Genomic DNA, 288,358 nt, shown 5'->3' on the forward strand with positions numbered 1-288,358 from the left:
TTTGGCCGCACAAACCATTAGGCCGAAAGTCATTTGGCCAAATAGGTTATTTGGCCGAACAGGTCATTTGGCCGAACATGTAATTTGGCTGAACAGATCATTTGGCCGAACAGGTTATGTGGTCGAACAAGTCATTTGCCCGAACAGGTGATTTGGCCGAGCAGGTAATTTGACCGAATAGATCATTTGACCGAACAGGACATTTGGCCGAACAGGTCATTTGGCCGGACAGGTTCGATTTGTGTCGAAGTGTTCAATAACATGTGTATTCCTTTCGCTGTCATATGTCACGTCAAATCATTTGTCAGTTCTGTCAACATCCCAATGATAATAAGACTAAAATGTTGCCAGCCCGGCGGTGGTCGTGCCAACATCCTCCGCCACGTATTGCTGGACAGCTGATCCAGCAAGACCGTTACATCAGAATTCGAGCACCGCTATCTTGGTCACAGGTCTCTGCAGTGTCCCACCACTTGTTTGAATGTCCGCCTTCCGAACCCGTCCATCTTTACCATAATACACCTTAACTACCCGCCCTCGTGTCCAGCTGTTTCTAGCAAACTCATCCACAATAACTACCAGGTCACCTATGTTCAGTGGCTTGACATCGTCGATCCATTTGGTACGGTCGGCTATTGTCGGGAGATAGTGAGTTAGGCAGTGGTCTCTAGGAAGAATTATTGTATGCCTCGACTCAAATGGCATCCAAAGAGCATATGTTATGCAGCTGTCTTTGCGGATCACCCCGAATTCATCAAATGCAGGTGACAGCTTGTAGAGTGTACTATTTTTTTCACTCCTGTGCGTAACATTGAAGGCAGCTGCGATTGTTTCTTGAGCGCATCTATTTCTTCCGGGTAAGACTCTTCTTGAGCAATTCTGAACAATACGAGCTCCGCTTCCTGAAGCTCTTTCTGGTATAGTTCACCACGATGCTTGGTCCTGCAAGCCTTGATGAATCGGAGTATGTAAGCAGTAGATTGCAGAAGACGTTCGAATTTCGAAAAACGTTCACAGTTTATGAAGCCTGTCTAATGTGGTACGAATGAACTGGCTTCAATTCCTCTGTAGTTTCCGATATCAGTAGTTTTTCTTTTGGCCAATTCTGCTCTGGATGAAGGAGAAATTGTTGGGCCGCAAACCAGCGGCTCAATAGGTTTACAGCCTCATTATTTGCTTTAGTTGCTTCGTCCGCTACGTTTTTACGAGATGGTACAAATCGCCATTCTGATTGCGTAGATTGGCTAAGAATTTCACTAACTCGGAATCCGACGTATTGCTTATACTCACGATGATCAGATCGTATCCAGGCCAGAATCGTGTTCGAATCACTCCAAAAAACTTTGCGTTTGATTGGAAGGCTATGATTTTCAGATATTGTTTTTGCCAAACGCGTGCCAATTACAGTAGCTTGAAGCTCCAGACGTGGTACGGAAACTAGTAGCTAGAAAAGGGTGGATTACAAGGATGGCTAAGTCTTACTAAATCCATGGCGCATCGACTGGAATGTTGCGTCGTTTGTTCATTTTGCAACATATCGTTGGGATTTGTTATTGAGGGCGGGTGTGGATGGTAAGGTGTATTTTTTTTATAGTATCATATTGGAATCTTTATTTTTCTGTTGTTGGTGCTGGTTTGATTCCTGATTTATCATCGATGGAAATGCGCGTTGTGAACTGCCCATGCAAAATTTCCATACGAATCTTAAGTTTAGTTTTTCACGATTTACTCAACCCTACTCGTGATTTTTGCATGAGGGAATATCATATAAACCCGTCGGAAACGATAACGAACATATCTGCTGAAGATATGAAGAAAATCCATCCAGCCGTTTTCGAGTTATGCGGATACGAACACAGACCATTTCATTTTTATTATATAGAGAAGAAGATATTCAAATAACACGTTTTCAAGCTATTGCGTCACCCAGGGCATAGTGTATCCATTGTACTTGCCACACAAGACACACAGTCATGCAAGCAGTCATGCAATGGCGGGCATAAAAAAGCTTTCAATTAATAACTGAGGAAATGCTAATAGCATACTTAGTTAAGAAGCAGGCCAAGTTCCAGTTGGAATGTAGAGCCATTGTTGAAGGAAGGAAGGAAGTAGTTAGAAATGAGACGTCGAAGTACTAAATAACATATTCGGCCAAATGACCTATTCGGCCAAATGTCCTTTTCGGCCGTATGACTTTTTTGGCCAAATGATTTTCGACCAGATGCGTTTCGGCCTAATTCACAGGAATCTGATTTAACACGATTTTTTTCGCTCGTATTTTGAGTCGTGTGACTTCAACTTACCACCAAAATATTTGCAACATGTTTCAAAAAATCCTGAATGAATCAAAGAAAAATCACATGATAATTAATATGCGTTAAACATTCAGAATGAGTGCAAAATTGAGAAAATGTTAATCGTGTAAACATAGTTTGTTCGGCCTATTGGCGTTCGGCCCGTCGGTCGAATGGGACGCGGTCAAACGACCCTTCCCCGTTAAAATGCTTGTTCATGGAATGCGATTTTGTGAGTGAATTGTTTTCCAGATCTTCTTGAGCATTCATGAAAGTCATATGATTTTATTTCTTTCTTGTTGCTTTGTCGGTTTCAAACTCAGCATTACAGCATTTTTCCGAAATAAGGCATAAAAGAATAAGCTTCCTTTTTTATGGCACGGTTGTATATTAATAACACAAGGAAAGTGTTACGCTTGGGCCACGAAAATTTGTGGGGTGCCCTTAGATGCAAGGGAGCTCCGGACAAAATCGTTGGCCTCATCAAAGCGCAGTACGCAGCTTATGGAGCTTTGTCTGAATCCATCCGGGTAGTCGCTGGAGTGAGGCAGTGGCGCCGGGAGTGGGTAGGACAAGTAGGACTTGTTCTACGCACGCATTTTCCTGGGTGGCACAGACAAGGCATTGTCCTACCCATGACTCTCGGAAGAAGACATCATCTAGTTTTTTTTTCAGTTCCAATACTATGTGGTAGACCGGGTGGCTGTCTACAAAAAAAAATCATTAGTTTAATATATTAGAAGTCAACGAGAAAACAGTTTTGTAGAAACGAGAAAGAATTTATTCAAAACCTAAAAACTACAAACATCTATAAGCTCGCATGAAATTTGGTCCGCTTGGGGTTCTGAACTCCACAAAACATCAATTGACGAATACTACGATGCAAAGAATTTTCATATAGTTTCCGAGGAAGAATCTAATCTAATCGAACACAAACGCAGCCAGTACAAAGAAAGCATCCTGGAAAATTATTGAGTTAGATAAGTTGATTCAAAAGTATAAGATTGCTAATGTCGTTCCTGTTCGCGTGACTAACATCTAGGTTACTTCGACCTGGCAGCCAAAGTACCGGTACTACAACTGTCAAACCGATCTTGGCGATGAAATCAAACAAGCACTACAACATGATGCACAAATTATGGCCAATTGAAGCTTGTTGAAGCATAATTTGGCAAAATTATTTAAATGACTACAGCGCCACTAGCGTTCCAGTACTTATGCTTCTACTGTTAGATGACGCCCAATATTTTTGTTGTCAATATTGGGCTTACAGCATACCAGTTGTATGCCATAAACGTCACAGCGGCCAGGCTTACTGCGTTGTGTTTTCCGCAGAGATGATTCTTCGAGATGTATCGTGTTCAAGTACTCACTTTAACATGATACAAAAAGTTTCCGAAGTAGAAGGGACAAAAGTTCGAATGAATAAAATTTAAAGTAAAAACTAACTTACAGAATTTCACACAAAAAAAGCGTTCTCGAATTCGTGAACCAGCAAAAATACACCGTTCCAGAAAACGTGTTGTTCCCGAAACCGTGAACTTGGAATTCATGAACGCTTCCCCTTCTTTATTTCATGGGCAGTTTTCTTACCAATTTTCATTGATTGTGCAGTAGCCACTTTGTGAGCAATATGCGGGTTATTTATTCTGTAGTCAGTGAAGTTTAATAAATAGTGCTTTGTTAGTCGTAGACTTATGGAACGCGCCGTTTCTATCGAAATAAGCGTGATTCTTTGAAAGCCGCTGGATTGTTTGGCGTACACTAAAATCGCTTTAAAATACGTAAATCCCAAAAAATCGTGTAAAAAACAACTTCACACAAAATCAATTTTAGCGGTTTCTACGACCTTTTAGACCCAGAACCCACGTTAAAAAAAACGAAGCTCATTGAGTACGCGCATTATTTTTATAATGTACATTGAAAGCGCTTTTGAGTGGAACATGGTTTTCGTCTTTATGTCTTGGAGTAGCAATTTAAACTGAAACATTTAGTCGCTTTCCAAGGCGATTTCCTGTACAATACAAAGATAGTCGAATTAATTTATCTCTCCTTATCGTACTTTGACCATCGTTTTGAATAAAAGAGCAACTAGCAACTACGAAATGTACAATCATAGAAAAATATCGATAAAAAATTTACAAATTATGTAAGGATTCTGTCCGGAAGTCCATATTTTTAATATGTAGAATGGTTTATATGTAAAATGTGCATCAATTACTCAACACCTGAACTGTTTCCAAAATAGTAATTTTTCCTATTTGTCCTACCCACGATTTGGAACGTGGATGCGCCTATGGAATGAGGCAAGTATGTATTCGATCTCCGGTACTGATTCACATTGTAGTCGACTATTACTAAGGAGCATCTAAACGACTTCGATTTGGCTCAAGAAATTGCTCTACTTTGCATAGTAAAACAAGCCTCTACGGTGGGTCTCACCATCAACATCAACAATACCAAATCGTTGGATGGCAACCCGAACAATCCATCTAACTTTACGCTAGCCGGGCAAGCAGCGGAGAAGGTAGAAAACTTTCAATATTTTGACAGCTAATTGGCGTGTAACGGCAGAACCAAGATCGACATCGGAGCACGGATCAAGAATGCTAGGGCTGCTTTTGCGGAAGATATGGAAATTCAATCACATTAGTCAACGCAACAAATTTTGAATATTCAACTGCAACGTGAAATCTGTGTTGTTATACGCCAGTAAGACTTGGTGTGTAGTGTATCAGCAGAGATCACGCAGAAACTGCAAGTATTCATCAACCGATGTCTACGTTTTTTAATTCGCGCCTGGTAGCCTCACATCTGTACCTCGAATGCTGAGCTCCATCGACAACGCCATCAAAACCGATATCAACAGAGCTTCAAGAGCGTAATGGAGGTGGGTCGGCCACACATTACGAAAGAGTAAAGACGAAATCTGCATGCAAGCGCTGGACTGGAATCCGGGAGGGCGTCGCAGCAAAGGCAGATCCAGGGGCTCGTAGAGACGTAGCATGACCTGGGCCTAGGTCAAGACTAAAGCGAGCAGCCACCCAGAATGAAAATCATTTACGTTGGCTCTATGTATCCCTATGGGGTGCTCAAGACACATAAATGAGTGAGTGAATGGAAGGGGAAATTCGAGTGCTTAAGTAATTATGATGCTGACGTTCACAAAGTTGGAATTTTTTGCGATGTTTCACATCTGTAAACCAAACCAACTTCTCTTGGAAGAGAGACCGCATTGTGCTTTCGTGCTGTGCGGTTATTTTTTCTCTTTGTTTTTAAAACTACCCGAAGCTATTTTAATTTCAACAGTGTTTCTCAACGCTATTTCTACCTACTGATGCCGTTACGAACTTTGATTGGACCCGTGCCTTTGTTTTCGTTGGACCCGTTTGCGGAATTATAATTCCGTCAAGCGGTGGTAATACTACAAGTACACCGTTCTGAAAAAAAAAACCTCTTAGAAGGTCACGTCACGGAGATCCGGCGACGAGAAAGAAGCGTTCTATGCAGAGCTGGAGCAGATATACGATGGATGCCCACTGCGGGACGTCAAAATCGTCATCGGTGACATGAACGCTCAGATAGGAAGGGAGGAAATGTATAGACCGGTCATCGGACCGGATAGTCTGCATACCGTATCGAACGACAACGGCCAACGATGCATAAACTTTGCAGCCTCCCGCGGAATGGTAGTCCGAAGCACTTTCTTCCCCCGCAAGAATATCCACAAGGCCACATGGAAATCACCTAATCAAGTAACGGAGAACCAAATCGACCACGTTATAATCGACGGTAAATTCTTCTCCGACATCACGAACGTACGCACTTACCGCAGTGCGAATATTGAATCCGACCACTACCTCGTTGCAGTATGTCTGCGCTCAAAACTCTCGACGGTGATCAACACGCGTCGGAGTCGTCCGCCGCGGCTTAACATTGAGCGGCTACAAGACGGTAGGCTAGTCCAAGTCTACGCGCAGCAGCTGGAAGTGGCACTCCCAACGGAAGAGCAGCTAGGCGCAGCATCTCTTGAAGATGGCTGGAGAGATATTCGATTCGCCATTGGAAGCACCGCAACCGCTGCACTAGGCACGGTGGCTCCGGATCAGAGAAACGACTGGTATGACGGCGAATGTGAGCAGTTAGTTGAGGAGAAGAATGCAGCATGGGCGAGATTGCTGCAACACCGCACGAGGGCGAACGAGGCACGATACAAACGGGCGCGGAACAGTCAAAACTCGATTTTCCGGAGAAAAAAGCGCCAGCAGGAAGATCGAGACCGTGAAGAGACGGAGGAACTGTACCGCGCTAATAACACACGAAAGTTCTATGAGAAGTTGAACCGTTCACGTAAGGGCCACGTGCCACAGCCCGATATGTGTAAGGACATAAACGGGAACCTTCTTACGAACGAGCGTGAGGTGATCCAAAGGTGGCGGCAGCACTACGAAGAGCACCTGAATGGCGATATGGCAGACAACGGTGGCGGTATGGTAATGAACCTAGGAGCACGCGCGCAGGACATGCGACTTCCGGCTCCGAATCTCCAGGAAATCCAGGAGGAGATCGGCCGGCTGAAAAACAACAAAACCCCTGGAGTTGACCAACTACCAGGAGAGCTGTTTAAACACGGTGGTGAAGCACTGGCTAGAGCGCTGCACTGGGTGATTACCAAGGTTTGGGAGGATGAGGTTCTGCCGCAGGAGTGGATAGAAGGTGTCGTGTGTCCCATCTACAAAAAGGGCGATAAGCTGGATTGTAGCAACTACCGCGCAATAACATTGCTGAACGCCGCCTACAAGGTACTCTCCCAAATTTTATGCCGTCGACTAACACCAGGCGGGTTTTATGGGTGAACGCTCTACCACAGACCAGGTGTTCGCCATACGTCAGGTATTGCAGAAATGCCGCGAATACAACGTGCCCACACATCATCTATTTATCGACTTCAAAGCCGCATATGATACAATCGATCGGGACCAGCTATGGCAGCTAATGCACGAAAACGGATTTCCGGATAAACTGATACGGTTGCTCAAGGCGACGATGGATCGGGTGATGTGCGTAGTTCGAGTTTCAGGGGCATTCTCGAGTCCCTTCGAAACCCGTAGAGGGTTACGGCAAGGTGATGGTCTTTCGTGTCTGCTATTCAACATCGCTTTGGAGGGAGTAATACGAAGGGTAGGGATTGACACGAGTGGTACGATTTTCACGAAGTCCGTCCAGTTATTTGGTTTCGCCGACGACATTGATATCATGGCACGTAACTTTGAGAGGATGGAGGAAGCCTACATCAGACTGAAAAGCGAAGCTAAACGGATTGGACTAGCCATCAACACGTCGAAGACGAAGTACATGATAGGAAGAGGCTCAAGAGAAGTCAATGTGAGCCACCCACCACGAGTTTCTATCGGTGGTGACGAAATCGAGGTGGTTGAAGAATTCGTGTACTTGGTGTTCACTGGTGACCGCCGTTAACGATACCAGCAGAGAAATTCGGAGACGCATAGTGGATGGAAATCGTACGTACTTTGGACTCCGCAAGACGCTCCGATCGAATAGAGTTCGCCGCCGTACCAAACTGACTATCTACAAAACGCTTATAAGACTGGTAGTTCTCTACGGACACGAGACCTGGACGATGCTCGTGGAGGACCAACGCGCACTGGGAGTTTTCGAAAGGAAAGTGTTGCGTACCATCTATGGTGGGTTGCAGATGGCGGACGGTACGTGGAGGAGGCGAATGAACCACGAGTTGCATCAGCTGTTGGGAGAACCATCCATCGTTCACACCGCGAAAATCGGAAGACTGCGGTGGGCCGGGCACGTAGCCAGAATGTCGGACAGTAATCTGGTGAAAATGGTTCTCGACAACGATCCGACGGGAACAAGAAGGCGAGGTGCACAGCGGGCAAGGTGGATCGATCAGGTGGAGGACGACTTGCGGACCCTCCGCAGACTGCGTGGTTGGCGAAGTGCAGCCATGAACCGAGCTGAATGGAGAAGTCTTTTATGTGCAGCACAGGCCACTCCGGCCTTAGTCTGATGATAAATAAATAAAGAAGGTCACGTCTCCACGCTCAGCAATGAGCATTAATAAAAACAAGAGGAAGGGGGAGTCTCTGAATTCTCCACTTCCTTCTAAAAAACAAGGTTTCAAGACCGTCCTGCCAAAGTGCGGAAAAAAAATAGAAGGAAGCTGGAGACTTCAGATGTTCCTTCTAAATCTAACATTGGAAATAATTCTTCTTCTATCGAACTGAGCAATCTGTTCGATTTGATTCATGACGAAATTGAGCAAATCGAATCTACCTCTGACCCAGGTGATTCGATCCATGAGAAGAAGGAAAGGATTCCGCCAATTGTGGACTCCAGGTCTCGTGTCAATAGAGGGTTTTGTAGATAGTCAGTTTGGTGCGGCGGCGAACTCTATTCGATCGGAGCGTTTTGCGGAGTTTAAAGTACGTACGATTTCCTACCATGATGCATCTCCGAATTTCTCTGCTGGTATCGTTATCGGAGGTCACCAGTGAGCCCAAGTATACGAATTTTTCAACCACCACGGTTTCGTCCTCACCGATACAAACTCGTGGTGGATGGCTTACGTTGTCCTCTCTTGAGCCTTTTCCTATCATGTACTTTGTCTTCGGCGTGGTGATGACTAGTCCAATCCGTTTAGCTTCCCTTCCTATACAGGAGCAAGTACGAAGTATCGCAGTTCGTACTCACAGGAGGTAATTATTGGAGGAAGGAGATGAGTCCGAACAATACCAGCAGCCTTCAGATGTGCTGGGAATCAACCATTAAAGATTTGATGGCCAAAAGCGGTGGAGAGGTTCTGTAAGGAAAGTGGAGTAAGCAGTGATCATGTTTGACCTATCAGGTGGAAGATGATTTGCAGACCCTCCGTAGTCTTCGTAGTAGGCGACGTGCAGCCATGAACAGAGTAGAATGATGATCATATTTTTCTACTTGAGGGGCCACTCTGGCCTTAATATCAATACATAAATCGTAATTTGTTCATATGATAAGTTCACTCAACCAGCGGAAGTTGAATTTTCTAACATTTCTGTATAACAATCTGCCTAAATCTTTATAAGAACTGAGGATATGCAAAATTGTAAGATTCTCATGCAAATATTGCATAAGTCTATACAATTTTGCAAGCTATTCTTACAATACATGTACAGGACGCTTAATTTTTTTTTATAAGAATCTAACAATTTTGCATATGCCCTGTTCTTGTATAAATTTGGTTAGGTTCTTATGCAGAATTGTAAAACAATCTGAAGTCCGCTGCTTGAGTGTTAGAACTATTTCATTCGTTTTTGTATTTGTCAAGTTTCCATCAATACTTACCAATAGAATGAAAATGATTAGTTTTTGTGGTATCCTAATAGGAGCTTTTGGAATGTTAAGCTAGACAAGTCCACGGAGATGTCAGATATGCGTGAATACGAGAGGCGGACCCAAACATTCGGCGTCAAATCCGGGCTGTCTTCATTCCGAAGGCAGGCAAGAGAGATAAAACCAACCCCAAAGCATTCAGGCCGATAAGTTTATCCTCTGTAATGCTCAAAATTATGGAAAAGGTACTATGCGAGTACATAAATCACAAATTTATGAAAGCAATGCCTTTGTCAAAAAACCAATTCGCTTATCAAAGTGGAAAATCTACGATCTCGGCACTACATACGGTAGTTCAAAAATCGAAAAACACTTAATGCAAAAAGAAATTGCTCTTGTAGCATTTCTTGATATTGAGGGCGCATTCGATAACGCTTCTTATTCGTCTATAGGGTCAGCAATGTTGAGGAGAAAATTCGACCCATGCATTGTTACCTGGGTACATGCTATGCTAGCTAATCGGAAAATCTCCTCTGAGCTTAGCGGTTCATACATCACTGTTAAAGCAACAAGGGGTGTCCGCAAGGCGGAGTGCTTTCTCCTTTGTTGTGGTCACTGGTGGTGGATGAGCTTCTAGACAGCTTAGAGAGAAGAGGCTTCGAAGTGGTTGGATATGCTGATGACGTTGTCATTATTGTACGAGGCAAATTCGAAAGTGTTATCGTGGAAAGAATGCAATCTGCCCTAAATCACACTTTTTCCTGGTGTCAAAAGTATCAACTAGGCATAAATCCTACAAAACTTCCATTATCCCTTTCACCAAACGGAGAAAGGTACAACTGAAACCCTTTTCTTGAATCAAACACAATTAGTTTATTCAAGTGAAGTAAAATATCTAGGTGTCATACTCGACGCAAAGCTTAATTGGAACTCTCATCTCCAATCAGTTGTGCAGAAAGGTCTCAATACACTTTGGGTTTGTTCAAGAACCCTTGGTAAAAGATGGGGCCTAAAACCAAGTATGATCATGTGGATATATAAAACCATTGTCCGTCCCAGGACAACTTACTCTTCCCTTGTCTGGTGGCCTAAAACTAATGAGGCTGCTGCAAGGGCTAAGCTCAACAAAATCCAACGCACCGCTTGCATAGCCATCACTGGTGCAGTTCGTAGTACACCCACTTTGGCCCTAGACGCAATGCTTCACCTGCCCCAGTTAGATCAATTCATAAAGCTGGAAGCGGAAAAAAGTGCTCTAAGGTTAAAGAGAACAAAAACACTGCTGTCGGGAGACCTTACGGGTCACCTCAGCATATTAAATGAATTTGCCATAAATCCCGCAATAGGAATTTGTAGTGACTGGATGGAAACGGTAGTCAATTATGACTTACCTTACGATGTGTTCATTCCTTCCCGCCAGGAGTGGGAAGGAGGTGGACCCAGCGTTCCAACAGGCTCTATAAATTTCTTCACAGATGGTTCGAAAATGAATAATCTGACAGGATCCGGAATCTATGTTCTGTCCACTTAGGACAGTGGCCCACAGTATTTCAGGCGGAAATATATGCAATATTAGAATGCGTGTTATTATGCCTGAGGAGAAAGTATAGATTTGCAAAAATATGTATTTTCTCTGACAGCCAAGCGGCACTTAAGTCGCTTAATAACTACACTTGTAACTCAAAGCTAGTGTGGGAATGCATTCTGGCTTTGAAAAACTTATCCATACGCAATCGAGTCTACCTATATTGGATCCCAGGACATACGGGTCTAGAGGGAAACGAGATTGCTGATGAGCTAGCCAGGAATGGATCTAATGAAAGGTTCATTGGCCCTGAGCCCTTCTGCGGAATCTCAGACTGCTCTGTAAAAATGGAACTGAACAAATATATGGTCAGTCAAATCACATCAAACTGGAATGCACTTCCCCATACGAGCCAATCCAAAAGGCTCGTAACGATTAACCCCAAGAAAACCCAACAACTATTAGGTCTCAAATAAAAGGGATCTCAACATCTACACCGGTCTAATAACTGGACACTGCCCTGCAGATACCATCTACAAAAGATCGGAGCAATCCAAACCTCAAATTGCCGCTTCTGTGACGAGGAGAGAGAAACATCAGAACACATCCTCTGCTATTGCAGTGCACTCACCCAACGTAGGTTCAAAGTTCTCAGCAAGCCCTTTGGATCTTATCCCCAAGGACGTGGTTGGCTTCATAAAGCTAGTCTCGCCAGAATGGGGGAGTCACATACTGTAACTCAGGATCTCTATTCATCAATAATAGATGGTCTTGAGTTCAGTCGATACCAAGGTATCTCAGTGACAAACATGTTACTGAGATAACTTGCGTATTTCACAGCAAAAGGGTATATCACAATAGTCCTAAAATCTGGACGCAGTGATCTTCACCCGACAAACGAGGAAAAAAAGGAGGAAGGAAACATTCGGTAGTGTTTCGTTGTTTGATATAAGTATAAATGCCTAGATATCACAGTTTTGAATCATTTTATTCTATTTGACAATCTCATTATTATCTCATTTGATTACAAGTGAATGACGTGAAAGTGTGTTATTGAAATTTGTTTGAACTGTCTCCTCTAATGTGATTTGTGTGTGTGTATCACACCGTGCACTAGAGAAGTCTCATTAAACTTGATTCCACCCACCCTAACTACACTGTTGACACTTGAAAAAGCAAAACAACATACAACTGTGTTGCCGCCACGCTTTTGCTCCGACTTCATCTTTTGTAGCTCTAAACTAGTTTAACCCGGCCAGGCTAGGTCAAGCTAGACCTGCATTCGAAACCGGTTTCTAAGATGTGTTCCTTACCTGGTAGGCTCGCTCCAAGCCCCGCCAGCCGTTGTGCATCGTACTCCAACCTTGTCATACGATGCAGTAGCAGTCAGTGCAACTGGTGAAAGATAAACGTGTGTTTGCGCTTCATTATCTGGCTCAGGTCGCCTAACAGTGCACGGTGTGTCGTGCTGTTTAACGATGCTCGAGGATTTCTCCCTTCGAGATATGGCACAGAAGCCGGCAATCGTGCGTCGCCACCGTCGTCGTCGTCACCATTCCGACAAGCAATTGAATTCAATCAACCCGGCCAATGCTGATGATGGGAAAATGATCTCGCTCGAAACGACGCACGTCGCCTCCATCGAAGAGCGAACGTACCGGCAATGCTTCGCCATACATCACTATCAGGCTGCCGGATTTCCACTACGTCAAACTCGACTCCAACGAACCGAAAATAGATGAGATTGTGCACCGATCGATGGTTCTTCATTTGTCAGCCAAGTGACTGGATTAACATATTATGGGCTGTTGATAAATCGACTGCCTAACGACTTTCCTATTGATTTTCGTATCCTTTCTCGCAGCCTTCACACGTTCATGGTCGGAAACGTCGCTTCGGTAGGGTTACTCGAATTGTCCGAACATCCGCGCGGGAGCGACCAATATGCCCTCTGGGCCCGAAGAACCCTAGTTTGTCAAACCTTTTTATGCAAATTTTGATTAAACACCCTAGAGCAAGAGAGAGAAACCTTGCTATCGACGTGCATGTCACAGTAGCATCACGTTTGCTGGAGGACCATCTTCCTGCTGCTGGTCACGAAAGAGAAACAGTTCGAACCTGTCCTATCACTCGCTTCACTTCGCCTTCTACGGTCCATCCGACCCCATCCATATTTACCCATAATTTAGGGTCGGTTGTTTTTTCTCTGTCCATCCAATTCCCCATCCTCCCACTTCACATGTGGTTTCCATCGCCGCAATGTGGAACGACCATCCGATGGCGGCAACGGGCAGCACCATTTCCACCACTTGCGATCTCACACTTCAGCGTGCGTGCTCGTTGCGTATTTGCGTCCTCCTTTTCAGCTTTTCAGGGGCAAGGGGCGAGATGCTTAACGGTGAAAATAATAAATTTTCGATAATTTCATTAAATTTGATTGATGTATCACAGCTTCCACTCATTGGTGGCAGCGAGCTCGCTTCTATGAGTGCCTATCTGTGTACGTACGTAAATGCTACGGATTGGGTCGAGTGTGCTTCATGGATTACGTTTCGCCGAAGCTACGACTGAACAGAGCTGCCTTTGATATTGCCGAGGGAGCTCATAGGTATCAGGAAAAAAAACTAGCATTGCGGAATCGGTGGGAGTCTGTTTTGCATACTAATCTCGGACGGTTTGTGGGGTAATCACCATTACGAGCAGACTGGTTTTGGCTTATAATTTTGCAAATTGGTTCTGCACTAATCGCTTGTATTTGCCTTCACCGGTTAGTACAGTCAAATAACTTTAACGTACGACATTTTAACCGTAATTCGCGGCATCTCTATGCAACTTTTGGATTTGATAAGTGTATCACTGAGAACGAGTACTTTGAACGAGGTGAGTGTCGTCCCGACCTTTCAAGGGATGATCGGCATCACGCCCATGGAGCATTTGCATCGGAAACAAATCTTTTCCTAAAACAATACTTGTTCCTGACATTTCTTTGAAAAGCAATAAGTCACTGACAAAGCTGAGAGCAGCAATGCTCTGATATCGTTGTCAGGGCTGTATCTGCAGTAGATTTCCTTCCGGCGTCGCAGTGGGAGCCAATCTTCAATCTGTAACTTTTCCACTGAAACTATGGCCGGATAGGGCTCTCACATACGCACACGGACATCACCACCAAAGACTACAGCGTGCTCCAACTCCAATCATCAACAATCTCCACGGGGAATCACCTTCCGCTTATTCATAGGGGCTTCAAGCTGGCAAAAATTGACCATTGATTTCGGTTGGTTGTTGTCAAGCGGACGCGGGGAGGGAAAAACCTCGACTTCTCTGCGATACCGGACAGGAACGGGTCCGGCGACATGACGTGGAGAAAAGAAGCCATAACAATAAAGCCTTATCTCGGAAAAGGAATCATCGGCCTATGTTTATAGCCTTGTCTTTCAATATAATAAATACCTTTTTTCCGTTCCGGGGAAAATTGATTACATTGATACATTTTAGTTTCCAATTTTCGTCAGATGGGGGTTAGAATATTGCCCAATCGTTTATATGTGTGTCTGTGTGGGAGAAGGTAGAAGGCTTGGAAATTGATCAGACAAAGTGACAAGCCGTATGTAGCAGACACGGAGCTGCAATCGCCTCATCATGTTGCTTTCGAAAATGGGTGAAGTAGAGATTTGAGTCAGCAAAATTTTCAACACAAGAGGGGGAGAATGCTATCAAATGCATTGTTTGAACAACAGCGACGATTAACTTCTTTTTGCCTTTCTCGTACAACAAAGTTTTTAACTAAATAACAGTCCGAGGAAGCTTTATGAGAGAATTTGGAATTATCTTTTCGCTAAAATTGAATAAACGAAAGAAGTGTTAAATGGTCTGGTTATTCGAGAGTAGATACGAATGGTTTGTATGAGTATTTTAATCCATTCGCCCCTTATTTAATAGCATCGAACAAAGGAGAATGTGATTGGCAAAAATTCATTAGATAAAAGCGAAATTCTATCGAAACAAGTGTCAACACATTGAAATCCCTCAAACAATCCTTTGTCTCCAATACAGATTTAGTTGACTTAGAAGCTTTTTGTTCAAATTATTCCATCCACAACAAAGCTGAATGAGATTAGTTTCAGTATAAACACTCAAGAGAAAAAGAATTAATGGTGTGAAGCTATGGATGTCTGAGTGTTTTCTTGGGACAATTTTCCTTGATTTTAATCATAACAATAATGAGATACTTTGATCACATTATGGCAGAAAATCTCTCCAGGTAAATTTTTGTCAACATTGTCAAGCATTAATTTCCATAAAAGCTAGTGAAGTGCATATTGACGCTTGTTGAGAGTCGGCTATTTTTCTGGAGGCTCGGAAGCCTCCTTTCTGGAGGCTCGGAAGCCTCCTTTCTGGAGGCTCGGAAGCCTCCTTTCTGGAGGCTCGGAAGCCTCCTTTCTGGAGGCTCGGAAGCCTCCTTTCAAGAGGCTCGGAAGCCTCCTTTCAAGAGGCTCGGAAGCCTCCTTTCAAGAGGCTCGGAAGCCTCCTTTCAAGAGGCTCGGAAGCCTCCTTTCAAGAGGCTCAGAAGCCTCCTTTCAAGAGGCTCCGAAGCCTCCTTTCAAGAGGCTCAGAAGCCTCCTTTCAATAGGCTAAGAAGCCTCCTTTCAAGAGGCTCGGAACCTGGTTTCAAGAGGCTCAGAAGCCTCCTTTCAAGAGGCTCAGAAGCCTCCTTTCAAGAGGCTCAGAGCCTCCTTTCAAGAGGCCTCAAGCCTCCTTTCAAGAGGCTCAGCCTCCTTTCAAGAGGCTCAGGAAGCCTCCTTTCAAGAGGCTCAGCCTCCTTTCAAGAGGCTCAGGAAGCCTCCTTTCAAGAGGCTCAGAAGCCTCCTTTCAAGAGGCTCAGAAGCCTCCTTCAAGAGGCCTCAGAAGCCTCCTTTCAAGAGGCTCGGAAGCCTCCTTTCAAGAGGCTCAGAAGCCTCCTTTCAAGAGGCTCAGAAGCCTCCTTTCAAGAGGCTCAGCCTCCTTTCAAGAGGCTCAGGCCTCCTTTCAAGAGGCTCAGAAGCCTCCTTTCAAGAGGCTCAGGAAGCCTCCTTTCAAGAGGCCTGGAAGCCTCCTTTCAAGAGGCTCAGAAGCCTCCTTTCAAGAGGCTCAGAAGCCTCCTTTCAAGAGGCTCAGAAGCCTCCTTTCAAGAGGCTCAGGCCTCCTTTCAAGAGGCCTGGAAGCCTCCTTTCAAGAGGCTCAGAAGCCTCCTTTCAAGAGGCTCAAGCCTCCTTTCAAGAGGCTCAGGCCTCCCTTCAAGAGGCTCAGGAAGCCTCCTTTCAAGAGGCTCCAGCCTCCTTTCAAGAGGCTCTGAAGCCTCCTTTCAAGAGGCCTCAAGCCTCCTTTCAAGAGGCTCAGAAGCCTCCTTTCAAGAGGCTCAGGCCTCCTTTCAAGAGGCCTCAGAAGCCTCCTTTCAAGAGGCTCAGAAGCCTCCTTTCAAGAGGCTCAGGCCTCCTTTCAAGAGGCTCAGAAGCCTCCTTTCAAGAGGCCTGGAAGCCTCCTTTCAAGAGGCTCCAGCCTCCTTCAAGAGGCTCAGGAAGCCTCCTTTCAAGAGGCTCAGAAGCCTCCTTTCAAGAGGCCCGGAAGCCTCCTTCAAGAGGCCTCAAGCCTCCTTTCAAGAGGCTCAGAAGCCTCCTTTCAAGAGGCCTCAGAGCCTCCTTTCAAGAGGCCTGGAAGCCTCCTTTCAAGAGGCCTCAGCCTCCTTTCAAGAGGCTCAGAAGCCTCCTTTCAAGAGGCCTGGAAGCCTCCTTTCAAGAGGCTCAGAAGCCTCCTTTCAAGAGGGCTCCAAGCCTCCTTTCAAGAGGCTCAGAAGCCTCCTTTCAAGAGGCCTCAAGCCTCCTTTCAAGAGGCTCGGAAGCCTCCTTTCAAGAGGCTCAGAAGCCTCCTTTCAAGAGGCTCGGAAGCCTCCTTCCAAGAGGCTCGGAAGCCTCCTTTCAAGAGGCTCGGAAGCCTCCTTTCAAGAGGCTCGGAAGCCTCCTTTCAAGAGGCTCGGAAGCCTCCTTTCAAGAGGCTCATAAGTCGTAATACTAGTTCCAAGAGGCTTTTAAGCTCCTTTCCTAGAGGCTCGGAAGCCTCCAATTGTCTTGTGGGAAGCTTGACGTATAAAACCAATTTGAATCAGAAAGTTTCACGGAATAATGAAAACTTCAAACAATTTTTAGTTTTCTGGTTAGTTTTTAATATATTTTATGAAATATGCTTATTTTTATTTTAAGCGAAAATTAAATAGGGGGTACCTCAATGAAAGCATAAGTTTGAAAGGGTACCTCTCAAGAAAAAGATTGAGAACCGCTGTTCTAGTAGAAATGAAATATGAACATACACAAAAATCATATAAATGTTAGTAAATTGCTAATTGTAGAGCTACCGAATGGCAAAATTTGTATTGCTTTATCCCAAGCTTTAAAAATAAATTATCTGTTCAATTATAAAATGTTATAGAACCTAAAACAAGTAAATCAAGTTTCAATCGTATTGTACCGTCACAAATGGTGGTGTTTTAGATTTCTCCTAATACAGTTTCCTAAAAATGTAATCACACCGAGATTTGGCTTCATTATGGGTATGAAAAGATATCCAAAGCTTCAATTGAAAGAAGGTTGAACAATCTCCCCCAATAAGCAAATCATCCATCATCTGCTGCTTCGCTTTCTGCTGTTGAAATCCGAAAGCTCTAATTTCATCCACTTGATTGGGCCCCATCCATCCCCCACTCAATGGAAATCAGTTCAGCACAGCAACAGCTAGCTCTTGGCCTGGCACCCCCATCCGCATGAGTCCAACTCTCTTGGTAACCATCATCGGCTGAGCCATAATTCTAAACTTGTTTCAGCTGATTTTTATTTATTTTCGCTTCGTTTTTCCATCTCCTCTTTTTGCCTGCCCTCTGCCATTGGGGGGCACCCGAACCGGCAAACACTCAAATTACCGGCCGGATCGATGCAAGCGAAGGAGGTACCGTTTTCCTGCCTATTGTGTGCCATCCGCCGTCGGCCGTCGTGCACACGCGAGTCGAATCGAAATGGGGGCCCTTCTTAAAAAAAAAGCGGAGAAAAAGCTGCTCCACTCCACTCTTGAACCAATAATGGACGTCCACTTGGCCCCGCTCGCTCGGTTGCTGCCCGGTTCATGTCGATGTCAATAACAACTGTGCAGTCCAGCAGTGCCAGATTTAAAAATTTTAATAAATCTTTTTCAACAAAAGGTCATGGTTTCCCACTCCAGTTCCTTATGGCAACAGACCTTTGAAGTTTATAATTTAGATCGTATTTTAAAAAAGAAAAGAATATTGCTCAGTAAAAAAATGTGTCTTACAATTCTGTACACATGCACACACATACAGACAACACCTAAATTCTTCAAGATGAGTTCATTGATTCATAACACCATGGGTCTCTGAACATTCTATACAAATTTGAGTTTTGGAGTGATCCTATAGCCTCCATACACATTTGGAGTAAAATTAGGGTAATTCTTTTTCATTTTGATTTTGTGAGATTGAAAAAGTTGAGATAATAATAAACGATGCAAAGAGCTCAATAATGGCAGTGTGACTTATCCAATAAATAAAAACTATACATTCTTTCAAGTGGAAGGACTTCTTCGCCATAACGAACAATTTTTCATCAATGTCTATACGAAATAAAAGTAATTTTCCATCGATAATTCTTTCCCTACATAAAGATTACAAAATAAGTCATCCCGGCATCCCTGGTGAGGACCAGCGCAAAGGAGACCCTGGTCTCCGTAGGCCTTTGATTGGAACAGCATTTAAAGTAAAATCATGTACCACCACCATTTCGCTCCGACCCCAGCCCACCGGGCGGCCCTCGCAGCCGACCGTTTTGGGGCCACCACCATAGCTCAATCCGAAATGGGGAAACTATCGCTTAGAGAAGCTCAAAAACCGATCAATAGGTAAATATAATGAAGCGGAGAAATATCGCTATTATGAAAAGTTGACTTGGCTTATTTGTACTTGACGGTGGTGTTTCGGTGCCACGCCTTGCACGACGGCGGCCAAGCAGAGTCCCACTACAGTTCAATCACCTATCGGCAGGCTTAGTGCGCGACTCGACGTAGTGCCAGTGGTGGTGATGCACAATGAGCGGCAGGCGGGCTCGCGGCGAAATGAGGTGACTAAGATTGGACGCGAGTTCGACAGGCGAGAGCCCATGCTCATATGCACTTAATTTTTTTTATCGCCTCCATCGCGTGGCGGTTGTCGTAGAGCGTAGCAGCCGCACAGTCTTTCGATCCACTCGGTCGAGCCTCCGAGGCTTATGAGCCACAGCTGATTTTAGGATGACCTCATCACAAAACTGGTTGGAACGTGTTTCTATCTTTCCCGAGGCGCGTTGCAACGGCCGGCGACCGAAACACGATGATGACGACAGAGGTTTTTGACTGATAGCGGCGTCGTCGCTGAGTTCGACAGACGGCGAGTGGACGATCTATTTGTAGACTGCGCAGCCCTGAAGATACGGGCGAAGAGAAAATTAAGTTTTCGTGTTGATTTGCTTAATATGTATTTGATTTGTTGGAAATATGGAGCCCTTGATAAGGGCAAAGATAAATGAAGCAAATTGAATCACGTCGAAATGTTTTGATTAAGCTGTCTACATGTTTGTTAATGAAAACTCTGATTGATCTTCATGTGATATGGAGTTTATAGTAGGTGATTGATGAAGCGGTTGTTTCAATTAATTTCGGCTGAAACGTAATCAACTTTGAACGATGTGATCTTGATAATGTGATATTTAACTGTAAATAGAGAGAAAAATTCAGTGCGACAGTTTTAATACTGAAATGTTATGAAAACTTGGTCTTGTACATATGGTAGATCGAAAAGCCAGCTCCGGGTTCAGATTGTATTCAACAAAGATAAATCAGTGCTTAACAATACTCATCATCTGCAGAATTGAAGAAATTCTTTATGCAACATGAATAAGTTTAAAAAATTTGGTTGACTTAGGAAAACTGTTTTTTGTAGCAGTGCTTTTGGTTTACTCTTTACTGATAGCTCAAAAGTGAAATATATTTTTTTACCTTGTTATAATTATGTTAACTGTTTTTGCGTTTATTAGTCACTTCTTCATCTTCTTATTTGCATTCATCCCCACACTGGGACAGAGCCGCCTCGCAGCTTAGTGTTGATTAAGCACTTCCACAGTTATTAACTGCGAGGTTTCTAAGCCAAGTTACCATTTTTGCATTCGTATATCATGAGGCTAATACGATGATACTTTTATGCCCAGGGAAGTCGAGACAATTTCTAGACCAACATTTGAAAAGGGCGTAACAGCCAAAATGTATTCCTTCTGATTCTTTGTCTACATATATAGCTATATATGTAGACGAGGAATCAGAAGAAATAAATTTTGGCTGTTACGCCCTTTTCAAATGTTGGTCTAAATTTCCAATCCGAAAATTGCCTAGACCGGCACCGAGAATCGAACCCAGCCACCCTCAGCATGGTCTTGCTTTGTAGCCGCGCGTCTTACCGCACGGCTAAGGAGGGCCTAAGGAGGTGAACTGAGATATGGTGTCCATAAAAATCCTAAGAGAGAAATTGATCGACACATTTGCTTCTAGTATTTATTTATTCATCCTATAAGGCCAGAGTGACCTCTGCAATATATAACAGTCGACTCCATTCCGCACGGTCCCATGGGGATACACCGCCAGAAAAAGGACTAGTGATGACGTAGGTATAATATGCGCCTCTCCAAACGTTAATAACAACCAAATGACTAAATCTTGTAAAAAACTTCACTTCCTTCTCATAAATGGCTGGAAAAGCTATCGCAACGAATAACTTTTCTGTCGCAACCATCGCTGACGGCCATCACCGCTACTTACGCTTTTATTGTTATTGATTTTTATGTCGATTTGAAGAAAATTTGTCTTGAATCAACTCTCTTCCGTTAAATATGGTGATCCTGACAAGAAACGATTTACACTTTTTGTTGGTTGAGTAAAATTAAAAAGAATAATTACCCATTTTGTTGGTTGGGTAAAATGTCGGTTCGTTGAGGTTGAGCGTTGAGTGCAAATCATCACTTCTTTGGGTGGGCTACCTTTTCGATTCTGTATTTTCGCACTGGTATACTGCCCATGATCGAATATTTGTAAAATTTGCATTTTAGTTGATTTTGTAAATCGTTTGTCAATTCTCCCATGAGCATGAGCATGAGCATGATTGACCGCCCACGGTTGCTCCTCCGTTATTGCCAGGTCAGCTGTAATTACACAGAGAACCAACAGATGATGTTTGGGACTAACATCATCTTCAATGTGTAAGAACTGGTGACCTTAAATTAAGCAATACCAGCGCCGGCCGTGTCCGAATGCAGGTCAATTAGGGAATGGGTAGGAAAATGTTGACGTGATACTCGCTTTGATAGAAGCCGACGAGTCATCTGCACTTCCACGAGGAATCACTGGGATGTTGGATATATTGGAAAGGGAGTGTAGCAGGGTTCGTTTTGGTAAACGGTTTGCCGGGTGTTGCGTGTAGTATGATCGATGTTAAGCAAAAGCACAATCGAACGCGCACTTAAAACTTACCGAGCACACAAAGCAAAACAAAATATTTCGATGATCGCGCGATCATTCTGCATATTAAACTAAAGGAAACTCGATCGGACGCGAACTGGATTTTTTTCACTTGCTAATTAATTTGCTCACCCGCACAACGCAGAACAAAATATTTCGATGATCACGCGATCGTTCTGCGTGCATGAATAAACACCATCCGACGTGAGAACTCACTTTAAGCAACACCTCACCGTAAACTTGAGTCGTAACCATTCGCGGCAAACAGTTCAATCGTTACTTGTGTCCCTTCACCTGAATTCATTTCTTTCGACAATACAGACACGTCAGCTTCGGTGTCGATTAAAACGGCCAGTGGCATGACCTACAGCCAATAAAACGAAATCACCTACAACTGACGACACTCTTGTTGTTTTGATCTTTAGATAAAGTCCACTCCGGCATGAATTCGGACAAATAAAAAGTAATGAACTTAACCACATGGAACCACAAATCAACTTTTTGATAATGGTTGTTATTTGACTAGAGCACACTTTTTCTAATGCTTTCAATGACTAAAACTCAACAAGAGATGAACTCGCTCTATGTAAAAAATCATTCTAATAAAGCACAAACAAAAAAACTCAAACATTTGCTGGACAAACAACGTACCACAATGGCAAGCAAAATTGCAAAATTCAGTTTAAAATTCAATTTAAGGATTTATCAGATAGCTTATCCGATGAACGCAGTCTGCGTCCAGAATTTTTACCTTACCAAAGAACATCCAACAAGGGGGTTGCCAGGAAGGTGTGCGTCGGAATGAAGACTCCGGCGTTCATGGTGATGATAAGACGCCGGCCGTTGACCTCCACCCGTTCCATAACGATGACCTGCAACTCTTCATTACCTTTGAACTTCTCTACTATGGATGGCGCAAACAGATCGCAACATTTTGATCAGCATTTGTCTGTTTAATCACGCCGTTCAAAGAAATCAACTATAACATAATTTCTATTACTAATAAGATTTTCCTCAGCAAAAAATTCTGCTGACAGGAAAAACGCGTCAGTTCGCGAGCCTTGACTACGATCTGTAAATCGTTTGTAAATTCTCCACCACAAACTCAATCATGTCCAGCTTACCACCGATAAGCAAGATAAATTTGCAATCATGGCCTGTTATGATTTGGACCAGTTTTTGCCTTTCTTTTATCGTTGTTCATTATCTATTGAGAGCAATTTCTGCAAACCCTGCCAGAAGGTCATTCATCCCTACAGCTATTACGCGCCGGAAATCAGCTTTCCTGTATTCGCCATTTGCCAGTATTTCACAAGTGAAATGGAAAGTGATTCCGAAACTATGTACCGACACCAGGCAGTTATAGTTAGACAAAAAACGAACAAATTTCTCTTTCCATGAAGAAGACACTAATCCCGTGTCGAAACGTCGGACGATAAATAAAACTCGTTACAATTAGATGAGACTGCGTAGCCGTGTTACTAATAATTTATGGTATTCAATAAAGTAAACCCAGTAGCTTCATCCTTTAGTAATCTGTTATGGATGTAAATATAATGTGCAGTGAACTCATGACGATTAATGAAGGGCCGGGGCTAATAGGGTTACATCATTAGACACAAGAAAGCTGCTTTCCGGCGCGCGCGAGCCATTTTGATCGGGATTCCGCAAAGCGCGGACCGATTTTGAATTTGGTTATGAGCTGTTAGTTATTCAAAATGCTTATCGTTGAGGAGAGTAACAACAGAAATATGACCCAAGACGAAGTTTCCCCATAGTACAATACATTATCGCTTGGCATCTGGCGGTTCGAGCAACGATCGCCGATGGGTGGTTACTGTAGATATTTTCCACTAAGGTGGGGTCTTCATTGATTTCTTTACTCGTCTTCATTCCGCTCCGCTGCGACCACTCTGATGCGTCCTTTTTGTGAATCTTCTTGTTTAAACTGAGGATTAGATCCAAACCCGCAAGTTGCTTGATTTTGATGTCTGTGCTCGCGATGCATGTACAGGTATGTTCCGTTTTTATCAACACGGTCCGTGAGTTTCAGTTGATAAAATCGAAACAGTGACAAAGTCGGAATAATTTTCTAAGAAGATTGTTTTAAGTTAAAATTTTAGCAAAAATGATTTATTGCTGGTAAAATGTGAGATTTTCAGGTTCTAACATTTTTAAATGCTAAAGGACTGTCCATAAACCACGTGAACATGCTAGTGGGTGGCAAGGGTTAGTGAAAAGACATAGGAAATATTTATATATTTATCATCAATGGTGACAAGGTTCCTGACAAGTAAGGAGTGCATCAAGGGAACGTCCATAAATGATGTTATGAAAAATTAACCATTGTTAATCCCTCTTCCATTCGTTGTCCCACTTTTTGTATGAATTTTTTTATAAATTGATATGAGTAGTCACACTTTTAGAAACCATCTCCCTCCCTCTCCTCCGCGTGACGTAATTTATGAACGTTCCCTAAGATAAGGTGGCATCCGTTGATAACCTCACAATAAATTTGAAAATATTTGACATCCTTAACCCTTTCGGGACGGAAGGGTCATAGGGTAAAACGACCTATTATGAAGGGGTTAAGCACCGTGTCAAAACCGAATTCATTACAAAAATTCTTCAAAAATTACCTGTTGGTCGATTTCCACATTGTAGTAGTTGAATAGGATGCTCGTTAACTATAGTTTCGTAAATATTACGTCAATTGTGCTGTACTTATGTTTAGTTGTTTTTATCACAATAAAAACAAACTACCGCAATAATAGGACGAAGTTGCCTATCGTTGCGATATTTTTTGAAGGTCAGTCCTATTGTTGCGGTATTGCATGTAATTCTTATGGGGAGCGATACCGCAACAATAGGACCTTAGCACTACCGCAATAATAGGCTCAAAGGATTCAAACTTTTAACGAAAAATGTTGATTTTTCATCATTTAGAACGGAATTTTGTCAAACAAAAGCTGTTCTAGTCGTTAATCCGAAGAGTTTTAGTGTACCCACAATTGTTTTCAATGGTATTATATCCAAAATGGAGTACTTCAACACTACCGCAACATTAGGGCATACCACAACGATAGGACGTTTTACCCTATATGCCCAGCGTTTGAGATTGGCTGTGAAAAACTACCTAAGAGAGCTAGGTCCCCAGTTTCTTCAGCAAGAATGTTCATTAGGATCTCGGCTACCCAGGGAAAATATTGGAGGTCAAGTTTGACTATACCCTGAAGAACTAGATATCCAAAACCTTGGTAAGATTTTGCTTCTGACAGCTTGCAGATGAATCTGAAATATTTGGAACCTATACCACATTGTTTAATAAATCAAGTTTAGTCATCTTGATCGTTGAGACAGAGATCAGTTTTCTGGAATACAAGATGCTCAAGGGTCTCCTAAACGTTTTCGAATTCAGCCCACGGTATCTACCAAATCAACTAAGGCTTATACAATGTCATCATCGTCGTCTTATACCCAATCCAGTCCAATAGGCACATGTGCATCATTTAAATCCAGGGTTCTCAATGATGTTCAAGGTATTCCAAAACGTTCCCAAGTTCAACCCAAAGTATCTACCGGACAACCAAGGTTTCAGGCAATGCTCTATGTACCCAAAACATTCTCGAGTTCAGCTCAAAGTATCTACCAGGTCAATCAAACAAAGTTTTTGCAATGTCTTTGGCATAAACTTAATATATCCAATAGGAATAATGTAAACACAATTTTCTGGAATACGAAGTGTTAGATCCGGTCCGGTCTAGAATATTTTCGTTTGGGAAACATTCTAGATTCCCTGGGCATAGCGTTCCCTTTGTACTTGGCTCACAAGATACATACTCATGCAATGGCGGGCATAGAAAAGCTTTCAATTAATAACTGAGGAAATGCTAATAGAATACTAAGTTGAAAAGCCGGCCAAGTTCTAGTTGGAATGTAGAGCCATAGCAAAAGAAGGAGAAGAAGAAGGTCCTCCAAAATGATCTTGAGTTAAGATATCTATTAGATGCACAATAACTAAGGAGGTGTTTGTGTCGAGCAATTTAGCTGCGGACTTTTTTGTTGAGGCGTATAACGGACTTGGATGATTACATAAAACAATACGACTTCCAGAATATTTTAGCCAACCGTAAAGGCCTGCAATGGCTAGAACAAGTGATGATTGACGTCATATAAGCTAAATGGTTTCACTAGGGTATCATATCCAACATCATTCATAAGTTGGATCATTGGATAGGTCAAAGCCGTTTTGCAAATTCGGTAGTGCAATGTTCTGAGATTCATGACGTTTTGAAGAGCTGTAATAAAGTCGGTATTGAGATGTGGAACAGAAATTCGTGGAAAATTGTTCGCAAAGACTATCAAAGTAACCGTGAAAATATTTTTGTATGGCATCATTTGTTCCAACGATTCGATATCGAAAATAATAATAGTCTTAGAACATCAACTCATGGAGGGTCCACTGTAGCTTGTAAAAGAATTAAGTGATATCCTACCAGCTCGATGGAACTGCTGGAATGTTTGTGATGTTATGCACGGATATATCATTAAGAACTTGGTTGAACGGGTAAATCACATGTTCGGAACCCCAGGATATTTTAGAGAACAGAAAAGACTTGTAGTAGCTTGTAAAAGTAATAAGTAATTATGGTAATATCGGCTCGACGGACCTGCTGGGATGTTTAGCGATACACAGGTACATCTTTCAGGACTTGGTTGAGCAACTAGATCACATGTTCTGTACTTAAGGACGTTTTGAACAACCGAAAAGGCCTGTAGTAGCTTGTAAAAGTAATGAGTGAAATACTATCGGCTAAATGGATCTGCTAGGATGTTCAACGATGCATGAATACATCGTCCAGGGCTTGGTTGATCGGGTAAATCGCATGTTCTGAACTGATTTGAACTCAAGGATGTTTTGGAGAAAATAAAAGGGCTATAGTTGCGTGTTGAAGTGATGAGTGAAATCTTATCGGCTCAATGTACCTGGTAAGATGTTCAACGATGCACGAATACGTTTAAGGCTTGGTTGATCGGGTATATCACATGTTCTGAACTCCAGGGCGTTTTGGAGACCCTGAAATAGTTTACGTTTATTCAAAACTCGATCAATTTATGTCTTATGATCACATAAATATTTTTGGACATAAATCCCAGCTTAGGAGATTTTGTTTGTAGACATATTTCCTAATGCACTCGAGGATATGTACTCCAGAACAGTTTGGACGGCCTAGAACATCCGAAAAAGTTTCTCAACGATTTTTCGGTTATATCAGAACGCCAGATAACAATGTAATCATTCGTCCTGAAGTAATAAAGTGCAAACAAACCCGCATCTTGTCTCTTTTATTTCGATGGGGAGAAGTCGGTGAAGAGAAACCTTGTCTTGTTAGTTACGGCTTTTTTACCGCTAGTGCTTGAAATACTATAAATACAACATTTGGCCAGACACTAAACCAAGTTATTTAATTTTAAAAGCTAAATCTCTAAAAAAATTATTGAATTTTCTTGTTGATAAAAACGGAATAATTTTGTTGACGAAATCGGAGCGTGACAAAATCGGAACGTGATAAAATCGGAACATATCTGTATATGATTAGTTGGTTTACCTATTTCTAAACTTTTTATCAATTATCGATAATAAATAGTTAAAAATCAGTTAAAAATATCCTTGATCGAATTGTAACATAGTAACAACATTTTAGTAGATTTAATTGAGTTTGATTGGTTAGCTTCGCGCCATGAGAAGCCGATTTAAATAATCTTGTAGGATTAAGTACTACCGGTAGCGTCTCGGGTTGTCAAAAAGTGCAACTACCTTACAGGGTTATAGACAAAAGGTGGAAAAACTTTAGGTCGAAAGGACAAAAAGTCGAAAGACAAAACGTCGAAAGAACAAATGGTCGAAAAGGACAAAAGGTCCAAAGGGACAAAAGGTCGAAAGGACAAAAGGTCGAAAGGGACCAAAGGTCGAAAGGGAAAAAGGTCGAAAGAATTAAATTAATCATCAAAATTACACAATTTTTAATAATTAATTAAAATTCATTCAGTAAGTACAACTAATAGACGGATGTTTGGGTTTTCTAAATATCACATCGATCTGTCAAAATGGGGCACCTATTTTGTCAGATCGAAGTGACATTTATAAAACCTTGATATCCATGTATTATTTGCACTTATTGAATGCATTTTATTTAATTGTTAAAAATAGTGAAAAATGAAGGGCATTTTTTTTGCCAACTGTATAGGACAACTCCGTCTCGCACAATACAAGTTTTATTCATTCCCAAAATCAACAATCTGCTTTATCTCTAACAAAACTATCTAGACATTCATAATATTGTTTCATAGTAATTTCTCCTTCTTTGAAAATGGCTCATTCTTCAACTTTGATTAATGAGATAAGTGTGTTGTTATTTCTGCTTGAAGTTAAATGCATGGCACAAACACCCAACTTGTTATCAACTTGTTCTTGATCAAAATTTTGTCCCCTTCGACGTTTTGTCCTTTTCGACCTTTTGTATTTTTCGACCTTTTGTCCTTTTCGACCTTTTGTACCTTTCGACCTTTTGTCCTTTCGACCTTCTGTCCCTTTCGACGTTTTGTCTTTTCGACCTTTTGTCCTTTCGACCTTTTGTCTTTTCGACCTTTTGTTTCTCGACCTTTTGTCCTTTCGATCTTATATCTTTCGACCTTTTGTCATAGGTTCTACCTTACATACTAAATCACATGCAACTTGGGTGTCACTCGCCGTTTTTCTTTTCAGAAAAATCTGATGAAATGACGAGAAAATTTTGAGCTAGTATTTCTTTTTATAATCTATTTGCCTTTAATATTCCAAAGGTTATAAAGAAACAAACCGCCAATCAATAGCGACAGTTGAAGAGTACGTAGTCCCTGAGAAATTGGAAGTTTTTTACCATTATTAACCGGAACAATCGTTCAATCAAGCTTAAGTGAGGCAAATTGTAGAATATTGTAAGTACGTTCTTTGTAAAATATTTCTATGATGTTTCTAGCTATCAGAATCTCGAAAATTGGTGGAAAAAAGTTAGTAGGCTCAAGTGCTTGGGAAAAAGAATTTCCGATGTAAGAGATCGTAAATGTAAAATGTTACATAAAAAAAAGTTTGATGAAAAATTTCGTTACAGTTATTATTTGAAAATTAGTACCAATAACTAATTTTAGTAAGTAAGTCGTGGCTGCTCGAGGCTCAGGTAAGGCATCGATTAATTCTGCTCAAACAAGTCGTAGTTAAAATTGGTGTTATGTTGGGCTAATGTGACCTGTGATTTATGTTTTTTTTCCTTTTTGGTGTGTGAAGGAACTTAATTGTAGCTCTTGATGGATTCCGAAGCTTGGCGACTTGTAAGCGTTTGTCTCGTCGTCCGGACAGTGAACCACATAGGCAACTACGGTCCAGGGAGGACTTCCACAACTCTCAGGAATCGTCGCTGGAAGCCAATTGCCGGCCACATTCCGTTCTCGGTGGCCTCGAGTAAGCTGTCTATTTAGGCACCGAAACTGCTCGGATAGCGTGGGTTGGCACCGGTTAGCGAAGACTCACCCACTGACAACATCACCAACACCACCGTACGCAACGTCTGCACTGTGAGGGGCTGCTTGATAACCCTATCATACAAACGTAATGCATAGTATTTATGCACTCCACGATACATCCCTGATCTACGCGCATCAAAGCAGGCGTTGCTTTGAACGATAAAGATTCGTCATCTTTGGTGTTTAAACTGCCGGGTGAGCAAGTTGTGTGCTGGGCAACAGTGCGTGCTCAATACGGATTTCTCATGCACCATCTACTGCAATCCACGAAGCTAAGCCTTACCAACACCACTGGGCATCGCGCCTGAGCTCGAGCTGGAGCCACACGACAGGTTAGATACATTTGTTTTTGTAACCAATACATGTTTGAAATACGAAATTCAGTGTCTTGTCGACTTGTCGAGTCGAGTCGAGTCAAGTACGAGACGCTGAAGACGGCCTTAATGTTGAGGTCGTAATACGTATCTGTCAAGATACAATAAAGTGGTGGAATTCAAGGGGATTGTACAAACTCGTCTTATGACAAGTGAAGACATTCCACTAAAAAGCTCAAAATATTTTTCTTAACAGCCATTAACGATTAACGAATTCTTCTACCACCTCGATTCCGGCACCCTCAATATCCATATCCATTTATCCATTTTTGGCACGAAGCTTTTGTGGGAAATGTTAAGCATCTGATTCATCTTGCGAGTTTCTTGAGAACGGCACAGCTATCCCATCCCGTCGCACTCAACTTCCCCCAGGTGGCGTTTATTCTTCTGACCAAGGCTGACAATAGTCATTCTCGTCATATGGAGAAAGCGAAAAAAATCTAGTCTTCGTCATCACATTGCACGACGCAACACCTATTCGGTTTCTTCGCGCCGCATGCCTACCACGAAGATAGTCGCGCAGCCAAAAGTTGTGTGACGATCACGATTTCCGTCGTCACTTCTTCACATAGTTGATTGCACGTCATTATAGACGGACTGGTTAAAAATATAATGGCGTCTAAAATAAACAAATAGCAGGAACTTTGGTAATACAAATGCTGTGACGATGACTTTTGTCAGCCCTGCTTCTGACAGAGGCGGGTCCGCTTTCTCCGTTTCCGTCTATAGCGATGTTCATTCTGTCAGGTCCCTTGTTACAGCGCGACTGTACGCGCTGCGTCCTTCAGCATCAGGCTACACTTTTCGTCCAACCAATCGTTCCGTCGACTTTGTCCCACATACCCACGTCGTTAATGGCTGCTTCAACTTTTGGAGAAGGATGGATTTAAGATACCGTAGGTCCTAGCTGATCTTGATGAAATTGGCAGTTTTGGACAGAAATGCGTCTTATGACCCGGATTGAGGGATCCGGATAGCACGGTCACTTAGAACTGTGAGACTTACCATCCTGAATGAACCAGGGAAGCCATGCTCGTCTCCGGTTATTGGACAAGAATCTGAGTTATTCAGCTTAGGAGGTCAAAGACTAAAGCAACGATTAGGTTAAGTTGTATCGCTGCACAACTCAGATTCTTGTCCAACATGCTTGTCCCATCTTTCATTCGCAAAGTGCAGCCCCACCCCCCATGGTAGGCATCCCGTTTGCTTCTCTGGGGACTTGATATTTGGGGCAGATGCATAGGAAATGTTATTCCGCTGCTGAAAAATTACCTGCTGGTATTTTGTGTTGGCCAGATCGATCCTTGCCTATGTAGTTCCTTTAATTTTCTGTAGTTGTATGGAAGTACAGGTCCTCCAACTGCGATCCCAATCTACTCAGATGGGCTTCGTGATGCAGGTCTTGCGAAGCGATGTTCTTAAGGATCAGGACTAGCGAGGCTGTCTCACAGTAGTGTTGCCATGAACTCCGTGCTGGTTAGCGATGAAGCTCTTGATCCAGGGGTGTTTATGCTGCTCGTTGTGCTATGCGGATATGACCCTAGCTCAGTATGTAAGTACTAAAAAAAGTTTCCTCGACGGGTACGTGGCTACGGTGGAAGCCACGATGGGTTCAGTAGAAAAGGTGCAACAAATGTGACAAATGTACCTACTGGCTGTACCGGGCTGGCGCAATGGAGGACACCGCATACTGTGGATTGTGTCCTAATCCGGGTTGTGTCACCGACGACGGCCAAAAAGATATCGTCGATATAAATGCAAATACAGATGATGTAGGTTAAGGGAGGTATTTTTGACCATCAGTTCGACGGCTCATATTTTGGACCACTGAGTGCAAATTCCTCTTGGTGATCCAAAATAAGAGCCCCGGTAAGGGTGGTCCAAAATACATCCTTTACCCTACGGCAGGAAACAATAAAACTATTAATCGTGACCAGAAATGGGCTTGACCGCTATAACTGACCTTTGCGGAACATCTATTTCTTGATTAATTATTTTAGAGCGTCTTATTTCTTCCTGGTAAGGCCTCGACTGTTGGTTGCTCAACAGGAATCTATGACAAAAGGTCGGAAGGCACAGAAGGTCGAACAGGAGAAAACGTCGAAAAGGACAAAAGATCAAAAGGGACAAAAAGGCCGAAAAGGACAAAGGGTTGAAAAAAACAAAAGGTCGAAAGGGACAAAAGGTCTATCCAGAACAATTAAATAACAAAATGGGTGTATTCCAAAAGAATTTATGAAATGTATTTACCTTGAATCAGAAATAATTCAATCATCTAATCAATCACTGGGCAATTTTGAGCAATTCAAAGAAGAAGTAATAACTGAAAAACAATGTTATGAATATCTATACTGCAAAACCTCTTTTTGCGCCCAAAACGGGGGAGCGTAAATGGAATCAGAGCGTAAAAAGAGGGAGCGTTATTTCGAATTTAGGGCGTAAAGAGGGAGCGTTATTTGGAATTTTGAGCGTAAAAAGGGGAGCGCTATTTGGAATTTGGAGCGTAAAAAAAGTTTGCAATCTTATAGGTAAGCAAAATTTGATATTTAACTCACTTTTAGTCTTAAGATGTGTCTTTTACCAATTTTGGGATTAGGGTCGCCCAAATTGTTTCCGTTATCATGGTCGTCCAATTGTTTGAATGCTGAGGCCTTAAGATGTTCTTGGTACGCTAAGAAATCTACAAGTCATGAGAGGTGCAGATCCTTGATAACGCACAGTAAGACGTTCATCATCGTTTTCAAGTATTTCAAGTTTTACAAGAACCTCCTGGAGCTTGGACCTGTGGTTTGTTTGTTACATTGGATAGAACGCAACCATTGCATAGGTCCACGGCCATCCAAGAAAACCCTGGAATAGGCCTTAAGATCTACACGCGTAACCAGAAATCATTCGCCTTGTTTCAAAAGTGGTACAACCTCTTTGTGGTACATAGAATAGAATGCGCCCATTGCATAGGTTCACGGTCATCCAAGAAAACCCTGGAATAGGCCTTAAGATCTACACGCGTAACCAGACATCTTTCGCCTTGTTTCAAAAATGGTACAGCCCCTTTGTGGTACATAGAATAGAATGCGTCCATAGCCTAGGTTCACGGTCATCCAAGAAAACCCTGGAATAGGCCTAACGATCTACACGCGTAAACAGAAATCTTCCGCCTTGTTTAAAAAATGGTACAACCCCTTTGAGGTACACAGAATAGAATGCGTCCATAGCCTAGGTTCACGGTCATCCAAGAAAACCCTGGAATAGGCCTTAAGATCTACACGCGTAACCATAAATTTTCGGCTTGTTTCAAAATGGTACAACCCCTTTGTGGTACATAGAATAGAATACGTACATTGCATAGGTTCACGGTCATCCAAGAAAACCCTGGAATAGGCCTTAAGATCTACACGCGTAACCATAAATCTTTCGCCTTGTTTCAAAAGTGGTACAACTCCTTTGTGGTACACATAATAGAATGCGTACATTGCATGTGTTGATTGTCATCCAAGAAACCCTGGAATAGACCTTACGATCTACACGCGTAACTGGAAATCTTTCGCCATGTTTCAAAAAAGGTACAACCCCTTTGTGGTACATAGAATAGAATGCGTCCATTGCCTAGGTTCACGGTCATCCAAGAAAACCCTGGAATAGGCCTTAAAATCTACACGCGTAACCAGAAATCTTTCGCCTTGTTTTAAAAATGGTACAGCCCCTTTGTGGTACATAGAATAGAATGCGTCCATTGCATAGATTCACGGTCATCCAAGAAAACCCTGGAATAGGCCTTAAGATCTACACGCGTAACCAGAAATCTTTCGCCTTGTTTCAAAAATGGTACAACCCTTTTGTGGCACATAGAATAGAATGCGTCCATTGCATAGATTCACGGTCATCCAAGAAAACCCTGGAATAGGCCTTTATATCTACACGCGTAACCAGAAATTTTCGCCTTGTTTAAAAAATGGTACAACCCCTTCATGGTGCAAAGAATAGAATGCGTTCATTGCATAGGTTCATGGTCATCCAAGAAAACTCTGGAATATCTTAAGATCTACACGCGTAACCAGAAATCTTTCGCCTTGTTTCAAAAGTGGTACAACCCCTTTGTGGTACGAAAAATAGAATGCATCCCTTGCATAGGTTCAATATCATCCAAGAAATCCCTGGAATAGGCCTTAAGATCTACACGCGTAACCATAAATCATTCGCCTTGTTTCAAAAGTGGTACAACCCCTTTGTGGTACATAGAATAGAATGCGTCCATTGCATAGGTTCACGGTCATCCAAGAAAACCCTGGAATAGGCCTTAAGATCTACACGCGTAACCAGAAATCTTTCGCCTTGTTTCAAAAATGGTACAACCCCTTTACATAGAATAGAATGCGTCCATTGCATAGGTTCACGGTCATCCAAGAAAACCCTGGAATAGGCCTTAAGATCTACACGCGTAACCAGAAATCTTTCGCCTTGTTTCAAAAATGGTACAACCCCTTTGTGGTACATAGAATAGAATGCGTCCATGGCATATGTTCACGGTCATCCAAGAAAACCCTGGAATAGGCCTTAAGATCTACACGCGTAACCAGAAATCTTTCGCCTTGTTTCAAAAATGGTACAACCCCTTTGTGGTACATTGAATAGAATGCGTCCATTGCATAGGTTCACGGTCATCCAAGAAAACCCTGGAATAGGCCTTAAGATCTACACGCATAACTATAAATAATTCGCCTTGTTTCAAAAATGGTACAACCCCTTTGTGGCACATAGAATAGAATGCATCCATTGCATAGGTCCATGGACATCCAAGAAACCCTGAAATAGGCTTTAAGATCTACACGCGTAACCAGAAATCTTTCGCCTTGTTTCAAAAATGGTACAACCCCTTTGTGGTACATAGAATATAATGCGTCCATTGCATAGGTTCACGGTCATCCAAGAAAACCCTGGAATAGGCCTTAAGATCTACACGCGTAACCAGAAATCTTTCGCCTTGTTTCAAAAATGGTACAACCCCTTTGAGGTACATATAATAGAATGCGTCCATTGCATAGGTTCATGGTCATCCAAGAAAAACTCTGGAATAGGCCTTAAAATCTACACGTGTAACCAGTGCTCTTGCGGCTTGTTTCAAAAGTGGTACGACCCCCTTGGGGTACATAGAATTGAATGCGCCCATTTCATAGGTTCATGGTCATCCAAGGAAACCTTGGAAAGTGCCTCAAGACCTACACGCGTAATCAAAAATCCTTCAGCTTGTTTCGAAAGTGGTACAACCCCTTTGTGGTACATAGAATCGAATGCGTCCATTGCATAGGTTCATTTATTTATTTATTTCGTCAAACATAATGTAGACTACATTAAAAAACTTATAACTATGTTCTATTGTAACTAATGTTCCTAAAATATTTTCTTAGGCTCATACGAGGCATGGCTAAATCAATTGCTTCACAATACTGATTGTAAACAGACATCATTTGATTCATTGGACTAAATTTTGCATAATTTGTTCGATGATGACAGGTGGCAAACAAATTTCGATTTCTCAATTGCCGAGTAGGAGTGTAAAAATTTAAACAAGACAATAGTTTGGTGGAATCAATGCGGTGCGAAACAATATCATTCACAAATGAGATCATGGCAAATTCACGACGCTTTTTTAATGATTGGATATCTATAAGCATACATGCATGGTCATCCAAGAAAACCCTCGATAAGGGCCTTAAGATCTACACGCTTAATCTTAAATATTTCGGCTTGTTTTGAAATTGGTACAACCCTTAGAAAAAAGCCTTCAAATCTACACGCGTAACCAGAAATCTTTCGCCTTGTTTCAAAAGTGGGACAAGCTCGTTATGGTACATAAAATATAATGCGTCCATTGCATAGGTTCATTGTCCAAAACTCTTGAAAAGGCCTTAAGATCTACACGCGTAACCAGAAATCTTTCGGCTTGTTTAAAAGTGGTACAACCCCTGTGTGGTCCATAGAAAAAATTTTTCCATGGCGTATGCTAATGGCCATCCTAGAAATTTATGGAGTAATACTTCTAGGCTCACACCAATAACTAGTTGGTCTTCAACCTGATATAAATACGGTACATGGTCTATGCAATATTAGCCCGTTCCTTACGTTTCCGGGGTGAAGTTGTCTCGTTCCAAATTAATTCACATTTTGCATTTCCAAGGAATAAACAGTTACGTACGTGATATGAATGAATTTTGTATACTACCTGGAACCCATGACAACAAGAACTACTTGGAATGCAAATACAGGCATACCTCGATAGTACGTACACCTCCGTAATTTTAGTGTACGTACTATCGAAGCGTACGTACTATCGAAGCAAAAAAAAATACAAAAAAAATTGTTTTTGCCTTTCTATTTATTTGGGAGTGGTGTAATGTTTATTAAACCACTCGGAAGCCAAAAGTTCGATAGAAGGCTCTGTATTCTAAGCAAATTTATATTTGATATAGTACACAGCGGACCAGAATGACTCAGATTTTTCTTGAAATGGTGCCTACATGTAGCATTGCGCAAAATTATCTTCATTGTAAATGTGAGGCTATTGTTTTTATGAAATATTACCTAGAAGGGGTCGCACAACTTGTTTATTCTTCAATAACTGCCTCCATTACGGAGGTTGATCCACAGACCTTGACTCTGTGGAGTTCGTAGACTACCTGGAGCCTACGACAACAACAAGAACTACTTGGAATGCAAACATATACCAAGAAGGGGTTACACAACTTGTTTATTCTCCAATAACTGTCTCCGTTACGGAGGTTGATCCACAGACCTTGACTATATGGAGTTGGTAAACTTCCTGGAGCCCACGACAACAACAAAATCTACGAGGAATACAAACATATTTCAAGAAGGGGTCACAAAACTTGTTTATTCTTCAATAACTGCCTCCATTACGGAGGTTGATCCACATATCTTGACTGCATTGAGTTCGTAGACTACCTGGAGCCCACGACAACAATAAGAACTACTCGGAATACAAACAAGAAAGGGTCACACAACTTGTTGATCCTTCAATAACGTCTCCATTACGAACCACAGACCACAGACCTTGACTCTATGGAGTTCGTAGACTACCTAGCATCGATGACACCATCAAGATCTACTTAAAATACAAATATATACCTAGAAGGGGTCGCACAACTTGTAAATTCTTTAATAACTGCCTCCATAACGGAGGTTGATCTACAGACCTTAACTCTGTGGAGTTCGTAGACTACCTGGAGCCTACGACAACAACAAGAACTACTTGGAATACAAACAATATACCAAGAAGGGGTTACACAATTTGTTTATTCTCCAATAACTGTCTTCGTTACGGAGGTTGATCCACAGACCTTGACTCTATGAAGTTGCTAAACTTCCTGGAGCCCACGACAACAACAAGAACTACAAGGAATACAAACACACACCCAGAAGAGGTCACACAACTTGTTTATTCTCCAATAACTGTCTTCGTCACGGAGGTTGATCCACAGACCTTGACTCTATGAAGTTGGTAAACTACCTGGAGCCCACGACAACAACAAGAACTACAAGGAATACAAACACACACCTAGAAGGGGTCACACAACTTGTTTATTCTTCAATAACTGTCTCCATTACGGAGGTTGATCCACAGACCTTGACTCTGTGGAGTTCGTAGACTACCTGGAGCCTACGACAACAAAAAGAACTACTTGGAATAAAACCTATACCAAGAAGGGGTTACACAACTTGTTTGTTCTCCAATAACTGTCTTCGTTACGGAGGTTGATCCACAAACCTTGATTTTATGGAGTTGGTAAACTTCCTGGAGCCTACGACAAATACAAGAAATACAAACATATACCCAGAAAGGGTCACACAGTTTGTTTATTCTTCAATAACTGCCTTCATTACGGAGGTTGATCCACAGACCTTGACTCTGTGGAGTTCGCGGACTACCTGGCCTCAATGACAACATCAAGATCTACTTGAAATACAAATATATACCTAGAAGGGGTCCCACAACTTGTTTATTCTTCAATAACTCCCTCCATTACGGAGGTTGATCCACAGACCTTGACTCTGTGGAGTTCGTAGACTTCCTGGAGCCCACGACAACAATAAGAACTACTTGGAATACAAACATATACCAAGAAGGGGTCACACAACTTGTTTATTCTTCAATAACTGTCTCCATTACGAAGGTTGATCCACAGACCTTGACTCTATGGAGTTCGTAGACTACCTGGCATCAATAACAACATCAAAATTTACTTGAAATATAAATATATACCTAGAAGGGGTCGCACAACTTGTTTATTCTTCAATAACTGCCTCCATTACGGAGGTTGATCCACAGACTCTGTGGAGTACGTAGACTTCCTGGAGTCCACGACAAAAACAAGAACTACTTGGAATACAAACATATACCAAGAAGGGGTCACACAACTTGTTTATTCTTCAATAACTGTTTCCATTACGGAGGTTGATCCACAGACCTTGACTCTGTGGAGTTCGTAGACTTCCTGGAGCCCACGACAAAAACAAGAACTACTTGGAATACAAACATATACCAAGAAGAAGTCACACAACTTGTTTATTCTTCAATAACTGTCTCCATTACGAAGGTTGATCAACAGACCTTGACTGTATGGAGTTCGTAGACTACCTGGCATCAATGACAACATCAAGATCTACTTAAAATACAAATATATACCTAGAAGGGGTCGCACAACTTGTTTATTCTTTAATAACTGCCTCCATTACGGAGGTTGATCCACAGACCTTGACTCTGTGGAGTTCGTAGACTACCTGGAGCCTACGACAACAACAAGAACTACTTGAAATACAAACATATACCAAGAAGGGGTTACACAACTTGTTTATTCTCCAATAACTGTCTCCGTTACGGAGGTTGATCCACAGACCTTGATTCTATGGAGTTGGTAAACTTCCTGGAGCCCACGACAACAACAAGAACTACAAGGAATACAAACATATACCCAGAAGGGGTCACACAACTTGTTTATTCTTCAATAACTGCCTCCATTACGGAGGTTGATCCACAGACCTTGACTCTGTGGAGTTCGTAGACTTCCTGGAGCCCACGACAACAACAAGAACTACTTGGAATACAAACATATACCAAGAAGGGGTCACAAAACTTGTTTATTCTTCAATAACTGCCTCCATTACGGAGGTTGATTCACAGACCTTGACTTTGTGAAGTTCGTAGACTTCCTGGAGCCCACGACAAAAACAAGAACTACTTGGAATACAAACATATACCAAGAAGAAGTCACATAACTTGTTTATTCTCCAATAACTGTCTCCATTACGAAGGTTGATCCACAGACCTTGACTCTATGGAGTTCATAGACTACCTGGCATCAATGACAACATCAAGATCTACTTAAAATACAAATATATACCTAGAAGGGGTCGCACAACTTATTTATTCTTCAATAGCTGCATCTATTACGGAGATTGATCCACAGACCTTGACTGTATGGAGTACGTAGACTACCTGGAGCCTACGACAACAACAATTACTACTTGGAATACAAACATATACCAAGGAGGGGTTACACAACTTGTTTATTCTTCAATAACTTTCTCCGTAACGGAGGTTGATCCACAGACCTTGACTCTATGGACTTGGTAAACTTCCTGGAGCCCACGACAACGACAAGAACTACAAGGAATACAAACATATACCCAGAAGGGGTTACACAACTTGATTATTCTTCAATAACTGCCTGCATAACGGAGGTTGGTCCACAGGCCTTGACTCTGTGAAGTTCGTAGACTTCCTGGAGTCCACGACAACAACAAGAACTACTTGGAATACAAACATATACCAAGAAGGGGTCACATAACTTTTTTATTCTTCAATAACTGTCTCCATTACGAAGGTTGATCAACAGATCTTGACTGTGTGGAGTTCGTAGATCATGACAACATGTAATGTCACTTCGCATGCAAGCATAAATTTTGTTCCTAGTACATCCGAAGTACTTAGATCATCTAAAAAACAATCTCCGAAACTAATCCAAATTTGCCTAATATAAATGCTTGAAATTTTTTTACGCTCCTATGAGGCGTAAAAAGATGGAGCGTTTTGCGAATTTTGAGCGTAAAAAAAAGCAAGGGTTATTTGAAATTTGGAGCGTAAAAGAGGGAGCGTAAAAGGAGGGAGCGTAAATGGAGGGAGCGTAAAAAGAGGTTTCACAGTATAGTTTTTTTTTGTCTTTATTAGCGAGACTTTCAGCCCTAGGCTGGCTCGTCTCGTAAAAAATATTGTTGATAAGAAATGAATAAACTTTTGTTTCCCGAAACAGTTGTATACAGTTGGCAAAAAATGCTCTTTTATTTTTCACTGTTTTTAACAAATGAATAAAATTCATCCAATGAGTGCAAATAATACATGATTACCTAGGTTTTCTGAATGTCACTTCGATCTGTCAAAATAGTGCACGCCGCAGTCACGCAGACGCATGCATGGAAAATACACCGCATATAATACACGCTGGAGCAAGATTCTCTCCGTTTCAGCTTCTTGTCTACTTTAAGCTTTTGTCCCGTTCGACGTTTTGTCCTTTCGACCTTTGGTCCTGTTCTACATTTTGTCCTTTCGACCTTTTGTCCCGTTCGACGTTTTGTCCTTTTGACTTTGGGTCCGTTCGACGTTTTGTCTCGTTCGACGTTTTGTCCTTTCGACCTTTTGTCCCTTTCGACCTTTTGTCCTTTTCGACCATTTGTCCCTTCGACCTTTTGTCTTTCGACGTTTTGTCTTTCGACCTTTTGTCCTTTCGACCTTTTGTCTTTTGACCTTTTGTCCCTAACCCACTCTACAGAACGCCTCAGAAAGCCGAAAACTCCCATATGGAAAGCTGCTGACGTACAAAAGGCGTCCAGGTGCGATTGAACGCCTTCGAGATATTAAGGGAGTCAAGTTTGTCGTGTTTTTCCTGCTCGAACGCGTCCTGAAGAAAGCTAAATCTGCAAAACTTGAGCTATTTCACTACGAACTCGTTCTGTACCCGAAGTAAAAGCCGTGTATAGTAAAAGACGATCAGTGGGAGGCGTGTTGTTGGAAACTTTAACTTCCACCAGAGCCTCTGGCGGTTGTTGATCAGCCTTTTGACGACCTTGGACACGCAAGAGGTCAGCGAAATCTGCCGGTATTGGGAGGCCTCTCGAGGAACACTTAAATGATGCTGATATTACTGGCAGTGAGAGTTAAAACAGCGAAGGAGACCACTACGTCAGTTTAGGAGACGATGAAAACCAATCAGACCCGCCCTTGAAAGAAGTTAAGCATCCAACTGCTAAAGAACAATAAAGCAGTTGGTATGGACAATATCGGAGCTGAACTCATCAAAATGGATCCGGAAAAGCTGGCCACGTTTCTACACAAAATGATAGTCAGATTCAGGAAACAGAACAGCTACTGGAGGAATGTAAGGAAAGGATCATATGGCTACTAAACCCGGCTTCCAATGGGCGGGGCATGTTGCAATAATTCCAGGCTGCAATCTACTCAGAAAGATTGTGCTCACATCAGATCCGGCTGGTACAAGAAAGCATGGAGCGCAGTGAGCAGTGTAGAAGGTCCCGGACCAGGTACAAAATAGTTTGAAGGGCCTTGGCCGCATCCGAGAATGTAGAGATGTGGCCTCAAACTTTTGATTCAGTGATATCTGTTTCGTTTGCACACAAGCTAAACAAATAATTTAAAAATTCTTGAATATTTAGCTTCAAAACGATACATATTTTTTGCGACCAAATCTGCTAAAACTCAGATTTTGATGAGTGCATATCGAAAAAATGTGGCACGGCAAAATACACTTCAACCACAGAATCTCTTTGCCACCATTTGGGCTAAGATGTGTAATAATTTTGCAATCTAAATAGTCATAATCCATCCCTCAGACAAATTTCACGCTTAATTTGAGCCACATTCCTGATAGACTACCATTGTATCATATTTCTCGTCTGTGCCTGCCAGTCTGCATCGTAATCTCCGCGCCCCGGCCGGTCCGTCTCTACCCATACTGAGGAGACAATCAAAGTCACTGATGCAGTAGTTGCCAAGATGGATGCGATTCGATCCTATCCGATCCGGAGGGAACATACGTACCGCAAGGGGGAGGTAAGGATGACGTTAATTAGAAACGTTTTCCCATTGTGTTTCTCCTCGAAGCCAAATGAACGACCGTTGCGCGCTCGGTTTTCGTTCCCAGAAATTGTCTTATTATCTCGCACAGAAAACAAGACAGGTACAATATGTAGCTATGCACTGATGATGCTCGTCCTACAAGGTGAAGGCGAATTGCGCGAGCGTATCGAGAATCACATAAGATGCATTTTTGTAAGGGTATGCGATAACACATTTTTTCCCGACGAAACGAAACGAAACGAAATTTGAAATGATATTGTTGGTTCGGAACGAAACGAAACGAAATTCAGATTTACTTCCGATACTTCGAAACGAAACGAAATTAAGGTCCATTTGATTCGAAATTTTTCGAAACGAAACGAAATTTAAAAAAAATTCCGCGGAATTTTTATTGAATAGTTTTTTTTTGCATTATATACATAATGCAAAAAACTAATAAAAAGAATACGAATAAAAGAAAAAAATTTGTTTAATATTGTTAAAGAAAAATATTGTTACCCAAATTCCATAGGTAGAATCTAGCTTAATTTTACAAAAGGACATAAGTAACAGATCAGTTTTGTACATGTTTACCATTTTCAAAAGTATGCCTCTTTACCATAAACAACGTAAAAATATCCATCGCCTAATATTTCCAACAGGCCTCAGTAAAAATAAATTAAAGCTGATTTTTTAACTGCAATCAACAGATTTCATATTTATTGGATCTGTTCATCATTTTAAAAAGCCCCACCCTCCCATTTCAAGCAACATCTTGAATAAAGTCTCCAGGCAAATTTCCAACCAAATTCATGAAGATTTATTGAATCTGTGAAACTTTCCAAACAGCTATTGGTAGCAGTAGTACACACTTAATTTCTTTTACCGGGATGTCAGCAAAATGGTCAACTTTTATCGAGATTCGCACAGCCGTGCCCCAGCAAACATGTTTTTTGCCGAGATTTCTGTCAAAATTGCTGGAAATCAGCAAATAATTTGCCGAAAATCAGCTAACAAACATCATTTTTGCCGGAATATCAGTTATTTATTTTGTTGGCGCACGACTATGCGGATTTTTACCGAGCTGCACAAATAAAAACTAAGGGCCAATTTCTTCACCTCCGCTTAACTCTTAAGCGATGCTTACCCATACGATTAAACCTGGTTTAAGCACTAAGCGGAAGTGAAGAAATCGGCCCTAAGTGTGTAAACCAGTGCTGTCATGGTGGTTACTCCAAGTTACTCACTGAGTAACCAGCTCTCGGGACCAAAAAAAAATTTTTTTTTTGCTTACTTTTCACCGAAACGAAAATAATTTTCTTCTGAAAAATTTTCCGCTCTCTAAGATCGCTTTTACTGCTCCTACCATTCTGAAATCGTTCCCCTTCCCCATTCTCCATGTATCCTATTCAGGATTCCCGGTCCCCTAGAACGCATTATTCGAACTTTTGCACCCCGTAGATTTTGAAATATGTCCTCTGCAGGATCTCCGCCCTCCTATACGAATCCCTCTAACTAATTTGCGCCTTCTTAGATTAAAAAAAGTTCTCTACGGAATCTAGAACGTATTATTTGAACTTTTTGCGCCCCGTAGAATTTATTTATTTAAATATCTCCGCCCTCCTATACGTATTCCTCTAACTTTTCTGCACCCCGTAGATTTCAAAATATGTCCTCTACGGGATTTCCGCTCCCAAAAACGTATTACTCGAACTGTTAGCGCCCCTGTAGATTTATAAATATGTCCTCGGCAGGATCTCCGCCCTCCCATACGTGATCCTCTAACTTTTTTGCGCCCCTGCAGATTTAAAAATATGTCCTCCACGGGATTTCCGCTCTCCTAGAACGTATTATTCGAACTTTTTTCGCCCCGTGGATTTAGAAATATGCCCTCTGTAGCATCTCCACACCTATATGTATTCCCCCAACTTTTTTGCGCCCCTATAGATTTGAAAAATTCGAACTTTTTTTTCGCCCCCGTGGATTTAGAAATATGTCCTCTGTAGGATCTCCACCCCTATATGTATTCCTCTAACTTTTTTGCGCCCCCTTAGATTTCAAAATATGTCCTCTATGGGATTTCTGCTCTCTTAAAACGTATTTTTCGAACTGTTTGGATAATACGTTTAGAAATATGTCCTCTGCAGAGTCTCCGCTCTCCTATATGTATTCCTTGAACTTTTTTGCGCCCCTATAGATTTAAAAAAAATGTCCGCTTCGAGATTTCCGCCCCACTAGAAACTTCAAACTTTTTTAGCGCCCCCGTATTCCTTTAACTGTTTTGAGCCTCCTTAAATTTAAAAAAAAAAAGTACTCTATGGGATTCCCGCCCCTTGAACGTATTATTTGAACTTTTTGCGCCCCCGTAGAATTTATTTATTTATTTATATCCGCCCTACTATACGCCGTATTCCTTTAATTGTTTTGAGCACCCTTAGATTTCAAAATATGCCCCCTGTTGTATCTCCGCCCTCCTATACCTATTCCTCTTGCGCCCTCTTAGATTTCAAAATATGTCCTCTACGGGATTTCCGCTCCCCTAAAACGTATTACTCGAACTGTTTGCGCCCCTGTAGATTTAGAAATATGTCCTCTGCAGGATCTCCGCCCTCCTATACGTATTGCTCTAATTGTTTTGCGCCCCCTTAGATTTCAAAATATGTCCTCTACGGGATTTCTGCTCCCTTAAAACGTATTATTCGAACTGTTTGCGCCCCCGTAGATTTAGGAAAATTGTCCGCTTCGAGATTTTTACCCCCTAGAACGTATTATTCGAACTTTTTTGCGGCCCTGTGGATTTATAAATATGTCCTTTGCAGGATCTCCGCCCTCCTATACGAATCATTCTATTTTGCGCACCTGTACATTTTGACATATTTCCTCTACATGATCTCCGCCCTCCTATACGTGTTTCTCTAACTTTTTGCGGCCCTTAGAAATCAAAATATGTTCTCTACGGAATTTCCGCTCCCCTAGAACGTATCATTCAAACTTTTTGCGCCCCGTGGATTTAGAAATATGTACTCTGAAGGATCTCCGCCCTCTTATATGTATTCCTCTAACTTTTTTGCGCCCTGTAGATTGAAAACAAATCCTCTTCAGGGTTTCCGCCTTCATAGAAGGTATCATTCAAACTTTTTGCGCCCCCGTGGATTTAGAAATATGTCCTCTGCAGGATCTCCGCCCTCCTATACGTATTCCTCTAATTTATTTGCGCCCCCTAAGATTTCAAAATATGTCATCTACGGGATTTCCGCTCCCCTAGAACGTAATTTTCGAACCTTTCAAGCCCTCATAGAATTATAAATATGTCCTCCGAACTCCTATACGTATTCCTCTAACTTTTTTTTGCGCAACCGTTGATTTAAAAAAAAACCGCTTCCGATTTCCGTATTGTTCGAACTTTTTTGCGCCCCCGTAGATTTAGAAATATGTCCTCTGCAGGATCTCCGCCCTCCTATACGTGTTCCTTTAACTTTTTTTGCGCCCCTGTAGATTTAAAAAAAATGTCCGCTTCGGGATTTCCGCCCCATAAAACGTATTATTCGAACATTATTGCGCCCTCATTAATTTAGAAATATGCCCTCTGCTGGATCTCCGCCCTCCTATATGTATTCCTTTTTACTTTTTTGCGCCCTGTAGATTTTAAGAAAATTTTCCGCTTCGGGATTTCCGCCTCCTAGAACGTATTATTCGAACTTTTTGCGCCCCGTGGATAGGAAAATATGTCCTCTGCAGGATCTCCGCCCTCCTATACGAATTTCTTCAGCTTTTTTGCGCCCCGTAGATTTCAAAATATGTCCTCTATGGGTTTTCCGCTACCCTAGAACGTATTATTCAAACTTTTTTGCGCCCCCGTGGATTAAGAAATATGTCCTCTGTATGATCTCCGCCCTCCTAGAATTTATTTATTTAAATATCTCCGCCCTCCTATACGTATTCCTCTAACTTTTTCTGCACCCCCGTAGATTTCAAAATATGTCCTCTATGGGATTTCTGCTTTCTTAAAACGTATTTTTCGAACTCTTTGCGCCCCCATAGATTTAGAAATATGTCCTCTGCAGAGTACATTTTGAAATATTTTCTCTACATGATCTCCGCCCTCCTATACGTGTTTCTCTAACTTTTTTGCGGCCCTTAGAAATCAAAATATGTTCTCTACAGAATTTCCGCTCCCCTAGAACGTATCATTCAAACTTTTTTGCGCCCCTGTGGATTTAGAAATATGTACTCTGAAGGATCTCCGCCCTCTTATATGTATTCCTCTAACTTTTTTTTGCGCCCCTGTAGATTGAAAACAAATCCTCTTCAGGGTTTCCGCCTTCATAGAAGGTATCATTCAAACTTTTTGAAACCCCCGTGGATTTAGAAATATGTCCTTTGCAGGATCTCCGCCCTCCTATACGTATTCCTCTAATTTATTTGCGCCCCCTAAGATTTCAAAATATGTCATGGGATTTCCGCTCCCCTAGAACGTAATTTTCGAACCTTTCAAGCCCTCATAGAATTATAAATATGTCCTCCGAACTCCTATACGTATTCCTCTAACTTTTTTTTGCGCAACTGTTGATTTAAAAAAAAACCGCTTCCAATTTCCGTATTGTTCGAACTTTTTTGCGCCCCCGTAGATTTAGAAATATGTCCTCTGCAGGATCTCCACACTCCTATAAGTGTTCCTCTAACTTTTTTTGAGCCCCGGTAGAAATTTAAAAAAAATGTCTGCTTCGGGATTTCCGCCCCCGAGAACGTATTATTCAAACTTTTTTGCGCCCCCGTAGAATTAGAAATATGTCCTCTACATGATCTCTGCCCTCCTATATGCATTCCTCTTACTTTTTTGCGCCCTGTAGATTTTAAAAAAATTGTCTGCTGCGGGAACGTATTATGCTGCCCCCTAGAACGTATTATTCGAACTTTTTTGCGCCCCCGTAGATTTCAAAATATGTCCTCTACGGGATTTCCGCTTCCCTTAAACGTATTATTCGAACTGTTTGCGTCCCCGTAGATTTAGAAATATGTCCTCTGAAGGATCTCCGCCCTCCTATACGTGTTCCTTTAACTTTTTTTGCGCCCCTGTAGATTTAAAAAAAATGTCCGCTTCGGGATTTCCGCTTCATAAAACGTATTATTCGAACATTATTGCGCCCTCATTAATTTAGAAATATGCCCTCTGCTGGATCTCCGCCCTCCTATATGTATTCCTTTTACTTTTTGCGCCCTGTAGATTTTAAGAAAATTTTCCGCTTCGGGATTTCCGCCCCCTAGAACGTATTATTCGAACTTTTTTGCGCCCCCGTGGATATGAAAATATGTCCTCTGCAGGATCTCCGCCCTGATATACGAATTTGTTCAGCTTTTTTGCGCCCCGTAGATTTCAAAATATGTCCTCTACGGGATTTCAGCTACCCTAGAACGTATTATTCAAACTTTTTTGCGCCCCCGTGGATTTAGAAATATGTCCTCTGTATGATCTCCGCCCTCCTATATGTATTCATTTAACTTTTTTTGCGCCCTGTAGATTTAAAAAAAATGTCCTCTGCAAGACTTCCGCTCCCCTAAAACGTATTATCCAAACTTTTTTGCGCCCCCGTGGATTTAGAAATATGTCCTCTGCAGGATCTCCGCCCTCCTATACGTATTCCTCTAATTTATTTGCGCCCCCTAAGATTTCGTAATTTTCGAACTTTTCAAACCCCCATAGATTTAGAAATATGTCCTCCGCCCTCCTATACGTATTCCTCTAACTTTTTTTTGGGCAACTGTTGATTTAAATAAAAATCCGCTTCCGATTTCCGTATTGTTCAAAATTTTTTGCGCCCCCGAGGATTTAGAAATGTATCCTCTGCAGAATCTCCGCCATCCTATACGTATTCATCTAACTTTTTTGCGCCCCCTAAGATTTCAAAATATGTCCTCCACGGGATTTCCGCTCCCCTAAAACGTATTATTCGAACTGTTTGCGCCCCGTAGGTTTAGAAATATGTCCTCTGCAGGATCTCCACCCTCCTATAAGTAATCCTCTAACTTTTTTTGCGCCCTGGTAGAATTAAAAAAAAATGTCCGCTTCGGGACTTCCGCCCCCGAGAACATATTATTCAAACTTTTTTGCGCCCCCGTAGAATTAAAAATATGTCCTCTGCATGATCTCTGCCCTCCTATATGTATTCCTCTTACTTTTTGCGCCCTGTATATTTTAAAAAATTGTCAGCTTCGGGATATCCGCCCCTAACACGTATTATTCGAACTTTTTGCGCCCCGAAGATTTCAAAATATGTCCTCCACGGGATTTCCGCTCCCCTAAAATGTATTATTCTCATTAATTTAGAAATATGCCCTCTGCTGGATCTCCGCCCTCCTATATGTGTTCCTCTTACTTTTTTTCGCCCTGTAGATTTTAAGAAAATTTTCCGCTTCGGGATTTCCGCCCTCCTATACGAATTTCTTCAACTTTTTTGCGCCTCCGTAGATTTCAAAATATGTCCTCTACGGGATTTCTGCTCCCCTAGAAAGAATTATTAAAAAAATTGCGCCCCATGGATTTAGAAATATGTCCTCTGTAGGATCTCCGCCGTCCTATATGAATTCCTGTTACTTTTTTGCGCCCCTGTAGATTAAAAAAAATGGTTCTCTGGAGGATTTCCGCTCCCCTAAAACATATTATTCTAACTTTTATGCGCCCCCGTAGATTTAGAAATATGTCCTCTGTAGGATCTCCGCCCTCCTATACGAATTCTTCCATTTTGCGCCCCCTCTGCAGGATCTCCGCCCTCCTATATGTATTCCTCTAACTTTTTTGCGCCCCCCTAGATTTCAAAATATGTCCTCTACGGGATTTCCGCTCCCCTAGAAAGAATTATTTAAAAAAAATTGCGCCCCCATGGATTTAGAATTATGTCCTCTGTAGGATCTCCGCCGTCCTATATGAATTCCTGTTACTTTTTTGCGCCCCTGTAGATTAATAAAAATGGTTCTCTGGAGGATTTCCGCTCCCCTAAAACATATTATTCTATTTTTTTTGCGCCCCCTTGGATTTAGAAATATGTGCTCTGTAAGATCTCCGCCCTCCTATACGAATTCTTCTATTTTGCGCCCCCATAGATTTTGAAATATGTCCTCTGCAGGATCTCCGCCTTCCTATACACGTACTCCTCTAACTTTTTTGCGACCCTGTAGATTAAAAAAATTGTCCGCTTCGGGATTTCCGCCCCTAGAACATATTATGCGAAGTTTTCTGCGCCCTCGTGGATTTAGAAATATGTCTTCTGCAGGATCTCCGCCCTCCGATACGAATTCCTCTATGTTGCGCTCCCGTAGATTTTGAAATATGTCCTCGGCAGGATTCCTCTAAATTTTTTGCGCCCCTGTAGATTTAAAAAAAATTGTCCTCTATGGGATTCCCACCCCCCTAGAACGTATTATTCTAACTTTTTTGCGCCCAATTAGATTTTGGAATAGGAAAATGTACTTTTACTGCCCTCCTATATGAATTCCTCTAACTTTTGCTGCGCCCCTGTAGATTTAAAAAAAAAATCCGCTACAGGATTACCCTTTGCAGGATCTCCTATACGTATGTTCTGGGCTGCGAGAATCAGCGAAAAATGCATCCGGAAGATTTTGAAACATCCGGAAATCAGCGGGAATGCTTCCGGACACGTTCGTTTCATGATGGTACGCTTCGAATCAACAATCCCCAGCATTCAGAGGCCATTCCAATGCGGGAACCATGCGATCTGTATGTTCCGGGCTGCGAGATTCAGCGAAAAATGCATCCGGAAGATTTTGTTTACAAATTACGGGGGAAACATCCGGAAAGCAGCGGAAATGCTTCCGGACACGTTTGTTTCATGATGGTACGCTTCGAATCAACAATCCCCAGCATTCAAAGGCCATTCCAATGCGGGAACCATGCGATCTGTATGTTCCGGGCTGCGAGAATCAGCGAAAAATGCATCCGGAAGATTTTGTTTACAAATTACGGGGGAAACATCCGGAAAGCAGCGGGAATGCTACCGGACGCGTTCGTTTCATAATGGTTCGCTTCGAATCAATAATCCCCAGCATTCAGAGGCTGTTCCAATACGGGATCTAAGCGAAATGTTTGTTCCGGGCTGCGAGAATCAGCGAAAAATGCATCCGGAAGATTTTGTTTACAAATAACGGGGGAAACATCCGGAAAGCAGCGGGAATGCTTCCGGACACGTTCGTTTCATGATGGTACGCTTCGAATCAACAATCCCCAGCATTCAGAGGCCATTCCAATGCGGGAACCATGCGATCTGTATGTTCCGGGCTGCGAGAATCAGCGAAAATGCATCCGGAAGATTTTGTTTACAAATTACGGGGAAACATCCGGAAAGCAGCGGGAATGCTACCGGACGCGTTCGTTTCATAATGGTTCGCTTCGAATCAATAATCCCAGCATTCAGAGGCTGTTCCAATATGGGATCTAAGCGAAATGTTTGTTCCGGGCTGCGAGAATCAGCGAAAATGCATACGGAAGATTTTGTTTACAAATAACGGGGAAACATCCGGAAAGCAGCGGGAATGCTTCCGGACACGTTCGTTTCATGATGGTACGCTTCGAATCAACAATCCCCAGCATTCAGAGGCCATTCCAATGCAGGAACCATGCGATCTGTATGTTCCGGGCTGCGAGAATCAGCGAAAATGCATCCGGAAGATTTTGTTTACAAATTACGGGGGAAACATCCGGAAAGCAGCGGGAATGCTTCCGGACGCGTTCGTTTCATGATGGTACGCTTCGAATCAACAATCCCCAGCATTTAGAGGCCATTCCAATGCGGGAACCATGCGATCTGTATGTTCCGGGCTGCGAGAATCAGCGAAAAATGCATCCGGAAGATTTTGTTTACAAATTACGGGATTAACATCCGGAAAGCAGCGGGAATGCTTCCGGACGCGTTCGTTTCATAATGGTTCGCTTCGAATCAACAATCCCCAGCATTCAGAGACTGTTCCAATACGGGATCTAAGCAAAATGTTTGTTCCGGGATGCGAGAATCAGCGAAAAATGCATCCGGAAGATTTTGTTTACAAATTACGGGGAAACATCCGGAAAGCAGCGGGAATGCTTCCGGATGCGTTCGTTTCATAATGGTACGCTTCGAATCAACAATCCCCAGCATTCAGAGGCCATTCCAATGCGGGAACCATGCGATCTGTATGTTCCGGGCTTCGAGATTCAGCGAAAAATGCATCCGGAAGATTTTATTTACAAATTACGGGGGAAACATCCGGAAAGCAGCGGGAATGCTTCCGGACACGTTCGTTTCATGATGGTACGCTTCGAATCAACAATCCTCAGCATTCAGAGGCCATTCCAATGCGGGAACCATGCGATCTGCATGTTCCGGGCTGCGAGAATCAGCGAAAAATGCATCCGGAAGATTTTGTTTACAAATTACGGGGGAAACATCCGGAAAGCAGCGGGAATGCTTCCGGACGCGTTCGTTTCATGATGGTACGCTTCGAATCAACAATCGCCTGCATTCAGAGACTGTTCCAATGCGGGAACCATGCGATCTGTATGTTCCGGGCTGCGAGAATCAGCGAAAAATGCATCCGGAAGATTTTGTTTACAAATTACGGGGGAAACATCCGGAAAGCAGCGGGAATGCTTCCGGACGCGTTCGTTTCATGATGGTACGCTTCGAATCAACAATCGCCTGCATTCAGAGGCTGTTCCAATGCGGGAACCATGCGATCTGTATGTTCCGGGCTGCGAGAATCAGCGAAAAATGCAACCGGAAGATTTTGTTTACAAATTACGGGGGAAACATCCGGAAAGCAGCGGGAATGCTTCGGGACGCGTTCGTTTCATAATGGTTTGCTTCGAATCAACAATCCCCAGCATTCAGAGGCTGTTCCAATACAGGATCTAAGCGAAATGTTTGTTCCGGGCTGCGAGAATCAGCGAAAAATGCATCCGGAAGATTTTGTTTACAAATTACGGGGGAAACATCCGGAAAGCAGCGGGAATGCTTCCGGACACGTTCGTTTCATGATGGTACGCTTCGAATCAACAATCCCCAGCATTCAGAGGCCATTCCAATGCGGGAACCATGCGATCTGTATGTTCCGGGCTGCGAGATTCAGCGAAAAATGCATCCGGAAGATTTTGTTTACAAATTACGGAAACATCCGGAAAGCAGCGGAATGCTTCCGGACACGTTCGTTTCATGATGGTACGCTTCGAATCAACAATCCCCAGAATTCAGAGGCCATTCCAATGCGGGAACCATGCGATCTGTATGTTCCGGGCTGCGAGAATCAGCGAAAAATGCATCCGGAAGATTTTGTTTACAAATTACGGGGGAAACATCCGGAAAGCAGCGGGAATGCTTCCGGACGCGTTCGTTTCATGATGGTACGCTTCGAATCAACAATCGCCTGCATTCAGAGGCTGTTCCAATGCGGGAACCATGCGATCTGTATGTTCCGGGCTGCGAGAATCAGCGAAAAATGCATCCGGAAGATTTTGTTTACAAATTACGGGGGAAACATCCGGAAAGCAGCGGGAATGCTTCCGGACGCGTTCGTTTCATAATGGTTTGCTTCGAATCAACAATCCCCAGCATTCAGAGGCTGTTCCAATACGGGATCTAAGCGAAATGTTTGTTCCGGGCTGCGAGAATCAGCGTAAAATGCATCCGGAAGATTTTGTTTACAAATTACGGGGAAACATCCGGAAAGCAGCGGGAATGCTTCCGGACACGTTCGTTTCATGATGGTACGCTTCGAATCAACAATCCCCAGCATTCAGAGGCCATTCCAATGCGGGAACCATGCGATCTGTATGTTCCGGGCTGCGAGAATCAGCGAAAAATGCATCCGGAAGATTTTGTTTACAAATTACGGGGGAAACATCCGGAAAGCAGCGGGAATGCTACCGGACGCGTTCGTTTCATAATGGTTCGCTTCGAATCAACAATCCCCAGCATTCAGAGGCTGTTCCAATACGGGATCTAAGCGAAATGTTTGTTCCGGGCTGCGAGAATCAGCGAAAAATGCATCCGGAAGATTTTGTTTACAAATTACGGGGGAAACATCCGGAAAGCAGCGGGAATGCTTCCGGACGCGTTCGTTTCATGATGGTACGCTTCGAATCAACAATCACCTGCATTCAGAGGCTGTTCCAATGCGGGAACCATGCGATCTGTATGTTCCGGGCTGCGCGATTCAGCGAAAAATGTATCCGGAAGATTTTGTTTACAAATTACGGGGGAAACATCCGGAAAGCAGCGGGAATGCTTCCGGACGCGTTCGTTTCATAATGGTTCGCTGCGAATCAACAATCCCCAGCATTCAGAGGCTGTTCCAATACGGGATCTAAGCGAAATGTTTGTTCCGGGCTGCGAGAATCAGCGAAAAATGCATCCGGAAGATTTTGTTTACAAATTATGGGGGAAACATCCGGAAACCAGCGGGAATGCTTCCGGACGCGTTCGTTTCATAATGGTACGCTTCGAATCAACAATCCCCAGCATTCAGAGGCTGTTCCAATACGGGAACCAAGCGAAATGTTTGTTCCGGGATGCGAGAATTAGCGGAAAATGCATCCGGAAGATTTTGATTACAAATCACAGGGCGAAACATCCGGAAAGCAGCGGGAATGCTTTCGGACGCGTTCGTTTCATAATGGTTCGCTTCGAATCAAAAATCCCCAGCATTCAGAGGCTGTTCCAATACGGGAACCAAGCGAAATGTTTGTTCCGGGATGCGAGAATCAGCGAAAAATGCGTCCGGAAGATTTTGTTTAGAAATTACAGGGGAAACAAACGGAAAACAGCGGGAATGCTTATTTTTGGATTGAGCGCTCGTCGGATTCCATGAGGGCGGTCACAGAATCATTTTGAGTTTAATTCGGTTGCTTCAACGCGATAGTAGAATGAGCGCTCGTCTGAGTCCAGAAGGACGAGCGAAGTGTCGATATGAGTTCAATATGGTAGCACTTATGTGATGATAGTGGATTGAGCGCTCGTCTGAGTTCATGAAGGTGGGCGCAGTAGCATTCTGAGCTCAATTTGATTGATCTAACGAGATAGTAGAATGAGCGCTCATCTGAGGACGGGTGCAGTGTCGATATGAGTTCAATTTGGTTGAACTCATGTGATGATGGTGAATTGAGCGCTCGTTTGAGCCAATGAGGACGGGTGCAGTGTCGATATGAGTTCAATTTGGTTGAACTCATGTGATGATAGTGGATTGAGCGCTCGTCTGAGTCAATGAGGGTGGGTGCAGTATCGATATGAGTTCAATTTGGTTGCACTTATGTGATGGTAGTGGATTGAGTGCTCGTCTGAGTCAATGAGGGCGGGCGCAGTATCGATATGAGTTCAATTTGGTTGCGCTCGTCTGAGTCAATGAGGGTGGGCGCTGTACCGACACGAGCTCTATTTGGTTGCACTTATGTGATGATAGTGGATTGAGTGCTCGTCTGAGTCAATGAGGGCGGGCGCAGTGGTGATATGAGATCAATTTGATTGTACTGATGTGATGATAGTGGATTGAGCGCTCGTCTGCGTCAATGAGGGTGGGGCCGTAGCATTCTGAGTTCAGTTTGTTTTCTCTAATGAAATTATAGAATAAGCGCTCGTTTTAATCCTTGGGGGCGGTCGCAGTGTCGATATTAGATCAATTTGGTTGGATCAAGTGATTATAGTGGGTTGAGCGCTCGTCTGTGTCCATGATGACGGGCGTATTGTCGATATGAGTTCAATTTGGTTGCACTTATGTGATGATAGTGGATTGAGCGCTCGTCTGAGTCAATGAGGGCGGGCGCAGCATCGATATGAGTTCAATTTGGTTGCAATTATGTGATGATAGTGGATTGAGCGCTCGTCTGAGTCCATGAGGGTGGGCGCAGAAGCATTTTGAGTTCAATTTGGTTTCTCTAATGAGATTATAGAATAAGCGCTCGTTTTAATCCTTGGGGCGGTCGCAGTGTCGATATTAGATCAATTTGGTTGGATCAAGTGATTATAGTGGGTTGAGCGCTCGTCTGTGTCCATGATGACGGGCGCATTGTCGATATGCGTTCAATTTGGTTGCACTTATGTGATGATAGTGGATTGAGCGCTCGTCTGAGTCAATGAGGGTGGGCGCAGTGTCGATATGAGTTCAATTTGGTTGCACTTATGTGATGATAGTGGATTGAGCGCTCGTCTGAGTCAATGAGGGCGGGCGCAGTGTCGATATGAGTTCAATTTGGTTGCCCTTATGTAATGATGGTGGATTGAGTGCTTGTCTGAGTCAATGAGGGTGGGCGCAGTGTCGATATGAGTTCAATTTGGTTGCACTTATGTGATGATAGTGGATTGAGCGCTCGTCTGAGTCAATGAGGGTGGGCGCAGTGTCGAAATGACTTAAATTTGGTTGCACTTATGTGATGGTAGTGGTTTAAGCGCTCGTCTGAGTCAATGAGGGCGGGCGCAGTGGCGATATTAGTTCAATTTGGTTGCACTTATGTAATGATGGTGGATTGAGCGCTCGTCTTAGTCCATGAGGGTGGGCGCAGTGTCGATATGATTTCAATTTGGTTGCAATTATGTGATGATAGTGGATTGAGCGCTCGTATGAGTCAATGAGGGCGGGTGCAGTATCCATATGAGTTCAATTTGGTTGCACTTATGTGATGATAAATCATTGAGTGCTCGTCTGAGTCAATGAGGGCGGGCGCAGTATCGATATGAGTTCAATTTGGTTGCAATTATGTGTTGATAGTGGATTGAGCGCTCGTCTGAGTCAAAGAGGGTGGGCGCAGTGTCGATATGAGTTCAATTTGGTTGCACTTATGGGATGATAGTGGATTGAGCGCTCGTTTGAGTCAATGAAGGCGGGCGCAGTGTTGATATGAGTTCAATTTGGTTGCACTTATGTGATGATAGTGGATTGAGTGCTCGTCTGAGTCAATGAGGGTGGGTGCAGTATCGATATGAGTTCAATTTGGTTGCGCTCGTCTGAGTCAATGAGGGTGGGCGCTGTAACGTTATGAGTCCAATTTGGTTGCACTTATGTGATGATAGTGGATTGAGTGCTCGTCTGAGTCAATGAGGGCGGGCGCAGTGTTGATATGAGATCAATTTGGTTGCACTTATGTGATGATAGTGTTCAATTTGATTGCAGTTAAATGATGATAGTGGATTGAGCGCTCGTCTGAGTCCATGAGGGTGGGCGCAGAAGCATTCTGAGTTCAATTTGGTTTCTCTAATGAGATTATAGAATAAGCGCTCGTCTTAATCCTTGGGGGCGGTCGCAGTGTCGATATTAGATCAATTTGGTTGGATCAAGTGATTATAGTGGGTTGAGCGCTCGTCTGTGTCCATGATGACGGGCGCATTGTCGATATGAGTTCAATTTGGTTGCTTTTATGTGATGATAGTGGATTGAGCGCTCGTCTGAGTCCATGAGGGTGGGCGCTGTGTCGATATGAGTTCAATTTGGTTGCACTTATGTGATGATAGTGGATTGAGCGCTCGTCTTAGTCCATGAGGGTGGGCGCAGTGTCGATATGAGTTCAATTTGGTTGCACTTATGTGATGATAGTGGATTGAGCGCTCGTCTGAGTCCATGAGGGTGGGCGCTGTGTCGATATGAGTTCAATTTGGTTGCACTTATGTGATGATAGTGGATTGAGCGCTCGTCTGAGTCAATGAGGGTGGGCCCTTTGTCGATATGAGTTCAATTTGGTTGCACTTATGTGATGATAGTGGATTGAGCGCTCGTCTGAGTCCATGAGGGTGGGCGCAGTGTCGATATGAGTTCAATTTGGTTGCACTTATGTGTTGATAGTGGATTTAGCGCACGTCTGAGTCAATGAGAGCGGGCGCAGTGTCGATATGAGTTCAATTTGGTTGCCCTTATGTAATGATGGTGGATTGAGTGCTCGTCTGAGTCAATGAGGGCGGGCGCAGTGGCGATATTAGTTCAATTTGGTTGCACTTATGTAATGATGGTGGATTGAGTGCTCGTCTGAGTCCATGAGGGTGGGCGCTGTTTTGATATGACTTCAATTTGGTTGCACTTATGTAATGATAGTGGATTGAGCGCTCGTCTGAATCAATGAGGGCGGGCGCAGTATCCATATGAGTTCAATTTGGTTGCACTTGTGTGATGATAGTGGATTGAGCGCTCGTCTGAGTCAATGAGGGTGGGCGCAGTGTCGAAATGACTTAAATTTGGTTGCACTTATGTGATGGTAGTGGATTAAGCGCTCGTCTGAGTCCATGAGGGTGGGCGCTGTGTCGATATGATTTCAATTTGGTTGCACATATGTGATGATAGTGGATTGAGCGCTCGTCTGAGTCAATGAGGGCGGGTGCAGTATCGATATGATTTCAATTTGGTTGCAATTATGTGTTGATAGTGGATTGAGCGCTCGTCTGAGTCAAAGAGGGTGGGCGCAGTGTCGATATGAGTTCAATTTGGTTGCACTTATGTGATGATAGTGGATTGAGCGCTCGTTTGAGTCAATGAAGGCGGGCGCAGTGTTGATATGAGTTCAATTTGGTTGCACTTATGTGATGATAGTGGATTGAGTGCTCGTCTGAGTCAATGAGGGCAGGCGCAGTATCGATATGAGTTCAATTTGGTTGCGCTCGTCTGAGTCAATGAGGGTGGGCGCTGTAACGTTATGAGTTCAATTTGGTTGCACTTATGTGATGATAGTGGATTGAGTGCTCGTCTGAGTCAATGAGGGCGGGCGCAGTGTTGATATGAGATCAATTTGGTTGCACTTATGTGATGATAGTGTTCAATTTGATTGCAGTTAAATGATGATAGTGGATTGAGCGCTCGTCTGAGTCCATGAGGGTGGGCGCAGAAGCATTCTGAGTTCAATTTGGTTTCTCAAATGAGATTATAGAATAAGCGCTCGTTTTAATCCTTGGGGCGGTCGCAATTTGGTTGGATCAAGTGATTATATTGGGTTGAGCGCTCGTCTGTGTCCATGATGACGGGCGCATTGTCGATATGAGTTCAATTTGGTTGCACTTATGTGATGATAGTGGATTGAGTGCTCGTCTGAGTCAATGAGGGCGGGCGCGGTATCGATATGAGTTCAATTTGGTTGCACTTATGTGTTGATAGTGGATTGAGCGCTCGTCTGAGTCAAAGAGGGTGGGCGCAGTGGGATGATAGTGGATTGAACGCTCGTTTGAGTCAATGAAGGCGGGCGCAGTGTTGATATGAGTTTAATTTGGTTGCACTTATGTGATGATAGTGGATTGAGTGCTCGTCTGAGTCAATGAGGGCAGGTGCAGTATCGATATGAGTTCAATTTGGTTGCACTTATGTGATGATAGTGGATTGAGTGCTCGTCTTAGTCAATGAGGGCGGGCGCAGTATCGATATGAGATCAATTTGGTTGCACTTATGTGATGATAGTGGATTGAGTGCTCGTCTGAGTCAAAGAGGGTGGGCGCAGTGGGATGATAGTGGATTGAGCGCTCGTTTGAGTCAATGAAGGCGGGCGCAGTGTTGATATGAGTTTAATTTGGTTGCACTTATGTGATGATAGTGGATTGAGTGCTCGTCTGAGTCAATGAGGGCGGGTGCAGTATCGATATGAGTTCAATTTGGTTGCACTTATGTGATGATAGTGGATTGAGTGCTCGTCTGAGTCAATGAGGGCGGGCGCAGTATCGATATGAGTTCAATTTGGTTGCGCTCGTCTGAGTCAATGAGGGTGGGCGCTGTAACGACATGAGCTCAATTTGGTTGCACTTATGTGATGATAGTGGATTGAGTGCTCGTCTGAGTCAATGAGGGCGGGCGCAGTGTTGATATGAGATCAATTTGGTTGCACTTATGTGATGATAGTGTTCAATTTGATTGCAGTTAAATGATGATAGTGGATTGAGCGCTCGTCTGAGTCCATGAGGGTGGGCGCAGTAGCATTCTGAGTTCAATTTGGTTTCTCTAATGAGATTATAGAATAAGCGCTCGTTTTAATCCTTGGGGGCGGTCGAAGTGTCGATATTAGATCAATTTGGTTGGATCAAGTGATTATAGTGGGTTGAGCGCTCGTCTGTGTCCATGATGAAGGGCGCATTGTCGATATGAGTTCAATTTGGTTGCACTTATGTGATGATAGTGGATTGAGCGCTCGTCTGAGTCCATGAGGGTGGGCGCTGTGTCGATATGAGTTCAATTTGGTTGCACTTATGTGATGATAGTGGATTGAGCGCTCGTTTTAATCCTTGGGGGCGGTCGCAGTGTCGATATTAGATCAATTTGGTTGGATCAAGTGATTATAGTGGGTTGAGCGCTCGTCTGTGTCCATGATGACGGGCGCATTGTCGATATGAGTTCAATTTGGTTGCACTTATGTGATGATAGTGGATTGAGCGCTCGTCTGAGTCCATGAGGGTGGGCGCTGTGTCGATATGAGTTCAATTTGGTTGCACTTATGTGATGATAGTGGATTGAGCGCTCGTCTGAGTCAATGAGGGTGGGCGCAGTGTCGATATGAGTTCAATTTGGTTGCACTTATGTGATGATAGTGGATTGAGCGCTCGTCTGAGTCAATGAGGGTGGGCGCAGTGTCGAAATGACTTAAATTTGGTTGCACTTAGGTGATGGTAGTGGATTAAGCGCTCGTCTGAGTCCATGAGGGCGAGCGCAGTGTCGATATGATTTCAATTTTGTTGCACATATGTGATGATAGTGGATTGAGTGCTCGTCTGAGTCAATGAGGGCAGGCGCAGTATCGATATGAGTTCAATTTGGTTGCGCTCGTCTGAGTCAATGAGGGTGGGCGCTGTAACGTTATGAGTTCAATTTGGTTGCACTTATGTGATGATAGTGGATTGAGTGCTCGTCTGAGTCAATGAGGGCGGGCGCAGTGTTGATATGAGATCAATTTGGTTGCACTTATGTGATGATAGTGTTCAATTTGATTGCAGTTAAATGATGATAGTGGATTGAGCGCTCGTCTGAGTCCATGAGGGTGGGCGCAGAAGCATTCTGAGTTCAATTTGGTTTCTCTAATGAGATTATAGAATAAGCGCTCGTTTTAATCCTTGGGGCGGTCGCAGTGTCGATATTAGATCAATTTGGTTGGATCAAGTGATTATATTGGGTTGAGCGCTCGTCTGTGTCCATGATGACGGGCGCATTGTCGATATGAGTTCAATTTGGTTGCACTTATGTGATGATAGTGGATTGTGTGCTCGTCTGAGTCAATGAGGGTGGGCGCAGTATCGATATGAGTTCAATTTGGTTGCACTTATGTGTTGATAGTGGATTGAGTGCTCGTTTGAGTCAATGAAGGCGGGCACAGTGTTGATATGAGTTTAATTTGGTTGCACTTATGTGATGATAGTGGATTGAGTGCTCGTCTGAGTCAATGAGGGCGGGTGCAGTATCGATATGAGTTCAATTTGGTTGCACTTATGTGATGATAGTGGATTGAGTGCTCGTCTGAGTCAATGAGGGCGGGCGCAGTATAGATATGAGATCAATTTGGTTGCACTTATGTGTTGATAGTGGATTGAGCTCTCGTCTGAGTCAAAGAGGGTGGGCGCAGTGGGATGATAGTGGATTGAGCGCTCGTTTGAGTCAATGAAGGCGGGCACAGTGTTGATATGAGTTTAATTTGGTTGCACTTATGTGATGATAGTGGATTGAGTGCTCGTCTGAGTCAATGAGGGCGGGTGCAGTATCGATATGAGTTCAATTTGGTTGCACTTATGTGATGATAGTGGATTGATATCTGGCTTTCACCCAGAAGGCCCGGGTTCGATTCCCGGTATGGGAACCAAACGTGACAAAGCGTTGAGCTTTGTCGAGCTTTATTATAGGAGAAACTTTTGTTTTTCTTTGTCGCGTGACATTGGCTTAGTTAGTACAACAACGCGCATGTTGTGTGTATAGTATAATAGCCTATTCAGATTACGCCATTAATGACATAATAATTGGCGTTTCAGGGTAAATACGCTTTATGATGTCATTATTTACGTAATATTCCATACATTTTGCGCTGTCAAATGATACCCGCTAAAAAGAGTCATGAAGAATTTATTACGAACAATTATTACGAGAGAGCTTTCGTTCTAACTGGAATGCAGGGAGAAATTCAACAAAACAAAACTGACAAGCGTCACGCTCTCTTTGCCAGAGAGAAAATTCTCTCTGTTTTCATTTCGTTTCGTAGTTGACAGTCATGCTCTTTCTGTCGCAGCAGGGTCGAATGCATGTTCGATGGAAATCTTCTGAGCGCTGAAGAATAACTCGGATTGTGATGGTTTTGTGGAAATCATTTTATATGATGAAAAATAATGATGATAATTATTTATTCTCCACTTATTCAACATGAATTGCTTAAAAAACAGATGCTCTCTAGAATTAACATGAAGTATTTAACTTAAACCTAGATTTAATAGAACAAATCGAATAAATTTTCAAAGTTCAAGGGCCAATGCGGAAGACAATTTAAAACGTAGGAATGGTTGTAAAACGAATATATTTGATGAATAAACATGATTTCATAAATTGTTTTAATTCTGCTCCTTGAATGACTTAATATACTTTGGATTTCAACATTTTTCACGTGGGACAACTGTACGATTTGAATGGGATGTATATATAAAGTAGAATAACCTTAAATAAAACATGGATTGGTAATGCATTAATACATCCAAAATCCAGTTAAATTATATCACATTCACACGATTCGATTTTGTTAGAAGCTGTATCATTGATTGTCGAGTAGAACGCAATGGTTCAGTTTCCATTTAAAAAAAATTAAATTGCTGAGTTGCCCTTCATACATGGAGATACTGGTGGAAATACATTTTAGTTCGATAATATTTCTTGAAAATTGGTCCAATCGTCCATTTTTTATTTATTTGTGAGAATTCCCAAAAGTATCTAAATTTTTCTATCAAATCTCCGTTCGATCATAGTACAGAATCAAAATACTTTTTAAACTTAAAAATAAATTGAGGAATAGTCTGATTCCCCGAAGAACGGCGCACCCAACTAATGAATGTAGCTTCGCTCATTATCCTTAATGAGAGCTTCAAATATTCTTCGAAAATTCCTTTTCATATTTTTTTAAATATTTTTTTTTCGTAGAAACTTTGTTCAGAAAAAAAATGTTCAATTGTCGCCACACAAATGCTTGATTTCGCAAATTAAATTTTAAAACTCTCCTTGAATTCAACCCTGTATTAGCGTGCAAATGAGGAAAAATGGAAACGTCAAGATATATTATCTTGCTGCAGTCTGAACACCTCGTAATAATTGGATACCCTCTCACTTAACAACGTCATAAATAGCACAATCTGAATAGGCTATAACGGTAGGTAGGGCTAGCATGTAAGTTATAAATAAGGCTAAAGATGCAATAAAGAACTGAGTTGAAATGTAGCAAATCTGCGAGTTAAGTGATTTAAAGAAAAATCCCTAACGTAAAGTGTACAAACTGGTGACAGCGGTGGGATTCGAACCCACACCAGTCAGAAATGGCGTGGGTTCGGATCCCACCGCTGTCACCAGTTTGTACACTTTACGTTAGGGATTTTTCTTTAAATCACTTAACTCGCAGATTTGCTACATTTCAACTCAGTTCTTTATTGCATCTTTAGCCTTATTTATAACTTACATGCTAGCCCTACCTACCGTTATACTATACACACAACATGCGCGTTGTTGTACTAACTAAGCCAATGTCACTCGACAAAGAAAAACAAAAGCTTCTCCTATACTCGTCTGAGTCAATGAGGGCGGGCGCAGTATCGATATGAGTTCAATTTGGTTGCACTTATGTGATGGTAGTGGATTGAGTGCTCGTCTGAGTCAATGAGGGCGGGCGCAGTATCGATATGAGTTCAATTTGGTTGCGCTCGTCTGAGTCAATGAGGGTGGGCGCTGTAACGACATGAGCTCTATTTGGTTGCACTTATGTGATGATAGTGGATTGAGTGCTCGTCTGAGTCCATGAGGGCGGGCGCAGTGTTGATATGAGATCAATTTGATTGCACTTATGTGATGATAGTGGATTGAGCGCTCGTCTGAGTCAATGTGGGTGGGCGCAGTAGCATTCTGAGTTCAGTTTGGTTTCTCTAATGAAATTATAGAATAAGCGCTCGTTTTAATCCTTGGGGGCGGTCGCAGTGTCGATATTAGATCAATTTGGTTGGATCAAGTGATTATAGTGGGTTGAGCGCTCGTCTGTGTCCATGATGACGGGCGCATTGTCGATATGAGTTCAATTTGGTTGCACTTATGTGATGATAGTGGATTGAGCGCTCGTCTGAGTCCATGAGGGTGGGCGCTGTGTCGATATGAGTTCAATTTGGTTGCACTTATGTGATGATAGTGGATTGAGCGCTCGTCTGAGTCAATGAGGGTGGGCGCAGTGTCGATATGAGTTCAATTTGGTTGCACTTATGTGTTGATAGTGGATTTAGCGCACGTCTGAGTAAATGAGGGCGGGCGCAGTGTAGATATGAGTTCAATTTGGTTGCCCTTATGTAATGATGGTGGATTGAGTGCTCGTCTGAGTCAATGAGGGCGGGCGCAGTGGCGATATTAGTTCAATTTGGTTGCACTTATGTAATGATGGTGGATTGAGTGCTCGTCTGAGTCCATGAGGGTGGGCGCTGTGTCGATCTGACTTCAATTTGGTTGCACTTATGTGATGATAGTGGATTGAGCGCTCGTCTGAGTCAATGAGGGCGAGCGCAGTGTCGATATGATTTCAATTTGGTTGCACATATGTGATGATAGTGGATTGAGCGCTCGTCTGAGTCAATGAGGGCGGGTGCAGTATCGATATGAGTTCAATTTGGTTGCACTTATAAGATGATAAATCATTGAGTGCTCGTCTGAGTCAATGAGGGCGGGCGCAGTATCGATATGAGTTCAATTTGGTTGCAATTGTGTGTTGATAGTGGATTGAGCGCTCGTCTGAGTCAAAGAGGGTGGGCGCTGTGTCGATCTGACTTCAATTTGGTTGCACTTATGTGATGATAGTGGATTGAGCGCTCGTCTGAGTCAATGAGGGCGAGCGCAGTGTCGATATGATTTCAATTTGGTTGCACATATGTGATGATAGTGGATTGAGCGCTCGTCTGAGTCAATGAGGGCGGGTGCAGTATCGATATGAGTTCAATTTGGTTGCACTTATAAGATGATAAATCATTGAGTGCTCGTCTGAGTCAATGAGGGCGGGCGCAGTATCGATATGAGTTCAATTTGGTTGCAATTATGTGTTGATAGTGGATTGAGCGCTCGTCTGAGTCAAAGAGGGTGGGCGCAGTGTCGATATGAGTTCAATTTGGTTGCACTTATGTGATGATAGTGGATTGAGCGCTCGTCTGAGTCCATGAGGGTGGGCGCTGTGTCGATATGAGTTCAATTTGGTTGCACTTATGTGATGATAGTGGATTGAGCGCTCGTCTGAGTCAATGAGGGTGGGCGCAGTGTCGATATGAGTTCAATTTGGTTGCACTTATGTGTTGATAGTGGATTTAGCGCACGTCTGAGTCAATGAGAGCGGGCGCAGTGTCGATATGAGTTCAATATGGTTGCACTTATGTGATGATAGTGGATTGAGTGCTCGTCTGAGTCAATGGGGGCGGGCGCAGTGTTGATATGAGATCAATTTGGTTGCACTTATGTGATGATAGTGTTCAATTTGATTGCAGTTAAATGATGATAGTGGATTGAGCGCTCGTCTGAGTCCATGAGGGTGGGCGCAGAAGCATTCTGAGTTCAATTTGGTTTCTCTAATGAGATTATAGAATAAGCGCTCGTTTTAATCCTTGGGGCGGTCGCAGTGTCGATATTAGATCAATTTGGTTGGATCAAGTGATTATATTGGGTTGAGCGCTCGTCTGTGTCCATGATGACGGGCGCATTGTCGATATGAGTTCAATTTGGTTGCACTTATGTGATGATAGTGGATTGAGCGCTCGTCTGAGTCCATGAGGGTGGGCGCTGTGTCGATATGAGTTCAATTTGGTTACACTTATGTGATGATAGTGGATTGAGCGCTCGTCTGAGTCAATGAGGGTGGGCGCAGTGTCGATATGAGTTCAATTTGGTTGCACTTATGTGTTGATAGTGGATTGAGCGCTCGTCTGAGTCCATGAGAGCGGGCACAGTAGTATTTTGAGTTCAATTTGGTTTCTCTAAGGCAGAGCTTCCCAAACTTTTGGGTATGCGACCCACCTATGAAAATTTTTCACCAAGTAGTATTAAGCATTAATTGAATCAGACTGTCATCTGTTTCGGCAATTTTTACAAAAATATTCACGTTACCTTCATGTACAAATGCAAAAAACGACAAACATGTTATTTTTTGTCAAAATGTTTTTATTTTACTTCATTAAGGGGATAGCTTTTAGGCATAAAAGTTTTCTGAAATAACGTGGTGATGAATATTTAAAACAAATGCGGTTTGAATTTGAAATTATATTCATGAAAAAAATGATCAGAACGTTCGGCATTCGAGCTGCAATTGATATTTGTTCTACGCGACCCACCAACAATCCGCAGTTTGGGAAACCATGCTCTAAGGAGATAGCAGATTGAGCGCTCGTTTTAATCCTTGAGGCGGTCGCAGTGTCGATATGAGATCAATTTGGTTGTACTGCTCGTCTGAGTCCATGAGGGCGAGCACAGTAGAATTTTGAGTTAATTTAGGTTTCTCTAAGGAGATAGCAGATTGAGATATGCGATCAATTTGGTTGTAATGCTCGTCTGAGTCCATGAGGGCGGGCAGAGTAGCATTTTCAGTCCATTTAGGTTTCTCTAAGAAGATAGTAGAATGAGCGCTCGTTTGAATCATTGGGGCGGTCACAGTGTCGATATGAGATCAATTTGGTTGTACTTGTGTGATTATAGTGGATTGAGCGCTCGTCTGAGTCCATGAGGGTGGGCGATGTGTCGATATGACTTCAATTTTGTTGCACTTATGTGATGATAGTGAATTGAGCGCTCGTCTGAATCAATGAGGGTGGGCGCAGTATCGATATGAGTTCAATTTGGTTGCACTTATGTGGTGATAGTGGATTGAGCGCACGTCTGAGTCAATGAGGGCGGGCGCAGTGTCGATATGACTTCAATTTGGTTGCACTTATGTGATGATAGTAGATTGAGCGCTCGTCTGAGTCAATGAGGGCTAGCGCAGTATCGATATGAGTTCAATTTGGTTGCACTTATGTGATGATAGTGGATTGAGCGCTCGTCTGATTTCATGAGGGCGGGCACAGTAGCATTTTGAGTTCAATTAGGTTTCTCTAAGGCGATAGTAGAATGAACGCTCGTTTGAATCCGTTGGGGCGGTCGCAGTGTCGATATGAGATCAATTTGGTTGTACTTATGTGGTGATAGTGGATTGAGCGCTCGTATGAGTCCATGAAAGCGGGCACAGTAGTATTTGGAGTTCAATTTGGTTTCTCTAAGGAGATAGCAGATTGAGCGCTCGTTTGAATCCTTGGGGCGGTCGCAGTGTCGGTATAAGATCAATTTGGTCAATGAGGGCGGGCAGAGTAGCATTTTGAGTCCAGTTAGGGTTAGGTTTCTCCAAGGAGATAGTAGAATGAGCGCTCGTTTGAATCCTTGGGGGCGGTCACAGTGTCGATATGAGATCAATTTGGTTGTACTTATGTGATGATAGTGGATTGAGCGCATGTCTGAGTCAATGAGGGTAGGCACAGTAGCATTTTGAGCTCAATTAGGTTTCTCTAAGAAGAAAGCAGATTGAGCGCTCGTTTGAATCCTTGGGGCGGTCGCAGTGTCGATATGAGATCAATTTGGTTGTAATGCTCGTCTGAGTCCATGAGGGCGGGCAGAGTAGCATTTTGAGTCCATTTAGGTTTCTCTAAGGAGATAGTAGAATGAGCGCTCGTTTGAATCCTTGGGGCGGTCGCAGTGTCGATATGAGATCAATTTGGTTGTACTTATGTGATGATAGTGGATTGAGCGCTCGTCTGAGTCCATGAGAGCGGGCACAGTAGTATTTTGAGTTCAATTTGGTTTCTCTAAGGAGATAGCAGATTGAGCGCTCGTTTTAATCCTTGAGGCGGTCGCAGTGTCGATATGAGATCAATTCGGTTGTACTGCTCGTCTGAGTTCATGAGGGCGGGCACAGTAGAATTTTGAGTTCATTTAGGTTTCTCTAAGGAGATAGTAGAATGAGTGCTCGTTTGAATCCTTGGGGGCGGTCACAGTGTCGATATGCGATCAATTTGTTTACACTTATGTGATAATAGTGGATTGAGCGCTCGTCTGAGTCAATGAGGGTGGGCGCAGTGTCGATATGAGTTCAATTTGGTTGCACTTATGTGTTGATAGTAGATTGAGCGCTTGTCTGAGTCAATGAGGGCGGCAGTATCGATATGAGTTCAATTTGGTTGCACTTGTGTGATGATAGTGGATTGAGCGCTCGTCTGAGGCCATGAGGGCGGGCACAGTAGCATTTTGAGTTCAATTAAGTTTCTCTAAGGCGATAGTAGAATGAGCGCTCGTTTGAATCCTCGGGGTGGTCACAGTGCCGATGTGAGATCAATTCAATTATTTTAATAAAGCTAAAATGTATTTCTTATTTCAGCAATCGTACACTACTTTTTAATAACATTTACTAACCGTCTCATAATTTTAATCCACAATAAATAGAAGTAGATTGTTAGAAACCCGGATAAATTTTAGAAAAAAAGTGATATTGTAAAGACCTCAGCTATTAGCAGCAGGACTTTGCGATTTCGTAGAAACTTCTTATAGTTGGGAAAATCATATTTGAAAAGAATTTTTACCTCTAATTGAATATTAAAAGGTTTTCTGGACTTGAAGATACAAAAGTTGAAAGTTTAATCATACATCGTGGAACCAATGCTAACAGAATCCTGAATTGGCATCAAAACATTTTCACTTGGTTGAAAACTACCAAAAATATGTGAAGTGTGATAGTACGGTTTTTTTTGTTAAAAAAAAACACGTTGGGGACATAGGAGAAGGGGGTCAAAATCTACAAAAAATGTGGATTGCCCTAGTAATTAGTAGAGACATAAGCCATTCAACTAATTCCTTCATAAAAATAATTTATTTTGATTAAAGAAGTTATGAAAATTTTCAATGAAATTGTTATGCGGATACATTCAGTACAAGCAAGCATGTATATATTTTCTACATTTCTTCCGAAAAAGGTACAATTTCCATAATGGTATTTAGTATTTGATTTTAGTATTTGATTTGAGTTTGCGTTTGATCATGTGTAGAAAAGTATCTGAATTCTAAGTTGTTTCCACCTAACGAAAGGTTTGAATAGGTTCAAAAAACCTAAGTTTGAGATAAACCCCTTCAACCCAATTTTTAATTCCCCATCGAACTGCTATCGTTAGGTGGTTTACTTTTTCTGTTTCTGATATCATCGGGTGGAATGAGACAACTAAAACAACTCAAAATTTAGGTTGTTTGATCGATCCGTGTATAATAACCATATTTCATCATATTGCTTTTGGAAATGTTAATTTAAAATGAACAAATCTATTAACAAGAAAACAAAACCTTTTTTGTTTCTTTATTTTTGTATCTTTATTAAGAAGATTTTCAGCCCTAGGCTGGCTCGACTCCAATAAATCTTTCTTAAATTCAATTACATGTAAAATGTGAACAGTACTGCCCATGGTATCATGATTGACGTAATAACCTTTCAAAATTTCAGCTAATTTAACTTACTTTCGCATTTACTACGGTAATTCAATCGTTGTAACATCGATAAGTTGCATGTCTCAAACCTCATTTAAGTTTTTACGGGTAAATTGTTTAAGATTTGCGATATTTGTCTTCAAGTAATTCCAAATATCAACTATAAAATCATGGGCAGATTAAGTACCCAACATTTTATATTAAATATTCAAAAATAGCAAAGTTCATTTAATCATCGTACAATGTTCTGTGAAATTGTTCTGAAACATACCAACAATCGAGCGATCAGAACCAATTTCCAAATCGAATGTCGAATGTCGGAGGTGTATTTTCCTATAAATTTTGACTCAAAGCCCCATAAAAACATCTAATCAAATGCGCAGCTTATGCTACAAGCGATTGAGCTTAAATTTTGAGGGATTGATATTCTTACCATAAGACACAATCCAAGGGGGGGGGGGGCATGGAATTCAACAACTTTTGTTTCCTGGGCGAGTCTACTGGATACCTTGCGTGGGCGCGGGGTTCATAGTGACTTGAGCGCTTGCAAGAGCCCTATGATGGCAAACACAGCACGAGTTTGAGTCTAAATATGTTGCACTGAGACGTTCATAGTGACTTGAGCGCTCGCCAGAGTCCCATGAGAGCGGACACAGCATGAATTTAAGTACAAAATTGTTACTCTGAGACGTTCGTAGTGAATTCAATACCTAATTTCCATAACGACTTATCTGCTTTTGTAAATAAAGATCCAAACGTCGATTTGACGAATCTGATGGCACTTCCATGCTAACCATCACCATCTACACGTAAGTGAAGGCTTCGGCTACCTGTTATGGTGTTGGTTTACGTGGGAGTGCCATTAGATTTGTCAAATCGACGTTTGAATCTTTGTTTACAAAACCAGATAAGTCGTTTTGAAAATTTGTTATTGAATCGAGTGCCCCCCAGAGTCCCATAAGGGCGGACACAGCATTGTTACTCTGATTCGTTCATAGTGAATTGAGCGCACGCCAGAGTCCCAAAAGGGGACAAACAACATGAATTTGAGTACAGGATTGTTACTCTGAGACGTTTATAGTGAATTGAGCGCTCGCTAGAGCCCCATGAGGGCGGATACATCATGAGTTTGAGTTCAAAACTGTTGCCTTGAGACGTTCATAGTGTCTTGAGCCCTCGCTAGAGCTCCATGAGGGCATGACTCAGATTCGATTTGATTACAATTTGGTTACTCGTAGGTGCTCATAGTTAAATGAGTGATCGTCTAAGTCCCATGTGGGTGGACATGAATTTGATTTGAGTACAATTCGGTTACTCTGAGGCTTTCATAGTGAATCGAACGATCATCTGAGTCTCATGAAGGCGGACACGTGATAAATTTTCCGATGCCGAAAAAAATGTTTTTACTAGAGTAGGAATCAAACCGACATTTCTCAGCACATGCCACTAGACGATTGAAGTTACCCAGAAGCATTTTAAACGTCCAAAACACATGGGCGTAAAACTGTTATAATGAAGTAAAGCTTAGGAGTGTGAAAACAAGCATTTTTATGGAATGTTTGTTCAATGAAGATAGGGGGAAAGACGGCTTTGGCAGGTTTTGTTCTATTATTGGCAAAAAAACTAACTAAATTGGCAGGGGGGTTTTTGTCGACCGAATTTTATGAAATTTGGCCACAATATTCTTTGATATGCAAAGAATGTTTAGGCGAAATTTGAGCCTATTCAGTCATAAAAAACCCTGCCAATAAAAGAACAAAACCTGCCAAAGCCGTCATTCCCCTACCTAAATTTGTGGAGACGAAACTTAAAAAAGAAAAAATGTCGGGTGCAGGCGAAATTCAACGGACGTGGACGTAAAGACATTTGTTCAGTTTGTTGAGCTGAGTCGATTGGTATATAATACTATGGGTCTAAGAGCCTTTATAAAAGTTCGTTGTCGGAGTGAAATGATAGCCTTTCTTTACAGCAAATGATCAGAGTGCAAAATTTTCCTAAAAGCATTGCAAATTAGTGAAAATATCTTCAGAAGTTTCGATACTGGTTTGAAGCTATTTCAAAAAGGCATTCTAAGTTGGCGGTATTTCCTTTAGAAAATGTTTTGATAATATGAGGTAATTAGAAAGGCTAGCTTGTCAAAGTTAGGCATTTCGTATGAAAAACAACCTTTGATGAGGCAGTCATCAATTCGAGGCGCGTAGGACCTCGAAATTAAGTAAAAGTTTTCTATATTTTTTTAGATAAAAATGCATTGGTATTAAATGGAGGCGATTTAAATAGACAACAAAAACTTGACTTGAACAGAGGGCGGAGTAATCAAGAAAAAAATAATCCAATATTCAATACAAAGTACAGTTGAAATTTCGACCAATGTTTTACTCATCAACATAATTGTTTTCGAAAGAAGTCGGCACATAGACCTGTAAAAATCATAATACGATGCAATCAATGAGTTTAGAAAGCGAAATTTCATTGGTATTTTGAAAACTATAGGAGTTCCGTTCCATCACAGTCTATATTTTGAAGATCCTATTTCATTAGAATTTCACTTTCATTCTAACATGCCAATTGAACTCGAGCAAAAACGATGCACGCGCCACGAGTGATCGATTGGCCAACTAATGATTATTTGAATTGACCAGTAAATCAGTAAACGATGGGAATTTGAGGAGTGTTATGTCTGTTTGTCTGTGCTTTACATATGAATTCTTGTTTATGCAAATGTATATGACGCATCAAACTAATATCTGGTGTTACTCTGGCGGTATTACGTGTTTTGTTTGATCTAAAATAAGTATTAAATTGAATTTATTCACATTTAGGCGTGGGGCGCAATTTTCAAATCAAAAAAGTTTGATGGGCGGATTTTCCAAGGGGCGCAAAATTTTAAATGTATGAGTAACCAGCTCATGATTTGCCATGACAGCACTGGTGTAAACTCGACTTTTTCTAAATTTCTACTGAGGTCTGATGGAAATATTAAGCGAGCATTTTTTTTGGTAATGGTGAGGGGCATTTTTCATCCATCATTTTTTCTCGGCCTTTGAAGATAAACGAAAATCGTGACTGCTAGACGAAAACCTTTTTCATTTAATCACTTCACCTCTCACTCACTTTTTGTGAGAACGATTAGAAAAATTCTATGGTGCGCTGATGGGAGTCTGACCTTAACAATAATAGCTGTGAGATGCTCTTACTCTTGCAACACCATTACGCTATCTGCATGTAGGCATTAGGTTACAAACGTCCCGGATTATGCGGGACAGTTCCGGGTTCAGCCTACTTGCCTCACATTGCCTGGCGCCCGGAAAATGTTCTCCATTCCATGGTGAATCTGTAAAGCCTGAAAATTCAAACCATTGGAAATAGAGTGTAAAAAAAAAACTATAACAGATCTGAATAATTAAGAGAATATAAGGAACTTGAACCTACTGAAGTTGAAGGTCTTGAGGGTCTACTGAAGTTATAGGATGAAGGTAATTTTGAGTATCCAAACAATTTTCGCAATATTAAAAATACACAATCAGCTTTTATTTCTGCAGCTCAGCATAATAAAGAACAGACTTCCGTACAAAACACGGTTATTTGCTGATTTCCAATAAACTAGAAATACTAGAATAAGAGATCGGCGAAGACGCCATCTTGTTTCCAATCGAACCGTCAAAAGCGGTTCCAATTCGACTTGTTTACTTTTTGCTTCCATAAGAAGCAAGCAAAAAGTTCATGTGCTGCCAGTTCTATTTTCACGATTTCATGCATTTTCATACGTTGCTATTTCCACAGTTCTTCACTCCGCCGGTCTCTGGTTATAGGGTTGCTATAATAAACTATTTGCTGTGTTTTAGCAATCAAAAATAGGCATACGTGTTTGCTGAAAGCTATGACATTATGTGATAATTCAATCGTGTCTGCCTTGTTACTATTCAGTCGGTAGCTCTGATAAGGTGGTCGCCTGTGTAACCAAATTAATGTGGTACAGAACCTCCCATACAATATGCTTCAAAAATCGATGTTTATCTTCCTCAACTAGAAATTAAACTCGATAGAAATATCCTTTATTTATGTAAGAGAAGCGAAAGTTACAAGCACAAAAGATTTCACTTGAAAAAATATAACTGCTAGATGGAAAAAAATTAATATAATGCTTAAAATCAACAGTTATAAATCTTTTCAGACCTTGAGAACAATGTATAAGCCTTTAGCTATTAAATGTAAACTAATTTTATGCCATCAAACTAGAACGCAGACATTTGCGTTTATTGCTAAATATTAGGGAGAGTGCTAGTAATGGACCCCGTGCGTATAATGGATCCCCTGAACAAAAACCAAAAGTTAACGCTGGAATCAACGATTTCCTGCAAATTTCCATTAGATAAAGTTGCTTCACATATCATGGTAGCTGTTTTTGGCGTGCCAATGAAATAAGCCTCAAAATGGTGTTTGTAAGAGTTTTTTTTTCCATAAAATGTTCACGGTAGGTAATCATCCAACCTATATACATAAAAATGAATTTCTGTCTGTCTGAACCTTAAAGATGTCGAAACTACTGAACGGATCAGCGTTAAAATTCGTATGAGAGGTTTTTGGGCCGGGGAAGGTTCCTAAGATGGTTCGAGATCCCTCCCTCCTTTGGAAAGGGGGGCTCTCATACAAATGAAACATCAATTTCTTCATAACCCAAGAATTATTCAGAAAATAAATCAATTTTAGGCGAAACGAAGTTCGTCGGGTCTGCTAGTGTCGAATAAGCATAATGATTATAAAAAATCGATGAAAGACCCGGTAAACTTTCGTATTTTTGTCGTTTGAAATTGCTCCGTATTTTCAACCCATCGGGGCAAATAGAAATGCGTGGTGCGGGGCAAGTTGAAACAACGTTTCAAAACGTCACCCTCGCAATTTAAAATGAATTTTTTTTCCCAGAATTCACATCCGTAAATACATTCGGATAATATAAATTTATAAAAAGGTCCAAGCTTCTGAAAATGAATTTAATAAATTTTCGCCCATCCCGTCATGAACGTTACCCACCTGCAATTTCAACTCAAGAATAGAATTGAAAGGGGTCATGTTCAAACTGCATGGTCTTGTTTTGAGATTCTTAATCTACTTTTCCTCATAGTGAGTACTGGCTTTCAAAAAAATAAAACAGAGCATGTCACCATTTTGTTAACTCCACCTTTCACTCCCCTAGTCAACTATTTCTTCAATCGAGGGGTTTGTGAGAGATATGCTGGTTAATTAATGTGAATTTACGAAGAAGCCACAAACGAAATGATCAAGCGCACAATTCAAGCGAACCAAATAATTAATCATCTTGAAAAGTAATCCGAGTAAATATCAAGATGGACAATACAAGAAGGATTTGATTTTAAAAATTCTAGAACAAAGCCTACTATTTTATCACTTTTCCTTAACAGGAGACAGAAGTTTACATCAACATTTACATGGGACTCTTATGAGTGTCCTGGCAGTACAGTCACCATACCAACCTTGTGCATCTTGAGTTTCACTGAGTACTATATTTTGTTTTTGATATGGCAAAATTGGCTAATGTCTGTATATAGCGCAGTGTTTCTACTTGCCCCGATACGTGGGGAAGTTGAAACGATGCATATAAAAATACAATTTTAGTATACTAACTATTTATAAGAATGTTTGGTAAGGTTGCTAATTTTTTATATATAATCTTTGCCCCGAACTAGCAAATGCCGCAAAGGAGAGACTCAAGATTTATCAAAAAATGATTTTTTTATAGCACTACAAAGTTAAACTTTGAAAAAACCGTTTCAACTTTCCCCGATGTACCTTATGAAATTTTAAATAGAGTTTGGATGGCTTTATTCAGCGGCGCAGCAAATTTTTTTTACGATATAAAAATTTGAAATATTAAAAATTTATTTCGAAATTCCGCGAAATTCCGTTTAATTTCGTTAAAAGCATGATTTTTCAGTCGAAATTTTTGAAATTAACCGATACGAAACGGAATCAGAAAATCAGATTTCGCCGTACTAAAATTCCGCGAAATTCCGCGGAATTTCGTTTCGAATGCCCTTAAACGAAATTTTTCGAAATACCGCATATGCTTACATTTTTGCTTGACGGATTGAGCACAGAAGCAGCAGTAGATTGCTTTTCCTTTGGTGAAACGGAGGTGACAGCTTATTGTCTGGCTTACGATGGTGATGGGATTTATCGCAGTTTTATCCCAATCCCGAGCACAGGTTGATGATTTTGTAAAAAAAATCTCCTTTTCTGTATATTATTATGGCAGAAAAAATGTAAAAAAAAAGTTTGGCTCTTACATCTGTAATGAAAAAAATCCCACAATATTTATCAATTCAATTAGAAGAAAGAAGAAGTCGCCCTCACACTTGCGCTTGAAATGTTTGTCTATCAATGAATAGAGTCAGAGTATAATCAAATATAACTTTCATTCTAGAGCCTGTCCACGTCGAATTTCGAACACTTAGATAATGTCCAAGTGATGTGTCACCATTTCATCAATTTGGACGAGAGCTGAAACATGCTGAAAGCGCATAAAGTGTATAGATTCATCTGTTATGAAAATGGATCATGTCAGTGGTTTGTGATTTTTTTTTAAATCAGCATTGGAAGATGGGTGTCCGCGATTTAACGTGGACAGGCAATAAACCTGAAAATAATCCGAACGGATTTTATAAACTTGTTCACAGAAAGCATTTTTTTTATTCAAAAACAAAAACATGGGGGAAATGACGGCTTTGGCCGGTTTTGTTCTATTATTGTCAGGGCGGTTTTCTATACTCAATTATGCTCAAATTTGGCATAAACATTCTTTGCATATCAAAGAATATTGTGGCCGAATTTCATAAAATTTGGTCTACAAAAACCCCCTGACAATAATAAAACAAAACCTGCCAAAGCCGTCATTTCACCTGTTTTCAATTTTAATATGAACAGTGAATCGGCTGATATCTCCGGCAGGCAATAGCGCTTGAATTCATTCCCTTAAAACTTCTTATACTAGATGCTTCTTATGCCAATTGTGTTTGCAACCTTCTTTTTCTTAAAAATATTATCTTTCTGCATATTCACATATTATGTTTTACTATAGGCTGGTGAACGCATAATATCCAACTGAACTATCACTTTTAAGTTTCATTTGGGCAGATGAAAACAGAAACAATTAACATGTGCTATTACTGCAATAAATAATGTAGTTCTTATTATTATACCGTTGTGATAAGATAAAATTGTCGTGATGAAGATCTAACATTTTGGTGTCGATTGTACGATGCCAATTCTTCAAAAAACGAACACGTGTAGCTTCGATTGTATATCCCCCTGACTATGGTCAAACGACTATTCTCGCATCTCCTTCTTTTCGTTTTCTTCCCGCAGCTTATAAAACACATCACCTCATCTCAGTGTTGTGTGTCACTTTCGTCCTTCCTCGCCAGTTCGATACCGACCGAACACAACCTGATACGATGGTGCTGTAGTCGCCCCATACCTACACCACAGGAGAACCTCTTGAAAGATCTTCCGAAGCGGCTGTATGACATTACCTTTGAGTCTTGTCTCTCCAATGAGTGTTGTTGTTATTGCTGGCAGCAGCCAGCAGCGTAGGAGAACATCTCATATCCCGACATGCGAGTCAGCGAAGCTAACAAACCGACCAACAAGCAAGAACCTCGAGAAGCGCTGCCTGGGCGAGCGAGGTTCTGCTGTCGGAGCGCGCGGCGAGATGGGGGCTATTGTTACCACTTGATATCTCGACTCGACATGACTAGACAAAGTGTCTACATAAATCTATTATATTCCATATCATGCCTGACATATTCTATTCATATCGTTGGGGTTTTATTTTTCACCGGGTAGCTCACCCGTTAGCAATGCTGCGGCGCGGCGGTGCCTCGTGTGGTGGGATCTTGTCTCGAGAACCGATCGGTTTGCAGTCTCTGCAGTGTCACAAAGATATGTTTGTGCGTATGTATGTTTCTGCTGGCAGTCAGAAATGTCTTGTTCGGGGGAAGGCGATGCAGTTTGTGTTATGACAAGTGTGAAAATCGTTGAGAATTTCCTTGTCGAGGCGATAATGATGATTTAACAATCGCCGTGCTGGATCATGCGGTGGCTTATTTTGCAATTGAATGGGCAATCCCATGCATGATCGTGACGGTTGAGAGTGTTTGTTGTTGGAAGAAAGTTGCGACAATGAAAAAAAAATTATCTTACAAGTGATACACGTGTTTGTGGAAGTTCATTAACAATTATGATTTTGTGCAGCCTATTCAGCAAATTCAAGCTCTAGTGCAAAAATGCACCATCCTGAATGAATGCAAAAGGTTCTCCAAAATCCATTTTCGTCGCATTCGCGAATCAGAAGGGTCCTTTCGGTAACTTTTTGCTTTCCAGCCGATATTCACTTGGGGGACTACTATAGTAGGTAAAAACAAAAACCGCATCCGGTGCGCTATGCAATATGGTAAGAGCCACTTGTGTAACATTGTTGCCTACTGAATTGAAATTTTCTGGCCACTTCAACGTTGATTGAGAGCTTTTAGAGAGGAATTCAAAAGTTTGCTATTTTTTCCTGGTATTGGAGACTAGTGCTTTGATTCAATGTTACGTCAATCAAATTTCAAATATTCATCACATCTTTTTATTGAATTACTTCATAAAGTGTTTTTTAATTGAACATGAAGTTCAACACAGATTCAACTAGTTCTTGTTGTTGTCGTGGGCTCCAGGTAGTCTACGATCTCCATAGATTCAGGATCTGTGGATCAACCTCCGTACAAGAAGCAGTTATTAATCAATAAACAAGTTGTTTGACCCCTTCTCGGTATATGTTCGTATTCCATGTCATTCTTATTGTTGTTGTGAGTTCCAGGTGGTCTACGAACTCCATACAGTCAAGCTCTGTGGATCAATCTTCGTAATGGAGGCAATTATCGAAGAATAAACAAGTTGTGTGACCCCTTTTTGGTGTATGTTTGTATTCCAAGTAGTTCTTGTTGTTGTCGTGGGCCCCAGGTAGTCTACTAATTCTACTAAGTAGTCTAAGTTCTTGAGGATTGTTCAAAGGTTTTCTTGGATTACAATGAACATTTGCAATGAAAGCTATCTATTCTATGTACTACAAAGGGCATGTGCCACTTATGAAACAATCTAAAAGATCTCTGGTCATGCGTGTAGATCTTAAGGCCTTTTCCAGGATTTTCTTGGATTACCATGAACATATGCAATGAAGGTGTTCTATTCTATGTACCACAAAGGGCATGTACCTGAAGGCCTTTACCAGGGTTTTCTTGGATGACCATGAACATATGCAATGAAGGCGCTCTATTTTATGTATCACAAATCCATTATGGAGGTTGATCCACAGACCTTGAACCTATGGAGTTTGAAGACTACATGGAGCCCATGACAACAACAAGAGCCCATGACAACAACAAGTGGGCTTCGTGGCCGTGCGGTTAGCGACGTCAATCGTCTAAACGCATGTGCTGTGGAGTGTGGGTTCGATTCCCGCCCCGGCAAGGAGAAAACTTTTCGTAAAGCGGCAAGTTCTTCACTGGTCCACTGGGTGTTGTGTAAAAATGTCCTTGTCCGTTGTCTCATGCTAGATGTTAAGTGTTCAGTCTGTGCGATCTCTGGTCAAAGACGGTGATTCCAATCCGAAAATTGTCTAGACCGGCACCGGGAATCGAACCCAGCCACCCTCAGCATGGCTTGCTTTGTAGCCGCGCGTCTTACCGTATGGCTAAGGAGGGCCCCCGCATAAGGGTTAATGGGTACTTTTTCTCTGCTATCTCTTTCTCTCGCTATCATTTAAATGAGTAGATCCACTTATTCTCCCAAAATGGGTAAATTTTACAGCAGAGAGAAAGAGATAGCAAAGGAAAAGTACCCATTAACCCTTCCGTTACCACCCCCCTTTTGAAAACGAAAATAAAAATCTTTTTGGCTGTAACTTTTTTGTCTTTTGACATTTTTTTTCTCAACTTTCTCCAAAGAAGGGGAATTTATTCAAGTTTCAGGTGCTCTATGAATTTTCAGGACTGGCCACTTGATACTGGAGTTATTAAGGATTTAAAATGGGTGTTAGCTTTTGGCCATATGCCAGAACGCATACTTCGGAAATGATTATTTTAGATATTTTGAAGAGAAACTACACATAAACTATACCAAATTTGATCAGGAATTTGATCGGTCCGAAATATGGCCTGTATTCCGGAATCCGGTCGTTCCGCCGGAACCTGTTACGCGGTCACTTTATGGAAATAGGCGAATACCATCATGCGGTATATCAAACTTCATGATTTTAAAAAGTTATGGCATTCTTTGGTAGTTTTGTACTTCCTGAACCGTATTTGAACCGATTGGAAACGGTAAACGGATTTATCGAGTACTGGTTTGAGGGTCAATTTTGGGAAAATGAGCTAATCCCATCATGCGGCATATACATTTTCATGATTTCAGTTGGGGTATCCCATGCTGAAACGGCTTCCTCCAGACGCTAAAACCCATCTCCTCAAACCAGGCTTCGGAATTCTCACTCATATGAATAAAAACCCAGGATTGATCCAAACAGCGGAGTGCAATTTTTCCATATTCTCCTTTGAGCAAGTGTTCTCACACAATATTTTATCCGGATAGAAAGACGGGCGATAAACTCACGAGCGCCGGCTTGCCGGATAATTTAATTTTGGGCCTCCGAATTCTCCACCTCGCCACTACTCCAGATAAGTTTTACAAGCATATTCACAAAAATGTAGGTCCGCGACGGGATTCGAACCCAAAACAATTTTAAAATGTGTAGAGCGTCCACCATAACCACGCCATCACACGAACATAGAAAAACTGCTGTCTTGAACCTACTACTTATCGTGGCGCATCGTCGTATGCAATCAGTTCGGAGAAGCAAAGTAAGCAGCATTTGATTTTCGCGAAACATGGGAAGAGGGATAACAATTTTTCGCACCATCGCACAGTGGCTAAAACCGTGTTTTAAGCGCGTTTAATTAATATCACCTTTATTATGCAATTTAGCGTAACGGTCTCTTCGAGACATTTGATCAGTAAGTAAATGCGCTTCTTTGAAGGTATTTAGCTTACTGATCAATCCCCCTAAAAGTGAGATAAAAATTTTGTTTTTTTTGCTTTACAATGGACAATGTTAATGTCTTCACAAAAGTTGTAGTAAAAGTTCTCCTGAAAAACTTTGTCGAAGACACCGAGTTCTTTTTTTTTTTTTTTATCTATTGTGTTTATTTGACAGGCTCAGGCGTGTATAACACTTAACGGAGCCGAGACTTTATGATATTTACAATCGATATCATCTTATTATCAACAGTTAGTAAGGGGAAAGGGTATAGACCAAGATACTCGTGGCGACTCAAGGTTAGATTGCGTAATTTCAGGACGGATTAGGTTGGGATTTAGGTTTGAGGTATTTCAGCTGCTCATCCGGGTATTTGACGTCAATAACGGTATGGCGTAGCGTCGGGCTCGAGTTGTGGTTCGTCAGGGAGCATCTTCCGGATGGCCATAGCTTCGTATTACACAGAACAATAAGACAAAAACAAAAACGAGAAAGAAAAAAGATAGGGGAATTAGACTTTTATGTCAGACGAGCAAAGAAAGGCATAGATGGCCTGCATATAAACCACATCGCGATCCCCCAAAACACCTCCTACTTCCCTGTAGGGTTGTTTACCTCGGGCCACAAGGGTATCCAATAGTTGCTCTCTGGAGGCGTCGTTTTCCGAGCAATACCAAACTACGTGATCGATGTCATCGTAACCGGCTCCACACCTACATAGGTTGCTATCAACCAGGTTTATTCTATAGAGGTGTGCGTTTAGTGAATAGTGATTGGACATAAGTCTCGACATCGTGCGAATGAAGCCTCGGCTTAAGTCCTCACCTCTGAACCACGCTCGCGCAGAAACTTTAGGAACTTTTTCCATAGCCACCGTCCAAGTTCATTGTGTGACCAAATCATTTGCCAATTTTGAAGAGTACTCTGACGGACTAATGGGAAAAACTCGTTGTTCGAGATTTGTCTATCATAAACTTCACCTTCCTGTGCGCCCACCTTTGCTAGCGAGTCCGCCTTCTCATTGCCATAGATTAGGCAATGGGATGGGACCCATACAAAGGTAATCTTAAATGATCTTTCGATCAAATCACGCATCTGCTCTCTTACAGTTGTAAGAAAGTAAGATGCGTGCTTAACAGGTTTCATCGACCGGAGTGCCTCGATAGAACTAAGACTATCCGAGAAGATGAAATAATGGTCTACGGGCTGATCGGAAATTATCCCCAAAGCGAAATTAATTGCTGCCAGCTCAGCAACATAAACCGAACACGGTTCTTGAAGTTTTCGGAAGGTGGTTGAATTTTCATTGAAAACACCGAAGCCAGTGGATCCGTTAATGCGAGAACCATCAGTGAAATATCTGTTATTGCAATTGACATGTTCATATTTTTCAGAAAAAATGGAAGGGATAGATATTTGTCGAAGATGATCTGGTATTCCTTGAATAGCGTGTTTCATGGACAGATCGTATTCAATTGAGGAACTGTCGTTGACGAAGTGAACTCGAGGTGGATTATAACATGGAAGACAGAGATCTGTCGATATGTAGTTGAGATAGACTCGCAGGTATCTTGAATGATGAGCCAGTTCAAGCATATTATCGAAGTTTTCTAATACAAGTGTGTTACTTGTTCCACATTTGATCAGTATTCTAAGTGAGAGCTCCCAGTAACGGTGCTTTAAAGGAGTGACTCCAGCAAGCACCTCCAGGCTCATGTTATGCGTTGAATGCATACAGCCAAGGGCAATACGCAAACAACGATATTGAATTCGTTCCAATTTGATTAGGTGGCACTCAGCTGCTGAGAGGAAGCAGAAAGAGCCATACTCTAAAACAGAGAGAATAGTCGTTTTATATAGTTTGATGAGGTCTTCCGGGTGAGCGCCCCACCATGTTCCGGAGATAGAACGGAGAAAATGGATCCTTTTTCGGCATTTCTCTAACAAATAATCAATATGGGTCTTCCAGGTACACTTAGAATCAAACCAGACCCCAAGGTATTTAGAAGATAAAGATTGGTTTATGTCATCTTTCAACAGCTTTAGTTTCAGTTGAGCAGGGTACCGCTTCTTAGTAAACACAACCAATTGAGTTTTTGCGGAGAGAACTCGATCCCTAAATGTCTGGCCCAAACAGTCAGGTTATTTAGGAATTTTGCAATGGTCTTTGCAGGACTTCTGCACATGAACCTCTTAGGGAGATCACGGCATCATCTGCAAGTTGTCTAAGCGTGCATTGTCCTTCCAAACAATTGTCAATATCTTTAACATAGAAATTGTAAAGCAAGGGACTTAAACATGAACCTTGGGGAAGGCCCATGTAGCTATTTCTGGAAGTTGTCAGAGTGCCGAGAGTAAAGTTCATGTGTTTTACTGACAACAAATTGTACAAGAAATTATTCAAAATAACGGGTAATCCACTACTGTGCAGATTTTCCGACAGTACTTCTATGGAAACAGAATCAAAAGCGCCCTTAATATCCAAGAAAACTGAAGCCAGTTGCTCCTTGTGCGCATAGGCCAGCTGTATATCTGACGAGAGCAACGCTAGACAGTCATTTGTTCCTTTACCTTTTCGAAACCCGAATTGAGTATTTGACAGTAATGCATTTTGCTCGACCCAATGGTCAATTCTTGAAAGGATCATTTTCTCCAATAATTTTCTCATGCATGATAGCATGGCAATCGGTCGGTATGAATTGTGATTAGACGCTGGTTTCCCAGGCTTTTGAATAGCTATTACTTTGACCTGGCGCCATTCTGGTGGTACGATGTTGTACTCCATGAAACAGTTGAACAGGTCAAGTAATCGTCTTTAGCGATATCTGGGAGGTTTTTAAGAAGATTGAATTTGATATTATCGCATCCCGGAGAAGAATTGTTTGATGAAAGAAGAGACATAGATAGTTCCAGCATTGAGAATGGTCCACCCAAAGAACCGGGATCAAGCGTTGATTCTCGAAATAGCGGTTCAGCAGACTTTTTTTTGCGAAGTTGAATATCCATCGATTGGAGTATTCTTCACTCTCGTTGGTGGGAATGCGGTTCCGCATGTTGCGGGCCGTTTTCCAAAGTGTTGTCATTGAGGTTTCTCGTGATAGTCCCTCGACAAAACGTCGCCAGTAGCTACGTTTTTTAGCCTTGAGAAGATTTTTGAGCTTTCTTTCAAGCCTCAAATACTCTTCGAAAAGCTCAGACCTTCCGTGTTTACGGAAAGCCTTGAAGGCATCAGATTTCTCGGAATACAACTTAGTACATTCATCATCCCATCCAGGAGTGGCTGGTCTTCTTATGACAGATGTACTTGGAACGCGTCGTTTCTGAGCTTCTAGTGCGCTTTTATGAATCAATTCGGTAAGGAATCGATACTCATCCAGTGGAGGAAGAATATCAGTTGATTCAATACCAATGTTTACCGCCGATGAATTTTTGCCAGTCAATGTTTTCGTGAGGTCGAAAGGAACATTAACTGGCACTGATCGTTGATAGCCGCTTTTGATTGTGGTGACTATCGGCATGTGGTCACTACCATGAGGATCTTGAATAACCTTCCACGTGGAATCTAATGATAGTGAATTAGAGCATAAAGACAGATCTATTCGACTTTCCTGACCTTGAGGTCCTATTCGAGTTACTTCGCCTGTGTTCAAAATATTCAAGTTGAAATCGTCGCACAAATCATAGAAAATTGGCGCTCTGTTATCGTCTCTAGTTTCGCCCCATGCAATACCATGTGCATTCATATCACCCAGTATTAAAACTGGGGATGATAAAGAGAGACTGCGCTCCAAAGATGCCGACGATTAAGTGAGGCATTTGGGGAATATACACTGAAGCTATGCAAAGGTCTTTATTCTTTACATTTACTTGGCAAGCGACGATTTCTAAACCATTAACAGTCGGAATGGGAATTTTGTAGAAAGTGTGACATTTTTTGATTCCCAAAAGAACGCCACCATAATGATCATTCCGGTCTTGGCGAATAATGTTAAAATCGTGGAAGTTGATTTCATCTTCAGAAGAGAGCCATGTTTCACAGAGTGCAAATATATCGCAATCGGAGTTGCGAATTAAAAACTTGAACACGTCCAATTTATGTTTCAGACTATGACAGTTCCACTGCAGCACAGTGATTGTATCTTGTATGGCTGTATTATCCATCGAAAGATACAAGTCCTGCAAGAAGGGCCATGAAACAGTCAATTGCTTCAGATAACTTTCAACTGTTGGAATAAAGAGGTCAATGATTGGCCTCAATGAATTCGGAATATTGAACAAGTTCAAAATACGATCCACAAGATCCTTAAAGGATATCAATCCTCGCTTGGACGAGATTCTTTTCTTAGAAGTGCGAGTAGCAGTTTTCTGCTCAGAGATATTCCTTGCCTGATGTTTCTTTGTAACATCAGTTTTAGGCAATGGCGGGAATGTCTTACTGCAACATGGGTCAAAAGGAGCAGTATAGACAGGCTGCTTCGGAATTTTAAATAATCCCCATTACCATCAGATTTCGGCAAGCTTCTAGGGATGATTTTGTTTTCTTACGGCGCAATCCTGGGAAGACAGTTTCTTCCTCTTTTCGGGTACATGTACCTCCGCAGAATCATCCATATCGGCTACGTCAGAGTCCGATTCGTCTATGGAAATGACATCATAAAAATCACTTACTTGAACGGCAGCTGAAATAGCAGCCGTTGCGTTGGCAGTTGCGGATGTGTCTTGCGACTTCACCATTTCTGCATACGACTGCTTAGAGCGCTTTACTGATGAACGCTTAGCTTTGTGGGTTCGCTTGTTGTACACCGGACATTCTTGCAAACCATGGGGAGGGTCCATGCCACAATAAGCGCACTTTGTAACTTGTTGTTGGCAGGACTCCTCCCTATGCCTTTCAAAACATTTGCCACAACGGGGCTTGTTGTCGCAAAACTCGGCAGTGTGCCCCAACTGTTTGCAGTTGGTACAATTGAAAACTCTGGGTACAAAAAGACGCACCGGAAACAACATATTTTCGATATCTACATATTTTGGGAGTATCGAACCGGCAAACGTTACCCGTAGCGAACCTGACTTCGAATATACTTTTTACCATCTACCATGGCTGCTGAATGCAATTCCTTGCAGTCCAGAATATCCACGGTAGATTGCAGGGCATTCTTTAAACGGCCTTTTCCTGCAAGCACATCCTTACAAGTCAGGCTCGCTGCGTTAATTACGCCTTCAATCTCGACCTCCCGCGAGGGCACATAAACCAAATATTCCACATTATAGTTCTGGTCTTTTGCGATAGCATTTGCATCCTGGTATGTAGGTGCGGTTACACGTAGTTTGTTCCGATTGATTTGATGAAAATCAGTTTTCGGAAAACGACGCGTCAAATCACGTTTGATTCCTAGGAAATCAATACTTTTCACTTTCTGCCGAAAGTAAACAACCCAAGGCCCAGGCGAAGAAGCCTTGTAGAATCGCGTGCGAACGACATTATCTTTGGGAGGCGTCTCGCCTCCGTTTTCTTCGTCCATGAAATGTAATACAAAATCCCCCCCCAAAAAAAATAGAAGAGAAAAAAAAATAATACTAATAGGTTTTAATTATAATAATAACAAAACAAACACACACACAAAAAAAAAAGAAGAAAAAAAAATTCAAAGTTTTTGATAATAATTCAGGCAACCTTTTTGCGTTTCGTCCCACTCTAATGCAACGGTGCCACCCTTGCCTAACGACAGGCAGAGCACACAAAAGCTTCACCACTGGTGCGTGGATGAAAGTTAAACGAATGCAAAGAGACAATGGGCCTGCCTACCCGAGTAGGTAGCGTTGTCGATGACGACCTGATGCTGATTGATACTGATCGTCGTCGCAGCACTTGATGAAAAAAAAAAAAACCAAACTAACGAGACTGCAATAGCATCGCTAGAACAGCTCGCTTCCTTAACTAGTCGGCTGGATAAATCACCTTGTAACTAGCTTTACACTCGCGTAGGCAACTTAACGATATAAAAACAACCCGCCGAATACTAAACGGGGGAAAAAAACTCTAGCGGTATAAAGCGCGTCACGTGATGAGACACGGGAGTAAAATACGTCCGGCTCGTCCAGAAACACGACAAGGAATGACACCGAGTTCTTAATTTTATTACTTTTGAAGATTTATTACGTTTTATACCGACAACCCCCGAAAAATAGTTTTTCCATCATAGATTTTTTATTTTCCATTCTACATTTCTTGCATGTTCTAGAAAGTTATAAATAATAACAAAATACGTCGTTTGGTGGTAATTGCACCATAAAAACCTGAAAAATAAAAACGTTATAACAGTTTTCATGGATTTTTTAGTCATATTTGATGTAAATGTAACTAAGTATAGGGCAAATTGTGGCAAACAATCTCATACGCATATCAAAGTACAAGTAATGGACTTTGATTTAATACTTAAATTGTCGAGATGTAAGCGAATGTAAGACATGTTTGAACAAATAACTTTTATTGCAATATTAGAAGTGTATTAATGAAAATGAATTCAAGAAGTTGCTTTGCTTATTTAAGATACTGCACAAAATCATTTTAAAGCATTCAATTCGCTAATCGCTGTCGCTATTTTCACTGCCACTGTTGTCACTGTTTATGCTGCTATTTTAAAAGTTCTTCAGAAGAGTTTTTGCGTCCTCCGAAAACGAATATTTCGTTTTTTTCTGCCATCCGCGAATACTACTTATTAACGGATCAGATGAAACGAGTAGCATATTCAAAACATCACGGTTCGTTGCTTGTCTTGAAGTTTTTCGGGTGTTGAGTTCTCGATATCTGCTTACCGGATAAACTATGTAAATAATATGCTCATATCGAAGAAATTGTAAGAAAATTACCTTTTCCAATCTTTGTTTCTGGCTTCCTGCGCTTCTTCAGACAGTTGACCAATCGGCACCAAACAATGGCTGATTATGGAAGACCCGTGAATTAAAACTTTATGTACACTTGCTGGTAAATAATACCACGGATACAACTTTACCAGCAAGCGAGCTGTTTCAATACAATATTTATCAAATAAAACAGTATCAATTTCATAACCCGACGCCATGCATTGAAGAATCGTTCCACAACGCTGAATAGCTTTGCAATCGAGTCCAGTAATTTCCGCTACTCTTTCTGCATTTGCAAAAAAAATTCGAGCCAAGTTTCCGGTGTTGGACGTTCCTGATCCTCCAGACCGGGGTTTATCCACGTTCATACCCATTTCCAACTTAAACCGCATTTGAATATTCTTTTTGCGTTCTAACATGTTCTCCTTATCTTCACCGCGTGACTGCCATTTCTTCGTTTCCAGTCGATATGCTACATGGATGAAGTACTCAAAAAATCGTATCCATGCGTGCAGAGGCGACAGACCATACTGAAATGCTTCCCTGTCTTCTTCAAGTTGTCGAACTTTGTCTATATCGTTCATTTCCGTTGGCTTCGCCAAGCAGATGAAGCATCTTTGAGATGATTTTGTACCTGTTAATGCCGAACATATCTTTCCATCTACCATAGTTAGCAACATACAATAATTAATACGTAGGTACCGCCCATATTTTGTAAACTCTGTTTGTGACAACTTTTTAATTTGTCTTTCGATGTATTCTTTCTCAAGAACTGCCAGCTCTGTGGTTTCGGACACCATTTGAATTCTTATCGGACGGCACAGCCGAGTCGAGGATGGATGGGTATTTCGAAAGAATACCTTGGCATTCGCTTCAGCAAGTATCGGGACCAAAGATGTTATGAACACACTTCCATCATTTTTCGAACCGTCATCGTTCTCGAATTTTTGATTATACTCACTGTTTCCTGTGCATCCATCCATTCCCCATTTGACTGTTAACGTGATGTTTAGCAGTTCCTCATCAGTGAAGTCGTCCAACACTTCCTCGTTCGCATCAATGATACGCTTTGATGTATGATCAAGAAGATTTTGTAGTCTGACTTCCGCACATGTGTCACTGACTGTTATACCAGACTCATCTGGATAGCAGCTTTTTTTAGCTTCTGTTATGTGGTGGTATGGTGGATACAATTTTGCGTTTCGCTCCTTAGCTCCCGATTGAATTTTTATGTACTGTGACTTGGTCAGTTTGGCGTCAATGAACAAAGCCAAAGCTTCAGCATCATTGTATTGAAAAACAGGGTATTTTGATGATTTTTTCCATGCTTCGGAAATCCTTGTTGCACGCGATGGGGTTGTCTGTGTAGCTTCCTTCACTATATTAGCAGCATGGGTTTGTCCTGATTCGCGAAGCTTAACTTGAGTTGCAAATGCAAGTACTTCGGTTGGGAACTCTTTACGAATGGCTTCTGTTTTTCTTCTCTTTGTGGATTCGCCACACTTTTCGAAAGGCGTTGGCCTACGACCAATCTTGGCATTCGTTGATGTCGATGGAATCATATTCAGGATGCTCGGGGGAAGAACGAACGGTTTATCAAAAAACTTACAATGATGCAGCAAAACCTTGGACTCTGTTCGATGGTGCTTAATTCACAGTTTGTTGAATATATCGCAGGTAACTTTAATATGTATTTCAACCTTCTTGGCAATTTCCGGCATAATATCTGGATCAATCGAATACGTTTTATAAACTTCATTAAAAACACTTCGGTTTTTTCTCGACAGGTTGCGCCCTCCTGTTTTCCATACAGAAAACAGATGGCGATTTTGAATTTCCATTGACTGATTAGCTATAAAATATCAAATTTAAATAGATTTGATTACAGGGTTTTGATATTCTACATACCACCGGCAGCCATTTATAAAATCAATAACTTTTTTAGTCTAAAAAACAACAATCAGGCTAGAAGTTAAGACCTACACGCCAGTTCGTTCGGTGTGAAGACGAAATACCAAGAGGGGTAGGCGTAAATAGATTGGCCTACCATAACATAGGGATGTGAACAACAGTGCAAAATCATTAGATAATTATTCTCACAATTTCTTTGTAATGAGCATATTATTTACATATTTTATCCGGTAAGCAGATATCGAGAACTCAGCACCCGAAAAATTTCAAGACAAGCAACGGACCGTGATGTTTTGGATATGCTACTCGTTTCAGAGGACGGAAAAATTCTTCTGAAAAGGAGAACTTTTCATATAGCAGCAATAACAAAGACAATAGTGACAGTGAAAATAGCTACAGCGATTAGCGAATTCAATGCTTTAAAATTATTTTGTGTATATCTTAAAAAGCAAAGCAACTTCTTGAATGCATTTTCATTAATACACTTCTAATATAGCAATAAAAGTTATTTGTTCAAACATGTCTTACATTCGCTTACAACTCGACAATTTAAGTATTAAATTAAAGTCCATTACTTGTACTTTGATATGCGTATGAGATTGTTTGCCACAATTTGCCCTATACTTAGTTACATTTACATCAAATATGACTAAAAAATCCAATAAAACTGTTATAACTTTTTTTATTTTTCAAGTTTTTATGGTGCAATTACCACCAAACGACGTATTTTGTTATTATCTATAACTTTCTAGAACATGCAAAAAATGTAGAATTGGAAATAAAAAAGCTATGATGGAAAAAACATTTTTAGGGGGTTGTCGGAATAAAACGTAACGAATTTTCAAAAGTCATGAAATTACGAACTCGGTGTCTTCGACAAAGTTTTTCAGGAGAACTTTTACCACAACTTTTGTGAAGACATTAACCTTGTCCGTTGTAAAGCAGAAAAAACAAATTTTTTATCTCACTTTTAGGGGGATTGATCAGTAAGCTGAATACCTTCAAAGAAGCGCATTTACTTATTGATCAAATGTCTCGAAGAGGCTATTACTGTAATTTATCCGGATGAAATGGATGGTGGAGCGATCTGTTGTCGCGTGAGTGAGTGAGAAATCCGAACCCTGCCTCAAACTCGTCAATGACATTTGGGAGAACCGCACTTACCCCGACGAGTGAAGGAAAAGCCACGTGATCCCCATCCCCAAAAATCACACGACGGGTCGGGATCCCTCCAAGTTTCGACCGATCTCCCTTACCTCCTATGCCTGTAAGACCATGGAAAAGATGGCCATTCGCCAGCTCCGTGAAAAATTGGAAGCAGATGGAAGATTCGGCTTCCAACAGCACGCCTTTCGCCCACGGTATGGCACCAGCACATAATTTGCCAACCTGGGCAGTGTGCTGCAGAGCGCGTATGGCGAAGGCAAGCATGCTGACCTGGTTTCGCTGAACACTGCCAAAGCCTTCAGCAGGACCTGGTTCTCAACAAATTACAAGAATGGGGCATCACTGGCAACATGCTTGCCTTTATCAAAAACTTCTTGACCGGTAGGACCTTCACGGTCCTCATTGGCGGCTCTGCATCCGGAGAGTATGCCGAGGAACTGGGGTCCCCCAAGAGTCGGTTCTTGCGGTCACCCTTTTCCTAATTGCAATGAACGGGGTCTTCGGCATACTACTGGCCAACGTCCACCTCTTTGTCTACGCTGACGACATCCTCCTGGTTGTCGTAGGTGGAACTCCCGGGCAAACTAGGATTAAAGCACAGGCGGCGGTTAGTGCAATCCACCGCTGGGCCACCTCCACTGGCTTTACTATGAATGCGGGTAAGTGTATCCGGGGCCATATTTGCCATGGCCACCTTCAAGTCGGAGTCCCACCTATTAAGCTTGGCCACGACCCCATACCTAACCGGAAAATGGTTCGCGTTCTTGGCGTCGATATCGACCGGCGGCTTACCTTTTTACCACACTTCTGGGCGGTGAAGGTGGTCTGCAAGTCGCGAATCAGCCTGATGAAAACCCTGGCCGTAAAACACCGTACCAACAACCGGCACACCAGGCTAAGTATAGGCCAAGCAACCATTGATAGTCGCCTGCTTTATGGGTTAGAGCTGACCGCGTTCTGCGCGAAAGAACCTCATCAGCGTGCTTTCCCCAGTATTCAACAGCTACGTCCGGCTGGCTTCCGGTCTTCTACCTTCCACGCCTGCTGAAGCAGCTTGTGTCGAAGCCGGAATCTTCCCTTTCCGGCATAGAGTTCTCACGGCCATCTGCTGCGGTGACATCAGGAGAGTACGGGATCCCGATCCTCGACGAGGCTTACCGGATCCTTAGAAGCGTGGCCGGTACCGGTCTCCCCCAGGGGCGCGGGTCCACTGGCACGGAGCAAGAAGCTGGTCAGTGCCTCCCGTCAAAATCGAAAACTCCATCGCCGCGCGCTTCCGGAGAGGCAACTACTCCGAGAAGCTAAGAAGGTCGGTCATCAAGCTCGTGGCCACTCGTTTCCGGAACCATAACGTACGGTACACAGATGGCACCGTGTCTAGCAGAGGGGTAGGTTTCGGTGTTTCCGGTACCAATCTAGCCAGGTCCGAGAGCCTACCGTCTCAGTGCAGCATATTTTCTGTCGAAGCTGCAGCCATCTTCGTCGCTGCCACCCCTCCAGCAAACAAACTGATTGCGATCCTTACGGACTCGGCCAGTGTGGTGACTACCACGCGATATAGATTTGGAATTATGCCTAAGGCGAACGGACCTTTTTCGGATACAAGTCCTACCCCCTCAGTGAACCCCCTTTCAGTTCAGCTGAGGGGGCCTCAGCATCCTTTTGTTCCCAGCTTTTTTAATAACGACATCTGCCATGTCATCGAACCATTTTTTTTTTATTATTTTACCAAGGTTTCCCAAAATTGACCCTTGAACCGGTACTCGGCAAATGAGTTTACCGGTTCCAATTGGTTAAAATACGGTCACAGAAGTACAAAACTACAATAGAATACCATAGCTTTTGAAATCATGAAGTTTGATGGGTCGCATGATGGTATTCGCTTATTTCCGTAAAGTGACCCCGTAACAGGTTCCGGCGGAACGTCCGGATTTTGGAATACAGGCTATATTTCGGTTTATGCGTCGTTTCTCTTCAAAATATCTAAAATAATCATTTCCGAAGTATGCGTTCTGACATATGGCCAAAAGCTAACATCCATTTTAAATCCGGAATAACTCCAGTATCAAGTGGCCAGTCCAAAAAAATCGTGAAACTTGAATAAATTCCGCTTCCCTTGGTGAAAGTTGCGAAAAAAAATGTCAAAAGACAAAAAAGATACAGCCTAAAAGATTTTTATTTTCGTTTTCAAAAGAGGGGTTGGTAACGGAAAGGTTAATGAGTAAACGTGATTCTCCGTGTAAGGCCATTAGGCCGAATATCATTAATCCGAAAGCAATGAGGCCGAATGGTCAAAAGCACGAATGAGAACTAAGAAATAATTAGTGAGAAACAAGAATTGGCAAGTCCTTCGTTCTTCTATCTCCCTTATTCCTTTTTTCTTCTTCTATCTCCCTTATTCCTTCTTTATTCTTTCTTCTGCTTTCTCCTTTCTGCATTCTTCTCGCTAACTTTAAACTTCTTCTTTCATCTTTTATCTCTTTATTATTTTTCCTTCTGCCTTCTTTCATCTTCTACCTTTTTTTTCTTCTGCCTTATTCCTTCTCACTTTTTTCTTCTTCTTTCTATTTTCTTCCTTCTACCTTATCACTTTTCACTTCTCACTTCTTCCTTCTTCTTATGCCTTTTTCTTTCTTCCTTCTCACTTCTTCTTCTTCTCCATTCTCTTTTCTTCCTTCTTCTTCCTAATTTTTTTTCTCATTCCTGCTTCCTACTTCCTTATTGCTTCTTTCTTCCTTCTCATACTGTCTCTTCTTCTACAAGGGCAAGGGAAGTGATGAAATTCACGTGTGAAACATTTTTCTAGATGCATTGATGCTATTCCGAACATATGGACCACATTTGTAGCGAATAGAGTGTCAAAAATTCCGGTACTCACCATCGGATATTCGTGGCAACATGTTGCATGTACTAGCAATCCTGCAGATCTCATATCGAGGAGTATCGCAACTGAGGACATCGCAGAGAACAGGTTGTAGTGGACAGGATCCACGTGGTTGAGCGAATACTCGACACAGTGGCCTGAACTATGTTACGAACGCACTGAACCAGAGGAATTGGAGAGAAATCAAGAGAAAATTGCTTACGTCGTGTCGGAAAGAGAATCGTTTATCAACGAATACATAGCAAAGTTTTCTTCACACATCAAAATGATCAGTATATTGGATTCGATTAATTTCAGCGTAACGACCCTCGAAGACCCCATTGAGGCTAGGATTTTTGACAATCGAAGAACTCAACCATGCGGAGAAGGTCATCGTTCGGAAGGTTCAAGCTGAATCCTCTGCTGAAGATTTGGCGCATTTAATGAATGGCAGAATGGTGAAGCGTAGTTCTTTCTTGCGTTGGTTTAACCCACACATCTCGAAGGATGGAATACTTCGTATCGGTGAAAGGTTGGAACACTTGAGTGGGTCGCATACCCAAAGGTTTGGGAAGCTCTGGTCTAGAGTAACGATACCACGTCCATTCGCAAGGTCTGTGTGGTAGTTTTCTCCTTTCGGCTGGCCTCTCTTGAATTTTGGCTGGTCAGCCATTTTGATTACGGACACAAAAATTTATACGTCCGTGCGTCGCAAAGTTGGTCGAATGAATACCGCTCCTGAAAAATCTGCTGCCTGTACAAACCCTCAAGAGACCAATTTTCTTACGTATCAACTAATACTTCTTCGAGCTGAGATACGTTTTTAGCATTAGTCACCCACACTTATTGCGAGAAGGGTCATTTTTACTTCACTAATGCTAATTCATTAAGTTCATTATCTGTAAAAGCTCCTTTCGATTCGGGTCTCACCTTTCGCAGTCCTAAACAAACAAACAAACAAACGCCTACTAACACATATAAATATGATGATCATACTTCACCTTATAATTTACTATCTTGTACAGAAATGTAAAATCAGCAGGATGACACACATCTATGATTCTGGCTCCAGCATAAAATTCGCGTTATTATTTTGCTATGAGCGTTATTTTATGATACAATATTGTTACCAAATATTCAAATTTGTTATACACCGTACTAACCGTGTTGAGTTGAATGACGGTCTTATTACAATAAAATTGAAAATCGAACGAATTTTTCACGGCACGGAATACGTGGTACATAATGATAATCGTAAAAAATTCATTCAAATTGCTTAACAACAATTACTCCATCACAGAAAATTAGTCCTGAAATGATGTTTTTGTTTACTAATTTTGAATTGTCAGTGGGGCCTACCGCGTGCAAACCACACACTGAAATTAAATTAACGTTATATTTTATGTGCGTGAATCATATAGAATAGATTCGAATGGCTTCAACACGACTCTATATGCAGCATTTAAAATTTATTTATCAACAACGATCTTTAATAACTAACTGCTTAAAATATAATGGAAATTTATTTATATACTATTAGGTCATGTAATAAATTTTATGTGCAATGATCGATAGTTGATAACTATCACTACTTGCACATACAATTCAATAGCGAACAATTTTTTTTTCTCAACAACATGGTTGGCTGGCGGCTGTTCGACGAAATTTTCATCTTGCGGAAAAATGTAAGTAAATTCTGTTTATTATACCCAAACTATCTTCTAATTACTTTACATTTTTCAGTTTCGTTTGAATTCCGGCCATGTACGTTACCTAAAATGCAGAGCTAACTAGTCGTAAGCATCACCAGCAAGTTTTCATTGTGCCAGTATATCCTCGCCTTGGGTAACTTTTTCATAATGGCTGAATCTAGCAGATCGACAACGGTACCTTTGCAACGAAGCTGAGTTAAATTTTGAGTTGCTTTGATTTGAGGTGATTCTGAAGGTAAAATGTTTTTTCTTACTTGCCTTATTTTCAGTGATGACCCAACAGGCAATGATACCGAACAAATGAACTATCGAACCGCTGCCATTTTCATCCGAAACATGTGAAATCTTTCTACTAAGTTGGGTGAAAAATCGACTGTGAACTTCCAGAAGCATCTGTGGAACAAACGGCCGATTAGATAACCGACTTGAACAAACATGTTTTAAGGGCAGCAAAAGATATTGTGCGGCAATATTTTCCCCTCTCTTCTTCTTCTTTCTGTGGCGAACCATCTGGTGTGACGGCTCAAGGTGAGGGCCAGTCACTGTTGAGCCCTCTCATCTCGATATGTAGCTAGTGCCAACTTTTGAAAGCTTCTAAATTGTTAATTGTTTAGCTTCACCCAATCATTATCAAATAATTCTTATCAGCTGGAAATAAACAAGCTATTCCCTGACATATTGTGTTTTCTTTGGTTCTATAATCCAAACAAAAACAAAATTCTCTGGGTTTATATAGCAGGCCGCATAAATATTATATGCAACTGCATTTAAAATATATTGGAAATGCTTATAAAATAATACGCTATTTGCATTTATTCTATATATGCGTTGCACATAAAATTAAAAAGTCGTCAAATCTCAAGTTTTATGTGCAAGATTAATGAAAAATATTTGCAAAGCTTGATTGCAAAAATATATGTGCGTTGCACATACAATTTAGATGGGAATTAAGCTCAGTGCAGAGATGTTAGCCACCATTTTTTCTCATTGGAGAGATATGCGATGACAGTAGGGTGTGTAAAATCCTGTCTTGTCATATAAGCATTTCTGCGGGGTGACATTAGGCTGTAACAACAAACACCTTGCAACCATTTCATTCTGTAGAAAATCTGGTTGTTGTTATTGTTACTGCCGGAACAATCAAAAGCTCTATTCTATATTTTATTTACATTACGCTCAGTCATCAGTTAGAAGAAGCAAGGGAAAGAAAACTACTTTTGTCAGGTAAGTAAATCTTGAAATTAACGTTTATTAACCATTTTCTCGCATTACTCTACTCCATTCGCTCTCTTCTGTACTCTAATCGCACACGACGTAAAGGAATTTACCATCAATCTTGCTGGTTGCTTTACCTTCGAACGATCTCGCAAGTTTCTTTCCATCGGAATCACCTGGCTTGACGACGACACGCAGGTCGTCGAACGCGATGTTATTCTGTCGTCCACTTCCTCGAGCAGCGGGCTCGCAGATGTCGCGGATTGTAAACCGCTTACGTCCATTAATTGTTCAAGCTCCGGTAATGCTAATCTCACGTCTTGGACATCTAGCGTATATTGGACGCCGCTGCGGCTAAGGACTACGATTTTTGCACCTTCTCTGGCAATGAACTTAAATCTTTCCTTCGAAAACGTTGGATCACTTTTTGCTCTTCGTGATTATGCTACAAGTACCGTATCACCGTACTCTCTGAGTCCTTGTTCTTGATTTCAAGAACCGAAAGAAAACGTGAGTGGGTGTCGATCAGAACCAAGAATTCACCTGAGCCGCAGTCGAGCGACATGCATGGCGTCGAGAGGCACGCATGGCCACCAGAAGAATTCCCTCATTATTTTCTTCATGAAAGATTCTCCTACATGCCCGCCGTGTGCAGTTTCTAATGCTTTAGTGTGCAATGACTTTGGAAGGATTATGCGATCCTCTCGGAATAGTAGACTACCGAAAACATGAATATCCTTTTTCTGTGCCTCCTATCTGCGTAGATCTTTTGGCCAATCGTCGGTGAGTAAAGCATCTAGTACCATTTGAAGTTCTTCATCCGTAGAAACTTTCAAGCTATTAGCAAATGTGACTAACCCCAGAAAACTTTTAACTTCAGAGCATGAACTTGGTGTTCTGAAACTTTTGATAGCACACATTTTCTCATCTTTGACACCTCATTCTTCTGGAGCCTATTTGAATCCAATGAACTGGACTGATTGACTGGCAAATACACATTTGTCGGTGTTCAGCTTCACGTTATGCTGTTGCAAACGATTTAGTACAATAACTAAATTCGCATCATGTTCGTCTTTGGTGGCTCCAAAGACCAGAACATCGTCCAGATAGTTTATTACTCCGGGACAGTCTCCAAGTATTATCCTTTGCATTACTTCTTGAAACACATCCGGAGCGTTGCATAGCCCGAAGGGTAGACGAACGCACCGAAATGTTCCAAATTCTGTATAGAAATTTGTAAGGTGCCGGGATTCCTTATCCAGTTCTATGTGGAAAAAGGCGTTCGCCAGGTCGATGGTCGAAAACCAAGTAGCCCCGTTTAACTTGGCCAAGATAGACTCCAGTGTAGGCATTGCAAATGGTGTTCGCTCAATATACTGGTTCGGCCCTCTCAGATCTATAACAAGGCGGATGTCCTGCTTAACTGAGCAAAAGGACAAATTCATACCATCGGAGACCGGCTCGATTATGTCGGTTCTGACTAATTCCTGGATCCTTGTTTTTACCAACGGTTTGAAAGCTTCCGGAATATTGGAGTGATTTTCACAGGTGCAATATTGAATTTTGGAAACGGTTCGCTGACTTCAATCGATGCTACGATTTCATTCTGAAGCGTATAATTGTCGCTTCCTTGTGGTAGAACGGGTACATTTATCCCAACCATAAGTATACTATACCTTATAGCAGTCGACCTTCCTAGTAGGGAATGATGAGCATTTCTAACCACGTAGAATTTTTCAAGAAACACGAGACGATTTTCCGAAACGAACAAGAAGGATTCAAATGTAGCCAGCACTTCAAGCTCTCCCTTTGAAGTATATACTTTTAGCGAAATATCTGACCCTTTTGGAATATTGTAAATTCCTTTGCTCAAATTCTCATCATTACTCAATTTCCAGTAGAACTTCTCAATAAGGGTATTTACCTGAGCACCAGAGTCTACGAGGAAATCGCATTGCAGTCCCGCTACTTTGGCAGTTATTGTACCTTCTGTACTGGGTCCGATGGTTGCAATTACGTATCGATGTTTTTCGGATTCACTCACCTATCAATATCATAGACAGAAGCATAATTTATGAAATTATCTTTATTTCTTCTCTTAGCGTAAATGACAAGCTCTATTGAAGTTCAAATAGCCTAAATACTAAAGTTCTGAAAGGGTTTTAAATTTCAAGATATTGTAGCAGAATTATTGCAACTAAAATTAATTTGTAATGTAAGGCTACACCACTTACAAAAATAATTAGTTCTCGAATTGTTCACTCTCTTGTTCCGTAGATCTTTGCTTCGATTTCCGAGATTTCCGAGAGTTGATTTTTTTGATTTCGGAAATCACTTGTAAAGGCACATGTAGGAAACTATACACACACACATGGAAATCGTTTCAGATTTGTCAACTAAAAGATTCTTGCAGGCTCTTTGGAGATTTTTTGCTCGGCGTGGCATGTGCACAGATATCTATTCAGATAATGGTAAAAACTTTGTGGGGCGCATAATTAGTTGAAGGAGCTTTTCATTTACTAAAACACCGACATCAAGTAGCAGTTGTTCGGGAATGCTCCAAAAATAATATTTCTTGGTATTTCACTCCACCGTATGCTCCCCATTTCGGGGGACTATGGAAGGCCGCGGTACGCTCCACAAAATATCAACTCAAGAGAGTGCTCGGAGTATCGCCAACTACGTTCGAAGACTTCAATACGCTTCTTCATCAAGTAGAGGCATGTTTGATTTCCAGGCCGCTTACACCTCTTTCGGACGATCCAATGGGTCTGGAATCTCTTACTCCAGCGCATTTTTTGACAGGTGCATCACTGCAAGCGCTCCCAGAAGCAGACTCTTGAGCGTAAAAGTTTAACCGTCTCAATAAATTTCAACTGGTGCAGAACAGTTTTCGGAATTTTTTTTTAAGTAGGGTAGAGAACCATTTGGGCAGTACCCCCTATTCCCATCCACAACGTTCATTACTCGATCGCATTACAACCGAATTACTTATTTTTAGTACATCAAGCCATTTGGTTGGAACGCGGTCGAGTTATTAACGTTGCGGACGGGATTGGAGGTGCTGTCCAAATGGTCCCGCTCCCTATTATGTAGAAGTTCTGAACAATTATAGTTAAAATTTCGTAAAAATCACAGTGGAAATTCCGAAGAATGTTTCATAGAAATTTAAAAAAAAATCGTTTGTATTCTAAAGAATTTTCCACAAAAAAATCGAACGATTTGTCGTTGAAATCCAATATTATTTGTTGATGTTCACATTATAAACCATCTCCCGCGGAAAATCTAAAGAATTTTATGTGTACGTTTTGTATTTCGTCATCTCTGACTTAGCAGTCCATATCATTTGCTCACAAAACAGATTCTATAATCAGCCATTAAAATTCATGAAAACGGAACTACATCTTTCTGCGAATGCCAATGCAGTGGGTAATATGCAAGATCTTCCCAAACCACCTCTATTATTCATATTCTGCTGAACTTCTTTGAACTCAATGAAATAATAATTTATCATAATTATGGTTATCATGACAATGCTACCAGAAATCCAGTTCACTAATTGTGTTTTACTTTGGCTTCAAAGTTTCGAAAAATAATTCCATTACGGATCAATGGGCAACCACTCGCTGAAACCGAACCAATTAGAAGAGTTTTATCAATTAGGAGGAAAACATCATCCTCTCTTTGCACTGCACGATGATGATGATGGTTGGCTTTAGGGGTATCGTTTTGCAAACTACAGAGGCTTGCCGGACCGGCACCGGGAGACATGAAAGAGCGTACATAGCCCCTTGTGCTCGCCCGGTGATTACTTAAGCTTTCCGCATCAATCGAGTTCTGTTGAAATCTAATCAATGGATTCTCCACCCGGGTCGTCGTCGTCTTTGCGGCGATTATGACGACGATCAGAGGGAAAACGTTCTATCCATTTCGCTTCATCAATTATTAATTCCTGGAGAAATTCTCATTAGTAGTGTTTCAATCCGGCATCCGGAACGAGAATTCCTCCAGCTTCGGTTCGGTTAGCCGGAATGGATTGAATGTCTTCTTCGCTTTGGCGCTGCCATGCCATGCCATCGTTCAACGTCACCGTTGAGGTCATTCTATATCCGGCCGTACTCAATGGGGGGATGACTATGAGTTGGATGCCCTGAGGCGAAGGATTATTTCCATCGTCCTTCCTTCGCTAGACAGTCAGTAGTGTAGAGATAAGATATTTAATCAGCTTTACATCGGAAATGAAAGTTCCATTCCCCATCGGCGAGAACCGGTGCTCGTCGGTTTTCTTAGGATCAAACGCGCTGTCTGTTTCTGTGAATTGTTATGTAAAGTCGTTGAACATCTTTCAGTTTAAATTATTCTATAATTCAGCCAAATTCTTTGAGGGTTTTCCTTTACAATAGACAAAATTCAAAAACGCATCACCTACACATTATTCAAAAATCAATTAAATTGATTGCGAATTAGAGATCACTTTTTTATATGTAGTCCTTTTTACTCTTTGTTTTTGTGTATCCGTTTTGCCTCTTCGTTTATCTGTTCACTTAATGTTTTCAATAAATGTGTACTATAATAAAATAGTTTTCGTTGTAATTACTTTTTGTTAAATTCTTATGGATAAGTGAAATAGCATGGTCGTCTTTATAAGCTTTAGGCTACCTTTAATTATCCGAACTAAAATCGATATAAAAGGGCCTCGAAAATCAAAACCACCCGGTTTCGATGTCGTTCAAAAGTAATTTTACTGTGTTTTTAGGAAATTTCGGAACTGTCTCTTCTTCTTCTTCTTCTTCTTCTTCTTCTTCTTCTTCTTCTTCTTATTGGCATTATATCCTCACACTGGGACAGAGCCGCCTCGGAGCTAAGTGTTCATTAAGCACTTCCACAGTTATTAACTGCGAGGTTTCTAAGTCAGGTTACCATTTTTGCATTCGTATATCATGAGGCTAGCAAGATGATACTATATGCCCAGGGAAGTCGAGACAATTTCCAACTGTCACTATCAAGTTTAATTTGAGTTCAATTCAAAAAATGGTACGCAGCTTAAGTAATATGAACGTTTTTTAGGAATGATCAATTTGAATATACTGATTAAAATAGTTGAGGGTGAATTTGATCTAGAGTTATAAAGAAGAGTTGTTTATATTTCGAAATGCCGGCGAAAGAAAAAGGTTAACTACAAATTAATTTTGTAGTTGTAGATTTGCAAATGGAATTTCTCTAACACCCCCCTTCATGACCTGACCAGAAAGATCCTAGCTACGTCGATGCAAACTTCACACCCATTGGTAGTACAAAGCATTATCACCGGAGTCCATTGAACTTTCAGTCCGAAGTGTGGTTCTATAATTAACGATAATGATTGCTTCATTACATTTCGCACTGGAAAATCTTTCATCCATCACGGTGAAACCCTACTCCACTGGAAGACGACATCCCACGATAAAATTGATTTCTATTTTCTTTGAAGTTTTACTCTGCCAGTCGGCCGCCATACCGACCGCTGGGAAAAGCGGAAATCGACAGAGAAAAATTGCTGATCCCATCGATACCAGAAAAGGGGATTTTCTCCCCGCCTGTCATGCCGGCGAGCTTACTTGAAGCTTAAATCTCCAGGGAGGTTCCGCTTCGTCATCGCCGTCGTTGGCCGCCTTCCGTTCTGAAAGCCTTTTAAAGGGGAATATCTGTCATCGTTCGCGGCGTATGGGGACAGCCCGGCTTCAAACAGTTAGGCCTCCATCCGGGGTAAGTGCAAGGTGGAGAAACAAACAACATAAACAAACACTTTGCCCCGAGCATAATCAATCGATACGGTTAATGTAGGCTCGTAGCAAAAACAGGCGACCGGTAGAGGCAGCTGTCGAAGTGGAAGAAAAATCGATGGAAGGTGTCGACGTTTATGGTGATTGAAAATTTAAGCCCATTAAATATATTTTGTGGGGTAATGCGGTTGTGGTGCGATATGTTCCGTCTTGTTGGTGCGAAGAAGAAATAGCTGAACAAACAACGAGCTACAAATACCTTACTAACAAATCAAACTAAGATTATATACTGTAATCCGGGGACAAATTTATGAGCATGGTAAAAATGATAACTTTATTGACAAGTTTTCAAGCTTTGAGATAAATTACATATGAGTAGGAGTAGCTAGTATCTATTTCGATAATATGATAGAAACATTATTTGAGCTTTTAGTAGAATGTCTTCACAGTCCGCCACTGCACTGGCACTTCGTACCCACATAACTTTTTCGTAACCTAATCGAAATATCATGGATTGAGACTCTGCATTGTTCTTTTACTATGTCACCAGGTTTTACCGGAACTTCATCACCTAGCACCTCCTATGTTAACTTTTTTTCAACCCTTTTGTGCAGAACCTCGATTAGAGACACGATCATCTCGCCCTTCTGTGTTCGTCGGATGCAGTAGACGTCCGCTCCTAGACCAGACATTTTATGATAACGCCTCATGCTTTTCAACACCTTCGCGTAGCTCTTACCATCAGTTTTGACAATAAACACTTCGCCGCAGCCTCTTGGTATAAATGCCTTGAGTCTTTCGAGCACCACTTTTGTTGACCGCAGCTACCAAGGATTCTCGACTTCTTAGGATTGACAACCTCCTTCCATGACAAGTTGTTCTTCCGGCGAACTTTGGCTTTCATACTCACAATCGAAGTCTGAACGCTTAATTCCGTCCGACCTCACTCAGTTTAGGAGCAGTACCAGCCATTCGTCACCGCAGCTCTGCAACTTGGCTTAGCGTCGACTCTCCTCTTCAGTAAGGAGGCGGATCTCACGATTTGCTTTCTCAGTGGTTTCCAGCAGAGACTTCCATTCCTGCATAACCTCTACTACTAGAACGTGAAGGGTACGCACGGTCAGGGAAAAGTCCCGGCTGTAGTTTGAGCGATCCACGATCACGTCCATAATGGTTGTGATCACATCTACCTTTCACGGGCTTTCTCCTTATCATGGTCGGTTATCGCTCTACTGTTGACTTTCGTGAGAGTAGTCCCGTCTATTTTACCATTGACGAGTCCACCATATCGCTACTCCTCCCCTACCTCATCATTTTTGGAACTTTTGTTAGTTTACCTCATTTGGACTTGCTGGGCACGGGAGAAGCGATTGGCGTGGTAAGAAGTGGTGAGGGTGAGTTCTCGCATCATACTTCTCACTCTTCAAATTTGATTTCTAACTGATTTCATACTTCTCACTCTACACACACACTCATTACTAATTTCTTACTTCTTATGCCGATTTTGCATTTTTCACTTCTTAGTTCTCTCTTCTTACTATTAACTTTTAATTCTCATATTTCACCAAGATGAATGTAGTGCGACAAGACAAATAAGTGTGAAATGAGATAAATGAAGAATCACTTTAAACTATTGTTTTACACTATCCTCACTTATTATTTCCCAGTACTCAATTCTCACAATTGACTTTTTGCTCTCACGTCTCAGTTTTGCTTCTAGCGTCTCGCTTCCCCCTTAACAATCTTCACATCTACTTTTTGGTTCACAATTTTCTGTTCCTGTTTCTCACTTTTCACCTCTTACATCTCATTTCTCACTTCATAATGCTCACTTCTTGCATCTCCCTTTTCACTTCTGACTTATCGATACTCAGTTCTTACTTCTCATTTCTCATTGTTCGCTCAGCATTCACTCTTCAATTGTCTTTTATCACTTACCAAATCTTATTCTCACTTTTTGCTTCTCCCATCTCACTACACATGTCCCAATTCCCGATTATTATTTTTCACTTATCAATAGTCACATTTTATTTCTCACTTTAGACTTCTATTTTTCTCACCTTTAGTAAATCAAATAGTAAAACTATTTATAGCACATATCTGATATCTGGTATACATGCGAAATAAATATTGAAATATGTGGGTTCGGATGGCGGGATTTAGGATTGTAAACTGTGAATATCGCATTTCGCATATCATTGCTTCTAGCTGTAAGCATTATTCTCAATTTGTTGATCTGGAAACATGTTGGATATCAGCTGCCAGATGACTTGCTAATAAATTCATCCTATTAGGCAGCGACCAAATTGTATTGCCTCGTACTAGCTGGCTGACGCATTTTAAACCGATTGCCCTTACCTGCGTAGAGCGTCAGATCCTAATGTTGAAAGCTTTATCTACAGCCTGTCTACAGGGTGGAAACGGTTAGATGATACACTTTAAATATTTAATAAAACTTAATTTAGTACACCTTTCTCATAAATTCGATTTCTACACCCAACATGCGATTGTTAGATTTGCTTACAATTCTGTATAAGAACCTACCAAATCTGTGTAAGAACTGGGCACAGAGTCTTAAACAAAAAATGGCAAACTAGGCTGAATAAACCATTAGGCCGAAACCCATCTGGCCGAAAAGGTTATTTGGCTGAACAGGTCATTTGGTCAAAAAGGTCATTCGGTAAAATATATGGCTAAATAGTTCATTTAACGTCTTACTTCTAAATCATTATTTATTGCTTCTCAATGAAAAATTGAGAAATGATGAATATAATTGAAAAGAAAGGTACCTTACTCTTCAATCAGCTTTTCTCACCTTTCACAACGATAAATATGAAGTGAGATATGAGAACTGTGAAGTGAGAACTAAGAAATGAGAAGTGAAGAGTAAGGAAGTGAGATGGCTGACATCTAACTTTTCACTCATTATTTCTCAATTCTCACCACGAGAAGTTGGAAATGAGAATTGAGAAATAATAAGTGAGAAAGGATGCGTCTGATAATTGAGAGGTGAGAAATAAGGAGTGAAAAGTGTGAATGTCTCACTCCTCACTTCGAATTATTGACCTTCACAGTGAGAAGTGAGAAGTTACAACTGCGTGAACATCGAGAAGTGAAGCATCCCACTTCTTACTCATCATTTCCCGCTTCTTATTTCTCACATCTCATTTCACACTTCTCCGTTTCCGCAGTGAGAAGTGAGAAATGAGGAGTAAGAAAATATTGTTTTTCCAAACAGAAAATTTCGCCGAAATGATCTTTTTGTAAAACAGGTCATTTGACCGAAAATATCGTTTTGCCGAGAAAGTCGTATGGTCGAATAAGTCCCTTGGCCGAAAATAATCGTTTGGCAGAAAATGTAATTTGGTTGAATGAGTCATACCGAAATAATTCCACTTCGCATAAAAATAAACAACTGCAATAACTAATTAGCATAAATTTACTCAAAATTGCATTGCGGTGTGAAGTTAAGTTTATTCATAAATGTTCCTGTACAGTAGTCTATTTTTCGAGTAAATTTGTCGCACATTTGTTGACATCGTATATTTTCACAAACTAACTGAAATAAAATCTGTCAATCATAGTTTTTTTTTATCACAAATCACATCACAAAGACCAGCAAAACAGATCGCATTACAATTGTCAACATCACACTCGGAAGTTAGCTTTCTCAGTCTGAAGAATCGGGACGATGGATTTTTACTTGCCCGACGTTTCGGCCGATGGGTTGTGGCCTTTTTCAAGGGTCGTATAGTCTACCGTCTATCGTTAATGATAATGCCGTTGCAGTTGTTGAATGTTGGCAAACAAACCCAATTTGAAATCATTTTCCCAAAATTTACAAAAAGCCAGTATGAAAAGCACCCTTCACCACTAATCGAACGTGATTTACAGTCATTAACGATAGACGGTAGACTATACGACCCTTGAAAAAAGACCACAACCCATCGGCCGATTCTCCAGACTGATAAAACCAACTTCCAAGTATTACATCTTATCCAGTCGAAACCCTTCCACGTCAGTGTAACATCGAATAAAAAATGTATAGGGTAAAACGACCTATTATGGAGGGGTTAAGCACCGTCTCAAAACAAAATTGATTACAAAAATTCTTCAAAAATAACCTGTTGGTCGATTTTCACATTATAGTAGTTGAATAGGATGCTCGTTAACTATAGTTTCGTAAATATTACGTCAATTGTGCTGAACTTATGTTGTTTTGTTTTTACAACAATAAGAACAAATTACCGCAATAATAGGACGCAATTGCCTATCGTTGCGATATTTTTTGAAGGTCAGTCCTATTGTTGCGGTATTGCATGTAATTCTTATGTAGAGCTATACCGCAACAATAGGACCTCAGCACTACCGCAATAATAGGCCAAATGGATTCAAATTTTTAACAAAAAATGTTGATTTTTCATCATTTTGAACGGAATTTTGTCAAACAAAAGCTGTTCTAGTCGTTAATCCGAAGAGTTTTAGCGTACCCATACTATCCATACTAGTCCAGAATGGACTACTTTAACACTACCGCAACATTAGGGGATACCACAACCATAGGACGTTTTACCCTACATATTGCCTCCCTTTTAGTACGTAACAAGCATTTTCGCAATTAAATTTATGTGCTTAGTGGAAAGGTAATTCTGTTATGCATGCTTTCTGGTTGTGTAGGTAGAACCGAAAATGTCCGATCATTAGTAAGTGTGGATAGTTTGAAGTGATTATTTAGGAATCTTACTTGTCACTTTTCACGTCTCAATTTTAATCCCACACTTCTCACTTCTTAATAATGTCAATAATCATTTCACAGTTCGCCATTGTTCAGACAAACGACGATTTCAGCCGTATCGCCAAAGGCCCATTTTCAAGGCATGAGTAGTTTACCTAAAAACATTTTCGACCATACGACATTTTCAAAAATACCATTACCGGCTGGAATAAAAACATAGTACACACTTAAAATATTTTACAGTGTACGGTAATTTTTTACCGAACTTTCAACAGCTGAACGTTCGGTAATCTGTTCGGTAAACGAAACATTTACAGTTCGTTCGGCGAGGTGCACAGCGAGCAAGGTGCACAGCAAATAGTTTTGAAAATTCAACGACGTGTAAAATTGCAGCTAACCCTTTCAAACGAATGAACATTCACTATTCTATTAATTTTGATTGAATTTTACAAGCAAGAGCAGTTTAAATTTATTTCGATTTAAGAGAACAGTGAGATCGATTGAATGTTACGTTTATTTGCATGTTCCAAATATGTGCATGAAAATACATTTAAAATCACAACATATTTTTATCTGTGTGGATCGATTAGGTGGAGGACGATTTGCGGACCCTCCGCAGACTGCGTGGTTGGCGAAGTGCAGCCATGAAGCGAGCTGAATGGAGAAGACTTTTATGTGCAGCACAAGTCACTCCGGCCTTAGTCTGATAATAAATAAAATGTAGTACGCTTAAAGCTTCTTAAAGTAGACAAACGAGCCGGACATTTTGAATTATCAAAGTTAAACAAAAAAAATGACGGCTGCAAGGCAGAAAAACGCGTCCACACGCGAGCGCGGCACACTTCGATTCTTAGTAAATTAAAATTTTTGTTGGAAGAAATTGTTTATTTGAGATAAAATAAATATTAATATTTTTTTGGAAAACTCTTAATAAATCTCACATTGAAAGTCTTGCAAACTTTCCCATTCCTAACAATTGCAAAGATGTTCAACCATTTTTGGGACCGCTCAAGTTATTTCAGGAAGTTTGTACAGAATTTTGCAACTATTGCAAGACCTTTGTATTGTATTTTTCAAAAGAAGCAAAATTTGTGTTTGATCAGGAACAGTTAGATGCTTTTAATACACTTCAAAATCAATTGATATCTCCGCCAATCCTAGTGACGTACGATCCCAATAATGCTGAAACACAACTTCATTGTGATGAAAGTTTTTTGGATTTGGGGCTATTTTGCTTCAAAAACAGAATGATAAGAAGTTTCATCCAGTTAGTTACTTCAGTAGAAAAACGGATGAATATGAATCAAAACTGCACAGTTTCGAATTAGACGCTGGCAGTAGTTTATGCTATCAAAAGGTTTCATATTAATTCATCAGAATTATACTTTAATATCATTAAATTAAGCCATTTTAATTGTGTTCATATTGGTATAGATAAAACAATGTTTGAGATTAAAAATAATTTTGGTTTTGTAGATTGAAAAAAAATGGCAAAAAATACATTTGCAAAACCGGCCAAAATGCACTTTTCTTTTCTGGGTCGATTAAGTCGCAAGATAGTTTTACGGAGGCACTCTGCCTTGAAAAATGTGAGAAAGTTTATCCAAATATATATACGTTCCTATGAAATCTATTTCATATTGGTGTGTCAATTATATCGGTACTAATGGGAAAGCGTTATATTTGTGCTAGTTCTGCTGAAACCCAATGTGCGAAAACCAAAAACCATTTTCCCCCCTCGGAAAGTATCATCACCAGAAGCGAAACTTTTTCTCCGAATTCCTAATTGGATAAAAGTGGAACGCGACTTTTCGATTTGTCCAGTCGTTATTGTTGAATGAAAACGGCACCCGGAACACTATGTTTGCTTCTTTTTTGAGAACGAACCAAAATAGAATAAAGCTGTGGCTCGGTTTATGTGGCTTTTCAGCAGAAATGTTGGGTGTCTGTTCCATAATTGATTATTATCCGACGAGTGTAAATGAAAATGCATCATGGAAAATATGAAATTTTCTTTGGAATGTTGGGTACTTGCTTTTGATGGAAATACATTAGAATTAGTAATAAATTGAAGCATTTTTTTACAAAAGATACATATTTTGTCCATAAAAAGGAAGTTTTCGTAAAAAATGTTCATAAAAGCAATAAAAAAAATTCAATTTCTTAGTTTTTGTAAACTTCTTACAAGTCTATGGTAGTATTCAATTATTTTCGGACATTTCATACTTAATATTTGTTTTTACCCCATTTTTTATAAATAAATATTAATTTTAATATTTTCTATTTAAAGCAGACATAATGCACGCGTACAAAAAAGGATGAGATTGAGCAACGACTGCTACGCGCACATAAAATTTAGCGCATGCGAGTCTCACGAAGCTGGTGTACCTCATATTAGCATTGGTGAGTCGCATTGAGACATCTCAATGCGATCAGCTCATGCGCTGTTTGCCTTAGCAAACAACAGCGGAGGTGCGTAAAACAGCTTGGGCGGGAAATTTTCATTCAATAATATCGTCGTCTAAGTAACGCCAACTATGCATTCCTAGCGCATGAGATGAGTCTCATGAGACGTACATTGAGACGCGCTCACTCAGTTATTTTATGCGCGCGCTAGCTTCTCTCGTCGCACAGAATCGGTGTTACGTGAGCTTTTGTAGCTCATGGCACACTGTCTCATCCATGTATACACGAGAATTAAGAGACTCTGATTTAAAGTTGTTAATTTTTTATACACGAATTCAAGTAAAAAGAAGAAGAAGACCTTATTATTGATTAATTATATTATCATCTTCTTCTTCTTCTTCTTCTTATTGGCATTACATCCCCACACTGGGACAGAGCCGCCTCGCAGCTTAGTGTTCATTAAGCACTTCCACAGTTATTAAATGCGAGGTTTCTAAGCCAAGTTAATATTTTTTGCATTCGTATATCATGAGGCTAACACCGATGATACTTTTATGCCCAGGGAACCCGAGTAGACGAAAATAGCTCAATAATATCAAATGTTGATAAGATAGCAAAATGAGATATGGACATGATTGATATAAGAGATAAAAGATCAGACGATAATATCAAAATTTTGCACTAAAATATCATGGGAAGATCAAGTTATGCTATTTGTAATAAGTGATCAATATCATGTGCCATTAGTTTGTTCTTATCCATAGCATATATTGATATTTAAATGATATTTCGGTGCAAACTTTTGATATTGTTGCCTGTTCTTTTATCTCTTATATCAATCAAGTCCATATCATGTTTTGTTATTCTGTTCATTTCTTCTGCCCGGGAAGTCGAGACAATCTTCAATCCGAAAATTGCCTAGACCGGCACCGGGAATCGAACCCAGCCACCCTCAGCATGGTCTTGCTTTGTAGCCGCGCATCTTACCGCACGGCTAAGGAGGGCCCCAATTATATTATCATACATAAATCAAATTTTTAGTTAAATTTTTTCCAGAATTTATTATAAGCATTTTAAAATGATCTTTCTATGATGTGCTGTAGGATCTGTTAAAGTTAACACCGTCGCGTCTCTTCTTATTTTTACTTGGATTCATCTTTGGAGAGGTGCTGCCTTCATTTTCATTCCATGGTACAGACGATTTTTTGTTTTGTTTTGTAAAAATATCACACAAATAATAATAAATACCAACTTATCAAAAGTGAAACTAAAATAGGAACATGAGCCTAAGCCCCGGAACGGTGAGCTAACAATCGACACAACTGTTCAGCTGTATGCGTGAACTTGAAAACCGGCGTGGCAATGAAAATCCTCACTCGCAAAAACAGCAGCAACTGTTGCTGTTACTTTATGCATGGGGAGTGCGTACGTGAAGCTGTCTAAATTAATGCATTCGTTTACTGACGACGTCGACGAATACGAATACGAGCGGACTGAGTGCTTTTTATGAACATTAGGGAGATTCGTAACCGAGATAGGACCGTGCTGAAAATAGAAGTGTGACGCTCCCTTATGTGCAGTGCCTACATGTACTCTTTGGTTGCTCGCTATCTTGTTCCCGTAACACTGACGTGCGTTTTTATTGGTACATAATGTGTCGGTTATTGCATTGAAGCACACATCTACGGTGATTTGTTTACTCGCTTAGGATCAGATAATAAACGCCTAAGCTGCTTTGCAAAGAGACCTTTCATATGCCACGTGGGCAATTTATGAGGATTCTGTCAGTTTTGATGATCCACATAAATTCCCAATTGCTTTAACGCCTTTAGATTTTAGGAAATGTTTAATCAAATACATACTGTTCCAACTTAGGGTATTCAATCATGGTTTGAAACAAACTCCAGGCGTTCAACGTCGTCCAAACCAGGTCTAATTATTACATGTACGGCAACATTTTTCTTTGTCAAACTATAATTGAAATGAAAGCTTAGTTCAGAATCTTTAGAAAAACCTCATACAAAATTGAATCATTTGTTTCAGAAACTGCATGTATCCAATTTACACAGTTTCGAGATAACAACAACAACAACAGAAAACTGTTTTTGAACAAATTGGCACCGAAAAACATTTTTAATGTAACAATTTTTACTACTTAAAATTGTTCTCCATTGAACGATGGTCGCAAAGGAATTTTAGTTAAAATGGCAGAACCATTGACAGAGAACAGTACTGCTTGGCCAGGGGACGAAGAACTGCCACATGAACCGTTGCTGTACGCCAGTCCGTCCACTGAATCACCTATCGTAGGTAAGCAAGGAGCTCACCCTGAACTCGTTTCAATCGTTGCGCAACTATAGCACGAATGAAAAGAAGAGTAAAGCAACCTTCTCGGCGGCTATGGACTTACTCGCTGAATATCAGCGTTGAGAATAGTCTAATGATGCACAAATGGAATGTTTGTTCTGTTAAACTATCCGAGCAACCCCAGTTCTTAAACGGGAAGATCTCTGCGTCACAATCATCACGTAGACAAACTTCATTTTGCCTTCCTCAAAGATTTCCGAAAGATACGGATCGATCGGTTCAGTTCATTATGAGGGGTCAAGGCCATCAACTCTACGTCGCAACATTGAATACCAGCTATACCGGTACTAGCAGTGCATAGATTCTATCGTTTCTAACACGCTTCTTCGTATCGCTGAAATACAAATCAAGACTTCCACTTATAATATCAGTGCAGTTTCGGTAATATAACCCCTAATATAATATATTCAGATTAAATCAAAATCAAGCTTTATTTGGACAATTACTAAACACCAACTTCAGCTCTGAATTCAAGCAATGTTGATATATGAAATCCTCAAATATTTTCCATTGGATGGTAACCTTCCATTTGGCTCAACCCCCAGCCATGCTGCAATCCAGTCATTTTGCGTGCCTCGCAGAAAATACTCTCCGCAATTACAATTCCCCGATACACGAGCATTCTCCACCCACGACGGCGACGGCGACAACAATGATGCATGTTCATGTTGCCATTGTTTCATCTCCCTCAGCTCAGGCTCGGCTTTCATCCCCAACGCATTAACTTTGCATATAGACATTTCCTCGACATTGTTTCGCCAGAGCGGCAGCCGGCAATCAGCCACCATTGGAGTCTCGGTAACCAAAGCGCAATGTTCGACATAACTACATACCACAGTCATTGTACCTGTCTGTGCGCCATCGAGCCAACCGACCGGTCCACCACATAGGCACCTCCGAGCAAGTACACAACACCAGGGAAGAGCTGTGCAACATTGCATACATAAATAAAAAGCCTATTCTCGGTCGGTGTGTCGTTGCAATCCGCACCCGCCGCCGGCCGGTGCACCGAACCGACAAAGTCCCCATCCGCCCGAAAGAGATCGCCCACACAACACTGTATGCATGGAGCTCGCATTAACGTTCACAAAAGGGTTTCCGATGTTCCACCAACCTAGGGTTGGGAGCCAATGTTCGCTCTTTTAGGGACAGTAAATAATTAATTGAATTTGATTAAGACATCAAATATATTTCACGCCACGTCGGGAAATCAGTTCGATTCTACTCCTTGTTTTCATCGTCTTGCCTAAATACTTGCTCGATTACTTAACATAGTATTTCGTTATCATTGGAAATATGTTTCTAAAGCAGTCAAGTACTTCCATGCCCGGGGACAGTGTGACGTGGCTAAGGACGAAATTCTGCGCAGAGCCCTTTGTTACCCACCACGAACGGATGGATTCCGAGCGCAACCAACACCATCGGAAGATGCGGGAACTGGTAGAAGATACTCCAAGAGAAATGCATCCGTTTACTAATGTTATCATTAATTTTACATGCTCACGTGAACGGTTCGTTGTTATCTGGCTGGGTGGGTGGTATGATGCCGGTCGTCAGATGAATCGGTATCTGAGGTGAAAACAACTTATGGACGGTACAAAAATGTACTGTTTATTCCGTACCAGCAAAACTATCATCGGAAACATTTATTTATACTCCTTGATTTCTAGAACAAAACGCTAAGAATTACGTATATCGCAAATGACAAAACTACTCCAATTCTAATTTTTTTTTTTTAAACTTTTTGAGACTTAGATAACTTTGGGACTTTTTTTATGCTAAATGTATTAGAAATGCATGAAACGTCGAGTCAACACCAGATCTAGACGTTTCATGCATTTCTGAAAAATAAAAAATAAATCGATTTCGAAAAAGTCCCAAACATTTTCTATGTCTCAAAAAGTCACAGTAGAACCTTCCTCGAGGTGCAATCGATCCAGTTTCTCCAATATGACTTCTTGAATTTCTGGCCTGTATTCCCTTTCTTGTTTCAGTCAGGGCGGGCCTTCCCACCACATTGAATTGTTTTGTAGATCTGCAGGTGTAATACCGCGCGAAAGTGCATCCGCGTAATTCTCTGTTCCTGCAAACATGTCCCCACGTACCACTTTTCTAGAGGTGTTGCACTTCCGAGATCCTGTTCGCCACGAACACCTGATACCGCGACGGATTAGATGAAATTGGTGAACAATCATGGAATCAGTGTGGGAAGTATGACTGAGCGTAAAATTCGAATGCTAGCGGCTGTTTTCTCGTAGAGATGAGGGAACAGGACAGCGGAAGACAACTCTAGCGGAAGAATTGTGAGCTGCTTCCTATTTTTTCCCAGATTTGCTAGGGGGAAACTCGTGACTTTTCTACCAGTAGATTAACGGTGATTGTCCCGTCAGTATGCGTACACTGAACATAAATGCACGCTCCGTATGCCTTCATCAAAATATCGCAAAACCCGTGAAGTTCCACAGAAAGACAGTTTCTCCGGAATGCGATCCAACTGAGAATTTTCGAGAGCCCATTGCTCCTGAAGCTCGTTTTGCAGAGGTTCGTCCCAAGACACCTTTAGTTTCCAGACACTGCACAGTTGGGCGCCTTCTTCTGTGCTGTCTACGCCTGATATCAAATAATTCACATAGAAGTCCATATTGCTGTCAGGGTCGTAACGGTATTCAGCTAGAAAACCCGAACACTTTCGTTCCGATCGTTGCGCCAGACAATGTTACTGATACTTTGGGTCCGTCCACTGCTGCAGTATCATGCGTTACATTTTTTCGTCATCCGCTATGATGGTAATCCGATGGAACTGGAAGCGAAGGACGATCGACATGATGTTGTCCTGACCCGTCGGTCCCACCATCAATGCGTTGTCGAGGGAAACTCCAGTCGACGTAGCGTACGATGTATCAAACACTGTATCAAACACTACTCTAATAGTTAGGTTATCAAATTTAATATTTAATTAACGCCTCTATAAGGCTATCATGATACATTAGATAAATTTTCAAATTTTGTAAACAAACATTTAAAATCAAAATCAAAGATGGAGGGCCATGTGGCCGAACACTTGAAATGTAAATATTAGGTTTAGTACAAAACTGAAAAATGCACTTGATTTTGTTAAAAAACACCACTCTAAGTTTCGCAGTCGTACTATCGGGTTTGATGACGCAATGATGTGAGATGAAGTATTGTGGCGAAAAAGCATAAAACTTTTTTTTTGTAGTTTTTGTTTTCCAGATTATTACAAAATGATTATTTTGTTGAATGTCTCGGTCACATACATAGATGGCATCTGTTTAAACACGAGTAGCCACACGGTCAAGATCGTGTGACGTACCTATGGCTCAAAAGGATGGTCCTAGTTGATCCCCCTGGCTTGAATCCATGTTGATCTCGCTAAGGTAATGCGACGTTAGCGGCTCCTGAGTAATCAGCACAAACAAGTTGGAATTTGTACAAAATTATGCGATCCCTCGGTAATCGATGATATCTTTGTCGATTATTTTTTGTTTGGCGGAAAAGCCCTTCTCCAGATGGATGGGAAGGTTCCCTTAGCTAAAGATAGCTCATAATGAACGTTTAGAATAAAATGTGCTGAAGAACCGCCTATGATATCAAGAAGGCAGAAGGTATGACGTACGTATAACGAGTAAGCAAGACCTGCGAAAACAACCTCACAGAAGGCAGAGAAAACAGTATGAAGAACAAGTGATTACTGAGGTGCAGAAAGTTATGGAGTAGAACGATATGTGGAGATTTTATGAGGCTGTCAATAACGTGCGAAGAAAGGAAGCGCCATCTCTCGTCACCTGCATCGACCTAGAAGGGAATTTGCTGACAGATGAAATTTAAATGGCTGCCATGTGGAAGGAACACTTCGAGACTTTGTTACGGTGGATGTGACGACGTATCAATGATCAGAATATACCAGATGAAATGTCGTATTCATTAATGAGCTGAAAAATAATAAGGGTGCGAGGCAGAATCAGTTCCCGGCTGATTTCAAATAGGGTGGGTGTACCAATCGTCGCCATACATAAAAAAACTTTTTTTTTAATATGTAAAAGGCATGCGGGTCGACTTTATATATCAAGCGAAAGGTTTTACTTCTTGCTCCTTAGAACAGCTGTGAAAACCACAATAAAATTTGTTATAATCCTCAAAATTGATTAATCCATAATAGAAACGCATGCACCAGTTGTGACACTATTCTTAATTCAAGTTTCTTATTTGGCAAATCCCACTGTTTTCTTCTGGGATTGGCCAAATTGGGACCACTAGTGCGACAACTGGTGCAAAGGACGTCAAAAGTTAAGCAAAATCATTTTTTACAATCAAGGATGTTAACGATCATCCGGTAGTTTGCGTTCGGTCATTTGGTAGTTTGTCAGTAACTCATTCCAGAGGCTGAGTTTTGGAATGTGTTGTATGGTGGACTTCTATTGCGAAGGTTTTTCTGCAACTCTGCCAAATGGTTCGTTGTTTGAATTCCACTAGTAACGGAGTTATAGCTATAGTTTCAGTAACTTAGACTAAATGATAACAAAACTCCAATCATTTAGTATGAGTTACTGCAACTAGCGTCTAACTCCGTTATTAGTTGAATTCTAAGAACAAACCATTAGGCAAAGTTGTAGAAAAACCTTCGCACTAGAAGTCCACCATACAACATATTTTGAAATTCAGTTTCTGGAATGAGTTATTGACAAACTACTAAATGATCGAACGCAAATTACTGAATGATCGTTAACATCCTTGTTTACAATTATGGTTTCAGCGTCTGCGAAAACCAGGCAGGTTTTCGTAAAAGCCGATCAACCATGGACATTCCTATTCTTCAAAATATCTATATTTGTTAAGATACGATAATCGAATCTCGGGTTTGAAAACCTAGAAAATCCCTTACAAAATAAATTTGAAAAATTCTGACTTCGTTATTTTCATTTTATTTTATTTTATTGATGTATAAGGGGCCAGGGGCCAAGTCACCGATGCGAATTTGGAATTCACATCGTACACACCAGGTTCTAAAGGATAAGGCTTCACAACATCTTTAAACATGGGGGTTTTAAGTTTTGCGGGATATACTACTAGTATATCACTGCCTAAGGAGTTTGGGCAGGTTGGGGATAGTTTTATGACGAATATTTAAGCTGTGGAGAGATATCAGTTATAATATATGATTATGCTCAATTCCAATTATAAATCACAAAGAACTTTCCTTATATTTATGCGGTTAAACAATTGTGTTATTCAGTATGTCATCGTGATACCTGAATTCGTACAGTTGCAGCCATGTCTGATGTTACAAGTTTTAGTAGTCCAACACAGAAGTTCTTACACATCCTCAGCCAGTTTATTAGCCATTCTGACAGGATTCGCATAAGAGTCCCAAGTCGATTTACGACAATTCGGAAGCGATTTACGATTAGAGCGTAACTTATTCGGTAAACAAACATTGTTATATTGATTCCGTAGAATGCAATCATTTTTCACCACAATCAATTCAACTATCTGTTAAACGGAATCCTATTCTAAAGATTCGTGCCTTGGTCTTCTAAATTTTCTTCCAGAGAAAAGCTTAAAATGACCTCATCTTCAAGAAAAACTGATAGAATAACAAGCTTCATTCAAGAAATTTGAATATTGAAACACACTAGTGTTGTACCATCTTGTTATTTATTCGCATAACAGTCACATTCAAGATTTTGATAAACTTTTGCACCAAAGATAATTATAGTTATGGTCCATTTAATAGCAGAGCTTAAAATATTCATCTTCATGAAGCAACTTCGGTCCGAATTTTGACAAACATCGCATGAATATTCAAAATAGTCAGACATAGTCAGACGACTACTCCACGAACTCATTCATTCGACTGTCACTGAATGTGTTCACTATGTGCAGAAAAAACATAATTATCATTGTTTATGTTGATGTTTACCGCTGAAAGTGCCTCGAGGATGATAATCGGATTCAGTCCTGTGTGATAAATCACTTTACTCATTTGAAACGTGTTCAGATTTCAGATAATTTATCAATTTGTAAAATGTGCATAAATATTCAATGACTAATATTCAACTGAATATTGACTGTCCAGAGCCGACTATGAATGTGTCGGAAGTGAACTGACAAATGAAGAAAAATGGACTTCACTTATTTTACATAATAGTTCCATAGCAATGTATACAAATAAAGAATATTATGCCAAATTTTCAGAAAAATTGCTGGTATTATCAATTTATAAGATTTTCTTGGTATTTCTCCATGTAAAATGCGCTTGAAGAATTCAACGGCATATTACTCAAGTTGAACAACACTGACATGGGACATAGGGACAGCACTATAGTCTGCTGTTTAGGCCTGATCCAAACTGTTTTTATAAAAAATCTTTTTTAATATTTTTCAGAGTATTCTGGTTGAGTGGTTTTGAGCCGAAGTAGTTTTTCCATAAGTAGAGTTTTTGTCATGTCATGGGCGTAGCCAGGATTTCGAGTAGGGCCAACTTTTTTAGGTCTTCTAAATTGTAATTTTTTTAAATTTGTTTATGAAAACACATGATTACTAGTGCTCGGCACTACTTCCATCTAAGTTCCAAAAACTTTGAAATCAAATCCACAACCAACAGTAAAGGCTGGATCACAATAGCGCATTGCGCGTCGCAACGTTTCGAATAATTTCTTATGAAAATTCCAAATTATACAGAAATTATACCAAAAATGAAATTATCAATGGAATTTTCGAAGGAATTCCTAGATTAATTACCAAAGAGATCCTGAAAGAATTCCGGTGGAAACTTCAAGATTTACACTGGGAGATCCTCCAGGAGTTTCTCTGAAAATTTCACCGGGAGTTCTTCCGGGAATTCTTCCAGGAGTTCCACCGGCAGTTCCTCCAAGTGTTCCTCGAGGATCTCCACCGAGAATTATTCCGGTAGTTCTATCGGCAGTTCCTACGGGAGTTCCTCTGAATTTCTCCAAAATTTCCTGCGGGAATTCATTCAGGCTTTCTTTCTGGAATTCATTTAGACTTCTTCAGGAATTTGTATAGAAATTCCTCCAGAAGCTCCTCCGAGAATTTCTCTGGGAGCTCCTCAGGGAATTCTCCCGGTGGTCTTCTGACGATGATGATAATCCAGCTACATACCTCTACAAAGGTTTCAGCTAGACGAGATTTATTTCGAGAATTCTTCTGGTAGTTCCACTAACGGTACCTTCGGGGGTTCTTCTAAAAATTCTCCCGGGAGTTTCTTCATAAATTCCTCCGGGAGTTACTTCGAGAATTCCTTCGAGAGTTTGTCACCTGCTCCGATCAACGCATGCGACCGGATTATTAAATGCGTACACCTCGGAATGGTTATTGACCCCCAAACCCTTATAAAGAGTTATGGTTATCTTCATTTGTACAACCATTACACAAACAACATAACAACACACATCACAAATTATAATCGGTTGTTGATAACGATCAATCGATCATGCAGTATGATGTATTGCACTACAAAAAAAGAGCGTGAACGATAGAGAGTGACCCAAAGCAATAACATTAAATCCACCCGGAGCATGTACTGGTACAACCAGATCCTGCAATAACCAACAAATAATATTCCTATGTGTCTGGTCACCTTGATAGTTGCTATAATGATCCTCAGGTTGATAGAGCTACCTATAACTTTCCCTGAGTAACACTCATTCTCCCGTTAACAAAACTGACCACCAGTACATTGCGCGCATACAGAGCACACCCTGACGAATAAAACCACCGAACTGCTTGCAAACGATATCACATAGTGGTCAGAAGTCGCAACGACCAGTGATTTGCCAGTGAAGTTAAAATACGGCAATATAAAACAATAAAATCTGTGTGGTTTGAACAGTGCAACGAAGGACGTATATCTTCCAACAAGTGGATAGCCGAGGATTGGTGAATTCCATGTTTTTGTTCTATTGTTGCTGTTCACAAGATGGGCGCGCGCCTAGAGTGATCGGGTGGTAAAAATGAGAATCGGCCTATTTGTTTCACCAACATTGAATCGCACAATACAGTGGTGGTGACCAAGGTATCGCATGCATCTCGTCAGAAGTTATTCCGTGGTCCAAGGAATGGATGCCGCCACGAATAGCATCGTTGCCAAGCGGAGGATCGCTGTCTGTGGAGCTATCCAGACAGCCTCAAGCATGCTTCAACCGCCGCGGGATACACGGTATACTGACACACTTCCACACTAGGATTAAGGGACTGTAGGTTAGGGATATGCAGAGTAGGAGTAAGTAGAACATTTTTTTGATTATTTATTCTAAATCTCATTTTTCGTTATTGAACTATTATATATGTGAAATTGTAACTCTTTCTTTGTTATATTTGGGAGATTCGGGAGACTTTCGGCGTTTTTATATGATTTCTAGCTAAATCGCGAACCGGGTCAATTGGTCTGATGGGAAGGTGCGTATTTCTATCAAGCGAGTTAATTTTTCGACTTCTATCAGTGTCGCATGCTCAGCTGGATCTTAATTCTCTGGATTACAAGTTCCTCCGGGAATTCCACCAGCAGTTTCTCCGGGTGTTCCTCTGCAAATTCCTCAGGGAGTTCCACCAGTAGCTCTTTCAGGCTTTCTTCAGAAATTTAGCGGAAAATTCCTCCCGAGATTCTTCCGATAGTTTCTCTGGAAGTTCCTCCGGGAGGTCCTATAGGAATTCTTTTTGGAGTTGCTCCTGAAATTCCTCCGGGAGTTCTTACGGGAGCCCCTCCGGCAGTTAATCCGGGAATTCCTCCGGGAGATCCATCTGCAGTTTCTACGAGATTGTATCCAGGAGCTTCACCGGCAGTTCCTCCGGGTGTTCCTCTGAGGAGTAACTACCGAAGAAACTTCCAGAGTAATTTCAGAGGAGCTCTCGGAGGAACTGCCGGTGGAACTTCTGGAGGAATTTCTTGAAGAACTATAGGAAGAAATTCCGGAGGAAATCCTGTAGGAATTCCCGGAGGAAATCTCGCAAAAACTCCTGGATGAACTACCAAATGAGCTTCCGTAAGAATTCTTAGAGAACCTCCCGGAGGAACTCCCAGAAAAGTTATTGGAAACACTTCTGGAGGAAGTTGTGTGTGTGTATGCGTCATCCTCTATCCCTCACGCCCTTATTCGTTGCAAACCAAAGCGTGTACCGGATACCTGGGACTCCCACAATATCCGCGGCAATAGCAACAAACGATGCCTTGATATAGTGTAAAATGTCATGAACATAGTATTCTAAAGCACGAAGAGAAATAACTGGAACATGCTCACCAACTTAGTTTGTCCAGAGTTTTGCATTTTCTATCTTCCTTTGCTTCCATTGAAAACGTGAGTATCTCGTAATTGACCAAATTTTCTATGAACCACTCACTCCACACGCACAGCACCAGCAAGGCCAGGGAAATGGTGAAAGTCGAACTCAGCACCACGGCCAAAAGGATTTTTACACACCACAGAATCATGGCACCCTAACTCGCGGACGCAGGACACTTCACCGACTCTTCAGAATCTCGTATGCAAAAAAAATCCCGATAGTTTGGCATTTTGGTAATCACCTTGTCGTCACTCGTTTGCTCGCTGCTCCTTCGTACGGCGACGTCATCGTTGTTTGCATGACAGGGTAGTTATCCGCAGCACTTCAAAGCCCTTGTATCCTCAAAATCATCATAGGTTCGTGAAAATGGGAAAACCAGCCGAATAGTATTATTCCGCGGATGATTAGCAAACGCGAGATTTTGACACAAGAATTTTTCTTTCGCGTCCGCTCGCAATGCTTCCTAGGATCAAACTCGAGAAACTTCTGAAGGAATTTGTAGATAAATTCCTGAAAGAAAGCCCGAATAAATTCCCGGAGGAACTACTGGTGAAACTCCTGGAGGAATTTTCAAAAGAACAGCCAATGGAATATCCCGAGTTGAACTTCCGAAATCCCATTTAACGTGAAATTCCTTCCAAATATCCTCCAGGAATTTCCTGTGAAGTTCCTGGAGGGATTCCCGGAGGAACTCTTGGAAAAACTCCAGAAGGAGCTCTCACAAGCACTTCCGAAGGAATTCCCACAAGGAAGTCCTGAATTAATGATTGGAGAAGTTCCTGAAGGAATTTCCGGAGAAATACCAGAAGGAATCAAAGGAGAAATTCCCAGATGAATTCCCGGGGGTTTGTTCTGAAGAAATTCCCGGAAGAACTCTTGGAAGATATCCTGAAGGAACTCTCAAATTAATTTCCGAATAAAATACTGGAGTAAATTCTGAGTGAAGCCCGGAAAAAATTCCAGGACAGTTCCGCGGAAAAATTCCCGGAAACATTCCTGAAAGAATTCCTGGAGAAGTACCTGAAGGAATTCCCGGAAAAATACCTGGAAGAATTTCCGGGGAAACGAACTTAGACGAATTCCTGGAGAAATTCCCAAAGAAATTTCTAGAGGAATTCTTGAAGGACATTCTGAAGAAATTGCGAAAAGAATTCCAGAATGAAATCCTAGAGGATTTCGCTTTTTAACTTATGGAGGTATTCCCGGAAAAATTCCTGGAAGTTATCCCGGAGGAATTATAGGAAGAGTTCCTGGAGGAATTCCCGGAGAAGTTTCTAGAAGAATTTCCGAAGGAATTTCTTATAGATTTACAACTGAAATTATGGAGCGAAATCGGAGGATTTCCGTTATAAATTTCTGAAGAAACTTATGGGGGAATTATGGGTGGAATTTCCGTATGTATTTTTGAAGGAACTCTTTTTGAAGGAACTGAAGGAAGTGCCGGAGATTTTTCTGGAAAAATAGCCGAAGAAATGTCTAGAAGTAAAACTTGGAGAGAAGAAAAGAAATCTTCAAGGAATTTCCTCATGAATTTCCTGAACAAAATTAGTGAGAGTTTTCTAAATATTTTTTTTGAAGGAATTACAATTACTTGAGAAGGATTTTCGAACGATTTTTAGAAGAATTTGTGGATAACTTTCCGGGGGAGCTTCTAGAAGGATTTCTGGTAGAAACATATTATTTTGTAGGAGATAGAGAAAAGGAAAATATCATATCAAGTATATGAAATCCTCAAGGAAACGACAAAGTAGATAAAATAAAAAAGGTGATTTATGAATTTCTTAGCGAACAGCTAGAAAGTCTCGAGAAAACCACTACATAAAAAACTCACAATCACTTCACGGACAATCGTCGTGGGTGGTTCTAGGCTGTACGGTACCAACGCAACCGAAAGACCAAAATGGAGCAACAACAATTTTCATCCTGCAATTCTAACTACTACATATTTGGAAACTTGTTCCAAGAAAACGCCGAATACTATCTTTGTGGACATCTAACGACAGTCCATAGCATCGGCGTTATCTCCGAACTAGATTCAGTAAGTAAAATTTGAATCATTTGTTTGAGAAACTGCATATATCTATTTTACATAATATCGAGAAAACTGTTTTTAAACAAATTGGCACCGAATCTTTCGATTTCTTCAATACAGATCAATAGTTTTTGGCAAAACCCAACACCCTGGGGCACTTTTATTGCGAAAACTGTAAGTAGTACTCCATAATTGCACTTCAAAGTGCGTGCACATATGTAGTTTCTCATACAAACGAAAAAAATCGTACATAACACCGAACATTTTTTTTTTCGTTTTTTTGCCATAGAACGTATTTTTGGATGAAGATTCAGAATGTATAAAATTCTCATTTTGTCCAAAAATTTTACATATGCAGTTTCTCAAACAAACGGTTCATTTCGTGAGCTTCTATTCAATGATGTCATTGGTCATTGGACTGTAGAGAGAGAAAGTGAATGAAAGCATCATATGGTTTATTCTCATGTACGTAGGTGGCTAAGGTCTCAATTAAACGTGATTCTGTCTCTTGTCTTTCCGTCCACCGATGGTCATGTATTCATTTCATATCCGTCATTTACTGTGTTATAGGATAGTCAACTAATTTTATTTGTCTTTCAAGACACACTTAGTTACATCCCCTATATCCTTCTATCTTTTTCTACATGGAGTAAGTCTCATCTGTGCGTTACTTAATAGAATAAAGAGAGAATCAGTTTATACGTTGATCCATGCAGTCAAAGGAAGAGTAATATAGCAAAGACTACTGAGAACTAATAACAGATACAATCACCACTTCTAATGATAAATTAGTAAATAACATGGCATAGCATAGTTACGGTTTACTTCGTAGATTGGATACTAGTGGTACTCATGTTTTTCTTTTGAAATCCCTATTCAGATTGCTGTTAGCAACCAAGGTGGGTGTGGTCCTTGATTTAAATCTAGGACAAAAGTCACAAAAGCATGAGGATTACTACTCCTGAGCATGCCCATCTACACTATAACTTGGGAGGGGAAGGAAATGTTGATGTAGTACTTACTTAATGAGAGGCCTCCGACTCAGCGACACCCTCATGAGTACCTCGGAGTTGGATATTGGGGAAGGTGTTCGTAGGGTTAAGATTTGTCTTGAGCTGACAATGCGACCATTGTAGATCTTACACCGTAACACAACACGCAAAGGTGTCTACCCAGCGTTACGGGGAACTTCTAATGCTAAATTTGTAGATCTAGAATATCTACTTTCACTACTCATTAGTGTACAACAGTGAACTACAATGTAATGGATGATCGTTTGCTTCCAAGTATTTTGTTAGTTAAGACTGGTACCACACCCTGCCGGAACCTCCAGCATATACTCAAGCAAATGTTGTTAGATCTTGCGACACCGTCTCTCAATATTTGCGAAAAGGTATGATATATCTAGTGTTGGAAAAAAAATTCCAACGCGCTAGAAATTGAAACGTTACCGGGTTTAAAATATTTACTTCATTACTGCTTAATAGTGTAACCATACTCCGACGCAATTCAATTCATTTCATTATCATCTAATGTTAATGTGTTGCGTATAAATAATACTACCTATGTGTACTAAAAAAACGAATTATTTAACAAATTTACCAAAATACAGACACTTGATTTTTCATCGTTGACCCCATCATCTGTTCATCCGACGTTGTTAATCACAAATTATAACTTTCCCTGTCAGATTGCAATATTGCACTGGCTTCAATTCAACAGTTTTGTAGAACACCTTATGACCTTCAATGCAATCCAAATTCAAATATTGTTTCTTGCTTTCCATTTTAACGTTTATTTGAAGCAGCAATAACAAATTCTTGGGATGGAAAAATAATTCCCATATTTTAGATGACAGTTTGAAATTAATATAAAAATGTTTTGTTTTTTATCAACCGAACATTTCCAAAATATTTTTGAAAAACATCTAAAATTATGTCAGCATTTAAAGAAGAATAAAAAACTCCAGTTCCGTATTGAATGGAAATTATTGATTAGTAATATAGTCGCCACCCATCGAATAGCAACAAGCTATGTATATATTTTTTTCACGATCTTGATGATAAACTTTTAACTCGATTTATTTTTATGGATCCGACTCAAATTTTTGTAGCACCTATCGGAGAAATTCTTGCGAAGATTCTGAACGAAGCTATCTCCAACGTATATAACTCTCACTCGGAAACATCGTAAAATTAACAAACCCCGTCCCGTGCCTCTTCGACACCGCAGTTATACCATGGACGCATTACGTACCCCGGCGGTAGTCAGTGTTTGACTGTTGATGGTTCTTCCGCGTCGTGCACGCACCTTCATAAATATCAGCGCTAATACCTTGGGAGTCGGTCAGCTGTGAAAATCGTGCTCTGTTTGCCGTACTCGGAGTTTGCGGGCGCCTCCAGTGACGGGCGCTCCACCGTCGATATTTTCGGCAATTTCCACTTTTCCGTTCTCTTCGCGCTTCCCTGATTGCCAAGTGGGTGGTTCGGTTTCATTCTTACGAGTTCGTGGAAAAAGAAGAATCGTGCATTCCGAGGCTGGGGGTGCTGCAGTGAAAGACAAAATATTTATGAAATCGGATGAAAATAAATGTGTTTCAATATACAGAGTGTTGCCTTCTGGTGAAAAAGAAAACCAACGATCCAGATAGGGAAGGAGCACGGTCGACCGGAAAAAGCAGCGAATAAATTTTAATGTCACGGTCATAATATGAGAATTTCCTCATCTGGAGTCCATTCCAGTTTGTGAGGTCTTCGTAGGCTCGGCGATCGTGAGAGGAATTTTCCTCACCCATCATCACTTTATCGGAAACTTTGCAGCGCGGCACACAAAAAAGGTCAACTCCTTGGCGGACAGTTTCCCACCCCCTAGTGGGCACAAACTTTCCGATGAAAATACCGTCCTAGTTGGTAGTCGATGATGATGATGTAGCTGGCGATAGAGAGTTGTCGGAAAAAAAGTTTCATCTTGTTTCGGATAGGCGGGAAAATGTTTCGATTTTTCTTCGCATAAGGCCCGGCTTGTCGTCGTCCGGTCGAAGATTCCCTTGGCTTCCATCACGCACTCTGATGGCAGCAAAAATTTGGTTGGAAACGGGAAAATACTTTCTTATCTGTCCTGTTGAACTTTCATCAAATCTCGAGAGGGGAAACTTTTCTACTCCATATCTCTGGGATGGTCAGACTTGTAGACAGGGTTAGGGTGGTTGGAATAAGCTTCTAGAAAAATTATTTTTTTGCTCTACTGATGAAGCCCATATCCTAACCACACTACTGAACGCAACTGGATTCTTTTCATTTTTTTTCGATGGCTGGTGATGCCTTTGTTCCGTACGTATTCACCAACTTGCTGCTGGTTGGTATCATCGTTAGAACATAACAACTTTTAATGATTCGAAAAATGAAAAATGACACAATAAATTCAATTTGTATGCTTTTGGGTTTCATCTAACTTGTTAAGTAGCATTACAGGGAAGATAAATAAATATAATTTTCGTTCGGTGATGAATATCAAGGGTAGGCTATTGTCATTATTGTTTCTATTTATGATATTTTGATCCCAAGGTTGGTTCATTTCGGTGTATAGGGAAGAAATTTGTCCTCTATTACTGGAGTTCTATAGGAAAGAATTCCCGCGAGGAACGTTTTATAAATCATTTTTATGTTGCATAAAAAGTGAATTATTTCAAACAAAGTTTAATTTCAAATTCAAACAAAGTTTTGATTCAAAATTGACTTCGGTTTACAGAAGAACTCCGACATATTCGACGCAGATCTGCAAAACTGTTTTGTACTTTAGTAACAAAATTTTATAAATTGAGGAGAGAAGAATCATCCCGTTTATCAGAATAACACTAAGCAAAAACTTTTCTTATATTACTTTCGGCACTTTCTGATCTCAAGAAGCCTATATCAGACATTTTTGTGCATTGAAGTAAAATGGGTCTACCTTGATTCCATTGGGACCGTCGTCCACTGTTCCTTTGTTACATAATAGCGCACCATGATTTTCAATTAACCACATGAATTCCAAACCCATTCAAGTAAATGTTCGCTTGCACTTGAAAGCATTTCATAGCTATTTTATTCATACCGACACACACGGCAAGTGTTCGTTCATAGCTCGAAGAACCACAATCACCCGACTCCCCAAAACCGTCCGATGAAAAGCAACCCTTCAGAATGACAAATGATACTTCTCAATCCGTTGCCGTTCGCTCGCTCTTTCGGTGCGCCCCAGACGGCAAACACTTAGCTCGAGTAAGCAGAAACCACACTCAAGCCATCCACTGGAAATTCGGTTCGGATAACCAATTCATCCGAATGGAATTATTTCATCCTTTGTCCAGCCGCACCCATCCGACGACGGAGGCGATTTGAAGAATTTCAAATGACCCCAACTTGACAGATCGTCTTCTGGATAGGGTTCCCATTTTCTTTTGAATTCAGTGAAAGACCGTTAATTATTAGGTAAGGTACACGCACTGGGGGAAGTGGAAAAATGGGGTATGTGCAAAAATCGGCTCGAAAAATTGGAATTGTTCATACTTTACAGTTTTTACCACACTATAACATTGTGCAAGAATATATTTTGATGCTTACTCCGATACTATGTTAAAATATGTACTAATAAGACATACACTCGCGGTTAACGCTTGGACTCTCATTTTAGGTATCGCGAGAAGTTAATTTTTGCAATCATAAAAAATTTATTTTATGAATTCTTATTTGCACACATTGTCCCTTTTTTCTGGTGAATTTGATTCATAGGTGACCATTATAATTGTAAAGAAACTTTCCGTAGTCCTTTCGTTGGAGTGATAGTGACTCAACTAAAATAAAGATTTATTATAAAGGTCCAATTAACATAGCTTATTTAACTCACAAATTAGTATTCTTAATTCAGCTTATAAGTTACAATCCCATGAGCAAAACTTTCCAGGTTAGGGATCCAATATGAAAAGAAGTCATTACCCAATTCTTCCGTGTAAATTCAACGATAACCTACATAGAGGTGTGCGCCGATCGAATATTCGTCGGCGGCGGCGTTTGTCAGAATTTGGTCGGCGGCGGCGGCGTTTTCGGCGTCACGCCAAAAGCCATTTTACCCGGCGGCGGCGTGAATCGGCGTGGCGACTTTTCATTACGTTTTTCTAAGATTTTTTTTTTTGCATTTTTTCAGGATACTTTCAAGACATAAAAAGAAGTTTTTTTTTCGCTTGAAAAATCTAATGAACTTCTCCAAAAAAATCTGAAGAAAAACCAAAAATTGGGAAAATATTTTAGGATTGTTTGAAGTTTCGATAAATCTTTGGAATTACCAAGAGAGGCTCTTTTGAATTCCCAAATAAACTTGTTTGGAATTTCAGCAGAAAATTTGTCGCAATTTACATGAGCAACTTCAGAATTTTCACAAAAAAATATTCTTAACTTCTACAGGAAAAACTTCGGTAATTTATTAAAAGTTCTTGTTGAGTATTCTTCCAAATGTGCACAGAACATTATTGATAATTGTAGTAGAGTTGGGCTGGATGAATGGGTGTTTTACCGCTGCCTTTCTCAGTCTATAATAATAAAGACGGCAAGTTTGGCATGGCCAACGATAAAACAGTCAATTCTTAAGAATTTCCGCGGGAGACTCTAAGGAGTTTTCGAGAAATCTCTGGAATGTTCAAGAGAAATTCTCCGTAAGTTTAACGGAAACTTCTTTAGAATTATTATGAGTAATTCAACGAAAACTTCAACTTGGAATTTTACGGGAAATTCTTCGTACAGTAGACGTTCGATAACTGAAAGTCATATAACTGCAATGTTTTTAACTGTATTTTGAAAGTTACATCAGTTTTGCAGTTTTCGAACAGCTGAACTTCAAAAACTATGTCAAAGTCGATGAAAGCTGCATAGCGGTGAACAATCAGATGCACTTCTATTTTGACGACCATCCATTTTGACGACCATGTTTCCATCAGGGGTGTTGAATTGCATGGGTGGGCTCAAACTAACCCACCAGCGACGTGAGAAGCTTTTATTTACAAAAGCAGTTACGCCCTTTTGAAATGTTGGTGCCGATTTGTCCGAAAATATCGTTTAGGCCAACAGGTCATACGGTCGAATGTCAATAACTGAATGGGTAATTAAGTCTAAAATATCCATCCGTTTGAAAATGCTTTTTGTCAAACGACTGTTGAACGGAATTTTGTAACCTCTCTACTTTGAAGTCGATACTGGCATTTAAGCCAAAAGCCAGCTAACCAAATCCCAGTAAGCCGAATTGTACGTTTATCGAAACTGTTATCAGGTCAAAAATGGTTTGACCAAAAATGTAGGGTAAAATACCCAATAGTGGACCCCCTAGTGGCGGAATTTTGCTCTTCCTGTCATAAGGAGTAGAAATTTGCAACATATTAATTCTGCTTGATATCTAATAACAAGTTCTGCATCTTCTCTTCACGATACATACATAAAACACTCAAATACACGACGTTTTATCTTTGAAATTAACATTTTAAAGTCTGACTGAATTCGCCTTATAGTAGACCCATTATAGAAAATTTCTTTCCTATAGTCGACACTTCATTTGATTTTCATGTTTCGTTTCGGGACGTTTTTCTTCCCTATTATGGATCCCCCAAAATATTCCTATAATGGACACTCTCGTGTTTATTTTTTACTAGCAGACCCAACGAACTTCGTTTCACCGAAAATTGATTTATTCTATGATTAGTTCTCGAGTTATGAAGAAATTTGTGTTTCATTTGTATGGGAGCCCCCTTTTTCAAAGGTGGGAGGGGTCTCGAACCATCTTAAGAACCTTCCCGGGCCCCAAAAACCCCTGCATACAAATTTTCACGCCAATCGGTTCAGTAGTTTCCGAGTCCATAAGGGTCAGACAGACAGAAATTCATTTTTATGTATATAGATACAGTCAAACCTCCATGAGTCGATGTTGAAGGGACCGTCGACTCATGGAAATATCGAGACGTGAAATAGAAAATCCTTGGGAAGCTGTTTGAAGGGACCATCACAGTAGCCCAGAAAATATTTTTTAATATGGCATAATTTGCTTCCATGAGTCGATATCGAGTCATAGAACATCGACTCATGGAGGTTTGACTGTAGAATTGTAAAAAAACATTTATTTTACTTTACATAGCATTTTCAATGCATGTAATCAAATCATAGGATTGTAAGGTACGTTCTCCCGATGGAATTTCATAGAAAAATGATTACATTATGCTATAATAATGCTAAAATGGCAGGAGGGTCCACTATTGGTTGGGAGTTCACTATTGAGCACTTTACCCTATTTTTTTTTATCGAAAACGACATACAGCCGAAATGGACATTCAGCCGAACTGCACGCTAACCTGAACCTACCCAGAATTATGTCAAAGTAACCCAGATTCAGCAAAACCGTGGTTACTCTAATTTGGGTTCGGGTACCTTAACTCAAATCTGGGTAACAGTACAAGCGAAAAAATCTGGAAAGCGGTACCCAGCTCTTTTCGCTTCAGAATATTGTTTTTGTATGAAAAATGTTAAAAAATACAGTTTCCCCCAACGTATATCATTTGCCGGCTGTGCCGACAATGCTCCGCCATGATAAATTTAACCATTCTTACCTTATATTTGCTGCATTCAACGAAAAATTACAACATTTTCTCCGGCATGCAACGTCGGCGCCATGTTGCCATATCCGAAAATGTTTAAGTCCTCAGTTACCCAGATTTCGGGTCCATCGGACTCAGATCCATTTTGTTGACATACCCAGATTTTGACAACTGCTAATATCAGAAAAATCCGGGTACAAACGACCCAGCGACTGAGTTATTTTAGGTTAGCGTGTGGTAATTTAGCCGAAAAAAATCGTTGACCCGAATAGATCATTTGACCGAAAATGCTGTTTGGTAGGAATGGTGATTTGGCTCGAAAATGTCCTTTCTGCAAAACAACCCTTCTGGCCGAACGGCATTATCTGTCAAAATTTCATTTATTATTCGGATAAACGTCTTTTTTGGCAAAATGATCAATTCAGCAGAACGACACTTTTCAAAGAAGGTTGCAGGACATTTAAGAGCCAAATGGCTCTTCCTGCCAAATGCCATTTTTTTACCAAACGGCATTTTTGGTCAAATGATGATGATGTATATTCGGTCAAACGACTTTTTCACCCGAACGGCATTTTCAGCCAAATGACCTATTAGGGTAAACAACTTTTTGCAAGTCCGTCCAAATTTTCCTTTTGGCTGTACATCGCTTTCGGCCAAACTACATTTTCGGTAAACCAGTTTTGATCTGATAACAGTTTCCGTCAATCGTTTTGCTAAATGGTACCCTGCTAAATGTCTTTTGGCCTAAAATCCAGTATCGACTTAAAAATAGAGAGGCCACGGAATTTTGTTTCAATGGTCAATTGATAAAAATACCATTTCGCCAAACAAGTGGCCATTTCTGACCACATTATCCGTTCAGTACGAGGTTCAGTCATTGAAATTTGGCCGATAGCCGATGGCCGAAATTTGGCCAAATGGCCCATTCTGTCAAACAAACTATTTCTGCTAAATTGGCATTTTTAGGCAACGATGATTTCGGCCATACGACCTGTTAGGGCAAACGGATTTTTCGGCCAAATTACCAGCTTGACCGCCTGTCACTTACGGTCTTATTGGAATGAAATGGAACTTACCAAGAATTTTTAATCGAAAATAGAAAGAATTTTCTGAAGAAATCCAAAAACAATCCTCATTTTTTCGATGTTTTAAAGTTGACTATGCCAAACTAGCCGTTTAATGATGAACTTCTCCCTGCAAAAAAAAAATCACTCTAATAAAAGATAAAAACTAACCGTCTTTATTAATCTAGATTGGGGAAGTCAACGTTTCCGTGAATATTTCGAATATTTTCCTGTAGAAATTTGGAACAACTTCCCGTAAAAACTCTGAAGAGATTCTCATGTAAATCCCAAACAATTTTCCTTGGGAATTCCAAAGAGTTTTCGAAACTTAAAAGTAGTTCCCGTGGAAAATCTGAAAATAATTTTTAAATGAATATTCTGGAAAAACTTGAAGAATTTCTGGGGAAGTTCATCAATTTCTTGAGGTGAAATTCAAAAGATTCTCCCGTTATTGTCGTGAAAATATACTAAATCAGCGATTCTCAACCTGGGGTACATGTACCCCTGGGGGTACCTTCGCTGGCCCCAGGGGGTACCTCGGACAACAATGCGTAATGGCGGATGAATTACAAATCCAATCAAAACCTATCAATAAAACTTAAATTGATAATTGTGTATTTTTTTATTCCAAAACTTTGTCTTGTAATTCATTGGAAGTCTCCTTTTGAAAAGATTCGGCAGACTACTTTCAAGAGATTACATTCGAGAGGCTTAGAGGCGTCTTTAAAAGATGCTCAGAAATGGCTTTTGAGTGGCTTGAAAGCCCCATCTCGAGAAGATCTGAAGCTTCTTTTTAAGAGGCTCGGAACTCTTCTTTCAAGAGGCTTAGGGGCGTACTTTCAAGAAGCTCAGAAGCGTCCTTTCAAAATGCTTAGGAGCATCCTTTTAAGTGTCTCGGAATCCGCATTTCAAGAAGCTCGGAGTCTTCTTTCAAGAGGCCCGGAATTTTTCTTCCAAGAGTCTTGGAAGACTACTTTCAGATCCTGAGGCGTGCTTTTAGAATGGCATCCTTTTCAAGAAGCGCGGAAGCCTACTTTAAAGAGGCTCAGAAGGATTCTTTAAGAAGATTCGGGAGTTTTTTCTTTCAACGAGCTCGGGAGGCTTCCTTCTAGAGGCTCGCGAGTATCCTTTCAAGAGGCACAAAAATCTCCTTTCGAGAGACTCGAAAGCTTTCCTTTCAAAAGGCTCGGAATTCTTTTTTCATGAGGTATGGAAACCTACTTTTAAGAGGCTCAGAAGCGTCCTTTCAAGATATTCAGCAGCCTTCTTTCAAACGTCTTGGAAGCCGCCTTTCAAAGGCGTTCAGAAGCCTTCTTTCAATATGCTCGGAAGCCTGCTTTCAAGAGGCTCGGAAGCCTCTTTTCAAGACGCTCGAAAGCCTCCTTTCAAAAGGCTCGGGAGCTGCCTATCAAGAATAACGGCAGCCTTCTTTGGAGAGGCTCGGAACCTTTTTTTTCAAAGGCTCTGAAACATCTTTTCAGGAGGTTCGGAAGCATATTTTCAAGAGACTCGGAAGCCTCCTTTCAAGAGGCTTGGAAGCCTATTTTGAATTAGAAAATTTCACGGAATGATGAAAATTTCAGCCATCCGTATGGAGAGCCATACTGCTGCTAACCGCATATCAGTTCCATCTGTATGTGGCATCCATATACATAAAGGACTGATTTGCGGTTAGCGGCAGTATATATCCTGTTGGTTTTCTAGTCCGCTTTTAATATTTTATTTACATATTCATTTTCATTGACATCAAAAAATAGGGGGTACCTCAAATAATTTAAAAGTTCGAAGGGGTACCTCACAAGAAAAAGGTTGAGAACCGCTCTCCTAAATGAACAATTTTACCGAACGACACTTCCGACCGAATGTCCTTTTGATAAAATTGAAAAATTGGAACTGTTCGACCAAATGACATTCTCGGCCAAATATCTGTAGGCTAGATATCCTACCAAAGTCTGAAAACATAATGAGAGCATATAGAATATTTTGATTTTGACCTCAGATTGATTCATAATTGTTTACAAATATATATATAAATCATCATCATTGATTACACACAGAAAGAAATAATAAAAATTAAACAGCGCGTAAAACCTGACAAGCGGAAATTTACACTATTCCACGCTGAAATTGTCCTCTTGCTAACAAGATTGCTTACAACTTGTATGCAATATTGACGATTCACGTCAAATATTGTATACATTTAGATTATATCCCGTGTGGAATTACGCTAATAATGACGTTCCATTTATGTGCATGATTTTTAGCGTAAATTCCAGTGGATTTTTCTATCTGTGCATATTTTGATCTAATGTTGCTGTAGATTACTAAATTGAATGATATGACATCAAAATGTGTACTTATTTTGCTATCGGAAACCAATATCAAATTTAGTTTTCGATGTGTTCTCATCGACAGCAGAAATAGTTTTTGATCTGATGTCAATGTCACAGCTAGATAGTAAGATGAACCGTTAGAACAACCAAAAAGATATCAAATTAAGTAACATAATCGATGATTTCACAACATTAAAACAAGTTATCGATTTGCTCTTAAGCTTTGCTCGGGTAGGCTTCTACCAAATAGTCTTTTCGGTTAAACGATTCGGCCTAACAATTTTCAGCCTTGTGACTTTCTGCCGAACAACTCTTTCCTGTTCAAAAATTCAATTTCAAACAGATTTTTTTTATTTCAACGGGAACTCCTTCGCAATTTTCACGCTTAGTTTTTACGGAGAGCTTATACGAAAAATCCAATGAATCTTAGGAGTTTGCACTGAAAAATTTTATCGGTGGGAAAATTATAGATCAGCGGCGTGGCAAATTTTAAACGGCGGCGCGCTAAAATGTCGGCGGTGGCGGCGCGGCGGCGCACACCTCTAAACCTACATCTATGTATAAAAACTACACAGATAGAAAAATCCGCTGAAATTTACGCTAAAAATCATGCACATAAAAGGAACGTCATTATTAGCAAAATTCCACACGGGATATAATCTAAATGTATACAATATTTGACGTGAATCGTCAATATTGGATACAAGTTGTAAGCAATCTTGTTAGCAAGAGGACAATTTCAGCGTGGAATAGCGTAAATTTCCGCTTGTCAGGTTTTACGCGCTGTTTAATTTTCATTATTTCTTTCTGTGTAGTATTCCAATATTTCAAGTTCCGTAGTGGCCCACCAGTATATTAAATTCTAGAAATTTATACTGAAAAGGGAAGGTAAGTAGGTGCGCAACATTGTGCAAATAAGCGCCATACATAACAAAGCATGGAACATGTATCTTATAGCAACACCTACATCACTTTTTGATTGAAAGAATAATTTAAGTAAACTTGCAAATTTAATAGAAGATAATATTCGCCTGAACACGTTGCAATCAATAGGAGTTCTGCCAATGATCATTATCTTGTCGCTGTCATCACCGTTCTCATAGAATCGAAGCCTCAAAATACGGCAATGCTGTACCGTACCGTTCCGTTCCGTCACACCGCACCCCGTAATGCCACCAGGTTAAGTCACCACCTTACCATCATCCGACTTCAATACTTCCAGTAGACTTACCTTTATAGCACGACGCCGTAGTACACCTGAATCCGTTCGTACATCAACTTTCCTTACTTGACCATCCGATGATGGATGCGCTCGCAGAACACGACCACGTTGCCACCCGTTACGCACTGACTCGTCAACGATTACCACAAGATCCCCAGCTATTAACGGTCGAACATCCGTGAACCATTTCGTCCTCTTGGCTGTTGTGGGCAAAATTGCTTTAACTCACCGTTTCCAGAATTGATCTGTTAAGTGTAGCATCAACTTCCAATTTGTTCTCAGTGCGGTCAACGGTTGTATCGGGATTCTAGGTTCTGCATTGACTCCACTAGAACTCATCATTAAAAAGTGGTTGGGTGTGAGCACTGTCTGTTCTGGTGACTCCAGAGGTACAAAGGTTAACGGATGTGAATTGACTATCATCTCTATCTCAGCTAACAACGTCACGAATCCTTCATCATCTAATCGCTTCCGGTGTGCAAGAACTTTGAACCCCTCCTTCACTGACCGTACTTGCCTCTCCCACACTCCGCCCATGTTTGGGGCCGCCGGGGGATTGAAATGCCATTCGGTATCAGCGTTAGTGAATGTTCCAGCATTATCTCGATTTATAGCTTTTATCTCATCTGTTAACACCGTGAAAATTAGTCGCTGTAAATCTGTTGTGGCGCACCACTTCTCGCTATGAAGCGCCGAATAGCCATTTTGCACGATTCCGCAGACATAGAATGCACCACTTCTAAATGCAGTGCACGGACAGTCAAACATGTGAAAAGTGCGACCCACCGTTTGATGTTGGATCGAGTTGGTTTAGCTCGATATACGCGACACCATTGACATTGACTGACCACCTTTTTTTTACCGTCGATCGTAGCTTAGGGATGTAATACTTCAGACGTAATTCGTTGATGACGGTCTCCGTACTGGCGTGACTAAAACGTTGGTGAACGTGGAAGATTAGTAGCTTCGTAACATGATGTTCCTTTGGAACGATGATCGGGTTTCTAAACTCATACGCGAAGTAGGCAGCTTCTGGATCAATGCGGCTCTCCATTCTAATAATTCCACTATCGTCCAGATAAGGGGCCGTACACATATTACGTAAGCACTGGGGGGGGGAGGGGGGGTCTGTCAATATCTTACGCGCCATATAAATAAAAAATCTTTTGTATGGAAAAAATCTTACATGGGGGGGGGGGGGTCGAAAACCCAGAAAAATTGCTTACGTAATAAGTGTACGGCCCCTAAGGCGATAATTTAAAGAGCTGGCTGTTTGTGGCTAGTTTTCTTTTTTTCCAGCTGTACGTTCGGTATTCATCTGCATGGTGACCACCTCATCAGGAAAACTGTCGAGCTGAACCATTCTGAACCATATACTTTTTTCTGCATTGCTATAATCCTCTCGGTTCAACGCCACCGTACGAGATGATGTTTTTATGCGTCCATTACTGCGGCATCGATTTACTAAATGATGTAACATTGCAATCCTCTTAAGCAGGCATTAAAAATTGGAGAAGTTTTCAAATTCTAGCACTGGGCTGCTTCCTCGTGGAGAGCAAATATTGCTCTCAGCTCTTCTTCCGGTTCGGTTGAATCTGGAATCTTCGTTGACCATTCACAGTTCGGTTGGAATATGAAGTCAGGCGCATTAAACCATTGGCTGCTAGGATCAAACGCTGGCCCTGACTTTCCCTATTTCGTTCCTTTGTCTGCCACATTCATCTGAGTTGAAATCCGTTTCCACTCAGAAGGCTGGCTCGAGTCTAGAATTTCTGAAACTCAAAATGACACATATTGCCGGTATTTTCGTGGATCAGCCTTCAACCACGATATTACGCATTTTGAGTCTTTTTGTATGAAACATCTGAAAATGTTGTATGTATCGTCACATTTCGCTCAACCCCCCTCCCCCTCTAAGCGTTACGTAATTTGTGGACGCCCTAACGTAATTTTCAAGCCCTAACTTTCATTTCTCACTTCTCACAGTAAAAAGTCTTCTCATCTTCTGTGACACGCCTTACTTCTCGCTTATCATTTGTCACTTATCATTTCTTACTGTCAAAAATGAGTAATTAGACGTGTCAAATAACTCTTCACACTTCTACCTTCTTATTTTTCACCCTCAACCTGACCTACCTAGTGTCGTGACCCGACCGAGATTTCTAGTCTCGACCGTTCGTCGTAATAATACTCAGCAAACTGATTCTTATTTCGCTCTCACACGATCATCCCGAATAGTTTCTTGCTGGATGGAATTAAACTATCTTACAATATAAGGTCGCTCGCTACACGTTTTAACGAAATACACTACAAAAGAGTATATTCTAATGAATTATTGGCAGTGGCTGATTTTCTAACCGCCGCTTCCACATCCAGGAGCTATAGTATATGCGCAAATAGCCAGCATGAGTTAACCAGCATAAGTTAATCGTTAACCGAAATTTGTATGGCGGAAGACATCTAACACGGGTTTTCTCAAAATTAGGAACTTTTCATGAAATACTATTTGGTACCGGTTATGAAGGATGGTGTCCGCTATTACGCCCACCAAATATTTTTTTAAATTTTGAGAAATTGAACCTTAGATGACTTTCGGCATACTGATTTCAGAAAATTAACTCCTAGTGTGCCGCTGTAAGCACGTTCAAAGCAGGCGATTCATTGGATAATAACTGATTGCCAAAAACACAATGAAGTAAAGTAAATTTTTTTTCCGACACTTTATAGAACAGATCTTATCAACTACATTCTGTCGTAGTTAAGCAAATCCGTTCTCCAATTTGCTTTTTTTTTTGTTGAAAATAAGCATTGAACACTTGCAAACAAATGGCGTGTTCACGCCTTAGAAACGAACACTAAATGATCTTCATTTAGTTTTTTTGTCCCCTTCTAACAATCTAGTATTCCCTCTCAGCCTACTGAGATTCAATTTCAAATTTCTTCTCATTAGCTTCTTAGTATGCTGGCATTTCAAACGTCTACTATGATAGAATTTCAAATTCGTTATCATTTTATTCTATTTTATTTATCAATATTACTGCAACTGCTTTTTTCAGGCTCACTTTGTTTCCCACACTCCTCTCCTTTCTCCTCTGCTACTCTACAGGAAAGTAATAAATAAATCAAAATTCCATGGAAAGGTTATGCAAAATTATTTGAAACGTAACACAAGCGGAAAAAGATTCAAATCACCGAATCCAAAACAAATCAAACACTCAGCCCAAATCAAGTCGAAAACCCATCCAAATCCAATTCCAATCGAACCCTTATCGTATCCAAATTAAACTTCATCCAAATCCAAGCCAAATTTAATAAAATGCAAAATCCAATTTCTCACTCAAATCTAATCCAATCTAAATTTAATCTTTATCCGATCCAAATTTAATCTGTATATAATTTCAAATCAAATCAATCCAAGACCAATCCAACGTCAATACAAATCCCTATTTAAATTCAAGTACAATCGAATTCTCATCTCAATTCAATCCAAATCCAATCCAAATTTAATCTGAATCCAATCCAAATCCAATGCAAATCCAATCCAAGTCCAAAATTCCAATTCAAATCCAAGTCGAAATCTCATCCCAATTCAATCCAAATCCAATTCAAATCCAATCCAAATTTAGTCCAAATAAAATCCAATTAAAATCTAACCAAATCCACTGAACACGAATTAATGCTTGACGACTGTGGGTATATAACGGAACGAGTAGTTTTCCGGCTGTAGCAGTCTTGTAACGCAGCAAAAACAAGTTTACTTCTGCATCCGACGGTTTCGGTAATTTATTTTACCTTTTTCAAGGATTGGAAGATTGTTTTTTTGTACATATAGTAGTGTTACACACTAATATTGTCCATCCAAATTTGAAATGGCGCCCGCTTTGGTGCATGGGTTTCAGTTTTTTCGAGATACAGTGTATCGTGGGTGGCTTTTGCTATAAAACCCTGAAGCTTTTCTGCCTTCACTATGCTTTCCGTTTTAATTTTAATCTTCTCCTACGCTTTTGAGCACTGCACCTAATATGTGTCTTCGATTCTAACTGTAACTGTAACACTACTATGTAACACTACTATATGTACAAAAACAATCTTCCAATCCTTGAAAAAGGTAAAATAAATTACCGAAACCGTCGGATGCAGAAGTAAACTTGTTTTTGCTGCGTTACAAGACTGCTACAGCCGGAAAACTACACGTTCCGTCAAATCCACTGAAATACTAATTCAAATTTAATTTAAATCGAATCTAAATTCAATCTGAATCTATTGCAAATCCAAATCCAATCCAAACCAAGTTCAATACAAATCCAGTCCAAATCCAATCCAACACCCCAACAAACAATTTAAGCTGAATAAGCTAGTTTTTTGGCTGCAGAAGGCTATTTTTGGTTGAATAAGCGTCCTAACAGCTTCCAATGTTTGTTGGGACAAATTTGGCCAATTCAATTACTCATTCAAATTTAATTTTCATCCAATCCTTATTTAATCTGAATCTATTGCAAATCCAATCCGAGTCCAATGAAAATCCAGTCCAAATTCTATCCAAATCTCAATTCGAATCCGGATCCAATGGAAATCTCATCCCAATTCAAGACAAATCAAATTCCAATCAAGTTCAAATAGTATGAACATCTCTAATTCCAATGACAATTTAAAGAACGAGTTTCAATTTCTGTCACCCGGCCTAATCCACCTTCCTCTAGGGAGCCTACCGGAGACATTACACCCAACCAGAGAATGCATACATTTTATCGCAATCTTGCATTAGTTTCGCGTACAGTAAGTGAATTTTTTTCCGACACTTCATAGACCTGATCTTATAACCTAGGAGCTGATGTCAGATATCCAAACGGCCATCCAAAACCTTAAGTCAAACAAAGCCCCGGAAAGGTCGATCGCATATCAGCCGAGCTACTCAAAGCTGACCAATATCTTGAAAGCCTCCAATATGTTGATAGCCAAATGACGTCAGATTGCGGTACTAAGATCGTCATAGGCGCACGGATCAAGAAAGCATGGGCTCACTTTTGCGAGCTTAAGAACAATCTGGGAAAAAAGGCTGAAGAACTAGACTAGACTTGAAAATCTCGCTTTCGGGCTATCGACATTTTATGTCATATGAGCCGTTAGAAAAACGATATTTTCAGCCGACCCAACGACCTTTGCGAATGTAAGACCCTGTCGACCAAACAGCACAATCGGCCAAGCGCTGAATGCCTCTTTAATAAAGAAAAAAAATCGACCATGTGATCTGTTCGAAAAATTACATTTTTGGCGGAATGGCCTGTTCGTCCTTTTAACCCTTTTGGCTTGTTCAGCCGGTGAGGCCATTAGGCCGAAGGTCATTAGGCCGAACGGTCATTAGGCCGAATGGCCAATAGGCCGAACGGTCATTAGACCGAATGGCCATTAGGCCGAATTAACAAAAAGAAGCAAAAAGTAAAAATGAGAAGTTTTTTCTTCACCTTATCCCTTCTTCCTTCGCCCTCCTTGCATCTTCCTTCTTCCTTCTATCTTTTTCATTCTTCCTACTTCCTCTTCCTTTCTTCCTTCTTCCTTCTACCTTTTTCATTCTTATTTTTTCTTTCTTCCTTCTTACTTCTTTCTTCTTCCTTCTTCCTTCTATCTTCTTACATCTTCATTCCTCCTTTTTCCCTCTTTCTTCTTCCTTTTTCCTTCTACCTTCTTTTTTTTTCTTTATTCCTTCTTCCTTCTTACCTTTTCCTTCTTCCTTCTTCCATCTTTCTTCATCCTTTTTCCTTTTTCTTTCATCCTTCTTCCTTCTTTATTCTTCCTTATTTCTTTATCCTAATTCCTTCTTCCTTCTTTCTTCTTTCTTCTTCCTTCTCTTCTTCCTACTATCTTCTTCCTTCTTTTTTTCTCCTTTTTACTCTTTCCTTCTTCCTTCTTTCTTTATCCTTCTTCCTTCTTCTGGCTTCCTTCTTTCTTCTTCCCACTTCCTTCTACTTTATTTTTCTTCTCTCTTCCCTTGTCATAGGACGAGTTTGTACAATCCCATTTATTTCCACCACTTAATTGTACCTTGACGGATACTTATTTCGACCTCAACAGTAAGGTCGTCTTCAGTGTCTCGTACTTGACTTGATATAATTCTATTCGATAGAAAAGAGATCAGGCACGGCAAATGCTGGGTAAAGCGTACCATTGGTATTTCGCGTACCTGAAGGAATAAAATAGACCTCATCTCGCGGTCCTTAGCCTCTTACCCAGCAACTCCTATCCCTACCTTCAACTTCAGCATAATCAACGTCCATAGCCCACACTCCGGAAGCACTGATGATGATAAGGACGCATTCTACGCGGAGTTGGAACGTGAGTACGACAACTGCCCAAGCCATGACGTCAAAATCATCATAGGAGATTTGAACGCTCAGGTTGGCCAAGAGGAGGCGTTTAGACCGACAATTGGGAAGTTCAGCGCTCACCGGCTGACGAACGAAAATGGCTTACGATTAATCGATTTCGTCGCCTCCAAGAATATGGCCATTTGCAGCACCTACTTCCAACATAGCCTTCCGCATCGGTACACCTGGAGATCACCACTGCAGACAAAATCTCAAATCGACCACGTTCTTATTGATGAACGGCACTTCTTCGACATTATCGACGTCAGGACATATCGTGGCGCTAACATCGACTCTGACCACTATCTGCGCCCAAAAATATCCTATCAGTCATCAACAATGTTCGATACCGACGACCGCCGCGGTACGACCTAGAGCGACTGAAGCAACCTGATGTCGCCACTGCATACGCGTAGTATCTCGAGGCAGCGTTGTCAAAAGAGGGTGAGCTCGATGGGGCCCCTCTTGAGAACTGCTGGAATACGCAGCGGAGAACAACGTTGGGTATATGGGACGAATTCGATTCTGGAGGAGAAGGACGCAGCGTGAGCGGTCGCGCTGCAGCAAGGTACCCGGCAGAACGTGGATCGTTATAGACGGAAGCGGAGACAGCAGACCCGCCTTTTTCAGGAGAAGAAACGCCGCCTGGAAGAAGCGGAGTGCGAGGAGATGGAACAGCTGTGCCGTTCTCAATGAACAAGCAAGTTCTACCAGAAGCTCAACGAATCCCGCAAAGGCTTCGTGCCGCGAGCTGAAATGTGCCGGGATAAGGATGGGAGCATCTTGACGGACGAACGTATGGCGATCGAAAGGTGGAAGCAGCACTGCGAGGAACCTCTGAATGGCGCTGAGAGTACAGGCTGTGAAAGCAAAGGCAACGCAGGAGATGACTACGTCAGCTCAGCGGACGATGGAAGTCATCCAGCCCCCACCTTGAGGGAAGTTAAGGATGCCATCCAACAGCTAAAGACCAATAAAGCAGCTGGTAAGGATGGTATCGGAGCTGAACTCATCAAAATGGGCCCGGAAAAGCTAGCCACAGATTTCGGGCGAACACTCCAGTTCGTTCGAATCGCGCCGGGGACTAAGACAAGGTGATGGACTTTCGTGCCTGTTGTTCAACATTGCGCTAGAAGGTGTGATGCGGAGAGCCGGGTGTAACAGCCGGGGTACGATTTTCAACAGATCCAGTCAATTTATTTGTTTCGCGGATGACATGGACATTGTCGGCCGAACATTTGCAAAGGTGGCAGCACTGTACACCCGCCTGAAACGTGAAACAACAAAAGTTGGACTGATGATGAATGCGTCAAAGACAAAGTACATGCTTGTGGGCGGAACCAAGCGTGACAGGACCCGCCTGGGAAGCTGTGTTTCGATAGACGGGGCTACCTTCGAGGAATTCGTCTACCTTGGATCCTTGCTAACGGCTGATAACAATGTTAGTCGTGAAATACGAAGGCGCATCATCTGTGGAAGTCTGGCCTACTACGGGCTCCAGAAGAAATTGCGGAAGATTGGCCATCGCACCAAATGTGTCATGTACAAGACGTTAATAAGACCGGTTGTCCTCTACGGACATGGAACATGGACAATGCTCGAGGAGAACTTGCAAGCACTCGGAGTATTCGAGAGACGGGTGCTTAGGACCATGTTTGGCGGTGTGCAAGAAGACGGTGTGTGGCGGCAAAGAATGAACCCGCCCAGCTCTACAGCGAACCTAGTATCTAGAATGTAGCTAAAGCCAGAAGGGTACGATGGACAGGACATATTGCAAGAATGTCGGATAGCAACCCTGCGAAGATGATGTTCGCTTCCGATCCAGCAGGTACGAGACGGCGTGGAGCGCAGCGAGCGAGATGGGCAGACCAGACGTGCAAAACGACTTGGCGAGCGTGGGGCGTATTCGAGGATGGAGTGGAGAGATGCGGCCTCGAACCGTGTATTGTGGTGTCAAATTGTTGATTCAGTGTTATCTGCTTAGATGTAGACTAACTAAATAAATGAATTAAGAAAAGAGGTCACCAATTCTGGCTTGTTAGTCAATCATCAGTTTCATTAGGCGTATAAACGTATTTTTGCTCATATATTGGAACAACGATCCATAAATTGTCAATACATTTTCATATGTATAAATTTATTAGTAAGTACATATATTCAAAGCAATTCTAATGGATCATCTTTTGAGGGGGTTTTACACATCTGGTTGGCTATCGAAAAATATTATTTAAAATATTTCTTTCCTTTTCTCCGTGGTAATTACGTATATGTGAGGCCCAACCAGGAATTGTACAAATCTTAGTATTCACTTATCATAAGACGGTTACGACTATTTTACTGAATTCCACCGCTTTGGCAGAATCAAAAGGAATAGAACAAACTCTTCTATATATTATTTGAGAAAATATGAAGGTAACCTTTTGTAACAGTTGATTTTTGTTGTTGTTACATAGTTTGATCATGTGCAATCACCAAACAGCAGTTCCCACGAAACACGCAACCAGCTGGACACCCTACTGCTCTCGAATCGACGCGCGGAAAAAACAACCAACGAGTTGACAGCTCATTATTCTCTTCCACCCTACCGGATTGCGCCTGGAAGAAGTTCAAATTCCCGTGGCAATTGTCTCCAACTCCGGACCCGCCGTTAGCCGGAACCGATAGAGATCTCTACACCATCACCACCACCGTGGCCAAGGGAGGTTGAAAAGTTGAGAATCTAATGAGCTGAAAGTTTTTCCTTCAACGCCAATTTCCCCCGACAGTTTTTGTTTTGTGCGTGAAAGGAAAAAATCTTTCGTATACAGAAATGCTTCTAGCGTCGGTTAGGGAGCTGCCAACCAACAAACGCTTGAAAATCGCCAGGAAGATTAATGATTGGTTTCGACAGGCGCTCGGTTTTGTTTGGGTAAAGTTTTCAACAAGGTGAATGAGTGAGTGTGTAATAGCCCTGTCGGGTTGAGGAGTTTGATACCGGTCGGACGAGGGAAAGAAATTGCACACCGGGCTCTGGTAGTTGGGCGGGTAGAAGGGAAGGCAAATTGATTAATAGTTTTCTGTGCACGATGAACTGTTCTACGCTGAAGTGGAACTAGCTGCAAATATAAAGATGGGTATCTAATAGGTTGTTAACTAGTTTTCATAATTTTTTACATTCGTTGGTAGAGCTTGATACAAAGTAAGGCTGCAGCTGACTGGCGTTCCTGGGGATCAACCATAAATGACATTCGATATTTGAGGACTCTCTCCGGGATACAAGTGTGAAATAGTAGAAGCATGACGGCGGGAAAATTTAAACATGACTATCGGTTTCTGAAGCAATATGAAACGTCATATGCAAATCACCCCCTATGAAATGAACAATGGGTTGTCTAAACGGAAAAATTGAATCGGTATGGGAGCAAAGCTGGAACTCTGCCCGAGACGTGTGATTTTCCCTATGTTTAAAACTGAAGAGCTGACCCAATCGAACTTGGAATAGAGTTTTCAACTGCAGACAGACAGCATGTTAGTTCGCAGCCAGCAGAGACGGGAAGTTATGAAGTTTCGGCTTTCGTTCCAGTTATGCTTTCTGTTGTGTGACAACTGGAACTCCGAAACATGCACGCTCGGTTGCATGTGACGTTCGCAAAAATCTCTGCCCACGACCAACCACTTCCGTTGGCAACCAACCGACGATGACAACCAGAACCAGTCAGTCGGCCAGTCGCAGCCGGTTGCTAATAGAATGGCAATTGTGTCTGTGGCTTCCATGCCCGCCATATATCAAATTCATATTTTGCGTCCACAGTGTCTTGGTATCCGTTTAGCTTGGTTGGCCTAAAGTGGTCAGTATTTGGCAGGGAGGCAGCGATAGTGGATACGATGAGAACAGTAACATGAGTTCGAAGGTTTCTCCAAAATAGTATTTCAAAATATTGCTATTTATTATGAGATATCCTTTGTAACAAAGTTGATATTTACGCATGGTTGATAAAAGTTCAAACTGCACCATGGATCTTTCTGGACCCTTTGTGAACAACTTTAGGGTGATTGTACACAGGTTTGGCAATTCTACCAACTAGCAACTACGTCCATTCACAAAAGGTATTCTAATGTGAGATTTGTGTTCGTTCTCTCACCTTTCTCCCAACCCCGGCTAAGATAAGGCATACTTTATTTGAATGTGTACACTTGTTGTGGTGGTCATCAGAAGCGATAAAGAACGGCCGGTTTGCATTCCGGGCTGTGGTGGTGCGGTTGGCTATCCCCATAGTGGAAGACAACCAAACGCACTGCCATTCACATACCGATGCACAAACACTTTCCGGTCGGTTCTGCACTCATGAACTCCCCAGCGTCCGAGCTCCCTTTCACAACCTGGTTGCACGACTGCTCCACGATTGTTAGTTTAAACTGTAAGCGACATATCCTGCTATTCGTATGTTGTTGGCAAGGATATATGCCCTTTCGTAACAATCCGATGAAGTTTGAACGCTGCCGGAGGGGCCAGGCACGACAGAACAGTAAAAAGAAAATATTCAGAAAGATCTATTATTCTGTATATGAAAATGTCAGAACGAACTGAGCCAGAAATTAAAAGGTCGTTTCCCTTGGATGGTTCCACATCGGCACGTAGCCATCCTCGAATAAACGGCAAGTGGCAATTGGTTTTGGCAGCATGGGCCGGGAGGAATAAGGGAAGAACGGCTGCGGCCCGTCATCCAAACCCAGCCAAAACGTGGGGATTTGATACATGGTGTAATAAAGAGCCCAGGCAACGACAAAATCAAGAGGTGTTCTTTTGAGGTTCTTCGTTGCGGTTACTCCAGACCTTTTCTCATTTCGGCCGAGGGATGTTTTTGGGATGATTCGAGTAGCTGCGAGACCAAGCGACGCAGACGAGTGTGAAAAACAGGCAACAATGTCCTGCTCTGTATTTCGGTTCGAATCACAGAATGAAGAGAATATAAATTAATTTAGCGTGAATACATTTATTATCGCTGTTACTGTCACGTTTTTGCTGGTGTTCAAGGGAACGAGCGGCATGGCGAGGCAACCGGGTGTTGTAATTTCTATCTTTGGGCGATGTTTTTCTATGGGTCAGCAGATAGGCGTTTTGGAGCATTGCAAATGGTTTCGAGATTAAAGTGTGATAAGCGCGGTGAACTTCACCGCTATTTAATTTCGGATTTAAGTACAGCTTTAAATGAAAGATTAAACGAGAAGGAAAGATTTTTGTTGGAAGGATAGGGGTGCATTATTTTTAATAGATCATTATAATTCTTTTAAATGGGTTCGCTTATCAACATAGAAAAGCAAAATAAATTCTATGTTAACAAACGCTTTTGCAGATGACAACTTGATGAGCAGGAAATTTAAAAAAAATGAATTATTTGTTGCAGATATGCCTGCCAGTATTTGAATAAATTGCAAATCAATCAAATCTCCTATTTTGTTTAGGAAAGGCATGGTCGAATATGAGGATATCCATTAATTACGTAACCCAAAAATTGGGTATTACTGGTAGACCGAAAGAGGAGTAAGAACTGTAAGTTTCTTCCTTCCTCCTTCTTTTTTCTGTTCTCCCTTCTTCGTCATACGTGCTTCCTTTTTCGTTCTTATTTCTTCCTTTTAATTTCTTCGTTCCAAATTCTCTCGTCATACTTTGCGCTTTCCCATAACTTATTTTTTATTTCCTACTACTCCTTTCTAACGCTGCTCAATTCTCATTTCTCACTTCTCACTACTCGCTATTCACTTCTCACTAATCACTTTTAACTACTCATTTCTCTCTTACCACTTCTCACTACTCCTTTCTCACTTCTCACTTTTCACTTCTCACTTCTTACTTCTCACTTTTCACTTCTCACCGATTTTCAGTGGCCCATTGAGCTCCCGTCTCGATCGTGCTCGCGAACGACTCGGATAGTCCCCAACGGCAAATCTATCCTACTTCGACGAGAAGTTTCCCGACAGTGGAAACTACCCCGCAACCAGCCTTGATGACACGCTCTGCGGCCAAGTGCTCGCCGTAAGCTAGGAACTGAGTCAATGCTAAGATAAGCTTTCTATGAGGTCCGCTAATCCAGGCCGATACACTCAAAACTAAGCAGTGGATCCATCTGCCGTTAGCCGAGTTGTCCCTCTCTCTCTGCCGTTGCTGCCCCGATATTCCTTTGGGAATTACCGGTGCCCATGAGGGCGTAGCACTCCTCGTTTTCCTTGACCACCAGATTGATGAGCATTTCGCACGTCAAGTGTTATCACTGTGCAGTAACGGATGTCGCTTGCATTCAATGGAAACTTCTGCAAATGCCGAATCGCTTGTTTGGCAAGACTTCTGCACGTACGGCGACAGACTGTTCAGTATTAACTTCTCTAGTAGCTTCCTTACAGTGTCTATTGAAAAGATTGGTCTGTACGCTGAGGGGTCTCTTGGTGGCTTGCCAGGTTTCGGTGACTGTACCAAACGACGCTGCTGCTGTCTATATATCCGAGAATTTGGAAACAGCGATGCTCAGCAGAAAACCTGGAAAATGTCGTCGGCTCCGGATAGACCTCGCACTCGCTGGCTGTGTGCAATCGAGGAAGATGCGCGTGGGGCCGGTGTTCAGGAAAACACATACCCCCTGCAGCACACATGTTATATAGTGGTTTCTGCAATCTATATACAACTAAATTTGGCTACATTTGAATTGCAGCAACCAAATTGGTCAGACTTGCGGTGCAAAGGACGCACATCGGAAATCTTCTGCTACATCCATGAGGACTGACTTCGTTTAAACGTGATTTATTCAAAGTCAATTGGCTGCATTCAGGAAACATTTGGCTGCAAAAGATGCTACCAATGGAAGGTACACACTTATCGGATACCACCCGGTACTACAATTGCTACGGTGATGAATGGTCTAACTGATCGCACAGATTTTAATAAAGGGCACACTTTGCTTTTTTTATGTCTTTATTTTAGAGGTTTTCAGCCCTGGGCTGGCTCACCTCGTAACCGCCCTTTGCTGCTTCTTACCCGAAAAAATATATTTGACACAAGACATAATTCGACATCTGGAAATGATGATTATCGAATCTTCGGGACAGGACAATAGTCGTAACCGGGTGGTCAAGAAACTTTTTCGGAAGGGCCAAAATTTTGCCTTTTTGTGTTCGGCTTGGAGACTTCTCAATCTGCTAGAAACATGCAGTCAGGGGTATTTTCTATCCCAAAGCCGAAGAAGGACTTCAGGAATTTACCAAACATTGAACAACATCTGGAAAACGAACGACTGGTACCTGATGTACAACTTGGTTTTAATTAAAAGAATACTTGATCTACAACCAACTATTTTGTGTTGTAAGAGGAGTTCGCGAAAATTTGGAACGAGAAAAATCATCCGCTACGGTACTTTTAGATGTCGAGAGAGAAGGAGACAACTTTTTTTTAAAAAAGCACGTCCAAGAGGTCAAAGTAAACAGCAGAATGAAGCAAATTAAAACAATATTACGCCTTCTACGCCACGAAACCGGAAGACGCCACGTGTGCAAAATAGGGCTGCTACCCTTACAGTACCGTTAGAGATCCCATCTACAGTAAAGCTGACGCCTAAGCTGTAAGAAATTTCCGATCAGATAGCCGATCCTGATCATCATTGACACACAGCGGATCCCTAGACACGGGTTACGGGACACGGACACGCGGCTCTGCAGTCGTGCTGGGGTATGTCAAGGAGTTTATGAAGGGTATGATTCGGAACCCCAGAAACCTTCATTGGGCTCAGTGACATGACTTGTATGCCTTTTCTTGAGCGAGTATTACTACGACGGGTTATCTACTGTTTGTATACTACTAAGGAGGCTGCTCTTTCAAATGCAATATGCATAATTCAGTCGAGCGTGTAACACATAACTATCCCCGGTACCAGCACCTTCACCTAGTTTTAGCACCTTCTGCAATAGTTTAGTTTTTCTCATTCTGCTTTTTCAACGTCCATCTGTGCGTTTATTCTAAAGAATTCGTACCTTCTATCGGCAAATTCACTTTTGGATCACAACTTATCCGTTCTCTGGCAGGACCACTCCATCGTCGAACCAAAGTTACCCACGGGCTGGCATTAAACCATGGCGGCCATATTTTACACTAGAACTGGAAAAAATCAAAAACATCAAGCTTCCTTGACTATTATTTTTTTATCCCAATTTAATTTTTCTTTAAAATTGATATTTTATGTTCGGGAAGACGAAAGCAAATCATCTAAATCATCGATCTGTGTGCTACTCTTCGTCAAATGTGTGTGGCGATTCCCTAGTCTAATACACCGAGTCCGACTCCACTGACAACCGATGACAGAAAACATTTCAGAAACGGCAAGATGGAGAACGAATAACTTTCGACCTCTGGAGAATAAAAGGCTTCGGCTACAGTCATCATGGCGGTTGTTCAGTACTATTTCTTCGACGGGTACGATCATCATCGATCATCAACCTTTTAAGTGGGATCCGAATCGTTCTCACAGCATATAAAAGCTCAGCGTAGTTGAATCCACATGCATATTGACGGTATTGGCCAATCATCAGATCATCTAAAAACAACCTCCGTAATGGCGGCAGTTATTGGAGAATAAACAAGTTGTGGGACCCCTTTTCGGAATATGTTTGTATTCCAAGTAGTTCTTGTTGTTATCGTGGACTCCAGGTAGTCTACGAACTCCATAAAGTCAAGGTCTGTGGATCAACCTCCGTAATAGATGCAAATGTTAAAGAATAAACAAGATTTGTGACGCCTTCGTGGTATATGTTTGCATTCCAAGTAGTTCTTATTGTTGTTATTGGTTCCAGGTAGTCTACAAACTCCATAGGTTCAAGGTCTGTGGATCAACCTCCGTGATGGAGGCAGTTATCGAAGAACAAATGTGCTGTGAACCCTTCTTGGTATATGTTTGTATTTCATGTAGTTCTTGTTGTTGTCGTGAGTTCCAGTTAGTCTACGAACTCCATACAGTAAAGGTCTGTGGATCAACCTCCGGAGACAGTTATTGAAAAATAAACAAGTAGTATGACCCCTTCTTGGTATATGTTTGTATTCCAAATAGTTCCAGTTGTTGTCGTGGGCGCCAGGTAGTCTATAAACTCCAAGAGCCAAGGTCTGTGGATCAACCTCCGTAATGTAGGCAGTTATTTAAAAATAGAAACAAGTTTTTTTTTTGTTTTGCCTTTCTCGTATACTAAGTATACGGTAAAGGCTATATGATCGCTCCAAAAACAAACTTTTTATAGAAGGCCCGGAGACCCATAGTGTTATATACCAATCGACTCAGTTCGACGAATCGAGGTGATGTCTGTGTGTGTGTGTGTGTGTGTGTGTGTGTGTGTGTGTGTGTGTGTGTGTGTGTGTGTGTGTGTGTGTGTGTGTGTGTGTGTGTATGTGTGTGTGTGCGCAAAACTACTCAAAAAATGTCACTCATTTTTCGGGCACTTATCCTCAACCGATTTGCTCGCAACAAGTTGCATTCGACGCAGAATCCTGTCCCATTGTTTCCTATTTGAAATTGGCCAGATCGAACTATGGGATCAGAAGTTATGGCCAAAATACAAATTCATACGAAAAAATCGCGTAAAAAATGTCACTCATTTTCCGGGCACTTATCCTCAATCGATTTGCTCACAACAAGTTGCATTCGACGCAGAATCCTGTCCCATTGTTTCCTATTTGAAATTGGTCAGATCGGACTATGGGATCAGAAGTTATGGCCAAAATACAAATTCATACGAAAAAATCGCGTAAAAAATGTCACTCATTTTTCGGGAAATTATTCTCAACCGATTTGCTCGCAACAAGTTGCATTCGACGCAAAATTTTGTCCCATTGTTTCCTATTTGAAATTGGCCAGATCGAACTATGGGATCAGAAGTTCTGGCCAAAGTACAAATTCATACGAAAAAATCGCGTAAAAAATGTCACTCATTTTTCGGGCACTTAGCCTCAACCGATTTGCTCGCAACAAATTGCATTCGACGCAGAATCCTGTCCCATTGTTTCCTATTTGAAATTGGCCAGATCGAACTATGGGATCGAAAGTTATGGCCAAAATACAAATTCATACGAACAAATCGCGTAAAAAATGTCACTCATTTTTCAGGCACTTTTCCTCAACCGATTTGCTCGCATTTGCATTCGACGCAGAATGTCTCATATTTTCTTATTGAAAATTAGCCAGATCGGACTATGGGCTTAGATGTTATGGTCAAATTACTATTTATTGTGAAAAAGAGTTCAAAAAAGTCTAGCTCACTTTCTTAGCACTTATACTTCATCTATTCCCCAAGCAACACAATTTCAACAAATCTGGTTGCAATAACCATATTGTGACTGAATCCGGTCATATATAAGTTACTGTGATTGATGTGCAATATGTGTGCTTCTCAGGTCGCTCGCAACAGATTGCATTCGACGCAGAATCTTGTCCCATTGTTTCCTATAGAAACATGGCCGGATCGTACAATTGGGTCAAAAGATATGACGAAAATACTAATTTTAAAACTACTAAATAAAATGCCATTTTTTGCTTTTATGCTCATCCGATTTGTTTGCAACAAATATGAACAAATATGAAAAATAAGACCAATCCACATATTGGTGTTATTTGAGATTTTTACAAACCTTTTGAACGAACGAGAAAGGCACCATCACCGCTAGGTGGATTAATCTGGGTTTTTATTAGCGAGACTTGCAGCCCTGGGCTGGCTCGTCTCGTTCGGAAGAAAAAAGTATTACATTGTAATTTATTATTCTAGGGTTGGGTCGGACCGGAAGGGTTCCGTTTCAAAATTTGATATTCTAGGAGGTAGGTGCCGAAAAAGAAAGATTTGAAAAATTTTATTTGGTTGGTGCGTTTTCCGTTGATCGTTGTCCGTTGGGTTTTGCGAGGGGTCGTTTTGGGTTCTGTAGGGGGGGTTTGTGTTCCGTGTATCCAAAGGGGGGTTCCGTGTTCATTGCTGGGTCTTCATTGTTGAGGTATGGTGGTTAGATTGCTTCAAAGATGTTACAATCTTTCAAGAAATTTATCAGCAGTCTTACGCTGACGGTGTCGTTTTTCAGAGCTGTGTATGCGTTGGTGATGTTGTTTGCTTTTCTCGCCTCTTCGTATAGAGGGTAGGTGTTGATGATGTACGTTGCGCATCGGCGATGGTATTCCTTTGCTCCGAGATTATGGGTGAGGTTTGTGTGGCCCGTGGGTAGACGGATCAGCACAACCTGCTCGCGCCGGTTGGGAAGGTCTTCACCAGGGAGCGTTGTGTTTTTTACCATTCGGCAGACGTTCCACTGCCTCCTCCAGTCGTTTGCCCATGCCGTGTTGGTTTGGTGCTTGATCCACAACTTAGCGTCGTCGGCTGGGACGCTACGACAGAGGAAGGGGCTCGTTCTGCCGATGTGCGCTAGGGTGTCGGTCTCCCATTCCCCCAGATGCCGGAATGGCCGGGGACCCACATCAGGGTAATACCGTCGTGCAGTACTTGTTGGGTTTCCTGGATGAAGGGGTGACGATTAGCACGCTTGCCGAGTCGGTGACGATGAGTATCGGACCGCTACTCGGCAGCGACGCTGCCTAGAAGACAGCCGCAGCTTCCGCCGAAAATACGGAGCACATGTCCGGTAGTCGATGAGAGGTGGACGGGTTGTCGCTTGATTCGATGCCTATGCCTACTTTGCCCATGGCTTTGGAGTCGTCGGTGTACCTTACCTGGGATGACTGGTAGCGGTCTTCGATCCGCTGGCTGAAGAGGCATTGTGCCTGCTGCCTGTTGGGTGCTCTTCGTAGCTGAGCCTTCAGCGTCATGTCAAGCTTCGGGGGACCGGAAGCCTAGCTTCTGGGGCCGAGGCGGTGGAGTCCGGCAATTTTAGGTAACTGTTGTTGGGTTTTACTACGGAAGTCGGTGTTGGCCCTGTCAAGGAGGTGGCAGGTGTCACGGGTGGCTTTAGGTTTTTCCAGTTTTGGAACTGAGGGTTGCGTTGACCTTGTAGCGGAAGGGTATTACGCCGGCCTCGGCGCAGGCGATGTCCGCAGGTGTTGACGGGAGGTGTCCCGAGACAAGCCGAACCGCCCGATTGTAAACGGGGGCTAGGGAGCGGGTGATTTCTGGTAAGTTCAACGACGTAAGCTCCAGTCCGTACAGCAGGCGACTTGTAATGACCGTACAGCATAAACAAGTTGTGTGACCCCTTCTTGGTATATGTTTGTATTTTAAGTAATTATTTTCGTTGTCGTGGGCTCCGTAATGGAGACAGTTGTTAAACAATAAACACTTTGTGTGACCCCTTCTTGGTACAGTAATATCCCAATAATATCAACCCCTTGATGAAGTTTAGGGTTTCGCAAATATGAATCAGTTTATTCCTTGGAAAGAAAACATACGTGAATGGAGTCCGTATTTTTTTGTCGAAGAGACTTACAAACTTCTTGGCAGGCACTCAGAAATGATTCATTAAGAGCTACAGGCGGTGAAAGTGATTTCATGAAAATCATTGTTGTTTGCGGCATTATTTAAAAAAAAAACGACAGAAATTCTAAAAAAATTGTTGGGGTGTTAAAATTGAGTCGAAAACGTGATTAAATCGGGGGTATACAAAATCAGGGGTTGTTAAAATCGGGGAGTGCCAAAATCGGGTTAATGTTCGCATTCCATGTAGTGCTTTTTATTGTCATGGGTTCCAAGTAGTCTGCGAACTCCTCCATAGTGGAGGCAGTTGTTGAGGTATAGGCAGGACCATTGGTTCCATGTAGCCAACGAACTTCATAGACCTGCTGATCAACCTCCGTGATGGAGCCAATAAATGATAAAATGACAAGTTGTGCAACCTAATCTTAGTGAATGTATGCAGTCCATGCAGTTTTTTTTTCGCCATAGTACTAGGTAGTCTATGAACTATGAACACTCTTCAAGTAAGTGATATGAAGTATAGACTACATGTGAACCAGTAAATAGTGGTGGAACGTGCTTAGTTCCTTTACTATTGGGTATTTTACCCTAGTACTAATGCTTTGACTTTTCGTTTCAATGAGAACACTCCGAACACTTTGATTCAAATTCCGAACACCACATTAAATGCAAAATTTCAACGTCATCTCATTCTTGGATAATTATGATGTCCTCGATCTGTAAGACTGCTGATCATGGGCGTATCCAGGATTTCGATTAGGGGGGGGGGGGAGTGCAAATTTTTTAGGTCTTCTGAATCGTAGTTTTATAGTAGTTTTATAAAAACACATGAATATTAGTGCTTGGTACTTTTTCCTTCTAAGCTCCAAACACTTTGAAACCAAATCCACAACCAACAGTAAAGGCTGAATCACAAGAGCGCGTCAGCGTTGAAGTCAGCGTTTTGTACTAAAACGTAATGCCAATAAACGTGACGCATTCACGCCCGGATTTTTCAGGAATGCCTCCAGCAATTTCTTCGGCAATATCTTCAGGAATTCCACTCTCATATTCGCCGGGAATTGACCAAAAATTCCACCATTATTTACTCCAAGAAATCCTCTACGAATTCCTTTATAGGTTCTGCAGGGAATCCTTCAGATAATTCTTTCGTGCTGTTTCTCACAAAAAAAATCTGAAAATTGTACCTTGGAATTCCTAAGAATATTCCGTCAAAATTCCGCAGAATTGCCAATAAACATTCCTGAGATTTCGCGAAAAATCTTCGAACTTCCTGTGTAAATTCCATTTTTTTCCTTGAAAGTTTCGAATAATTTCTTGTGAAAATTTCAAAGAATTTCTCCAGGAATTCCACCGAAAATTTATACAGAAATTATACCGAAAATAAAATCAACAATTGATTTTTTGGAGGAATTGCTAGATTAATTCCTAAAGAAATCCTGAAAGAATTCCGGTGGAAACATCAAGATTTCCACTGGACATCCTGCAGAAGTTTCTTCGAAAATTCCTCCGGGAGTTCTTCCAGGAGTTCAACCGGCAGATCCTCCAAGAATTCCTCCAGGATTACCTCCGAGAATTATTCCGGTAGTTCTATCGGTAGTTCCTACGGGGGCTCTCTGAAAATTCTGCCGGGAATTTCTCCAGAATTTCCTCCGGGAATTATACAGAAATTCCTCCAAAGCTCCTCAAGGAATTCTCCGGGAGTCTTCTGGTAGATTCACTGGCAGTTCCTCCGGGGGTTCATTTAAAGATTCTCCCGGGAGTTTCTTCAGAAATTCCTCCGGGTGTTCCACCAGTAGCTCTTCCAGGAGATCAATCAGGCTTTTTTCAGGAAATCATTTGGGCTTTCTTCAGAAAATTAGCTGGAAATTCCTCCCGAAGTTCTTCCGATAGTTTTTCTGGGAGTTCCTCCGGGAGGTCCTCTAGGAATTTTTCTAGGAGTTTCTCCTGAAATTCCTCCGGGAGTTCTTACGGGAGCTCCTCCGGCAGTTCTTACGTGAATTCCTCCGGGAGATCCACCAGCAGTTTTTATGAGCATTTCTCCGGGAGTTTCACCGGCAGTTCCTCCGGGTGTTCCTTTGAGAAGGAACTCCCGGAGTAATTTCCGGAGGAACTCCCAGAGGAATTTCTGTAGGAATTCCCGGAGAAATTATCAGAGGAATTTTCGGAAGAACTGCCGGAGGAACTTCTAGATGAATTTATTGAAGAACTACAGGAAGAATTTCCGGAGGAAATCCTGGAGGAACTCTCGTAAGAACTTCTGGATGAACTTCCGTAAGAATTCCAGGAGAAACTCCTGGAAGAATTCTTAAATGACCTCCCGGAGGAGCTCCCAGAGAAATTTTTCGAGGAACTTTTGAAGGAATTTGTAGATAAATTCCCAAAGAAAGCCTAAATGAATTCCTGAAAGAAAGTCTGAATGAATTTCCGGAAGAACTACTAGTGGAGCTCCTGGAGGAACAGCCGATGGAACACCCGGAGTTGAATTTCTAGAGGAGCTTACGAAATCCCATTTCCCTTGAAATTCCTGCCAAATATCCTCAAAGAATCCCCTGTGAAGTTCCTGGAGGGATTACTAGAGGAACTTTTGGAAAAACTCCTGGGGGAGCTCCTGGAGGAACTCCCACAAGCACCTCCAGAGGAATTCTCACAAGCTAGTACTGAAATAATTATTGGAGAAGTTCATGAAGGAATTTCTGAAAAAATATCTGAAGCAATTCCCGAAAAAATACCAGGAGGAATTAATGCAGAAATTCCCAGATGAAATCCTGAAAGTATTCCCAGATGAATTACTGTTCTTTGTTTGTTCTGAAGAAATTCCTGGAAGAATTCTTGGAAGATATCCTGGAGGAACTCCCAAACTTATTTCCGAACAAAATTCTGGAGTAAATTCTGAGTGAAGTCCGGAAAAAATTCTAGGACAATTTCACGGAAAAAAATCTGGAGAAATTCCTGAAGGAAGGGAAGAAGTTCCGGGGAAATACTTATTCCTGGAGAAATTTCTAAAGAAATTTCTTGAGGAATTCTTGAAGGATATTCCGAAATAATTGCGGAAAGAATTCCAGAATGTAATTCTAGAGGATTTCGCTATTGAAATTATAGAGGTATTCCCGGAAAAATTCCTGGAAGTTATCCCGGAGAAATTTAAGGCAGAGTTCCTGGAGAAATGCCCGAAGCAGTTTCTAGAAGAATTTCCGAAGAAATTTTTTATAGATTAGCAGATGAAATTATGGAGCGAAATCGGAGGATTTCCGTCATAAATTACTGAAGAAACTTCTAGTGGAATTTTGGGAGGAAATTCCGTATGTATTCTTGGAGGAACTCTAGAATGCATTCCTGAAAGAAATGCCGGAGATTTTCCTGAAAGAATAGCCGGAGAAATGTCTAGAAATAAAACTTGAAGGGAAGAAAAGAAATCTTCAAGAAACTTCCTCAAGAATTTCCTAAAAAAAAAATTAGTTGGGGGTTTCTAGATACGGAGTAATTACAAGGATTTTCAAACGATTTTCAGAGGAATTTGTGGATAACTTTCCGGAGGAATTTAGAAGTTCAGTGCGTGCTGGCTCTTGTTTCGGACGGCAGAACGATCGCGCGATTTGCCGAAATTTTGTGTTTTGCATTGCGCGGCCGGTAATAAAGTTAATTACCTAGTTCAGTGCGTGCTGGCTCTTGTTTCGGATGGCAGAACGATCGCGCGATTTGCCGAAATTTGGTGTTTTGCATTGCGCGGCCGGGAATGGAGTTAATTAGTTCAGTGCGTGTTGGCTCTTGTTTCGGACGGCAGAACGATCGCGCGATTTGCCGAAATTTTGTGTTTTGTTTTGTTTTTCCCTTAGGACGGTTCGTAAGTAAATTGATGAATATATTTTATTATTTTTACAGCATATACTGTTATTGACAAACGCTGAAGTCGATACAATTTCCTTGGAGATCGAAGTGTGCCATCATAGCGTTCGGTCGTAAATATTAACGCGTGTCAAAATTTTTCCGATTCCGCTGGTAAATTTGAAAATAAATTTTAAACGTTTGCCTTTACTGCTGATAGCTCGGACTTGGAGTGGTTTCAAAAATTAGTTTCATGAATCCTAAACCAAAAAGCATGGCAGGTGCTTCCGATCTAGGAAATTTTATAGAGGTATTATGTCTTGACTAAATAACCCTCCAAAGTGATTCAAGTGTTAAAATAATGCTAGTGAAGCTTTGTTTCAAAATATACAATTCTGTTTCGTGAATGCGCAGAGAAGATCTTAACCATAGAAACCGTATTCAAATCGTATTCTGCTTCGAATGTTCATTTATGCCATCACCGATGGGGCACGGAGCTGTCAGATGAAAATTCCAGTGCAGCGTTTAGTGTGTGGTGGTTCGATTTGAAGCTACGACGGAATCCCAATTCATGAATTATTGGATTATAAATTGAAATTGGACGCATTTTCCGTACTTCGGTGAGCTCTTTCCAATATACTTATTTCATTCATTTATCAATAAACAAATTCATACACGACATGTAACCGTATTAGCCAAAGCATTAGGGGTTCATTTGTATATTTGTTTATTTTGATAACATTTTACACTACTAGCGTGTCTGGTAAAAAATACGAAACAAACTTATGTTCGGTAGAGATGTTACATCCTACCGGATATCGGTAAACATTTACCGAAACATCTGTAAGAAAAGTATCATTTTTTCGAAATTCGGTAATTGAATATATAATTCGTTCGGTAAAATCGCATCTTTGCCGAATATACTGCAAATTGATTTATTCTATTCTATTAAAACTTTAAACTAGGTAAACTACTGTAAACTAATCTGAGCCAATTCTGTTTTGTTAGAAAATAGTATTTTTCGATGAAAATTGTCAAAAATTTCAACTGTTATGGCTTCCGATCAGAAATATGGGATAAATAAGAAATAGAAATGAGCTGGGGCCAACTGCATAAAAACAGAACAATTTTATTTGATATAGAGCTTATTAACAAACCGACTACAAAATCCAAAGTTCTATGCTGAGGATATTTTGAGTAATTTAGAGAAAAAAGAATAGTTCTTTTATCTCAAATAAACTTGTCGATTAGTTTGGTCCAAGATGAATACACCACTAGGTGTTTCAATCTGTCAAATTCACGATTCAGCCATCTTGTATTTTAGTATTTGGTTCAACAGTGTGCTAGAACACCAACTTGTCCTTATTAGCAGCTTAACACTCTAGCATAAATATCGAGTAGTGACGCTGATGGTTATCTGAATCAAGTCGCAAAAAAAAACCTTATTCCTTTTCCAATAAATATTTATCAAAACTCGTATCTTTAAGCGTTGATCTATGTACAATTTCTGTGTCACTGTCAGTGCACAACTTAATATCCATTGCCAAATAACCTTCTGCACAAAAAGTAAACCTAAACTTTTAGCAATTACCGCAGTCTGTCACAGTATAAAATGATTGGCCTGTCTGGTAGTAATTTTAAGTCCATTTTACTCAAGTTGTGCTGTTATTGCACTCTGCAAACAGTTACCTTCACATGATTATTACGATCAACAAACTGATCTGAAAGAATATTGGTTCTTTTCTCTAGAATGAACCTGGGAGATTAACGAAAATCGGATTTCCTGATGATTTTATTTTCTTTTCTTCTTTTTTACTCCTTATTCACTTTTCGCGAAAATTTGTGGTAAGCAATAAATTGTGTTTTGTCAGGAGTAATTAAAAAAGAACGATTCCAAGCACGGAAAACATGGAGATTGTAAGTAAAAATATGGTAAAATGTTATCGTCCTATTAGTTTTCGCTTGTTTTTCGTTGCTTTTATTTCTTTTTCTTTTTCTCGTTCCAGAAAGTGAGTGATGGCGCTTAAACCTAGGCCTATATGTACACTGATGTTCATAAGTATTCGTCATGTTTTCATAGTAATCTATCTGAATTTGTGCGAGTATTTTTGCCCATGGCACTAGACTAAAACTGTGTCCCACCCCAAGACGTCGAGGACCCAAGGAGTGTACATTAATCTTCTTAGCAAAGTCACTCCCAACGATTCGTCAATTATCTTTCCCCTGAATGTGAAACGGTTGGTACGGCTGTCCCCGTTTCTTCCTTTAGTAGATTCAAAACTCTTCGTTGATCATGTTATTTATTACTAGATAATCTGATTGCCGGGGAGTTATGGATTGTTTCCCAAATTCGAGCCTGCACGGTGGGCCTGGCCGTTTTAATAATTGTGTCATATTTATGATATGCTGCAAATATTAATGCAGACAAGAAAATGCTCGGAGATACAACCGACATTTTCAGGATGCTTTTCAATACTGGCTATGCATGTGCTAAGACAAGACAAGACAAGACAAGACAAGACGTAGAACGATCGGAGACATATTTCGTCAGTAAGCAGAACGATCGGCTGATGTTCGAAATTTTGGTTTGCTTTGTGCGGTGAGCAAAACGATTGGCCGGTCATCGAAATTTTGTTCTGCTGAGTGCGGATGAGTGAATTAATTAGAAAGTAAAAGTTTAGATCGCGTCCAGACATGTTTTCTTCAGTAAGCAGAACGACCGGTCGGTCATCACAATTTTGTTCTGCTTTGTGCGGTGAGCAGAACGATCGGCCGGTTACCGAAATTTTGTTCTGCTTTGTGCGGCTTATAATATTAAATTATTAGTTTTGTTTTCAACGATTAAACTACACGCTATACACGGCAAACCGTTTACCAAAACGAACCCTGCCACACTTCCTACCCCATATATCCAACATCCCAGTGATTTCTCGTGGAAGTGCAGATGACTCGTCGGCTTCTATCAAAGCGAGTATCATGTCAACATTATCCTACCCCTTCCTTAATTGACCTGCATTCGGACACGGCCGGCGCTGGTATTGCTTATTTTTGGGTCACCAGTTCTTACACATTGAAGATGATGTTAGTCCCAAACTTCATCTGTTGGTTCTCTGTGTAATTACAGCTGACCTGGCAATAACGGAGTAGCAACCGTGGGCGGTCAATCATGCTCATGCTCATGCTCATGCTCATATACTGTTATTGACAAACGCTCTATATTGTCGAATAGAGCTCCCTATTATTCACCTTTCCCACTAACACAAATTTTCCTTCCCGAGACGTCTATGAAGGTAGTATGGGTTCCCTGCATCTTCACTACTAGATGTTGAACTAACATTCCTTTCCTTCCTTCCGTGATTGTAAGGACGTGGCCAGATGTACAACTGCTACTGTATAGGAAAAGGTACTAATCCCAAGTACCAATTTGCGACAATATACAGTAGATTGCTCAATTGAAGCTCTGTCTGGTAAGGGGGCGGGTGTCGCGGGAGGGGGTTCTCTTCGTCGACTTCCTTCCATTTGAATGGAGATGACAGGCGGGGGGTTTCTTTGCGGTTTATCGCCTCAGAATGCAAGTTCGCATTGTTTTCTTTCGTTCTGAGGTGATGAACCGCAGAGAGATCGCCCTTATTCCAGATGAAGCTTGAATTGAGCATTGTATAGCCACCCACGATTTGTACAATCACATATGCTATGCTATGCTAACTTTCCGGAGGAATTTAGAAGTTCCTAAGGGTGCTTCTAGAAGGATTTCTAGGAGAATTCTTGAGCCCGAAATGTTTCGAGTTGTTTTGAACTTTGATATAGTATAGATCCTGGTTATCCTTATAAGTTTTTTGGGAATCTCTTGAATTTCAAAAACCTATTTCTGAATATGTTCATAAGTGTTCAGGTGAGCGAAATGAAAATAAAGCAATATTTAGTACCATGGAAAGGTTTATTAATTACATCGCAATTAAACGCAATCGAATTACGATTTTCCAAATCAGCAGATCAAATGGACGAAAGTAAGACGATTTTCTTAGCACCTAATGTTAATTACCTTCGAGTTAATTTCAAAACCTAATTAAATCCTTCATTCACGGGAAAACTGTGCCGCACGCTATTCATGAGTCAGTTTCTGCTCACCAACCGAGCGCTATAATATGAATCATAACATTCCCTTCACGATTCAGGCATCGATTTCCGCCCCGAACAAAGTACCGGATTTCTACCTAATCTGAACCCTGTGTTAGTGAGGGCCCACCACCACTCGCCTCGGTGGGCATTCGTGAGTGAATGCGTGCATCGGAAATCTGCCGGGGTGCCGGCCATAAACGACTCCAACATTTCCCTTCGACATTCTTTGAGTAGGTTGGCGATTCGTTTTTCGGCACCAGCCACACCATCATCCCCCGTGTGCGTAGCGATGGGCCGTAGATTGAATTGCGTCTTTTCCTGTCACGCTTCCTTGCCTCTCCAAATTTGAATCATCGCCTATCACCATCAGCGGCAGCAGCAGTGGCAGTGGCAGAAGCAGCAGGATAGCAGCGCGCAACAGGAGGGTGTGGGTGCTTTATGCTCTATCCTAAACGAAGCACCCCATAAAACCCTATCAAGCCGTAGGCCCAGCAACAACGAGGGGGACCTGACTTCTTTGTTTCCCCGCGCTGCTGCACGATTCTCGAATGTATAGGAACGGACGGGTGTGCGTGTATCACAATAACCCAGTGAAACGATTTCCACCAGGCGGCCGTCCATGGCAGCAGGATCATGCTCTCGGTAATGGACCCAGGCCCAGGGAGGAACCGAAATCAGCCTCGAAATTCCATTTTTCGACGGCAACATCAATGATGATGGTTGGAAACGTGAGTCTATGCAGGGCGGCCTCGGCTGTTGCTCCACAAGTGGATTCCCTCCTGGGGAGACCATCCTTCCCAGTGTATGCATTCTAAGGGATGATGGAGTGAAGTTCCTTCCAATGCACAATCGTTAGCTTCAGAATAAAGCGGAATCATAGTGAGTTGTTAGAAAAAAAAATTGACAAATGAAATCCAAACTTTAACATTCGTATTATTTTGAAGATTTTCTTCAAATATGTCATGATTCAATCTGCTTCAAACCGACTTCCCCTTTGCAAGCACAGTTCAATTGGAACTGTTTCTGAAACGCAATATCGCATATTCTGCCCCCGCACCCGCCAGCACGAATCAGGTATCTTTTGCGTTCAAATTTCCCGGAAATTTATCTGTTCGGCTCTCCCTCTGACAGTAGAGCTTCCTACACTCCAGAATCAGGATTTTCACCCCAAAAAATGCAGGGGGTCGCACTGTAGGGTTTTGTGCGATGGTGAAGAAGAGGAAGGGAGTTTCAGTTATCCTATATTTGGAAACGATTTTCATGCTCATTTTCCTACGCTGCTGCATGCCAGAGCAATGACAATGCCGGGTGGGCGCCCGGGTTGGGTCGAACATAACTGACCATTGCGAACGTAAGGGCATTTGCCACGATGATGATGATGATGTTGGAGGTGAACTGAGGCGTGTCAAGGACCAAAATGAAGCATTCTTTATCTGCTCTTGTTGAAACCTGATTCAGCTGTATGGTTTAATGTAATAGCCTTGGATTTGTTACCATGGCGCTACATTAGTAGAGAGCAATTTTGTTAAAAATTTGCAGTTTGTATAATAAGCAGTGAAAAACTCTGTTTGAATCATATTTCATTGGCTGTTATAGGTGAACAATGCTGCCTAAGCGCAAAGTAGAATTGCTCCCAAACATGCTTATCCACTACAGATTAGCTCGAACAGACGTAAAGTTTGAACTGCAAAAAAAAATATAGTAAATTGTAGTGCGTGTCAAATGCAAACTGGCAGAAACGATTTGAAATGAGAATTGCAAATCGATCTCGTTGAGCCACGATAACAAACAATTGTTAGCGAAAAGATAAAATGTTTAAAAGGATTGTCGGGCTGTAACTACCAAAAAATCGGCATATCTATTACCTCCCAAGATTCAACTTCCAAACAAAACAAAACAAAAGTAGCAATATTTTTCAGCCCGGAAACAGAACCCAAATCCTACACCACTGACAGTGCCCTGAAGGCTGCGACGTCTCGGAACTCATTGGCTTTCACGGAATGATCCGCTCGTTCTGATTCAAATTAACGGAGAAACCGGATGGTGTAGAAAACAGGAAACATCAATAGTAAGGAATAACCAGGAATAGATTCCCGGCTATTTGATTCTGCTTCATCCGATCCGATGTACATACGTGGATGGATTTAATTAAGATTGCTTCTGGCATGCCGTAGCCCACGCGCACTGTAATGTGCGGTGCGTGCTAATTGAAAATTAATCAAGATTGGTTCTGTCTTTTTCGTTCAGCATCTCTGACCCCAGAGGCGGGACATTGGAATGACCTTATTCCATCTCAAGATTGTTGTTGAAATGTCCCTCCCATCCATCCCACTCGGCAGTTTCTCCTCCGCACGCTACAGGCAATGCACCCCACTGGCTGCCGTGCCGGAACCACATGATACGACCGGCCATCATCGAAACTGATTAGAGAAAAACACTTCTAATCCATTCAATTTATTTCAGCCAATCGATTTCTCCTTCCCGAAGCATTTCCGCGACTGTTGATACCGCGCCGGTTTGGGTGCTGCTGAGTTCCTTTGTGGTGCGTGCCTGGCGTAATTCTTCCCAGTGAAGCATTCCCGAAAAAGGCAGCAAAGTAATGGGTGGAATTATTGCGCATTAATCCTCCTGGGTGGTTGTTTGGTTGGTAATTATTCGCTCGGTTTTCCTTCGGCAAGCCTGGAGGATAGTCGGTGGCAATCAGGGGGCTGGAAGAAGTTTAATTGAGTGTGTTTTCCTTGTTTCTGGATACAAAGGAGAATTGGGGAATATTTCGTGGCGTACATATTTCAATAGTCCAAGCGTTGATAGCGGGACAAAAGTGTTGGTAGTAACAAACACATGCAATGAATCTCCTGTAAGCTGCAAAAATGTTAAGGAAGACCATTCTGAACGTGGCTCGGATCGAATTTGGGCTTAGGAATTTTCCGTTTGATTTTTTTCGAATACGCATTCTCCCATTGAACAATATAAAATATGGGAACAGTTCCGTTCTCCATTTCGTTGAAAGAGATTCATATCATAGTCGATAAGAAGCATAAAACACAAATTTTCGTTAGTTGTTCCATACAACTGGGAAAATTACTCAAATTAGAAACAAATCAAGTTGTTTGTCAAATCAACTCCATCACGAATTCACTATTATTCGCCATTGGTCCTTCGAACCGGATCGCGTTGACCTCCGCAGAACCGGCATCTCTTCGAATATTGTCACCAATACACCACCATTTCATTCGTATTGTCTTCTACAGTGCTTTACAATAAGTTTAAGGCAATGAAACTGCATGAAGAAAGTTTTTAGCCTTCATTTACTTCTACGTGCTACGTGGTGTTCCCACATTAAAAAATGCTCACAGAACGCCTCAACAAAACTTTCAAGTTTGCGGATGAAGAGCCTAACCTCTACGATCAACAACAGCAAGACTTTCGATGACAATTTCGACGAAAATAGGCAATCGGACGAGGTTCCAGTACGACTATAAAACCTGACCAATCAGTTGTTGCCAGGTCTCCAGCGTAAATCCGAGAACTTACACTTTCCATAATACACCGTTGGAGTGGAGAGTGGGAGCAATAGAGCATGCATGAATTTGGTGACAATGCTATATAGAAGGCAAAAAAGAAATGAGCGTTATTTTGTTAGATGTACGGATCCGGTGATTATAAAACAGCATCATTGTTTAGAACGATTCAAGCACGAAGAATGTTTGTGTTTAGTGTAAGCTGTTTGGGGTTGCTGTGTTTTACGGCAGATAAATTAAGGACGAGTATGGGATCAGCGCTCTGGAATAACTGCCAAGTTTCATCCAATGGGGACCTCTGCTATATTCTGCAAAATAAAGAGATTTTCATTCTAAAATGGTAAATATAAGTGTAGTACAGAAGTAATGTAATCACATGCCAGGATCGATCGCAGTATTGAGAAGCAAACTTCCTTGTATAATTACAGCTGATCCGGCAATAATGGAGTAACAACTCAGAGCGGTAAATTATGTTTAAGCTCAACATCTTTATTTTCGGGTCATTCCAAATGTACTGCAAAGATAGAAAAAAGTAGAAGGTTGTATACGACACACGACTGCCATTTGGACGTAGGATTACGTAAAGTGTAGTGTATTCAATTTTAAAAAATTCATTATGTTTGTAAAGCTGATGATAAGCAGCTGGGACCGTAACCGATGAACTGCAGTCATCAGACAATTTTGGCACAGAGAAACAGACGTGTCACTTAACACATGATCCATCGTTCACCTTTTTAACGATGGATTCAATTTTTAGTAGGTGGTCAATCGGCCACCGATGACACTTCCATCCAGGCCATAGACATGCCTATCTAACTCCCTTAGCCTAAAAATAGCCACCATGTCCCGGGCACAGTGTGCAGATAGACCGCTGTCAGTTGCATGAGATGTCACCAATCGTCAACAACACCAATGATTGTAGCTTGATAATTAAAGATATCCACAACAATAAAAGAGCAGGATTTATTTTTAAATTCTGCTCAAGCTTTTCACGGTGAAATAAAAGCAAAAATGTTGTTCTCCGTGTAAGTAAAATCAAAATTGATCATGTAGATAAGTTTTGAATCAATTATATTCATTAGTCATATTTAATGAATATTCCCGATTAAAGTTACATATTGAAGAAAGCTGAATTTGGATGTTTTATGATGTTAAGCTTTTTTAGATTTGACGTACGTTGCTCGGCGTTGGTGTTGGTGTTGGCTACGCTAAACATGAGCTCTTAGCATAGGCCTGCTTCCATCGGATTTGCTTGTGCTTGGCGTTTGCACACTACCGCCATCTGGTTGCCGCTTGGCCACACACACTGCATTTAGCACTGGGCGATAATACTTCCGTGACGATGATTTTCATTGCATTTTGTTCTAAATGAGACGTCTGTTTCTTTGTGATTTTGGTTTGCATATTGAAGAAAATTCTCCTCTGATCAACTTTCTATTGTATAAAATGTTGGCTTAAAAAAACGATTAATTTTCAATGCATCAAGGATCTGACTTTCACAGTCTCTGGGTTAAGCAAAACGGCTATATTTTAAATTGCCCGACGTTTCGACAGGATGTATTCTGCCTTTTTGAAGGGAAAATTATCAGTCAACCGTTTTAAAAGATATGTCTGTCTCATGTTGTTGAAACAGACAAATCTTTTTAAACGGTTTACTGATATTTTTTCCTTGAAAAAGGCAGAATATATCCTACCGAAACGTCGGGCAATTCAAAATATACCCGTTTTGATCAACCCAGAGACTGAGAAAGCCAGATCCTTGATGCAACAATGTTTCCAGTCGTTAATTAATAAACATGAATTTTCAATAATAAGCCTTTCCAATCACAAGCAGCAACAAAACCGAAATTAGAATCTAGAGAAAACTTTACTTTATTGCTAGTAATGCCAACGTCAACTACTCGATGATTTGCCGCAGAGACTCGATAAACTCCATTGATGCGAATACATTTTCCCAGCGTCTCCCTCCAACATGCGCTTGCGCTGCTACCAACACCAAACGACAATGGTTTGCACATTGAAGAATTTTTAAATTTTTAATTGAATTTTATTTGTTTACATTTTATTTAACAATTTCTGTTCTTTTTACATTTCAATTAATTCACTTTCGTTTGCACCTTTGGTTCTTTGGCAGTTTTTGTTGTAGTTTTTTTACATTTTTACTGGTTTTGTTTTTCATTTTCAATGCTCTGCATCGCTGATTGTGTTTAAATTTAACCTAAACCTAATACTACTTATTCTAAAACTAGAGAAATAAACCACGAATGATTCCATGTTCAGAGATTCAGCATTTTTGTATAAATTAGTTTTTTATGTCTGTTAATTGTTCTATAATAGTTTTGGTTTCTGCTGTTTGGTGAATGGTATTGATTCTTGTGAATCTGGACAAATTGTATATCAATCTTAAGAAATTGTTTTGGATTTTTTTTAGTTGTTTCTTCTGAATTTTAGCACAACTGTCCCAAATGGGAGAACCCTAGAGTATTACAGGAAGTACAATTTGTTTGTAGACTGCCGATTTGTTTATAATAGATAATTTAGATCTTCTTAAGTGGGTATAAACTTTTCAAAAGTCAAAATTTTAGTCTTTTGTATTTGAGAACACCTGGTTCCATTGGGCTAACTATATTGCTACCTAGTGTGTGTGAATCCATAAAATTAAGCTCTATCTGGTAAAAGGGATGTCGCAAGAGAGAAATCGCTTCGTCGACTTCCCCTCTTTTAAATACAAGTGACAAGCAGAGAATTTATTTGCAGTTTATCACATCAGAATGCAAGTTCACATTGTTTTCAATCGACCTGAGGTGATAAACCACAAAGAAATCCGCTGCTTGTCACTTAATTCTCTCTTGCGACATTCGCCCTTATTCTTGAAATGTTGTGCTATTGCATTTGATTTCTCTTCAGGAGAAATGAGAAGCGAATTATTAACTTTTAATGGTGGAACTTGTTGTGGTTTCGATTTCAGAATCTTTTCCAGTTTCCAGAATGGGCTTGAACGGGAGTCTAATTTGTATAAGTTATTTAGAAAATTTGAGTTTTTGAGATCATTGATTCTGTTTTCAATAAAGTCTGTAAGTTTGGATGCTAATATTTTCTCTCTAGGATTACCGGATCTTTGAAATTGTCTACGTACTATGTTTCGCCTAGTTATCAGGTTTTTTGTTACGGGATCAATTTGTATGTACTTACAGTTGACGGGACTCGTCGGACACAGTGTTGTTCAGCAGCTAAATACCATGGAGTCTTGGAGATTCATCAACGCACGGTCGACATCCTTGGCGGTTGTCAAGGGGCTTAGCGTGTCAATGCGATGGTCGACTCTGGAACTCAACCCAATTGACATAATGGTAGTCTTTTCGCTGTCCTTTGGGGGGAACAGACGGAATTGCATGTATCTGGAGTTGTACTGGGTAGTGATCCGAATTCAATTCGGATATGGTAACCAGTGCTTGCACAAGTTGGATCCAGTGGTGCACTGACGGTGTAGTGTCCCAGTTGGCTTTCTTGGAAAAGCAAACTCGCCGTTTTTGTTTCGTCGATGGTTATTCCAGGCTTCATGACGGGCATTCAGGTCACATGCAACGATGAATTTCTTCCTGGTTCTAGTCAACTTCGCAAGGTAGTTTTTGAAGGCCCTGCTGGTTCCGTTCTTGTAGGTGCATTGCCTCGGGCATTAGGCTGCGATGATCAGGTACTCACCGGTATCCGTCTTCACTTCGATCCCCAGAGCTTCGATGACAGTTGTAAGATAATGTGGTTGGATGGTGAACTTCAATGTGCTTCTTACCGCGATCAACACACCACCCCCGCTTGAGCGCGTCCAGTCTGACAACGATGTACCCTGGTAGGTTGAAATTGGTACCAGGCTTCAGATAAGTTTCGGTGACTACAAGAATGTCGATTTTATGACTTATCAACAAATCTAGCATCTCAACACTTTTCCGCATCACAGAGCGGGCGTTCCACAGCAACAGTTGTAGATCGTTAGTAGCCATAGGTGAGCACAAAATTTCCTATCAGCCACACTTGTTCTAGACGAGTGGAACACTGTTGGAGTTTGTCACACATCTTATTGAGAATGTGTTGAAGGTCAGCTGCTGTGTACAGGAGCGAGGGAGCAGCAGCTTGATCATTTTCGTACGACGACCGCATACCTCCCCTCTTCTGGCAGCTTCGATCAGTTGAACGGTGGGCCCCACCGCATTGAACACACTTGGGAGCAGACGTTGCATCTAGCCTTCAGTCGGCAGTTTCAAGTGCCATGTCCAAAGTTCAGGCATCGCATGCATTGCGTCACATCCTTATTCGTTCCACGGTAACCTTCCCACGAAACGATAATATCCTGGATTACTCGGGATTACTGCACTCAGCCAAGCGACACGGAACCTTTTCGGAAGTGCACCAGGTACAAGCAGTCACGATACTCCATGACTCTGCTGTGTCTTGACATGGGGAAAATGGCGAGTGGCTTCAGCTTGTACCGAAGCTCCAGGTCCAACTTTATTTCCTCTACGTCCATGATGGGCAATCCACGGATAACTGCCTTGAAGGGTTTCTCCGACGGAATGTCGAAGGTAAAATATTCGGCTTTGCATTTGTCGAGATACTGCTTCGTCTTTAAGAAGTCCTCCTTGGATGTGAGAACCACCTTGATACCAACGCGACATATTTTGTAGGACGCGTTGATTTCAATCGACTTGAGAGTCCGCTTGAGCTTATCCAGTCCCATGGATTTCACCATCAGTGGGGGAACCTTGCTTGAAGTTGGTGGACGCGACTGGGTGTCATCGTTTTGGATCTCGCCGAAACCGTTGAGGTCGCTGACGTTGATTGCGGTGCCAACAGTGTTGGTTTCGCCAGTTTCGCTTGCTTTGTTGTGGGACGCAACCGAGACTTCTTCCACATGCTTTTTCTTCTTTGCATTGTCCAGATCAGGGGTGCTGTCAGTAGTATTGGCAGAAGGTCTGCCATCCTTCTTACGACGACGCGGCATTTACTGGCCGACCGACCGACACGATTTAGAAATATACATTAGTAGCCAACTGTCTGATTTATATCAGCCTAATAGCCAACAAGCCGCGAAATAATAGTTTGCACGTTTGCGAGGAGAACCGGTGTCCACACCACACTACCCCGCAAGGATCTGAATGAGGAGCGGAACGCTGGAGCAAGCTCTAAAATCTCTCTGCTGGTACTAGGACACGTCCGAACTGCTCGGACGATCATACTGGAATGATTGTGATGATGACACTTTGAAGAAAATGCATAAACCCTGATTTTGCACGGGTGCACTGGCATTGAACGAACGAAAGGCGGAGCCAGCAAGCCGACACCAACGTTACTGGCCACCGAAGGGACGAGGAGTTGATCTCAATCGATATCGGATACTGGAAAGCCGAGGTACGGTTTTCGCGACCGACCAGCAGAACGACCAGAACGAAGCACCGAACAACGCCATTTTGTCCTGAAAACAATCGATTTTCTTTTTACAATGCGCCTTTCTAATCACTAACAGCAACGAAGGTCCAAACATTGCGTTGAAATTTCTCTTGCTACCGGCGTCATATTGCGACAGCTGCTGAGCGTTCCTCGTGTCCCCTTTCCTTGATATCTTGATTGAACTGAAGATTGGAATCCAGCCCGTCAGTTGCATGATTTTGATGTCTGTGCTTGCGATGCACGTACGGGATTGATTGGTTTACCGATTTTTAGCAGTGCTTGCCGAAATTCAATTTTCCAATAGTTTAGCGACTTCAAGCAATTGTTTTCAATAATTGGGCAAAATTTGAAATTATAAAATCTCCCAAATCGGTTGAAAGACGACTGATTTATTGAGGTTAGGGCCAAAAGGTCGAAAGACAAAAGATCGAAAGACACAAGGGCGAAAACGTCGAACGGGACAAAAACTCGAAAGAGACAAAAGGTTGAAAAAGACAAAGGTCCAAATAGACAAGAGAAGTAAACTCACACAATACAAGTTTCATTAATTTTTTAAATTATTAATAATTTATATTGGGAACGACCAGGGTAGATAACGAAAAATCCCTCTGTTTTGGCTTTTCTGGTCATAGAAATTATAAAGCGGAGTGATTCTACAACATCCGACGTTTCGACCCTTGGTTTGGGCCTTATTAATAATAATATTTCATGGTAACTACTCCTTCTTTTAAAATTGCTCATTCTTCAACTTTGATTGATGAGATGAGTTTATTACTTCAGCTTGAAGTTAAATGCATTACACAAATCCCTTTGGAATACACCCAACTTGTTATAAACTTGATCTTGAACGATCTTTGGTCCGTTTCTATCTTTTGCTTGTCCTTCTGTTTCTTTCGACGTTTTGTATTTTCGACCTTTTGTCATAGATTAGAGTTATTAGCCCGTCCTTCCTGACCACTTTTCGTGACGGTCTCAAATTTGAATCTACAGAATGAACGTAATCTTACGTCAAAATGTGCCCGGGACATGCTGGCTGCGATCTGGCGATGGGTTGAACAATAGGGTGTCAGTAGTCTACTTAAGCCTATCAGGTTTTACGCGCTGTATACTTTTCATTATATTCTACTGTGTGAATAAACCTTCAAAAGTGCTCGTCTTATGACAAGTGAAGACATTCCACTAAAAAGCTCAAAATAATTTTCTTAACTTCAAAAGTGGTTTAAACCCAGTGTAGAACCATTTACAAATTTCAATCATCGAGCACTCCCGCTCGAACAAACTTGATTTGTCAATAAAATGAGGGTGCCATCAACCGAATTTCGCAGCCGTTTTGGAATGTGAAAAAATCATAAAGGTTGTGTACAAGACACGACCGCCCGACGTAAACTACGTAAAACCGTTTGGTGAAATGAAGAACCTAGCAAGACCCATAATTCATGAATATTACAAAATTGTTCTTTTGATTACTTTTGAGACAACACTGGTGTCGAGCAATATTCAAAACATAAAATTTGTTGGATACGACAATTAAAAATTTACATTTTGAAAGTAGCTGATATATTCATGTAATTAAGTCAATTTTTTTTAATTCTCGAGTTTTATATAATATGAGAAGTTTAGTTTTGTTTGTTTAATTTGTTAGGGGTTTCACTTGAAAAAAAATCAATTTCATTGTTTTTTTTCTTATTTTTTGAAAAATATTCTGAATGAGCTTAATTTAATTTGGGTATTTCTATTGCATATAATAATTTGCACTAAATTAGTTTAAATTAAATTAGTTTCGGTTAATATTCTTTTGTATAAAATTTTGGTTCTAAAAAGAACCGATTAACCTTCGATAATGTGCAATTCCAATCCCTAACAGCAAAAATGAAAATTTTAGCTGACTGCTACTGATATCATCCTTGCATTTAAATTTCCTAACTAACCGAAGTTCTGCGTAACTAACCGAAGTTTGTCTCTAATTGACCAATTTTATATTGTTATTTTTCTCAATGGTACGCATTGGAAATCACTGACAGCACATAACCAAATTCAGAATCTTGCTAGAAGATTTTACTGAACGCCAATAGTGTGCTGGTCACAAGTTGTTGCACTTTGGAAAATCCTCTCAGCTTAACACCATTTTTCCACGGTAATGATGGTAATCCAAAGACTTGATTTACTTTAAATGACTCCATTCACTATCAGCAATTACCGCAGCTCCACCATTGACGAAGCGACCAACATCAACGCGGCAGCCGTTGTCGCTTGGACCGCAAGCAGGCAAAATTTTCACTCCAGTGAGGCTGCCGTCCCGACCGTCGCTCCACCATCGTTGACTGCCGCCTATCGCTGTGGGATGCCTTTGTTTCCGCCCGACAATCGCCTCCAAAGCTGGCTCAAGGCTACAAATGAAGTATAGTCTCCGCTCTCTGAGAATGCTCGAACGAAAATGACGTGCGCGTATGAGACACGAGTCTTTTATGCATAGAAAAATGGAGCGATGGGCGAAAAGGACCGTAACTTATAACAACCTCATGTCCGTGTTGGGGTTGCAGGATTATTGATTGGGTCTGAATTTTTACTGGGTTTGGAAGGAATTGAAATTTCCACTAGTTTAACGTTGATAATCAAAAATTTCAATAACATTTGCAAATTGGTGAAGAGTTTCCAATTCATTTGATATATAAATCTCAAAAATCCATCAAAAGATAAAGATTAACTTTTAAAATCTTACATGACTACGTGACGGTCCCCAATTTTGAAATTTTCATCTTAGTTCACCTCAAAATGCGATCACATTACCAATTTACCATTCATATGAATATATTTACTCCAGCAACTCCCTCCGACGCACGCTTGTGATTCACTTCCGACATTTTTCACTTGGCTGCCACTGATGCCATTCATATGAATTCATATTATATAGAATCTCCCCCCGGGGCGTAATCGTGATTCTGCTACGGACGGCAACATTATGGCGTCGCCAAGTGGCTAATTTGCTCTTTGAATAATATTCGCCTCGCCTCTTCCTTTGTGGCCCTGAGAAGAACCGATTAATTCTCTCAGCAACTCCGCCGATGCTGGAACCGCTCTCCACGACATTTCAAATGAAATGCCTCGCGCGCGCGGGAGAGCAGTTTTCTTATAATCAATAAAGATGGCTTATTAGTCCCGCCTCTTTGTTGTCCGGTATGAATGCAAATATTGTGCAACCGTCACACACTCACCAAAGGGGCGTGGCTACAGGTTCAACTTTATTGATTACAAGAAAGCAGCTCTTTCGCGCGCGCGAGCCATTTCGTTTGAGAAGTCGCGAAGAGCAGACCGTGGTACCACCTTTGGCATCGGCGGAGCACCTACCAGAAGTTTTATTCCCGGCGATGCGATGGTGTGGGTCGCGCGGTCGTCGTCATTAACATTAGCAGCGCTCAGATTAAATTTCATTGTATGAAGTAGGGGGAATGACGGCTTTGGCAGGTTTTGTTCTATTGTCAGGGGGTTTTTGTTGGCCAAATTTTATGAAATTTGGCCACAATATTTTTTGATATGCAAAGAATGTTTTGGCCAAATTTGAGCATAATTAGTTACAGAAAACCCCTGACAATAATAGAACAAAGCCTGCCAAAGCCGTAATTTCCCCTACTAACGATTGGCTACCATCTATGAAAGTAGCTCTCATGCCACAACTTGAGGCGAGATGAATTTTGATCAAAGTAAAACTTAATTGCTTGGTGATGGCAGATTGTTTTCCGTCGGTAGTAGAATCACGAGGGCACGATTCAGAGAAAGACTTATAATATTGGTAGATAGTCATCCATACGAAAACATTTTTGCAGCTTCTCCGTTTGACGCGCGCTCGTGATTCTACATACATACAGTGATTCTACATACATACAGAAAACATACGATGATTCAACTCATCCATGGTTTTTAGGTACTGAAATGCCACGCGCGCGCGGGAGAGCAGTTTTCTTATAATCAATAAATATGGCTCATTAGTCCCGCCTCTTTGTTGTCCGGTATGACTGCAAATATTGTGTAACCGTCACACACTCACCAAAGGGGCGTGGCTACAGGTTCAACTTTATTGATTACAAGAAAGCAGCCCTTCCGCGCGCGCGAGCCATTTCGTTCGAGATGTCGCGGAGAGCAGACCGTGGTAGTGATAGTGGTTCGGCATCGGCGGAGCTCCTACCGGAAATTTTATTCCCGGCGATGGTGTGGGTCGCGCGGTCGTCGTCATCAACATTAGCAGCGCTCAGATTGAATTTTCTTGTCTGAAATAGGGGGAATGACGGCTTTGGCAGGTTTTGTTCTATTATTGTCAGGGGGGTTTTTGTTGACCAAATTTTATGGAATTTGGCCACAATATTCTTTGATATGCTATGATATGATATGATATTTGATATGAAGTACTAACGATCGGCTACCATCAATGAAAGTGGCTCTTGGGAGCGTCCACAAATTACGTAACGCTTAGAGGGGGGGGGAGTTGGGCGAAGTGTGACGACCCATACATAATTTTTAGATGCTTCATACAAAAAGTGTGATATAGGGGGGGGTTGAAATGCCCAATTTTTGCGTTACGTAATTAAAGGATCTTCCCTTAAGGTGACTCGGGGAGGCACTACACACTGTGTTATTTTTCCTATCTTTTGTCTCTTTCTAACATTGTCACCTCGTAATTTTGGAGTGGCGTATTTCGGTTTTCAGTTGTTTGATGTAACTGTAAATGTATCAGCATGTAGATTGTGAGTAAGCACTGATACTTTTGATACGGTGATACTTTTTCAAAATCATATTTGTTGTAGAAAAAAATTAAGCATTAATGATAATCAATAGTATCAATAGAATTGGCAAATTGCTGAAGGGTTTCCGAATCGATTGATAAGCAAATGTCGAAAATCCATCGAACGATAAAGACGCTGTTAGCGTTTGAAATCCTAATTTTTGTGACAGTCTCGAATATGGAAATTTCCATTGGGTTTATCTGGGGTATCTGGGGTATTGGGGTATCTGAGTCTTCCCCTTAGACGAAGTTTACGTCAAAATCTGTAGCAAACATCAATACTGCCATACAAGCCATACAATTTTCTTCAGTCATAATGCGAATCAATTGTTTGCATGGTCTCTTTCCGATACTTGCTTGGGATTCAACTACCGACGTTAGGGTTGCGCTTTGAATAAAGTTCATCTCGGAACCGATTTCTTTTTCAATCATCAACAGGAAAAATACAAAATTGAAGTCTCGCGGTAAAATTTCATGTTGTGCCGACAACATCCAAATCGTTGCAAACGCCACATTAGTGAATAAATTGCTGTAGCAATCTTCCGATGACAGCCTATGCTCGGACCGGCACTAATGCTATGATTCCGCTACCGATGCCAAACAATTATGCTTTGTTCTATGAAGAAAGTTCGTCTAATATCAACATTCTCAATCACTAAAATCATATAACTCCGAATTACGCTAGAAAATTTCACCGAAGAATTTTCCAGTTCCTAACGGTTGCACTTTAGGAAAATTATTTCAACATGACCTTCCTCCCAAATATAATGATGGTCCTGAAAAGAACCGATTAATTGCCACTTATGTGCCTTATTAACAGCAGCCACTGGGCTGCGCGACCGCCATCCGATGATTCGGCTCAACGAACGCCGTCGATTGCCAGATCCGCCGAAGATGGGACACGGATGAAAATGATGTGCTGCTGCTTCCACGACCGCCACCACCACCGACCGAAAAAAAAATCATCCGCACCACCACCGCTGAGACAGCCGTTGTCACTGGGACCGCTTCTGGACGCCCTGGTCTGCTCGCCGTGACATCCAGAATGAAAATGACGCGCGCACGCGAAACACGGGGCTTTTTATACACAGGGAAAACGAAGCAGTGTATCAAAAGGCCCGTACCTTACTGCAATCTGATGTCCGTGTTGGGGATTTATGAACGGAATTGAATTTTTCACCCGGTTTGGAAAGAAATAACATTTTCAATAGTTTAACGTTGATAATCAATAGAATTGACAAATTGCTGGAGAGTTTCTGAATCGATTGATAAGCAAATGTCGAAAATCCATCGAAAGATAAGAACGCTATTAGCGTTTGAAATCTATCCTAATTTCGTGACGGTCTCGAATTTGGAAATTTCGGTTTTACACCCTGTATCTGAGTCTTCCCCTTAGACGTAGTTTACGTCAAAAAAAAATCGCTCTCAAATTTTGATGGCAATCGTTATTTATCCTCAAAACAGATTAAATTTACTGTATAAATACGCATTGCAAAATTAGTTTGTCATTTAAATCAAATAAAAAAAAAATTGAAAACGGACGGGAGCGGGTCATTTGGCATAACGCCATTTGGCATAAGGTCTTTCGGCTCAAAGACCATTTGGCAAAAGGGACATTTGGTATTTTTTTGTGATCATAAAATTAGTTACTGGACTAAGCTTAACAAAAAACCCTGCTTTAAAATTGAGATCTTGGAAAATTCATTTAAGCTATTTTAGTGGAATGTCTTCAACAGTCTAAGACGATTTTAGTACTTTCTATTTAATTCCACCAAGTTTCGTTATCTCTACAGAAACGTATTTCGACCTCAACTGTGAGGCCGTCTCCAGTGTCTCGTACTTGACTTGACTTTCGAGTGAGTGAATTCTTGCTTGGATTACGACAAATGTGGATGTGATCTCTTCTTTAAATGTTGGCGTTTGCTCAGCATTAGGTAATGGTGGATGTGATCTCTTCTTTAGAAGTAGGTGCTCGCCCGGATTAAGGCGATGGCAGATGTGATCCCTTCATTAAAAGTAGGCGCTTGCCCGAATTAAGGGAAGGGTGAACGTGATCACTGCTTTAAAAGTAAATGTAAGTTTGTCCTTTGGATGAAGGCGTTTACCTGGCATGAGGTGGCGAATTTAATCCCATCTTTCAAAATAGGCGTTGGCCCAGGATAAGGCAATTGTGGAAGTGATTCCTTCTTTGAAAATAGGCGTATGCCCAGATTGAGACGGGGAAGGCTCGTTTGGCCGAAACTCATTTGGCCGAATGCCATTCCACTAGGTAAAACAGACCATTAGGCCGAATTCGACGATTTGGCCGTCGGCCCGTTTGACCGAAAATGTCATTTGGCTGAATAGGTTATTTGGTCGAGACGAGTGAGACGCCACACTTTTCACAGAAAGAACCGAGAAATGAGGAGTGAGACGTGTCACTTCTTACTTCCTACTAATCATATCTCACTTCTCACTTCTCTCTGTGAAAAGCGAGTCTCACTTTTCTATTCACAAAAGTCACTTTTCACATTGAGAAGTGAGAAGGGAGAAATGATTAGTGAGAAGCACTACTCATCTCTCACTTCTCAATATGAAAAGTGAGAAGTGCGAAGTGCAAAGTGAGTAGTAAGACGTCTCACTTTTCACTTCACACTATTCACTTTTCATAGTGAGATGTGAGAAATGAGAAATGATGAATGAAATGATTCTCACTTCTCATTTCTCACATCTCATTTGGCACTTCTCCGTTTTCGCAGTGAGATGTGAGGCGTCTCACTTCTTGCTTTTAGCTCTCACTGTGAAAAATGGGAAATGCAAAGTTAAAAGTAAAGCTAGACCAACATTTGCAAAGGGCGTAACAGCCAAAATTTATTCCTTCTGATTCTTTCTCTGCTTGTAAAGCTATATTCGTAGACGAAGACGAAATTTTGGCTGTTACGCCCTTTACAAATGTTGGTCTAGAAAGGGCTTAACACTCGCTCCTGTTGTGTAGTAACCCGCGACTTTCTTTAGCAACGCGTCGTTTGTTATTTTCAATAAATAATCATTAGTATTCTAACATCCAAACCTGAAGCACGTACTTTATCAAGCTCTACTAGAGGTTATGGGTCCCAGCCGGTAACCGGAGAAAATTTGAAGATGACATCACCAATGGGAGGAAGTTCCGGTTCTCAATCTGGCAGTGAAAACGGAAATCGACCTGAAGCAAGAAGCGTTCGAGTTGCGACGGAGTCCGTTGCGATGCCGGTCATAGAGAAGTTGAAGAGACGCGAGAATCACTCCACTTGGGTATTGCAAATGCGAATGCTATGCGAATGATCCTAATCCGTGAAGGTAGCTGGTGCGATGTGAGTCCTGCGGACGGAGAAGCGGTTCCCGAAGATGTGAAGCGGCATGCATTGGCAACAATGTGTCTGAGCCTGGAGCGTTATAGCTACAGTCTCGTCCAGGATGCGGCGGATGCAGCAGAAGTCTGGAACAAGATAGCCACTGCTTTTCAAGACGGATTGACGAGGAAGATTGGGCTACTTAGGAAGTTGACATCTATTTGTCTGGTTGGCTGTTCAAGCGTGGATGAATACGTTAACGATTGAATGCAGGCCTGTCCAACCTTTTCAAGGCACGGGCCAATTTCTAGAATTCACACTTGCTGGCGGGCCAGAAAATATTCGGTACATACCTTCTGATTATTATCAAAATTATCAGTGTTTTTTTCATTTTCTTAAAAAGCTAAACAAGATTTTATTGCGTTCAAACAATCTTTTTTGTTTTCGTCGTTGTATTAGGAACCCATTTGACTCATTTCTGGTAAATTATTCACATCGGTAAACGGTGTTGAAAAAATGGGGTTTCGTTACTTTACCACCATATTGAACAGATTTGCATTAACTGTTTTCAAGAGGATGAGAAAAATGTACCAGATTTTACCATTCCACTGTGCCAAAGTGCTTTATGTTCGTCATTGAGATGTTTGGCGATATCTGCTAGAAAAGACAAGTCACTCATTTATTCAGGATCATTCAGCTCGAGCAGTGGTTTCCTTTTATTTTGTAAAAATAGTGCCATTTTATTTTTGATCAAAAATCTCAAGCATGATAGGGCAAATGATGTATTTTGGACATCTGAACATATTTTGGACTTTTGGCTATGTTTTGTGTGTTTTCCACTTAGCTTCTTTCAAATAAATAGGAATTATGTGTCTGATTAGTCTCTTTCATAATTACATTTTAACCATATTGATGTAAGAAAAATTGAAGAAAATATAGCCAAAAGCTTGGCCAAAAGTCTAAAATATATTCAGATGTCCAAAATACCATTGTTACCCTACCAAGGATTAGTCAATGAACTTTGCAATAATACAGCAAGTATCCGTATTTATCATTTCCGTCAACATCATCTATAATTGGTGGTGGTTGAGATCCCTAACGTTGATAAAGTTGATTGTCTTAATAACAAGCGTCAACAATACTTGAGAAATATTGATCGTTTTCACACATCGATTCTTTTGGTGAATATGCATTATGGCAGGGAAATATCGCCATACCTTTGAGATTGCTTCTCCAAGCTTAGAATTGTCTGTCATTGGTTGCTGGTACTCCATCAATCGTAAGGTCCGTTAAGTTTTCGAAGCAGAAAAAAGTTCCGTCACAGGTCTTATCAGCCCTCCGGTTTTCCCGTTTAACTGTCCTCTGCATAGGGAAAGCTGTCAATTTCTCTGCCATTCGAAGATGACCATCAAATCCTCTTATGAAGACAGTCACCTTTGCCATGCTTTTTTTTCCTTTTTTAGAGAGGCTTGCAGCCCTGGGCTGGCTCACCTCTATGCTATGTTTTTCACTTCAGTATTTTCATCGTTTGCGAGAGAGTAGAATACGAAGCAGGCGTTTTTTAAGTAACGTAGCATTCAAATCTCCAGCGAGAATTTTTATTCTTCACCGTGTTCCAAATCTGACAGTGTCGCCACTCTTAAGTAACTCTTGGACACACGATGTAAACAACAACCGAAATGATTTCCTTAATAAACTCTCTGTCTTGGAAAGTTTTATTTGTTTTGTTAAAATCTTACTAACAGCAAAACTGGGCTGTACTGCATTTTCTGACTTCATATTTGCTTGAGTGAAGAAAGTTTGTTGTTTCTATGATAATTTATATAATAATAAAAATTTGAATCAACGAATGGAAATTTAAATTGATTGAGTGCCCTACCTTTGTAGCTCTACCAACTTTTGTTTCCTTTCTGAGTCTTTCCAAATATCATATTTCATAGAATGCTTGGATTCAGATACTGTTACATCAATATAGCAAAACTTTCTGAACAAATTAAGCAAAACGGCTTTCCTTTTTTCAACGTGGACGTAAACTTCTCGTGCCAATCTTTATTAAAAACGCGATGTTCCACATCAACATTTTGTGTCTTTTCAAATTATTAAAACTATTATTTTTCGTTCTAAGCTTTGATTAAAAGTTACCGTTTTGACTCATATTTCGAACACTCCCTTTGACCATTTACATTTTGGCTTTAGTCGTTTAATTTTCTCCACAGGAATTCGAATTCATTTGTAATCTTGATCCTTAGTATGGAAAACCGATAAAAGTTTTAGTTTTAGGGTGATAAGACGCCAGTGTTCTGAATATGAGCTCCTCGAGCCAGATAGAAAAGCTGGTGGGCCGAATCTGAGGTTATATTCCTTACGCGCCGCGGGCCACAAAAAATGGAGCCCGCGGGCCGTACGTTGGGCAGCCCTGATTTAATGAGTACCAGCCACAAGCTTGCTTCGATTGGGTTCAAGGTGAATGACTCGTGGTTATTGGCGTTGCTGCTGATGGGGCTACCAGAGCACTACGAACCTATGATCATGGGATTGCAGGCCTCAGGTGCGAATCTGGCGTCGGATGGGGTAAAAGCAAAGATCCTTCAAGATGTGAAGCTCGAGAGGGGACCATTGAACAGCAACGATGATGGGGCACTATACACGAAAAGCACGAATTCGAACAAATTTAAATCACATGCTAAGAAGAAACCCGACAAGACGTGCTTCAACTATGGCAAGCAGGGCCATTTTGCGTCCAAGTGTCCGGATAAGTTACTCATCAAGACGAAATCGAAGTCGATATTTCGCCACGTTTGTTGATGATGCAAGCAAAAGAGTGGCAGTCTACTTTCTAAAGACCAAACGTGAAGTCCAGGCTGCATTAAAGTTGTTTTGAGCGAAGGCGGACGGCAAACAGGTAGAAAATTTAAAATTCTCTGGACTGACAATGGGCGAGAGTACGTTAACAACGAATTCCAGAAGACGTTGGAGAAAGATGTCATCCGTCATCAGAGGTCGTGCCCATACACTCCAGGGCAGAACGGCACTGCAGAAAGGATGAATAGAACCCTCGTGGAAATAGGATCGATTTCTTCCGAACGATGCGCGCATGCAGAAAGAATTCTGGGCGGAGGTGATATCGACGGCAGCTTATCTGGAAACAAAACACCTGAAGAAATGTGGACCGGCATAAGGCCTGATTTGCGGCATCTGAACATTTTCAATATGAGTGTGATGGTCCATGTTCCGAAGGTCAAGCGCAAGAAGTTCGATCCGAAAGCGTGTTTTCGTAGGCTATTGCGAGGACACAAAAGGATTCCGGGTTTACCTCCCGGAGAGTCACAAGTTCGAGATCAGCCGTGACGTGGAGATGATTAACTAGGACGAGCAGGGTCTCACGACTAGGTGTCCTCAAGAGGTTCAACCGATTCATTGAGATATTTACTTAAGAAATCATAGTGCCCATTGAATGTTCAAATGCAAACAGTAATGATGATGAGGATGAAGAAGTAGCAAGTAACAATACGCTGGAGACGTCTAGCGATGATTTTGAAGATGCCTATAGCCATCACGCGCTCCCACAGCAACAATCAAGACCAGTTGGAGAAAATCAACAAGGGTTGAGGCGCAGCGGTCAGGAGCGCATTTGTCCAGGCAAGTATGATAAATTTATAACCTACGGTACATTTACGGTGATGCAAATCCCCCCCCCCCTCCAGCCGTCTACTCCATTGACAATTGCGGAGGATATTCCACAAAGCTACGACGAGATCATGCGGCGACCTGACCGCGGCGATGAAGCAAGAGATGACGTCACTGAGCGAAAACCAGACCTGGACGTTAACAAACCTACCCAAGGGACGGAGCAAGTGGGTTTTTGCGAGGACCTGATGGAAGTCCGGAGCGCTATAAGGTGTGGCTTTTCGTGAAGAGGTGTTCACAGAAGCCTTACTACGAGGAAGTCTACGCTCCCGTAGTACAATATTCAACCATTCACTTCCTGATGGCGGTGGCAACGAAGTTCGACTTGGATGTTGATCAGATGGACGTGGTTACGTGGACGTGTATGGAATGCAAAGCTAGACGAGGTGCTACGAGAATTTGGCTGGCAGAGATTGTTGGTGGATACCTGCCTGTACTGGATGCAGAATGGGGAGAAGGTGTTCTTCGTGACAATACACGTGGATAACCTGTTGATTTTCACGAACGATTGACGATTGAAGCAGAAGCTAAAAAAAATCTTGATAAAAAGGCTCCATATGAAGGACTTGGGTGAGGCCACACACTGCCTCGGCATTCAAATCCAGCGGGATCGACGTGGTGGCAAGCTATCATTGGATCAACAGGCGTACATTGAGGAAATCGTTCGACGTTTTGGTAAGACAAAGTAGTAACCCGCGACTTCCTTTAGCAACGCGTCGCAATTTGCCTTAGTTACCTAGTTGTGCATAGTAGCCTAAGTTTGTTATTTTCAATAATTAATCATTAGTGTTCTAACATCCAAACCTGAAGCACGCATTTTATCAAGCTCTACTAGAGCTCTTCCCAGTGATTCTTTTTGCCAAACTCACATTAAGGCCAAACGGCGTTTTCGGCCAAATTACCTATTAAACTAAATGACCTACCTGTGTGTAGGGCCTTTTCGGTGAAATGAATTTAGGCCTAATGATCTGTTCTTGTAACTTGTTACAATTACGCTATTAAAAGTAAAGTGTTTGACAAGTAGACTTGCTCATATGTTGGGTGTGAAGGATACATTTAACGCTATTACGAACATATCGGCTTAACGCTATTTAGCTCATGATGTACTACGCTCCAAAATTAGAAAAATGAACACGTGGGGCGATGGTTTTTACTCCTTGTTTCTGATGATTGACTCTTGAAATGCACATCATGTTATCATTTTTTTGCTCGAACATTTACTTGAACAATTATTTACCCAAAGCTTGGTTGGTTGTGGACTTCTCTATCCTATAATAATTGTTAATAGCCATAATAAAACTGTAGTAGTAAGCTCGCTAAGCTTCCATAAAAAACAAATAGGAAGTCAGAAAATAGAAAAAAGGATCTCCATAATTCCTGGAAGGATTACTTTAAATCCTGATCTACTGACCTGTATAAGGAGAGAGCAAATAACACATTCAATAAAATCAAACTATGTCGTTAGGGCAATTCGATGATTTCACTAATGGAAGTAGAAACAAATCCTAGTAAGAAATGGTTCATGGTTCACGATTGAATCCATTCACCAAATCCAGTCCTGGAGCCAACACAATAAAAAAAATGATTTTAACGCTCATTAAAGAAGCAGGGTTAACCGGGGTAAGCATCGACTCATGTGAGCTATCGAGTTTGGTAGCTGTTATGTTTAAACTGTAACATCAATGGTTCCGCATAGACCAAATTACTCGAAAAGTTGAGTTAGTTTATTACTCTATACCTTCTCATGCGTTTGAATATTTTTCAGAAAATGCTTCATTCATACATCACCTATTTCTACTTCATGCAGTGACACATAAATTGCCAGTAACAAATTCGTTTTTCTCCACCGTCATAACTCATACCCCCTCGAAACACCGACTCTACTCAATGGGTAGTAACAAACGCACTGTTTACCGAGAAATCATTTTTCATTTTCAATTCAAACCGGCTGATGATGATATACGTGGCTTTCACCAGCAGCAAAGTACAAGCAAAAAGCAACCCTCCGTGTTCCTTCACTCTGCATCGGTTTCAAACATTTCGATCCAACAAAATTCTCGCCTTCCTAAGCAGCACGTCTTCTGAGTTCTACGTCGCACCTATGTGTAGCTCGGTGCTGGGGCAAATAAAGGAACCAACAGCTGTACGCTCCTCACATCATCAACCCGGCACGCAATATTTCGCGTTTTGCCAAATTGCTGGAGTTTGTCATCCTAAATCATTCTCCTTGGAGTACTAACCTATATGGGGGATTCCATGCGTAGCTGGGTTAAGATTTGTTCTTGGCTTCGAAAATTCTGTAGATCTTCCAGGCAAACTTGGTCCAGTTCCCAGATTATAAGAAACTGGCTTCCAGCTTTAATGAAGTTGAATCAGAATTATAATAATCAATATCTTCCAAATTGGGCTAAATATTTTACCCAAATAAGAAATCTGTTCTTGCGACATCTGAAAATTATAATTAGTTGTGAGAAAATTGAAAAAAATAACTGAGATTCGGTTCAATACCAATACTGGAATAGAAGCCACGCAATAAAAAAACAACAAAGAACACCCCGAAAAAAAGGATTCTCCGAATCGGGAATGTCCCTTTCACCATGGAATTCCAGAAATACCTAAAAGAACCAAAATACCGCCCAGCAAGTCTGTTTTATTTCGATTTTGTCACTTTGCACCGGGTACCGCTTGTATAGTCAAATGTGTTTTCGTATCTGTGGGGCTGCCGCCGTTTTGGATTTCCTTTTTTTCGCTGATCAACAACATCGGTGACCGGGAAGGGGGTGTGATGATTGTGCAATGGTTTCGGCTCGATGGTAGTCGCTCTTAAGTGCGAATTCTTTTCTACAAAACAGAATCGTTCCATTTTTTTTGTTCGTGCGGCTTCCTATGCCAGCACCTAGCTGGTGAATGGATTTCCTTTCAAAATTGTCAAACGATCTGCGAGGGGAAATTCATCGGAAACCTTGCTGGAAATGAGTTTTCGTCGCCCGCGTTGAGAGCTTTTCCAGCGAATCGGAGCTCAGGTGAGGATTCTGCCCCCGAGCGATCGCTATAATTAAAATGCCATTTGAGTGAAATGAAATGTTTGTCCATTGTTGGAGAATTCAATGAAGTGCGCTGTTATCCAATCATGGTTTGAATGGAACCTTCTCGCAAATAAAAATAATCGGTTTTTGCGTAGCAGTGTAATGAAAGGTTGCGAATGCAAATGGAGATTAACGTCGTCGATTTGAATTGAACTTTCTGTTCCCGTTGTGCCTGTTACTTTATGTTAATGAAAATAGCTTGGAATGCTGTCTTCGGGTATTCTTAAGATTTTCTAAAATACCTTTTTTCAATCCAATATGTAAAGTAAATCCAATCTAAGAAAACGATGTGTATGCTGCATGATAGGAACGTAACTTCTAAAGTTTAATTCTTCAAATTAGCTATACCACATTCCAATTGGTCGGGGTTCAGCGAAACTGACTAACTATTCCTTCTAACATTATTTTTGTTTTGTTTTTTTGGATATCTTCAGTTGTAGGCTAAAAGGATATGTGATTCGATTGGTGATCAATTGGATCTGCTACACGAAAACATGTTTAAGAAAATGGATGATTTTTCATTGGCGCTTGGTGCAATTTGGCAGAATCCCGACCAATTGACAATACATCTCCAATCGTGTTTATTAGACATGTCCACTAAGGGAAAATTTTCCAAATCATATTAATGTTTTATGACATTTTTAAATTCTTTATTATGTGACCAAGATTCGAACTCGCTCACATCTGTGGCTTTTCTGCCACACACTTCTTACCACTGTGCTACGGAAGGCCCCATCACGTGCTGCCCTTATGACATTCCAATAGCCTTTCCCCGAATCTAAATTTCCAAATTTTGACGAAAAGACAATGATGTCAATCATCTGGTGCCTGCATTCTGCCTCTAGGGCAGCAGCTTCCGCGAAGACGAGGGTTGGCAAGTGCACGCAATCTTATTCGAGTAGGTATCTGAGCTCCGGCATCGGTTTTGCGTTTCATTTTTATTATTATGACATTTTTGCTACGATTTTATTACGCTAGTATGCGTGCGTACGATACTTTCGGGAAGGATTTTGCCTTTAGGGAGGGCTCCCCTTCGTCATGTGGCTGTCGTATTCTTTACGTCGTAGCCCGGTTGTGTATATTTTCCGCCTCCCCTGGTGCTTTTCCCCGTTTTTCTTTCGGATGCAAAGGGCTAATTCACCCTTATTCGTATGATTGTCTCATGCATAGTAGAATTTATATACACGTGGGACAGTTGAACGTATATCAGCACTGTAGGACTTGGTTAGGGATAGGGATGGTCTTTGAAACGACGCAATAGTAAAGATCAGTGGTTTGAGATGACGCCACGCTGGTTGCACGTAGGCAATCTTTTGAGATTGTCGTGCATGCATTTTGAAAAAGTCTCCTAAAGGATGTAGATTGATTGAACGATTACCCTGCTCATCACCATTGTGAATTGACTTCTGGTGTGGAAATCAGTATTCATATCGAGTAATGAATTATTGTCTAAAGTTGGCAAGCAAATGGAACTACACCTAACAAAATCCTACAATTAGTGTGCGTAAATACTCGATGACAAGAAATTGTTACTGAAACGCAGGGATCCATGACTTTGTTGTAGATTATGTTTTGTTTATTGAATTTTATAATAATTGCGATTGCGACTGGTAGAATGGATGTTTTAACGTTGACTTTCTCAGTCCAAATTAATTAATAGGTAGTTTGTCATAGCCCGACGTTTCGATCCCTTATATTGAACCATTTTCAAGGGACTGACAGTTGACAGACTCTCGTTACATACGAACTGAATGCCTTATTTAGGTAGTTGGAGCTTCTTGTAGTTGCATTAAACGTTTAATTATAAAATTAAAATATGGGACAATATTCACTGCACATAGACACAACGTATACACATGGGACCGAATCGTCGGGCTATGCCAAACTAATCGTCTTAATTAATTTATACTAAGACAGCAAACGTTGAAACATGTTCATAATAATTTCATACCCTCGAAGCAGTGGATCTGGTAATTCAGATATTTACATCATAGTCTTAACGTCTTGAATGACAAGAAAAATATTAGAAAAAGTCAATTCTGTCATTTTCAAGGTCTCTTTCAAATGCTGGTTGTGTAGTACTTTTTATTGCTTTATCACTCTTATTAAGTTTAATACAAAGTTCATCACTAGGTTGTGTAGTAGTCACTCATTCACTCATGAGTCCTAAATCTCGAGCCCGGGCGACTGTTCATTAAGGCCTTGACATCGGCTCAGATCAAATTTCAATCGACATTATTTATTTCTTTGTTGCGAGTGAAACGTTAAGTGTTTGAGCAGCGGCCTAGGAAATGCAATGCTAATTGAAAAGGAGGAGCAAATAAAAGAAGAGTAACTGAAGGAGCAAGAAGAATTGCAGAAACATGATCTACAAGAAGAACAAAGGATGACCAAAAAGAGAAAAAACTTTTACAAAAGGAAACTGCGCCAACAGAGACTTTTCATAAGAAGATTTAACGAACAAATTTGGGTTTGTTCACTGAATCCTGCCAAAACTAGTTGTAGCCGACACGGATCGATCCGCCGTAAAAAGCACGTGGCTTAAGCGCCACTCCATTAAGGAGACCACTACCCAATTTATTTTGCCCGGATGAGACTCTAACCTGACCCAGTCGATGACCTGCCGGTGGGGTCGACGCTCCCGGCTTGATGAAGCCGACGCAACAGAATGGCGGTTGCTTGCCGGCTGGTGGATCTCGTCCACGTGGAGGTCCCCTGGCCTTCCCTCGGACCGATATGGCGACGGATCGGTCCGCTTCTAGCAGGTGACGATCGCCAGGAATGTTTAGTCCGTCGGGGAGAAATGTCGCGCTGGGGTACGATATGATTGCTGCGGGTGGGAAAATACACGTCAATCTGGCTGGACGAACAATATGAGCACAAGCACTAAACATCACACTATGAGCACGTCAATTTACCTTTCACTTCAAAATTTGATCAAGGATGGTGGGCTCGGACACAACCGGAAAAACGTCATTTCCCGACTCCCTTCGTGTATGATCGTGACCTTATTGGTACGATGGATAATCTGACACGAAAGTTGTGCTGCTTTCCCTCTCCCACCTTATCCAAAAAACAAATGGCCTCGACCTTGAATAGCCTGGCTGATTGATAAATGCCCGCTTGCCTATGTTAAGGGATATGTTATCCTAAACTATTGGCGATTTGTGGATTGGCTTTCTTACAATCTATCCTATGCGAACTATTTACAGTAATTTATGTACAAAATATTAACAAACTTCCTTACTGCTACATAGTACCGTGCGGGACCGAAATCCGTACAGCACCAAAATCCGTCCACCTTATGAGATATCAATAAATTAAAGAGGGTTAAAGGTAATTAATGTAGAAATAATTAATCTTATCCTGTTCAGATTCTTGGCAGCAAGCTTTTATGGCATAGAGTTGGAAAGAATGCTTTGAAATTAAAACAACAAAAATCAAAAACAAATCTCCACCCACCAAACGCGGACTTTGTGACGCCATTTTGTTTTCGGGTAGAGCATAATTGCACCAAAAGTAACTGTGTTTTTATTGCTTATTGCGAATCATTACATAAGATCAGCGGAATACAAATCAAAGGGATCGCTTCTCAAGGTGTGTATCGAATTATTTACAGTGGTTGTTCGGTCAATCAGACTGTTTCAATTTAAATATTTAGTTAACCAATAGCTGGATTTTGATCCTTTGATTCGAAATCCGTCCACGGTGGACGGATTTCGAGTCAGAAGTAGTTGATTTAATTCATTATTTTATCATGTTTTTCGTAGTTTTGAATGAGTAAATGTGAAACAGTTCAAAAGTAGAAGCCTTTATGCTCCTGTGTCGATGACAAATGTTTTATTTACATTCGATTCCTATTTTCTAATGACTTTTTCATATACTAAGGTGCTTAGGTGTACGGATTTCGATGCCCCACGGTATAGAAATAACAGAAAAAGCGATTTCAGATGTTCTAAGCCGTCCAATCTGTTCTGGAGTACATATCCTCCAATGTATCAGGAAATATATCTAGAAACAAAATGTCCTAGACTGAGATATATGTAAAAAATATCTATGTGATCATAAGATATTAATTGTTCTAGTTTTGAATAAACGTAAACCATTTCAAAGTCTCCAAAACGTCCTGGAGCTTAGAGCATGTGATCTACTCTATCAACAAAGTCTTGAACAATCTATCCGTGGATCGTTGAACATCCTAGCAGGTCCATTGAATCGATAGTATTTCACTCATTACGTTTACAAGCTACTACAGGCCTTTTCGGTTCTCCAAAACGCCCTGGAATTCAGAACATGTGATCTATTCGATCAATAAAGTCCTGAACGACGTATCCGTGCATAGTTGAACATCCCAGAAGGTTAATTGAGCCGATAGGATTTCACTCATTACGTTTACAAGCCTCTTGGTTCTCCAAAACTTCATGTAGCTTAGAACATGTGTTCTACTCGATCAACGAAGTCCTGAACAATGTATCCGCGCATCGTTGAACATCTCAATATGTCCAATAACCCGATAGTATCCCACTTATTATTTTTACAAACTATTACAGGCCTTTTGGTTCTCCAAAACATCATGGAGTTCAGAACATGTGATCGACACACTAAGTTTTTCTTTCTCGAACTCGGCAAAATCGGGCACCGCTGTACCTCAGTAAATGTCAGAACTGAAATTCGGCAGAAAAGTTGGTTTATTACTGTTTTTCGGGAAAATATTTTCCGTATCTCAGCAAATGAAACGTCACTTTTACTGAGATCTCGGCAGAAATCATGTTTGCTGAAAATCGGCGGTGCCCACCTCGGGAAAATAAACAAAAAAATCTTGAGGTTGTATACAAGACACGACCGCTCGACGTAAACTGCGTAAAACCAAAAATAGTATAACTGAACAAATCATTCCGGTATATATACAATAGACTAGCTGTATGTACCCGGCCTTGCTCGGAGTTGCCAGTTTAATTCGCAGTTTTTTTCACCATCGGAATTGGAATAGGTCAAAAGGATAATTGTGTTTTCTTATTGATATTTCATCATTTGATTAAAAGAAGGTAGATTACATTTGAAAACATTGACTGATTTTGAAAATGGGATCAAACCCAAAATCGCTTTATTCCGGGCAAACGTCTATTTCTAAAGAAGGACAAACATCCACCGATGCCTTATTCCGGGCAAACGTCTATTTTTAAAGAAGGGATCACATTCACCATCCAGAAGGAAACACTTTAATCATTGCTTTTCTCTGGGCAAACCATGATTTCGATGAAGTGTTGAGTTGATCGATCCCTGTCATCTTCGCCTTCTTAAGAAAAAGAATGTTTGTTCCAAATTTGGTTGAAATCGGGCAAGGGTACAGAAGTTATGCTGGAACATTGGATCATTGCATACCTTGCTTTTATTTATTAATCTTGAATCATTATCATATAATTATCATACCTTTTAAAATTTGGAATAAAGGTTACTCGATTATGGATCACTATGCAATTTGATCATTCATAATCATCAATCATTAATCATATCGATCGTTAATCATTAACCATACACATAGTGTGTCAACATTTAATCACGATCGGTAATCGTTAATCATAATCCAACGGTTTTTTTCATTATTCATAATCGTTAATTATTGTCAAAATGAATTTAATCATTAATCATTATCAGTCATCATTTTCAAAAATTATAATTCATTAATCATAATCTTTAATCATAGAGTTGAATGATTTAATCATTTAATCTGCTTAGAATTGGTCCTGGGGGTCAGGAGTTACACTGAATTGCCCGTTTTCTAAAGACAACCGCTTTCCCTTTACCCTTCCTCTTTTCTCAACGGCCATTTCACCCCTTTGTTATCTTCTCCTAGGGATAGAAAATGTGTGTACCAAATTTGGTTGAAATCGGTACAGGGGTTCAGAAGTTACACTAAATTGCCCGTTTTCTGAACAATACCCCTCCTTCAGACCCCTACCCCTTATCCAAATTTCCCTCCCGTACGATCGGCTCCTCATAGTGAATATGTGTACAAAATTTGATTGAAATCGGTCCTGGGGTTGGGAGTTACACTGAGTTGCTCGTTTTCCAAAGACAACACCTCCCCTATACCCTCCCTTTTTCCAATGACCATCCCATCCCCTTTGTTATCTTTTCCTTTTGCTGTAGATTGTGTGTACCAACTCTGGTTGAAATCGGTACAGGGGTTCATGATTTACTTTGAATTGCCCGTTTTCTAAACAAAACCCCTCCTCCAGACCCCTCCCCTTTCCCAAATCCCTCCCATATGATTACCTCCTCGTAGTGAATATGTGTACAAAATTTGGTTGAAATCGGTCCTGGGAGTTGAAAGTTACACAGAATTGTTCGTTTTCTGAACAAAACCCTCCCACCACCCCTCCCCTTTTCTACATGACCATCCCACCCCTTTGTTACCTTCCCTTAGGATAGAGAATGTGTGTACTAAATTTTGTTGAAATCGGCCAAGTGGTTCAGAAGTAGTTAGCGAACATACATACATAGATTGGTTTTTATATATATAGATAGAAGAAGAAGAAGATGGAACCATCCCACCGGCACTAGGGTAAGACGGTATAATGTGTCCCACCTGGCCAAAACGCCCCCCTTTGATTTCTAGAAAATTATAATTAATGAAGGGTCAAAATCAGTTGGTACCCACAAGTATTTGTAAACCCATCATACTATGTGATTGTGGAAGTATTTTTGTATTACACAATGAAAATAATAGTGAAATTCAAAAAGTTGCAGTTTTGATGTAACTTTTCATGTTTGTTTGCTCAACATTCTGGAGCGACTCTAGGATATTGTCCGCAAAACTTGCACTGCAACACTCAGTTGGGCAACAAAATAACTTTTCTCAGTGGTTAATATGATATAAAATTGCTGCCATCTTCAACAATGGGTCGTTGAATAAAAAGTAGCAAAACTCAACGCTTGTAATATCTACTCAAAAATAAAGTCCACAGAGAAAACTACATGTTTGATATGATTAAAACCTTCTCGAACTTATGGCATATGCTACATTCGAACTTAGCCTTTTACTACAAGTTTACTACCATTTACTACACGGAGAAACGTCAAAACGAAATAGACCCCATGATGACGATGATGATTTCATCATTTTTTTTTGCGGCTAATCAACAAAAGACATGTCTGTTTTGTTTGTTTTCCCTAAATTATACTTCTATTTTCAAGAACAAAGCCGATTCGCTTTCGATTCTGATGAATAATCTGCATGTGAAACAAGAGTAGCAACGTCTTGAGCAGACTACAAGAAATCAGTAGTAAACTCTTGATTTATTCATACCGAATCAGTTGTTTGTAGTATGTTCGAAATGTGTAGTGTAGTAAAGTCTCTTTTATTCATACGAACATGTTCCACAAGTGACGTTTACTACTGAAAATGTAGTAAAGTTGATCTTACTACTTTTTATTCATACGACCCAATGTAACGATTTTCGAAAACATGTTTCAATGGCCAAAACGCCCCAGTGTAGACAGGACGATATGCCCTTACCAATTGGACACAAGCGCAGCGAGCCTGCAGCAGTTGCTTCCAAATTTTATGGAAAATATTGAAATGTAATTCACACCTGCTCAAATGAACCTATGTTGGTTTTTTAATGTCAAGCGCATAAGGATTTGTAACCTTTTTATTATGGGATTGATAAAATACTAATGAAGAGCTTTGAAACGTCTTTGGTTAAGGTGGGGCGTATTGCCCAGACACTTTTCAAAATTAATTTTTTCACGACTTTTCAAAAAAGCTTTATTACGTGTTATCTGTAATATTTTCATATGACTACTCACGGGCAATGCATTTGCGACTTCCTGGACTACCAAATAACACAAAGTTTGCATAAATTGCGTTGAAAAGTAAAAAGTTATCAAGGAGTTGCCTTAGGGGGGGCATATTATACCGTCTTACCCTACTACCTAGTTATAAAGACAGACAGAATCACCGTCTTCGACCAATGGTCGCACAGACTGAACACTTAACATCTAGCATGAGACAACGGACACGACATTTACACAACACCCAGTGGACCAGTGGAGAACTTTTCGCTTTACGAAAAGTTTTCTCCTTACCGGGGCGGGAATCGAACTCACACTCCACAGCACATGCGTCTAGACGATTGACGTCGCTAATCACGGCCACGAAGCCCACGATAGCAGCCCCTATCACTCTGCGAGGGAGTAGGGACTCCACTGTCTAGCAGCTGGACCACCCCATTCATACACCCCAGTTCAATAATTGATAATACCCTAAAAGTAGACAATTACCAAGGATTGGAAAATGCTCTATAGGGTATGCATGATGCATGAAAGAACTAAAATTTTCAATAGTTTAGCGTTGATAATCAAATGTTTCAATACTACTAGAAAATTGGTGGAGAGTTGGCGAATCGATTGATATATAAATCGTTAATATCCATTGAAAGATGAAGGACCTATTGATGTTACAAATCTTACATGATTTCGTGACGGTCCTTAATTTGGAAATTTTAATTTTACACCCTGTATTCGAGTCTTCCCCTTAGACGTAGTTTACGTCACAACAGTTAAAATGTTGGTGATATTTTCAGCTTAAATGCTGTGAAAACTGATCACAAATTACGTAATATGGAATTAGACCCCCTTCCTCCACTTCGTAACACTTTTTGTATGGATATTTCCAATTATTTGTATGAACCGTTACACTTGAACTATCTCTACCTCCCTATGGCACTATGGTTTTTTGAAAATTTAATAAATTTTGAAACTTCCATTTTATATTATTAATTATTTTGAATTTCTTACCTCGAGTAGAAGGCCCTATTCCAGCGTCCCACCCAGCAGTGAACGACGCTTCCCCTTTGGCCACCTTCTTTCTCACCCGATAATCCCGCGATCGCTCGGCTGCCATTTTCGCTTGCTTCGGAGGATCGTTCACTTATTTCTCAATAGTTACTCACTATCCAGCAGACGGAAACTCTTGTAAAGCACAAAAGCACAAATCGCACTATTTGGGGTTTTTAAGAGAAATTTTCACTCTATCAACACTTCGTTACTAATTTTTGATGTTTTTGTTAGGGAAGACTTGTAAAAGCGAACGGTTTCAAGAGACATAACTTTTCTATCGGTCAAAATCCCGCCCCTTTTGTAAATGTAAACAATTCCTCATTCACGAATGGGGCGGAGTTGCTGATTTAATGTTATTGAATACTAACAAAGTGCTTCTCTCTCACGTGTTGATTTGTTCAAAATTGCGAATCGAGCAGATGCGAGAAATGGCAGATCGACGACAGAGAAGAAAAAGCAGGCGAAAGCCAAAGAAGTTGCGAAATCCAATGCCCTGGACGCAGCAGAAGGAGAAACCCGTTTGGATCACTCCAAACAATCGGGGAAATCTCTCGAGCAGAAATTTGTTCAATTCCGAGAACCACTAGAAGAGAAGAGCAAGCAGAAGCAGAAGCGGAGGCAGAAGCGAAGGCAGAAGCGGAAGCGGCAAGGAAAAAAATCGAATTCACAGTTCATTTACCTTCAAAGGTAGGTTTCCTCACAGGGCAAAAGCCTCCAAGTAACTTTTACTTTGGAACCACTGCGCAAATAAACAACAACAAATTAACCAAACGGCCCTTTACAGGACCACAATAATTCCGAGAGAAAGGTTTTGACATATTTCCTAACAATTGTCCTGAAAAGACCCGATTTGTTTTTCATTAATGCGTACGACTAATAGTTAGTACTTGAAGGAAAGTTCGTCTTGGGTGAATTTTCTATTGTAAATCATCACAATCGTATGCATTTCGAATCACTCATAGCACGTATCCAAACAGCATGTGAGCAACGAATTCACTCGAGTGATGTTCTTACTGACGACGAGTTTCTTATTTTGGTCGCCATTGTTGTATGAAATTTCACTTTGATGGACATTTTCGGTAATCCAAATTCTCTACTGTGTATAACGGTGGTCCTAACAAAGGACCGATTAATTTAATTGTACCACGACCACCGTCCTATGATTCGTTGTTACGGACGCCGAATGGTACACGCTCCGTGGAATCTCAACCGTGAATGACGCGCTGCTGCTGCCAAATACACCACTCAACGCCAACGCCACCGAGCCGTTGTTACCAGACCGCTACCAGACGGTCCACGCTCCAGCGGAGCAGTCCGCTCGCCGTGGAATCTCGAACGAAAATGACGCGCGCGCGTAAGACACGACTCTTTTTATGTACAGAGAAAATGAAGCGGTGATCCAAAAGGTCCGTACGTTACAGCAATCTGATGTCCGTGTTGGGGATGCATGTACGGAATTGGTTGGTTCTGAAATTTTTCACCAAACGTGAAAGAACTTAAATTTTCTATTCATTGATAATGAATAGTTTTAATACAATTAGCAAATTAGTAGAAAGTTTCCGAATCTATGATAAGAAAATCTCGAAAATCCATCGAAAGATAAAGTCGCTATTACCGTTTAAAATCTTACATGATTTCGTGACGGTCCCCAATTTGGAAATTTTCATTTTGCACCCTGTATCCGAGGCTTCCCCTTAGACGTAGTTTACGTCAAAATGCTGCGATCTCGGTGAAAAAAATTAAATGTGTACTCAATCAACATTACTCATTACTTCTTCAAGCTGCTCAAGAATGTTTTGGAGTACCTTGAACATCTCGTATTCAAGAAAATTGGTTTTGCGTGGTGCGCATATTCTTATTGAGCCAGGTTGGATACATATCGATGTTGAGGACATTGCAAAAAGCCTTGGTTGATCCGGTAGATACTTTGGGGTGAACTTGAAAACGTTTTGTAGTACCTTGAACATAGTATCGTATTCAAGAAAATTGGGTTCAAATGATACGTTTGTGCCTATTGCACCAGGTTGGGTATATACCGATGATGAGAACGTTACATAAGCCTTAGTTGATCTGGTAGATACCGTGGGCTGAACTCCAGAACGTTTTGAAGAACCTTGACCATCTCGTATGCCTGGAAATTGATCACTATCTCAACAACCGAGATGACTAAACTTGATTGAATGTTTAGATTTATCAAACAATTTGGTATAGGATTTAAACATTCCAGATTCATCTTCATGCTCTCAGAAGTCTTCAGGGTATCGTCAAAATTTACCTCCAATATTTTTCCTGTGTAGCCGACATCATGATGAACATTTTTGCTGAAGAAAGTGGAGACCTAGCTATCTTCTGTGATTTTTCACAACCAATCTAAAACGCTGTTCATATATGACCCATCCGTCCCGGAAGGGTTGAGCAATTCAAGCAATTATATGTCGGGTATCGGTGGAAAAAATAACGAGCTGATCAAACAACCCTAGCAGCACGATTCGGAACCAGAACCGAATTCAGTTGTATATAGGTAACAGAAACCACAATACAACATGTGGGCTGCTCGAGAACTATCAGAGCAACGAAACGGAACAAGTTTGGTTTCAGAATCAAGCGGGAAAATGAAAGGCTGGCAGAAAGACCATCACACCGACGGAAGAGAAAACAATGGAGAAACATGAAACGCACAAAGGTCTTCGAACGATGGACACCAACGCACGGTCGGCCTGCATCAACTATGACAAGCCATAGCTTAGCAGCTATATGGAAGAGACTGGCGGCTCAACAGGGTCCGATTAAGGCCTGCGGTGTTCGATGAGCCATTCCAGCAACCGGCAAGTCAATCATCCCAAACCTTCTTTTGAGCTTCTAAAAGGCGTCAAGAAATCATACTTCATCAGTGGCCTGTTGAGCAACAGGTTAAGATAAATCGGCACCAACATTTCAAAAGGGCGAAACTGCTTTTGTAAACAAAAGCTTCTCACGTCGCTGGTGGCCTAATTTGAGCTCACCCACAACGTCCAGTACCATTGATTGAAAGAAGAGGATTCGCTGCTTTCATCAGTGGCGTTGGATTGGGTGGGTGGGCTCAAATTAGCCCACCAGCGACGTGAGAAGCTGTTGTTTACCAAAGCAGTTTCGCCCTTTTGAAATGTTGATGCCGATATAATGAAAAATGGAATTAGATTAATTGGAACAGTTCCCGACGCTTGCTTTGTGTTTACGCTCCAACATATTGTACAACTTAGGTTGGAGTAAAGCTGGAGCGTCTGTTGGCTAGTTGAACGTCTGTTGGACAGTACAACTTTGCCCACAGACGGTCCGACTTTACTCTGATCGAACCAAATTTACTGGGGACGGAGTCAAAGTTGTACAACATTTCGGAGCGTGTATGGGGCCCCTTAGTACGATGATGAATTGTTCAAAAAGGTCAAGGCGTGACATGTTTGAACAACCATGGAAAATAAGTCAGGGATTGAATCCGATGTGCTTCATGAAGTATGTGCCAAAGTGCTCCAAGTCGGTATTAATTGAAAAAAATAACGTAGGCATTGCCACCCACAGTGGGTGGGCGGAGTGAAACGTCACGTCTGTTAAGGGGCATCCATAAATTACGTAGCGTTAAAAGGGGGAGGGAGAGTTGCCCAAAGTGTGACATTTTTTGGATACTTCATACAAAAAGTGTGACATAGGGGGAGAGGTTGAAAATACCCAATTTTTGCGTTACGTTTTTAAGGGTTCTTCCCTTATGAAAAATATTCTTAGTTTGCCAGACGAGACATCACATTCGTTCGCCATCCGTCATCTCCGGAAACCCAGCTGAGAGTTTCTCTCTCAAAAGAGAGAATGTTCGTTTTTTTACGTAGGATTACGTCCTTCGGGAAGATAGGAGAGTCAGGGTCATTCTGCAGATTCAAATCTGAGATTGTCACGAAAAGTGGTCAGGAAGTATGGGCTAATAAATCAGTTGTATTTCCACCGATTTTAAAGATTTTGGTATTAATCGATCGACGAACTCTTTAAGAATTTGCTCAACTATCGAAAAAATGCATTCAAGGTGCCAAACTTTTGAAAAATTGATTTTTACCAGATAGGTACTGTGAAAAATAGGTAAACTAACCAATCGCGTATGTGCATCGCAAGCACAGACATCAAAATCGTGCAACTTACGGGCTGGACTGTAATCCTCAGTTCAATTAAGTTTTCTCGGAGCGCGGCACAACGATGACGCCCATAGCAGCAGAAAGGGGACCGTCGCCTGAAGCAGCTATCTTCGGACTATCGTTTAGTTACTGTTAGTGCCGCATTGTAAAAGAAAATCGGTTCTTCTCAGGACCAAATTTTTATTAGAAGAAAGAGTTGATTGCAAAATGGCGTGGATTACGGTCCCCGGATACCAGTGGCGGCAGAAAATTAGCGAATAAGTGTTCGACAGCAGCAGTCAAGTGAAATTTTTACGCGAGGTACGGACGAGGTAAAGATTGTGCTGGTGCTTTTAAACTTTTGGTGTTTTTATGGTGCTTTTATTGTTTGTTTACTATGAGTGATTAGCAAGGCTGTCAAATCTATCATTGTGCGCAAGAGAAGATAGAGCCGAAATTTTTTTTTCAAATTGCAAATCATAACCGCTTGACGGCGGTAGAAAGATGGAATAGGTAGCAGTAAAAGCGCGGGAAGTACACGCTGCAAATTTATTTGCAATAATGACGCCTCATATCATTGAGTTGCGTTAGTAGCAGTCAAACGAAATTTTGTCAAGATTCTGATTTCGGTATTCTTACTGTTTTTTATTGGAAAGGCGCGTCAGAATAATCATTTTACACGACAGATGGTTGAGCCGAGACAAAAAAAATTATCAAAATACAAATCATAATCACTTGGTGACGGGCGAAATTCTTTGTCGGTAGCAGCCCATGCGCTCCTTGCAGGGAGACGCTGCAAAACAATGTATTAGAATGGATGACGTCTATCGTGTTCCAGCGGCAAATCATAAATTGGCTGACAGTGGCATCAGTAGCAGTGAAGTGGAAATTCATTTCAAAATTTTTATTTCCTGCGTGCGCGGTACGAAAACTTTTTTCCTCTTTGAGTGGGACTGGGGCCCTGAAAAGGGCCGTTTTAAGTGGAGCTACGTCCTCGTTCATTCACTAGGAGCTGATTTACTTGATGATGACTTTGGAATTCTCCGAGACGGTGGAGACCGAGGCCCCGCCCCTTTAGGAGCCGTATCATTGACACCGGCTTGCTTGCTCCTCCTTTCGTTCGTTTGATCCCAGTGCTTTCGTACATAACCAGGGCCAATGCCTTTTCTTCTTCTTTTACTTCTTCAAAGTGCAAATTATAATCGCTTGGCGTCGGCAGCAGCGCAAGCGCTCTTCGGAGGGAGATGCTGCGAAAATTGATTCGCATGGATGGTGTCTATCGCGTTTTAGCGGCAACTTATCGAGTGGCTGACGTTAAGGTCAGTAGCAATGAAATGAAATTTTCTCTAGATTCTGCTTCGGTTGGAAAGATGCATTACTGAAAACAAATGGTTTTTTTTTCAGAATCATAATTTTACACGAGAGAAGGTTGAGCCGAGACAAATATTTTTCAAAGTTCAAATCATAAGCTTTGTTGCTGCTTGTGATTGGATGGGCGTATTGTGGAAAACAAATTGGTTCTTATCAGAATCATCATATGACATGGGAGAAGACATGAGACGAATTTTCTTCAAAGTGCAACTCATAATTGCTTGGGAGCAGCAGAAAGTAGCCGTCAGCAGAAGAATCGCAAGCGCTCATCGGAGACGCTGCAAAAATTTGTTCACATCATTCATGCAACAACGCCGTATTAAAATAAGTCTGAAAATTGCTAACAGTTGAGTAAATTTTCAATTGAATGTCGTCTTTAATCCTAGCACAATCTTTAATAATGACGTCTCATATCATTGAGTTGCGTTAGTTGCAAATGAAATTTTCTCTAGATTCATATTCATATTCTGAATTTCCAAATAAAATCTTTTACACTTCACGTAATCCTACGTCTAATTGGCGGTCGTGTCTCGGATATAACCCTCTACTTTTTTTCCTGTTCGGGTGTGCCACTGCGACCAATTATTAGATCTATTGTAGCGTTACCCGTATCCTTAGTGTTTAAGTGCATGTCGAATTACTCCAGTGCTATTGAGAAGCAATGCAGTATCGGTTTCGATACAGTTGTTGTTTTGTTTTCTCAAGACCACCATAACAAGGTCCCGCTCCTTAGACCCTTCACAGAGAGCAATCCCATTGAAGGCGCGCCCCTTATCAATAGGAAATCAATCCTGTCTTGATAAAACAGAAAAGTAATACTGTTTTTGGCCATGCATCGGAGCCCTAGCCACATCCTTGCCTTGCTTCTAGAATATCACCAGTTAAACTCTTAAAACACGGGATTTAGCTCTGTCTACAAGACCATTTCAAGCAAGAGAATTTGTTCAGTAATAAGAACTTCCGTGTGTTCCTCTCACTACCATTGTTCACCAGTTCATGAAGAGTTAGTACGTATTTAAACCCCTAACTCGATTTTTCCAGCAATCAGTTCAGCCTAGGACCGGGTACCGAGGTTTTTTTAAACTAATTGGTTGAAAAGTTGTTTCCGCTGCATACAGTTTAGCCTCAAACAAGAGGAATTCGAGCACAGAAAAAAAAACAAAGAAAAGTAAACTAAATACGATGAATCCTTAATTACCACAACTTATTGCCCTAGCTAGAAAAATGGATTAAGCTAGGGCTCTGTTTGGTAGATTTTTTTTTTGACTAATTTTATTTGCTAATTATCTAATACATGCATTCATCTCTTAGACTAGGTGTTCCGTGTTTTCTTAACACTATCTTCCTTATTTGCTATGTTATATTTTTAGTTATTATTAATACATTTCATTTGCCTCTGGCAGTTAGAATTTTTCCTCTGGTTGAATTGAACCATGTAGGAATTACAATGTTTTCAACTTAAACTAATCTTAACTTATTTTATACTAAGGGTACAAGGAGTTAATCGTTGCAATAGAAGATTGCAACGATTTTTGTCTAAAATTGGAAATTATTTTGTTGGACATTTGTTGCAATGTCTCAATATTAGAAATTCTATGAAGTTCATTGGTACTATACCACGGAGGCAACTTCAGAATCATTTTCAGAATTTTATTTTGAATCCTCTGAAGTGCCCTCTTTCTGGTATTGCAGCAACTAGTCCATATTGGCACAGCATACAACATGGCAGGTCTAAAAATTTGTTTGTAAATCAAAAGTTTGTTCTTAAGACAAAGTTTTGATTTTCTGTTTATAAGTGGATATAGACACTTAATATATTTGTTACATTTGGCTTGAAGGCCTTCAATGTGATTTTTAAAAGTTAATTTTTGATCTAGCAGAAGTCCTAAATATTTAGCTTCGCTAGACCAATTAATTGGAACCCCATTCATAGTGACAATATGTCTGCTAGAAGGTTTCAAATGAGAAGCTCTCGGCTTATGTGGGAAAATTATAAGCTGAGTTTTGGAAGCATTCGGGGAAATTTTCCATTTTTGCAAGTAAGTGGAGAAAATATCCAAACTTTTTTGCAATCTACTACAAATGACACGAAGGCTTCGCCCTTTGGCTTAGAGACCTGTGTCATCTCCGAACAAAGATTTTTGACACCCTGGTGGTAAATCAGGTAAGTCAGAAGTAAAAATGTTATACAAAATGGGCCCCAGTATGCTGCCTTGGGGGACACCAGCCCTTACAGGTAATCTATCAGATTTAGAATTCTGATAGTTTACCTGCAGTGAGCGATCTGATAAATAATTTTGGATCAGTTTAATAATGTACAGAGGAAAATTAAAATTCATCAATTTTACAATCAAACCTTCATGCCAAACACTGTCAAATGCTTTCTCTATATCAAGAAGAGCAACTCCAGTCGAATATCCTTCAGATTTGTTGAGCCGAATTAAATTCGTTACTCTTAATAACTGATGGGTGGTTGAATGCCCATGGCGAAAACCAAATTGCTCATCAGCAAAAATAGAATTGTCATTAATATGAACCATCATTCTATTTAAAATAATCTTTTCAAACAGTTTGCTTATTGAAGAAAGCAAACTGATTGGGCGATAACTAGAAGCCTCAGCTGGATTTTTGTCCGGCTTCAAAATTGGAACAACTTTGGCGTTTTTCCATTTATCTGGGAAGTATGCCAATTGAAAACATTTGTTAAATAAATTAACCAAAAAGGATAAAGTTAAAGAGCTCTCAGGAAGTTTTTTGATAAGTATGTAGAAAATACCATCATCACCCAGTGCTTTCATATTTTTAAATTTTCTAGTAATAGATCTCACTTCCAAATTCCAAATTAGTTCCCAACGAAGAGTCAAAATTATTCTCTTGATTGAGATTGTCTTCGAAGCTCCGTGTAACCTGATCCTCAATTGGACTAGTGAGACCTAGACTAAAATTATGGGCACTCTCGAACTGCTGAGCAAGTTTTTGAGCCTTTTCGCCATTTGTTAATAAAATTTTATTTCCCTCTTTAAGCGCTGGAATAGGCTTTTGAGGTTTTTTAAGAATTTTCGTTAATTTCCCAAATGGTTTCGAACTGGGATCCAACTTCGAGACATTAATCTCAAAGTTGGTATTTCTCAGGATAGCGAAACGTTTTTTAATTTCATTTTGCAAATCTCGCCAAATAGCTTTCAACGCGGGATCGCGAGTTCTTTGGTATTGCCTTCGCCTCACATTTTTAAGACGGATCAGTAGCTGAAGATCGTCGTCAATAATAATGGAGTTGAATTTAATTTCACATTTAGGAATTGCAATGCCTCTGGCTTCGACATTTAAAGATACGAGAGCATTATCAATATCACTTTTGGTATCGAGAGGAACATCAACATTAAAATTCCTATCGATATACGTTTTATATAAATCCCAATCAGCACTATGATAATTGAAAGTAGAGCTGATTGGATTATAAATGGCTTCTTGTGAGATTTCAAATGTCACAGGAAGATGATCAGAGTCAAAGTCAGCATGAGTTACCAATTGGCCACACAGCTGACTTGAATCCGTTAAAACTTAATCAATTGATTTCGACTGGATTTCGACTGGAAGAAAAACAAGTTGGTCCATTGGGATATTGAATAGTATAATATCCCGCAGAACAATCTTCATATAAAATTTTACCATTGGAATTGCTTTGAGCATTATTCCATGAACGGTGTTTGGCATTGAAGTCACCAATTACGAAGAATTTTGATTTGTTGCGAGTCAGAATTTGGAGATCAGCTTTCAACAAATTCTTTTGCTGCCCATTGCATTGAAAAGGCAAGTAGGCTGCAATGAAGGAAAATTGACCAAAATTTGTTTCAACAGAAACTCCCAAGGTTTCAAAAACTTTGGTTTCAAACGAAGAAAATAATTTATGTTTGATACGTCTATTAATGACAATAGCGACCCCACCACAGGCGCTATCAAGACGATCATTTCTGTAGATAAAATAATTTGGATCTCGTTTAATGGAGAGTCCTGGTTTTAAATAGGTTTCAGTTATAATGGCAATATGCACATTATGAACTGTTAGGAAGTTGAATAATTCATCTTCCTTACCCTTTAGAGAGCGGGCATTCCAATTTAGAACTTTCACACAATTATTTAGATCCATTGAAACGGAGTCCGATAACAATTTTGTGTGTGTACTTTATACCAACCTGAACAGCTTCAGGAATGGTATTTGCTTTGAACATTGCATCAATCATGTGATGCAATTGTTCAGTTAAAAAATCAAAATCGGAAAAAGACATGCTACCTGAATCGGCAACATGCCCGATATTTTCCGTTGGGACATGGGTATAAACCTCATTTTGAGAAGAGAAATTTTGTCTTCCAGCAGCGATGTTTGCATACGTAGGTACATTGGAAAAATTGGAATTTACTGAAGTGCTTGCTACCCGTTGACGAGCGGCAAAATTTGTTTGTGAATTGTGGTGGGTATGAATTGCTCGACCGGTAACTGGTTTCGAAATTTGAGCGTTTGAAAAATTTCTACCCGTCGAATCTGGGATCCGATTGGAATTTCCCGTCATCAATTTTGCACGGGAATTCAAAACTTTTTTGCGTGAAGGGCATTCCCAGAAATTGGATTTATGATTGCCCCCACAATTTGCACATTTAAATTTATTGGAATATTCTCTCACAGGACATGCGTCCTTGGCGTGAGAGGTTCCACCACAAATCATGCATTTAGCATCCATGTGACAATGTTTGGTTCCATGACCCCACTTTTGGCACTTACGGCACTGGGTGGGGTTTTGGAAATTTCCCCCAGGCCTGCGGAAATGTTCCCATGTAACACGGACATGGGACATAATACAGGCCTTTTCTAAACTTTTCATATTATTTAGTACACTTTTGTTAAAATGAACTAAATAAAATTCTTGAGAAATGTCCCTCTGGGAAGTACCAGAGTGGGATTTCTTTTTCATCTTAATTACTTGGACTGATGAAAATCCATGTAATTGAGAAATTTCAATTTTAATCTCATCCAGTGATTTATCATCACTGGGGAGACCTTTCAAGACGACTTTGAACAATCGCTCAGTTTTGTCGTCGTATGTGAAGAATTTATGGCGCTTCTCAGTTAAATACTGAAGAAGACGTTTGCGATCGTCAAAGGATCCCGGCAAAACGCGGCAGTCACCCTTCCTAGCAATCTGAAATGAAACCTTGATCCCCTGAAGGTTACTCAAAATCTCATTCCGGAAGCCAGAAAACTCGGCAATAGATACCACAATTGGCGGAATCCTTTGCTTTTTCGCATGAATCGAATCACTTGGGCTAGAGGTATATTCGATTTGCTCAATTTCATCATTAATCAAATCGAACTGATTGCTCAGTTCGATTGGAGAAGAATTATTTCCGATATTAGAGTTAGAAGGAATATCTGAATTCTCCAGCTTCCTTCTATTTTTTCCGCGCTTTGACAGGACGGTCTTGAAACCTTGTTTCTTTGACTGAAGTGGAGAATTCAGAGACTCCCCTTCCTCTTGTTTTATTAATGCTCATTGCTGAGCGTGGAGACGTGACCTTCTAAGAGGTTTTTTCCCAGAACGGTGTCCCTGCAGGATTACCACCGCTTGTCGGAATTTTACTTCCGCAAACGGGTCCAACGTAAAACGAAGGCACGGGTCCTTGCAAAGATCGTAACGGGATCAGTGGGTACAAATAGCGCTAAGAAGCACCGTTGAAATTAAAATAGCTTCGGGTAGTATTAAAAACTTCCTTCCGCAAAGAGAGAAAGAACCGCACAGCACGATGCGGTCTGTCTGTTTGGTAGATCTTACACCGCAACACACTGCGTCAAAGTGATCTACCGTGTTACGGGACAAATACGGGCTTTACTCTTTTCTTAAAAAAAAAAAAAAACAAAACAAAAAATAAATACAGATCCCAGTAGATTTTGGCAACACGTTCAAAGATTGTATGTTGCCAAAATCGTATACTTTTTGCACTCAACCAACGGAAGGCAGATTTTAATACAATACTACAATACTAATTTACAATAATATTGTAAAATCTATGTAAAATACAATGGTTGTATTAAAAACTACAATTATGTGTTAACTTTAGGATTAGAATTTTTTTTTAAAACCTTTGATTTTACAAAAAAAATTGATCTTTGATCAATCATAGTAACCCATGAGTCAGCAGACAAAATTTGACAGCTCTTTCAGTCGAATTTTAATCGTGATGGTAGAAACAGTGAAGCACCTTCGTTTAGAAGTGTGCGCGTTCTAAAAACGACACTCCGCCGCATCGAAAACGGACATCGCGCGGCACTTTGTGAACGCTGGATTCGTCCACATCTTGGCACTATTAGACAACAATCAGAGCATCAAAAGAACGCCCGGTTTGTTTTATCTTAATTCAGTAAGCGCCACTAATAAAGGGATATTTGAACATTTGAGCAAACTATCAAAAAATGCAAGCCAAAGCTACAGCAGCGTGTGCACTGAAAATACACTGGAGTGTATATGCAGCGCTAGTTGACATGACGTTTAGAAATTTCAAATATCCTTCTATTAATCGCACTTACTGAATTAAGATTATAAAACCGTTTAAATGGTGTAAAAACAAAGAGCAGATTTTCTTGCACAGAGTGTAGGTCAACACTGCCGACGACCTTGAGCAACAACAAACTCCGAAGGTAGCTGAAGAGGAAAACCGTGCTTGGCCAGAAAGTCGGAGCAACCAGCCAAAGTTCGGTCGTGGAAGTCACGTCCACTGGTTTCGGAGCTGCAGGCAATAGTGGTAGCGGCTATCTTAGTCCACTCGATTTTTCCGGCGAATCGCACGTGGCGATGGTAATGGACGAAAAGACCTATCTCACCCTGGATGGCTTCACCTGGCAGGGCACTTCGTATTTTACTTCGCCCACGAAGCAAGTGAGCTCCGAGGTGAAGTTCATTTCACACACCAAGGTCCCCAAAAAGGTGCTGCTGTGGCTGACAATCAGCGAGAAGGAGATGTCAAAGCCGCACTTTTTTCACTCCGGACTGGCCTTGAACGGGGATAAATTTATAGTACCAAACGCCTGCCGGAAGTTTCGTCGTTCATCAAGAAATATCTAAGGGCAAAGGCCGAATCTGGCGCCGAGCCACTACTCGAAGCGATCATTAGAGGAGATGGAGCGGCTAAATATCGATGTGGTATCCATGTCGGTGAACCCACCCAACGTCCCCCAGCTGCGTCCCATCGAAAATTTCTGAAGCGTAAGATCTACTTCAACAATTTTGTCGTGGAAACTGAGGAGGAATTGTTAAATAAGTAGAATGAAAAAAAAAACTCAAAACATGTGTAAGTGCATGTTTTCGTCCGCCATTGCGAATGTTTCTGTTTACTGCCGGAAGGCCGCTCGCAAGGGCATAGATTTTTTTTGCAAGTAAGCTTAAATAAAAAAAAACCGAGATTAATCCACCTAGCGATGTTGATGCCTTTCTCGTGCGAAAAAAGAATTAAAAAATATAAGTGAGTGCTTTTTAGCGTGTTTTGCGCTAAGAAAATAGTGTTTTGGCCATAACTTCTGATCCCATAGTCCAATCGGGCCAATTTTCAATAGCAAACAATGAGACAGGATTCTCAGTCGAATGGAACTTGTTGCGAGTAATTCGACCAATGTAAGTTCCAAAAAGTGTGTCTACAAAATTTTGTACACATACACACATACATACATACATACACACAAACAGACATAACCTCAATTCGTAGAGGTCGATTGGTATATAACACTATGGGTCTCCGAACCTTCTATCAAAAGTTTGATTTTGGAGTGATCATATAGTCTTTACGTATACTTAGTATACGAGAAAGGCAAAAAGCTTCCAAGGGAAAATTTATCAAAAGCAATTAGGGGGAAAGATGGCTTTGGCAGGTTTTGTTCTATTATTGGCAGGTGGGTTTTTGTCGACCGAATTTTATGAAATTTGGCCAAAATATTCTTTGATATGCAAAGAATGTTTAGGCCAAATTTGAGCCTAGTCAGTCATAAAAAACCCTGCCAATAATAAAACAAAACCTGCCAAAGCCGTCATTCCCCCTATCTGTCTTAGCTTTTTTTTTATCACCATCCGAAAAAGCCCATGTGTTTATGCAAAAGTTAGTTTTAGCCAGAAAGGCATACATATTTAATAATAAAGCCTTGAAATATCTGCGCAAGTCTTGATTTTATACATTATTAAAAGATTTACTTCTTGATTGTAATTGCCCATGATGCACCACATTTCTTCATTCATTACCACTGACGGCGTCAACCATTTATGTTTGATGGGCGCCATTTGGTGCAAGACCGCTGTCTTTGAGAACAATAGCGTGTTCGCGACAAGTTTCTGTATTTACAAAATTCTTAGACAGATTTGCTTGGAACTCATGTAAAAAATCTCCTAATTTTTTTAAAGAAGGTTTTCAAATTTACGTGGTTTTTCCTACGTGGATTCAGAGCATCGAAAGTGTCTGCATTAACAAAATCAACAGGATGAATGTAATCTTGTAAAAGCATCCATATATAAACCGAATAAAGTTAAAGTATGGGCTTTCGCAGCACGCCCCTGCAAAATGAACTGATATAGGCCCTTAACCCCTACCCATCAGTGATAGATTTTATTTCGCCCAGACAAGGTCCAATGGACCATTTATACCCATATCGTCAATTTATCTTTCCCACCCCTCACGAAACCTAATGGCACCCATCAGCGACAGAATGGATCCCATGGATGGCTGGAGCCGGAGATATATTGCAACTGGTCACCATTCGATAGCCGGCTGCCATGGAATGCCTTCGCGCAAATTGCATAAAATAGGATCATTCGTCGTCGTAGTCGTCCTGCTGATCCCAATGACGATTAATTCAATTTAGTTTCATTACCAACATTAACTTAATTAAAAGTGAAAGTGTCGATAACGACGCACGGAGGCTGAGCGGTTGCATCCCATTGCCATGCCATGTAGCGATGAGAAGCAGCGTTCGAATGCAAGTGATTTGGAGCGTATAAATTGAATCGATGCTTGTCGCCCGTTGCAACAGATGGGTAATTGGGTTTTATGACGATGACATTCAGAAGCACCGAGTCTGATCAATAACGATAATTGTTCGAACTTCTTTCTCTCCTAATTACTTTCGAAGGTTTGATGGTGGACTAATCCATTGAGCAATGCCATCAATTCACCTACCTATTTTCTATTGAGAAGGTGGCGGTGGTACTTACGGGAATTTTTAGCACAAATAAATTCCCATTTGGTTTTACAACGCATTCCATATGATTTATACCCGGTTCGTTTATCTCAGCCCCGTTCGCCAGAGGAAGCCATTCGACAAACCAACCACCAGTTTTCACAGTTCTCTTGGTTTGGCATAATCCACCGAAGAACGATGACACCAGCAAGGCTATTTATGGGCGAAATCAGCCGATAATCCAGCTCATATTTTCCTCCTGTCCCATCGAGTCTCATACATTACCAATCTGAAATGGCAACCAAGGGACACAAAAACGACTATGCACAGTGGGGCATGAGCCCAGAATTATTCGTCGATATCCGTTAAAAATATGTTCTCGATTTTATTTATTACTTATAATACATACAATTGATGATGTGTTCACTAGTCCAAGTATCGTATTACCAATTCTACAAACAATTGATATTCTCTGGCCCATTAATTTTCACAACTTTATATTGACCATTTTTACGAGACAAGTATCTGTGCGTGTGACGTTGACTATGCGGACGGCGAAACTGACGCGGGTTCGGAACGTAACCACTTTCATTCTGGGCACAAATCTCAATTATTTTCGATCCCTGTTTTTCGTGTGCACGTACCGGTTCCGGAGGTCTCCGGAAGTACTCCATGCTGTGTGCGATCAACCTTCGGAATCGGCGGATGACGATGAAGAGACCTACATATCTTTCGCATTCTCTGCGTTCCACACCCACCCCACACCACCCGGTTTTGAGGTCAGGCAGAAAGGAAATGAGCCAAAGCAGCTGACTCTGCGTGATCCGAGTATGTTTGGCTCCTTGATTCACAGGAAAAAAAACTCTGACATAAAGCTTATTCATTCCGGCATGTGAGATCCGACAGTGCTCGGTTGTCCTCCGGTCCGGATAAAGTGGCAGAGTGGTTTCGCTGCTGGAAAAAAGGAAATCAAGGACATAAATTTCTTCGCGTAGTATAAAATCTTAAACGCTCGTAAATGGGTAATGGTTCCTGATTTACATGCATGACGACGTCGATTTCATTCACGGGAGGGAGAGCAGAGTCTACTACGGTGTTGGCAAACGCCATCGAGGTTTTACGACTCTTACCGGGTCGGAGGCAGATGAGAAAGGCTCACGCATAGCGGGACAGCAGGATGTTACCCCAATGGTGATGGCCCTCCGTGCCGAAGGGTATCCAACTGTTTAAGTGATAGCGACTTGCAGAAGTTGTCTTAGTTTGCGCGACGGTGAGTAAATTTGGGATTTAATTGAATTTTATCAATATACCATTCTTATGGATTCCTAATTTGTGTGTGTGTCATATGAAACTGCCCTATTGTCAAAATATATGCATTCATTAGTAATCGAGCCTTTGCCGGGAATGGTATACTGATTCAAAATACCTTTCTTATTATATTTCAGAAATATGCAACAAACATCGGAAAGATGTAGCAAATAGCCATAAAACTTGATTCAAATGAGGATAAATAAGAGAAAACTTTCGGTAAGAATTCCGAAAAATCAATATTGTCAATTTCCCCCCCTCATAAATCATCAGTGATGGTGACATTTTTTCAATGAAAAGTTTCGTTTAGAATCTATCGTCTAGCTCGGGCACCGTCACCGTGACGGGAGAAAACCTGACTTATGCTCTTCCGGCCGTTTGCTAGGTCGAGAATCATCACAACCCGGGCAGCTTACCAATCCGAACACCCTTGAAAGAAGCCACAACCCATGGCGCTCCCCACGACTAGGCTCATCGCTTTCCGGACTTCAGGATTGGGTGGGCCAAGTGCCAAGAAGCCAAGCCAAGCTGCCAGCGTCGCGTAACTGCGTATCATCGTCGTCATTTTCTACTCTTGTTCTGTGGTCCCGTATGAGTACTCTCCCCAGCAAATCAGCCCGGATGGCTCGGTTGGTTGTTCGGTCATGCCATCGTCATCAGACTGGAGTGCGAATGCATGTGTAAAGCTGTTACGGTGGGATACCTTTCCATTTTGGCATTCTACCGCGCTGTGAAACAGTACACGTTCGTAGACTGGCGGGAATGGCGTTTATCTCTCTTTACATACTCCACTGGGTAAATTATATGGCCATATCCTCCCACTCCTTCGCGTACAGTTGATTGCCGGTTCGGCCCAGTGGAGCAAATGTAGGACCGGATTGGAAGCGGAAAAGCTACTCCTGATGGGAAAACCGTAGGAGGTGAATATCGTTTTCCGTTGAAAGCGTAAAAAATGATGGCCTCAACAAAGTAGCTCATCCGAGCCACGGAAATACGGTAGTTGCTTCTAAATGAAGATCACTTTAAGCACCACGACAGCTCGTTGAATCAAGCCTTAATCCGAACGAGATAGCATCTCGATTGTCTGAGAATCTTCCACGATAGCACGGTAATTACCCCGGGAGAACGACTCGAGCTGATAACCCTATCGCCCACGTGTAACGGAGTGGAATTTAACAATGCACTGGCACTGCTTCACACTCAGACACAGCCATAGTGCTGCTGGTAGAGACACCTATAAATATTTCACCATATGCTCAGACAGCTCCCTCATCGCTGTACATACCGAGGATAGCATCACAAAGCTATTGAAAGCATCACTTCAAATGTCAAAAACGGCTGCAGGCAAATTTAGAGGATCCACTGTGACGCTGCATCATCCTTTGGGGACTCGCAATTGTGTGCAAGAATAAACCATCTCGGCAGACATAGTGTAAGGACCTTTGACATTTTTAACCCTCTTCAAGGTGTCACACAGCACTAGAAAAGAATTTATAAGAGAGGAGATGTGCAAACATGTTTGTATCGGTTCCAGAAGCAGCTGAAGGGGTAGGGGAAGACATTTTCAAAATTAAGGACGAACGCGATGGAATTCAAATATGGTCGGCACGATGGAACAAAGTCAAATCATGATCCATCTAGTCAAATGCCTAGTTTACAATTTACCAAACATTTAAAGCAGGGCTGCCCAACGTACGACCCGCGGGCCGGATGCGGCCCTCGGCTCCATTTTTTGTGGCCCGCGCACCTTGGCAGAAAATACATCACAACCGGCCCACAAGCTTATCTATTTAGCTCGAGAAGATTCTTTTTCAAAATTTATTATTAAATACTGTTATGTAGGATATCACCGGCTCAGAAAAAATCAAAAATAAGTCTATTATTCGACCCTACTAGTTTATGCGTTCCAATAATTCCTTTTATTTGTATTTTAATCAAAAAATAAAATTTTATAAATTTTGAAATGGCTGGATTGAGTGACCCGAGTGACCCAATGAAACGAAAGGTTGATGTGGAATACCACGTTTGCTTAATTTGTTTCGAAAGTGTTACTGTGTGGAAGGATGGCATTAGTTCGCCTCGAAACACGTTGAATAAAAGTTCTTGCAGAAGATTTGAAAACTTCGTTACGTGAAAAAGCTGCCTACTTCAAACTATACACTCTCGCAATCGATGACAATACTGATGTTTATTTGTTTATTTATGGTGTACATCAACAGATTGTTCGTAATCCTAATGATGATTTCAAACTAGTATGGTCATTACAATAATAACTAATTAACAAAACAGTAAAATCACAACGAAAAATAAAATTGTCATGGGACTTAAATATAAGGGTATGCGATAACAGACTTTTTCCTAACGAAACGAAACGAAATTTAAAATGTCTATGTTGATTCGGATCGAAACGAAACGAAAAATAGATTTCTTTCGAGACTTCGAAACGATACGAAATCGAGGTTTATTTAATTCGAAATTTTTCGAAACGAAACGAAATTTAATTTTTTTTTCCGCGGAATTTTTAATCAGTTGGTTTTACATTATGTACGCAATTCTGATTTCACTTTTTCGAAATCGAATAACTTTTTTGCGACCAAAAGAGTTATAATAACAGAAGAGGCAATCTGTGATAAATCGCCAATTGGGTAGGTAGCTGTACAAACACGTTCAAGTCAACGAGAAGTTTCGCTTCCGGTAAAGGAATGAGCTTCTTTACAAGGAGACGAGCCAGCCTCGGGCTGAAAGTCTCCTTAATAAAGACACAAAAAAAAAAAAAGCTTCTTTACAATAATTAAAATTTACACTAATCTGGTGAAAAGGAATCTTTTTTAACTAAATAGTATTTTTCTGATTGATTTTGTTAGAAACTATTTATATTATAATGCGATCATCTTTCTAGCAAACATATATAAGAAATAGAAATAGAAATAGAGAATTATACGGAAATATGCTCAATGGCGTTATACTAGGGAGAGAATTATTTTCCGAAAACAAAAAAAAACAAGTCGTAAAAAAAATAACTTTTAGAATATTTACAGGTTTAGAGATAATAGTTTATACTAAGTAGATGTAGAAGGAATAAATAAATGCAAATTTTAATTATTCCTGATCCTAAAGCAAGAGAGAATTCCTTTTCCTAAGGCAAAAGTTTACAGCACCGTCAAGCCAAAATCCAAAATCCACTGATAAATAATTTGTAATTTTTTTCAAAAGCTCATCAGTTTTTATCAGTAAGTATAAAAAAATTAAGAAATTGTGGGATTTTTCATATACGGATTCAAATTTCGTTTAAAACCTTAGTTCGCTTAAGAATTATGTAAATATGCTGAAGCATACTTCATATTGTCTTGTCAGTGTGGTTTTACAGTATTGACTTAGTCAAAATTATAAAATTAATGCTTAGATTTTTTTATTTAGTGGGATACTTAATTATGTATGCACATCAGCTAGGCGTATACGCAGATCAACCCGGGAGCAACTTGACATATGCAGTACAATGTCACTGTACCCCGAAATTTTGGTCCGGGTGGTCCTATCAAACTCGATATTAATCGAATCATTTCACGAATAGGGCGAAAATGGAATTGATGTGCAATGCAGAAAAATGGTAAATGAAAATCAATCTAAACTTGAATTAATCAAAGGAGAATGGGGCTTCCGTATCTGAGTATTAAGATGACCGCCTTAAGGTTGTTGGGGCGGATCACCAAAACATTTCTGGGGGGTAATTTTCTCGGATAACGGTTTATCGTTCAGCGGGAATGTCGCATAACTTGAAAATTTATTCAACTTTTGGAGGCAGACAATTTTATATTAGGTTTGGAATATAGACATTTTAATATGGAGTACCGTCGACGGGGGTAACAATGTGTCTGAGTGTGGGAATTGGTCAACGCCTTCACCAACAGTCAGGAGTGCGGATACTAAAATAGTTTTAAAAAAACTCTTTTAATTCAGTTTTCTTGTCCTCAGATAAATTATATCTATTCTACAAGCATTCCATGTAGTTAAAACAGTGACCCATTCTCACCCCCATTTGATCATTTGTCACCCCGATGGCGATATCATGGAGACATAATTAAGAAAGTTGGAAGAATGGACACGGAAGATGTAGCTTTAGAAAGTAACACCAGCGGAATTCTAGCGCAAAAGACAGATTATCCCTATTAATTTTAAATATAGATACTGAACGCATTGACGAATCCTGTAGAATAGAACATGATTGTAAGTATCCTAGTATATTGGTTAAGAACTGCCGAGTAGAAAAATTGTGGGACATTATTCCTCGATGAGAGCAAGTTGATACATGCCAAGCAAATCAGAATAAGTCCCTGTGTATATTTTTTCAAAGCACAAAATTAACAAAACTAAACTACTATTGAAACGGAAGCGCGATTTTCCAAAAAAAAACATATGTAATTTATTTGTGTATCTGTACACAAGTTTATTAAATATCATTTCTCAAATTCAACTATTAGTATTACATAGATCAGTGTGGACATACATATTGAAAAAATGGAATAAAATGGATGATAGGTAAAAAACTTCTCGTTCCTCAAAGTGACAATTTTGAAGTAATGATCTTTTCCGTTAATAAATTTTTATAACTTTTTACCGAAAGTTGTTGAATAAGCCATTTAATTAATTTCACTAAAACTATTTTTCATTGAGCAAAGCAAAATAAATTATAGAGAAGGTTTTCGAGAGTTTCGCAATCGACGTTTTCACTTTTATCTATTATCGTCCTTCCGTGTGAAGTATATTCGAATACATATCTTTCCAAACATTCTTCAACGGTTCACCTGAAATTAGCCAAAGAATTGACTAACGAAATAAATCGAGAAATTTTGACGAGACCATTGTGTTTATTAAAAGTGTGTTAAAAATGAGAAGTATTATGCGTAATTTGGTGAATTAAAATGAAACTGCCTTGTCATAAAGGAATTTCGATTTTTTTTCAATCAGTTTTACATAGTTCTCTTAATTATCTAATCCTTATTTGAGCATCAAGCAGCAAAATTGTAAAACAATGAATAATGGTTTTGGCTCCGTTGCGCTTAATGCACTTGAGCATAATAAGTAAACGAACGAATAATAGAAACATTATTTGTTTTCCTCTTTGTTCATTTTTTTTTTATGTTTACTTTGCAATTAAAAATCTGCCCTATTCAAATGAGGATCGTGCATTGGCGTAAATAAGGGGGGGCCGGGGGGGGGGGCCTGGCCCCCCCCAGACCTACTTGTGGCCCTCCAGAAAATTTTGAAAAGTAATTCCAACTTAGTCAGTTTTTATTTCATTTACATATTTCCTACATATTTCTTAATTTTGATTATGAATTCTATAAACATATTTTTTGTTGCGTTATCACATCTATGACCATTTGTTCAGCAAAGCATCGAAATATTTAAGTTGGACTAAACTAAAATCAATGCCGCTTCTAATTCAGTTGCTAGCTTAAAATAATAAATTTGTTCTGCATTTGTTTGACTAGTATCCTGGTCGCAGAAACATAAAAACATAATTGTATTAAGATATAAATATTTCTGTTCTATTAAACTACCATCCGCTTCAAAAAAGACTGAAGCAACTACATCAAAATGAGCACATGTACACAAATCCGGTCAATGAAATTTCGAACGACCATTCTTTCGAAAATCTTCGAGTTAATCGCAAGGTATGCCGCAAAACAGTTGATCGAATTCCTATGGAGCTTTTTGCTCTCGCTATATAATTCTGGCACAGAAAGATATAAAATTATAAAACTTAAGAATCTTTGTTACAATGACAGAAAAATCAACAACGCATTCCATTGAAAGTATTAGTACAAAACTTGGCACTCACAACAGAGATTGCATTAAAGAAATATTTTTATAATCCTCAAAAGATCTTGTTCCATTTAATTTTTTGGCGATTTCATAAGGATCATCGGAAAACTCTTTTGTGCCTGCTTTAGTTAGAATTTGTTTTTTAGGATAAAAAAAAATTAGATTTAAAAACCAGTTCGTATCAGAAAACATTTCTTTTGCAGCACAATTCAGATCGGTTGCTTCTCAAGTCTCTTTGAGTTTTGCAGAGAAATCTCTCACCTATTCAGAAAACCATAATAAAGCCTCTTCCTAACGTCAGTAACTACAAAAACCCTATGTTATTCTGGAATTTGATTTATGACCCATAATTTTATGACTCATGGAATTTATGACTCATAAAAAAACACTTTAGGACTCCAAATTTGTGTTCATCGGTACTACAACTATTTCAGCACATAGCATACATTTTGGAATTACATGAATACTTATATTGATTATGACAAAATTTCGTGGAATTTATTCCACATCCAAAGAGTTTCAAAAATTTCAAGTTTAAAAAAAATCGAGATCTTTATGCATTAAGTAATCTTGGAAATGCTTGAAAACTTTCAGAAATATACTCATATCGAATTTCATTTATAGATAATTCGAAGAAGATTCTTGAATCTTAGATTACACACTTATCCACATTTAGTAACATGGAGAAGACAAGTTGACACAGACACAGCGTTTTGAAGCAATCACAGCATCATTGGAAATCAATTGTATTATTCGCGATTTTTTTATGTTAGTTCTAGGACGAATGAGCGATAAACTTAGTTAAACAATTTCTATTGCAATCCATGCGCACAGTGCTTTAAATCGCCGTTGAAAATTACATCCCACCAGCTGGTGCCATGGCCCCCCCTAGACCGAGACTCTAGTTACGCCTATGATGCCCACAAATCTGCAATGTTCCTTACATATTGTGCAAATAGGCAAAGAAGAGCTTATTAGCTTGATTAACTGTACACATCGTAGTTGCTAATCATGATTGGTCGAGAAACAGCAAATATGTACAGCTCACCAATTACAGTGGGTCCAAAAAGTATTCGTCTAGCTGCATATTCTTTAGTAAAATGTAAAACATAGGCGTGATAGAAGTGAAATCAAAAAACTTTCTTCTAAATTTGGTAGAAAATTTATCAACACATGATTATTATTCAAAAACAAATAGAAATTTCAATTACTTTTCTGGTATGTAAATAGAAAATATCTAAATTTCGTCAATTTGGCTCGCTCAAAAAGTATTCGTCTATTCAGAAAATAATCGAGTAAAACACGAATATAATAGTTTTATTCGCATGTAGTTACATTAGCACACTCAAGTGATGTCTAGCAACATTTTTGTCAATACTAAATGAGAGATCAAATAATGTTTTTGTTCTGTTTGAACTTGGCGCGGGAAAAAGAAGCACCATGGGTGGGAAAAGTAAAAAGATGAGTCCAAATGAAAAAAAACTTATTTTACGCCTGCATAATTAGTGAAAGTTGACTTATGACTTTGCAAGAAATGTGGGTAGACCAAGGGTAGCAAGAATTCAACCATTTAATTGGTGATTGATCGCATCAGCGCTATAAAAATCTATCAAAATAAATAACAGAGTGGTCGTCAGCGATGGTAAACTGATAACGATGAGCGATTTATTGTGCGGAAAATAAAAAAAATCCTTAAAAACGAGTTCACCCATATAGGCAAGTGAGTTGGAGAGAAGAAGTGCTCAGATATGAACCAATACGAATAGAAATACCTGTGAAAAGTATGGGTATAATGGGTGAGTATCACGGAAGAAAATTCAAGTGAGCCATCAAATTATCAAAAACAGCTCGATTTCCGCTAAAAATATCGCTGGAAGAAGGATGACTTTCGGAATCAAGTCATGTTATCTGACGAAAGCAAGTACAGCATATTTGGATCAAATGGCCGATGTATGGTATGGCGGAAAAGGAATATTGAGATACAGCCGCAAAATCTCTTTTGAGCAGTAAAGCATGGTGGGGGCTCCGTCATGGTCTCTGAGGTGCTTGAGCGCAACCGATGTGGGAAAATTTCACATTATTGAGGGAATTATGTATCACAAAATGTTCATCCGCATTTTGAAAAAAAATTTGAACGCCAGTGCTGAGAAATTGGGCTTACACGGAACATACATCTTACGGAGTGATAATTACCTCAAGCACACATCCCAAAGTATTAAGCTGTAGCTACTCTATAATACCCCAATCAACTCGAAACGCCTCCTCAGAGCCCAGATATGAATCCAGTTTAACTCCATTGGAAGGTTCTGGACGACAAACTTTTCGTGAAATTCGTGAAAGTAATATTTCGAACAACAACGAATTGAAATTAGTGTTGAAAGGAAAATGGAAGAATATTCCGCCCCCCATTACGGCTAATTTAATCAGTTCCACGCCACAAGAACTACAGTTCGTCATAGATACACAGAGGAATCCAACGAAATATTGAATTCCATTCTACAACTCCTGTTTTCGTTTCAAAAGCGCGCTAAACTAGACGAATACTTTTTGAGCCCGTTTTTTATGAATTGTTATGTTTTGTTACCTTTGTTTTTATTATTGTTTTATTTTTCTGTTTGATTTTTAACAATAAAGATGAATTGATCAATCTACTACACAATGTAATCGATAGTTTTATTTTTTTGAGCTTACTAGATTCTATCTTTGACATTTTCTAGAAAACATACAACTAAACGAATACTTTTTGGACTCACTGTAAATAATATTCTTGGGATACAAAAAAGTTATCCTAATTGTATACTTACTTCAGAGTTTCCAATTCATGACCAATAAAGATGCTGGTCACGTGCTTATAGTCAATTTAGGAATAGATGAGGAAAATTAGTTTAACACTCATTGTTATAAGAGACCGAGGAATGCTCTGTAACTCAGTCAGCGCTACGGGAAAGAAATAGTTAGTTAGTTGAGAAGGTAATTCATGTGAAACCCCTTGGTAAGCGACAAAATATTTATTGTAAACTAAGTTTAATTGAAAACATGAAGACGAAAACTGTGTTTCAAATCAATCCTACGCAAGTTCAATGTGCTTCGTTTAATAATCTTCTACAACACGATCGATTCCGCACTAAATAATTTTGTGCTCTTCTATGCAGACATTGGTTTTATCACTTCGCGTTCTCCCACACTAGCTGGCGTGATCAGCATCAACACGATCGATTGCACACTGGTTAAACAAATTTCTGCTACGCGAGATAGATTTTTTTCGCTTCGCGTTCTCACGGACTTGCTGCCTTCCCACCAGCAGCAACACGATCGATTCCGCATTTATATTGTGCAAATAATAAAAAAAAATATCACAAAATTTAAATCTTGGAAACACTGAAGACGTTTTATAGAAGAAAACGACATACGAATTTGTCGACTAAGAATGGGGTTATGTAGTAAGCGATAATAGGAATATTGTATAACCTAAAGTTTTGAAAACAACTTTACGATTTTGTTCAGCGGCGCAGCCAAAATTTTTGATAACAGAAAGTATGGTTTAAGTTTAAATTTGTTTGGAAATTCCGCGGAATTCCCTTAGATTTCGTTAGAAGCTAGTTTTTTCTAGCGAAATTTTTGTAATTTTACGAGACGAAACGAAATCAAGAAATCAGATTTCGCCATGCTCAAATTCCGCGGAATTTCGTTTCGAACCACCTGAAACGAAATTTTTCGAAATACCGCATATGCTTACTTAAATACACTTATCAAGCATATGCGCGTCAGCTACTACCACAAAAAAAAATTACAAAACTACGGCGAAGTGCATCTCTTGTCAAATGGTAGTCAAATACTGATGCCACCCTATTAAAAACTCTCTGTAGCCCGTTCAGTGCGTTGCTGCTATTCCGCAATGGCGGATGATGCACATTAATGTTAATTTGTTGCAGAATGTCTGGACAATCGATCCTTCCTTGTATAATATCAGCGACGGTCAGTGCTCTGCTTAAGTCCCTACGGATACGCAAGGGAAGAAGGTCGATCAGCTGGCAGCGGTCTTCGTAACTAGGGTGGCGAAATGGATCTCTCCATGGTAGTTTGCGCAATGCAAAACGAACAAAGCGGCGTTGTATTGATTCGATGCGCTCCGATCCGTTGTAGAGATGTCATAAAATCTTGATTAATCGATTAGTAACTAATCGATTACTCTCGATTCTTATCGATTATTGAATCGATTAATCGTTGGGTAGTAATCGATTAAAAATTAATCGATTATCACAACGATGAATCGATTAATCGAACTAATCGCTTAATTTGCGACATCCTTATGATGTCGTAAAATCCCGATTAATCGATTAGTAACTAATCGATTACTGTTGATTCTTCTCGATTATTGAATCGATTAGTCGTTGGGTAATAATCGATTCAAAATTAATCGATTATCACAACGATTAATCGATTAATCGAAATAATCGATTAATTTGCGACATCTCTAATCCGTTGTTGAAGTAAGGACACCAGACCGCCGAGCAGTATTCTAACGTCGACCAAACGAGAGAGCAGTAGAGTGCATTCAAGCAATGTACGTCGGTGAAATTGTTCGCCACCCTGAACACAAAGCCAAGCATTTTTGCCATCTTATCGACGACAAAATATATGCGCTGGGTAAATGCAAGTTGTGAATCCCGAGGAACTCCCAAATTTTTCACGCAATGCACTCGGTTGATGGTCGTGTCGAGAAGAAAGTAACTAAGCTCCTTTTTTCGTGAAAAAGTAATTACTGAACATTTCGCCGGATTGACCACAAGTCGGTTCAGAGAGTACACCAGTTGGCAAACACAGTGATCTGGTTTTGGAGGGATTGGCAATCGGCAATTGAGCAGATGCGAAGAAATATCTTCAGATCGTCCGTAAAGGATAGCCGTGGTCCATCGATTGCATAATGAACATCGATGAAGTAAAGCAGGAAAATTAATGGCCCCAAGTGGCTGCCCTGCGGTATTCCAGACGAAGCGCGGAAACTATCTGAGTGACAATCGCCTAAACCAACCACCAGCTGGCGTCAGGTCAGATATGATCGAAACCAATCGAGGATATTTCCACCGACTCCAAGGCTGTCAAGCTTGGCGATTGCAATTTTATGGTTCAGCTTACCGAATGCTGCAGAAAGATCTGGGTTTAATCACGTCCGTTTGAGTGCGTGCAATCATGCTATCCGTGACGTACGACGTTAGGCACAACAAGTTAGTGGTCGTTGAACGGCCATCTGTAAAACCATGTTGGTCGGCGCAAAGATATTGTTTGCAGTGGGCATTCAGCGGGTCCATGACAACCAGTTCAAAAAGCTTCGCTTGCTCCCCTTTTTGTAGACCGTAGACATATCTGCAGTCTTCCAGCAAGATGGGAATGTGCCGCAGAATAGAGAGAGTTGGAATAACTGGAGAAGGGGTTCAAGCAGACAGGTAATATAATTTTGAAAATCATCGATGGAACACCGTCGGGACCAGACTTAGATGATGTCTTAAGCTTAGACATCGCTCTTGAGATGACTTCGACAGTCACCTCGATATCACCGAGCGATTGATTCGCTAATGGGACGTTGCTGGCAGCGGTGGTCACGACATCAACAGGTAGTTGTTCGTCTTCAAACACACTGATGAATTTAGCTGAGAACAAATTGCATATCCCTTGTTGGGTGCTTTCAGATTAACTTTTAAATACCATGGACGATGCAAATCCAGTCTCTTTGCGCTGTTCATTTACGTAGCTTCAAAAGAACTTTGGGTGAGATCTTAGTCGTCGCTGTATCCCTCATTGGTAGCGTAGGAAATGATAACGACTGATCCGCGCATACTCATTGTTGAGTCTGACATAGTGAAATTTGAGTGGCAACGTACGGTGTTTCATGTAACTTCTGAGTGCAGCTTTCTTGCACTTTTTCAGTGACCGGAGAGCATTCGTCATCCACGGGATCCGAGAGTCTGATCGAACGAAGTTTTTTGGGACATGCCTGTCGATGATGTACACCATGATGTGAGAAAAAGTTTCTGCAGCAGAATGAATGTCCACTGGATCGAGAATGTGTTTCCAATTCATATTTGATAGCACTTCAGTAATACTGCGATGGTCTGCCTTATGGAAATCGTACGACACCACGGCTTGGGAGTTGAAGAAATCACGCATACCATTATCTTCGACGGCAATCACTAGAGGGCGGTGATGAGCAACATCATCTCAGGGTGCTGGTTCCAAACATATGGAAGGTGCCGTGGTACGACCATTCACGAAGCAGAGGTCCAGAGAGCGATTATTCTCGTTAACCTCGCCATTGATTTGAGATAGCGTTGCGATACTGTAGTTATCCAGAAGTTTAACGGCACCTGCGTGGAACGTGGAGCTTTCAAGATCCGGACGGAAAAAGCCGCTGTGAATAGGAGTCCATGCAATGCTCGCATGGTTGAAGTCGCCAAAAATCACAAGGCGCGGCCATATCTGAAGCACAAGACACAGATCGGCAGTGTTTTCAATGAGATGTACACCGCACAGAGGAATAGTTACCTGTCACCAAGGTGAATAACAACCCATACTTGCTCAACGGTGTTCCAAGAATCGTCCTCAACCATTTTTGCTTTAAAGCTGGAGTTAACTGCAACAAGTACCCCACCTCCGGTAGTTTTCCTGATATTCTCCGTGTTGCGATCACATCGAAAAACTTCGTAGCCGGCTCCAAAAACGTAGCTCGAAATAGTTCGAGAATCAAGCCAGGTTCAGTAAACACTATGACGTCGTAGTTCTGATCCAGAGCAGCTAGTCGATATTCGTCCAGAAGGCCGTTTATTCCTCCAACGTTCTGGTAGTAGATGGATATGTCGGACTGCAGGTGGCAAGGAGCGGATGAAGCACTGCAAATCGGAACACTATCAGGCAGAGAAGAATTCATTGGCTGAGAGTACTTGCCGACATAAGGAGTTCGGAAGACCCCATTTCCTGACCCAAGCATGTTGAAAACATGATAGGTAGCTGTCTTCATAAGGGGAGTTGATGATCCCTCTAAAAACTTAAGTGGCCTTACAACTGATATAGCCGGCACTGGCAATGGCGGGAAAGAACACTTGACACTTCTAAGAAAGGAAAAGCAATCACAGTGGCATGGTTATACTTCCCCGCACATTGCATTATTCACCACAAAAATCTGGTGCGAAAACGATCAATATTCTTGAAGTATTGACGCTCGTCATAAAAATTGTAAATGATGCTGACGGAAATGGAAGCAGAATACGGAGATTTGCTGTTGACGTTGACTAAGCCGTGGAAGCAAGCTTGAGAGATTTTATTCTCCTCGAATCGAAATCGCACTATTATCACAAGATAAAGAAAACCTAATGCCCGAACTAAATGATCCTGTATGGACGAGCTTTTCTGGTAGGTATTTCCAAACATCTCAATGACTTGAACATAAAGCTGCAAGGCACGGATCAACACATCGAACTTTTATTATCCAACATTAATCACAATATCACAATAGATCTAACAAATGGTCGCAGTAAGGAAACAAAGAACAAAAAATCCAACATTAAAGTTCTTAAAACGAAATTCGCGCGAAACATTTTGGTACAGATTGTTGCTGAAAACTGGTACTTGATACTTGATGGGCTACAGCTCTTCGATGAACCTACGCCGAATGGAGTATCCTTCTCCACTGGACTCGATCCCGGGCCAATCGCTTCCAGTCGCCCTGAACATTGAGTGCCCTCAGGTCCTCTTCAACTGCAAAAAGCCATCGTGTATGCGGCCTTCCACGAAGCCTGCGGCCTCTTCCGGGTTCTCTACTAAATATTATCTTCGTTTGACATTCTTCCGGCATACGAACAACGTGACCAGCCCACCGTAGTCTGTCATGTTGTATAAGCTAAATAATATCCAGCCCTTTATACACCTGGTACAATTCGTGATTCATGCGACGCCGCCAGATACCGTTCTCCTGGTTACCGCCGAGTATTGTCCGCACCTTACGCTCCGAAAGCTCTCCGATCAGCCTCCTGTAACGTCCATGTCTCATGGCCGTATAAAGCCACCGGGAGAATCAGAGTAGTATACAGAGCGAATTTTGTTCTCGTTTGCAGACTACGGAACTTAAGCTGGTTACCCAGTCCGTAATATTTGCAGCTGCAATACGCCTTTTCACCTCGCGGGCAACATCATTATCGCACGTCACTAGTGTTCCAAGATACACGAATTCTTCTACCACTTCAAACTTTTCACCATCCAGCACCTTTTCGCTACCACCACCACTAATGAACCCACGTTGATTACCAGCGACCATGTACTTAGTTTTGCTGGTATTGATCGGGAGTCCAATCCTCGCTGTCTCCCTCTTAAAAGGCACAAAAGCCTCTTCCACGGCACGGCGGTCAATCCCGATAATATCGATATCGTCCGCAAATCCCAGGAGCATATGCGATCTTGTGATAATAGTACCGCTTCTTTGCACACCAGCTCTCCTAATCGCTCCCTCGAGCACTATATTGAACAGTAGATTCGAGAGTGCATCACCCTGCTTTAATCCATCTAAGGTAACAAATGACGTCGATATTTCATCCGCAACCCTTACAATATACGAATCAGCCGTATCAGTTTTGCCGAAAAAACATGTTCATGCATAATTTGCCATAATTCATTCCGTTTCACTGAATCGTACGCCGCCTTGAAATCAATAAACAGATGATGTGTCTGCAAGTTGTACTCCCGGAATTTATCAAGGATTTGTCTCAGGGTAAACATTTGATTATGATCGTTGATCTACCCTCACGAAAACCTGCTTGGTATTCGCCGATGCAGGACTCTTCAAGCGGTCTCAATCTGTTGAACAATTCGGGACATAATTTTGTACGCCGAATAAGGGAGGCATATTCCGCGGTAATTGGCGCACTCCAGTATGTGCCCTCTCTTAAAGAGAGGGCAAATGAGACCGTTCAACCGTTCATTCATTCGATCGTTCATTGTTTTAAGCTCTTTAACAGCCGTTTTAACCTCATCTAGTGTTGGTGAATCCACAGCTTGTCCATCGTTACTAATATTTATTCTGTTCACCAATGCACCGTCCCTTCCACTATTCAACAAAGCCTTGAAGTGTTGCTTCTACCTGGCAGCCACTTCGGTTTTATCTGTCAGCAAATTCCCTTGTTGGTCGTTGCACATGACGGAAGATGGCGCTGTCTTTTTCCGCACGCCATTGACAGACTCATAAAACCTCCGCATATCGTTCTGCTCCATTTTTTCCTGCGCCTCACTACTAACTTGTTCTTCGTACCCTTTTTCGTCCTGCGGTGGGTTCGTTTTTCGGCTGCTCTTGCTTTCTTGCTCTTGCTCTTGTCTCTATTCGATCGGGTACCCAACACCAACATCCGGCTTCTGGCAACGTTCTTCTCGTCTGTCACTCTCTGACACTCCACATCGAACCAACCCGTCCTGGGTCGTCTCTGTGCAGTGCCTACCACTTCTCGTGCTGTTGTGCTCACCGCTCCATGGATCGACTCCCATAGATCGTTGATGTTGTCGCTAACGTTGATTGCACTTATCCGTTCGTTGAGCTTCTGACGGTACTCAGCCGATACTCCTTCCACCGACAATCGCTGGATATTATAACGCATCGTTCGCTGTGATCTTTCGTTCGATACAGTTGACAACCGTGATCGAATTTTACTGACAACGAGGTTGTGATCAGAGTCAATGTTCGGACCTCTGAATGTCCACACATCGATAACATCCGAGAAAAGGTGCCCATCCACGAGAACATGGTCTATCTGGTTGCAAGTTTCACCATTTGGGTGTCTCCAGGTGTGCTTTCGGATGTTCTTTCGTGCAAAGTATGATGGCCATCCTTCTGGCAGCAGCAAAATTTACTAGCCGTAGGCCGTTGTCATTGGTAGCGGAGTGAAGGGTCTCCCTACCGATTATGGGACGGAAAAAGTCCTCTCTACCGACCTGAGCGTTAGCGTCTCCGATAACAATTTTCACGTCATCCTTTGAGCACTCTCCATAGGCTTTATCAAGACATTCATAAAACGTGTCCTTCACGTCATCGGATTTATCGTTTGTCGGTGCGTAAACGTTGATTAGGCTGTAATTGAAGATTTTCCCCGTATCCTCAACACACAGATTCGTTCGCTAATGGGTTTCCACCGCATCACTCGCTTCATCTGCTTGCCCATCACTACGAAACCAACTCCATGCTCTGCTTTTTCGCCGCTGCTGTGATAGATGTTGTACTTGAATGCAGTGTTGGTCGTGGGGTCCACGGCTCGGAATTCACGTTCTCCGGATCTAGGCCATCGGACTTCTTGAATAGCAGCCACGTTCACTCCAACCTTCTGCAGTTCACGAGCCAAAAGGCTCACTCGTCCAGGTTCATTTAGGGTCCTGACATTCCAGGGACCGAGATTCCAATCATAGTCCTTATTTCGTTGCCGGGTCGGTTGTTGGGCGCTCCTTCCTTGATGTCAACCCACCATTTTTCACCCCGTACCTAATTTCCAGTGGCCTTGCCTAACTTTCTGTGAAAAAAATCAGATGTACATGAAACTCGATAATAATCCATTTTTTACACCGTGTTCCCCTATATAAATGAAAGTAAATTCATAGAAAAATTAAATCCAACTTCCTAAAGTGCTATTTTTGACCTTTCCCAAGTGATCGTTTTCGTTACCTTCTTCAATGCATGATGCATCATTGCTAGGCAGTTGTACACTAATTACGTAAGCACCATATAAATAAAAAATATATTTGTTTGGAAAAATTCTTACATGGTGGGAGGGGAGGTTGAAAACCCCAGAAAAAAATACTTACGTTGCGATGGAGATTTATTACGGAGTTTTTCCTGGGCGTACCAATAGACAATAAGTAAGAGAGAGATGAACGACATGTACATAAAACTTGTAGAACTGGGACACGATTCTACCCTGTGGTTTGATCGGTTTGTTGTTTAGAACGTTGAGGTGCCCGGGTGGCTAAGCTACTTAGGGAGGATAACACTCGCCACCGAATGTGGGACTTCCGTCTTTCAAAAAACATATGTAACGGGCCGTCAACTGGTGCGTGGTATTTCGTACACCCGCAGAGGAAGTACTCCACATCAAAAAATTTGCTTGTGGTAAGAAAGGGGGCACTCCCAAGGTTGTAGGAGGTTCGGGTGTGATATGTAAGCAATCGGAATTCATTTCTTAGTCCTTGAGGTTCAACAAGTCGTATCAGGGGGAAACGTATCTTTGATCTTCCACAGAGAGCAATGATGTAGGCCCACCATTTGTTTGCGCAGTCCTGATTACTCTTATATTAAAAGCTTCACTTCACCCAGGAGAACTAAGATCTATTGCAACGTTGCCAGTAATCTTCACGGTGACCTGGGATCCAGGCGAGGTTCGTAGTCCGGCGTATATAAGCGAGGAAGATCTGGATTCAGGGGTGCATCGGGTGCTCGCTCCCGCTCTGCTGAAGTGTTATCGAAACATGTTCATCCGTTAATCTGAGCTCAAATCTGTTGTACTTGACATGTGGCAGTTCTGACACCGTCCTACGGAGTATATTATTCATAGTGGCAGCTACTTGCACCAGACCAGTGGTCCCGTACCCCTAGAGGGAGACTGATGCTGGACACAGACAGACTTAGAAGGTGTCAGGAAACTTGAAGCGATTCACACGTACTGATGGGACACATGCTTCAGGTTCGTGTGGATGAGGCCGGTGAAATCTAGTCCTGCCCGATGTGAAGTCGCAGTCTCCTGTTATTAGTCATGTGAGTCCAATAGAGTGTCTGCAGTAAATTTACTTTAGATTCTAGAATGGAATTTGACCGAAAAGCGGAATAATCGTTTGGCCGGAAGTTATCTGGCCGAGAGCCATTTGACTAAATGCCATATGGTCGAATAACGCCACAGGCGAATTGAACGATTGGAAGAAATTGTTACTATGTCAAAAACGGGTCAATGTTTTCCGAATGAAATATATGACCAAAATGATGTTCGGCCGAAATGGTCGCCGAAAGGTTACTTGGCTGAAAATTCCGTTTTGTCCAATAGGATTTTTCGTAGAAAGGGTTATTTGGTTGAAAATGGCGTTTGAACGAAATGGTCGTTCAAAAAAAAGTACCATTTGGCCACATAATTTGGTCGTAAATTTCTTGCTGAATAGGTCATGTGACCGAAAATGTCTTTTAGGCGAGGAATAATGAGCTTGAGAAGTTTTTGATGGTAATTGAATAATGAGAAGTAAGAATAAGAAGTATGACTCCCACTTCTCACTGTTAATAAAAATAAATGAGAAGTGAGACGTCTCACTTCCCATCTCTTATTTCTCATCTTTCACTACTCATCCTTCAATTCTCATATATATTTTTTTACCACTTCTCATTAATCGTTTTGCCATAAGAATTGAAACATCTCACTTCTTACATTTCATTTTTCACTACTTATTTTATACTACTACTTCGCACCTCTTACTCCTAGGGCGAAATGAGAAATGAAGGCCTCACTACTCACCTTTCATTTCTCACTTCCTTTTTCTCACTTTTCACTCTCTTTCATAACTTCACGCTTTTCACATCCACTATTGTTCGGCTAAACGATATTTTCAACCATATGACCCACCTAGCTAACGACATATACGTTTTTTTCGTTCAGTCAAATGACTGCTTCGGGGCCATCCAGAAACCACGTGGTCATATTTTTGAAGATTTTCAACCCCCCCTCCCCCCATGTGGTTTATCGTGGTCATTTGCCAAACCCCCTCCCCCCCCTTATGACCACGTGGATTTTTCCAAGTACAAAAATAAATTAAAAAACCTTATATAACTAAAACATATGGTTAATCCGATCAATTTTGAAGATGGACAATTTCACAATCAAACTAAACCCTGCATGGAAATTATAAATTTTCATGAATTCGAACGAAATTCGATGTTATCATGTTGTAATGTGTATCAGGTATTAGGATATCTGGAACTCGCACACTTTCGATGCATCAGGAGAATACAAAAAAAAATTGGACTCGCCAATATGTTATAAAAATTTCGAGAAAAATTTATAATGGTTTAGAAATTTTCCAAAATATCCCTATGTTTTTAATTTTTTTTTTAAATTTCTTTATTAGTGATTTTTTTAAATAATTATAAAGTTCATCACTGGACATCCTTATAGATTCCTAAGAGTGTTTGGGACACTCTGGAGCTCTGGAGTAGCTTTGGAGGTACTGGAAATTCTTAAGATATATTAGCCTCAGCGAAGCATCTGAACTGAACTCTTACAACAAAAATCTAATCTTAGATATGCAAATAAAACTTCCTACTGTTGTTTCTTTTGAGTAGCATTCCTGTAGAAATTCCAGTATTGTCATCAAATTAGCTTACCTTCCAATATTAACAATATTAACAGATGAACAATTTTGCTGAAGAAAATGGTGGTGTGATTTTATAGACAATATAAAACGCTGGGCATATATGACCCATCCGTCCTGAAAGTGTTGAGATTTGTTTTAGAATTCAATTTCAATCGTTATTATAACAATTTTTTTTTTAACCTAGATTGTTTTAGGAATTGGGGTGTTTCTTCTGAAACACTGCCATTTTTTCATATTGCAGCAATCTTCTTAGTTTTAAGATCCTTTTATGAATTTAAAAAGCATTATTCAGAATTTCACATTGATTTTTTAAATGCAAGCTTCTCTATATCATAACCTTTTTCATACGCACTATAAGTGTTTTGTGCATTTACTGTTCAATATAATAAAAACTAGGCTTCATAAGCCTAAATTATTGACTACATTTATTGCTTGGATTAATTTTAAATTCCAAGATCTTCTGAATTTTCAAGAATAATTATTCTGGAGTTACAAAAGAAACCCTTCGGAATATTGACAAGAAATTCTTCGAAGTCTCCACAGAAAAATCTTTAGAATTTCAACGACATTTTTTCCGAAATTCTGTGGAAGAGTTCCAAAAAATGTTCGGTAGAAATTTTGAAGAACTAGAAGAATCCGTAGAAGTATCCGAAATGCATATTTGCGATGAAAATTCCAAAAAACATCAAATTCCGAAAAATTTCTAGTATAAATTAAAAAAATCCAACTTACTTTTTTACAGAATCTCTGGAGATTTTTTTCAAAATCCTGGGCAACTTTACTGAATCTTCAAAGGAAATTCTTCTAAATTTCCGATGGAAAATTTTTCATTTTTCAAAAAAAAATCTTAGAAATTTTCACTAGTGCCAAAATATTTCCGGTGGAAATTCCTGGAAATATCCACAAGAAATTCTTTTATTTTCTTTTATTGCATTTTATTTCTTTTATTTCTCTTAGGCCGATACAAATATTTAAAATCTATTTTGTCTCCCCCCCCCCCCTCGGATTTTTTTTTCCAAAAAATTGGATGCGGGATGCCAAAAACCATCGGCCGCGGGTTTTTTTTTAAATATTTTTCCATTTTTCCTTTTCAATTTTTTTTGAGGAAATTGAGACTGAATCGCAATCTGTTTTTTCGTTTATTTTGTTATGGAAATAGGATCTAAGGCTAAGATGGTCAAATAACGCAAGTATGCATCGGCGTTGCGACCGACGCTGCGTTTCCGGTTTTTCTCGATGCACACCTACGTGTATTTAACGCTGAGTTGAAAATACGCTACGTGGGCATCGGCCGTAAGATGCGCTTTGCGTTTAATGATTAAATCATTAAGTTTTAATGATTTGTATTTCTTACACCGCTATTGTTATTCACCAAAAGTTTTTAGTGTAAAAAAAAACCACGTGGTTCGAGAGCAACACCCCCCTCCCCCCATGTGGCTTATCGTGGTCATTTTCCAAACCCCCCCCCCTCCCCCCATATATGACCACGTGGTTTCTGGACGGCCCCTTCTTCCAAACGACCATTTTAGCCAAACGTAATTTTCGGCCAAAAAATCGGCCAAGGTTAAACGACTTTTTCAAACTGTTCAAACAAACTACATTTTAGACTAGGTATTTTTGGCTATATGACACCCTCGATCAGATGGTTTTCGGCCTAATGGTTTGTTCGGTCAAACAAAATTTGGCATAGAGGTTTTTGGTCAAATGGATGTAAGCTGAATGACTTTCAGTCAGGCAGTCCTTCCCCATTAGGGTGGCTCAAATTAGTATGGGAAAAACTTTTTTCATTTTTTTGATGGGCCGCCCTCTTATTCGGTTCTATTTGATGCCCTGATGCTCTGGACAAAATTTCAGCCAAATCGGTCAACGTTTGGGCGGTGCTAAACTTGCAAAAACAGTAAATTGCAGCTGGACTACACAACTTCTGATGAAGAACTATGATACTCATTCAGATCTTGGAGAATTTAATACAGAATGTTATGCAGAAAACCGCGAGAAGATTAGAGTTTGCCCGGCTTAGTTATTAATATTTCTCTGAAGTGGGGTTTGAGCAAATTTCGTTTCTTTTACCTTTGAAAAGAAATAAATTCACCCCTACAACACTCCAGTAAAATACTAATATCTTTGCGTAATAAACTCTAATCTTCTCGCGGTTTTCAGCATAACATTCTGTATTCAATTCTACAAGAACTGAATGAGTATCATGGTTCTTGATCGTAAATTGTGCCTTCCAACTGCAAATAACAGTTTTTGAATGTTTCTGCATACATTTTTCCATATAAACTTCCAACGAGTTTAAAACCGCCCAAACGTTGACCGATTTGGCTGAAATTTTGTCCAGAGCATCAGGGCATCAAATAGAACCGAATAAGAGGGCGGCCCATAAGAAAATTTAAAAAAGTGTTTTTTGAGCCACCCTATTCCCCATGCACCCCCGTGTCTACCGGGAATAATTTGGATGCTGACTAAAACGCGAAGCGTACTTTGAGAAAATTCCGGACGCTGGCAAGTGTATACCCGGCGAAGCTTCATTTGATGGAGCACTTTAGGTGTCCAGGTGCAGTTGAACGCTTCCGAGTGCCCAGTGAAAATGCTTATTGTGCCCGAGAGCGTCATGGAAGACGTCACTAGGCGAAACTCAAAACGAAAAATGTGTTACTGAGAGCCAAGTCTTCCATCCGAGTTAAACTTTTCACGGGACCGGTGGTTGACCAACCTCTCAACAACCTTAAAAGGAAACTGAACATTTCTCGATGTAACATGCATACATTTATACGCTTTTAGATGAACAATCTAATAACTTATTCAAAAACATCATTGGAACCAATTATTTATTTCATGAAAGTTTTTCGAAATTTTCAATTATTCTGAAAAAAGGAAAATGATTGATGCCAAGAAATAACTGTTAAGGTGAATCGTAACATAAATGTGAATTTTTGATTAGTCGAAGGATACATGCCAATCCTCTATAATTACATAATATTTTCTCAAAACTGTTCTGCAATTTGAGAAAACAAAATTCGGAGGAAATACAGTTAACACGTTTTGCACCATTGTCCTCTCACACGCTGACATCCTAAAGACAGATCATTCGCATTCATTCGCGTACTCAATTTTAATTAGAATCCAGCATCGTCATCAACACCATCCGCCGCCACAACTCACCAACGCCATCGAACCAGAAGGTCCCAAACGCCGCCAGCATCCAACATCCCTTTCTGCGATGCGATGCGATGCTATCTTCATAGGTACTGAATATCATGTGTGTATGACGCTTCCCGTCCGTCGCGATGGGAAATTGCTGCTAAGGAACGTGCTATTCATTATACTTAGCTAATTATAGCCATTCTTTGGTGGATAGAACCCCTTCACTACCGCAAGATTCAGCAGATTCACATGCGATGGCGATGATGACAGCGATGATGAACGAAGAACGGTGATACAATATGGAGAGATGCTCGAAATCTGTCGCTCCAGGGTGTCGTCGAATAACGATGACAATGTGATATGCTTCCGAAGTGCAACTCATGATAAAAACAGAAACGAGATGGAAATGTGTATCACTCATTAAATTCGCGCAAAGGTTTTTTTTTTCAACAAGAGACAATTCTGTAATTACTGTGCTGCAAAATTTGCATTTCGTTGAACTCCACATCAGAGCGTGGATACCTGGCATGCAGGGAGCCTCTAATGAGAATCGCTGATGTGGTTTTCTCATTTTGCACTAATTTAGGGCACGTTTCCGTTTCAGTTTCACGTTGTAATCAAGAAGAAAAAATACAGAATAAACAAAGTATCGTGACCCACACCATTTATGTGTTTCATTTTCATTCTGCGTAGTAGCATACAAAGTATTACATTCGAAGCACTTTTGGATGAAGTTTCATTTAACGGTTTTCACAATCATGATCCAGCTCAGTCGAACAATATTCTTAAAAGACACGTTCACAAGTTAACTTTGAAGCTTATTTTTAAACATTTTTTCACTCTTTGATGCAAGAAAAGTAAAAAATGAACTATATGTATCTTTCGAAGAACTTTGACAAAAAAACAGAATTCTCTATCATCATGTAATCAAAGCTACAACGCTTGACCGTTTGTGTTTGATTGGTGAACACAGCGCCCTTTTTCCGCGCTGCAGTTCCGAACGGTGTGTGCTCAATGTCAATGTTGTGCAACCCCTCATTTCCGTTCAGCACGTGTGCTTCACTTTCGAATATCCTCCTATGTTTGAAAGCGAGGGGTAGGAATTTTCCACTGCCGACTAGGTACGTGAGGGTGATGACGAGTGTCCAGTTGTAGCCGAACGAAAATCACCCGAGGGATGCAACACGTTCAACCGAATCATAGCCGTTCCTTGGTTTCCGTAACAACAACCGACAGGGCACATCGTTCAGGAGGAATGCGGATTATCGCTGATTTCTCTTATTTTGCTGAACGGTGTCCGTCACCAGTTCGGAGAAGGGTGTAATTAAAAATTCTCCTGTCGAGGGTGAAATTGCGGGATCGGATGTGAATTATTCATATGTTGAGGGAAGTTTTGCACTGTTTTGCCAGCCCTGAACGTGAGCAGCAAAATTTATCGAGGGTCACTGTTGCAAATGGAGCCGTGATTCGACCTTGAAACGGGATAGGTTTGTTTGGTGCGTGAAATTATGGTAATTGCGAACATGAAGCTAGTAATTAAATTGCCTGCTCTGAATGAGATTATTCTCGATCGAATTATAATAGTAATTAACATAGACGACCGGAGACCGGAGCTCCCAAAAGGGTTATGCAACAATGTTCTAAATTGTTGATTTTGTTGCTATTGATACTCATAGTATTATGTTTTGCCTTTTTGGGCAATATTATTTGGTTAATTCTAACTTTATAATTTTTATACCTCTTCGAATATACATAATTGCAAAGGTGTCCCAACGAAATGAACTAACCGATTTTTTTTCGATTTACCACCAAATCTATACAATTTGATTGTTTTGTTTTTAAAAGGGCTAATTTATTTTTGTTTTGGCCTTAATTTTTTATGGAAATTTTGTATTATTTGTGGATATTTTTTATTGCTTATACCCTAATTTCTTTATTGGCAATTTTCTATTTTTTATGGAAAATTTGAATTTTTTTGGGGTAATTTTTATTTAAGTCATTTTAAAGCGCTTCGGAGACAGCGATTTACTCTCCAATATTGCTAAAAACCAAAATAAATTTAACGATGTTAGTGGGCGTTCATAAATGACGTTCACAGTTTAAGGGGAGGAGATTTTGTGACAGTTTTTACAGGTATGAATAGTAGAAGATTGTATCCGAGACACGACTGCCAATTGGACGTAGGATTACCTAAAATGAAAAAAACATAATAATTTTGGAATTCGGAATATATGTTTTACTCGACTGTAGTATTGATCTTTATTTGAGAAATTTCTGGCTTCGCAATCTTGAAGGAACTGAAAACTATGTTTTTTATCTTTTCTCGACGTTTCGGTCTATTTGGGGCCTTTTTCAAGGGGTTGATTTGTTAAAGTTTCTTCGTCAAATATGTTTCTATGGAACGTACAATGTCATGTTGACTATATGGTTCAAATTTGGCTCAAATGGTGTAAATTGTTTTTTTTTTGACAAATCTATCGCTTGAAAAGATTTAAAATACAGCTTTCAATTCCCTTCAAGACAGTCAAGCCAAAAATTTCTTAAAATAAATTTAGAATATGTTCACTGACGCTGTTTTAACTGATATGGAATTCATGGTTGCTATGATTTGCCGCTGAAACACAATAGACGAGAAATTTAAAAAAAATTTAGCAGCATCTCTCTCCGATGAGCCTTTGTGATTCTGTTATCAACGGCAGCTTTCTGCCGTCACCAAATAATTATGATTTGCCCTTTGAAAAAAAATTGTTTCGGCTAAACCTTCTCTTGCCTAAAATGATAATTCTGGAAATAATAGCTTAAGCAAATTTGTTTTCAATAGTGCGCCTTTTCAATCACGAACAGAAACAAACCGTAATCAGAATCTTGAAAGAAAACTTTACATGACTGCATCAGACCCCAATAGATGATTTGTTGCTGAAACGCGACAGACACCGTTTATGCAAATCCATTTTCGAGTAAAAGACGTAGCCAGCGGACGCCAACGCACCGGTGGGGACTCGGTCTCCATTGCAATCAGATTATGGCAAGCCGAGGTCCGGTTTTTGCCACCGATCAGCAGAACGACCGGAACGAAGCACCGAACAACCAAACATCATGCTACCGAAAGCCAGCAGCAGCGGCGGAAATGTAGAGAAAAAGACGGCAGAGGCTATACGGCAGCAGCTACGGCGGTTATAACGGGCAGCGACAGTCTCAGGAAAACATCGTCAAGGGCGACAAGTATCCGAAACCGAAGCCACGGAGTGAAGAAAAGTAAGCCATCTACATTTACAGGGTTTTGAAGCAGGTGCACTTGGAAACTGAGTTTTTAGTTAAATCCATTTTAATTTATCTTAATTCTGTTTGATTGCATATTTTTGATAACTTACCTTTGGTTGACCTTTGGTCCTTCATCCATGGTATTTTAAACATTTAAAATAGAAATATTAAAGAATTAATTTGGAAAAAAGCAATATGTAACATGTTAGCCTCATAAAGGCATTATTAATGACTTACAATAATTTATATCTACAATTTGATAACCTAACTACTATATACACAAAATATTTACAATACAAATTTGATAACGTAGTTGGGGAACAAATCCCGGATCGCCTGTTGTTCGGACGTCAAGCAACGAGCCCTCAACCGATCTTTGCCCTCACCAAAGGGCTCTTGTAATGTTTTGACCCCGGCCAGAGGTGGACCTCAGAAGTTCGTGTGCTGGGAGGAGTGTTAAGGATCATCCTCAGGAACTTGTTTTGAACTCGTCGGAATTTCTGATGATGAGTTTTAGCGCAGCTCTCCCAGACCGGCATGCCATATTCGATCACAGGGAGGATGATTTGCTTGTAGACAGCAAGCTTATTCTTCAGGGACAATGACGACCGACGGTTGATCAAAGGGTACAGTAGCTTCAACAAAACGTTACACTTTGTCACCGTCTTGTCAACTTGTTGCCGGAAAATAAGCTTGCTGTCGAGGGTCAAGCCAAGGTAGTCGGCCTCATTGGCCCATTCCACAGTCGTGCCATTGAGGATGATTTTACAGTCCCCAGGCGGAACATTTTTAGGGGATTTAGAGTGGGAAAAATGATGACCTGGGTCTTGCCATGTTGATACAGATCTTCATCTGGTAAGGTACTCTGTCAAGGCATCCAGGCCTCGTTGGAGTTTTGTCACTAGCACTCTGATCACTCTACCATTGTAGACGATGGAGGTGTCATCTGTGAACAGAGACAAAATTCACCAGGTAGCTGGGAAGATTGTAACGTTCCCGAGTAGCAGAAAATATCTCATTAAGATCAAATGTTGATAAGATAGCAAAATGAGATATTGACATGATTGATATAAGAGATAAAAGATCAGACGACAATATCAATATTTTGCACTACAATATCATGAGGAGATCAAGTTGTGCTATTTGTAATAAGTGATCAATATCATGTGCCATTAGTTTGTTCTTATCCATAGCATATCTTGATGTTCAAATGATATTTCGGTGCAAATTTTTGATATTGTTGCCAGTTCTTTTATCTCTTATATCAATCAAAACCATATCATGTTTAGATATTCTGTTCATGGTTTCTGCCCGGGTGTAGTTTGTACACCAGACCATCTTACCATACATTGCCGAATGCCTCCTCAACATCGAGTAAGGCCATAGCGGATGTTTCAGAGAAAAACTTGTTCCGTCTGAGGACGTAGAGTGCTGCACAATGGGGTCCTGTCCGACCCTATCCGGGTCGTAGCTGGCGTGAGGCAAGGATGTATCCTATCACCGTTACTGTTCCTCATCGTAATCGATGAGATTCTGGTAGGTGCGATTGACCGTGAACCAAACCGCGGGCTGTTATGGCAGCCTATAACCATGGAGCATCTAAACGACTTCGAATTGGCTGATGACGTTGCACTCCTCGCGCAACGGCGCTCTGATATGCAGAGTAAGCTCAACGACCTTGCCGAGCGCTCCTCTTCGGCAGGTTTAGTCATCAACGTCAACAAAACCAAATCGTTGGATGTAAACACGGCGACCCCTTCCAGTTTCACAGTAGCTGGGAAACCAGTGGAGAATGTTGAAAGCTTCCAATATCTTGGTAGCCAAATGGCGTCGGACGGCGGTACCAAGATCGACATAGGCGCACGGATCAAGAAAGCAAGGGCTGCCTTTGCGAGTTTAAGAAATATTTGGAAAAACCGGCAGATAAGTGAACGCACCAAAATTCGAATTTTCAACTCTAACGTGAAATCTGTGCTGTTATACGCTAGCGAAACATGGTGTGTATCAGTGGAGAACACTCAACGGCTGCAGGTGTTCATTAACAGATGCCTGCGGTATATAATTCGGGCCTGGTGGCCTCACAACTGGATCTCAAACAATGAGCTCCATCGTCGTTGTCACCAGAGGCCGATAGCAACAGAAATTCGGGATCGGAAGTGGGGCTGGGTCGGCCACACTCTACGTAGGGGCGGAAACGAAATCTGTAAACAAGCATTAGACTGGAACCCAGCGGGACATCGCAGCAGAGGCAGACCCAGAGGCTCATGGCGGCGAAGCCTCAATAAAGAAATAAAAGAAGTCGACCGAAATCTAACCTGGCAACAGGTTAAAGCGATAGCCGGGCAACGCTCAGGATGGAGATCTTTCAAGTCGGCCCTTTGCACCACCGGAGGTGTACAGGATCCGTAAGTAAGTAAGTAAGTCTGAGGACGTTGGTAACTCGAATCAGTTGGTGTACGGTTGACCGACCGCGTCTGAAACCAAACTGTTCCTCAAGCAAGATGTTGAGATTTTCGGTAGACTCGAGTAACCGGTGATGAATAGCTTTCTCGAATAGCTTGGGTAATCCTGAGAGAAGGCTGATGGGACGATAACTTTTGGGGGAGGAAGGATCCTTCCCAGGCTTCTGGATGGTGATGAAATTTGCTGACTTCCACGATGATGGAAAGTAGATGAGCCGGAGACACTGATTAAAGATCAGCAAAATGTGCTCGAAGAATGGAGCACTCATATGTTTGAGTTCGAGATTCAGGATGTTGTCGAAGCCTGGGGCCTTCATGTTTTTCGATGATTTGATATAGGCCGTCAATTTGTCAGCTGAGATCACCAACTCCTCCGAGAAGTCGTTGGGAGTCAGATGAATGTTGTGTACATACTCGTTAACGGCTGCTTCGTGTGGATTGATGATGTTCTGCCCACGATTGTGTGAGCTGACGAAGTGACGACCTATTTCGGCAACCTTCTCTGCAGGAGTTATCAAGCGATCCTTAGAGCCATTCTTGCCTAATGGGATCAAAGGTGGAATTGGCCGAGGCTTGGATTTTAGTATTTTGGTAATTTTTCAGAACGGCTGAGGTTCAGTATAGTGGCCTGGATATTTTTTTATGATTCGATTGCAGTGTGCTTTAAGCTCAGGCAGTCCAGTACGCTGAAACTTCCTGCGAGTGACATTCCTCAATCGAATTAAATCTTTGGTGAGTGTATCGATGGTCAGGGTGTTGCCGTCGGTACATGTTGTTTCCGGGCCACTGAGATCGCCTCCTCGATGGAACGGCAGAACGCAGCTGCAGATCGATTGCTTCAGGCATTTCCGGTCGCGCCTCGTAGTCGACGTTGTCGTCCAGGCACCTTTGGAACCGGCCCCAGTCGACTCGATAGTTTCGCCGGGACACCTGATGACGATTATCCGAGGAGTGAAGATCTGGTCGAAGTGTGTTTTGCACCCGCGTAGTCGCGTTGCCAGTTGGATGAAAATTCGAAACTAGCTGCTCCGATGTGTGAAGAGGTGGGTCGCCCTCGGCCGGAAGAGGCTCATTGTCCTAACGACGGAATCCAGGGGGATGATGTGAGGGCCATTCGCTGATGGATGGCACGTGTGGTGTTGGAGCTTGAATCGATGCTGCAGCGGCCGCCAGGCGTTTATGCGGTTGCAAAGGTGGGAGGATTAGAATCGCACGACGGGCGTCGGGATGGCTGGAAAGTTCACCTCGTTGAGAGCAGGAACACGGTTCTTCTTCGGCAGGGTCCTGATGGAAGCCTACTTTCAGATTTCCAAAAACGCCGCCCGCTTTGGACAGTCCTTGGTTGTAGCCCGATGTTTGTCGCCGCAGTTGGTGCATTTGGGATCAGCCACCTGTATCTTGTCGCACTCTTCGGTCGGATGGGGTTCACCACATTTGTTGTAGCACGGCTTCATGCAGCAGTTTCTGGTGCCGTGCCCGAAGTTAAGCAGTTGGTGCACTGCGTGACGTCACGGTGCACTGGCCGATATCGCTCCCAATCAACGACGGAGTAACTTATAACGCTGACCAGTTTCAGGTCCTTCCACGTGGTGGAGCCGTGCTCCAGGTGGACCAGGTAAAGCTGGTCGCGATATCTTCTCGTCTTGCCGTGACGAGCGATCTTGAGCACGGCCACTGGATTCAGACCACAGCCTACGAGTTCCGCAATTAGATCCTCTTCCTTCATGTCGTGGAGCCGTCACAGCAAAGCCTTGAGCGACTTCGTGCCGGAATGGTCATGATTGTAGTTCTCATACTTGTGGACCTCGAGGAACTCCACGACGGATTGATGATGGTCCTTGTTTGCCGGCATCACTTTCACGCCCTCGCTGCAGAGCCGAAAAGTACATATCAGCCCTTTAGCGATCAACTGAAGAATTTTTGGATGCAAATCCGGCGGATCGCCCTTCACAAACACGGGCGGGCACTTCTCCTACCGCTTCGGTTGCACTTGCGGCAGCTGTGATTGTTGCTACTTTCTCTTTTACGGCGGATTGCTGGCGTCATCAAGCGGCAACGAGAACACGTTGGTCTGCAAAAGCAGCTTGGAGGGGCTACCCGCACCTCCAAGAATAGTGCGCTTAGGCACTTTTCCCGCGACCGAATCGGCCATCGAGTCTGCCATGACGGGTTCGGGAGAAAATAACACCAACGCGACGAAGCGAAAACGTAAACAGCGAACGAATGAGAAAAAAACACTTGGAAAACATGCGCGAGCAAAAATCTCGTCGTCGAAGGCGATAAGCATCGTGAAGAGCTTCACAATTAAGCTCCTCCTATCTGGCGTACTATAACAAACGTTCAACGATTACCAGCCGTGAGATTCAGACCACCGTTCGTCTTCTGGGCAATCTGACCAAGCACTCCGTCTGGGAGGACGCCAAAGCCATCACCAAGTACACCCGCTTCAAGAGAACGAGAACTAGGACGTATCCCGTCGCTCTTGTGGTGTTGTACTTTTTACAACGGTGCGCGTCCCGGAAGGCAAAACAAACCTGATTGGAAATCACCATCCTGGCCATCATCATATTCGCCATAATCTTCGACAGAGTTGTCAACATTTGCCGTCATTATTGTTTGGAGATCTTTATACTAGATACTAACTTCATAACAAATGTTTTTGAACTGGGAAAGAATACCCACGACTTCTTGTGATCGCACGATTGACGTTTGACAAATTTCAACATAGATAGTTGTTTCACTGGAGCAGTCAAAGGAGAAGCTTGATCTGTTGTTACAGAATCACTTCCGAGCATAGATTTCAAATCTGTTCCATGTTCATCCTTCAAGTGTCGAAGCAAGCCGCTGGTGAAAAAACCTTTGCACAACAAGATTATACAGGGTGTTCAATAAGTTCGAATACACTTTCAAAAAATGTTTAAAAATTGAGATGAAATTATTTCTTTTCCCAGTTGCATTTCATTGGAAGTATTGTTTATAAGGAACGTTTGTAACCTTTCTTTTGGAATGACCTCTATTTTGTACTTCTTCACGAGCTTCAAACGTTTCTGAAACCCATCGCAAGCGGCACGCACGGTCTCCATGGGCATTTCGTACCAGAATTTGAGAATTACATCTTGAACTGGTCCAAGTTACTGACCTTGTATTCGCACAGCTTTAACATAATAAAGGACCAAACAAAAAAGTTAAGAGGGCTCAAATCCGAGAAGCTGGGAGGTCGCAAAGTTTTGTCCAAAAAGTCGATGAAATTGTCTCCATATTAGGCTAAAATCGCAATTTCCGTGTATAAAGGGTTATCGTCCTATTGGAACACGTGGGGCTCTTCTCCGTCTTAGCACCGGGCCACTGGGGGCATAAATCGTCCCCAAAACCTCAGTTTTGTAGTACGCCGCAATAATTTTGACCTTCAAAAACGGCTATTTCTGATGCACCAATCCATTTTCAACGTGCGTAATTAACAAACAACAAGTGACAGAATGTCAACACCACACACATCCGATAGCGTATATATACCGCTAACGCTGACACCAATACTAATACAGAATAATAACTTATTGAACACCCTGTACAAATAAAATAACATCATCAATGAATCAGTATGCAAGTAGGCACACGGCAGTATTTCTGTCCATTGTCGTAGGGGCTAAAACCGACCCGTGAGCAACTTGACGTCTCCAGTACATTGTCAGTGTACCCCGAAAAATTGGTTCAGGTGGTTCTGTCAAACTTACTTATATCGGGAGCATTTCTCGATTATGGCGTAAAAGGTTAAAGATAAACCTATTTTTTTATTATTTATTATAACACAATTGCATTACTCATTAGTTATTTTGGTATAGGCTCGTATATATTCAAGCACTACGGGGCTGGGTGCTTAAAATATAGATAAAACTACAACGTGGTTTGTTGCTGGATTATTCGAAACAAGTATTTATAGGGGTACCAACCCGGGAACAAATTAACATCTGTAGTACGATACCACTGTACCCCGAAATTTTGGTTAAATAAGGTTAACCAATTAATGGTTCTGTCAAACTTGTGATTATCTGAATCATTTTATGAAAAAAGCGAAAACGAAGGTAATGTCCAGTAATAAATACCGTGACAAAAATTAATCCAAACTAGCATAATTATTAGGAAAGATGCGGTAACTAATGACTCTAATATGACCGACTGAAGGTTGAAGGAGCGATTGCCAAAACAAATCAAATGGCGAAAATTTTACCGACGGTCCATTTTCATCGATAGCGCTTAAATGTCGTATAACTAGGAAATTTATAAGGATTTCGCAGATTGAATATGTTATGTGAACAAGTAATGGGTGAACTTGGCTGGAAATACAAAGGAGGAAAGCAACGTTATTGGATAAATGGGCACGGGAGTTGTTGCTTTTCAAAATAGCTTATAAAAATCTAATGCAAAATGGGTCATTCATCCTTATTATATTTAATTTATAGTAAACCCCCGCGAAATATTTCTCTAGTTAATCCGATTGTCAAATCCATACAAATGAACCAAAATAAACCCACAGCCATTTGAAAACAGACAAGTTAATATATTTAAATTAGTATTTGTACTTTTTATTCTGGAAAAATCTGAACTAGCCGGACTAACGAGAGGCTTTCTTTGAGGTAAAAGTAACCTTACACCTTGGGAAAACCTTCCGCCGCATTTTGGTCCCCGCGTCCCGTGTATTTTATGTGTATAATATCCCGTGTATAATATGTAAAAAACGCGGAAAAAAATTGCGAACCAAATTCCCGAGATGTAAGACTACCTTAATGCGACATTTTGGGTTGGAAAGTTTATCTATTTCCGTCACGCTAAAAGATGTTGCAGTTGAAATTATCGTACCGAGGCACAATGGTCGGATTCGTCAAATTTCACGACATAAATCGATAACTCGAAAACCATCAGTGTTAGAGTTTTGACGTCTTCAGAAGAAATGATCTACAAGAAGAGATCTATTTTGGATTAAGTTGTCATTAGGGTGGCCCTTCGGTGAAATTTTTTTGGAAATGTATTTTTTTACCCTTTTGAGTTAGGAGTTCATATAATTCTACAAAGTTGTAGAGAATTTAATTCTAAGCATTTTTGCTTAATAAACATTTATTTTATCTCATATAGGTAATGTTTTATGACAAAATTACTAAATTTAGATAGGGTGGTCCCGAAAAAATAGTTTTTAGCTTCCACTTTCATCAATTCAAAATATTTTCAAAAACTGTCTTAGCATCGCTTCACGGTCTTTGGATAGCGCATCTTTTGGTTACATAAGATGGTTGATAGCTTCATTTTCAAGCATATTATAAGCGTTTTTTCATGAAAAAGTGATATTTTTCTGAGCATTCTACTGCAGCTAGTAGCAAATATTAGCAAAAATTTCAATCGTAATCTGAAAATATACATGCAGGTCCATCAAATCCATGGTATTTCATTTGTCCATCTTTGTCCGCTTTTGTTTGACGATAGTATTATTTTTGTATTGGTGTTTAGGTGTTAAGTGTTCAGTCTCTACGTCCTCTGGCCGAAGACGGTGTTCTTGTCTTTTATTCTACCAAATATTGTGAAAATCCAAAAGATGATATATGTGTTTCACCCTAATTTTTCATACAAAAATAATACTATCGTCAAACAAAAGCGGACAAAGATGGACAAATGAAATACCATGGATTTGATGGACCTGCATGTATATTTTCAGATTACGATTGAAATTTTTGCTAATATTTGCTACTAGCTGCAGTAGAATGCTCAGAAAAATATCACTTTTTCATGAAAAAACGCTTATAATATGCTTAAAAATGAAGCTATCAACCATCTTATGTAACCAAAAGATGCGCCATCCAAAGACCGTGAAGCGATGCTAAGACAGTTTTTGAAAATATTCTGAATTGACGAAAGTGGAAGTTAAAAACTATTTTTTCGGGACCACCCTATCTAAATTTAGTAATTTTGTCATAAAACATCACCTATATGAGATAAAATAAATGTTTATTAAGCAAAAATGCTTAGAATTAAATTCTCTACAACTTTGTACAATTATATGAAATCCTAACTCAAAAGGGTAAAAAATACATTTCCAAAAAAATATCACCGAAGGGCCACCCTAATGACAACTTACATAAAAAATAGATCTCTTCTTGTAGATCATTTCTTCTGAAGACGTCGAAACTCCAACACTGATGGTTTTCGAGTTATCGATTTATGTCGTGAAATTTGACGAATCCGACCATTGTGCGAGGGTTAATTTAAGAATATGCACCGACGATTTTCTGCAGTTGACAAATCCGTTAAACCCGCAAATCATTACGCGCAACGAAATAAACTGTGGGTGTTTTTTTTAATTAAAACGGCACATCGATTTAAATACTCTACAAAACTATCCTTCCATAAATTATAAACGTAACGCTAAGAGGGGGAAGGGGGGTTGACTGAAGTGTGACGGCTCATACAAAACTTTTGGATAATTCATACAAAAAGTGTGTCATAGTGGGAAGGGGGAGGGGGGTTGAGAATGGCCAATTTTGGCGTTACGTAATTAATGGGTCTTTCCTAACTAGAATTTCACTATAGCAGAACGTTTCTCTTGAGCTTGTAATTTTGTACGGATGAGTTTGGCAGAAAAGTGTTTCTTTGATTGGTTTTCGAGACTATGATGAAAAGACGAAAATACCTGCCCTAACCCTGAGACGTTATTTTCACCGGGGGTCTTATGTTTTGGTTGTGTTTTCGTAGTATATATGAAGTCTCGTTTCTTCTGCTTGTCGTTTATGAAACTGTCAGTGTGGAACGCACCTTTCGCTTTCTTTCCCATACTTCTCCTTATGGCTGTCAGTACCGAATGTTCAATGTTGGCTACGAAACGAACTGTGGTGGAGGGTGGAGGTATACAAGTGTCAGTCCCGTGATTTTGACATGTTTCATTTCTTAGCGTTTCACAAAGCTTGGTTGATTGTCGAACATAAAAAAAAATGCATTACCATGGATTTTCAGAGTTTTGGTTTGTCCCGGGAATCCAGGGATTTACGGGATTTTGGAAAGCTATTCGCGGGATTCGAAAAATCCCGAAATTACGAAAATTCCGGGATTTTTTGTTCCAGGAGGACTCTATATTCCCATCGTTCAGAAAATCAAAGAAAGTAATCCTCATCAGGAAGTCTGTATATAATTTTTCATTATTTTCTTCCACCGAGCTCATCATTTTTCATCATCATTCAAAAGCGATCGTTCTATTACCATTATTATCCAAATTATTGAAAAGACGATCCACCACAATATCTGAAGAATACATTGTACACGAAACGCTTATGTGTGGTTCTATATCGATTATATTAGGGTGGAGCTATTGCAAAAAATATAACGGCGACACATATATCTTCTATAGATATTTTTGGCAGTGTATAATGCATGTGACAATGCTCCAAGGTAGCTCCAAGGTGCGACGTATCATCAGGTCATTATTGTCCAGTACAGCACTTTTCAATTCAATTTGCTAACGACAATTACAATGTCTCGAGCTGGTCATAATCTAGTCGCATATTCTCTTTTGTTGCAAGTGTGTTGCTTAGACCACTACTCCAAATCACGTAACTCATCATCTTCTACCTACCACTCTAATTGTTTCGGATTAAAAATCATCCACAACGACACAACGGAAAAATGAACCAATGAAGCTGATTTCATAAACTTACTTGTTTTGAATAAATTTTTGAGAATTATGTGAAACTCACTATCTGAAACTCAAAGAGCAAGTTTCTGCAGATGATAAATCGAACATCTAAGGTTCAGAAATTGAACATGACCACATTGATGAATGTGCCGTTCATTTTTGTTATCTGAAATCTAAAGTGTAAATGAGATTCTATCTTTTTTATAGTGGAGATGCGTTCCATGTAAAAAAAATTTTCAGTTCAAAATTTGAAAATCCGTATAAAAAAAGTTTTATAATTTCTCTCCAAATCATGCAAAATATAATAACGTTGAAAAAATATATTAGAATTTTTTATATGGCCGTGTAAACAAAAACTTGTGTGAAAACAGCCATATCTCTATATATAAAAATGAATTTGCATTTTCTTTGAGACAATATAACTCACGAACGGGTTGACCGATTTGTGCGGTTTTCTCACTAATCGATTCGTCTTGCGGTCCGCTGTGTTTATATATACCAAGAGTTGGTCAATTCGACGGGAAAAGTTGGAATATCATCGAAATACCGCGTTTTTATGATTTCTGGAAAAAGTCATCAAGCTCGAACTGAAATCGATCCAGAGTGCAACGCTGCAATCAACAAAAAAATTGACAGTTTGACAGAAAGAAAAACACAAATCGAGCGAGATCGGGCACGTTTGTCCAGTCTTCTTTTCTTCTTCTACTTCTTCTTCTATACATAAAAATGTGTCTGCATTTCCTTTGATGCAATATACGGAACGGATGTTCCGATTTGAAAGATTTCCTCACCAATCAATTCCTCTTGGGCTCTACTGAGTTTATATTTACGAAGAGTTAGTATGTTTAAAGGGGTAAGTTGGGAAATTGTAAAATACAGTATTGGTGCAATTTGTGTGAAACCCAATACGATCGCGCAAAAAAATATCTATAGAGTAAATACGTCGCAATCAACGCAGAAAATGACATTTCAAGCGTAAAATAGGTTGAGCAAATTTTTAATCTACAGGGTGTTCAATAAGTTCGAATACAAATGTTTGATCATTGTGTTTGTAAGCCCAATGTACATATTCTGTATTAGTATTGGTGTTAGCGTTAGCGGTATATATATGCTATCGGATGTGTGTGGTGTTGACATTCTGTCACTTGTTGTTTGTTTATTACGCGCGTTGAAAATGGATTGGGGCATCGTAAATAGCCGTTTTTGAAGGTCAAAATCATTGCGGCGTACTACAAAACTGAGGTTTTGGGGACGATTGATGCCCCCAGTGGCCCGGTGCTAAGACGGAGATGAGCCCTACGTGTTCCAATAGGACGATAACCCTTTATACACGGAAAATGCGATTTAAGCCTAATATGGGGACAATTTCATCGACTTTTTGGACAAAACTTTGCGACCTCCCAGCTTCCCGGATTTGAACCCTTTTAACTTTCTTATAAAAATATTGTGTTCTGAAACATTGTGTTCTGTGTTGCCGAAATATTGTGTTATGAATTGCGCGGCCGGTAATAAAATTAATCAGTTCAGTGCGTGTTTTCTCGTGTTTCAGATTCTCCAGTAAGTAGAGCGATCGGCCCGCCGTTGAAATTCAGTTTTGCTTTGTGCGGAAAGCAAAACGATCGGCCGGTCACCAAAATTTGTTCTGCTTTGTGCGGGGGAGTAAGTTAATCAGAAAGTGAAAATTAAGTTCGCATCCGTGTAATGCGGTCGATAATTAAAATATTTAGCGTTTTTTGATTGTTTTTGTTTTAAATCAAACTATACACGCTATACACGTTTACCATTTACCAAAACGAACCTTGCCACACTCCCTACCCCTTATAACCAACATCGCAGTGATTTCTCGTGGAAGTGCAGATGACTCGTCGGCTTCTATCAAAGCAAGTGTAGGATCGCGTCCGTCTGTCGCTGCGGGTAAACAAGACTGAGCTGTCACCATCTCAGCAACAATCATCATCATGAACAGTGTTGCCGAACACATAACAAATGCAAGATCTACACATTTAAGGACTACTGACATATTGTGCATTTCATCATAAGTTGTACGGTAATGCACGTCTAATATACTACAATCCCCCTTTTGATATAAAATGGCAAACATGTTTGGGTTATACATATTGAATTACTTAACGTTTTCACACCCACTCAAGATATCATAGCAAGTTATGCCAGACGAACTTTAGCCTAAATTAAAGTAAATGGTCATTGTATTTACTGTTGCCATCTGGTAAATGTCTCTAGAATAGATTCACCATCATTTGGTTGACTTGTTACCATCTGATACATTATTACAGTCCAAATCGATTTGAATAAACTACAATGCACGCGTTCTAACCATCGCTGCAATCCCACAAAGAATTCAAGATTAATACCAGTGTCTTAATAATGGATTCCATCTTCAACTTCACTTCACTTCAAATCTGTCAATCTTCACAAGAACTGTCTTGGTCACGACTCATTATTACCAACACTTCTGCCACGAATGACTGGCACTATATATACACCTTTTTCAGTATAATCCTATTCCTGCATGTCCTTCCTCCCTCTTCTTTCTAAATAGGCGACCATGGCCGGTGATTTTCCACAATTAGCATCTATTAATTTTAAAAATTACCCCATCATCTGAATGTCTCATGAAGCGTTCGGATGATGATTCCTGCACTATTCCTGTAGATGAAACATTCGAATGGATCTTTCAAATCGTTTTCTGACATAAGGCAACTTTCGTTGCATAAGCCTACAAGTCATCATAGTTTAATCAATAATGTTCACCGCTCACCACAATCCAATCAATAATGGTCATATTATTGATAATCCATAGATATTGTTAACTTTTCCGATAAGTATTCTAGCATACCTGGCATGTCTCCATGTACTTCTACAAAAACCGTAAATAACATTCAAAACATATCAGTATATACGTCTTTTTTTAATAATATTGTCTAGGTTATGAACCCAAAAGCGCTATCCAACGCAGATCACTTTTCGACCAAACAGTATCCAATGTAGGCTAATTGGATATAAAGAAAAGGACTTTTGATGAAGCAAACGTTTCAAGCAACGTCTTCAACATTTAAACTCGTACTCACATCTCAAGTTATTGATGACCTCATAATTATGCACAAGGTTTGTCCAGATAAACATCGTACAACGTGAGAATATGTTTGCCTCAGGGAGAACTCAAGAACAAGTATACACACCTCTCCTTCACAACTTCATAGTAATCCTACTGGAATAGTGCGTTTCGTATACCTATCACACAATAAATCGTCAAGGGTATGGATTCAATAGCAGTCCCCCTATCATATCAAGCCTAAACCCCCCTTTAAACCTTCGGTCATATGAAGTAGCTTTGCCGTTCAAAAGTCGTACGCCACCGATGTAATCTCGTTTTTTCTTAGCTCCTCTCATGTCGATAGATTTATACACGCACAGACATAAAGAGCAAGTGTTTATAGAATACTGGCCAAGATTTGAAATCCCCTGCTAACGTTAACTGCCCGGCATTCAATCTCAATATCAACAAACACTTGTGTAGGTATATACTACACAAACTAAGAAACTCCAGAACTCAGTGGCAATTAGTGAATTTTAGCGCAACAGTAAAATGTGACAAACAAACCATAAGCACACTAGCACCAGCGGGCATACCTCCAACATACTACAAATTAACCCTCACACCACACACCGGTTTGAACTACTCTGATTTTTTATGCATCGACTCTCTCATTATATACAGTTCCACGTATTTCAAAAGGAACTTTACTATATTATGACAAATGCCCTCGGATAAAGAATTCGACCATTCTTCGACAGGGTTCAAGCAATTGCAGACAGAAACTGTCTTCTTCAAAGCCACCAACAAAAATCCAACACTCATGTGAAACTACCAAATTCAAAGACCATACTAAATCACAAATAGTCAGGTCTAGCCTCTTCGTTGCTACATCACAACCCATCTTATAACACACTTCTTCTTTTCCTCCAATGGCTCAATATTCCAACTTGAACTTAGTATTCTCTCTGCACTTCCTTAATTGAAAGCTTTTCTATTCCCGCCATTGCATGAGTATTTATCTTGTGTGGAAATCACAATAGGTATACTATTCCCAGGGATCAAAAATGTTTCCCACCAGAAAGCATCCTAAACCAAACCGAGAATCAAGCTTAAACGCCTTCGCTCGCACAAATCAGCATGCCTTATCACACCTACCAACGTCATGTATCATCGGTCTCGTTGCAATGCACAACTGAAGCCACTTCCATCGAATCAAGTATTTCCACAATTTCCAAGCATGAAGATTTAAAAACCAAATAATAATATTCACTTCCTTCCATACTACATACACTCATCGTGAAGCCTACACGAAGGGGTATTACTTTACCTGAAGAGCGTGTTTTTCAAAGTGTCGACACTGGCAGAATTGGAACAATATTCATCTTCCATACCCATACGAAATTGCGTTCCAAACGATCAGGAGACCTGTCCAATGCGGCACATGTCAGTACTCTTCCTACTCCTACAGAACTCTACCTTTACCCACCAATGAATCTATCATTCTGGAATCCTTTACAACGGAACAAGAATCGAACACCGCCCACTCGCGAATTGCAGCTGCGCATCATATTGCACAGACAATGAAAAAACACAATATCTCTCTTTCCACTTTAATGACTTAACATCTCGAACCGGGACATCGCTGTCTCCAGCACTTTTCAGTTATTTACATGATTACATGATGATAGTCGAGAGTTTGATAATTTCCAACCTCACAAATCTCAAGATAGGGTCGTAAATGAACCCAGCCGCCTTTAACACATCCAACGTTGTAGCCATACATCTTACTGCTAAGCCAAGCGAAGTTCCAAGGGTCGCAATAAAGACTATATTTAGTTATTTAGTGCATCTCGAATCATGCACCTCGAATCCACTTGTCTTACTCCGACGACAAAGATAGCATCGCTCTTAAGCAACTAGTCACGGCACAATACGCTCTACCAAACCGCCAAACTGCGAACAATCAAATAAACTCTACTATGCACCAAACTGAAAATTGGTCTTTAGTAAGTGAAAACATCACTGTCAATTCATGAACATGTTTTCTCCAAATTTCCAAAATTTAGCTTCTTAGCATTCGATGCTCGGTAATACCTTAGAACAGAATTTTGTGAAATACACCGATAAACACCCATGAGTGCACCTCTGCACCCTCCAACTAATCCAACAATCCTGTCAAATGTAACCAAATGCCAAGAAGGCTTATGTTATGCAACAGGAGCATCTTTTCAATACAGATCTCTTCATTTCCATTGTAGCGCCAACAATGGACTTTACCATATGAATACTGGTCCTCCACTTATCATAATTCATTCATTATTTCTTTTCTCTCCGGGGTCGACACTCACTGTCATCAACATGTATTACTTTTACAACCTCCAAGTGCTCAGAGGTAATCCATGTAATATTTGCATGTCATTCTCATCAAAATTCTATATTTTCCTGCTTCAGTAGATCTCATAGACTCCGGACTCCGCGCTCTCTGAGAAAAACAACAACTATCAAAATCAATGAAACTTTTTTCCGGAAAACCAGAAGACTTCCGCCCTTTCACACTTCAGGGAAACTCTCCGCACCACAATGACTACTGCAGAATTCACAGATTCCGCATGACAACTCATCGTCCGGGAAATCCTATAAACTTCTGCTTACTCCACGAAAATGCCAAACATTTTCTCTATACCTTCAGAATCTACAGATTCTGCCTGATTTGCTTCATCTGGGAAATCCAAAATATTTCCGCTTCTCCACGAGAATGTCAAACATTCTCTCGAACTTTGCCCCCTGGAGAATTCTTAAAATTCTCGCAACTAATACTGGAGGAATCCTTCAGATTCCCGCCAACTCCATGAGAATCACTTTGATTCTCGCAAAGTTCGACGCCACGGAGAATTCTCGTCAATTCTCGCATCTTTATTTCATCCAATCGGCAGCGAAGTCATCGTTTTCGCTCCGCAAAACCCAAACAAGGAATGCTATCCTCTACAGTTTTTCCCTCTACAGGGAAAAGTATCCACTAGTTTCAATATACCCGTGTTTTCGAAATATTTACCTTTTATGATCCCATCCTCGTCGCCAGTTGTAGGATCGCGTCCGTCCGTCGCTGCGGGTAAACAAGACTGAGCTGTCACCATCTCAGCAACAATCATCATCATGAACAGTGTTGCCGAACACATAACAAATGCAAGATCTACACATTTAAGGACTACTGACATATTGTGCATTTCATCATAAGTTGTACGGTAATGCACGTCTAATATACTACAGCAAGTATCACGTCAACAATTTCCTAAACATTCGTTTTCAAGTGATTATATAAACATTTTGTTACACCTTGGTGTACGATAAAGGCAAAAACGTTTATAAAGTCAATTACATCTTAGAAATCAGAAAGAAATCAGTATCCCTTTCCCGTGGTGCTCGGAAATGGAGAGCCTTCCTCCGTCTCTTGTAGCAACGAGAGTCGAACTAGTTTTCCTCTACTATTTTTAAAAGAAAAATTACTTAAATAAAGCTTTAAAAAGAAATAATCCTAATCTTAAATTGATTGTGAGGACTTGGTCGGCATCGTTATTGGTCTTGAACTAATGAAACCCCAAAGCATGTACAGTGAGAATAGTTTTATAATCCTAAGAAGCCTATTTTATTGGTGAGCTGTCAATATTTCTTGTTTCTCGAACAATCACGACTAGCAACTACGTCCACCAAACTAAGCAAAGCTAAGAAATTCTGCATCTCCTTGGTGGATATATCTTGATGTTATTTTAATTAAGCTGATCCAAGCATTGCCGAAAGTGACAACAACAGCAATTTACATTTTAAACTTATTTCGACTGTTTCATAAAATATCTTTGAATAGCTTGGTTAATTCAAAAATGATTTGTCAATTTCCAACTACTGCTTCTTCCCAACAATCACCTTTCTCACACCAGCAGTCACATGGTGGCACTTCAATTACATCCAGCTTAGCACATTCGCTTTTCAATTTGTGCTCTACTATGTTAATTGATGCTAACCGCATCCCTCGCATAAACTAGCACCATTCACCCGAATCGTCCTTTGTCCCTACACCGCAGGGCCGTAACATAAATAAGGCACCTTCGCACGATTGGGTGGAATGTGTAATTGTATCACCCTTTTCTCGTTTCTTCAACCAACTCCAAACCGAAAACCGCTGCCTGATGAATCTTTGAAACTAACAAAACCCACACACCCCACTCCGACGACGGAGCCCATCCATCTGCTTGTTTGTTCCTATAGGAAATATTCACTTACGGTTCTTGCCCACCGCGCCGGGATCATAAGGGGATAAACTTGTTTTGGAAGATTCCTTTTTCGCTCATGCCACCGCAGCAGCAGCAGCACCGTGATTAGATTCTGGGTAAAACTTTGCGTCTTGTATTTGCGCCCCCAAGCCAGACCAAAATGAGATGATGTGTACTCCCCTTTTGAGGCTACGACGACGGAGTTTGAGATGTTTTGCTCTAATTTGAACTTTTCTGTTTGGAGCAAGTCCATCCATTTTATCTTGTTACAAAGTTAGATGCGTAATCGCAAACACCGTAGCGCCACATACACCCGGCCCGGGTCTGGCAGCCAACCGTAGGCATTGCCGCCGCTTTAGTAGATTACCGAAAACTAATTACTCCTTTCGATAGCGCTAGCCCGGGTCGGTACATCATCCATCAGGAGCTCCGGAGCTGCGGTGAACACCCCTTGGAGCACAACTCGAGCGAAAAGTTTCCCAGCTAATCGCAATTAACGTATTGAAATTAAATTAGAAAACTCGCCCGAATCGCAGAGTAGCTTATCTGGCGATTACCGTGGTTGTTGTTGTAAACTGAAACAGATCTAGTTTGTGCAATTATTCAAGAGGTTGGAGTAATCAATTGGGATTTAGTGTGGAGGATCGAGATTACAAATGAATTTATGGAATCCTATGGAATGAATAACGCGTGTTTCGCGGGGGAGCCAATATGTCGGATCGTTCCGTTTGAAAACGTCATTGGGCGGTCCAAAGCACTGATTTTCAATATTCACATTATCCCACCCATCGGTGCGTTTTAGCATCATCAAGCACAAGCTCACACTACACCTACATTCGTTACGAGCGCTAATCGACGAAAATCCTACTTAGCCGGCAAACTTCAAAGCCTCTCCGAGTGAAGTGAATCAACAACAACCCCTGGAAAAAAAACTTACATACATCGGGAAGAATGGTTTGAAATGCACCATTCAACGCCCGTATGGAATACGGTACAACAGTAATGTTTTTAAAGAATTCAAAATAAAATGATCCAAATACACAAAGCTCGGAAACGAATTCTTTCTTTTCTCCATTATTGAACATTCACAGTTGATTTTTAAGTCATCAATATGCTTTAATAAAGCATTTTCCATGCATCAGTAGATCTATAAATTTTCAATGCCCTTTTATTTTTATATAACTTAGTAAACACATAATTTATTCCACTATAGTTGTTGAGAAAAAGATGTGTTCAAAATGCAACTGTTTTAAATCACATAACAACTTTTCGAAGTACGTATTGGACCATACTTCTCAACCTATTGGAGAGGTTGAAAGAAAGTCGATGATTAAGCCAGAGTGGAGGTTTGACTTTGAGTGCGGATGAGGCCTGATATGAGCATATTAGAGGTTTTGCTTGTGCGTAGTTCGTTTTTTTTTTTCGGCAGTTTCAGCAGTCCATTGTACTTCATGTTTGCAAAAACAGCTACTCTTGAGCCCGAACCTTAGTTTTTATGGCTTCACCCGTTGGAGATTTCCTGTGCGATGGTTAGTGCTACTCTCCGGTCACATAAAAGGACTGGGGCTGGGCAATCTATCGAGCAGATGACTGCCGGATGGGATACCCAGCAAGAGAACCGAAAATTGGCGACAGAATAGGTTTTGGAACCTATCGCACTATCTCTTGTTTGCATTTTTATGATTTTATGACTAATATAGGGTTTCGTGATTCAAAACCATAGATGTGGTCAAAAGATAACTGAAGCTGGAAGAGATTTGCTGACGCCATGGGAAAGGGGCCAGCTGCAGTATAGGCTGTGGCACAAAGTGACACTGTCCGTCATAAAATATAAATTGATAAGTGGAGTGAAGGTTTCTCCTTCGGCAAACTATCACCATTTCCATTTGACCCGGTTTGTATACATTTGAAGTCACCAGCAGTAAAATCAGCGATCCATTCACGTCAGCAACGATAGTGGAACCATTTTCCGCTGTCACCATCAAGCGTTTGTCGGACCGGTCCGATGAGGAAAATATACGGACGTTTTTTTTTCTCGCCCAAAATTGGAATGATTTTTCCTCATACACACAGACACACATCAACTTCACGGATGTGATGCTCAAATTTGTGGGCTACCTTTGGAGCGATGCAGTCATTCTTGTGATCCTCGAATATGGTTTGGAAGCTGGACTGTAAAAGGGTGTCAATGTTAGTAAGTTTCGCAAATACGGTAGAGAATTCATCATGTTCTTTAGCTTATCCCTGTATGCAACTCTCAACTGGAAAAATAACGAAGATTATACTCACATAAAGCGATACAGTACAGCGTCGGAAGAACATACCTTACATCGATACACTGAACAAGAAAAACCTAAGGTCGGTGATCCACTTGGTTTTAAAAGAGTTTACATGTGTCAGGCAATTTTCTGTTGGAACATAGGAACAGCAGCAAAATCTTCAGCTAATTCGGGGTTCTGGAAAAATATATTTTTGGGTCCATTGAGTATACCGATTTAGGAGGCGATAGTCGATTCCCCGATGTCGGTTAAGAAGAGTTTCCTGTTCGGAGGTGCCCCGACTGTTAGTCTATCGCCTCCCAAGAGGCTAACACCAGCTAACAAAATAGACCAGAAAAATACATGATGTTGCGAAAATAGAAGTTTTTCTGAAGATGTTTGCATGGTAGTCGAATTGTTTTGGCTCAATAAGGAGTAGGTAGGTGTTATGATGATTTTTTTTTCTTGTCCCGCGTTATAGAGGTTTGAGTCTTAAGGTGAATCGCGTTGGAGTCCAATTAAAATCTACATAGCGCTTAAAAGGGCACATAACTCGAAAAGTAAACGACAGACAAAAGCGGAAAGTAGTTTTTCACCTTTGCTCACTTGTAGCATACACGAAAAAAGGATTTCCAGATGTGCTAACCGCCTAAATATTTACATTTGTGCGAGCAAAAACGCGAGGTGAGGGATAGCACGGCCATTGTGGCTGCCATTTTGGACGCCGCCGTAACTCACCTTAATCCAAACGGTAGCAGTGATTTGTTTGATGCCAGAGTACAGGTTTACCATTTGATGAGAGAGAGGAGTGTTCATTCCCTGGGAAGCAGCAAGAGATCCCTTATTCCGCTCCCACTTGTCTTCCAAACGGGTGCGTCTCCACAGTCCTGTGATTGTCTTCTAAGGTATTTTGATTGGGAGACGGTTTTCAGCACAGATTGGACGTATTAGTCCAACTTTCATAGAGGGATGTCTGGATGGATCCCCATCAGCTTTCGGCAGCCATCAAGTCACAATTTGCCTCCATGGTGTAGAATGTGTTAATGCCAGCTTCCTTTTCCTCTGATCAGGCTTGTAAAATGTCATCTGCATGTCATTTGACTAATTTGTCCATAACTTTCTTCAGAAGCCAAATTTATTCCATAATTTTAGATGTACTCATAACGCTTGAGTAGGGGTATATTTTTGTCCAAGGGTACATTGCTCTAAACATAACATATGAGGCTGGAGAGTGAAAACTCTCCAAAATGTCACGTGTCATTTGACATAATGTCAGGCAGCACTTACTTTGCACCGTTCAATGTGCAAAAACGATCCATAAAAGAATGAAAAACGATCCGTAACTAACATCTGAATGTTCCATAAAACGATACCATAAATCCATAAAATAGTTCGGGAGATTCCATAAAAAATAATTTTATGATCCATAAATCCATAAATTTGAAAAATAATCCATAAAAACTATATTTTGATCCATAAAATTTCAAATTTGCGCAATTTTTATCCTGATGATGATCCATAATTTTGTTTATATGATCCATAATGCTTGGAAAGAAGGCCAATGAAACTATATTAATTGATCCACACATTTTATAAAATCTATGGATCATTTGCCAAAATTTATGGATCATATCACCAAAACTATGGATCATTTGAACAAAGCTATGGATCAAATGGCCAGAGTTATGGATCATATAACTGAAATTATGGATCATATTACTGAAATTATTATGATAAAAAAATGCGAAAATTTGAAGTTTTATGGATCAAAATATAGTTTTTTATTGATCATTTTCCAAAGATTTATGGATCATTTACATACGTTCATGGTAAAATAGCAGGAATTGTATTGTTTTTCTTGACTATGTTAATGGAACATATTTTCCCATTAATTGCTAAATTTTAGTTTAGTTATGGATCGAAAAAATATTCTTTATGGGATCTCCTGAACTATTTTATGGATTTATGGTAGCGTTTTATGGAACATTCAGAAGTTATTTATGGATCGATTTTCGTTTTTTTAAGGATCCGTCTTTATTGTTTATATGCAAAAGTATGTTTTGCCCATAATGTCATTTGAACGACATTTTGCCTCCCACGCTCCAGATTACATATTTACTGCAATGTCTTGTTAGACAAAGTTGTAGGTACATTTAAGTGCTATAAGTTCGTCATACCTCAGGAATTGATGCTACCTTCTAAAAAAAAGTTCTGGTAAAATTATACAAACGAATGCAAATGACATTTTACAACACTGCCCCTGATTATATAGGGTGTCCGAATTTTCCATCCGACTTAATCCTTTTGCAGCCATTGTCGGATGAAATCAGGCAAAAACAGTAGTGGAGTTTTCCGCCGGTTGGAAACTGTTTTCGGTATTATTGATGGCTGTGGATTGAAGATCGAAGGTTGAGAGAAGACCTTTTGTTCCCAGCAAGGTTGGGAACAATTTTCAATCCGATTTTTCTTGACCTTCGGTTGAAGTTCCTTTTTTCCTTCTTTACTCTTTCTTCTTTGCTTCTCTCTTCCTATTTTTATTTTTTTCTGCCTTCTTTCTTCCTTCTTCTTCCTTCCTTCGTTTTTCTTCTTTCTTTTTTCCTACTTTCTTATTTCTTCTTTCTTCCTTCCTTCCTTTTTTCTTTCTTCTTTATTTCATCGTTCTTCCTTCTCCATTTCTTCCGTTTTTCTTCTTTCTTTTTTTCCGTCTTTATTCCTTCTTTCCACCTTCTGTCTTCCTCTTTTTTTCCTTATTTTTCCTTCTTTCTTCCTACTTTCCTTCTTCTTTTTTCCTCCTTTCTTCCTTCTTTCTTCTATCTTCCTTCTATCTTTCTTCCTTCTTTCTCCCTTCTTTCTTTCTTCTTCCTTCTTGTTTCCTGTTTTTCTTCCTGCTTTCTTTTTCTTTTCTTCCTTTTTTTCTTCTTCCATTCTTCTTTTGTCTTTCTTCCTTCTTTCATCCTTTTTTCTTCCTTCTTTCTTCCTTATTTCTCTCTTCTTTGTACCTTATTTCTTCCATCTTTCTTCTTTATTTCTTCTTTCTTCCTTCTTTTTTCTTTATTTCTCTCTCCTTTGTTCCTCATTTCTTCCATCCTTCTTCTCTATTCCTGTTACTTGCTTCGTCCTTCTTTCTTTCGTTTTGCTTCATTGTGTCTGCTCTTCTTCTTCTTCTTTCCTTCTTTCTTCCTTCTTCAATTTTTCTTATTTCTTCCATCTTTCTTTCTTCCTTCTTCCTTATTTTTTCCTTCTACCATCTTCCTTCTTTTTTCTTTCTTTGTTCTTTTTTCCTCTTCTGTTCTTTTTCTTTCTTCCTTTCTCTTTCTTACTATATATGTTTCCTCCTTTCTTTTTCTTCCTTTTCACTTCTTATTTACATCTCACTTCTTATCTCTCCGTTCGTCACTTCTGACATCACATTTTTCACTTGTCACTTTTTACTTCTTATTTCTTTCGTTCCACTTCTCACTTTTCACTTTTCACTTCTCACTCTCATGCTCATTACTTCCATCTTACATCTCACTTGTCACTACTCACAACTCCCATCTCATTTCTTGTCGTTTTGTTCTTTCGACCTTTTGTCCTTCGACCTTTTGTCCTTCGACCTTTTGACCTTCGACGTTATGACACATATTCGACCTTTTGACCCTTCGACCTTTTGTCCTTTCGACCTTTTGTCCTTCGACCTTTTGACCTTCGACCTTTTGACCTTCGACCTTTTGACACAGATTCTCTTTGGCAGTCTTCGAGCTTAATTTTCTTAACTAATGAGCGCAATATAATTACGTATAATGTGTCGCAAGTCAGATATGATCACTTACAGCTGGTTTCTGAAGGGTATATAGTCTCCAGAACTGGCGGCACCAGAACTCTGCTAATGATGGGGCACCAACATTTTTGGCGTAATTGATTCATTTATAATTTGGCGTCAATAGTAAGAGCAATAATTGGTGGTGTTAATCAGTTAATCTATAAGTCAGTTAAAAAAATTCAAGCAGTTTAAAAAATTACAAAATTTTTATTGCATTTCATCGTCTATATTCTATAAAATATAATGCAGCCGTCTAATTTATCGAAAAGGTTTTTAGGAATTCCTTAGAATGTTTTTCCCATATCTTCCCAAGAATTCATCCGTAAATTATTTCGGAGATGAATCCAGAAATTCCTTGGAAAATTCCTCAAAACATTTCTTAGAAAATTCAAAGCAGCAGTTCTAAGAAACTTTCGAAAATATCTTCAGGAATTCCTTTACAATTTTTTTTTGAGAATTTTCTCAGAGTTCCTTCTTTCAGGAATTGCTTTGAAGTCCTTCGGATATTCCTCAGGAAAACCTACAGAAATTGTTCAAAGGATATCTTCGGAAATTCCATTAAGAGAAATCCTTCGGAAATTGTTCAGAAATTGATTTCATAATTTCGTAGGAATATGTTTTAGATAATCCTTCAGAAAATATTTTGAGAACTCTTGCCAGAATTCACTCCACTCCACTCGTCCAGGGAATTTTTCAGACAATTATCTGGAAAGGCCTTTGTAAATTTCTCCGAAAATGACATAGAAACTTCCTCCAGGAAATCCTTAGGAAATTCTTTTAATAAAACCATATGACATTTCTTCTGAAATTCCTGCAGGAATTATTCCGGAAGTGTTGTTGAAAGTTTTTTCAGATAAAATTTCCGAAAGAACTTTCAAAGTAATTTCTGAATGATTCCTAGAAGAATTGCGTGTATTACACGCCGGTGTATTTGCTGTGCACATGTTGCGTGTATTTGGCATGCACCATTTTGACAGATTGAAGTGTCATTTCGAAAGGTCAAATCCCAAGTAACATTTCAAGTTTTATTCCGCTCTAGAAATGGTTTTCAAGATCGAATTACAAGAACTGACAATAAAACCCATTACTACAGGATTACCTTCTGATGACCACTATAAGAGTAAGATATGTCCAAGTGGCCCTCTCTAGATTACCACTATAAACCTCTTATAAGAGTATATAAAAATCCGTTTCAAGCCGCCCGCAAAAAAGGGAATTTGGCTGCGGCAGCTGTCAAAAATTTGCAATGAAAAAAGAGAAACAAAATCTTGCAAACAAATAATAACAAACTAAAGTGTTGATGAAAATCATGATGAGGATGACTACAAAATAATACTTTTTTAAGTTTTTTCTCCAATGTACTTTCATGGAAACGAGGTGCGCGCTCGATTTCATGGTGGAAGCTAGTGCAAAAATGAGATTAAGCACTACGCGCCCGCAAAACAATATAGTTTTGGGCAATGAATTTAAAATTATTATAATATCACTAACGTAAATCTTCGCTAAACTAATTGATATTACACCCAGATATGTTTGTTTTTTATATCCTTTACCAAAAATGTGTCTTTTTGCGGCGAAAACACCGTCTAATCATAAATTCCAGTGATAAATTTCACTGACTTGAGGATGGTTCTCCATTTCCAATATGGCCATCATAGATTTCGATCAGAAAAATGTTGCTCTTATTAAACACCGTTATAAACCCTTTGCAATGTAAATATTCTTATTGGGGTTATTCATTTGACCACATTACGACCAAAAATTATGGCTTTGATCAAGCTTTGAAAATTAGACTTATTATGCTCTTCTTTACAACCGTAGAGCTGCTAACAAGACCAGTCGGCATTTGACGTTTGAAGCTTTTCGAATAGATTTATTAGAGGTTTATTGATAGCAATAAGATCGCTAATAAATCTGAGCAACTAGCCATGGTGACTGCTGTTATAAATCCGCTATAAGAATTAAATAAATCTAACAAGCATGAAAATTGTTACTTGGGATATCCATCTATTAGTTGCACTCACTAAATGTATTTGATTTGATTGATAAAAATTGTAAAAATTAAAAGAGCAGACCTCTTTCCAACTGTGTAGGACATCTCTGGACGCATGTATCCCTTGAGGAATTTTATTAAGATTTTCGTATGGGAGTTTTTGAAGCAATATCTTGAAGCATTTCCGAAAGAATTTCTAGATCTATCTCCAAAGTAATTTCCTGAGAATTTGCCGAAAGAATCCCTGGTGAAAATTCCGAAGGAATTCTCGGAGGAATGCACTGAGAAACTAACTTCGGAAATTCCTTTAGGAGTTCCTTCGGAAATTTCTTTAGGAATTTGTTCGGAATTTCCTGAAAGAAATTCCAACGGAATTACGGAAGCCGAGGGTATCGCATTTCTGATGGAATGCCTGGAAGAATTTCTGAAATTTGCTAAAGTGGAGTTCACTTGTCATAAAACAAGTTTGTACTATCCCATTTCATTCCACCACTTGATTGTACCTTGATATATATGTATTTTGACCTAAACAGTAAGGTCGTCTTCAGTGTCTCGTACTTGACTCGACTTGACTCGACTCAACTCGACTGACAAGTGAAGACATTCCACCAACAAGCTCAAAATAATTTTCTAAACAAAGTGGAGTTTCTTAAAGAATTCTTAGCTTTTGAAGTAATTTTCGAAAGAATTACTTAAGGAATTTTCGAAGGTATTTCTAGATTAATTTGCAGAAGATTTTTGAAGAAATTCCTTGAGGAGAGAGAATAAACTTACGATGAAATTCCTGAAGGAATTTTTGATGGTTTTATCTTCAATATAATAAAAATGAAATGGTCTGTGTTCGTATCCGCATAACTCGAAAACGGCTGGCATGATTTTCTTCATTTCTTCAGCAGGTATGTTGGTTATCGTTTATCGTTTATATGATAGTTTGTCATGTGAAAATCAGTTGAGTAAACCGTGTAAAACTAAAATTAAGATTCGTATGGAAAATTCGCATGTGTAGTTCACAACGCACATTTTCGCCTACTATGCAGGACAACGTCTGCCGGGTCAACTAGTTTGAAATAATTTCTGTATGACTAACCGAATTAATTCCTGAGAATACCTATTTTTTACGAAAAAAATCTCTAGGGGATTTTCAGAACGAACTTCTTTATTAATTTATAAAATATCACCTGGGTAAATACTGAAAAACTCCCGAAGCAATACCTGAAGAAAATTCCCAAGGATTTTTTGAGAATATCCGAAAAAGTATGATGATGGATCGACATGGACTGGACTGTCATGACGATATTTTTGTATTTTATTGTAGCAAGTCTTAAACTTAGATTCCAACTAGGGTTTTGTTTTACTGTTGTCCGGATTTTTGAAGAAATTTCTGTTGGGGTGACACCACTCTTCCTGTGCTTGCAATTGAAGAGCTGAAATGCGAATGTTTTTTGGTTTCGTTGGTAGTCGTCTAACTGATTACAACCTTATGTAAGCCTTTGTTTGTATCAATAGTCAATAATAAAACACTGAAGACGTTTTTAAGTAGAAATGCGTATCTGTTGATACAAACAATTGTAAAAGCCTTACAACGGTGTTATATTACTTCTAAGACGTTCTAAAATAATTAGTCCTTACTATAACAATGAAAAATTATAATGGCTTAAGTTTGATCAGGAGTTTACCGAAAGGCCATGTTCTAACAGAAGAAAGTAGGCTTAGATGATCCAGGGTCCATTTTTGTTCCTAATAGCAGTGCTGTACTGCCGTAATCTGAAAAAGTGACGTATACGCCATTTTCCAAAAATGGTGCTAACGAGTACTACTCATAGAGCTATTTAACAGAAAAATGGAAAACATGCATGTTGTAAAATGGCTGTTACGTCACTTTTCCAGATTACGGCAGTGTAGTTGTGAACTAAAAGCTAGTTAGTCGGCAAAAATTGGGGGCGTTACCACACATAGGCAATAGAGGGGGCGCACACTAAAAAATAACTCCAATACAGGAAAAATTGAAAATTCTTGTAGTAGAGCCGGGTGACCCTGACTTGAATCGGCGAGTGGGCTAATGGCTAGCCTGTCTTCCGCCCGTCCGTGGCGAGCCTTGTAGCACGATGTTTAATCCTGGCACCAAGCTTTTCCTGCTGGGTGGGAGTAGCCTCAGATGCCGTTTCCTGACTTGCGCTGATCTGGCTCTGAACATGTAGGTTTAAACCAATTCATGAACACCTTGCATACCGATAGGCATGCAAAGATAATTATGGGATCTTTGAGGGCGGCCCAAGTCCTGGTGTTAGGTGGGACGCTAAACAGCCCTGACACGACGGCCCTCCGACGAGACAGGAGGTTTGCGCTGGCCCAATAAGCCGCCTAGAAAACCAATCATTACGAACAATATAAGAGATAATGCGACTCGATATAATCGGCAAAGACCTAGGCGACGAATACAGGATCACGATTGGAAGCTTGGAACATGGAATTGCAAGTCGCTAGGTTTCGCAGGTTGCGACAGGATGATCTACGATGAATTACATCCCCGCAACTTCGACGTCGTGGCGCTGCAGGAGATTTGCAGGACAGGACAGAAAGTGTGGAAAAGCGGGCATCGAGCGGCTACCTTCTACCAAAGCTGTGGCACCACCAACGAGCTGGGAACCGGCTTCATAGTGCTGGGTAAGATGCGCCAACGCGTGATTGGGTGGCAGCCAATCAACGCAAGGATGTGCAAGCTGAGGATAAAAGGCCGTTTCTTCAACTATAGCATCATCAACGTGCACTGCCCACATGAAGGGAGACCTGACGACGAGAAAGAAGCGTTCTATGCACAGCTGGAGCAGACATACGATGGATGCCCACTGCGGGACGTCAAAATCGTCATCGGTGACATGAACACACAGGTAGGAAGGGAGGAAATGTATAGACCGGTCATCGGAGCGGATAGTCTGCACACCGTATCGAATAACAACGGCCAACGATGCATAAACTTCGCAGCCTCCCGCGGAATGGTAGTCCGAAGCACCTTCTTTCCCCGCAAAAATATCCACAAGGCCACATGGAGATCACCTAACCAAGAAACGGAAAACCAAATCGACCACGTTCTAATCGACGGTAAATTCTTCTCCGACATCACGAACGTCCGCACTTACCGCAGTGCGAAAATTGAATCCGACCACTACCTCGTTGCAGTATGCCTGCGCTCAAAACTCTCGACGGTGTACAACACGCGTCGAAGTCGGACGCCGCGGCTTAACATTGGGCGGCTACAAGATGGTAGACTAGCCCAAGAATACGCGCAGCAGCTGGAAGTGGCACTTCCAACGGAAGAGCAGCTAGGCGCAGCGTCTCTTGAAGATGGCTGGAGAGATATTCGATCCGCCATTGGTAGCACCGCAACCGCTGCACTTGGCACGGTGCCCCCGGATCAGAGAAACGACTGGTATGACGGCGAATGTGAGCAGTTAGTGGAAGAGAAGAATGCAGCATGGGCGAGATTGCTGCAACACCGCACGAGGGCGAACGAGGCACGATATAAACAGGCGCGGAACAGACAAAACTCGATTTTCCGGAGGAAAAAGCGCCAGCAGGAAGATCGAGACCGTGAAGAAACGGAGCAACTGTACCGCGCTAATAACACACGAAAGTTCTATGAGAAGTTAAACCGTTCACGTAAGGGCCACGTGCCACAGCCTGATATGTGTAAGGACATAAACGGGAACCTTCTTACGAACGAGCGTGAGGTGATCCAAAGGTGGCGGCAGCACTACGAAGAACACCTGAATGGCGATGTGGCAGACGAAGATGGCGGTATGGTGATGGACCTGGGAGAACGCGTGCAGGACATAATTCTACCGGCTCCGGATCTCCAGGAAATCCAGGAGGAGATTGGCCGGCTGAAGAACAACAAAGCCCCTGGGGTTGACCAACTACCAGGAGAGCTATTTAAACACGGTGGTGAGGCACTGGTTAGAGCGCTGCACTGGGTCATTACCAAGATTTGGGAGGAGGAAATTTTGCCACAGGAGTGGATGGAAGGTGTCGTGTGTCCCATCTACAAAAAGGGCGATAAGCTGAATTGTAGCAACTACCGTGCAATCACATTGCTGAACGCCGCCTACAAGGTACTCTCCCAAATTTTATGCCGTCGACTAGCATCAACTGCAAGGGAGTTCGTGGGGCAGTACCAGGCGGGTTTTATGGGCGAACGCTCCACCACGGACCAGGTGTTCGCCATTCGCCAAGTACTGCAGAAATGCCGCGAATACAACGTGTACACATCATCTATTCATCGACTTCAAAGCCGCATATGATACAATCGATCGGGACCAGCTATGGCAGCTAATGCACGAACACGGTTTTCCGGATAAACTGACACGGTTGATCAAAGCGACGATGGATCGGGTGATGTGCGTAGTTCGAGTTTCAGGGGCATTCTCGAGTCCCTTCGAAACCCGCATAGGGTTACGGCAAGGTGATGGTCTTTCGTGTTTGCTATTCAACATCGCTTTCGATCCGACGGGCACAAGAAGGCGAGGTGCGCAGCGGGCAAGGTGGATCGATCAGGTGGAAGATGACTTGCGGACCCTCCGTAGACTGCGTGGTTGGCGACGTGTAGCCATGGACCGAGCCGAATGGAGAAGACTCTTATATACCGCACAGGCCACTTCGGCCTTAGTCTGATTAAATAATTGAGGGCGACTATTCCAGTAGGATTCGACGACAGCCACATTGGGGGCCTAAAAATAATGAGTGATTCTAATATTAATTCTACCTAACAATAATGAGTGATTCAAAAATTAATAAATAATTGATAGCCCCAGAGTTTCCCCAACAGTGATGGGGTATAGCCCTATAAACACGCTCGGCAAGTGACTACGGGATGTGGGTGGAGGACGAGCATCTCGATAATATCATCGAGTTTGCGAGTGCAAGACAAGAACAGGACGCGTATATCAGGATGGTGGGAAGAGAGACCCGAGTAGACGAAGTCTGTCTCGTGCCTAATCAGCAGGAGGCAGAGTTTGAATTCAAAGGAGAATGAGAAAATCTCTCACTTATCATGTATGTATACACTCTAGAAAGAACCGATTTGTTTTTAATAATGTGCCTGTTTGTGATTACAGAAGCAACATCAGAATTTAAAAAAAAAAATCACTTCACGGCTACATTCTGTCGCCAATCGATGACTCCTTTTCGCTGGGACTGCCGCTACTGGTATCAACTTGCGACAGCTGCTGTGCTTCCCTTGTATCCGCTCTCGGTGAAGTTTTGATTGAACTGAGAATTAGAGCTCAGTCCATAAGTTGCCCAATTTTGATGTCTGTGCTTGCGATGCACGTTCGGGATTGGTTGGTTTGTCAATTTTTAACAGTGCTTAGCGAAATTTAATTTTGCAATAGTTCAGAGCCTTTACTCCATTTTATTGCGCGGATTTGACGCTTTTTTATCAACTTTTGTGAAACAGCAGAAGATTCTTTTGAATTGAATTCTTTGAAAGAATTTGACGCATCCCAGCCATTCCAATACTTTTCCATCTAAAGAATAATTTCAGCACACCCCATGCATTGCCTTTTTGGATCAGCATTCAAGGAAGGCAAGGCAAAAAATGGTGTGCAAGCATAATCCAAAGATTTCATTTCTCCGGTTCGCATGACAGCAGCATCAGCCGCCAGCAGCAGATTCACAGCTTTCGCAGCTTGGTCCGGATCCGGAATGCTAAAGAGATAACCAAATTACGATTCTGGTGCCCTCGTCGTATCTTCGAACCCCCATCTTGCAATTTCATCTGTGCTCCGACGTTGGTCTGCTGGTCGGGTGTAACGTCTTTTTTCGCTCCTCTGTATCACTCCAGCCAGGCAGCGAGGGCAGCGCTCAGATTGGTGTCGTCGTCGTCATCGTCACTTGCACCGATTTTGTGCTGAGTCTGAACATAACGACAATACATTCGATGACGACCGTTCCGGAATGACATTGGCGTCGAAGGAACACTAGCGCTGCTGCTGCTGTTCTTCCGCCGTCTGTGCTGGAGCTGATCCAAGCTTTCTTTTGTGAATTTTATTACTCGGCTTCCGGAGTGCTTGTTAGTTTTTCGCTCTACAATGTGCGTCGTAAAAACAATGAAGATCGGAAATGGCTTTTTCACAACGTAATTAGGACCTAACCGTCGATCAACTATACATCCGGTGCTTATCAGCTACCATAACTTCCACCCACTCATAAGTTCGATAATATTTGTATTTTCATCAGATATGGGAAATAATGAGCGGTAGACAAACTCGCAGAATAGATTACAATGTAATAATAAAAAAGCGTTGAACGCTGCAAAGATACATGTAACAAGCATAATCAGTGGAACTATACAACTTTTAACTAGTGAAGAAACTATAAAAATAACAACTGTTACTGTCTTACTAATAATATTACTTTATTTTTGTAACCTCACGCTGTACTCGACCACTTTTCTTTTTTGCCAATAGATAGGACTTGTGAGGGCGATACTTTCCGGTACTGCTGTTCTCCTTGACACTCGAAGCGAACAAAACACTTCTGGGGAAGCTTATTCCGCCCGAACCGAATGGTGGAAGAGTGTTTGTGTGTTTATTATTGGCTGGTTGGGATCGTGTCGAATGCATAACAGCTGAAGTTGGTTTCGATGAGGATTTCCTTCGTTAAGCACACTGGATTAAAGTCTGAGGAGTTTCAAAATATGGTATCTACGGGTTTGTTTTTCTTGAACAATTTCAGCAAAGATGTTCTTGACCCAGAGGTTTTCATCCATTAAAATTTAAAGTTTGAATGAGTCACAAAGATATTCACAATATTAGAAAATGTTGTAGTCGTTATTAACAAAGCTACAATTTGATCGATTCTTAAAAAAAATCACGAGTACACAAACGAATACAATTGTTTTCTTTCCTTTCAGTATTTGATAAGATTATTATTTGGTCGGGGTTCAGCCAAAGCACACCAAGCGCCAACGAAGAATTACCGATTTTTCTGCTCAAACTTTCGTTTATCAGCTTTAATTGATCAGGTATTGGATATCCCTCAACCCCATAACTGAGGATATCCTACTGCAAATGTATGCTTAAATTGATATGAAACAATTTCCTTTGTTCTTGAACGAACAAAATATTAAAAGTCAGTCGAAAAGCCCCTTGCTGCGGTTTGGCTGAACCCCGACCATTTAAGCTATGAAGTGTAGAGCCGGAATAGATAAGTTTATGTAGAAGAAATAATTTAAATAATTATGTATTTAAACAACCTGTTTTTTGCTTCCCCAACAAAGTAAAATATAAAATTGTTTAAACAGGTACGTATTTCAAAATCATTGAATTAATTACAAAGTACCAAATAAAAACGAAATGTGGGCGAAATGCGTATTTGTTGATGAATTGTAAGACAGGAAGTAAAAAGGAAAATGACTGTACGTCTCATAATATTATCGAAAACGTCTTCAGCTAAACTTTGACTAAATAGTGGTGACTAACTTGAACGAGCAAAAGCGCAGAATTCCATTTAACCAGCAAAGATAAGAACGAACCGTTTAAACGCTACCGGCTCCGAAGACAGCCAACTCTCGGAAACCCAAGACCGACCATTTTCATCTCATTTTCCCTGTTGGCTCTGGAAATCACCCGTCTGTTCTTCCTCGCTTTTATTATTTCCGTGATAAGTCGATATCAGTCAATTTATATTCAAAAGGATTCATAAATTCGCTTCCTCTTTCCTTTGGCACTGTGCTGAACCGAAAAGAAGGCACTATAGCGAACGGTTTGATCTCACAAGCTGATTTCGAACTTTTCCATATTTTTCCTTCTCTTGTTCTCGCAAGGATATCTGCGCCGGGGCACCATCGCCGCCGCCATGTATGTTTCTCCCCGGCACGTGAAGACCAAGCTCCGGCATCCTAGTTTTGTGTAGGATGTGCGAGCGGCAAACAACATCAATTCGGTTTCTGACCGACTAGTTTACGACTAGTCCTTATCGGAAAATCCGTTCCAAGTTTTGTGCTCATTCCGGGCTGCTCCCCTCGCATTCACGCTACTCGGTGTTGAGTTTCTTCCGGAGGTCCACCTCTGCCAATGGCGGAAACTTGGTAGTAGAGCTGCTATTATTGTCTGTGGTTGTCGGAGCAAGACAAGGCCATGTAGAGGAGCCAACCCGATGGAAAAGTGAAAGTGGTAACCCGCATATGAATGAGTGCGGTGTGTGTGTGAATTATTTATGAAGAGTACTGCCTACCGCCTTCACTTATTCCATTTCTTGGGACTGGATAAAGGATTTCCGAGGAGTTCTACTAAATGGGTGCTTCAGATGGAGATGGAAGAATTTTGAAATTGATTTGGTGGAAACTGGCAGTGGTTTACTGGGTGCCAATTGAAATTTGTATTTGGGGTGCGAGCTTGGGGGTTTCTCCATTCCACTTGTACTGTGGATTTTGTAATCTGAAAATTAACGACCCAATAAAATCATTCATTGTTGTGGATGCTGTTTAAGTTTTCGCTTCTAGTTGTTCTAGTATTTCTACACCCAAAACACAAATCATAGGATTATTGTATGAAACCTTGGCATATAAGTCTGTAAGGTTCTTTTACAAAAAATGTTAGCTTGTTATTCCAAAATTGTATAGAAATAATAAAAAAAAATATGATATATCAATACAATGGTCGAAATCATATCATCCTTAAGGTTTTTGTAAGGTTCTTATGCAGAGCTGTATTTAAATCTGCCATCCGCTGGTTGGGTGCACAAGCAGGTTTTCATAGGAAATTTGTTACCGTTGTCGAAAGAATTCAAATGGCACTGAAACTCATAGTATGTATCTGTTGCTCACAGAACCAGTTGGTTGGGCTGATTGTGGTGATTACTCTCTTAATCAAGCAGATATATTCTTAAGGACGGTTGAGAAGTATTTTTGGTGTTCGAAAATGATGCAATGAAACATGGATTCAATTTTTCAATTCATCAACAATAAAATGTTCAAGGAAATCGATCCAAATAAGAGAGCTACAATTTCTATGGAAAACTAATTGGTAGTACAGTTAGCTCTCCTTGCTCTGCACAGTCAATTTTTATTGCTAATCTGGACTAAAATATGGCGAGTTTTGCAATTCAATTTCAGCTACCTATTCCGGTGATCAATCGGCAAATACTGAATTCCGAGCGTTTTTAAGCATTCCGAGCATTTAAAAACCTGCTGACAGGCAGTAACTTAATGGATTTTGAATTATGCTAAAATACAAAATGCCAAGAAAGCAAGCTTCCGAGCCTCTTGAAAGGAGGCTTCCGAGCCTCTTGAAAGAAGGCTTCCGAGCCTCTTGAAAGGAGGTTTCGAACCTCATGAAAGGAGGTTTCGAACCTGATGAAAGGAGGCTTCCGAACCTCATGAAAGGAGGCTTCCGAGCCTCTTGAAAGGAGGCTTCTGAGTATCTTGAAAGGAGACTTCTGAGCCTCTTGAAAGAAGGTTTCTGAGCCACTTGAAAGGAGGCTTCCGAGCCTCTTGAAAGGAGGCTTCCGAGCCTCTTGAAAGGAGGCTTCCGAGCCTCTTGAAAGGAGGCTTCCGAGCCTCTTGAAAGGAGGCTTCTGAGCCTCTTGAAAGGAGGCTTCTGAGCCTTTTGAAAGGAGGCTTCTGAGCCTCTTGAAAGGAGACTTCCGAGGCCTCTTGAAAGGAGGCTTCTGAGCCTCTTGAAAGGAGGCTTCTGAGCCTCTTGAAAGGAGGCTTCTGATCCTCTTGAAAGGAGGCTTCTGAGCCTCCTGAAAGGAGGCTTCGAGCCTCTTGAAAGGAGGCTTCCAGGCCTCTTGAAAGGAGGCTTCCGAGCCTCTTGAAAGGAGGCTTCTGAGCCTCTTGAAAGGAGGCTTCCTGAGCCTCTTGAAAGGAGGCTTCTGAGCCTCTTGAAAGGAGGCTTCCTGAGCCTCTTGAAAGGAGGCTCTGAGCCTCTTGAAAGGAGGCTTCTGAGCCTCTTGAAAGGAGGCTTCTGAGCCTCTTGAAAGGAGGCTTCTGATCCTCTTGAAAGGAGGCTTCTGAGTCTCTTGAAAGGAGGCTTCCTGAGTCTCTTGAAAGGAGGCTTCCGAGCCTCTTGAAAGGAGGCTTCTGAGCCTCTTGAAAGGAGGCTTCTGAGCCTCTTGAAAGGAGGCTTCTGAGCCTCTTGAAAGGAGGCTTCTGAGCCTCTTGAAAGGAGGCTTCTGAGCCTCTTGAAAGGAGGCTTCTGAGCCTCTTGAAAGGAGGCTTCCTAGCCTCTTGAAAGGCGGCTTCTGAGCTCTTGAAAGGAGGCCTGAGCCTCTTGAAAGGAGGCTTGAGCCTCTTGAAAGAAGGCTTCTGAGCCTTTTGAAAGGAGGCTTGAGGCCTCTTGAAAGGAGGCTTCGGAGCCTCTTGAAAGGAGGCTTCCGAGCCTCTTGAACGGCGGCTTCCACGCCTCTTGAAAGGAGGCTTCTGGGCCTCTTGAAAGGAGGCTTCTGAGCCTCTTGAAAGGAGGCTTCAGAGCCTCTTGAAAGGAGGCTTCTGAGCCTCTTGAGATAAGGCTTCAGAGCCTCTTGAAAGGAGGCTTCTGAGGCCTCTTGAAAGGCGGCTTCTGAGTCTCTCGAAAGGAGGCTTCTGAACCTCTTGAAAGGAGGCTTCCGAGCCTTTTGAAAACAGGCTTCCGAGCCTCTTGAAAGGAGGCTTCCGAGCCTCTTGAAAGGAGGCTTCCGAGCCTCTTGAAAAGAGGCTTCCGAGCCTCTTGAAAGGAGGCTTCAGAGCCTCTTGAAAGGATTTTTCCGAGCCTTTTGAAAGGATTCTTCCGAGCCTCTTGAAAGGATTCTTCCGAGCCTCTTGAAAGGAGGCTTCCGAACCTCTTAAAAGGAGGCTTTTGAGCTTCTTGAAAGGAGGCTTTCGAGCCTCTTGAAAGGAGGCTTCGGAGCCTCTTGAAAGGAGGCTTCCGAGCCTCTTGAAAGGAGGCTTCCGAGCCTCTTGAAAGGAGGCTTCCGAGCCTCAAAAATCAATCACTTGCGGGTTTGGATTCAATCTTCAGTTTGAACAAGATTTCACTTAGAGCGGACGCATCAAAGCGATCGCAGCGGAGCAGACACAGCATTACGGAGGCACTGGTAATATTTTCAACGCATATCCATCGCATTTGTTTTGGTGCTCGGTGTGAAGCTGCAGATCATTTAACTTCAACGAACCAGCATTTCGTATGAAGAAAGGGTTGACTATAAAAATAGTACTGTGCATGCGGGATGCTGAAAATTTATAACAAATTGTGGTGTCAGTTAGTTGGAAAGGCGCATTGGTAAAAGAAAATTGTTTCTTTTCAGGAACATCATTTTATGGTAAGAAAGAGTTAATTGCGAAAATGGACTGTTTCGGTAGCATCGGGTTTGGCGTGGTAGCTTGGTTGTTGTTAGTGATTCCATCCATTCAAATTTTTTGCCTCCCTCCAACGCGCTATCAAATTCGCTAGTTACAATTGAGTTTTGCACTTTGAGAAAGTTTATTTTGGATAGTCGGATCAATCTTCTTTTGTATAAAATGGAGGCTTTTGTATAAAATCGATGAAGACGCCATCTCAATGGAAACTATCTACAGCAACCACCCACCGGCGAACGTCGCTCTGACAGACAGATGCCAAGAGATAAAGTGTGGTAATATGAAGAAATTTCGTCTTGAGTCAAATTTCTGTTGTAATTCTTCGCAACAATACGCATCTTAGATAACCAAATTCAGAATCTTGCGAGAAAATTTCACAGGATGCTTAGAATTTGTCATTCTCCAAACGGTCCGTTATCTGCGGAATCCCGATCAAAATGGCTCGCGCGCGCCGGAAAGCAGCTTTCTTATATCTAATGAAGTAATTCCATTAGCCCCGCCTTTCATTAATCGTTATGAGTGCACATTATATTTACACATATATCAGATCACAAAGGGGCGGGGCTTAATTTATGCAATACAAGAAAGCTGCTTTCCGGCGCGCACGGGCCATTTGGGTCGGGATCTCGCAAAGAGCGGTTCGACAAAATTTGATGCGGCGGAGCGGACACAGCAGTACGAAGGCGTGGGTAGTAGTGACAATGCTGAAAAATTTATTCCAAATGGTGAAGGCTTAGCGAAAAATCGAGGACTGTCTGTAGTTAATTCTTGAAGTTCTCCTCACTTTGCCACACGTACGCTTCCATTGCCGGCGAAAACCAAACGTTTCAAATAAATATATTTGGGTTTGGTTTGAAGCTACTTTTGATTTTATTTATTCTCCTTTATTTCGGACATCTTTTAGGATGGTGTTCTCTAGGGTTGTGATGTCCTCCAATGGAGTCTATCTCAGTGGGAGCAACTATTCGACTTCTTGATTCACTTGTCATAAGACGAGTTAATACAATCCCATTGAATTCCACCACTTAATTGTATCTTGACAGATACGTATTTCGACCTCAACAGTAAGGCCGTCTTCAGTGTCTCGTACTTGATTCAGTTGTTCTCCGAGCAGTCTGCTCGATGTTAATAAAAAGACACAAATAATCATGGCATATACCATCAATTTCGAATAGTAGGGCTGCACCTTTGAGACTAATTTAGTTTAGAAACGATGAACATGAATAGACGACGCTATTGCACTTTGATCACTCAAGGATTTAACCGACGAAGTCTTCCTGTTAGACTTGCCGCCAATTTTGGGAGACTTGTTGGGACCTACGCCTTTCCCAATTATGGTTGAAGATTTTTATTTACGATCAGCGGTGCGAAAAAGACGGTGCATCCGCTGACGAAACACGTCCGAAGAAAAGGTCCAAAAACTAGTTTAGTTGGCAGCTAATTGAACGAATAAGGGACCGACTGTTTACTTCGATGAAATTTACTTCCAGGGTGCAGCAGTCGTAAAATGTGTAGACAACAATCTTCCGTGCACCATGTTCACGGTACTCGTCACTGAGTGGCGATACCGGCGTTTCTGTCTGTTTTGTTGAACCCGCTATCTATGTTTTGAGATTTTCACAACTTTCACCATGAGCTCATGGAAGAATGGTAGTTGGAAATCGATAAAATGTATGGGAAAATAAGGTATTTCGCAAATTTATGGAAAATGGAAGTGTTTTAGAAGAAAGTAGTGATAAGGAATGAAGTATGAGGTGGAAAGATTATCTCCTGCACTTAGTTTGCACTAATTACTAGTTTTATAGTGATGAAATTTCGATTTTGCTACCACTGAAAAGACGCCAACTCTTGCATTAATCGTTTTGACTGGTACCTTATTGGCTCATGCAGAGCATAGTCTGTGCTTCGTGGGTTCAGGTACAAAACATTTCGTCGACGGTGTGGCCTCTGAAGAGCGTACAAATTTAGCTGAGCTAGCAGAGCTGGGCAGTCGATATCTCCCCGTTAGTACATTTCCAGCAAAAGCGGACTGAGCAATTGACCACCTAACCTCAAGAGGTTCTATTTGCAGAAGACGACAACGTTCCGCGTACGGTGGCAGGTTCATCGGGTCGCGCCACCCGAGGAACCGAAGTGCATATCTCACGAACTTTTTTTGAATAGTTTCTATTCGGGCGATCCAACTGGCATGGAATGGGCTCCATATGACAGCATTCGACTCCAGAATTGATCGTACCAGCGAACAGTAGAGGGCTTTGAGACAAAATGGATCACGAAACTCGTCAGCAATTTTGAACACCAAGTGGCACGGAAGTTGAAGTGGAAGCAGGGTCTGATATAACCACCGCCTCATCTTTTGAATCAGCAGCTGAAGATAGCGAACACTTTGGATTAGAAGCTTGAATATCAGCCATTTTTCCAATGCAACCAACAAACTAAGAACTTTCGTCATTCTTTAAATTATCCATTGATAAATACTCGCCAGCGAGAAAGATTCGTTTAAAAAGTGTATCTTGATTTAAAGCATTTACTTCTACTTTTTGAACTCTACTCGTTTTTATTCCTACCACGAAAGCATAACGCTTAATGAAAGATTTGACGGAATTGTTGACATGTAGCTGGTATCAGTAAGGTTTATATTGCGGATCTTTTCAAAATTATCCATTTTGCGGATTCCGTAAAGTTCTTCCGTAGCTGTCAAAGTTCTAGCAGACTGCAAGCCTGAAAATCTTTAGTACACTGAAACAAAAATCTAATGTCATGAAAACTCATATGTGAATATGTAAGTTATGTGGAAGATATTGATTTGAAAAATGTATTGGAGGTAACCACTTTCCCTTCGATGATACTCGAACCCATTACCCTACTGTAGGCTAGACTGGTGCTTTAACCAACTAAGCTACGAAGGACCTACGAAGGCTTAGTTGGTTAAACCTACGAAGGACCTGTATGTCAAGATGCGAGGCCTCATCCACAACCGATTGGATTTCGATTTGGGGATCTTCTACAAACGAACCTTCGACTACTTCACGCCCCTATTCGGTACTGGCTCTTCGAATTCCGAAGAAAACGACGCCAAAGTGAACGAAGCCTTTGGATTTTTGGAAACGTTCCTGGGTAAAACTCGGTATGTGGCCGCCGATCACCTGACGATAGCGGACATTTCGTTGATAGCTACCGTGAGTACGTTGGACATATGCGGCTTCGACCGGTCGAAGTACAACAAGGTGGCCACTTGGTATAACACTTGTAAGAAGGAGCTTGTTGGATACGAAGATGTCATCACAAAAAGTGTACCTGGGTGGAGGCAGATTTTGAAGAAACCAGAATAAGCAGCAAAATAAATTATATTGTGTTATAACAAACGCAACTATTTTGAAGTAATAAATTTAACAATCTTAATTCAGATCAATAAATGTAAAGTGGACGCTTTATCTAGTAACTAAAAAGGAATACGAGTCTCGAATTGTGATCAGGCAGTTTCCGCAGTGGTTAAAATAGTTATATTTGTGCGAAAAACGAACAGTGGGTAATGTCTATGACATAACCGCTAAGTGGACGTAGGACTTGACTTGACCATGCCTTCAAGATACATAATATGTCCAAATGTCTCACATCAACCATTTTGGATAAATAATCGGCGTTGCATACCATTCTTTGGCAAAATCTTCTCATCAAACCGACACAGAAATCAAATCTACCTCGAACAAGAATCATCAAAAAAATTCAGGAAGTATCTGTCCGGTCACGAAATATTAGCCTCGACAGTGGCAACCCACTGAAGGACTGCCTGAAATAAACCACAAGTTGGCTCAGCAGGGGATGTAGACTGTATCTCAGCCTTTCCACTGAAGGGCCTTCTAATCCGTGCGATAGCGACTGAAGAGAACATTATTTTTAACCCTTAGAGCCTTGAAAAAGGCTGTTTGCTTCGGCTAAGTGCAAAAAGTAAGAAAACGATCTTTTCAAATAATTGCGAATTTCTAGTGATGGTATAAAAAAGACTGAATGCTCTGCGAGCGAATGCACTTTTCTTTTATACCTTATTTTGAATCTTCTCTGCTTCCCAATTGGTGGGCCAATCAGCTAGTGTCTTGTATCCCGCTTCTTTGTCAGCCAAAGCGTCATCATCATCAACGCGTTCGAGAAGGGCTTCTTTTTTTTACGCTTGTTGCTCGCTGCTGGCGTCTATTTCCTAACGGGACCTTTCGCTAGATACAGGCCAATAAGCCGGGCAAGCGAGCTTAGAATTGCAGTTCAGGTGGGAAGTACGTGTTCTTTTCTGAGACAACATTGTTAGAAGAAGAAGGAAGGAAACACCCGGACATGGGATTTCGGGTGATAAGATTTAGAATTGGTAACATGGGACGATCATTCAGTCACGTTCGCTTTGTGTGCGGTCAGTAGCAAACAATGTTTATCTAGATATTTGTTGATCAATGCCAAAAAACCCAACATTTGATGAAAAATCGATTGATAGTTTATTAATTTTTTAGCTGTAATCGGTGTTTTCTTTATCCAAATAAGATTAAGTGAGAGATTTGGACATCTTATGAATCTTTAAAGGCATGGTCAAGCGAAGTCCTTCGTCCACTTCGCGGTTAAATCAGAAAAAAATATCTACTGTTAGTTTTGACGCTATTTATGAAAATCACGCATAAAATTTTATCTCTAGAATATTGGATTTGGCACCCAAGTACAATTTCTATCTCGAAGGGTATTGAAAGCATTGATATTGATCTCTATTATTGGCTCTCGGAAGAACCGGTTGTTTTTTGGACATACATGCTGCATCATGTGGCTTTTCTTCAGCCTGTCTAGGCTCAGCACCGATGCCGGCCGGTCTCGGCTCGACTCTGCTGCTGCTGCCGGTATCTGCTCAGCATTGCTGCTTTGTCGGGTCTGTAGGGTGGACTGCTGATGTGCTGGCTAGGTTTTGGATGATGATGGTCGCTTCGATGGTGACGAGCCGAAAAAGCGGTCGGTGCAGACTTCATTCCCTACTAAAAGTGCTGTTCCATCGATGATGCAGTTGCTACGCTTGTCCCGGTCAGAATGAAAGGAAAAAATCGCGTTGCGCTATTTTATGGCTTCTCGGCAGACCCAGCGGCTGCTCATTCGCTTGTGTCTGCACCAATCAGAACGTGGTAATGGAATGATGCAAGAATTATGCGGTACCCATATTTATAGGTTCCCTTGATCTCAATGTTTTTCATTGAAAACAGTTTCATGCCTATTGAAACAAGTTTTTCGGGTCTTATCAAGCATGGACATGAAAGGCATACTTGAAATCTGTCGATTGAGGAGCTTACCGCAGAAATTCGTCCACTGAGACGAACGCTATTAACGTTTAAAATCTTTCAACACAGCGTAACGCGGTCGATTTGAATATTTTGAAATGACACCCGGTATAGTAAAGAGAGACGTAAGTCCTACGTCAAAAACTAAAACAGACCCATAAAAGCAAGTTGTTCGATTTGAGATTGAAATTAATTAAAATATATTTGTTTTCCATTGCAACTGTAATCAATTGATATTTGTCACTTCCATTTATAAAGTCAGAAAATTTCATAATGTTGATAATGTGACCTGTACAAATCAAACATTTTTGATGGTTTTCCTTTCGCTGATCCTTCTTCTGTACCGGTAATGGCATTAGCAAAATCCTCTTCGAACCATCTCCCATTGCATGACCATCCGAATGCACGTGTGCATACAATTCTCTGTTTGTCCATATCTTAAAGACATAATGGAAGATTAAATTAATAAATGAATCCCAAGCCACGAGCAAAAAGGCACAAAAAAGGCTTCAGGGTCCTAAATAAAGTAGCAACCGTTTGCTTTCACCGTCTTGAGTCCGAACCTGTTGTTATCCGATAAAATCAACGAATCATGGAAAAGAGCGAGAAACGACAAAAAGGGTCCACACAGTAGACCTTTTGTGGTCCCAATGAGGTATTGTATCACTCGTTGCCGTTTTTTTTCATGCTTGGAGCACCACCTATCGAACAGCCCAGATCTGTTGCGGGGTTCACGCCGAGACACCGAGATGCTGGCTGGCGACGAGGAGACCTTTGCCAGTTTGAATCCAAAGTGCTGAAAAAGGGCTTCGGTCATCATCATCATCGTTACGCCGCCCGTCGTCGTCACCACCTCCACCGCCACCACAGCTCCGTCTTTCAACCGCGAGATGTGCGCAACTCAAATCACTTGGCTTGGCAGCGCAACCATCAGCAGCAGCGCTATCTCAGGTAGAGGCAATCATTCGAACACGAACCAGCCACGATCGTGATCAAGGTATAACATAAATTAGGAAAAACACGGTGAAAATGGCCCATATGAATGCTGTAGTGACTGGATATTTGGTCGAAATACGATAGATCGAAGGGTTTGTTACTTCATTTTTTTATGCCTTGATGAAGATCAAAACTCCCGGATCGAAATGTTGGCAATGATTTAAAATTATTAACATTTTCATGTGACTGAAAGCCGAAAAACCTAATTATAAGCAACAGATCCAGTCGAAATCCCAGAAAATGTTACTTAAATGTTGGTAGAAATGTACAAAGCAATGTACTATACTATTTCGACTGACTCACAATCTTTTTCAAAAGTTTCAGAATTTCTTGTTTACAAAAAAACACCAATAAATCGAAACGATTAATAAGCAGAGTAGCTTTGGTGTAAATTCAAAGAACTGTCCAGACCTCATGGGTAATTTTTATTGATTGATTTGTTTCCATAATCGTTTGATTGTCATTCTTGATTCAAACATATTTTCATCCTTAACATTATTTCGGCCTTAAGATATTCGACCCAAAACGTAGCCTCTTTATGACCCAGCACCGAGCCCGGCCACTCCGAGACGCGAGAAGCTGTACCGTCATGGAAATATATTAAGGAAAATAGAGATAACTACGTCAATACCCCGTGTCCCACTACACTCTATGGCTGTTCGGTTGTTACGCGAGGTCTGACCGAACCACGAACAGTTCGACCGAAGCAGAGAAAAAGAAACTAATTTCAAAACATAAATCAGCTGATTTAATTGCCGCTGTGCACACAGGAACGAACGGCCGAGCGAAGCGCAACTCGTAAAAGAGTTGCCTCTCTTTCTCCGGGTCGGGTTCAACGCGGGTCCACATCCACCGTGGAGATTCGCACAATTTCCGCCTGGTTTCCATACATTGTTACCCCTAGGTGGGTATGGGCAATCTTCACGATGATCTTCAACAACTTTGGTTGCTTGGTTTTGTCTATCGAAAAACAAAAATGAGTTGTGAAGAGCTATGAATTCATTCCACGACTTCTTTTCTGTAAAAATCACATTAGAATCCAATTCACTTGAAATGTTGCATCATCTATGGGCAACGTTAATCTATTTCCTAAAAAAACTGACAAATTTTAAATCGTAGTCAGAAATTTCGGCTTTCAGTCACAAGAAAATCTTCGGATTGGATCGATCCGGAACGTTGGCAATTATTTAAAATTGTCAACATTTTCATGTGACTGGAAGTCGAAAATTTTGATAAAAATTAACAAATCCAATCGAAATCTCTCTAAATCGTAGATTTAGGTAGACACCGAATTGAAAACGTTTCCAAGAAACATTTAAAAAATTGTTGACCATCAACTTCAAAGTCCATGTTCTAGATCAACCGCTTTTCGAGTTTGAAAATCTTATCAGATTTTTCGTACCTAAGACTATTTAAAATACTCTTGTTATGATTTGCACTATTTTTGGACCAGTAAGGATAATTCAATTGCTAAGCAGGAATATACAGTACCTAATTGCTCTCTCAATTCGTCACTTGAAAATAGTGCTGATTTGGTGGTTTATTTTTATATTTAACCTAATTGTAAACAAAAACTTTTCCATCATAATGATTTCTATATACACTTGGCTGTAAATAATTATGAAAGTTTTTGTCACTAAAATGCCAGAAAATTACTCTTCGATATGTTCAAAAGTGCCTTGAAACCGGTTTTGGATGCCCGGGTAAGGTACTCAAAAACAGATTGTGCAATTCTATAAATTACAATACATAGAATATAGAATCAGCTATATCAGAAAGAAGAAATTCGCGCTAGGTGAATTAATTTGCGCTCTTGTCTTCAATTTTCTCGAAGCTGTTTTGCTAACATTTCGCCCATTACATCTCCTCTCGAAATGGATGTTATTTGGAGTAGGTAAGATAGCCGCAAAACCTGTAACTGTGCGGTTCGGTAGGGCATCCACCGCGTCCACCCTCCACCAACCAGCAGCGCGCTCGTCGTCTCGTGTCGTCGAACCTAATGTAACCGGTTTATATGATTTCGATGTTTTTCATTTCATCCGAAAGGAGGAGGCGGTCGGGTACGATTAGTGCTTTTCTGCTACCTTATTTCTCTCTAACTCGCCAATGGCCAACGAAAGCGGCGTGCTGTTTGCTGATACGGGCTGTGTGGTGGATGACCTATTGGGTGACCCCAGGTGTCGAGGGGTTGTGGCGATTCATAACTGTTTGTGTAACGGTGGAAAAAAATGAAGTTTCGTAATGCTATTGTGGGATGGAAATTCAAGAAAAAAAGTCGATGGTTACAAATCGTTTCTCAATCATTATTGTCATGTGTATTAAGCTCCATGCGAGCAGTGTTGATGAATAGGTTAATGATCCTTTGCTTGATTGAACCAATCCGTTTGACGTCAAATGTGCTGTTCCAATTTTGACTTTGCTTTTCTTTGATAATGAATCGAGCTCACATGTGAGAAAAATACTCAAAAGAAAATACTGATTAAGCAATCATGCATGTTTGGAAACAAGACCAAAAATGTATGATTTTGAGTATATCATAATGTGTTGACGTTCTGCAATATAAGAAGCAGTAAATTAACATTGAATTGCGACTATTTTATTATGACTCGTCGTAACATCCCATCCCTTCTAAGCAATGTTAAAAGACACGAATGACCATTGGGCATTTCGAAGATCCGTGGTAAAGCTTTCGCCCATAAATAGGACTGTCCCACGAGGTAGTTGCTACAATCCAGCTTTATCGTACTGGGATGGAACACGCGACGCCTTCCAGCAGCATCTTCTCTTTCCAAGCCATCAGTGTCGCGCTTCAGCCAATTCCTCACCATCGAGCTTTCCTAGAAGTTGTCCAACTCCAGCGGCTTTGTTGTTTCTCAGCCAGCCAATCTCTTCTTGGATGTACTGAATCTAGACCTGGAAAACTTATGCCCTGCGCACTTGGTGCAAGTTTCGTCACCATACTGCCCTCGTTGTTTTCCACATCGATGATGCACGCTTCTTGATGAGAAACTTCCCGATCGTGTCAATTTACGGTCCCGATATTCTTGTTTGCACATTTTACTCGCCCGGGTAACAATGCTGCATTCTTTTTCTCCAGCATATCAGCCGTTTATCTGGTCCGGATTCGCCATACAATGATTAACAAAATTTTGTGAAAACTCATATGTGAATTAGGGTGGCTCAAATTAGTATGGGAAAAACTTTTTTCAATTTTTTTTGATGGGCCGCCCTCTTATTCGGTTCTATTTGATGCCCTGATGCTCTGGACAAAATTTCAGCCAAATCGGTCAACGTTTGGGTGGTGCTAAACTCGTTGGAAGTTTATATGGAAAAATGTATGCAGAAACATCCCAAAACAGTTAATTGCAGTTGGACGGCAGAGCTTACGATGAAGAACTATGATACTCATTCAGAACTTGGAGAATTTAATGCAGAATGTTATGCAGAAAACCGCGAGAAGATTAGAGTTTGCCCGGCTAAGTTATTAGCATTTCTCTGAAGTGGGGTTTGAGCAAATTTCGTTTCTTTTACCTTTGAAAAGAAATAAATTCACCCCTACTACACTCCAGTAAAATGCTAATATCTTTGCCTAATAAACTCTAATCTTCTCGCGGTTTTCAGCATAACATTCTGTATTTAATTCTACAAGAACTGAATGAGTATCATGGTTCTTGATCGTAAATTGTGCCGTCCAACGGTAAATCACTGTTTTGGGATGTTTCTGCATACATTTTTCCATATAAACTTCCAATGAGTTTAGCACCGCCCAAACGTTGACCGATTTGGCTGAAATTTTGTCCAGAGCATCAGGGCACCAAATAGAACCGAATAAGAGTGCGGCCCATCAAAAAATTTGAAAAAGTGTTTTTTGAGCCACCCTAGTGAATATGTACATTATGTGGAAGATATTGATTTGAAAAATGTATTGGAGGTGATGAGGGTGGCTGGGTTCGATTCCCGGTGCCGGTCTAGGCAATTTTCGGATTGGAAATTGTCTCAACTTCCCTGGGCATAAAAGTATCATCGTGTTAACCTCGCAGTTAATAACTCTGGAAGTGCTTAATGGACACTAAGCTGCGAGGCGGCTCTGTCCCAGTGTGGGGATGTAATGCCAAGAAGAAGAAGAAAATCGGAGGTAACCACTTCCTTCAATAGGACTCGAACCCACGACCCTCAGTACGCTAGACTGGTGATTTTAACCAACTAAACTACGAAGAAATTTTGTCGGCCTTCGCAACTTAGCGGCTAATGAATGAGCCCGAGATTCTACACGCATGTTGAAGCTTTGGTTTGGGATATGGCTTGTGAGTGCTTCGATTATTCGTCGGATATTCTGATGCTATTTGCCGAGTTACCCTTCATCACTTCATATTCATGGCATTTTCATATCAATTTTACACTTATTTAAACTAACTGTTATGAATAGTCACCTTCAAATATGATTTGACAGCAGATCTCGTTTTGATCAGCTTCAAAGCTACAAATTAATTAATTTATTATGCTCACAATTATTCACCTTATAAATTCACTTCTCAAATCTAACTTTCTAGTATTGAATTCTAGCCGACCCTTCCTCTAAACATATTCTTTACTTCACCTCTTCCAGTGTTGATTAGTTGAAACTTCTTAACACTATGAATTACTGAGGAATTGCAGGAAAAAAGCTTTTTTCGTAGGCCGACATTCGTATGTTGATTTTTATTTATCGCTGCTGCAATTTTCCATACAAATTACATCACTAATACAAACAAGCGATACAGTAATTAGTTTTCAAAAAAGCGTGATGGAGTCTTGAGCCTTAAAGTAAGTTATGGGAATAGAAGAGACACATGTATATATGCTATTTAGAGACCGTGTTTACCTCTGCGTCTCCACAAAAATCACAGGAAGTAACATTTGTTAATGGGTGGGTATCGTTGGGTCTGGATTCACAATTATGAGTGATGTGACCTTCTGAGCTTTTTAAACGCAAACATGAACACTCATATATACTATAAATAGCGTATTCACAATCGAACGCGCAGTAACTAATCGATTTACCGACCGCACCTAGCAAAGCCAAGCACTTCTACGATCCCCCGACCGTTCTGCATCCAATACTCATTCCTAGAATATGATCCGCTGATTGATCGAGTCTTCTTTAATCCGAGGGCACGATCAGGTTTTGTATTCAGGATATTTCAATGATTAAAGAAAACGCAGAAAACTCAACAATGATTAATGATCACAGATGACCAATAATATTACCCATTTGAGACAAACCCAAATTATTGATTAAATTGGCATTATATTATGTTGATCCAATAATACGTTTTAACGATTCAACGGTCCCTCGATTGATTTAATAATATTTATCGCTGATTCAATAACATTTTCATGTTACTCGAGCACGACGGCACGCCACATCGTCCATGACTACAAATGCCCAGATGAGCAGCCGAAATTCCGTGATCCTCAACCCTAAGTCGCGTCCTTCCTTAAATACTGTAATTGTAACCTAACCTCGAGTCACCACAAAGAACTGTGGCTCCGTAAAGTTATACACGCCTTGCCTACCAAATAAACAATCTTAAAAAAAAAGTCAGTATCACTGCCGGCAGAGTTAAATTGAGGAACGAGTGGGCACGTGACCTACCAAACTGAATATTTTCCCTGAAATTTGAAAATATATTTATCCAAAAAATAAAACTCCTATCTGATTATTTTTTTTTTCAAAGATCCTATCGGAATTTTTTCAAGAGGAGATTCTAACACAAAATCCAAAGAATTTCCCAAAAAGACCCAAAGAAATTTTCTGAATGAAATTTCCGAAGGAATTTCTAAATCCGAATGATTCTCAAAAGAATTTTTTGATGAAGAGATGCCCGAATGAATTTTTCAAAGAGTTTGCCATGGAAATTCTGAAAAAATGCTCATCGTTACGCCGATAAACAAACAGCGTCCTCAATTTTACCTCAAGAAACGAACACTGAATAGTCTTCATTTATACTCTATGTCACCCTTCGAACAATCTAGAATTCCCTGTCAGTCTACTGAGATTGAATTTCAAATTGGTTATCTTTTTATTGTCATTTGAAAATATTTTAGTTTTTTTTCTTTATTTTTATTATGAAATACGTTCTACTTTATCTATCAATAAGACCAAAAAATGGGAATACTTTATTCCACACAATATTCAACGTTTCTATCCAGTTTTCCGCGAGCGGTAATAGCCGCCAGCTTTTCTGCGGGCTAGTCTCTGATTTGACGTTTGTGGAGGTCAACTGCACCCACCGCTCCGAGCATTCTGACCAATGTGGCATAAAAGAAGGTGCTGATAAAGTGAATTCAAGCGAAGATAATGTGGTCTTCGATTCAAGCCTTCTTATGTCGAATTCGTTTTTAAAAAGTTCCAACCTAGGTTGGAACCAGTTCCAACCTAAGTGCTGTCAAAGTGTTTTTTTATTCGCTCAGGTTTAGTGATGGGCAAAACGGTTCATTCCGATGAGCGGCTCTGAACCAAGCGTTCACTTAAATGAGCCGACTCATTTGAACGGCTCGTTGGTTCATTTAAAAAAATAGGAAGTTCCGGTGATTTGAGCGATACAGCATTCAAATCATCGGAGTTAATTTTTAATTTGAACTTCTAGTAACTTCTTGATATATAACTTATCTCTAGTGGATTTTTTTGCTGTTTTGTTTGATTTCATGCTCCGCGCTCCATTTTAATTTTAACGAATTACAAATTAACGAAGTTCAAATTGAAAAGTGTTCAGATTGGAACGGCCAAATTACTGCAGTAGATATTTCTTTCAAATGAAAAATCCTAGCCTAGTTTTATATCTTGCGTAATCAACTATATTCAATATCATTAACAAGAAACCAATTAAAAGAAATTCAAAATATCAAGTAGGTGTATTAAAACAACAATGAAATAGCCGTTCATTCTTCGTTCACAACTCGAAGTCGAGTCAAGTACGAGACACTGAAGACGACCACACAGTTGTGGTCGAAATACGTATCTGCAAAGATATCGAAATAATTGGTGGAATTTAATGGAGAGTACTAAACTCGTCTTAGACGGTTGAATACATTCCACTAAAAAGAGCTTAAAATATGTTTTCTCAACATGAGAATCGAGAATCCAGAAATACAGACTGCGCTACCGCAGCTCGTTTATTTCAAGGCCAGAAAATGCTAAGAAGTATGTAAGTAAGTAGTGGGAGAATATATGCTGGCTACTGAACAAACAAACAGTAAATGTTAAGATAAGCGGCTGATCAAGTGACACAGTGTTTATTTGAGCCACGGCTCAAATTTAGAGAGCCGTGGTTTGAACGCTTTTTCTTACGAACCGGTTCAAATGAACGGCTCGTGAGCGTTCGCCCATCTCTACTCAGGTTGGAACTAGGTTCGCACTAGTTCCAACCCCAAAGCTGTCGGTTTCGCACCGGGCTCACCAATACAACTGCGTACTGTCAAAACCACGTGGGTGGGTGGGACTGGGTGGAATGAACAAGCAGAAGGGAGAAACGAAACTGTCTGTTTATTAAAATAAAATGCGCGTTGAAAATCTTTTTTTCCGGGAATTTTGTGATATTTGTTATTATAGTTTTAAATTAAATCAATCCGGTACTGTTGTCTAGATTCAGTTTTGAATATAATTGTTAGGGAAGTTATGTATACATAAGTTCATTCAGGTTTTCCTCACAGATTGTGTCCTAAACTAGATCGGTGAATGGAATTATGTAGTTTGGGAATTCCTCTTGAAACCCGTTCACAAAATCCGCTAAGAATTGTCAGAAAAATATATTTGAGGAATACCGAATAGAATTATTTCTTATGCAGAATTTATTTTGAAATTCTTCCAAAAACTCTTTCGTGCGTTTCAGAATTTTCTTCGGGAATTCTGCAGAAATTACTTCAGAAATTCTTTCAGTAATTCTTTCTTGATTTTTTGGCGATATCTTTCAGGCATTCCTCATAGGCGTAACTAAAGTCACGGGCTAGGGGGGCTATAGCATCAGCTGGTATAATAGATTTTTCTTAGACGAAAAATTTGTTTGCGTGTAAAAAGCATAAATAGCGACTCTGGTGTGAATGGGTGGTCCAGACTGGATCTGGTGTATTTTATTGTATTTCTAAGATTTCTTGAACATTTAAAAAAAAGTTATGCTCAGTGCTCTTCTTTAAAATCTTGGGGTGTAGAATAAATTTAATAAAATTTCGTCATGTTTAGTACAAGTAATCCATGGATTTCATACCGTTTATAAGAGCTACTTAGTATACTACAACGTTACGTTACGTTACGAATATTGACTTTTGAAGAAAAAAAACATGAATAGTGAGACGTTAATTTTTAATTAAAGTTCCCAACAAACAAATTTTTAGTTTTGGAAATTTTGGAAAAACATTCATTAGATTCCGGAAGAGACAGTTCCTGTTATACAATTAAAGGTTATCGGAATAATGATTTTGAAATATTTTAGAGATCCGAAAGGGACATTGAAGCAACAAATAAGAAACGCATGAGTTCCAGGGATTTCAAAGAGAATTTTGAGGTGTCATGTCCAACAATAACTATATGAAGTCAGTTGTCGCCCTCGATTTCCATTCATTTGTGGTCGAAAAGTGTTCCAACTTCATTTAAACGCGACTGCATTTGCCATCTAGGCTCGATGCTCCTAGGCTCGTTTTTCCAACGCTGCGTGCCCGCTGCGTTAAAAAGACGCATATGTACAAAGGGAAAAAGTGGTAACGCAGCGAAGCCGCGCCGATGCAGAGCTATGTTATTTAAACAGATCTGCATCGGCGTGCGTGCACTTGGCGTTGAAAAAACGCTTCGTTGACATTGGCCCCTAATAGAAATGAAATACGATTGATGGAAATACATATCTGAAAATCTATACATAATCGCCTCTCAACATCTCGATATTGAAGGGTCCATCGAGATTAGGAGAGGTCTAGAGGAACAGAAGGAAATTTCAGAAAAACCTCGTTGTTTTAAAAAACGAAAACAAAACAAATATCATATCATGTTTTTTTATGTGTTTGTTATTGTCCAAACATGGTATAGTAGCCTACAAATTAGAATATATTGACATAGGGAGAGATAATCATGAGCAAAATATAACCAGAATACATTGAGATAGGGAGATATCGAGATGTAGAAAGTCCAAATGTACATATGTAGATTGAATAGGCTGAGAAAACCATCTACATAGGGAGTGATATCGAGATGTGAAGAGTTTACTGTAACTTTGACTTTTCGTCATAAAAGTCATAAAATTATAACAACATTCCAAATCTGAATGCAGAAATATGTATATATATGGTAATTGAATTTGACTACATGTATCGGAATTTCCTTTTATGTTTTTCGGGGGGGGGGGGGCACAAGTGGGTCTGGGGTGGGCCAGGCCCCCCTGCCCCCCCCTTATTTACGCCAATGGCATTCCTCCATCCTGGAATGCAGGAACTTACTCGATGTTTCCTTCGCAAGTTTCGTACATAAATTCCCCCGGAAGTACCTTGAGCAATTCCTCCGAGAGATTCTTGAAAATTGAAAATGCACGGGGCCCAAAATCCGGCGTTAAATTTTCCCGAGGTGTGAGGCTACCTCTATCAGGAGTGGTAGCGAAGAAAAAAAATTAGCGAATCCTGGAGAATTTTTATTGCGTGCTTCTGAGTGTTCCCCAAAAAAAAAACTTCTGCAGAAATAGATGAATTTTTGTAGAATAGAAACTCTCTTTTACATGAATTTTATACGGAATTCCCGGTATAAAAATGTGCACGGGATTATTGAATATAATTAAATAGGGAAACTGTTCTGATCTCCAACTCACTGAACATATATTCGATGAGGGAAACAAAGAAATACAGCACCAATTTCATCTCCTTTTTTTGTCAACATGCTTGCTCACTGCTGAAAAAATCACAAAAATAATATACAATCCAAATTCCTTTCCATTGCTTTGTTTTTGATGGGATGAATATCGGAGCCATGAGATGAATTCCTGGAGCAGTTCCCCTATTAATATCCACCCAAAAGTAAATTCCGCAATCC

The sequence above is a fragment of the Armigeres subalbatus genome, chromosome 3 (genome assembly GCF_024139115.2).
Source record: "Armigeres subalbatus isolate Guangzhou_Male chromosome 3, GZ_Asu_2, whole genome shotgun sequence".
Classification (NCBI taxonomy): domain Eukaryota; kingdom Metazoa; phylum Arthropoda; class Insecta; order Diptera; family Culicidae; genus Armigeres; species Armigeres subalbatus.